General features: G+C 43.0%; 1 protein-coding gene and 1 pseudogene across 1 annotated transcript; one reads left to right on the top strand and one right to left on the bottom strand.

Moving 5' to 3' along the window:
• Positions 1 to 146,096: 146,096 nt before the first annotated feature.
• LOC133082016 (steryl-sulfatase-like) lies at positions 146,097 to 277,150 on the bottom strand. The gene is made up of 10 exons (XM_061178386.1): positions 277,031 to 277,150; positions 236,521 to 236,658; positions 233,186 to 233,307; positions 232,970 to 233,092; positions 230,880 to 231,303; positions 209,536 to 209,672; positions 179,569 to 179,706; positions 166,751 to 166,910; positions 158,626 to 158,747; positions 146,097 to 146,665 (listed from the first exon to the last, which is right to left on the bottom strand). Exons 2-10 carry the CDS (start codon positions 236,652 to 236,654, stop codon positions 146,292 to 146,294), a joined length of 1,734 nt encoding a protein of 577 aa, XP_061034369.1. The 5' UTR covers positions 236,655 to 236,658; positions 277,031 to 277,150; the 3' UTR covers positions 146,097 to 146,291.
• A 10,464-nt stretch (positions 277,151 to 287,614) lies between these two features.
• LOC133082537 (prefoldin subunit 4-like) lies at positions 287,615 to 288,023 on the top strand (annotated as a pseudogene).
• Positions 288,024 to 288,358: the final 335 nt, after the last annotated feature.

The following is a 288,358-nucleotide window of genomic DNA, read 5'->3' as shown; positions in this document are numbered from 1 at the left end:
ATTGATTCCAAAAAGGATAAAGCATGATTTTTAACAAATGATTTATGGCACTGCATAAAACAGGGACAGCAATTCCTTATATACGCCATCAGGTTCGCTCTCAAGCAGGTCCTAAATGTGACAGGGGAGTCTACTGGGGCTAGCATCTCGCCATAGAAACATGTTTATATTAGTCAAATTTTCCTCAGTTCAGAGTTTAAGGGGGGTAAAAACATCACTTGGAATTTAGAAGGCCAAGATAAGGAAACAGGATCAGGAAACTGTCTTGAATGAGGTTCTAATGAGGAAGGAGGAGCTTTAAAGGAGAATCCAAGTTATACGAGAATCTAGGTGCACTTATGACTTGTGTATCTTTTAATGAGCTCTTAGGAGGGAAGAGGGTGCCATCATTAATCCCACCAGACATGAGAATCAAGTTTGGAACCTTCTTCTACCCTGAGCTTGGATGGGTTTCTTTGCCCCCCACCCTACAGCATAAAACATTTCATTACTGTTCAGTGGGTTTGACCACCAACTCTACTCTCCTCACAGCTAAATTGACAATCAGGCAGGCTCCTAACCCGTTAGTTTCTGATCCAAATTACACTCTCTTTTCAGTTCCAAATAGATTAGTTCTCTTCTCTGCTAGATGAGATATATTGAGGTAATTCAAGGAAGTCATAATCTGAGTGAATTGCTTTTTCTGCCAGCACTATTAGTTGGCAAAAGCTACTTTTAAATGTTGAAAAACCATTGGTGAGTAAATCTTCAAGGATTGAGATCCTAGGTCAAATTGACTTAGAATATTCACCAATGATGGAATAGTTAAGAGGGCTTCTCTTACTGAAATAGTCCCACTTGTAAGAAACTACCATTGTTTCAATGGAGTCTCAAGTTTGCTATTTTTGGTGAAACGCTGTTACTAAGGGGCCATATTATATAAAATGAAATGTGGTTTTAAAGCATTTTTATAAAGATTAATTTGCTTCAGGGATTACACAACTTCATAAGTGCAACAGGAAAACGACCTTATACTGAAATTTTTTGCCCTTTTGTCTATTTCAAAGTTTCCTAACAAAACTATGGAATCCAACAGTGAGAAATAGCTCAATATGACAAAGTCACGTTATTCGTTAAGTGTGAGGAAGGGTAAGAACTTGCAAATGAAGTGATGTTTACTGTATCCTCATTAGTGGAAACAGAATCTGCCTGCACATAACACTTCAGCTTCCTGATAAAGACAAGGTCAATCTTCTGCTGCTAAATAATAATTACTCATACCCTGTGTGCACAGTTGGTCTGGTGAAATAAAAAGCAAAACAAACAAACAAACAAACAAAAAACGGAATAAGCCAATGAAAGAAAGATTAGTGAAATACTTGGATATATAATCTCAGGGTCAATAGGTCAAAGAATTGATTCTAAAATATAAGTCAAAATAAAATAGGATGTAGGTCAAACTTCTAAAGACCTAGAAGCAGCATTGAGAAAGAAGGCCATTTTCCAATGTGGTCAATTTTGTTTTGGGACCAAGAAATACAAATATTTTTGACGTAATATTTTAAAATCACAAAACAATCACTGTCAATCTGGGATATAAAATAAGTTCTGATCATCTAGTTTATGAGGATAAATATTTTGTAAGGGGAATTTTAGGAAGCTATATGCCATCCATTTGGCCAGTCTGGAAGTCTCATTATAACTTGTAGATGGAATTTCTGGTTCAATGTGGTGAGTGCAGCCACACATTTGCCTACCTCCCTCCTGGTACCCTACTGAAGTAACAGTTACGTTATAGAAGATAAAATAAATGCCAACACCATGGTAGGGTCAAAAGATGAAAGGGTACTATCATCTTCCCAGAACATTTCTAAATGGAAATGAGACTCTATGGGTAGATAAATGATAAATGAACCTTAGAAAGTGATGTGTGTGGGACCCAGAGATACTATGTAGCTAGAATCATGGCGGGGGCGGGGAGTACATGGAGGTCTACCATATAGCCACTCACCCCATTATGGTTATGGAGCAGCTGCAGCACCTGTCCTGAGCCAAAGCCCCCAGACCTGCCTTCTAAATATTGTGAGATTTTCACAGAGGAGCTCTTAATGCAGCTGAGGATGCAAGAAGAGAGGAAGAGCAAAAACCAAGGTGATTTGAGATCACTCTATGGACACAGGAAACAAATTAATTGAAGGAAGGTTTACCACAGGGTGAAATACACAGGGTCCTCACCTCTGTGACCTCATCCTTCCCTTTGCTTTCGGTGGGATCCTAAGAGAGCCTGTGTGACCTCCACGGGCCCCCTCAGAAAAATCTGCCTGTGGACAGGACCTGTCATCCCCACATTTTTGACGGAAGTCCGTAAGAAACAGAGCCACACAGTGGGAATGCAGTCACTACGGCCACCTACATGAACCCAGGCTTTTATTCAGTAATAGAAATAGTCAAACGAAGACCAGCTAGTAGGAAAACAAACAAAAAAACAAACAAAAATACACCCAAGTCATTCTCAAGATGCCAGAGAAAAGGGACTTCCCTGGCGGTCCAGTGGGTAAGACTCCAAGCTCCCAATGGAGGGGGCCCAGGTTCAATCCCTGGTCAGGGAACTAGATCCCGCAAGCACGCCGCAACTAAGATCCTGCATGCTGCAACTAAGACCCGGTACAGCCAAAAATAAATAATAAAGTAAATAAATAAATAAATATTTTTTTTAAAAAAGATGCCAAAGAACAACTAAGAACATGCAAGTCAGGTATAACAGAAGAAATAAGGAAAATCCTCTAAAAACCTAATTAGTTTCTTCAGGGAGACTCACAAGGATGTTCCATAGAAAAGTGACATAATGTTATTTTTTAAAAAATGGAACAGTGAATGATAGTTACTAGATAGTTCACCCAAAGTCTCATAACAGAATGAAGACAGCTAAAGAACAGATCTACGATCCCATAGGATAAAACGGAGTAAATATTCCAGGACATGAAAAAGAATGTATATATATGTATAATTGAATCCCTTTGCTGTACAGTAGAAATTAACACAACATTGTAAATTAACTATACTTCAATAAAATAAATTAAAAAAAAATTCCAGAACATAGAGCAAAAATGACAAAGAAATAGAAAGTAAATTGGAGGCATAGGAAAGATCAAGAAAGTAACATATCACAGGCTACTGAATATAGTTCCCTGTGCTATACAATAGCAACTTGTTGTTTATCCATTCTAGGTATAATAGTTTGCCTCTGCTAAGCCCCACCTCCCAGCCCATCCCTTTCCTAACCCCCCCTTGGCAGTCATTTTCCTTACTTCTATTTGAGGAGAGTTTTCCAGAGGAGGGAATCAAGAAACTAGAGAGAGGCAATACATCCAATCATAGAATAATTTGATCATTTGTCGAAGAAATGATTGTGACTTTGGAATGAATGAGAAGGTGGCACCTAAATGAATAAACAGCCACACCACAACATATTCTGATGAATGAATACCCAGAACCACACGGATGAAGATTAAACGGCTAGAAGCTTTGACGGAGAGAAGGAGAAGATGATATTTCTTAAAAACACATCTCATCACTTCCCTGGGGACTCGAAAACAGAAAGCTATGGCTGCAAAGTTCAGAAGGAAAATGTGTCCACACCAGAGTTTTACAGCCTAATTATGAAACAGTATCAGAACTTTCCCCAACAATCAAGGGCTCATAATGTTTAGCGCACATACACTTTTTCTCATAAAAACAAATCCTTTGGGATATGTTCTAGCAAAAAAACTTAAGTACAGGGAGAGATAAAACATTCAAAGAACAATACAATGGATATTCAGTGAAGTACTATTTTATAGCGGTATAAATGGACGATTGGTAGCTGGACACACCGTGGAGGACTCTTACAAACACCATGTTGAGTGAAAGCAGCGAGGCACGTACACACACAGGGACGCACAAAGAGTTCCTACTCTATGAGGCCACTGATGTCAAGTTACGCAACAGGCAGAACTAATGCGTGTGACACCAGTCAGCATAGTGTTACCTCGGGGTGGGCGTGGGGGTGTGCCATGGTTGAGAGTGGCCGTGAGTGGAGCTTTCTGGAAGAGAGTCATTTTCTACCTTCTTATCTTGGTGGTGGGGACCGAAATCTGTTCCTTTTGTGAAAACTCATCAAGCTGGACACTCATTGTGCACCGTTCTGTGTGTTCTGCTACAAGAAAAACTCTCCTCAAATAGAAGGAAAATGACTGCCAAGCGGGGGGGTAGGGGAGGGACGGGCTGGGAGGTGGGGATTAGCAGAGGGAAACTATAATACCTAGAATGGATAAACAACAAGGTCCTACTGTAGAACACAGGGAGCTATATTCAATAGCCTGTGATAAACCATCATGGAAAAGAATATGAAAAAGAATGTATATAAAAATATATGTATAACTGAATCACCTTGCTCTACAGTAGAAGTTAACACAACATTGTAAATCAACTCTACTTCAATTAAAAAAAGAAGAAAATGACTGCCTCTTAGGTTCCATAAAATCTCCACGCAGTTGTCAGAATTAATGGTGTATGCTTTGCAGTGAGAAAATGAACCATCCTGGTGTGAAGGCGACGGCAAACCCATGTCAGGGTTTTCTCATCACCCATCTATAGGTTTAAAGTCCACTTTGGGATAGCGAAGGCTAGTAGGAAACATCCCAATGGATTAGCTAACAGCATAAGATGGTAAAGTCGTCTGGACATCACCCTGGTCTATTAGGTCCATGGAAAATCTCCTTGAAATCTGAAATATGCATGTTCAGGAAAAACAAAGGGATGAGCTTTTTGGATTGAAAGTACCAAATCTTTTTTTCAGACCACTCACCAGCATGGAAGGAGACACCGGACCACACTGCTAAACAAGAGAGGGGACTTGGAGGTGAGCCCATTGGACCATAGGAGAGGTAACTGCCCTGACCTCCGTCTTCTCACGAGTCATTAGAAACCCGTCAGAACTTGGAGTGAGTATCTGGGGAGTAGACAGCTCATAGGAGCGATCATAATAGCATCAAGAATGTCATATAGTCAACGGTGCACTGATTGATGAGTTACTCTAACTGAACGGACCCTGTGTCAGTCGCTCTACAACTGTTGTCCCTCTTACCCCTCACGGAAGCACAGTGAGATAGGGCATGTTGTATGCACATCTTAATATGGGCAAACTGTGGCTGATGGGGTGGGATTACTTAGACAGACATGGGCATTCTGCCTCTGGAGCTGACGGCTATGAACTGTAATGATGTACCGACTCTGAGTGAGAGGCATGTGGCATGTGTACAGGTCCCCGTCTTCCCACTGAGGAATGGCCCTCCCTCTAACCTAAATGGCTGTGGTGGGACCACCAGGTGTAGGCGCCCACCTGTATTTCATCAACATCCATGAGCCCTGTTAGGACTCTCAAGTACAGGTGTCCACCCATCTCCCATTCAAAAGGATGCTCCTGAGAGCTGGACCTGGCTAATCACAATGACTCATTCCTCTGATATGTTCACCTGCCCCAGAGGTGGGACATCATCGCAGCAGGTCTAATAAGTGTCCTTCAGAGAAGTTTTGGGTATAGTAGCAGAACAGACCACCCCAGATATGCTTCTTTGGCATAAGGATTTTTTCGAGCTGATTATTTTGAGAAACAGCAGACAGGGGAGAAGCTCTGGAAACAGAATAGAAGTGACTCTTTTAAAAGGGAAGTTTACATTTATAAAGGAAATCTTCATGTGTAAGGGTGCCACCCACTTTGTACCACGAAGAGGATGGTGCTACATCACAACAGAATCTTATCAGTGAAAAAGGCAACAAGTGAAATCTGCATAACAAACCTTACCCTTGTTTACGGTAATTTCCATGGTAACCCCACCACGACTACCCCCTGCCACACACACACACACACACACACTCTCTCTCTCTCTCTCTTACTTCTCTGTCTTTATCTTTAGCTGAAGACGGTATGTAAGCTGGTGGCTTAGTCTCTATCACAGAGTTAATCTTTTTCGCTGGATATGTCCCACATCGACATGAGGCAGACATATTAATAAACTGTTTGTGGTTCTCTTGTGGATCTGCCTTTTATTGCAATGAGGCTTAGCCAAGAACTCCGAAGGGAAGAGGGAAAATTATATTTCCTTTTCTGATTAACCTGGCTTATGCTAGGTATCTATCCCTTGCCACCAAAGGCTCCTTTAATATAAACAGAATAAATCATACTGCGATGCACCTTGATAGGTACATCTGAGGTAGTTTTGAGTAGATGCTTTTTAATCCCATTTTCATACAACGAAGTTGCATTTCCTTTTTACACACCATCTATTTTAAGGTATTTACTAATCCCAGGGAGATACAGAAATTTGGAACCAAGAAAACCTTAGAGGAAAAAGAAAGCTGAGTGGATAATGAAGATTCAAAATAGATTTTCAAGCAGCAGCAAGCTCCCAAGAAAATAAATGAGAACATGAAAGTCGCTTTGTTGTACAAGCATCCTTACACACCTCAGGCCGGTGCACAGCTGCAAGTAGCTACACACACAAAAATTGCCAGTTATGATTAAAATCTATACATCTGTGAATAAGATCATCCCCCCCTTCCCTCACCAATACACATACAGTGACATCAGCTCTGGGAGGGCCGGAATTTGTGTCTCTCTCTGCAATGCTGTATGGTCCCTCCCACCTAGAGAGGTATATTCACATAGTAGGTGCTCAATAAGTATATGTTGATGAAATGAAGCAAATCTGATTCTCAACAGATTCTGCATTTCCCATCAGGCAATTCCTAAATTCTCCTACAAGCCCCAGTAGTTTGAGTTCAAGGGTTCTAGAATTATGCCCCTTTGCCATACAAGTTCTTTTGAGCTAAAGGCAATTGAGAACCAGCAGACTCAGGAAAAGCTCTTTACCTTTCCCAAATTGCCTAAACATAGAGTATATAAATTTCCCCTTTTGTAAAGGAAATGTGTATAAAGGAATGTCCCATTTGCGAAGATGTCCATATGCCAGGAAGAGAGCTACTTCCAGAGGCAGTTCTTACCACCCGAGAGACACTTAGCTACACAAGGAGATAAATTTCCTCCCTCACCTCCATGAAGTCACCTTGATGAAACCTTACAAGACCAGTACGAGGTGGCAGCACCCAGCATGCAAGGACAGACAGTCGCCCTACCAAATACATCGTATTTGACTAGGGTTTTCAGGGAGGATGGATTTAGATTGGGGAACAAAAGAGTGAAAAGTAAACCCTAGCAAGAAAAGGAGAAGGAGAAGGAGAAGAAGGAGAGGAAGAAGAGGAAGAAGGAGAAGAGGAAGACGAAGAAGGAGGGGGGGGGGAGGAGGGGGGAGGGGGAGGGGGAGGGGGAAGAAGAAAGAGAAGGAGAAGAAGAAGAAGAAGGAGAAGGAGGAGGAGGAGGAGGAAGAGGGAAAGTGGTGGGGGAGGGGAGGGAGATGGGGAGGGGGCAGGGACAAGAAATCAGACTTCAGGTGTAGCAAGTTCTGACTTCCTTGGCTCAGAGGAGCCACAAAAGGAAACAAGAGATGACAGAGCTGTCAACTACAAATAGGCACTTGCCATCTACCTCTACAAGGATTAAATCATAACCTGCTGCAGCTGCTGACTTTCAACACCCCCTGAAAGGAGTTCAGGGTGAAGTGCAGAAATGACACACTCTGTGCTCTGGGAAAAACTGGCAGAACGGGTCTTCAGATAGTTAGATATTTTCAGGAGCCTATTTTATGAGCGCAGTTCTTGCATCTCCTCCTATCTAGAAAAGCACTAAAATCCTTCATGTCTGCTCCTCGTGACTAGCCGTAACCTTCACGAGACGAGCAGAAACCTCTGCAAAAAAACATGTGCTTGATTGCATGTACTCCCCCTTCACCAAAATCACATATATACTGACCGACCTCTTGGGAGCAGTTTCTCAGAGCTATCTGACATCTGAGATGTTATCTCCCAGGCTACAGTCCTCATTTTGCCCCAAATAAAACTTAACTCACAACTCTCACATTGTGGTTTTTTTTTTAGTTGGCAGAGTTTTCATGTCAGCTCAAAATGATGTAAAGAAAGAAAAAGGAATTGTTTTGCATATTAGGGGAAAACAAGGCATCATATCCCATGAAGCCTGAAGAGAATCCTTAGATGAAATAAAGAACGACTGTTCCTCTCTCTCTTTCCCTCGGATTCTCTCCCACACAAGCCCGCATTCAAATCTGGATTAGAAGGTGAATTTAGTATTTATAATCAGATGCATAAAGTGTATATTTCTTGCATCAAGATTATCCTCTTCAGGACCACTGATATATTGAATTTCAACATAAATGAAATGAATAGAACTCTTTCAGGTCAGTGCATCTTACTAGGAATTACCGTGTTCGCATACGTGGGAAAGCCAGAGTAGGCATTAACCTCTTTTGCAGTTAACTTGGGGGATAATTACTGCTGTGAATGAGGGATATTTTTAAAGGAACTAAGAGCAAATACTCACCTTATGTCCTCATATTACGAAAGTTAAAGTGGAGAAACAGATGGGCTGTCTATGGGACGACAGAGCCAGAGGTGTCCTCTTTCCTTGGCAATGACCTCGGGGGGACAGTGCCTCCCTCTTTCTGCCCAAGAGGGCCTGGTGTACGTGTAACTTCCCACCTACAAGACAAGCAGCCTTGCAGTGACCAGCACTGACACTCAGCTTCCTCTGGAGGCTGGCACCTCCAGGGTTCTGCAGGGGGGTGTTCTCCACAAACAGAGTTACCACAAATAATACTGCGACTTCACACCCTCCCTGGGGTACCCCGTGCCCCTGGCCCAGAGCACAGATCACGGTGCACCTGCTGTAGCCCACGCACACCTCTCCACGGGATGCTGAGAGCCAGGACCCCAGGCAATGCCCCAGGCTGCCCACTGCAACCCTAGGCTCTTTGCCTGGGACCTGGGCCTGAAAACAACTCATCGGAAAACGATTGCAAGGATGCAGTTTGGAGAGAGAAAGAAGCTGGCCATTTTAAGGCTCTTTTCTAGGTATGTGTGCATTCTGTGTGGAAAATGTAAAAAGATACTGCATGTAGACATACAAGGTCTAACACTTAGTTTATCTTCAGGGAAGATTCCAGTAACTCTTATCTTTGCTGTCAACTCAGAATTTAAAGATAGAGCCCCAAAACAAAGAAAAATTAATTTCTTCAGTGGCCCATTTCTTGGAAAGCTACTTACAACATTTACATAAATGGCATAGAAATGGTTCTAAAGATGATCCATTTAGACCCTGGATTATCTCAAATAGTTGACAAAAATTGGAAAAGACATTGCTGTTCATCATACTATACATACCTAAATCATATCTACATATATGCACATGTATGCATATAAAGCACTACATACCGTATATAACATCACATTACATTCAAAAGCACTATAATGTTATATATGCATTGTTATATAATAATAATATATATTATATCTAGCATTACAGTAATTTGTAACATAAATCTATATTATATAAAACATTATATTAATATATCATATACTGTAGCATGTCAACATATTATAGCATAATATATTATTATATACTCTCTATTTCAATTTATTATATTTTAATATATATGTATATTTCTCAATACCTTCCCCAAGAGGTTCTTAAGTTTGACAATTTTCACATGTAGCTGAATTACCCTCCATTTTTCTCTGAACATAGAACCAATATCTTTCTCTCAGCACTTTAGCTAATGGAAGTCACAGAAATGAAGAGAAAAATCTAATAAAAATGTCTTCTTTTTATTTTATTTTTAGAAGTTCTATCGTGTAGAGAACTTTAAATCCTCCCTGAAGCTTAAGAAAGGTTTGGCCTCCACTGACCTCATTTCCCCACAGTGTCTTCCTTTTGGGTCCTGAACAAGCAGAGTTGATACTTTACACCAAAAAAAAAAAAAAACCAGACAATTTATTCGCCCTCCTTGTTCTAAGGACATTCAATGAATCTCTAGATAAGTTTAAAAACTTCATATATCCTTGAAGCAGACCTTCCCATGACAAAATGAAGCAGATACTTTTTAAGAGAGGAGAGAAGAAACGCAAACCACCAAAATCATAAAATTATGTAAATTATGTAAATATCTGTTAAAGTTCAGGCAGAGTGAATGAACAGTCTGGATTAATGCACAAATTTCTAAGGTCTCTTTAGCAAGTAGGGGAGGAAAAATCTTTTTCCTTCTACCCTTCTAGGTTCACAGTTGATCTCTGAAACTCCTCATTGGTGGGATTTATGGGTGGTCCTTTGTAAATTGAGAAATACCTAGAGAATACGTCTCCACGGAAAGCCCAGAGCCAAGATGTGGCTGCCAGATGGTTTTCTCACACTCACAATTCACTCCAGGTGAAGTCTGCATCCTAAATATGGTCCCTCAGTAAGACGAGGAAGCAACTGTGTCTCCATCACCACCATCCCCGCCCCCAGTCAGACCTGGTTTAGCTTTTTCCAAGGAGGAAATCAGAAGAGTAGCAGACATTTTAAGTAGGGGATTCTCCCTGGATCACCCCTGTCGTAGTTTTTTCACTGACACTCAACTTTACCTGAAATCATCCTATTTGCTTGTTTGCTCACATATCATCTCAACTCAACTCCCCTGCAGGAGGAATTTGTTTTTGTTTCCATTACCTAGTCTGACCCTCTGTCCAACGAGTGACCTCAACGTTTGATTCCCATTCTTTTCTGATTAGCAATGCATCTCTAGATTCTGACCCTGGCTGCATTCTCTTTAAAATAACGAAATACTCAGTGGGCACTGACCACAGGTCAAGCATGATTCTAACTGCTCTACAACTATTAACTTGTTTCATCCTTCAAACGTCCCAGGGTGGAGGTGCCACCATTTCCTCATTTCACATTTGAGGGCTCGAGAGAGCAGGAATGCAGACCTGCCCCAAACCATGCATCTAGGCAAGGGAAACACTAGGGTTGAAATCTGTGCTCCAGAGAACTGAAATTCCCAAGAAGTTCCCATGCCTTAATCCCTGAGCCTGTGAAAAAGGCAAAACGGTCTTTAAAGATATAATTATGGGGACTTCCCTGGTGGTCCAGTGGCTAAGACTCTGTGCTCCCAATGCAGGGGGCCCGGGTTCAAACCCTGGTCAGGTAACTAGATCCCACGTGCATGCCGCAACTAAGAGTCCACGTGCCGCAACTGAAAAAGATCCTGCACGCGGCAACGAAGACCTGGGGCAGCCAAATAAATAAATAAATATTTTTTTAAAAGATATGATTATGGTGCTGAATTGGGCGATTGGGATTGACATGTATACACTGATGTGTATAAAATTGATGACTAATAAGAACCTGCAGTATAAAAAAACAAACAAAACAACAAATACTAAACTTTCATTGGGTTATTTGTATGGAAATATGTTAATATAAATGTTTCAGACATTACGTGAAATTTCTAAAAATCTTATATGTTCTGGTATAATGTTATAAGTCATAATTCTAGTTATTACTTTAAAATGTATATCTCAGAAATAACTAAATTTCCTTGTCAATTGCACTATTATGAACTTTCATCAAATCTTTAACTGTGGTCATTTTTAAGTCTTTTGTCATTTACAGACAGTTCTGGGTGTACTCTGATGCTTTTGCAAATATGTTCCTATAAAAGGGGTTCATCTTCAAGAAATTCATGGAAAAGACTCTGACAAGTACAGGTTTCTGGTAAGTGACTGTACTGCTGAACTGAATGAATAAGCATTTTCAGAACTCTAATGAAAAACTAATGAACTCATAAAAGTGCTAACAAAAGATCAAGATGAAAAAAAAAAAATTAATTACATGGGACTGAGTGAACTGATGAGGATGATTATAATTTTTGTGACTTTCTGTTTGAATTAAAAAAAAAAATCCCCACCCCCAAAAAAAAGATATGATTATGATTACTAATGAGTTGACCCTAACTAAAATAGGGAGATTATCAAGGTAGTATCCAGGTAGGTTCATGCAATCACCTAAGTCCTTCAAAGCAGAGACAGAAGAGGACATGAGAGAAATTCAAAGTACCAGAAGGATCTGGTATGGCACTGCTGGCTTTGCAGATGAAGGGGGCATGAACCAAGGCATGTAGGTAGCCTCCAGAAGCTGACAATGAGCCCTGGGAGAAAGCCAGCAAGGAACGAGGGACCTCAGTCCTGCTCTCACATGGAAATGAATTCTGTCAATCACCTGCATGAGATGAGCAGCTGAATCTCCCCCAGAGACTGCAGGTAAGAGCCCAGCCCAGCTAACACCTTGGCCTCAGGTGTGTGAGACCCTGAGCAGAGAATCCAGCCACGCCCACCAGGACTTCTGACCTTTAGAACTATGAGATCATAAACTGATGTGGTTTGAAGCTGCTAAATGGGTGGTGGTAACCTGTTACGGTACGGCAGCAACAGAAATGGAACACAGAATGTAAGCAAAGCAGAAGCAGAATGGTTGCTGTCAACAGGGATGCTTCTCTGACCCACACCTTGATACTGGGACAAACATTCAACTCACCGGACTCAGCTCTTATCTCTTAATCTTCCCTGAGAAATCCCAGGCCTCACCACCAAGCACCTCCGTTCTCCAACCTTCTGTCCTAAGCCCAACCCCTCTGGTTACGTGTTTGCAGAGGGAAAAAGTCATGGAAATTTCTGACTTCAGTTGCTATCTCGCTTCCCTTCATCAAGGTCAAGGGGAACACCTCACACTCCATCACCCTGACTCCTTCGCCTCTCTGCCCTTGGTATTACCAAAATTGATAGATTCCGCTATGAATTTTTATGCTGGTCTTCCAGGTGAATCACAACCTAGTAATTTCCTTGCCTGAAGATCTCTCTCTTTATTCATTCTGTCCTCCTGTTTCTTCTACACATTTGTGAACACAGTAGAAATATTTTAGATGAATACAGAGGAGGAGTAGAGCTATGGATAAATGTATGTGTCTGATTTCTACAGTGGATTCTGACCCGTCTTAGAAAAAGTTCAAGCTCCTTACCACTACCCCCATGGACCCTCATAAACTGGTACCCACTACATCACTGATGATCTACATCATTCCAGCCACGTTCCCTTCACCCACTGCATTCTGGAAAGAGGACTGCCTTTCCTGCTAACCAAACAACTACGGCAGCACCCAATAACTGTTCTTTGGATTGATTTTCTTCCTTAGGAGGGGCTACACTGGAATTCCTCACCCCTCCCAGGAGCTCTCCTGGTCTTAAGAGATTATTTTATTTTCATAACTTGGTCAAGAAGGGAATCGCTACTATTTGGGCCACCAATTCTATGAGCCTTTGTCAGCTGGCATATGATATTTGGGCACTAGGAGAGTGTTAGTAAGGCTATTGGCTTATCTCAGTTTACTTACAGAATCTTTTTTTTTTTTTTTTTTTTAATTTTTTAAACATCTTTATTGAAGTATAATTGCTTTACAATGGTGTGCTAGCTTCTGCTTTACAACAAAGTGAATCAGTTACACATATACATATGTTGCCATATCTCTTCCCTACTTACAGAATCTTAAAGACACACACTACTATATATAAAATAGATAAACAACAAGGTCCTACTGTACAACACAGGGAAATGTACTCAATATCTTGTAATAAACGATAATGGGAAAGACTATGAAAAAGAATAAACATACACAACTGAATCACTCTGCTGTGTACCAGAAACTAACATAACATTGCAAATCAACTATACTTCAATAAAAAATAAAATAAAATTAATCGATTTAATTAAAAAAAAAATCTTAACGAGGGGGTTTTTGAAAGAAAAAAAAGAAAGAAAAAAAGGTACATGGAGAAGAGGTCAACCCATGAAATATACAGTATGCACTAGTTTTGCATTGCAACTTTAACAGCAAATATACAGGCATACCTCAAGAAAACTATCAATCCCTTCTAACCAGGGTTTGGTCTTAACACAGGTATTCCTGGGACTTGGTCTCAGCCCTGCTCTTGATCCAGAGACCCTCATCACATGAGTTTCTTGTCTTGGGCTAAGGTGGCGTGGTACCTGGATGACGATGCAAATTACCGTCAACTAAACTGGCATCACAGTTAAATATCTCATGAAACCTAAACAAGAACTGTTTCTGCCTCTGAAGTATGTTCTTTTCTTGCATTTTCATAATATTTAGTATTTAGGCACTATTTATCATAGTACCTATCATAGAGGTAACCTAATCAAATTAAATAAAGCCTCGGATGCTCATTTGTAATCTGTAAATCATTAGAACAAGGTAAGTTGTGGGCAAACTAGAAGCTCCTTAACTAGCCTCCACTTACCTAGTTCCCCAGGGGTTAATTTTACTCTTTTTGTCTGTTAAATATGTGAGCTCTGGGTGCAGTAACAAAATCTAGTTTCTGAGCTCCTGGTGAAAGAGCCGTGGGGAACAGGGTAACTCTTATCAATATACTTCCAATCTCAAGGCCCCCTCTGAGGACCCAGACTATTGAATTTTTGTTTGTTTTCTTCAAGGTGGACCTATAACGAGATATTTCACATCACCCATGCCTCTAGCTCAGTGAGGAATCAACTGAATATCTCAATTAAGTGTTGGCCACCAAATGCCATTGGGGGCTAGTCTAAAAATAACTGGCTAAGGAATTTCCAGGTTAAAGTCGACCTAAATGCAATGTGTAATACTGGATTAGATCTGGGGCTGGGAAATATATATATAATATTGGGGAAATTGACAAAATTTGAATACAGAATGTGGATTAGATAATAGAATATTGTACACGGTCAAATCTCTTGATTTTGGCCATGTATACTAGTTATCTAGAAGGACGTCTTTGTTCTTCTTAAAAAACACACTGAAATATTTAGGGATAAAAGAGCATGAAATTACTCTCAAATGATCTGGAGACGAGAGAGAGAGAGAGAGAGAGAGAGAGAGAGAGAGAGAGAGAAATGTAAATGAAGCCAAATGTAAACGATTGGTGAATCTATATAAAATGTATACAGGAGTTCTGTGTACTATTTTTGCAACTTTTCTGTGTTTAAAATAATGTTAGAATAAAAATTTTCCAAAATAATAAATGTTGGTACGTATAAGCTTGTTCCAGCTTGTAAAAGGGTGACTCTTGAGTGATAGGATATAAAATCCGGTAATGAGCGTACACCCTGAACATGTGAAGAGTTCAGTTGTTATCTTTGAAGGAAGATATTAGCCATGAATCAAATGATGAATACATAAATATTAAATAGACTATGCAAACCAATAAATATGAGGTTACAAGATTTGCAATAAACATGAATTTATTTCCATTGCATTTGTTTTAATCTCCAGTTGCCAGTTTTATGAGATTCAGTACCCAATGTATTTTCAATGAATTCAACACAGAAAATGCATTTGTAGTATGTTTACCGTTGTGTAAGACCCTGGCGCAATCTGCTTGATTGCTTCACCTTCCAAAAGAAAAGAACAAAACCCCAAATTTCTTCCTTGATTTGCTTGCTTCATTGTTTCCTTCTTTTAGACGGACATTGACCTCTTAAAGATTTCCTTTCATTTTAAAAAATTTGTATTTGACGTGGACACGTGCTTACATAAAAAAGGGAACGAAAGGATGGACTACAGCACTGATTTTGTGAAATCCAAAAATCTGGATTATGGTTTCTCAGTTTTCACAAACTCTTCCAGTTTCCGTACTCGTGTCGTCCAATGAAAAGAGATTTGGAGACCACATTATGTTTTACAACCACTGATAGCACTTGAAATAAAAACATTCTCTTGCCTTGTCTCGTTCTTCCTCCTGAGCTATCTTATCCATCACTTACCCCTACACCATGTGGCTGTGGATTAGAGAATTATTTAAATTCAAATCCACTGTCTCTTTTGCTTTTGCTAGTTTATCTTGTGAAACTTTAGTGATGATGCTGCATTTACCTGAGCGTTACATTTGCTGTGTCCTGACTTTCCAATGAATAACTGAAATGTTGCTAGAAGATGTTCCTCGGTCAGGGCGCCTTTCAATCTTCCATGCCCTCAGGATCCAGATTTAATGTGAAGATGCTTCCGTAGGAACAGAGCAATCAAATTGTCTCCCAGGTTGGATGGAAAAGGTTCTTACACTGCTACCTCAATTGAAGAATTGCAAAGGAATAAATAAACAATAAATGGTTTTGTAGTGCCAAGAGGATAAAACAGCCAGCAGAAATGGGAAATAATTCTTATCATAGCAAACTCGAAGCAGAAGAACTCCTGCAGTTTAAAGAATGTGGCTCTGGAGATGTAGCAAGTCCCAAATATGTCTCTCCTAAAATTTACTTTGGTCTACTTTATGGTATCTTATTAGATACCATAGATTCACAGGTTGGAAGCTTCCTTGGGGAAAAAAATATGATATCATAAATTAAAAGGATTCCTAATTTTTGTAAATTGAGTCTTATCTTGCCTTTATCTTGTGTTTGTATTATATAGGGGACCATCTACATCAAAGCAATAAATCAGACCACCAAAAATCAGAATTTCCAGACGCACAGTGATTAATGGAGAGCTTACGAGGCTGGAGTGACTCCAATGTAAGAACACAACTCCCAGCTCTACGAGCAAACACAAACAGATGGTCACCTTTGTCTTAAAGCTTCCTCCCTCACACGGGGCCAATTAGAGTCCTCCTTCTGGGGACAGGACTTTGGATCTAAAAGTATCCCATCGAATATGAAATGGTTTCCTGAAACTGGAGACAGTTACCTGCCAGCTAAGTGAAGAAAGACAAACCACAACAAAATAAAAATGTAGCAAGTGGCCAGGTGTTAAAATATAAAGCTTTCAGGAAAAGATAAAAATTGTGACTCTCATGCAGATATAAAATGAATAGGCATTAAAGATTTCATTTCACTCCTATAGGAGAGAGGCAGGAAGATGTTACCACCTGTGGCAAGGAAAAATCAACAATGCATATGGAGTAAAGGAACCGAGTTTCAGATGAAGCAAGTATTTTTTTTTTCACTGGGAGGAGGAAAGTCTAACTCCACAGTCAGCTAGCTACAATTTCAAAAGAGATACAAAACATCTAAAAGACGATGAAACCAGCTCCAGAAATCAGACAGCCCAGAAGGGTGTGCTACAGGAAATGCAGAGATTTCTATGGAAGTACATCTGGTACCCTTTGACCCTCAACACACACCCCTCCACCTCTGTAGCGCAGCAAAATTTGCCCTCCCCCATCCCCCTCTGATGTGTTTCTTTGGAATGAGGATTAATTTAGGCTGATTAATTTTAAGAAACAGAAGACTCAGGAAGTCTTTCTTTTTACCTTCCCTTAGCTGCCTCAAGAATTTAGATAGAGGGCTTGTTCCTGGAATGGAACATCACCAGACATGTCTGCAAAGAATATGGGCCACGTGGGGTGGGGAAAATCAGCAGGGCCTGGAGATCAGCGTCCACTCCGTGTCCCACTGTCTGCATTGGTCCTGCAAACACTAGTTTATACAATTTCCTTTTCCATCCCATGTGAATTGCGTTCCTCCTCTCTGAATCCCAAACCACTCCCCTAACATCCTCTTTCGTCTTTAGCTGAAGATGGTGTTTAAGGGGAGGGGTTCAGTCATTCTGGAAACAGACTCAGTTTTCCTGAGTCTCTCTCATGTATACATGGTATTAAAATTTTATGTGATTTTTCTCCTGTTCACCTGTCTCCTGTCCATTTAATTCTAACACCAGCCAGAAGAACCTGGAAGAGTAGAGGGAAATGTCTTCCTCCCCGACACCCCTAATGCCACAAGTTTTAATCTGATCTCTGATTCAGGGTCCACACCGAATGCTATTTATACCATAAAGCCTTATTTCATTCCCTCGACCAGGAGGCCATTTTCACCTCTTCCACACTCCCAGACACACATCTGTAATTCTCTGCAGTACTTATCACACTCTAATTTGAATTACAGTGACTCACGTGTCTGCATTTGCATTCCTTTGGTCTATTCCAGAGTCTCTAGCAAAATAGACACAGTTTAATGAAGTTTTGTGAGATGAATGAATGAACATTGCTCATTCCTGTTGGAAGCCCTCTCTCCCTCCAGTGGATATCCCAATTCTGTAAGGCATGTACGAGTTATTTTTCCAGCCTTCACATCTGCGGCAGTCGACGCTTGTTTGCATATCTGCTCTGGGCAAGAACTATTCCCAGGACCAGGGGCACACACGTGTGCACACCACACACACAAACACACACACATTCTCTTGAGAAGTTCTCCCCCAGTATCCCAACATACTAAGATGAGTCCATTAAACATGCTGGCACTGGGAGGTCTCACCCTCTGGGCAATCCTAATTGTACCCAGAGAGGAATGATGCCAGGGGACACATACACACATATTCTTCTCCATCAGGAAGCTGGAACTGAGATTTAGAGGCACTGTTCCTTTGAAGCCAGGTCCAGCAAAGTCAGCACACTAGAGGGATGAAACAGCCTCATTCCGTGAGCATGCAGAATCAGTAAAAGCAGGGTAGGGAAAGATGATTTTCAGAAAAATGCAAAAGCATGACTCTCACCACAGATAAAAAATAAACACATGTTGAGGATTTTGTTTCACTCTATCAACGAGACACCCAGACAGATGTTATAACTGGTTCAAAGTGGGGAGTGAGAGTGGCAAAAATGAATTGTATGGAGCAAGGGAATTGAACTGTAAATGGAGGCAACTCCTTTTGGCGGGGAGGTGGTCACGTAAAACTCTGCTGAGCAGGACGGTGTGTAATCTATCAGTTACCTCCAGTTTACAAAGAGGTGCACAATAGCTCAGAGACAATGAACAGGATGAGAGCCAGCATCCTGGAGGAGTGCAGGAGAGCTGATGCATAGTTTTTCATTAAAGTGCATTCTTTCTTTCTCTCCAAGATCATGTGGGAAGAGGGAGGGAGAGCTAAGGCCTGTTTTCTAATATCTTTGCTGTGTGCATCATTTCATTCCTCAAGAGGCCCTGCTCTACATCCCCCTACCAGTTTCTGAAGGATGCTGTGCATCCTTGTAATAAATTCTGTTCATTTTGTTGAGAATGTGTAAGAGGATTTCTACTGTTTGCAAACAAAAGCGCCTTTGATAACATTCATGTCATCAGGGGAAAAAAGAGGTAAAACTTGCTGATGAGACTCTGAACCTTTGATTTCCTTCCTTTTCCAAAATTGTTTTGGTTAAAGACCTAGGGCACCCTGGACAGACAGTCGCATAGGTCCACATAGCTCCCGAGTACCTTGATGCTGGTGTGTGGTCCAGAAAAACATACAATAAAATAAATAATGGAAAGAAGGCAATGGTCTTAGATGACCGTACTTGGAACAAGTGGTCAGGGTCATAACATCATCATCATTACAAAGGAATCTTTTCTTGAACAGCAGAAGGTCTAGAAACACACGACCAGCATTTCTTCTCAGCAGCTGTAGATTGACACTGAGTGCACACCTATCCCACGTCACCTGGAGTCCCCACCCAGACAATCCCATCCTCGAGGATTCTCTACCTGGCCCCCAAAGGCATCAGTGTTCAACCCTGCCTCGACCCCCAGCCCCAGGGTCTGGCCTGCAGGAAGACCCTCGCTCCCTTCATGCTTACCTCTTAGGGCCTGGGCTGCCCTAGAATATCTGCTATTCCCCTTCAGGCTACAGTTGACATTCTTTTGTCTTTATTTCACCTGGAGTGACTCTGAGTCTACATAGGAACTTTGTCACAGTTCCTCAGAGATTACCTTGCTTTGCGGATGTATGGGCCCCAGCAAACTCCCCTGAGGTTGTAGTTCAGAAACTGTCATTCAGACTCAATCTTCCTATCAAACTCATCGGTGTTATAAAAAAAATAATAATAATACATTTTGACCACACCATGGAAATAGACTTCTACAAAAGTCCCAGGTAAAATGTCATTTCTCACCCTAGTGCCTAGAGAACACTAGCTTTTTAACATTTTTTTCAAATTTTAAACATCTGGTAATTTCATTTTGCTTGATAGTGCTCTTAATTTCTTATTTCTTACTAGTAATTCATATGCTTTCAAAGAATGATTTAGCTACCTTTATTCTTTTCTCATACACAGGCTAGATGAAAATTAATGACTAAAATAGATGAAATGGTCTCTTGTTAAGAAAATTATAAATGCTTAAGTCACCCTAATTTGTTATATATTTCCTTAGTAATAAGGAGCTCAACAGAGAATGTTGAACACAAAGGTCTCCACTTTCGAGCTACATTAAAAAATTTGTTCAGTTTTCTAGACTCAGAGCTGGAAGCTTCTTGACAAATAAAGAAGAGTATGGCCCTGGAAACTTTTACTTTTCCCTAGTTATGAGCCCTTTTTTTCAAATAAAATTTAACAAAATCTTAGTTTCAGTATGATCAAGACAAACTACAAGCTCACCAGGAATCATGAGAATACTAAGGAAAAGAAAAAAGTCCATCTATGACAAAGAGAAAAAGTCTTTAAAAATTTTTCTTGCAAGGAAAGAGTTGACTTTTTAAAAAGTGTTTCCTCATGAATACGGATCAAAACATGTCTTTGTGTCCACAACTGGATTGACAAAGATGAAAAAAATTGACGCTACCTAGTATCAGTATATAATGTCAGTAGATGTATAGTAGAATGCTGGAAATATGTATAAATAACCTTAAATGTGCATGCCCATCTATTCAACAAATCCACCTTAGAAATGTATCCCAGGAAGACAGACAAAGGTTCAAACAGATGCGCAAGCATCCTCATCACATTTTTGTTTAAAACAGAAAAAAAAAAGTTTAGAAACACTCTAAATATTCATCAATAGGTTTGGCTAAGTAAATTATGGTACAATTTATTCAATGAAATACTAGTGATCTACTTAAAATGGTAAGAGACAGGATGGATAGACGGATGGAAAGATAAAAAGAAAGAAGGAAGGAAGGGAGGGAGGGAGGGAGGAAGGAGGAATTGTCCGTGATCTAATCATCCTTGATCTCTTCTTGTAGGAGAGGAAAAGCAAATTCAAGTTTTATATTTATTAGAGCTGCCTGTGATCATGGCAAAAACCACAAGTTGCATTGTTAATACCAGGATCAGCTGATTTCTACACTAATAATTGTCATCAGGATTCAGAGCTACAAAGTATCTATCATTCCTGAGAAACTCAGGGGAAGCAAGATTCCTATTGGTCCTTGGAATCATCTGCATCTGATTCATCATCTGATGATGACAGAGTCTCCATTTAATTAACAGGTAGATCTGAGGTTGATGCATGAGAAGGTGCATCAAGGTGCATCATCCCCTTTTCTCTCCGTGCCTAGCTTGGATCCGGCTCAGTGAATTTCTATTCAATCTAACCCAAGCAACAAGCCTAAGGAGAACACCGTCAGGGAAATCACTGTCATCTCTTGTAACACGTATTTGTGAACGTAGCTCTGTATTTGTATTTTATCAGGACTGGGAGTCATGGTATGCTACACAAGACGTAGAAGTTACAAACATGGATCATCTGCCTGCACGACGTGTTGGAAATATCTTACTCAAAATTCTCTTTAGAGGGGTTTTTTTCCCTCTCTTTTCTTTCAGTGAACAGATGGATAGAAACATGAATTTTCTCCTATAATGTCAAATTGTGTTTGTTCAACATTTGTGACACTTGCTGCCTGGGAAACTTGATCAGACAATTTTGGAGTCAAACCAGATATATGACAACAGAACAAAACTGGGCATCTCTCATTCTGCAATTCACACCTACAGCCAACTTATTATGAATTAAATAATAACTGCCCAGAATCAAATAAAAAAATATATTTTTAAAGGTGGAGGATGTCTCATCCTTACAATCCACTGCTCTCTTCCATGATTCCTGATTTAGAGGAAGTACAAGCAACAAAAATACCCAAATCAGAAATTATTAGCTCTATTATCACAATAAAAATTCTCTAAAATGACCTCAACTTAATCATCTTGTCAGACTAATCAACAGAGTCCATTCCTTCTGTAAAATACTCTGGCTAATTTGCTAACATGCTAAACTCTTGTGGTAGCAAACAGGCTAGCCTCTAGGCTATGTAAATATATATATATATAATACATATATTGTATATATGATTATATATACACACATATACATATATTTATTATTTATATATTCATTTTATACTTATATATTGTTTTACATGTTATATATAAATATATAATTAGTTTACAATTAATTATAATATATATAGTTAGTTTGATGAACCCAAGCTCCCTTTTCCAGATTATAGACACCATTCCAGGATGGATTGTTCTCCCCAATCTATCCAAGAACGATATTCCGAGTACCTCCTTGGCCTAGTGCCTTAAGGGTACAGAAAAGTGACAGAAAGTCGTTCTTTTTTTCCATTGTCCACATTGACCTAACCTACTGATAAATCCCATTCCCCTCAGCACATTGGAAAGAGAAATTTAATCACTTCCCTATAGATGCAACACAACAAATTATGGATTTTCTGGAAATGTGTTTATATTAAGTACTACTTCTCTTCCTTTTTAGCATGAAATCAATATATTATCGCTATAAAGTTAAATATACTGTTAGAAGTATGCTTACATTTTTTTATATGATTCCGCATTTTAACTGACTATTGATTAACTGAATGATTCTAAGTCTTGATCTCTTTAAGAAATGAGCAAGCTCACCAGAATCCTTCAAAAAATGCTGTAAGAAAGATTTTAGCTTTGTTCACATACTCTTGCCGGTCCAGTAACTATAACAAAAATCCTCGCTTTCTAGTAAAGGTTAAATTAGACCAGTGGGGCTCCGACTGGACCCTCCTGACTTGAAGATGGCCAGGCCCTCCTACCAAACCATGGTGCATAAGAATATCCCGCCCGTGTGCTCACCACAAGGAGAGGGCGCGAACAAGATGGCACTGCTTCCCAAACGCGAAAACCCAGCAACCCTTCCCCAGAGGCAAGCAGCCCTCCCATGGGAGGCTGTTACTAAATAGGGCAGGTGGAGGACTTCCCTAGTAGTCCGGTGGTTACGACTCTGCGCTCCCACTGCAGGGGACACGGGTTCAATCCCTGGTCGGGGAAGTTCCACATGCCGCGAGGCGCGGCCAAGAAATAAACAAATAAATAAATAAAGATAAAAATGGGAAAAAAATAGGGCAGGTGGAGGGGACGCAATGTGGAAGAACAACACAGAAGTGTCTACCCCTCGATGGAGACGGTCAGACATTACCATGACTACGGCCCTACTCGATGGTCCAACCCAGAGTGTATTAGGAGAGTAGAAAACACAACTAAGGCAGCAACATGGATGGACCTGGAGATGATCATACTAAGTGAAGTCAGTCAGAGAGAGACAAGTATCATATGATATCACTTACACGTGGGATCCTAAAAAAAATGATACGAATGAACTTATATACAAAACAGAAATAGGGACTTCCCTGGTGGTCCAGTGGTTAAGAATCCGCCTTCCAATGCAGGGGACACAGGTTCGATCCCTGGTCAGGGAACTAAGATCCCACATGCCTTGGGGCAACTAAGCCCTTGCGCTGCAACAAAGACTCAGCGCAGCCAAACAAACAAACAAAAAACAGAAATAGACCCACGGACATAGAAAACAAACTTATGGTTACCAAAGGGGAAAGGGGCGGGAGGGATAAATTAAGGGTTTGGGATTAACATACACACACTACTATATATAAAAGAGATAACCAACAAGGACCTACTGTACAGCACAGGGAACTCTACTTAATATTCTGTAATAACCTATAAGGGAAAAGAATCTGAAAAAGAATAGATATATATGTATAACTGAAACACTTTGCTGTACACCTGAAACTAACACAACATTGTAAATCAACTATACTTCAATTAAAAAAAACATTATTAAGTAAATAAGATTATTTGTATGTAATGAACTATAAATGCCACCAAATTTTGGGAAAATACGTATAATGTTTAGCTTTGAACCAAGAAGTTTTAAACAACTTTCCCCTAAAATAATATTTAATTTTTTTTTAATTCAAAGAATTTGCATTCATGAAAGAAAGTTCAATACATTGGATATCAGATGTCTCAAGAAATATTTCAGTCAGCCTCCATGTATCCTTGAACTTGGAAGTACTGATAAGTACATTGACAAGTGTCTTTGGTTGTCATATTATTTCTAATGAGTCAATCTGATGACGATGTTATTCACCAAACTATTCAGTGGATTAATTTGATGAACACAAGCTCTCTTTTCCAGATTATAGGCAGCATTCCGGATGGATTATTCTCCCCAACTTATCCAGAACAATATTCCTGGCACCTCCTTGGTCTAGTGCCTTGACGGTACAGAAAAGAGACAGAAACTCAGCCTTTTTCTCCCCCGTCTACACTGACCTAAACTTAGACCTATCAATAAATCCCATTCCCCTTAGCACACTGGGTAGAGAAATTTAATCACTTTACTATCAGTGCAACACAACAGATTAAGGATTTTCTGAAACTGTTGTGTTTATATTAAATACAGCTTCTCCTTTTTCTATTTAGCATGAAGTCAATAATTAGCAAATTACTGGGATGTGTGTGGCGAGGTGTGATGACACACCTCAGGAATTCCAGACAGAAGCCTGAAATCTTGAGATTTAGTTACGCTCTTTACCTGTAGATGGCATGGACTGTCTGACCTTGAAAAGCCATTTCAGCTTGTCTATTTCTCCATCTTTGCACTGGGGGTAATGAAAACGTGAGCACACCCCCCTCGCAGGTGGAAATAACTCACCCAAGCAATGTGAACATCTGCATGTTGTGTGACTGCCAAGAGGTCAGGAAACCTATCATTTTCTTTGTGGGATCCTTTGGAAGAAAGTGCATTTGCATTCTGAGTAGGGGACACACTGGTCCAAGGTTACGGCTGCTGCCAGCAATTCAGTTGCTTCTGAAAGATTGCCTTGCTCCCCGTTGGAAATTACAATGCAGAGGACAGACTTCTAGGTGTTTGTGTGTGTACAGCTTTATTTCTCCTGGGAATGGGCTCATCTGTTCATTAACAGGAATGTAAAGAAGAAATCGCCAAGGAAAGAAGAAATGTTTTTTTCACCCGAATTGAAAACAAAATTATATTTTATATAATTATAAAACAAAATTATATAATATATATATTAAACATTTAATAGATATATATAAATAAATATAATCTATGTTGACCAACAATTATGTTCTTATATATTTTTAAAATATTTTATAAATATATTTATAAAAATATAATTTATGTTGACCAAAATGAACTTAAAATGGGATGTAAAGACAAAGTGTCACCCGTGTATCTTGAAGACACACGCTTCCGCGCATAGCTTTGGCGACCTTTGATAAAATGGCCCAATCTTGCACTTCCAGCCCCACCTGCCAGGTCCCTCGGGCCACTCCTGCTCAACCACACTGGCCCCACTAAATGTCGGGCAGGTAACGGAAATATGCAGTGGACCTTTATAACTCTGTGATTGGCCTTCTCTATTCTCTTTGAATAGAATATGCCTATCAACCTCCACTGTCCAATAAAGCCCAACTGGGTCACAATTCCCTCCCTCGATATAATCAGAAATCATCGCATCACTGTCCGCTAAAGCACAAGTGTCCAGTCTGACACAATGGCCATTATTATGTTGCCTGTCACTGTACACGTCTGTCCTTCAGTATGTATTGCGACCTTCAGAGGGTACAAAATGCGCTTCATTTTTGTGCTCCCAAGTTGGAGCACAGTACGGTAAGTCCCCTACATACGAACCTTCAAGTTGCGAACTTTCAAAGATGCGAACGTGCATCTGGTTCCAGCAAGGAACCAGAACCTGTGCCATCAGCGTCAGGCGTGAGTGAAATTGCAGCTTGCCCTCCGTCTCCTATTGCTGACGATCCTTCAGCTCTACCATCTCCCACCTCCTCTCCCTCCTCCAGTCAGTAACTCTTCTTGCCTGTTTATTCGATGCCAGCCCCTGTCCTGGACTACTGTACTTTTCAAGATTGTAAATGTTTTCTTTATTTTCTGTGTTTGTTTTTTATGTATTATTTGTGTGAAAAGTATTATAAACCTAGTTCAGTATAGTACTACATAGCCGATTGTGTTAGCTGGATACAGGCTAACTTTGTTGGACTTGCAAACAAATTGGATTTACAAACGCGCTCTTGGAACGGAACTCATTCGTATGTAGGGGACTTACTGTACTCAGAACACAGTTGGTGCTCAATTAATGCACATGGATGAAGAAAGATGGGTGGGACAGGATGGATGTGGTATGCATATTCTTTCACTAACAATCCATGTATCAATACAATTATTATAATGACATTTGTTTTATCTGAGCATATCCTGCCGGATAAGAAGTTACTCCCACTTAGTAATTCAGACATTTCCTGAAGCTCTACAACTTTTCCAGCTTTTGTTTCTCTCCAGTTTATTCTTCTGTTTGTCCATACTGGATTTAATCAAAATCTAAACTGAATTACCTTGGTTTCATGTTCCTAAGAGTCAAGATGAGATTCCACTCAAACAGCAATGAAATAAACGACAAGGGCATACTGTATAGCACAGAGAACCATATTCAATATCCTATGATAAACCATAATGGAAAAGAAAAATGTATGTATAACTGAATCACTTTTCTGCACAGCAGAAAGTAACACAACGTTGTAAATCAACTATACTTCAATTAAAAAAAAATTTTTTTTTAAATAGCCATGACCTAGGTTTTACTGGTCTGCTCTCTCCATCTGAGTTATTCAGCCTGTTTTGCTAGGAGTTCCAGATGTTCATCTCACAGGAACTCAAAAACAAATCACTCCCACCAGGGGAGAAAGGGGGGGGGGATAAATTGGGAGACTGGGATTGACATATACACACTACTAAATAGATAACTAATAAGAACCTACTGAATAGCACAGGGAACTCTACTCAGTACTCTGTAATGACCTATATGGGAATAGAATCTAAAAAAGGGTGGATATATGTATAACTGATTCACTTTGCTGTGCAGCAGAAACTAACACAACATTGTAAGTCAACTATACTCCAATAAAAACAAAAATTAAACAACAACAACAAATCACTCCCACCAGCCCAGTGCTGCAGGTCTGCCCTAAGTATGCCGGACACAGCAAGTGACACTTCTGCTTCATGGCCACCCCTGATGTCTCCTACTGACTGCCAGGAACCACCGAATGGGTCCAGAGCACACCTGAAACCTACCCTGTGCAGTGGACTGCAGTCCAAAGGAGCAGGAAGATGGAAGAAGGCACTTGCTATCTTTGTATAAAACATGGTCATAGGATCTCAACGCTGCTTCGCTTGTGCCCCAGTGCATTTCCTATTTTAGTGAAGTGCTCCTTTTACATTTCACAGTCAGTGAGCACGAGGCAAAATGCCCAGTAAACTTAAACATCCCTTTATTTAAACTTCACAACCATTATTATCTTCCCTTGGGCCAGACAATGTCATCCAGATACTGCCTCCTTCTAAGTTTGACACTCCTGTCCTGGAACTGGGCTGGAAACAACTCCTGGATCTGAATCACTCTGTCCTACAATCAACATTAATAGGGTGAGTGCTTTTTCCAGGCACCTTCTCTACTTAGGGTGTGTTGGTTAGCCTAGAGCCTTTTAGCCCAACCCAATAGATTACTGTTGGACCCATCTGCCCTGGTTGACCAGATGTCCCCAGAAATGCTTGCTTCCAGGCAGTGATCAGATGGTATTTCACAGGGATATCTTTCAACTCTCATGCATACTTGCTTCACCAAATCACGGATTCATCACACAGACACTGATACTCCTCAGCCTCCCGGGTTCACAGTCCCACCCCATTGGCTTAATTCCTCAGGCAGCACTTTTTAGAGCCCTAGAGTTCAGTGAAATGCCTCAAGGCCATGTCATAAGTAAGCTATGAGGGTAAGACAAAGCTATAGCTTCTTCAAATCCCTCTCTTCCCAATCCAGGATTTCGCAACCATGGCGCTTTCCAGCCCCATGATATTTGGGGCTGGATGATTCTTTGGTGTGGCGTGTTGTCCTGGGCACAGTAGGATGTTTAGCAGCACCCCTGCCCTCTGCCCACTGAATGACAATACAACCACCTCCCTCCAAACTGTAACTACCAAACATGTCTTCAGACTTTGCCAAATAGCGCCCCTAGAAAAACTGTGAATCAGCACCTCTCCTGAACATTCACAAAGAACAATAATCTGATAAAGGCTCCGAAAAGTCCTGTGATATGAAAATAAGTCAGATCGACTGCATTTTCCAATGTATCAAAGCTAACCTTGAACGGAAGAAAATTAGAGAACCGCTGTTCTAGAAAATCTTCTTATTAACCCTATTTTAAGTACATGAGGCAAGCACCTGACCCAATTTAGGCACTTGTGAAAATATACCCCATAATCAAATGTCTAGTTAAAAACCTTCAATTATTTACTTATGAATATGAATGGCCACCTAATAGACACATTTGCAATGGAGATTATCACTCTAAAATTACTTCAATTACCCTATGACTTAGTATTTGCCAGTATATTTATCTGGAAATATTTTTTTCCTGGTAATTTATAGTGCCTCAACAGGAGGGCACTGTTGTGCTCTTGTTGTGTTGGCGATGTTTTATTTGTTCAATTATTTATCAAATTCATTTAGGACTTGATAATTTTTATAGGTGAAATACTGAAAAGATCATGAGCTTTAAAGCTAGTTTTGTATCCAACCCATAATATGTCCCTCGCAAACACAGCTGTGTTGGAAAAATTATACAAGCCTTCTGAAGTAAGAATGGTAATGTTTAACCCAGAAAATTATTGTAATATTCTGGTCACCAATTCCAATGGGTAGGGGGTTTTCCCACTCTACCAAGCAATTCTCAGACACAAGCTGGGTGTCCTACCCTGCAACCCCATTCTGACAGTATCTAGCTGGAGGTAGGGTCAGATCCACAGGTTAAGGGCTCAGTCTTACTAGACTTTCCCCTCCAGCCCCCGAAACTTTAGAAGCCAATCACAAGTCCAGAGTGTCACCTGTGATTCTGACCGAGCAGCTATATATCAGAGGTTCCAACAACCCCTTCCCTGGGTTTGATTACTTTGCTAGAGCACCTCACAGAACTCAGGGGTACCTTTACTTACGAGAATCACCGGCTCCTTACGAAAGATAAAACTCAGGAACAGCCAGGTGGGAGAGGTGCAGAGGGCAAGGTATGGGGAGAGGGCTCGGAGCTCCCACACCCTTTGCAGGCTGCCGTTCTTCCCAAATCTCTGCGTGTTCGCCAACCCGGAAATTCACCGAACCCCTTCCTTTTTTGGGTTTTTCCGGAGGCTTCATTACATACACATGATTGATGAAATCATTGACCACTGGGGACTAATTCAACCTCTGCTCCCTCGCCCCTCCCCGGAGGTCAGGGGGTGGGACTGAAAGTTCTGATCCTCTGTTATTCGTGGTTGGTTCCCCTGGCAACCAGCCCCATCCTTAGGTGCATTTCAAAAGTCACCCCATGAGCATGAAAACACCTTGATAGCTCTCATCACTTAGGAAATTCCAAGGGTTTTAGGAGCTCTGTGCCAGAAATCGCAGCAAAGACCAGATCTATATTCCATATTATAAATCACAATATCAAAACATGCTTGTGGGATAATACATAAATTTTTCTTTAACAATGAAGATGCTCATTAAGTTTTGATTTATGTCCAATCCTCCCTCCCACCACCTACTGAATGGGGAGACTGAATTCTCCTCTGAGATTTTTACAAGTTTGTAGGTTTTAAAAACATATATTTTTTATTATAGAAGGTATTCTTGCAAGTGTATGGTTAAGATGCAGAAAATGTATACATGTACCAAGAATAAAATAAAATTCATCTGTCACTTTACTACCCAGACGTAAACCACTATTTAGAGTTGGATGTGTTTCTTTTCAGTCTTTTTTCACTATGAAATTTGGAGACTTCTAAAGAAAAGATTAGACAGTAGAACCTGTTGTCTTTCTCGAAATCAATTCTGGCCTTTTATACTTTCCCAGGATATTGAAAAAAGCAGTTGAGGAAGGAAGTGGGTGCTGCAGGTCTTGGAACTCCCCCATACAGTAATGCAGGGGTCAGCAAACTTTATCTATAAAGGGCCAGATAGTCAATAATTTAGTCTTACTTGGTCATAAGGTCTTTGTCACAACTACACACCTCTGCTCTGGTGCACAGAAGCAAGCCCAGACAATACATCTAGAAAACAGGCACTGCTGTGTTCCATAAAACTTTATTTACAAAAGCAGGCAGTGGATAGGATTTGGCCCATGAGCTGTAATTTTCCACTTCCTGCCCTGCAATGCCAAATGCTGATAAGGAATGAACAAGCAATAAAACTGCAGAAATGAAATAGCACTTCTATCTAATTGCTAGAACAGTTCCTGTTCTGCAATAATAATAATAATGAATAATAAAAGAGCATCAAGCTAAAATTCCATCCAAGGGTGTGACAATAATCAACTGTTAAAACTTTTTATCAGGGAAAATATTGTGCTTCTGAATTCTTTTCAAATAGAGATGCTGTCATTGCTCTTGGACCATGCTTCACAGAATATTGTTTTCTTCTGGGGCACTGGGCACTGTTCACTGGAGTATTGATTACATTATAATCTCTCTGATTCAGCTTTTTCTGGCTGCTTTCGAAGTTATAATCATTTCTGCCACAACATAAATCTCTTCAATAATTCCCCCCAAATTAATTCTCCTCTGTGTTTTCTGATCAACCCCTTTCCCTCCTACAAACTCCAGATTCAATCAGCCACACACAGCTGATGGAACCTATTTTTAAAAGGACATTCAGTGATTAGGCAATTTTTTTCAAGGATGATTGCTGAGAAAACCATCAACAAGGAATTATTTTCCTTGCAATAGATATGTGAGATGAAAATGGATTTCTGGTGCATTCATTTGCTTCTTCCTTTTCTTTTGTTCTTTCTTTTTTCCTTCCTTCCTTCCTTCCCTGCTTCCTCTTTCCCTCCCTCCCTCTCTCTCTCCCTTTCTTTCTCTTATCTCTTTCTTCCTTCCTTCCTTCCTTCCTTCCTTTTCTTTCTCTCTCTCTCCTTCCCTCCCTCCCTTCCTCCCTCCCTCCCTTCCTTCCTTCCGTCTTTTTCTTTCTCTTTCTCTTTCCCTCCCTCCCTTCCTTCCTTCCTTCCATCTTTTTCTTTCTCTCTCTTTCCCTCACTCCCTCCCTCCCTCCCTCTCTCCCTTCCTTCCATCTTTTTCTTTCTCTCTCTCTTTCCCTCCCTTCCTCCCTTCCTTCCTTCGTGTTTGAAGTCTTCGATTAGCCACAGACTGCATCTTTGCAGAGCCTATAGGTAAATGCATTTTCAGTTCGACAAACACTGAGTGACCATTCTAGCCAACGTTCTTGCTGCTCTGCCATGATCCCAGCAGATCCCTTTGGCCAGTTCTGTGTGCCCACCTCTCAAACCTTTTGGCTGTTTTCCTCTTTCATCAGGGGACCTCTTGTCTTTGGGCTACTGGAACCCAGAGATGTGCTAGGAGTCCAAATACCCTTCCCACTTGGCATCTCCACCCCATCATCCCCGCACAAGCCCCAAATTGTAGCTGATGATTGAAGGGGGGTAAATATAAATGCCCAGCTCCCTGGCCTTCAGGCAAACAAAAAAGTCCTCTAAGATACTGTTTATGTCCCAGCACTCTGCAGAGATCAGGCTGAGGCTGGGACTTTACAGAAAGCACCCTCCTTTGTCTCTCTCTCCCTTCCTGTCCTGCCTCATTCCCTTGCTGGCTTCCCCTACCTGGGATCCTATGATTCCCCATCTAGGATTTGCCTGTGGGGAATGTGAGCTAAGTCCCTGTGCTGTAATAGGCACCGGGCCAGTTCTCAGGAGCTTTTCCTCACCTCCAAATACCACGGGCCCATGCTGACCTAGCTGGACCCCGTAACCTTACACAAACATCTCGACGCAATGCACCACACATCTGCAGTAAGAGAACCAAAGGCTAGGTATGCAACAACGACAATTGTAATCATTGGCACTTTCTTGGATTTTCCAGACTGGCTACAGGCCATCTCGTGGGTAGGGTAATGTGGGTTTCTTACAAGGCTTTATAAGAATTCTCTGGCACTGATCATTCTTTTTTTTTTTTTTTAACATCTTTATTGGAGTATAATTGCTTTACAGTGTTGTGTTAGTTTCTGCTGTATAACAAAGTGAATCAGCTATACATATACATATATCCCCATATCCCCTCCCTCTTGCCTCTCCCTCCCACCCTCCCTATCCCACCGCTCTAGGTGGTCACAAAGCACCAAGCTGATCTCCCTGTGCTATGTGGCTGCTTCCCACTAGCTATCTATTTTACATTTGGTAGTGTATGTATGTCCATGCCACTCTTTCACTTCGTCCCAGCTTACCCTTCCCCCCCCGCCGTGTCCTCAAGTCCATTCTCTACGCCTGCGTCTTTATTCCTGTCCATTCTCTACGTCTACGTCTTTATTTCTGTCTTGCCCCTAGGTTCTTCAGAACCATTTTTTTTTAAGATTCCATATATACGTGTTAGCGTACGGTATTTGTTTTTCTCTTTCTGACTTACTTGACTCTGTATGACAGACTCTACGTCCATCCACCTCACTACAAACAACTCAATTTCGTTTCTTTTTATGACTGAGTAATATTCCATTGTATATATGTGCCACATCTTCTTTATCCATTCATCTGCCGGTGGACACTTAGGTTGCTTCCATGTCCTGGCTATTGTAAATAGAGCTGCAATGAATATTTTGGTACATGACTCTTTTTGAATTATGGTTTTCTCAGGGTATATGCCCAGTAGTGGGACTGCTGGGTCATATAGTAGTTCTATTTTTAGTTTTTTAAGGAACCCCCATACTGTTCTCCATAGTGGCTGTATCAATTTACATTCCCACCAACAGTGCAAGAGGGTTCCCTTTTCTCCACACCCTCTCCAGCATTTATTGTTTCTAGATTTTTTGATGATGGCCATTCTGACCGGTGTGAGATGATATCTCATTGTAGTTTTGATTTGCATTTCTCTAATGATTAATGATGTTGAGCATTCTTTCATGTGTTTGTTGGCAATCTGTATATCTTTTTTGGAGAAATGTCTATTTAGGTCTTCTGCCCATTTTTGGATTGGGTTGTTTGTTTTTCTGATATTGAGCTGCATGAGCTGCTTGTAAGTTTGGGAGATTAATCCTTTGCCAGTTGCTTCGTTTGCAAATATTTTCTCCCATTCTGAGGGTTGTCTTTTGGTCTTGTTTATGGTTTCCTTTGCTGTGCAAAAGCTTTTAAGTTTCATTAGGTCCCATGTGTTTATTCTTGTTTTTATTTCCATTTCTCTAGGAGGTGGGTCAAAAAGGATCTTGCTGTGATTTATGCCAGAGAGTGTTCTGCCTATGTTTTCCTCTAAGAGTTTTATAGTGTCTGGCCTTACATCTAGGTCTTAAATCCATTTTGAGTTTATTTTTGTGTATGGTGGCAGTGATCATTCTTAATCACAAAGATCCTTCCAGCTGCTTCTGACCAGTGATTGAGATGGCCGAAAGGGTAGCACCTCCATTGATTAATACGATCACCTCTGCTCTTGGATCAATACTGTCTGAACTGGCTCAAAAACACAATTTTTATCTTATTTACCCAGCATCGATCAGACCCTGGTAAATTGATTTAGAATGATGATACAGAATAATATATGAAACAAAATGTCAGAGTACACAATAGCCAAGAGAAAGAAACCGAGTTTAGTTACGGGGGCCTGTGTTCAGCTCAGCCCACCTTGCAAGTTATGATGGGCCTGGGAAGTGAGATATATTATCAGATGGTGCTCGTCTGTTGGAATGAGAGGAAAGTGATTTAACAAAGGTTCCAGTTAGGCTTCAGCATAAATGTCCTAGACCCTTAAACAGGAGGGATTTGCATGTGGAATGAGCTGGAAACATCCCGCCCACCAAGCTCACTGCTGTGCAGTGCTAAGTGCTTGCAAAATGGCAGGTGGCTGATATCAAAATTCCTTCCTCGTAGTCGACTTTGCCCCACCTCTCTGTTTGCTCCTGTTCAGGTTGTTAATGATACTTTATAGTGATTATCTTTACTTTTATGAGCGATGAAGCCAGAGCATGTTATGTACATTTTATTTTCCATTCCTGTACTCTGATAATGCTTCTTGCATCTTAATTATCTGACTGGAGGGCTCTTAAAGACTTCAGAAGCCAGATGGTTTTGAAGGAGTGTTCTTTTGAAAGAAAATGTAATCCATTGTACCCCACGTGAAAAACAACACTTTAAACCTTCTAGAAGAACATATATTAAAATGTTACGGCTTTGTGTACTGGAAGTTTTCTTCACCAGGACAAAAAATGCAAATCAAGAAGAAAATGATTACTATGTTGATAACCTCAAAACTACAACAAAACTCTTTAGTCATAACTTTAACAACCAACAATAATCAAAACACACAAATATAAACCACAGTCGACATTGGATTTTTGTGTATAAAACTGATCAAAGTTTTGTAACAATATATAATTAGGACACATACTATACAAATATATATTATGGGGCACATACTCTATAAATATGTATTATATAAAATATTTTGTATCAATAATATGTATATACCTGTGTGTATGTGTGTGCAACTTTTGATAAAAACAAAAACCAAAGAAGAAAAATGGGCAAAGAATATGAACAGTAAATTCTCAGAAAAGGATAGTTAAATGGTTAATAAACTTATGAAAAGATATTTGACTGCACCAGTAGTCAGAGGAACGTAAATTAAAACAACAATAAAATAGGGCTTCCCTGGTGGCTCAGTGGTTAAGAATCTGCCTGCCAATGCAGGGGACACGGGTTCGAGCCCTGGTGCGGGAAGATCCCACATGCCGCGGAGCAACTAAGCCCGGGCACCAGAACTACTGAGCCTGTGCTCTAGAGCCCGCAAGCCACAACTACTGAGCCCTCGTGCTGCAACTACTGAAGCCTGCACGCCTAGAGCCTGTGCTGTGCAACAAGAGAAGCCACCGCAATGAGAAGCCCGCGCAGTGCAACGAGGAATAGCCCCCATTTGCCGGAACTAGAGAAAGCCCGCGCGCAGCAATGAAGACCCAACGCAGCCATAAATAAATAAATTTAAACAACAACAACAATAAAGTATTATTTCATAACCATAAGATTGGCAAATATTAAAAAGTGTGCCAATCTCAAATTGTCAGGAGTTTGTGCAAACTCTACACTGGAGAGCACTACAGGGATATGTAACTGCCCTCTGAGCTGTCCTGGCAATTTCATTCCTAATTATATAGGTTAAAGAAGAACTCATATCTGTGTTCAAAATGACACGTTCCGGAAGGTTCCTTGAGACATTTCCTATAACAGCAGAAAACTGGAAACAACTCAATTTTCCATCAGTAGAAAAACAAAATCATATGTTGTTTATTCATGCAATGAAAGATTTGTGTAGGAGATCAAATGAGTCGACTACACATACACATAGACTAACGTACAAAAGTCTCTAACAAAATTGGGGCGGGGATGGTAAGTACCAGAAGTATATGCACAGTATAATAGCATTTATGTAAAGTTTTAAATCATGTAAAACAAGTCTACGTATTTTTTCTGGATACCTAATTCACAGCACCATTTTAAAGACAAATAGGCAAAAAATAAATACCAAATAGAGGATCCATATTTTTCTGGGGGGGAAGGCAGGATGGGAATGAATGGGGAAAATAGTACAAAGAACATGGCAACTGTGTCTGTAATTTTCTGTTATTTAAGATGCTAGATACTCATAGATATATGGATGGATGGATGGATGGATGATAGATGGATAGATGGACAGATAGAAAGATAGATAGATAGAGATACATATATAGATAGATAGGTTAATGGATAAATAATTGATATTAGTTTGCTTATAATTCTCTGAGAAGAGCTATTCACAATTTGTCAGACAGTCACTATGTATAACTGTATACCAGACAATATTTATTTAGTGAAAATAATTAAGCCACTTCATTTTCTCAAGGTAAATGATGTATATGGAAGACTACCCAGGCCCTGGATTAGTGCCAATGAACTGCCCACCAGCCCCTTGATTTTGCTCCACTTCTGCCCAATTAAGTGTACTCTTGGTAGGGAAAAATTAATTTTATGTCACTTTAGGCTGGCTATAACTGGGAACTTCATTTTAATACGAAAGTTAAAAATAAAATTCCAGTGAAACCAAGGCCACCATTTTCTTCTGAATTCTTATTAGCATTTTATCTCTTCATTAGCAAAGATTTGAGAGAGCTGATTTACTTAGAATTCAGCTTCCGGAATTTATTTTCATACATATGATTTGGGGCATGTAGATTATCACTGCAAGCTATGTCAGTATTTTGTTTTCTCTTTTGTTTTACAAGATCCATTTCAAACAACTTAAGTTTTTTTTTTAACTTTTCGGCCACGCTGTGAGGCATGGGGGATCTTAGTTCCCTGACCAGGGATGGAACCCGCGTCCCCTGCAGTGGAAGCATGGGGTCTTAACCTCTGGACCACCAAGGAAGTCCCTATAGTGTCTCTATTAAAGGAAATACAAACTTGAAGGATATTTGTAGAGAGAAATATGTACAGGAGAGATTTTCAAAAGAGAGGAAGCAATTAACTTTCTGCCCTGTAAGAAAATATGTGCAAATTATTTTCAGGAATCTTAATACAAAGGTCAATTAACTCTCAGGTATTAAGAGAAATCAAATCCTATAATCCTTAACTTCTAGCAATCTCATCAACAGTCACAGAATTATTAATCTAGTCGTAAATATTCCAGAGTTACAACATTTTGAAATTTTTGAATGCATACTTGCCTAATTTTAAACATTTTCCAAAAGTTACTTCAAACAAAACATCAAGGAGCTGCAGATTATAAAATTTATTGATAATCACAGTTGATTCTATTAAACAAAATTGTGTTTCCATCCTGAGCTATTGGCCTATGGCCCTCTATGTAAACATAATTTGAGTGTCATGTTTTATTTAGATAACTGACATTTTGACCAGCATACACAATGCTTCTTGTCACTCATGAAAGTTTATATAATTTACTTTTAACTCTGAGGTTTACTGAATCTTAAAGATGTGACTCATGCATAATAAATATAACAAAGTGAAAAGAAAGAAAACCACTGCAAGTTATGGTTTGGTTGATTATCTTACACGGAAGGAAAAAGAAACAAAGAACTGCCATTCTAAATAAGACACAAATGAGAGTTTCATGTCTGGCACCAGTATGGATAACTATTTGGGTGGATACACTTTATAATATGAGCATGAGAATAGTAGGAATGAAATACACATATACCCAGTCCTCTGTGTGTGCACACACACAAACATATAACTTTGTGGTGTAATAGACACATGTATTGTTTTGTGGACGAAAAGTACACTTTGTTATGCTTACAGGGTACCTACTAGAAGATTCTTAAGAAAAATCACATGACACCAGACTCTGTCTTTGAGTGTCAAAGGGGACCAGTCAATAGCACCCCACTTCCCCACCCAAGTTCTGAAGTCATTAAGAAAATTAATGAGGTATATGGAGACCAAAATATCACCTTTATTGACATTGCTATGGCAGATCACCTGGGTTTTGTTTGGGCACAATTTAGCACTGACCCCTTAGGAAAGACTCAGCCACTTGGTTCCAGCCAACATTGGTCTGAGCTAGGTTTCCCTCCATGACTGCCCCCTTGAGACCCACGATACTTAAAAACAGAGAAGAACGTCTCCTTCCTCTTGGCTGCTGGCTTCCAGGAGAAAGGGAAAAAGATGGAGCTGGACAAGGCATGTCCCTTAAGACTCAGGCAAGTCACTCAGTGGGGGTGGGAGGGGGGCAGGCAGTAAGTGAGAGGCACGAGAAGTTGCAGCTTGTCCATCAACCATTGCAAGGACACACCAGGCATGGAGAAGTGTCCCTTCTTCTCTCCACTTAGGAAGAAAAGCAGTATTTATGTGAAGACCTGAAATCCTGGGCTCTTCAACATCACATCTATCCATCACGCAAATATTTGAGGACCTACTCTGTCCTGTGCACATTAACTGCAGAGAGTGTGCACTTCTGCGCTCTTACCCATCGGAGGATGTGGGTCCGATTGGCACAGGGCGTACGAAGGATGCACTTGTGCCCACTGTGTACTCGTACAGCAAGAGCAGTTTACGGCCAATGAAACAGAGAGTGTGGTAGGTAATCAAGATTTAGGTGGAAGCTTTAACCATGGAACAGAGGAGAATGCACCGGCTGGGGGCCTTAGGCTACTTAATATGGTACCCAAACCACAACGTACTTAGAGGTACCCAGTGTATGGGCCTCATGGTCTGATGATGGAGGGAAGGCAGAGAGGGAGGAAGGAGGGAGGAGAAAGAAAGAAAGAAGGGAGGAAGGGGAGGAAGGAAACAGAATAACCTAAAGGCTTCTATGCCCACATTGCCAATGATGCCATCATCACAGGCAAAACCAACTTCTCCACCGTTTTTCAGGTTTTACAAACCGCAGTGAACGTTTCACAGAGAAGCCAAAAGAAATACAGGGGAAAAAAACATATTCTAAGCCAGAAATATTTGAAAAGTTAGTGAATGGGAAATAAAAATATGAAAATATGATTTATAACAGTGATATTACTCATTGAAGGAGGTAATGTTCTGAGCTACCGGATTAATCAGCACTATTATTGGAATACAGAGAGAGAATCAGTGGGCTATAAAAATATCTCTGTCCAGAAAGAAAAAAGAAAAGGAAGTCCCTGGTGGTCCAGTAGTTACTCCACGCTGCTTTCGCTGCCGGGGGCCTGGGTTCAATTCCGGGTCGGGGGAACTAAGATTCCACACGACGTGCGACATGGCCAAAAAAAAAAAAAAAAAAAAAACACCAAAAAAACTTTGTCTATAAAGATAATGCTGCTAAATTTTTATAAAACATGAAATTAACAATAATGTGTGTGTATCTCTATGTATTTGCAATGTAATTTTAAAGTCAGAAGGCTCTATCCATTCTAATTTGGATGTACAGCCCTTTTTACAAAAATAACTTTGTAAAACCTTTTCTGATTACCGTTACTCACACAGGTAAGAAAAAATATTTTATTTTTGTAATATATACATGAGTAAATATAAATCCAAGCAAACGTGTTCCGAGAAGAAAATTCTGGTAATAATTTTTCTTCAGTTTTATAAATATCCTTTTTTAGCTTGGGGTACGGTCAGTTTGTTTCATTAAAGCTCCACTATTTAAGAAAGAAGAAATTATAGGGAGAAATCCAGTAACTACATGGTGCAGTGTTACCTAATTTTTTGTGAAACTTAGGAACATTAATTAAAAAAACATTTTTACAGGTAGAGAGCCTCCATTCCCATGGCCAACTGCATGCTGCAACAACCCCTCCCAGTATAGAAACGATAAAATGGCAGATGAAATATAAACTTTTTTTTTTTTAAAAGCAAATCTGAGCTGGTGACTAAGAATTAGATACTATGAAAGACCACAAATCACTGAGGTGAGTTAGCATGGGGAGGGCCGCTTGCCCTGAAAAATGTCTTCCAACCCCTGGCTGCCACAAGCCAGTCAAATATTTAAGGGGTCTCTGTGCTGAGGGCAGAAGTCCAAGGATTTGGTCTGAAAAATGAAAGTGCTGTTTGGAATCCTTGCATAAAGCCAAGATTCCCTAACAGTCACAGCCTCGGGGTTAAAGTTTGTTATCAGAATTTACACTACCGGTGTGGCCAAGTCACAATTTCTTTATAATGGCCCCAGGAATATCTGCATTTGACTGATACCCAAAGGCAGGCAGTGAAGTGGGAAAGCTTTACAGTGAATGTGAGCTCTGATGGGAGATGGTTGGTATGAAGAATCTAAGGGCAGGCTGAGTAGAAGCAGGACATCTTAGGTGATAGCCTGGGGGGACATATGTGACTTTCTCTGGTTGCTTCTAAGTTGGAAGAAGGCTGACGTTTAGGGAAAGGGGCAGACATTGACCAGGTAATGACAACTGTGGGTCAGTTTCTGCAGAGGTTGTGATCTGGCTTTGGGGTTGGCTCAAGTTCTTTTTTCGTATGTGAGCTGGCCATTGTCCATTTGATAGTCAACCTCTCAGTATAAAGCTCCAGGAATGAAGAGGGTATGGTCATAGCTCAAGAACAGACAAATAGAACAGATTGATGAGTCCAGAAAGAGACCCACACTTGATTTAGGGCAAAGGTGTCACTGCAGTTCAGGTGGGGGAAAGGTAGTCTTTTCAATAAATGGAGCTGAACAGTTGGAGATTGCCATGGCGGGCTGCGGGGGGGACCTTTGATTCATATGAGACTTTAATAGCTAAATATGTAGGTTGAAAGACTAACAACAGAGTGTACAATTACCAACTGAATACAGAGAAAAAAAGTGAAGGGGATCAGAAAATGGTACCCACAAAATATGCCATTTTGGCCTGAGGATCATTTTGAGCTACAGGCAACTTGGAACCAACAGATGCAGAGAGTTATCTGCCCTCCCCTTATCTGCCTAGAAGCAGGCATACATTTCCCTCTCAGAAAATTCACCAGTTCCTCCCCCCAGGAAGAGAGGAGCATCTCTCCTCACTCAAGGGGGGTTGGATCACAAGGTGAGTTTGCATAAGCAGACCTTTTACTAAAGCAGCCTGTATCCTGCATTCCTTGCCCACCCATTTCCAAGTCCCCACAATTTATCATCCCTTCAAGCCCAAACCATCTTTCCTTTGTTAAAGGGTAGATAAGCCCCCAAGTTTAACTATTTCTTTGCATTTCACTACTTTTCTGTGCACACAAACGTGAATAAAAATTGTGTGCCTTTTCTTCTGTTCGTCTTTCTTTTGTTAGTTTAATTCACACACTCCCAGGTAACGAAACTAAGAGGAGAGCAGGGAAGTTTTTCTTTCCCGAAAATGAACTCGGGAAAGGAAATTAAATCTAGGGCCCTGCTTGAGAGTCGTTTCAGGTTTGCATTTTCTTTTCTGGGCATCAGTAAATGCAAAATTCATGGTTTAAAAAAAAAAAGGTCTAAGACATCCATGTTAATGAACTAAATCTAATTATTAGGAGTGCAAAATAACAAAAGCATTTGCTAATGGGATACAATGGTCTGGGTTTTTAAAGACAAGGCAATAAAAGAGGGTTACATCTGTGAATGGAGCTTGCAGGACTGTCAAATGTTCTTTCAAATAATAGCCTCAAACTGAGTTTACTCTTACCCAAATTTACATAAGCATTGGATGCTAGAGAGAGGATAAGGTCTTAATGGCTTAAAGTCAGGATTTAAAAGGTTCAAAGTATTTGAATAAAATGATGTGCATTAATTAGATGCCCATATACCCACCTCCCTCCTGGCTTTTCCAAAGTTCACTTTACATCATCTTGCTTTTAACGAAAGACCTCTGCCAGTACTTGTTTTCGACAACCGAAAGAAATCCACACAAGATTTTCGATTTTATCAGAAAAGGCAGGAAGTGATTATCTTTTGCTTGTTTGGCAACAGCCATTCCAGAGGCAGTGCACAACCCCAGCAGACAGAGCAGCCCTGCCAAGCTGCCCTCCTGGGAACCAGCCTCAGCGTCCCAGCATCTAGCCACCAGAGCTGTGAACTGTGTCTGTGAGCCTCTCTGCTGTATCTCGACTTATTTTGTGCCTCTGTTAGCAAGACGTGCCCTAAGGTAATTGCTTCTTCACTTTCCACCACTTCAGCTTACGAATGGTGTCATAGGAGTGTGCCACTTTTTTTAGATCAGGGGCCTGCAATCACCGTGGCCTGCTCCCCACCAAGGTCGCCTCAAAGCCTCCTACGGGAAGGACACCTGTGGCTGACCACAAATGCATCTGCAGAGCCTCTCAGAAGAAACGGTCCACCATCTGTTACATTGGATGCATGGGCCAAGATCATGGGCAGGGCCCCAAATGGGTACACTGTTCCAGGTGGTGATGCATTAAAAAAAAAAGTCTCAGGATTGGCAGGGCTCTGAAGGTTAGAAAGAAAGAGAAGGTGGTTGATTGTTTATCCAGGGCCAGACACAGTCAATTTTCCAGGTATTGTTACCAAGGCTGTGGCCCCAAAAGCACACCCCTGCCCCTCCTTCTGGGTAAACTTGGAGAAAGCAGAAATCAACCATATCCTCTAGCTGTGTTTACATCGCAGGAAAAAGAGAGTCCAACCACATGAAAACCTGTGCAAGCTGGGTCGGCTCCAAGAGTGGGATGAAAGTTGCCCTGCAGCTCATTGGCATCTTGTTATAATAGTAAGATCTCTGCCCGACTGTGCCATGATGGTTCGACCTGCTTCTGACCCAGATGCCAAAAAGGACCCTACAAGGGCAGAAAAGAGGTGGCACCCCAGTTCCTGGAGGAACCCTGCCTTTTCCCAGAAAACCAATACGTAGCCCTCCTCCTCGGTAAGTTTGGTTTTAAAATCTTGCCTTATTCACCCTCTTGCAAGAGAAGCTGCCCTGTGAACCAAGTTCCCACTCCTCCATTCTCTGGCCATTGAATAAAGCGTGTCCTGTTTCAGTCTCAGCATGGTTTCATCATTGGCTGTGCGAATACGAAAGGGAAAAGAACCTTCCCCACCAAGGCAGGAGGTCTTGGCCGGGCTAGCGTCCAAACGGGGGTCCATACGACCAATTCAGTAACAGTGGCCTCTGGCTTTTGCAGCTGAAACAGTTGGATCTTCTAAAGACCTAAATCCACACATGCAGAAAGACATGCAGACACACATTCGTGCGTGCTTAGCCCAGCCTCTGAGTGAGTATCACCTCTGTCCCTCAAGACCACGACCAGGGCAAAGAACCTTGCTTGCTTCTTACAGCCCCGTGGTGAGCCCTTACAACAGATCTGTTGTCAGATGCAGGAAAGTTGAGGGATGAACAGCCCACGCCGGACAGAAATGCAATGGTTATTTCAAATGAAACGCTTAGGGGCAAATTGAGGCTGCTTAGTCCTTGGACAAATTCTCCTCCAGTGAAGAAGTCAGCTACCATCGCTGCTGTTTGGCAGACTCATGTATTTCAAAGAGAGAAGAAAGAACTTACCATTAAAGTAAAATAAAGTAAATATTCTAAGAAAAGGGAAGGAGGACATCTCATCCCTTATGTTTGTTTATTTTTAATTACTATTATTATTTTTTGGCCACGTGGCAGGCGGGATCTTAGTTCCCTGACCAGGGGTCGAACCCGTGACCCCTGCATTGGAAGCGCAGAGTCTTAACCACTGGACCGCCAGGGAAGTCCCTCTCATCTCTTATTTTTATTTTTATTATCATTTATTTATTTATTTATTTGGTTGCTCCGGGTCTTAGTTGCGGCACGCGGGATCTTCATTGTCGCGTGCAGGATCTTTGTTGCAGCGTGTGGGATCTAGTTCCCTGACCAGGGATTGAACCTGGGCCTCCTGCAGTGGGAGCGTGGAGTCTTAACCACTGGACCGCCAGGGAAGTCCATCTCATCCCTTATTTTTAAAAGGGAAAATTAAGTCTTTTATTTTTCATTGGTATTTGCCCTTATAGTGCCTGGCGGGTCCACGTGGGTGCTTGATACCACCTCCCTTGGCGTTCTTCTGTGGTTGTTCAAAATGCCCTCACGTTTTCCAAAATCAAGTCAGTTGTGCTAAGTGCTGAGACTGCCTTTAAAAACCTAATTGGAGAAGGGAGAAAAATATTTTAATTCCATCCACCTAATGTGATGTCGTTTTAAAAGAAACCAGCCTACTCTCTGGCTCTGTAAGTGGTCACTCCTGGTGGGATGGAAGGGGCCTCAGTGTTTGTGTGTCTGCCCCTTCTCCAGGCTTTCAAGAGGATCCAAAAGAGACACATCAGGGACCTCCCTGGAGGTCCAGTGGTTAAGACTCCGCTCCCAATGAAGGGGGTGCGGGTTCAATCCCTGGTCAGGGAAATAAGATCCCACATGCCAAGTGGCGAGGCAAAAAAAAAAAAAAAGATATTCATGGAACCATGACAACTTGAACTTTGATGAGGATGGGGTGAGTGGATTCTTCCTCGTGCTAAGCCTGGAAAACTACTAAGACACTTGGGAACAGAAAAATGTTGTCCAGGCAAACCTGGAGAATACTGATGGCTTTAAAATCCATTACCACATCCAAAAATGATACCCTTTCCAGAAAAAACCATAATTCGAGAAGATACATACACCCCTATGTTCATAGTAGTACTGTTTACAATAGCCAAGACATAGAAACAACCTAAATGTCCATCGACAGATGAATGGATAAAGAAGATGTGGTCCATATATACAATGGAATACTAGTCAACCATGAAAAAGAATGAAATAATGGCATTTACAGCAACATGGATGGACCTAGAGATTGTCGTACTGAGTGAAGTAAGTTAGACAGTGAAAGACAAATATCATACGATATCACTTATATGTGGAATCTAAAAAAAGTGTACAAATGAACTTATTTACAAAACAGAGAGTCACAGATGTAGAAAACAAACTTATGGCTACCAAGGAGGGGGAGGGGAGGGATAAATTGGAAGATTGGGATTGACACATACACACTACTATATATAAAATAGGTAACTAATAAGGACCTACTGTATAGCACAGGGAACTCTACTCACTACACTGTAATGACCTACATGGGGAAAGAATCTAAAAAAGAGCGGATATATGTATATGTATAAGTGATTCACTTTACTGTATACCTGAAACTAACACAACATTGTAAATCAACTATACCCCAATAAAAATTTTAAAAAAGAAAAGAAAACAAAACAAAACAAATGCTATAGGAATCCAAACTACAACCAAGGTCAAGACCAACAGCTGAAATCTATGACAGTGCTTTGCAAACTTGCCTGAACAAAAGAAAACCGCAAGCATCTTGCTGAAATTCCAGACTCCTAACCAAATTCATGGAGTCCTAAAAAGTTAGAATTCTGTACACGTCACAAGCACCCTCGGTTTATTCTTAGGATCAAGAGCATTGAAGAAGCAACACTTTAAGATGAATTGAGAGGGAAGAGAAAAAGAGAAAAGGGATCAGCCATGAAGCTGCCAGTGATAGAAGATGCTTTAAGAATCACACTGTTCTCTAAATTGCAAACCTTCTTGCATTAATTATCTATATCTGTGCAGCAAATTACCATAAGCTTAGTGGCTTACCCCAGCACACGCTTATTATGTCATGGTTCCTGTGGATCAGGAATCTGGGCACAGCTCGCCTGGGTCTTCTGTCCAATGTTGCAATCAAGGCTGTGCTCTCATCTGAGGGTCAAGTGGGGAAGGACCGACTTCTAAGCTCACGTGGTTGCTGGAACTCAAGGAATTCAGTTCCTTGTGAAGTGGAGGACTGAGGGCCTTGGTTTCTTGCTGGCCATTGGCTGAATACAGCTCTCAGTTCCCTGCCATGTGGGGCTCCTGAGACATGGCAGCTTACTCATTCAGAGCCAGCAAAGGAGAGAGGCTCTGAGCAATAGGGAATTTACAATCTTATCTAACATAATCACAGAAGAGGCAGCACACAGCCTCTGCTGTATTCTGTTGGTGCGAAGCAAGTCACAGGGCCTGTCTACACACGCGAGAAGGGTGTAGATTCTAGGAGCGGGGCTTCAGGAGTCAGCCTAGAGTCTAATAAACAGCAGACTAGTGCAGCCACTAAGAGTGGGCATAGAGATGTGGCACATATATACACTGGAATATTACTCAGCCATAAAAAAGAATGAAATAATGCCATTTGCAGCAACAAGGATGGACCTAGAGATGATCATACTAAGTGAAGCAAGTCAGACAGAGAAAGACAAATATCATATGATATCACTTATATGTGGAATCCGCAAAAAGGGTACAAATGAACTTACCTACACAGCAGAAAGAGTCACAGATGCAGAAAACAAACTTATGGTTACCAGGGGGTCGGGGGAGTGATAAATTGGGAGATTGGGATTGACATATACACACTACTTATATAAAATAGATAGCTAATAAGGACCTACTGTATAGCACAGGGAACTCTACTCAATACTCTGTAATGACCTATATGGGAAAAGAATCTAAAAGAGACTGGATATATGTATACATATAACTGAATCACTTTGCTGTACACCTGAAACTAACACAGCATTGTAAATCAACTATACTCCAATAAAAATTGAAAAAAAAAACAAAAAAAAAAGACTGGGCATGGAGTCTAGAGTCTAGAGTCAGAACGCCAGGGTTCTTATGTCTGGTAACCCAGCTTACCAAAGTACTAACCTTGACCTTTCCTTACTGTCATGTATCCTCAGTTTACAGATCTGCACAATGGGATTTAAAATGGTATATACTTCCCACACATACAGAAAACAAACTTATGGTTTCCAAAGGGGAAACGGTTGGGGGAAGGATAAATAGGAGTTTGGGATTAACAGATACACACGACTATACATGAAATTTTTTTATACATAAAAAAAGGACCTACTGTATAACACAGGGAACTCTAATCAATATTTTGTAATAACCTATAAGGGAAAAGAATCTGAAAAGTATATATATATGTATGCATAACTGAATACCTTTGCTGTACATCTGAAACTAACACAACATTGTAAATCAACTATACTCCAATTAAAAAAAAATTAAAAATGGTATATACTTTATAATGTTGCTGTGACGGTCATTTGAATTACTACTTGCAATGAGCTTGGTCAAATGGCCAGGACACATTAATAGTTCTATAAATAAGAGGTTAGCATTGCCATTATTTCCATAACATACTTGGCTATGCCATATTCAAGGCCCATTCTCTCTTTTATCCAGTATTAGCGAACAAGAAAGCATGTGTTCCTGTACACGGGGTGTAAGAGCAAGGCACCTTTTTAAATGTGTCCGCAGAAATGCTTGGTGCAAAAAAAATTTTTTTAATTAACAAAAAGTGCTTGGTGTGAAATGAACAGCATGTGCCCCTGTCACATCGTTGCTATGTGGGCTCAAAATGGAACCGTTTGCTCACTCAGTGAGCATGGATGGTGGCAGGCATTGCCGCATGATGGGTAGATAACCGCCATGCCCAAAACGCTGAGATGTATTACCTTAACTGTAATCAACTGTTTAAGAGAGTGATGAATAAGACACTATGGCAGCTCATATGGAAGAGGATCACTTCAGGCTGAAAACTCCCCAGAGAGGGCATCTAAGGAAAGGTCAGTAAATAAAGTAAATCACTATTGGAAAGTCTATAAAAAGCAAGTTATTCAAAACTCGCTGGGTGAGTGCATTATTTGGCCCAAAGGAGTAAAGTTCTGCTTGTTTTGCAAAATGATATTGGGCTCGTCCGTGGTATTCCTCGGGGCTGGGATTGACCATCTGCTAGAATCATTCCACAGGGGTGGTTGGACCCCCTTCTGCCCACAAGCTGGTTTAGTGGTCAAGACAGATGACGCGGAGGACTTCCCTGGTGGTCCAGTGGCTAAGACTCCATGCTTCCAATGCAGGGGGCTCGGGTTCGATCCCTGGTCAGGGAACTGAGATCCTACATGCCGCATGGACAAAAAAATAAATTGAAAAAAAAAAAAAAAGACGGATGATGCCATGTGCATGAAGAATGTATGAAAAGGTTTACTACTCACATCATGAGGCTTTCTAGGGAGGACAGGGCAGGCTCCTGAGAGGGTACCAAAAGGCTTGAGAGAGCAGGGAAAGCTTTTATAAGGTTAGGTTGTGATCCTGGGGTGAGGGTTCCTAAACACAGTACTACTGTTTGCATAGTTTAAACCTCCCACCCTGGGCAAGGAGGGTACACCTGGATATCCTCATCAGCCTGGCCAGGTGTGGACAGAAGGGGACAGGGCAGAGGTGGGCTTGAAAGCGGCCAGCAGCCCAATGTCAACAATGGAGTGAGCTCTTCAGCAGAGCGCCTTCTTTATACAAGTCAAGTTAACTGGGTCACAAGGATTCACCTACTTGCCTGGGGTCCTAAGTCAAACCAAGATCTCCAGGAACAAGCCAGGATGAGACTTTGCTACCTGGGCCCCAGCTTAAGCTGGGGCCAGCTTTCCGTTCAGAGTAGATCATGAGAACAACAAAGGGTCTTCCCCTGCATGTGAGATCTTGAAATGCACATTCAAGGGGTGGGAGATCATTGAAGAGAAATCATACAACCCTGACCACAACAGAGAAGATGGAGAGATTGGAAATCTGAGAAAAAGGACTCAGCCTGTTACAGGATATATATCATCATTTCCAGCTTTTGTGGTTAAACCTCAGATTAAACACAAGGATTCTATGCGATGATTTCTTTATTTCTATTTTTAAAATATTTTTTTAAATGATATCCTTTTATTTATTTATTTATCTATTTATTTATTTACTTTATTTTTTGGCCACACCTTGCAGCATGCGGGATCTTTTGTTCCCCAGCCAGGGATCGAACCCGTGCTCCCTGCAGTGAGAGCACAGAGGCCTAACCACTGGACCACCAGGGAAGCCCCTGGATTTCTTTTTTTTTTTTAAAGGCGTTTTCAGGAGCATTCCCTGGCGGTCCAGTGGTTAAGAGTCCGCACTTCCAATGCAGGGGGCGTGGGTTTGATCCCTGGTCACGGAACTAAGATCCCTCATGCAGCATGGTGAGGCCAAAAAATTTAAAAAAAACATTTTTTTAAAAAAGGCATTTTTATGGCTCAAATTAAGCACAAGAATTCTCTGTACGGATTCCTTTATAAGTGGCTTTTGTGTATCAGGGCTGTGAATTCCATATCTCCAGAGGAGACAGCTCAAAGCTCTTCATTATTACACTATTATTATTTAATAAACAGTGATCATTATCACCTCCTCCTCTTAAAGAGGGCTGGCTTTCTTTCCAGACTATGAGACATTTTCAGAGATGAGGGTCCTCCACTGAAGAGTCTGCCTCTCAGAAGAAGTAAATAGAGGTCAAGGACAACAGCCAAGGACTCCAGTATCTAAGATGCCTCCTACCACCAGCTAACAATGCCTCTTAACATGGGGACAAGAGACTTTCAGTTCTCATTCTCCAAAACCCATTTATCTTTGTCAGTCACCAAATCCAATTAACCAACATAAGTGTTAGAGACTTCACTGGCAGATGTTCTCTGTTGTAATGCAATCTCCTTTTAAAGTGTTTAAAGGACCCTTTGAATAAAGCTCAAAGGGAAAAAGAGCGGGCCATGCTTCCACTGTCTGAGAAGTTGTTCTACTTTTCTGCCAGTAGACACGCACTCAGGCAGTTCTACAGGCGTCCATTCTGTGCTGGGCACTGGGTTTGGCATGGGAAATATACTGATGATTAACCAGAAAGATAAACAAGCAAGCCTAGGGTGACACAAGGCGTGTTATACTAAAGGAACATGCATGGTGCTAACAGGAGCAGGAGTCAACTCAGACCACTCCAGGGATGAAATTCAACTCATCACGACCTAGATCCAGAAGACTCTTCCTTTGTCAAGACCTCCTGAATGTTTGCTTATTCCATTTACTATGGATGAGCATTTGGGTGGTTTCTTGTTTGAGGGGATCATAAACAGTGCTGCTGAAAAAAAAAACAAACATTCTTTTCCGTGTGGATGTGGATGAAATGTGTGGATTTCTAAGCATGCAATTGCTGAGTCTTTAGGTTATATATTCTACTTTAGTGGGTACCTCCAATCAGTTTTCCCACCTGACCAGTTTATACCCCCTGAGAGAGTTCCCGTGGCTCCACATCTTCACCAACACCTGATGTTGTCTGTCTTTTTCATTTTAGCAGATTCTGGAGGTTGTATAGTGGTATCACACGGTGGTTTCAATTTGCCTTCTCCTGATGACTAATAAACTTGGGAAGTTTTTAATAGGTTTACTGACTATTTAGACCATCTATTATTATTATTATTAAATACTATTGGCCAAGTTGTGCAGCTTGTGGGACCTTAGTTCCCCGACCAGGGATTGAACCTGGGCCTGGTGGCAGTGAAAGTGCTGAGTCCTAACCACTGGACCACCAGGGAATTCCCTAGACAGTCTCTTTTTAAAGTGCCTATTCAACCCCATCTTTCAACTGAGTTTTCTACATTTTTGATATTGACTTATATATTCTTTATATATTCAGTATACACACACACACACACACTTCTCACTCCTTTAATGTTGTCTTTTGATGAACAGAAGTTGTAAATATTTTTATTTTTGATTGTGGTATAATTTCAGCATCCCTGATGGCTCCACTTCCCATCCGTGAATACTCAAAAGCACTCATTTCAGCCATGGTCTTTAACGAATGCATCCACTAGAGTTTCCAACAAGTTGAGCCTTGTGTATTTGCTTAAATCATCACACCTAGAACATGATCTCCACCCCAAAAGGACTGTCTTCTTCATCAGAATAGGAGCTTAATAACTCCTGGTTTCTATTTTTAATAAAGGTGAACACTTAAGTAACACTAGTTATTTACTGTAAAAAATCAGCAGGCAGTTTAAAAATTTTGAAATCAGAGGATAATTTCATATCAAATGAATATCCTCTCCATGCACTAGAGGTAGTTTTTGTACAATAGATGAATCCCAAATTTACCTGGATTACTCATCAGATTTACTTGTTGAGCTACAGTCAATTTGCTTTTATTCACACATCTATATGGCTTTGCCCATAGGAAAGTATAATTAGGAACACAGTACCTCTTGAAATGCTAGATCAAGGCGGGCTTTTAGCTGAAGCTTTCACAATCAGGATGCCTGAGAGCCTAGTTAACAGGGAAACTACCCAGCTGGTGCGGTAGTGAACAGAGAAAACAAAAACGAAGGGTGGGGAAATCTAATCTGATGTGATCTCATGTAGGATAGAAATAGGGACTGAGCCTCCCTACTGCTGCTGGTAACATCAAGGATCTGGGTGGGAAAGCATCTCTGAGTCTTATAAAGACGAGGTAACACGCAGGAGAGAAAAGAACTGCTGGTGATTACCAGGTCCATCAATTCACCAGAGCAGCTGTCCAAGAGGGGTGATCACTCAGGGTTTAAGGAGTTGGAAAAAGGGAGAAAAGAAGGGCTGGCTGCAGTCCAAGGATAATAAACTTCAGCAACTGACAGGAGGGAGAGAGAGAGAGACAGAGGCTTCAGGACGAGGAGAGGCTTACATGTTGAAACGCAGACGATTACGGTGGTTTTATAAATGTCTAATACTCTGCAACTTCTGTTCTTGGCCTAACTCCTGGAGAACAGCTACTGGCCAGCTCTGCCTGGATTAGCCTTCGCTGAGAAAAAAGTTTGAAACTGAAAATGCCAAGATTCAGGCTGAAGTCAGTTTGGATCCCGGGAACGTTCCTGTCACTATGGCATGAACAGAAGATTTGCCGTCAGTGAAAGGGACCACGAGAATGACACACGTTTAAAGCGGGCTTCAAACAGGTGAATATGGAGAAATATTACGTAACCTACTCTTTCCTTCGTGGTGTAGCTAAGAGATTTAGTTTATCCAGATACTGTTGGAAGCCTCTCATGATGTCATTAAATAGCTAAGAGCATACGATAAGAACTCAGTTCCTCACGGTGGTCGGATCTCTGAATGGGTTTGCGTGTACATCAGATTTCCAGGGCATCTTGTCCAAATGCAGATTCTGATTCGGATGTGGCCCAAGGTTCTGCATTCCTAACAAACTCCCAGGGGATGTTTATATGCTGCTGGTTCACAGACTATATCTTGTGGAGGAAGATTAAAAATCTAGGGTCAGGGGAGGAGGGGCAAGATGGCGGAAGAGTAAGACGCGGAGATCACCTTCCTCCCCACAGATACATGAGAAATACATCTACACGTGGAACTGCTCCTACAGAACACCCACTGAACGCTGGCAGAAGACGTCAGACCTCCCAAAAGGCAAGAAACTCCCCACGTACTTGGGTAGGGCAAAAGAAAAAAGAAATAACAGAGACAAAAGAATAGGGACGGGACCTGCACCAGTGGGAGGGAGCTGTGAAGGAGGAAAGGTTTCCACACAGTAGGAACCCCTTCGTGGGTAGAGACTGCGGGTGGCGGAGGGGGGAAGCTTCGGAGCCACGGAGGAGAGCGCAGCCACAGTGGTGCGGAGGGCAAAGCGGAGATTCCCGCACAGAGGAGCGGTGCCGACCAGCACTCACCAGCCCGAGAGGCTTGTCTGCTCAGCCGCCGGGGCGGGCGGGGCCTGGGAGCTGGGGCTCGGGCTTCGGTGCTAGCCGGGAGGGAGTCCGGGAAAAAGACTGCAGCTGCCGAAGAGGCAAGAGAATTTTTCTTGCCTCTCTGTTTCCTGGTGCGCGAGGAGAGGGGATCCAGAGCGCCACCTAAACGAGCTCCAGAGACGGGCGCGAGCCGCGGCCATCAGCGCGGACCCCAGAGACGGGCATGAGACGCTAAGGCTGCTGCTGCCGCCACCAAACAGCCTGTGGGCGAGCACAGGTCATCCTCCACACCGCCCCTCCCGGGAGCCTGTGCAGCCCGCCACGGCCAGGCTCCCGTGATCCGGGGACAACTTCCCCGGGAGAGCGCACGGCGCGCCTCAGGCTGCTGCAACGTCACGCCGGCCTCTGCCGCCGCAGGCTCGCCCCGCCTCCTCCGTACCGCTCCCTCCCCCCGGCCTGACTGAGCCAGAGCCCCCGAAGCAGCTGCTCCTTTAACCCCGTTCTGTCTGGGCGGGGAACAGACGCCCTCAGGCGACCTACATGCAGAGGCGGGTCCAAATCCAAAGCTGAACCCCGGGAGCTGTGCGAACAAAGAGAAAGGGAAATCTCTCCCAGCAGCCTCAGAAGCAGCGGATTAAAGCTCCACAAACAACTTGATGTGCCTGCATCTGTTGAATACCTGAATAGACAACGAATCATCCCAAATTTAGGAGGTGGACTTCGGGAGCAGGATATATTAATTTTTCCCCTTTTCCTTTATCTGTGAGTGTATATGTGTATGCTTCTGAGTGAGATTTTGTCTGTATAGCTTTGCTCTCACCGTTAGGCCTAGGGTTAGGTCCGTCGGGTTTTTTTTTTTTTTTTTTTTTACTTAAAAAATTTTTTTCCCCTAATACATGTTTTCCTAATAATTTTTTCCTTATTTTCTATTTTTAAAAAATTACAAAAAATTTTTTAATAAGTTTTTTCATATTTTTTATTTAAAAAAAATTTTTTTTTCTTAAATTTTTTTCTTAATAATTTTTTTCTTATTTTTTATTATAAAAATTAATAAATCTATTTTTAAAAATTAAAAAAAATTTCTTAATAAATTTATTCTTAATAATTTTTTATTATTTTTTATTATAATAGCTTTATTTTATTTTATTTTATCCTCTTTCTTTCTTTCTTTCTTTCTATTTTTTTCTCCCTTTTATTCTGAGCCGTGTGGATGAAAGGCTCTTGGTGCTCCAGCCAGGCATCAGGGCTGCGCCTCTGAGGTGGGAGAGCCAACTTCAGGACACTGGTCCACAAGAGACCTCCCAGCTCCACGTAATACCAAACGGCGAAAATCTCTCAGAGATCTCCATCTCAACATCAAGACCCAGCTTCACTCAACGACCAGCAAGCTACATTGCTGGACACCCTATGCCAAACAACTAGCAAGACAGGAACACAGCCCCATCCATTAACAGAGAGGCTGCCTAAAATCATAATAAGGCCACAGACACCCCAAAACACACCACCCGACGTGGACGTGCCCACCAGAAAGACAACATCCAGCCTCATCCACCAGAACACAGGCACTAGTTCCCTCCACCAGGAAGCCTACACAACCCACTGAACCAACCGTAGCCACTGGGGACAGATACCAAAAACAACGGGAACTACGAACCTGCAGCCTGTGAAAAGGAGACCCCAAACACAGTAAGATAAGCAAAATGAGAAGACAGAAAAACACACAGCAGATGAAGGAGCAGGGTCAAAACACACCAGACCTAACAAATGAAGAGGAAATAGGCAGTCTACCTGAAAAAGAATTCAGAATAATGATAGTAAGGATGATCCAAAATCTTGGAAATAGAATAGACAAAATGCAAGAAACATTTAACAAGGACGTAGAAGAACTAAAGAGGAACGAAGCAACGATGAAAAACACAATAAATGAAATTAAAAATACTCTAGATGGGATCAATAGCAGAATAACTGAGGCAGAAGAACGGATAAGTGACCTGGAAGATAAAATGGTGGAAATAACTACTGCAGAGCAGAATAAAGAAAAAAGAATGAAAAGAACTGAGGACAGTCTCAGAGACCTCTGGGACAACATTAAACGCACCAACATTCGAATTATAGGGGTCCCAGAAGAAGAGAAAAAGAAAGGGACTGAGAAAATATCTGAAGAGATTATAGTTGAAAACTTCCCTAATATGGGAAAGGAAATAGTTAATCAAGTCCTGGAAGCACAGAGAGTCCCATACAGGATAAATCCAAGGAGAAACACGCCAAGACACATATTAATCAAACTATCCAAAATTAAATATAAAGAAAACATATTAAAAGCAGCAAGGGAAAAACAACAAATAACACACAAGGGCATCCCCATAAGGTTAACAGCTGATCTTTCAGCAGAAACTCTGCAAGCCAGAAGGGAGTGGCAGGATATACTTAAAGTGATGAAGGAGAAAAACCTACAACCAAGATTACTCTACCCAGCAAGGATCTCATTCAGATTTGATGGAGAAATTAAAACCTTTACAGACAAGCAAAAGCTGAGAGAGTTCAGCACCACCAAACCAGCTTTACAACAAATGCTAAAGGAACTTCTCTAGGCAAGAAACACAAGAGAAGGAAAACATCTACAATAACAAACCCAAAACATTTAAGAAAATTGGAACAGGAACATACATATCGATAATTACCTTAAATGTAAGTGGATTAAATGCTCCCACCAAAAGACACAGACTGGCTGAATGGATACAAAAACAAGACCCATATATATGCTGTCTACAAGAGACCCACTTCAGACCTAGAGACACATACAGACTGAAAGTGAGGGGATGGAAAAAGATATTCCATGCAAATGGAAATCAAAAGAAAGCTGGATTAGCAATTCTCATATCAGACAAAATAGACTTTAAAATAAAGACTATTACAAGAGACAAAGAAGGACACTATATAATGATCAAGGGATCAATCCAAGAAGAAGGTATAACAATTGTAAATATTTATGCACCCAACATAGGAGCACCTCAATACATAAGGCAAATACTAACAGCCATAAAAGGGGAAATCGACAGTAACACAATCATAGTAGGGGACTTTAACACCCCACTTTCACCAATGGACAGATCATCCAAAATGAAAATAAATAAGGAAACACAAGCTTTAAATGGTACATTAAACAAGATGGACTTAATTGATATTTATAGGACATTCCACCCAAAAACAACAGAATACACATTTTTCTCAAGTGCTCATGGAACATTCTCCAGGATAGATCATATCTTGGGTCACAAATCAAGCCTTGGTAAATTTAAAAGAATTGAAATCGTATCAAGTATCTTTTCCGACCACAACGCTATGAGACTAGATATCAATTACAGGAAAAGATCTGTAAAAAATACAAACACACGGAGGCTACACAATACACTACTTAATAACGAAGTGATCACTGAAGAAATCAAAGGGGAAATCAAAAAATACCTAGAAACAAATGACAATGGAGACACGACGACCCAAAACCTATGGGATGCAGCAAAAGCAGTTCTAAGAGGGAAGTTTATAGCAATACAAGCCTACATCAAGAAACAGGAAACATCTCAAATAAACAACCTAACCTTGCACCTAAAGCAATTAGAGAAAGAAGAACAAAAAAACCCCAAAGCTAGCAGAAGGAAAGAAATCATAAAGATCAGATCAGAAATAAATGAAAAAGAAATGAAGGAAACAATAGCAAAAATCAATGAAACTAAAAGCTGGTTCTCTGAGAAGATAAACAAAATTGATAAACCATTAGCCAGACTCATCAAGAGAAAAAGGGGGAAGACTCAAATCAATAGAATTAGAAATGAAAAAGGAGAAGTAACCACTGACACTGCAGAAATACAAACGATCATGAGAGATTACTTCAAGCAACTCTATGCCAATAAAATGGACAACCTGGAAGAAATGGACAGATTCTTAGAAATACACAACCTGCCGAGACTGAACCAGGAAGAAATAGAAAATATGAACAGACCAATCACAAGCACTGAAATTGAAACTGTGATTAAAAATCTTCCAACACACAAAAGCCCAGGACCAGATGGCTTCACAGGCGAATTCTATCAAACATGTAGAGAAGAGCTAACACCTATCCTTCTCAAACTCTTCCAAAATATTGCAGAGGGAGGAACACTCCCCAACTCATTCTACGAGGCCACCATCACCCTGATACCAAAACCAGACAAAGATGTCACAAAGAAAGAAAACTACAGGCCAATATCACTGATGAACATAGATGCAAAAATCCTCAACAAAATACTAGCAAACAGAATCCAACAGCACATTAAAAAGATTATACACCATGATCAAGTGGGGTTTATTCCAGGAATGCAAGGATTCTTCAATATACGCAAATCAATCAACGTGATACATCATATTAACAAATTGAAGGAGAAAAACCATATGATCATCTCAATAGATGCAGAGAAAGCTTTCGACAAAATTCAACACCCATTTATGATAAAAGCCCTGCAGAAAGTAGGCATAGAGGGAACTTTCCTCAACATAATAAAGGCCATATATGACAAACCCACAGCCAACATTATCCTCAATGGTGAAAAACTGAAACCATTTCCACTAAGATCAGGAACAAGACAAGGTTGCCCACTCTCACCACTATTATTCAACATAGTTTTGGAAGTGTTAGCCACAGCAATCAGAGAAGAAAAAGAAATAAAAGGAATCCAAATCGGAAAAGAAGAAGTAAAGATGTCACTGTTTGCAGATGACATGATACTATACATAGAGAATCCTAAAGATGCTACTAGAAAACTACTAGAGCTAATCAATGAATTTGGTAAAGTAGCAGGATACAACATTAATGCACAGAAATCTCTTGCATTCCTATATACTAATGATGAAAAATCTGAAAGTGAAATTAAGAAAACACTCCCGTTTACCATTGCAACAAAAAGAATAAAATATCTAGGAATAAACCTACCTAAGGAGACAAAAGACCTGTATGCAGAAAATTATAGGACACTGATGAAAGAAATTAAAGATGATACAAACAGATGGAGAGATATACCATGTTCTTGGATTGGAAGAATCAACATTGTGAAAATGACTCTGCTACCCAAAGCAATCTACAGATTCAATGCAATCCCTATCAAATTACCACTGGCATTTTTCACAGAACTAGAACAAAAAATTTCACAATTTGTATGGAAACACAAAAGACCCCGAATAGCCAAAACAATCTTGAGAACGAAAAATGGAGCTGGAGGAATCAGGCTCCCTGACTTCAGACTATATTACAAAGCTACAGTAATCAAGACAGTTTGGTACTGGCACAAAAACAGAAATATAGATCAATGGAACAGGATAGAAAGCCCAGAGATAAGCCTACGCACATATGGTCACCTTATCTTTGATAAAGGAGGCAAGCATATACAGTGGAGAAAAGACAGCCTCTTCAATAAGTGGTGCTGGGAAAACTGGACAGGTACATGTAAAAGTATGAAATTAGAACACTCCCTGACACCATACACAAAAATAAACTCAAAATGGATTAAAGACCTAAGTGTAAGGCCAGACACTATCAAACTCTTAGAGGAAAACATAGGCAGAACACTCTATGACATAAATCACAGCAAGATCCTTTTTGACCCAGGTCCTAGAGAAATGGAAATAAAAACACAAATAAACAAATGGGACCTAATGAAACTTAAAAGCTTTTGCACAGCAAAGGAAACCACAAACAAGACCAAAAGACAACCCTCAGAATGGGAGAAAATATTTGCAAATGAAGCAACTGACAAAGCATTAATCTCCAAGATTTACAAGCAGCTCATGCAGCTCAATAACAAAAAAACAAACAACCCAATCCAAAAATGGGCAGAAGACCTAAATAGACATTTCTCCAAAGAAGATATACAGATGGCCAACAGACACATGAAAGAATGCTCAACATTATTAATCATTAGAGAAATGCAAATCAAAACTACAATGAGGTATCATCTCACGCCGGTCAGCATGGCCATCATCAAAAAATCTAGAAACAGTAAATACTGGAGAGGGTGTGGAGAAAAGGGAACACTCTTGCACTGTTGGTGGGAATGTAAATTGATACAGCCACTATGGAGAACAGTATGGAGGTTCCTTAAAAAACTAAAAATAGAACTACCATACGACCCAGCAATCCCACTACTGGGCATATACCCTGAGAAAACCATAATTCAGAAAGAGCCATGTACCAAAATATTCATTGCAGCTCTGTTTACAATAGCCAGGACCTGGAAGCAACCTAGCTGTCCATCATCGGATGAATGGATAAAGAAGATGTGGCACATATATACAATGGAATATTACTCAGCCATAAAAAGAAATGAAATGGAGGTATTTGTAATGAGGTGGATGGAGTTAGAGTCTGTCATACAGAGTGAAGTAAGTCAGAAAGAGAAAAAGAAATACAGTATGCTAACACATATATATGGAATCTAAGGGGAAAAAAAAGGTCATGAAGAACCTAGTGGCAAGACGGGAATAAAGACACAGACCTACTAGAGAATGGACTTGAGGATATGGGGAGGGGGAGGGGTGAGATGTGACAGAGTGAGAGAGTGTCATGGACATATATACACTACCAAATGTAAAATAGATAGCTAGTGGGAAGCAGCCACATAGCACAGGGAGATCAGCTCGGTGCTTTGTGACCACCTAGAGGGGTGGGATAGAGGGAGATGCAAGAGGGAAGAGATATGGGAACATATGTATATGTATAACTGATTCACTTTGTTATAAAGCAGAAAGTAACACACCATTGTAAAGCAATTATACTTCAATAAAGATGTTTAAAAAAAAAAAAAAACTAGGGTCAGCAGGCAGAGACCCAAAATTACAGAGACACCTCTGTATTAATTTTCTATCGCTGCTGTAACAAATTACTGAAGATTTCGTGGCTGTATTAAAGCAATACCCATTTATTAGCTCATGGTTCCATGGGTCAGAAGTCCAGGAGGCTCCATGATGTTCTCTGTCCAGGGTCTCTGTCCCGGGCTGGGTTCCTATCCGGAGAGTCTGGGAAGAATACATATCCAAACTCATTCAGTTGGCTACAGAATCCAGTCCCTGCAGTTGTAGGTCCTGGCATGAAGTCGTCTGCATCTCAGGACCACCAAGGATGCACGACATCCTTCTCACGCTGCTGCATCTCTCCCACAGACTCTTCTGCTTTCCTCTGTGACTTGAAAAAGATCAAGTGACTAAACAGAGCCCATTCAGAGCACACACACACACACACACACACACACATCCGTGTATTAGTTTGCTCTGACAAAACACCAGGAACTGAAGGGCTTCAACAACAGACACTGATTTTCTCACAGACTTTTTTTTATCACTTCTGTGCACATCTGCATCCAAATATCCGAGTCTTATAAGGACACCCATCAGATTGCATTAGGACCCCACTCTAATGACTTCATTTTAACTTGATTACCTCTTTAAAGACACCTTCTCCAAATACAATCACATTATTCTGAGGTCCTGGGGGTTAGGACTCCAACACTGGAATTTGGGGGAGACATAATTCAGCCCATAGCACAGAGGAAGGGCGTACTCATTGGTCCAGCTCCCATCACTCACTTTTGACAGCTTTTGACCAATTCTAGGCACCCGTGAAACTGTCTTGAAAGCTGAGCTCCCATTTCCATCAGGAAGAGAAGCCCTTTTCCATCCTCACTCACACCGCAGGTATCTCCCCTCTTTGTTCTTGCAAAAGGACCCTCTTTCTGTTGGGGACACGGGAAGCTCTTAAAGAGATGTGCCAGTCCAAGGAATAAATAAAAATAGACTAAACCCGAGTGCTTCGTAAGAGCTTGGCAAAAGACCTGAAACGGTTTCAATTATATAGTAGTGCACGTTTCTTGAGAAGTGGGGCAATTTGTACTTGAGTTATTCTCTGATGTCAGATTATAGTACAAGCAAAGCAATTAGCTTGAAAAGCGTTAGGAGAAAGCACAGGAACAAAGGTAGATACCGACAGCCGGGAAGGCAGTCTCGAGTATGCAAATGCAAAGTCCAAGGGCAACAATCAATAGCCCTTGTTTGTGTCAACAATAGATGGATTTGCATAATTGCAGATGGGAATCTTAGGTTCCTGTGTCAGATGGGTGGTTGAGTTCTGTCCTTCCTAGGAATGAGGCCGCTGACCCCCCATGGACAAGGCAAGGGCTATGAGCCATTGCTCCCACAGTGGGATCAAATTGGCATAATTCCATGTAGACTCATACTTTGGGAACTTCAGCCACTTAAGTCACTTCAGACACCCATCACATTCATGCTTTTGGACACATTCAAAATTCACTTGCCTTTCAAGTCTATCATATCATATCATATTGATTTTATTCCTTAATCTTTACTAAGGGTAAATGAAGACTGTTTAATACGATTTACGTAAATCTGGAAAAAAGAAACAAACTAACCAGGTCTTAAGATTTTTGTCACTGTGTGTTTTTGCACAGAATAATGTTAGACCTTTATCAGATGCTCAGTGAAATCGATTCTATAACGCAGCAGCATTCTCCTTTGTAGAAACCAAGGAGGGGTGAAAAATGGGATGCTTAGCATGCTGTTAGGACTTTGAAAAGAGAGACTGTCTCAGTAAACAGACGAAGAAAAAGGTTCCTGTGAAAGACAGTGTTATTTTGAGTAAAGTAAACAAGTTGGAGGAGGTAGGCGATTGGAATCCACTTGGTGTTGAAATGACTTAGTCTTATATGCTATGTCCATACCGGTTCCATCAAGCCCTTTGTAATAACTTCGAAGCCCAGGCAATCTTACATGGAAGAGACACAAGACAGCTTCCGGGCACTGAAGGTGCATATTTCCAGGTATTCTGCATACCTGTTTGCAAGGCATCCGCTCTTCCTTTTTGCCTGTACCCATGCAGCACCCACCCACATTCCCTGGAATGCCAAAGCAACACTCTAATGAATATGCCTTTCATTCTTAGTCATGGACCCTGTCTACACAGCCTATGACTTGTCCTCCTCTATTTCCTCATCAGCTTGTTCACCTCTCTGCCTTTGGGGTTACACAGAGCAGTGTCTAAGCCACCAGAGAAGTTCCTTTAAGTAAAATCAAGGAAAAGACCTCTTTTGATCATTTCACTACTTCCTCCACCGCCAAGATGCACTTTCGGCAACGGGGAAATAGAGCATCGCTCTCCAGAGGTCAAGGTGGGACCAGGTCCCTTGTCACAAGCCAGTGCCCCTGTTAAAACCTCAGAGCTCTGAAGACTGGCAAATTCCATCAGGGGGAAGACTTACTGTCCTGGAATCAGCAGAGCATTCATTAGAGTAGCAGTTTCTAATCTCACCCTGTCATCAGCCTAGTTGAAACAGGACCCTGAGGGAATGTAGGAAAGGACAGAGACCAGAGAAAAAGATTCCAGGATGGGAAAACATGGCTTTTGGGGGTCTCTGAGCTGTTTATGGACAGTACTCAAGGCACAGACCCTGGCTCATGAAATGAAGGGGAATGACAGAAAAGACAAATTCTATTTGTGCCATAATCTTGACATTCTTTTTTTTTAGACTTGTTTATTATTTATTTATTTATTTTTGGCTGTGTCTGGTCTTCGTTGCAGCACGTGGGATCTTCGTTGAGGCATGCGGGATCTTTCATTGCAGTGCGCGGGCTTCTCTCTAGTTGTGGCGCACGGGTTCCAGGGCGCGTGGGCTCTAGTTGAGGCGCGCTGGCTCAGTAGTTGTGGTGCATGAGCTTAGTTGCTCCGCAGCATGTGGGATCCTAGTTCCCCGACCAGGGATCGAACCTGCATCCCCTGCATTGGAAGGTGGATTCTTTACCACTGGACCACCAGGGAAGTCTCAATCTTGACATTCTTTAAGGGATCCTCAAATTGTCTCTCTCTCCAAGGTGATGCAATCATTTAATTTTCACGAATAAAAGTTTTGAATAAGCTAAACTTTTTTTCTAAACTTGACACAAATAATTCAAGTGTTTCCAAGCAGTAATTCTGTTCAAAGAAATAGTTCTCTTTATGCAAAATCAGATTTCTTGAAAAAGAAAGCCAGGTCCATTGTCCAGATTAAACAATTCTAACTCATTTTATGCTCTTTTTTTCCCTTTATCCTTTTAAAATTACTATTATTTTAATTTAAAATGAGATTGGTAAAACATCATGCTGTAAAACAAATGCTGTCAATAGACATTATTATCACAAAACAGGAATTTTAAAAAAAGGTGATTATGAGATCTACAGCTTGCTTAAAAATAGTAGCAAAAAATAGTTCAAAGCTTCTGTTGTTTGCTCCTGGATGTTTTGTGGAAAAGTGTTTTATCTGCCCCAAACTATGCAGCTTGGGCTTATTTCTATTGTGTTTGTTGTCAGATTTTTGTCTACTGGATTTCTTAAAATTGAAAAGAGGATTATACTATATTTATAATTGCACCTAAAAATATAGCAGTTGAAAGTTTTTTATCTCTATTTGGGGATAAAAGACATCACTTGGAGGATATTCTCTGCATAAATTCATATTTTCTTCTATTTTCTACTGAGATCAACTCTTCCCTCTTTCCATGAAGCCTGTCTTAATTTTCCCCATTTGGTCATGATGCTAATTCTACCTGAGTCCTCAACCTTGTGTACTGAAATGACAGCTGTGTTTAATACTGGAATTTAACATGTCAAAATAGCTTCACTCCAAAAAGATGACTTTTCTGTGTATTGACTTTGGAGAGTCAGTTCTGAGTGCCACTTATTTTTAATTGCTAGTGATACTGGGAGTGTTTATAAATGCTCAAGACATTTTTAACTGTAGTTCCTTATTGTTCAGACATACCAGGAACCGTGTATCACTCCAAAGACCTCCATCCTACCCTCTAAGGGTTTCTGAGTTGATGAAACCCATTGTAGCCTTTTATTAAGCAAGAAAGGGTTCAACTACTTCAGAACTCATGATGTCAGGAGTTTTAATAACCTCCCAGGAAAAGATGTTTCCAAATAGGGTTTCTAGTGGATGCTAATCTCCGAGACCAGCCAGAGATTTTTGGAATGCCCATTTATGCCCTGTAAATTATGTATAGATAAATGCTGAGTCTAAAGTTGTCATCCACAGAAAGCATTATGGAGTACTGCCTTCCTAATAATGTCCCCCAAAGATCCTTTAGGCACAGTAAGCTAGGTCATATGACAGTATCTAACCACTCTGAAATCTCCTTGGTGTGAAACACGGGTTTATTTCTTCTTCACACTCTCCCCAGTGTGGTTGGCAGAGAGAGTCTGCTCACCCTTGTGACTCAGAGCCCCGACTGATGGAGGCTTTGCAATCTTGTGATGGCCTCGGTCATCTCAGCATGAGGCTTCGTAGTAGCAGATACCTAAAGAGGCAAGCACAGGTGATGCCTTCAGCCCAGAAGCGATGTCCATCCATCACTTCCGCTTGTGTTTCATCATGAAAAGTCTGAAGTAGTCACGTGAGCAAGTCTACCTTCAAAGGCATGGCCTTTTCCCTCCATGTTCCCAGAAACAGAGGAGAAGCAGATACTGGAATATTTATAATGCTTACCACCCGGGGCAAGGAGCACTGAGCATGCCTGTACCATGATGGTAAGCAAAACACGAGTGTCCTGAAGCCCCCTAGTTCATTTTTTTTAAAGACCATTCATGTATTTCTCTGAATTAATTCAACTCACTTGTAGAGAGAGATGCTGAACCGTACAAAATTGCCATGGCTGAATCTTGGCAATGCCGTACGGTTCGGCATACTAATATTTAGGGAATGGTGGAAATAGGTCTAAAGTCGACTTCATTATTTAAGTGATTCTGATTCTGCATTTTGGGAAAGCACGAGTGTGACAATGGCAACTTTACAAGGGAGACACTGGGAGAAAGTTGAGAATAATCATCCCCATTTTCCATCCCCTTCTCAAGAAACTGGACACTTATTTGTATTTGCTTTAAGGAAGTCACATTTTGTGACCAACCCCAGGAAAGTGAGAGAAGAGAGGAACAAAATCTAGATGCATGTTGCGATCTAATTCTCTTACAATTTCCCATCTTTATTTTTGGTTTCATCTCCTTTCCCTCTACCTCACTTCACCTCTTGGAGAGCGGATACAGACTGCTTTGTTTCACGTGGAAGTTCCATTCCAACAGGATGTTTTTCCTGCCCAGTTATGTGGAGACTGGCTATTGTGGTGACTGAACCAATTATGCTTTCAGGAGACAGATGCAGACAAGATCTCTCCAGGGGAAAATGGAGCTCAGTTGGACACAGATTACAGGGTCTGTTTCCAAAGGATAAATTGTGTGTTGACCATCTCGTTCAGTGTCATATAATCCTCTTTCAAAAGTACCACAGCATGAAACATTTCCAAAGTTTTTCAAATTATAATAGCAATTGTGTTATTTTTTTTACACCATTGTATCTCAACATTGTTACTGAAACCAAAAATGTATCTCAAAAGAAAAGAGTAGCAAAAGATGTTAGGCGAGGTTTGCTTTTACTATACTCTAAATGTCAGTATTGAAATGAAAATGTTCACATTCAAAACACAGTCACTTTGCATGGATCATGACATTGTGACCAGGTGATGCAAATTAGATCGTCCAGTTAATCCTGCAGGTATTTATAATCCTTTGGTCCAAAAGGCCAGCATCTTCTGGTGTGGTTATTGATGCTGAGGGTCCAAGGTGGTGTACAGGGTTGATCTATTACAAGTTGACAGTTTGTAGCACAAATTCCCAAAGAAGCATCAATTCAAGGGCTTATTATGCAGGTTTTTCACATATGTAAGGGCATATGGCTAAGGTTACCAAGTGGATGCTTCTGAAGATATTAACAAGAAACAAAAATAAAATATGTGGAAGGAGAAAAAAGGCTACTATATTCATTTTAGTTGTCCATGTTCAGGAATGGCAGATAGAAATGGGCCTTCCTGAGCTTGTAGACTAAAGTTCATACTTGGCACATGGGTGGATTTAAATGTTTATTTCTAATTTATTAATATAGAGCTTCATTTTACTCAAGAAGTCATAAGAGGAGTCCAAACTCCTTGGATGTCATTCCTACCTGGAAACATAAAGGACACAGCTAACTTGAAAGGGTTAATGACATGCATTCATAAATTTGGCATGTTTTCCAATGCCTTTTAGGTAATGAATCTCTCAGTAATGACTGAGTCCATATCACATTTGCGTGACCAGACCAATGTCCCCTAATGACTCAGTCTAGTGGGCTTTTCTATAATCACGTGCATTCCTGTCTTAGGGTTTCTGGCATCTCTTGTTTTGTAAAAGCTGAAGCCATGCATGCACATGCTCAGACAAGGAGAGGAATACTTATAACAAATACTTGTCACTGCAGCCTTCTTGAAATATTATTGTTTCAAAGACAGCAACTTTTGAAATATTTCTCCAACTCCCAGTCTCTTTTCAGTCAATATGTTCATGTCTTTCAGTCATTTTTTTCCTTAACTACATGCATTTCTGAGTGTCTATGTTCGCTGATTGACCTCCTTGCAAAAAATTCTCTTTATGTGTATTTCTGAGTATATACGGTCAGTGATTGACCTTACCATAAAATATTCTTTTATAAGATTAAAAATGATCTTCCTGATAGACTATGCAAATCTAAAGTGACTCAATTAGCTTTTCTTAGTTCTTATCAATTTTATTGCCCAATTTAAGAAGTTTTTAATTTCCTCTCACAGCTTTTCAAGGGCTATGGCCATAGGATAGGTTCCTGCCTCTATTTGCAATGTAGTAGCTTTCAAGAAGTAAACCCATTTCTTGAAATGACTCAATATACTCAGTGGTGTGGATAAAAATCAGTTTTCCTAACTTCCCTCCTCTTTCTTGATGGAAAACAAATACAGAAAATATCTAGTATTCCCATAACATGTATACGCCCAATATTAAAGACGTATATTAACTGTCTAACAACTAATAATTATCAGCACTCAAGTGAGATGGGTTATTTGGGTTCAAAAAATAATCATGATATCTACACTACCAAATGTAAAATAGCTAGCTAGTGGGAAGCAGCTGCATAGCACAGGGAGATCAGCTCGGTGCTTCGTGACCACCTAGAGGGGTGGGATAGGGAGGGTGGGAGGGAGACGCAAGAGAGAGGGGATATGGGGATACATGTATACATACAGCTGATTCACTTTGTTATACAGCAGAAACTAACACACCACTGTAAAGCAATTATACTCCAATAAAGATGTTAAAAAAAATAATGAGGAAAAACAGGTTAGTAAGAATGGAACTCCTCACAAGATTGGTACACAATATTGCATGATTTCCACGAATGGATGAACTCAATCTTGCCATCAGAGAAAAGGTGTAGAAAGTATTAGAAAGCAGGAGAGTATATACGTCTTGTGACGGAATCTTGGAGCAGGGAGGGTGAAAAGTTTATGTTATTTTCTTCCCGAATTCACGATACCACCGGGACTCCATTCTACAAACCAACATAGCTCAGCTAACGTACAATCAATATTTCTGAGTGCCTACTGTGTGCGAGGGACTGTTCTAGCTACTGGGAATATCAAAGAAAGTCCTGCCTGCATGTATTCATATATTTAATATTCTGGTCAGGAAAGAGACAATAACACAGATACCGATATGGATATAGATATGATGAGAAGGGGTGTGATGAGAGCTGAGCTGGGGCGTAGGACGGCCATTTTGTATAAATTTTCAACATATATTGCCGTTTTATAAACTGGATGAAAGTCTCTGCAAGAAGGGGAGTTTTGAGAGAAGCACTGAAGCACAGAAAGAACAACATGTCTCTCCATCCGCACAAAGGAAACAGTGCCATTGGCATACTTGAAGGTGTATGGGTGAGGAAAAGGTACAGCGGGGTCCTTTGGGCAGAACACACACAGAAATCAGGATGCTGGCAGTCTAGAAGGGAAACCTTAAAAAGGAGGTCTGTGGCTTGATCTGGAGGCTCAGAACGCAAAGGAAACGTGGTACGCGATTGCGTAAGGACGGTTGTTCAAGACTAAAAGGATGGACTTGACTAAATCAGCCCTAAAAAGTGGGGGATGGTTGAGTGAAACAGAACACATGAGACCAGACTGAATGACAGCCAGGTGCCTTGATTCCACCTGTACCCCCTCCCTTGCCTCTCCCCATCAGTTCCTGCAGCCTACATTCAGATGGGAGCTTCTCTATCGCTCAAAAAAGAAAAAAGAACATCTCTTTGCCGCGCTCCCTCAGATGTGTTCTTCCCCCTTTATCTGGCTCCTTATACCATCCCAATGGGAAGAAGAGCATATACACTCTCCGTGCCTGACTATGGTCACCACCCACTCCCTGCTTAACCCCTAGCCCTTGAGCCTTCTCTCTAGAGCTCTGACCAAATATATCTCAAAACTCACCCTTGACCTGCCCACTCACACACCCAGCTGGCCTTCCCAACACTCTCCCTTTCTTCTGTTCACCTGTGCCTTCTGTATCCGTTTTTCCTCCCGTGGATTCAAGCTCAGCACCTTTGGAGTCCTGGCTTGCTTCTTCCCTCTGAAGGATCTTTTTCTTTCTTTTCATCTTCTACTTGCTCCACTGAAATCATGTGTTTCCTTCTCCTTATTCAATATTTTATTTGCCTGTGTAGAGAACCCTCACTTCATCATGATCCCTGTACCTTCTGGGGCCTGCCACATTCGTTTTCTATTGCTGTTGTAACAGATAGGCCCGAAGTTAGGACCTGAGAGCATTTATTAGCTCATGGTTGTGTAGTTCAGAAGTCTGGGTAGGTTCAGATGGCCACGGTCAAGGCCGATAGAAAGGTATTGGCTGACCTGGGCTTTTATCCAGAGGCTCTCAGAAAGAATGGCTTCCAGGTTCATTGAGGTGGTTGGCAGAATCCAGCTCCTTGGGCTTCTAGGACTGAGGTCCCAGTTTCCTCACTGGCTGTCCTCTGGGGTTGCTCTAAGTTTTTAGAGGCTGCCTGCACCTTCATCACATTGTCTGCTCCATCGTCACACCAGGAACAGCACCGTGTCCCCTTCGCACGCTTCAACTCCCTGAGGCTTCCCGTTCTGCCATATCTCTTTCTCTTCCAAATTCTCTGCTTCTAAGGGCTCCTGTGATTCCACGGGACCCACCCTGCTAAACCAGGAGGATAATCACCCTACTTAAGGCCGGCTGATGAGTAACCTTAATTACATCCACAGAGCCCCTTTTTGCCACATAACATAATACAACCATGGGCACAAAACCAAAGCTTGAAGGTCATGGGGGCCACCGTTCTGCCTAGCACACGCACAGACCACCTCCACCTGTGCATCTAAGTTGCTCCTCAAATTCAACATGTCCCCAAATGCCTTCTCTTTCAAAATCATCTGTCCTTCCTTTTTAAAAAATATTTGTGATGGCACCACTATTCATCACTTTTCCTCTCCCTCAACTTGTACATTTCTCAGCATCAGAGCCATAACGTGGTGTGATCGTCTGCCTGTCCATCATTTTCTTGTCCGGCTCATTGAGAAAACGATCACGTCTTTGTGCCGCATCGGTATCGATAAGCAGGGCTCCTCCTGGCCAGAAGTGGCCCAGGGCTACAGCCCTGCTCTACCATCCCCTTGGTAGAGTGGGTCAACATCTCAGTATCACCTCTCTCCATATGACGATGTTCTGATGATTCATAGACGACCAGCATCAGCACCACCTTGGAGCTTATTAGAAACGCAGAGTCTCAGGCCCATCCCTGATCTTCTGAATCCAAATCTAACATAATCCCCTGCTGATACTAAGACAGAGCTATAGAAAGAGGCCTTATGCCTGAGGTCTGGGAAGCTCCGTCCTCACCTTCACTGTGCTGCAAGGAAGTTTTCATGCCGAAACTATAACTACCCATGCAGATTCCTGATCTCTCTTTTCTGGATTCTGACATGCTATCTCTTTATCTCCTTTAGATATGAGTATGCGGCGTTGCCATTCCTGACCCTCGCAATCAATCCATTACCGAATTCTCACTCACTGATTGTGTGTCCATCACAAACACCATCTAAAGGTTGATTCTTCCTCAAGGTTCTTTGAACGCCATTGACAGTGAGCTTAATCTTGCTGGATAATCACAGATGTTTGGTGAATTTCTCATACATGCTCTTTCCCTAGACATGCTTTGTTAGGTCTGATTAGCTGTCTACCTTATATGAACAGCAAGTACACACCAATCATGCCAAATGATATATTTCTATGTGGTCTCGTATTCTTTTGTTTCCATAATTCATATTGTTCTTTATCAGTGTTCATACTCATTTTCCCAGATGAATGACTGCCTGCTTAACATAAATATTTGTTATTGCTATTTGTTGTTAAATGTCCAAGGTGCAATTGAGTTTGATTTCTTCTTCATTTTGGGGAGGCAAGGGAAGGACTGAATTTTAATCAGTGAGTTACATCTGTATAGGAACATGAATCTTAGAATTAAGTAGTTTATGGTGATGAATAGTATAACACTGAACAGTCACCATCCTCTGTATTCCATTTTTCTTGTGTATTTAAAAAAATAGGATTTAATTGCAAATGCCTGGAATTATGACACAGATTGTTTTCTATCGATATCCTTTAGTGATTAATATTTAATTTTAATATTAATGTTTTTTCTAGTCTCAGCAATTAGCATTATTAGCATTATTTCAAATCTTAAACTCCATGAATGGTACACCTTCTTACAACTGTTAATTAAATGTCATTTTTCAAGGTAAGAAATGTGTACTGTGGACTTCCCTGGTGGCGCAGTGGTTAAGAATCCACCTGCCAATGCAGGGGACACAGGTTCGAGCCCTGGTCCGGGAAGATCCCACATGCCGCGGAGCAACTAAGCCCGTGCGCCACAACTACTGAGCCTGTGCTCTAGAGCCCGCGAGCCACAACTACTGAGCCCGCATGCCACAACTACTGAAGCCCGCACACCTAGAGCCCGTGCTCTGCAACAAGAGAAGCCACCACAATGAGAAGCCTGCACACCACAACGAAGAGTAGCCCCTGCTCGCCGCAACTAGAGAAAGCCCGCATGCAGCAACAAAGATGCCACGCAGCCAAAAATAAATAAATAAATAAATTTATTTTTAAAGAAAAGAAATGTGTACTGTAATTCCATTGCTAAAATGTATAATCACGTTATCGTTTGCAAATATAGAAGCAACTATAGAAGGACAAAAAAAGAATGAATAAATACATGTATTAATTTTTTTCTTAATAAATGTATTCATTTATTCAGATTTCATTTTTATTCTAAGCCTCCCAAGCAGGTATGCTTCCCTTGGTTGGATACTATTATAATTCAGTCAACATTAACATTTTATTGGGTACTAGGAGGATTAAAAAATTAATAATTAAGACATGGAGGGACTTCCCTGGTGGCACAGTGGTTAAGAATCCGCCTGCCAATGCAGGGGACACGGGTTCGATCCCTGGTCCGGGAAGATCCCACATGCCGTGGAGCAGCTAAGCCCGTGCGCCACAACTACTGAGCCTGTGCTCTAGAGCCTGCGAGCCACAAATACTGAGCTGATGCGCCGTAACTACTGAAGCCCACGTGCTTTAGGGCCTGCATGCTGCAACTACTGAGCCCGTGTGCCACAACTACTGAAGGCCACGTGCCTAGAGCCCGTGCTCCGCAACAAGAGAAGCCACCGCAATGAGAAACCCGCACACCGCAACGAAGAGTAGCCCCTGCTCGCCACAACTAGAGAAAGCCCGCACACAGCAACGAAGACACAACACACTCAAAAAAATAAAAATTAAAAAAAATAAATAAAAATTTTAAAAAAAGAAAAAAAAGTTTGCCTATAAATCAATGGCAAATAAACCCTGCATAATATATAATCTGCTGACATAAAACTGGAACATTATAAAGTTTAATGAAAAGATATTCATTAATTCCCATGGAATTTTCCCCCTTTCCTGCATTATTTAGTTTCTTGGAATTCTCATAAAAAAAAAACATGGAAAATTCGTATTCTGAATTTTTAGTAATAGCAGAAGTTGGGTCGCAAGCAAAGGATGTGAACTCTCTGTTTTTAAGTGTTGCTGTAAGAATGAAACATTCTCTTAGATCCTGGGAAATCCACAATTAACACCAGCATGTAAATGTATCATGTTTTCTATCTCTTCCTTTTTATATCCCTGCAGAAACTGATGCCATGGGTCCATTTTCGAATCCTGCAGTGGCTAGGATGCCATGTGCTTTAGAGAGGAATGGGAAGGGATTTGATTGTGCGGACTTGAGGTATGCAACAGTCTTACTTTCTTCCCATTGGGCTTAGAGGCGATTTATTTCATGGCCTCTTGAGACATTTTTATAGTCAGAGTTGCTAATGTTTTTTGCCTTTTAGCCTTTTTCTATGGCCTTTCTTGACATCCGCATAGCGATGGTTGGGTTGTCCATCTTTGTACATTTCTGCCATTTTTCAGCACAGGGTCACCTTGCTGACGTCTTTCCTAATTCTGCATCACTTGCTGCCTTATCACAGCCTCTTGCACAAATGTGTATTGCTTGGAAAGGAGGTGAGAGAGATGGTGACAGAAATGACAACTCTGACCACAGAAGAGGAGGTATCAAAGGTGTCTAGGTAGAAATAGATCAAAGGCAATGGAAGGAACACACACTGTAGAACAAATAAATATTTTCAACCTCATTCTATATACATCATGTACATACTCTCATCATTCCAAGTAACGGAATGTTTTAGGAAGCACCAAACAGGGAACAAAAACAGCATTCTGTCCACAGCATTTAAAAACTGTGGTTTTCAAGACCACTTCTGTTTTTTGTGGGGGGGGGGGGGAGCACAATGCGTGGCTTGTGGGATCTTAGTTCCCTGACCAGGGATTGAACCCGTGCGCCCTCGGCAGTGAAAGAATGGAGTCCTAACCACTGGATCACCAGGGAACTCTCCTCAAGACGATTTCTGAGACCACGTTTACGTGAACATTTTCCGGTACCAGCAGTTTTATTCACCATATTTGAAGCCAAGGAGCCTTGCCCGATGGCTTAAAAAAAATGGGACATTAAGCTTTTGACAAGAGACTGAACTAGAGGAAATTTTTGCTCACCGTCTGGGACAGAAAGTATGAACACACATACATGCACCTCTTAAGTATTAGAAGTGGGTTAAATAAAATAATTATTAGGTACTGGAAGGACCTTCTACCTAACTAAATATGTTACATTCTTTTCCTTTCCCTAGGAATAGTTATTTTCACTTGTGGTGCAACTGTTTCCTTGAGCCTGTAACTCAAGGGTTTGAAAAGTGCATAACTGTAAGCCTTTCCCTGCATCGTTGATATTAAATGGACATTTGCAGGGAAGAAAAGTCTTAATACTTTCAGTCAGAAAACTGGTACTTTCAGACATTTCATAAGAAGGTCCTGCAAATATGCATGTAACTTCATTCCAAGCTGGTGCTGAAGAAACCTTTTACACTTGGGTAGAAACACAGGATTTAAGAGAAAGAGTTTCCAAAAACAGTAATTTCATCACACTGTGCTTGGCTGTTCTAGCTTTCTCTCCTGTTAGTCTAACACTTTATGTCTTGGCTTAAACCATATTATTTAACAAAAACATGCACATGCCTGAATTTTCCCATGGTTCTCCTTGTAAAGTTTTTACTGGGAAGTGAGGATGGTTGGAAGAAAGGCTAATTATTTTCTCCATGTGCTGGATTCGTCAGAATGACAGCAACATTTTGGTTTTGAATAGTTCTTCTTTGCTTCTAGAACGTACCTCTTTGGTCTTCCATCTGTTCTTCATCCTTACTTTCATTGGAACAAAACTGAATCTCTCCCTATCTCTAAGGCCCCTCAGACTAGCCCTTTTCGAAGCAAATTCCTAGTCCTTAGACTACTACAAAAATTCAATAAATAGTAACTTTTTATTAACAAATAGTATGCATTTGCTTTGTGAACATACAAGTTACATGTTCTCCACGGAAATGAGCACTCAAACAAGCTTTATACTCTATAACTGAGAAGAATCACGTCTGAAGTACAGCTACCTTTGAAACTCATATTTTACTCAACATCCACTTTTAGGGTTGAAGGGCAAATGTACAGGGCAGTCAGTGCTTACAAAGCGAAGTATAGCCAGCATTCTCTCCCCAAAACAGGCTCGAAGAGACATAAGCTTAAAATACTGTTCTACTCAGCCAGAAAAAAGAATTAAATAATGCCATTTACTGCAACATGGATGGACCTAGAGATGATCATACTAAGTGAAGTAAGTCAGAAAGAGAAAGACAAATATGGTATGATATCACTTACATGTGGAATCTAAAATATGAGACAATGAACTTATCTCTGAAACAGAAACAGACTCACAGACATAGAGAACAGACTTGTGGTTACCAAGGGGGAAGAGGGGTGAGGAGGGAAGGATTGGGAGTTTGGGTTTAGCAGATGCAAACTATTGTATATAGAGAATGGATAAACAACAAGGTCCTACTGTATAGCACAGGGAACTATATTCAATATCCTGGGATAAACCATAACGGAAAAGAATATAAAAAATAATGTCTATATATGTATAACTGCGTCACTTTGCTGTACAGCAGAAATTAACACAAAATTGTAAATCAACTATACTTCAATAAAAAAATAAATTTAAAAAAAGGTCGTTCTATTATCACACAATGTTTACAACATTTTATTCTGACCCATGTTTTTTTTTTGCATGGATTTTTCTGAAGCCATTGTGTCAAAGGTACTCTATCTCTGACCTCTGTAAACAGACATGACAAATTGCTTCTACTATTTCTTTGTCATCCACAGCCCAACAAGCTTCCCTAAAAATGTAACGATAGCTTTCCAAATTCTCCATGACTTCCTGTGATCACCACACTTTGAGGATGAGGCATGATGGTTGGGAAGGGAAGAAGGACGATGGCTGTGTTCTCCTGCGTAGGTCTGATGGGCAGAAAAGTACTGCACATTCCCACGTCCTAAGATACTTTCACTAGGGCATTGCTGCATAATTATCTCTACTCAGCTTCCAACGTTTTCTTTCTTTGTCTGGGAACTGGTCTCCCTCTGATTTATTCTTGGAAGTTGAGAATAATTAAAAAGCCATTAGAGTTCTCTCTTTGCGATGACACTACATAAATTAAATCTCGGTGGTGTTGAAAAGCTACAACGTGACCTAGCCCTTCCAAAGTGTCACTTGATCTACAATTCAAATTTCATTTGTGTGAACAGGTCTCTTTCAAGTGTTGTTAATTCGAAACTCAAGGATTTGTATGTAAATAATGAAAACATATTACTTATTATGAATGTAAGCTTTAGATTCTCTTCAGTCTGGGGAAGATATTATTATTAATATATTAATGGGTAAAGAATAGTATTTCGTAAAGGACCTTTGAGAGTAAGGGGAATCTTGACTGGTATTTTAGAAGTTGAGTAGATGATTTTCTTGCATTATTTGGTGGGAGGTAGGTTCTTTTTTTTTGGCTGCTTTGGGTCTTCGTTGCTGTGTGCGGGCTTTCTTCTAGTTGCGGCGAGCGGGGGCTACTCTTCGTTGTGGTGCTTGGGCTTCTCATCGCGCTGGCTTCTTTTGTTGCGGAGCACGGGCTCTAGGCATGCGGGCTTCAGTAGTTGTGGCTCGCAGGCTCAGTAGTTGTGGTGCACGGGCTTAGTTGCTCCACGGCATGTGGGATCTTCCTGGACCAGGGCGCGAACCCGTGTCCCCTGCATTGGCAGGTGGATTCTTAACCACTGTGTCACCAGAGAAGTCTGGGAGGTAGGTTCTTAATTGTTATACTTCCTGTGAGTGTTTATCTAGACAAAGAGGATTGCTTTTATTGGTTTTCAAGTAGAAAGAGTTGGGGTCTGAATGAAATGAATTCAGCGTGATTATAGTAGCAGGCTATAAATAGAGTCCAAGAGAGCTTTCTCATAAGCGTGTACTCACTCTCCATCCCTCTCAGTTATCATGCTGAGCAGCAAAGACTCAAGAGTTCAACAAGAGATCATTTCTGCTTGACTGAATCACGTGGCCTCATACATACAGCAGCCCCACGAACAGAGCTGCAATATAAGATCAAGTACATAGGGGAATGGTAAGCCCAGGACGGCATGGGGACATGCGAGGAGACAAGTAACCAGCCCAGGAGACATTAAGAGTGAAGCCTCCCCGAAAGGCTAGGGCGAGGCTTTGAGGATGAGGAGGGATTAGCACAGGAAGAAAAGGCAGGGGAAATGTCTAAGTGAACACGGTCAGAGGCGGATAATCGTATAGAAATTGTATAGCAATCCATTGACAGGAGGAAGGTTCACCTGGGGCTTGAACCCCATGTTAAGGAGTTTGCAGCTTTATCTCAAAGGAAATTAGGAACGACTCCTGGATTTCAAGTAAAGGAATGACAAGGTTGATGGTTTCCAAAGATCCTTCTGGCTCCAGCACAGAGAGACAGACACACAGAAAGTGAAGAGAGAAAACTCTTGTTGTAACGAACATACTTCCACTAAGACGGTAGCAACGATGATGGAGAAAAGGGGGGAGATTCAAGAGACGTTGATCATGGATGCTATCAACTGTGGTGTCTGCCTGGGCTGAGAAGTAAAGACAGGGATGAGCTGAGATGATTCTGGGGTCCTGACTTAGGCAACCTGGGGCTGTGATGGGGGGAAGTGACGTTCTTTATCAAAACAGGAAATGAGAACTGAAAGAAAGAGAGAGTTAATTTTATATACAAAAGTATCTAAGCAGAGGGGACTTCCCTGGGAGTCCAGTGGTTAAGACTCTTCACTTCCGCTGCAGGGGGCACGGGTTCGATCCCTGGGATCCCTAAGACCCCGCATGCTGCACGGGGCAGCCGAAAAAAAAAGTATCTAAGCATAAAATAAGTAATGAGTCCATGGAAGAAATTCTAAGGAAATAGAAGATTAGTCTATTAAAGCCACATTGTAATACCAGATAAAATATTCAGGACATTAAAGAAATATATAACAAAAGTCATTAACTATTCATAAGGACACCATACCTTAATCCATTTTAAAAAATACTCTTTCTTATTTATATTGTGAATTAGCTGTAGCTTATTTAACCATCTATAAGTTGCACAGTTCAAATGATTAACAATAATCGGGGGAAGAATATTTAACGGTAGAGTAGGAAGGAAATTTAGAGAAAGGTTTCAAGACATATTAAAAGAGAGGGAAGGGACTTCCCTGGTGGTCCAGTGGGTGAGACTCCGTGCTCCCAATGCAGGGGGCCCGGGTTCGATCCCTGGTCAAGGAACTAGATCCCACATGCAGCGACTAAAGATCCTGCATGCAGCAACTAAGATCCCGCATGCTGCAACTAAGACCAGGCACAGCCAAATAAATAAATAAATATTAAAAAAAAAAAAAAAGAGAGGGAAGAGTGTAAAAGTCACACACAAGTATGCAACTCAATGTGCTTTACATAGTTTGGACTGTTGGTGAAAAGGGTGGGCAATCAACAGACTGAATGAGGGGCCCCATGAAAAATGAAAATGTGGGACCCCTTGTCCAAAATTATCAAGAATTTTCAACACAGTGGCAGGAGAACATTAAACCAAGCACAGGGTCCTTGTACAGAGGGGTCCTTCTGAGCTCAGGTCACACCCCCAGTGAATCCAGTCCTGGACCCTCAGAGAGAAATGAGCTCGAAGCATGTCACACGGGCTGCAGTCCATCACTGGACCCCCTTGATGGGACTACAACAGAACCACAGAGATATGGAAAGTAAGTGGTCCCGAGGGACAGTTCTCTTGTAGGCAGCAGCAGAGGTTGATGTGGAAAATGAAAGAAGGCTATGAAGGCTGTGAAACATCTGTGAAGAATGTCTAAATTGGAAAATAGAGAGAAAACAATCAAATTTTAAGATGAGAATAGTACCAAAAGGTAAGAGGGATTTAGAAATTCATTTGATGAGAAAGAAAGGTAGATAGTAAGAGTTTCTTACGAAATATGAAGAAGCGAGACTCAGGAATCAAAAGCAAATTCAAAGAATTAAGAAGAGCATAGCATTGGTGAACCTTTAATAGGAAATACATCTCCCACTTTAGGTTCTGAACATCATAGAGGATGTGCCTAGCCATGACAAGAGAGGGTGAAAGTGTAACCAAAATCTAGGACAAAATTTGTCTTGACACCTCCCACCTCCCACCTCATTATATTTTCAACACTGTTTTCCAGAAAAAGAGAGAAATATAGGATCTTCATTCAAAACTTCAAAAAAAAAGGGGGTGTACAAAATTTTTCCCAAATAGAATGTAGCTAAAATATTGGAAATATGATGGAGTAACATAATGGAGTCATGGTCTAGTAAAGGTATCCAGATAACTACTAATAATAATGATGTTGGGACTGTCAGGGTTTTAGTGAGAGACTCTTCAAAACCAAAAGACATTGCAATTCAAAGAAAACAAATGCAAACTAAGCCAGGAGGAAGCTGCTAGGGATTGAACTTCATTCTTTTTTTTTTTTGGTTGCAGCATGTGGGATCTTAGTTCCCCAACCAGGGATCGAACCCATGTCCCCTGCATTGGAAGCACGGAGTCTGAACCACTGGACGACCAGGGAAGTCCCCCCATCCACTTTTTAAATTAAACTTTTTATTTAGAGATAATTATAGATTCACATGTAGTTGTAAGAAATAATACAGGGACTTCCTTTGTATCCTGCACCCCATCTCTCCCAATGGGAACATCCAGGAAAATGATAGCACACTATCACAACTGCGATATCAACATTGATACAATCGGAGCTTCCCTGGTGGCACAGTGGTTAAGAACCTGCCTGCCAATGCAGGGCACACGGGTTCAATCCCTGGTCCGGGAAGATCCCACATGCTGCGGAGCAACTAAGCCCGTGCACCACAACTACTGAGCCTGCGCTCTAGAGCCCACGAGCCACAACTACTGAGCCCACGTGCCACAACTACTGAAGCCTGCACACCTAGAGCCCGTGCTCCACAACAAGAGAAGCCACCGCAATGAGAAGCCCGTGCACCGCAAGGAAGAGCAGACCCCACTCACCGCAACTAGAGAAAGCCCTCACCCAGCAATGACGACCCAACGCGGCCCCCTCCACAAAAAATCAACAAAAAAACCACCTGTGTCCTCAGGAAGCTTCTTGGAGGAGGGGGAGCATCCAAGACTTAAAAATACAAGCAGAATTTCAAATTGTGAGCACGGCGAAGAAAAGTCAAGATGTTCTATGAGAATGATGAAAGAGAGCTCGTGGAGATTTGGGCATGAAAAAAGGACTCTGGAAAATGATATGTTATTGAAATTAGAGCCCTTTCTGGGTTTTAAACAGAATTGTAACATGACTTAGTCTACTTTTTCAAATCATAATCCTTTATTTCTTTAATTTTCTAGAACCCTTTTTTTTTTTTTTGGCTGCAACACGCGGCTTGTGGGATCTCAGTTCCCGGACCAGGGATTGAACCCAAGGCCAAGGCAGTGAAAGCACCGAGTCCTAACCACTGGACCGCCAGGGAATTCCCTAGAACACACATTCTTTTTTTTTTTTTAATATGTTTTATTTATTTATTTATTTTTAATTTTTAAAATTTATTTTTGGCTGTGTTGGGTCTTTGTTGCTGCGCACAGTCTTTCTCTAGTTGCGGCGAGGGGGGGCTACTCTTCGTTGCGGTGCGTGGGCTTCTCATTGCGGTGGCTTCTCTTGCTGCGGAGCACGGGCTCTAGGCACGCAGGCTTCAGTAGTTGTGGCTCACGGGCTCTGGAGCGCAGGCTCAGTAGTTGTGGCGCACGGGCTTAGTTGCTCCGCAGCATGTGGGATCTTCCCGGACCAGGGCTCAAACCCGTCCCCTGTATTGGCAGATGGATTCTTAACCACTGCGCCACCAGGGAAGTCCCAGAACACACATTCTTTACCCAGTGAAATGTTTTGCTAAATTTCCTGCTGCCCACACTGGCTTCTCCTTCTTTTATGTTGTTACATGTTGTCTTGGTGTATTATTTGGTTCTTAAGGACTAAATCCTATTCTCTCTCTTTCATACCTTAATCAATCTTCTCAGAATTGTAGGTGAGAGAGCTGTTGTTATAGACTTCCTGACCTCTCAAATATCTGCTGACTTCCCAACCAGTCAAATGGGCCAATGGAAGAGTTAGAAAGAGCAATTTCTAAAGCAGGGTTTCTCAACAACAGCACCATTGACCTATGGGAGCTACACGATTCTTTGTTGTGGGGCTGTCCTGGCATTATGGGATGCTGAGAAGCACCCCATTCTCTACCCACTAAATGTCAGTAATGACCCCCTCCCAGTAACAACCCCCTCCCAGTCATGACAATGAAACATGCCTCCAGAAATTTCCAGATGCTCCTCTGATGGGGGACAGAGTTGACTGAGAACCATTGTTATAAATATGAATATGAATATAAGTACACACACACATATATATCACTCATAAAAGGGGGAAAAAAACATTCAGGAATCAAGAAAATAATTTTCAGACATAAAGGAAAATTTGAATTGTGTAAGACCGTAATATATTAAAATGTAAAACTTCAGACCATATTACATTTTTCAGAAAATATTAAATGTTAGAAGATATATGAGTATTAGGAGAAAACATACAGAACAAGTGGTGAAATTATTGGTAATATACTCTCCTAAAATAATGTGAAAAAGAAGATGCAGATTAAACACAAAGCACTCTTGCTTCGTGTCCATTGCAGACATAAAAAGTCTTCACATTTCTTCCAGTTCTCAACGATCTAGCCATCGGTTAGTAGAGGATAACCTTCAAAGTTAATGGACCTTACTCCCCTAAAATTAAAGGCATGAGAAATCTAATCCTAGTCTACCATGAAATCAGTTTCACAAACATTGTCAGCCCTGGCCCTAGATCATAAATTCCTCTACCTCCTGTATCTTTCTTAAAGATTAATGTATTTTCTATCTAAAATGTTGCTGTGTTTTGCAAAAAAGGACATCTTTCTCTTTGAATCTGACATAATCACTGAAAACAAAACCAGGATTTTGTGATAATGGGATTTTCTATCCAGGTGTTTTTCCTGTACAGTCTAATTCCCGGACTTGCCTTAATTTATAGTCCGCTTCTCTCAAGTCTCCTTTGTTAACAGATATTTGTATTCTGCAATGGCGGATATATGATACTCTGCATTTTCCAAAACAAATCAAGTTGTTATGAACATTAATGTACAAGTCTGTGTGGATATATACTGTGATCAATGGAACAGGATAGAAAGCCCAGAGATAAACCCACACACCTATGGTCAACTAATCTATGACAAAGGAGGCAAGGACATACAATGGAGAAAAGACAACCTCTTCAATAAGTGGTGCTGGGAAAACTGGACAGCTACATGTAAAAGAATGAAACTAGAACACTCCCTAACACCATACACAAAAATAAACTCAAAATGGATTAAAGACTGAAATGTAAGGCCAGATACTATGAAACTCTTAGAGGAAAACATAGGCAGAACACTCTTTGACATAAATCACAGCAAGATCTTTTTTGATCCACCTCCTAGAGTAATGGAAATAAAAACAAAAATAAACAAATGGGACCTAATGAAACTTAAAAGCTTTTGCATAGCAAAGGAAACCATAAAGAAGACAAAAAGACAACCCTCAAAATGGGAGAAAATATTTGCAAACAAATCAATGGACAAAGGATTAATCTCCAAAAGATATAAACAGCTCATGCAGCTCAATATTAAAAAAACAAACAACCCAATCCAAAAATGGGCAGAAGACCTAAATAGACATTTCTCCAAAGAAGACATATAGATGGCCAAGAGGCACATGAAAAGCTGCTCAACGTCACTAATTATTAGAGAAATGCAAATCAAAACTACAATGAGGTATCACCTCACACCAGTCAGGATGGTCATCATCAAAAAATCTACAAACAACAAATGCTGGAGAGGGTGTGGAGAAAAGGGAACCCTCCTGCACTGTTGGTGGGAATGTAAATTGATACAGCCACTATGGAGAACAGTATGGAGGTTCCTTAAAAAACTAAAAATAGAATTACCATATAACCCAGCGATCCCACTATTGGGCATATACCCAGAGAAAACCATAATTCAAAAAGACACATGCACCCCAATGTTCATTGCAGCACTATTTACAATAGCCAGGTCATGGAAGCAACCTAAATGCCCATCGACAGATGACTGGATAAAGAAGATGTGGTACATATACACAATGGAATATTACTCAGCCATAAAAAGGAATGAAATTGGGCCATTTGTAGAGACATGGATGGATCTAGAGATTGTCATACAGAGTGAAGTAAGTCAGAAAGAGAAAAACAAATATCGTATATTAATGCATATATGTGGAACCTAGAAAAATGGTACAGATGAACCGGTTTGCAGGGCAGAAATAGAGACACAGATGTAGAGAACAAACGTACGGACACCAAGGGGTGAAAGCGGCGGGGTGGTGGTGGTGGTGGTGTGATGAATTGGGCGATTGGGATTGACATGGTTACACTGATGTGTATAAAATGGATGACTAATAAGAACTTGCTGTATAAAAATATAAATTAAATAAAATTCAAAAAAAAATACAAACAGATATTTGTATTCTGCAATGGCGGATATATGATACTCTGCATTTTCCAAAACAAATCAAGTTGTTCTGAACCTTAATGTACAAGTCTGTGTGGATATATACTGTGCTTTTATTTCTCTTGGATAAATATTCAGGCTTAGGATGGCTAGTTGTACACCTGACTTTATAAGAAATGGCCAAAATGTTCTCCAGAGGGATTGGTTCATATTGATCTGTGTATTCTGGTTATACAAGAGAAATGTTTTTATTTCCAACACCTCCAACCTATGCTACAGTAAGGAAAATAAAGAACCCAAGTCACTGAAAGATATGCATCCCATATGACTCGTTGCTAGATAAACAAAGTATATGGTGAGAAAAACATAGCAAAGGCTTAAAATACATAAAGTAAAAATTGAAAGAACTAAAAGGAGTTATAGATAGGTCTGTAATTATCATGGAGAAATTTAATATATATTTTCCAGTAATTGATAAGAGCCAGCAGATAAAAATTTTAGTAAGAATAGAGGAGATCAGAATGACTCAATGAGTGAATTTGACTTAAGAGACATATATAGATTATCACACTAAAAATTAAAATTATACTCTCTGCAAGCATACAGAAAACTTTCATATAAATTGATGCACCAAACCCAAGTCAATATATTTCAAAAGACTGAAAACACACAGTACAGATCTCTGACCACTATGAAATTAACTTTGAAAACTCCATATATTTGGAAATGTTTTAAAAGTCTGCATTATCCATAACTAAATGGGGAAAGTATAATGGAAATTAAAAAACTTTTTTTTTAAGTTCATTTATTTATTTATTTATTTTGTCTATGTTGGGTCTTTGTTGCTGCGCGCGGGCTTTCTCTAGTTGCAGCGAGTGGGGGCTACTCTTCATTACGGTGCATGTGCTTCTCATCGCAGTGGCCTCCCTTGTTGCAGAGCACGGGCTCTAGGTGCGAGGGCTCAGTAGTTGTGGCACGCGGGCTCAGTAGTTGTGGCTCGTGGGCCCTAGAGCGCAGGCTCAGTAGTTGTGGCACACGGGCTTAGTTGCTCCGCGGCATGTGGGATCTTCCTGGACCAGGGCTCGAACCCGTGTCCCCTGCACTGGCAGGCGGACCCTCAACCACTGTGCCCCCAGGAAGTCCCTAGAAGACATGTTTAAATGTATGATCTGAACAATACATACAAATATTTTAGATGCAACTAGAGCAGTGCTGAGGGAAATAGTGTGTATTAGTAAAGAAGACGGACGGAAAACTCACAAACTCATCACCATCTTAAAAAGTTAAAAATTAGTAAGTAATCAGGAAGGAGGCAAAAGGAAGGACATATAGAGATAAGACCATTATTTACTTAAGTAGAAAACAAATATATAACAGGTTCAACTGACAAAACCAGAAGTTGGTTCTTCAAAAGGTCCAATAAGTAAGCAGATTAGCAAGTCAGATCAATAGTCAGGGAGAGAGGGAAGGTAGAAATAACCAATATTAGAAATGAAAAAGGGAATACCTTAAGATCTTGCAGCATTAATGAGATAACAGGAAAAACGTTAAGATCATAAACCTCTAGAAAGAGGTAACTTAAAAACTGAGAGACTAAAAAGAATACTCAGAGTTACACATGCATTAAGAAAACTGAATTCCCAGTCAAATATTTCCAGAAAGAAAATGCTAGTCCCACATGGGTTCCTCAATGAGTGTTATAAGGCAGGCAAGGAACAAGTAATTGAAATTTTATTCAAACTCTTATGGAGAACAGAGAAGGGGACACTCAATAAATCATTTTATGATGCTAACATAATCTCATTCCAATACCTAACAAGGCAGCATGGGAAAGAAAACTTATGGGCCAATCTCCCTCAATGGATCAAAAACAAAACAAAACAAACAAAATAAAAACTTAAAGAAAATTTTAGAAAAATACATCTACCCGTGTATTAAAAAATGATATCTCATCATAACCAAGTGGTTTTATCCCAGGAATTCAAAGTGCTGGTTTAACTTACTAGTGTCATTCTGAAAACCTTTCCTTACTGACTCAGTTTGTATTCCATTTATTTGCATTTCAACACGAAATTAATATCTTTATTGAACTCCTTGAATCAAAAAGATGTGAAATAAAAGATACAGTTTGTTAGGAAGGATCTGACTGCTTGGAAAATAAGCCTGAAAGTAGGTCACGGGTGAGTGAATTCTGGTTAATTGTTGCATCATACTCATACTACCCTTAAACAAGAATTCTAAAAGAAAAACATGTAGATGTACAGGTTCCATGTTACATTTTCCAATAAGCAACACTGTTAAGGTCCATGTCTTTCTCTGATAACATTCCTGACGGGGTGTTCTTATCTTATCAGTTGTGTATTGGGATTACCTGTATTGAGTTGACCAATAGTGCATCACACAGATTTGGGGGAAATGTGAAAGGTAGTTCAACCTCTCTCTGCACAGCACCAAAACAATGGGCACTCTTCTTAAGGTTGAAGGTGGGGGAGATTTATTCCCTTTATTCCCAATTCCTTCTCACCTTGAGTGATCTCAACGCTGTAAAGCCGGGTGTTCTATCAGACCCTAGGAACCTGGGGCTTTCACCTCTGCTCCTGCACTCCATCCTCATCAAAGTTCAAGTTGTCATGGTTCCATGAATGTCTTTTTTCTTTTTTTTGGTGGGATCTTAGTTCTCAGATCAGGGATCGAACCCAAGCCCCCTGCATTGGAAGCACAGAGTCTTAACCACTGGACTGCAGGGAAGTCCCTCCATGTATGTCTTTATAGGAAGTGTCTTCAGCGTTCTGACTGCTTCTTGGTGTTTCCCAAAACACTGAGATTTGACCAGATAACCTCTTACTATTTTGTCACCTGTTTAGTCCCATTGAGGAGACTTCTTTGTGATTATTTTACCTGTGCCCACTGAGATGGCTGTGCCAGATACAGCAGCCTGCCATATCACCTCTTCTTCCTTCTTAAGACTTACATCGGCCAGTCTTGGCGTGATTACGCCTTAAGAGGTGACCTCCAACTTCTCTGTCCACCCATGCTTCAACTTCTTTATGGATGTTCCATCTGTCAGTTGCCCCTTAAATATCTGTTTTCTAGGTAGTTATCCCTGAGATTCTCTGTCCCTCAGTGGCTTCTGTCATATTCAGGATAAAATTCAATCTCCTTAGCTTAGCATACAGGACCTGGCACGACCTGGCCCTCTCCTACTCTTTTTTTTTTTTTAATAAATTTATTTATTTATTTCTGGCTGCATTGGGTCTTCGTTGCTGCGCGCGGGCTTTCTCTAGTCACGGTGAGCGGGGGCTACTCTTCGTTGTGGTGCACGGGCTTCTCATTGCGGTGGCTTCTCTTGTTGCGGAGCACAGGCTCTAGGCTTGCGGGCTTCAGTAGTTGCAGCATGTGGGCTCAGTAGTTGTGGCGCATAGGCTTCGTTGCTCCGCGGCATGTGGGATCTTCCCAGACCAGGGCTTGAACCCGTGTCCCCTGCATTGGCAGGCGGATTCTTAGCCACTGCACCACCAGGGAAGTCCCCTCTCCTACTCTTTAATGAATCATGCATTGTTTTTGCTAATCATATAGAAATAACATTAATTCTTGAAACATTTCATAGCAGTTCACAACACTGTTTGCTTTGCCATGAAGAAATTTTCACATTTCTTTGCCTAGTCAATCGCAAGTTACCCCGCATAGCAACAAGCTCATATTTCCTATGACTTCTCACTTTGTAGTTTGTCAGTTTCCTTATCAGACTAGCTCAAAGCTCTAAGCTCTTTGAGGGAAAAGGCAGGTCTAATTTGGCTTAGTGTCCCCAGACTTTGGCCCAGACACGGTACTTAGTATACATCAGTCGTACACACAACGATGTGTCTATTCACCAGAATGTGCTAAGGGGGACGGGGAAGAAGTGGAGAGTCAAGCTGGGAAGAAAAACAGCAAATACTGTTAACTGAGTTAAGAAATTCCGTACAGCCATCATTTTGCACCTCGCCCTTCAAGAAAAATATGGTAGAAAGTGAAACTAGGGATAATTCCCAAACGAACCAAAGCTGTCCTTCTACTTGGCATTTTCCACCATTGTGTTCAGAGACTAAAGCACCCATGACCAGTTGACACAAAGCTTAACTGGCTAGTTTCCCACAAAACGGAGCTAAATCCTCCTGATTCTGAAATTCTTACCTAAGAAAATAGAAATTTTCAATCGACCCTCAGGCAGGACGGTGGACACAGCCACCTCAAAGTTTAGTCTCTGCGGCATCTGGGGCCTTGTCACTTTCCAGAAAACAATCATCTTCAAAGCAGGGGGATTACCTTACTCTAAAAGAAAACAAGCAAGGCACCTCCTCAGAACACAGGGCAGTGTAACTATTTGACTTGAAAGCAATCACAAAAGAGTTTTCTAGCGTTAGGAGGAAAAAAATAAACAAGCTAAAAGCGCTGTAATTTCAGACTCCCCAGAAACCATGCAGCTGAATAGGTTTGCAGATCTGTGGTTCCAATTTCAAGGTTATCGCTGCAGGCAGTGACAGTCTGTTTGTAGAACTGACACAGAAGCACAGTTTTAAAAGAAATTCTCATCTCTTGGCTGCCACAGTGCTTTGAAGGTCATGAATGCAGGTGGGGTCTACCCACCCACAGCAAACGAGATGGAATCCTGGGACAGACGTATGGGCAACCTGCTTGATTTCTTCTACGTGTTGTCACCATTACGTTGGAAGCCAGAAGGAGGCGAGTCCAAGTCTGAATCTCTGCTCAGCAGTTAGCATCATTATGTTGGTGGGACCCACGGAGACCCAAAGGCAGGAGAATGTAGGTACATCTTGGACACACCACTCAGGAGAAACGTCTCAGTCCATGCCGTCTTGCTAACCTGCGGTGAAACTTGGCCCATTCACTCATGTCGCTGGTCTTCACTATCTTCACTTTGGGAATTCATGAGTAAGAGCGGACATCTGCGGAAGGCAGACTTCTGAGGAGGCTCCCCAGTGACGCCTGCCTCCTGCTCTTCAAGTCCCTGTGTGACCCCCTTTCCTGGGGTCTGGACTGGGACCTAGAGACTCACTTCCATCAAACAGAATATTGCGAAGGCAATGGGTGTTGCTTCCATGATTAGGTTACAGAAGACTGTGACTTCCATCTTGCCAGAAGACTCTCTTTCTGGCTTTGCTGGCACAAAGTACCATGTTGGAGACCCTCAACTCCATGCTGGCTGTTGCACAGCAAGGAGCTGTGGGTGGCCTCCAGCCAACAGTGAGCAAACCCTCTGCCCAACAGCTCTTGAGAAACGGAATCTCACCAATACCCACTGCAGAGCTTGATAGCAGATCCTTCCCCAGTCAAACCCTGAGTTGAGAGCACAGCCCTAACCAACACCTTGCTTTCAGCCTTGCGAGAGATGCTGAGCTTCAGGGCCCAGCGAAGCCATGCTGCGACTCCTGACCCACAGACATGGTCAGATTACAAATGTGCGCTGTTTCGTACAGCAGAAATTAACACAACACTGTAAATCACCTATGCTTCAATTTTTAAAAAATGTGTGCCGTTTTAAGCCACTAAGGTTTTCAATCCTGAAAATCTAGACTGCCAAACCCAGTGTATTTATAGCAACCTACAAGGTCTTCTTCCCCTGCAATCCCAACAGATCTTTAAACTCCTGGAAATGAAGGTAGAAATAAGATCATGGTCTCAGAAAAGGATCTATATATCAAAGTCAAGATCACATTACCCTGTAAAATAGATAGCTAATGGGAAGCAGCTGCATAGCACAGGGAGATCAGCTCGGTGCTTTGTGACCACCTAGAGGGGTGGGATAGGGAGGGTGGGAGGGAGACACAAGGGGGAGGAGATATGGGGATATATGTATATGTATAGCTGATTCACTTTGTTATACAGCAGAGACTAACACACCATTGTAAAGCAATTATATTCCAATAAAGATGTTAAAAATAAATAAATAAATAAAATAAATTAAAAAAAAAAAGATCACATTACCCATTGCACCAACATCCTGGATAACAGATGGATTTAGTTCAGGATTTAGTACGGGTAATACACAGATTGGAAATGCAACATAATTTTGATGAAGTCCTTCTACTTCAAAACTTACAGATATGCCTTAAGGATGGGGAAAAATTAATTTTCTTTTTCCTTTATAGCAAATAATGAAATTGTCTTCAGGCTGCAAGATTTGTAAATGTCTGAGCCCTTCATATATCATCCGACGGTGATAATTCACAAGGTTAACATCATAACACGCCAAGTCATTACCAAATATTCAGTGAAAACCTAACAAAGTAATTTGCAGTCATCTTTCCTTCCAGATGAGGAAATGCATTATAAAACTGAAATTTGCTTGATGGTTACTTTATAACTGTTCGCTGCTTATTTTTGTTCCTTTGCGTTGTTTTTTCTACTCAAAGATGTGTTTTGGTTTTTGTTTTTTCATTTGATACTCTATCAACACTTTATGGTAGTTGGTGTGTATTATCACTAACATGTAAACAATGATGAAAGTTATTATGAGAATTTCCCAAAGTCACGTGACTGGGGGGAGTGGTCAGAAATGGAGGTCTCTATTCAAACATTCTCAACTCAAATCCCGAAATATTACTTATAACTCCTCTGCACAGCATGTTTTCATGACAGAGTCCTATGCTTTATATTATTCTGCCATGTTTTTCAACTAAAATCTGTCTTCCCCAATGTTAGTGCCAACAGCTAAGCAGTATTTTCTGATCATCCAAGGAGACCTCACCACTAAGTCTGGCTGAATTCCTTTCCACAATATATAGACCATGGGAAATTATTATTGTTTTTCCTTCGGTTTTGCTAAACCAAATGTTTATCAATTACAAGACAGAAAAGATATGGCAATTCCTGTTTTCTAAATCTTGCCTTGATATATAACATCTGAAATCGTCAGAAAAAAAGTAACATTCAATTAAGTAGTACTATTAGCTATTAAGTGGAAACTTTTAAACATTTTTTAAAATGTCAGAATGTTAAATACTATTTCCAACATCCTTGTGCAGTTTCTTCTGTAAAAATGATTCTTTTATTATACTAATGAGCAGAAAATTAGTGGCAGCCACTTCTCCACCTTTCAAAATGTTATGTCTTTTCAATTGAAAGGTGTGGTGCTTAAAAATGTTTTAATTACTCAGTAGGTATGAGATGATTATGGGATGAGATATATAATATAATATGGTTGGGGATTCCATGAATGCAGATACCCTGAAAGGCAAATCAGACCCCTCTAAATATAACATGAAATAATCCTTGATTAGATCTATTTTCTGAAATTACCTACTATATAGTGGTTGCCTCCAAATTGATAAGCAGAGACATTGCCATAGACTGAACTGTATCCCTCCAAAATTCATATGGTAAAGCTGAAAGCCCCAGTGTGCTGGGATTTAAAGATGGAGGGGGATTCCCTGGTGAGGGACTCCCTGGTTGAGAATCTGCCTGCCAATGCAGGGGACACGGGTTCGAGCCCTGGTCTGGGAAGATCCCACATGCCGCGGAGCAACTAGGCCCGTGAGCCACAACTACTGAGCCTGCACGTCTGGAGCCTGTGCTCCCAACAAGAGAGGCTGCAATAGTGAGAGGCCCATGCACCACGATGAAGAGTGGCCCCCGCTTGCCGCAACTAGAGAAAGCCCTCGCACAGAAACGAAGACCCAACACAGCCAAAAATAAATAAATAAATTAATTAATTAAAAAAAAAAAGAAAAAAAAAGATGGAGGACTTTGGGAGGTAATTAGGGTTACATGAGGTCATGAGGGTGGGGCCCCATAATGAGATTAGTGTCCTTATAAGAAGAGACAACAGGGCTTCCCTGGTGGCGCAGTGGTTGAGAATCTGCCTGCCAATGCAGGGGACATGGGTTCGAGCCCTGGTCTGGGAAGATCCCACATGCCGCAGGGCAACTGGGCCTGTGAGCCACAATTACTGAGCCTGTGCGTCTGGAGCCTGTGCTCCGCAACAAGAGAGGCCGCGACAGTGAAAGGCCCGCGCACCGCGATGAAGAGTGGCCCCCGCTTGCCACAACTAGAGAAAGCCCTCGCACAGAAACGAAAGACCCAACACAGCCATAAATAAATAAATAAAAATTTAAAAAAAAAAAAAAAAAGAAGAGACAACAGACAGCTTGCTCTCTCCCAGTTTCTGTCTCTCTCCACCATGCAAAGATACAGCAAGAAGGCCATCACCAGTCAGGGAGAGGCTCCCTGCCCTCTTTTTAGTTATGGCAAAGCTGCCAGACATCAATTAACGATGACTCACTTCCTCTGTGTTTCATTTCCTCTCAAGCATTTGCAGGCAGTGCCAGAGCTCAGCTGAATGGGGAAGGGTGTCATTATTTCATCAGAGCTCTTTTCGTCAACTCTCTGGATACACTATTAATTTTTTCTTTACTCATTGATTTAATATGCTACACCCAAACTCTATAATTTTGCAAATATTGTTTTCTGCCCCCAGAAACTGGTGTGGTTTATAATACAAAGAGGAATGCACTCAAAGTCAGTAGGAAAGGGTTTAACTCCAGTTTTCCACCTAATACATGGTCTTTTTTTTAAAGCAGGGGACCCAAGGCTTCTTTTTCTTTTCTTTTTTTTTTTTGGCTGCGTTGGGTCTTCATTGCTGCGCGTGGGCTTTCTCTAGTTGCTGCAAGCGGGGGCTACTCTTCGTTGCGGTGCGCAGGCTTCTCATTGCGGTGGCTTGTCTTTGTTGTGGAGCACAGGCTCTAGGGGCACGGGTGTCAGTAGTTGTGGCATGTGGGCACAGTAGTTGTGGCTCTCAGGCTCTAGAGCACAGGCCCAGTAGTTGTGGCACACGGGCTTAGCTGCTCCACGGCATGTGGGATCTTCCCGGACCAGGGCTTGAACCCGTGTCCCCTGCACTGGCAGGTGGATTCTTAACCACTGTGGCGACACCAGGGAAGTCGGCATGGTCTTTTTATTTATTTGATTTATTTATTTGATTTATTTAGCTGTAGCGTGCAGGCTTCTTAGTTGCAGCATGCGAACTCTTAGCTGCGGCATGCATGTGGGATCTAGTTCCCCGACCAGGGATCGAACCCAGCCCCCCGGAATTGGGAGCGTGGAGTCTTACCCACTGGACCATCAGGAAAGTACCTCCACTTAATACATGATCTTAAATCAGTTTTTCAACTGCTATGGGAAAAAAAAAGTGCATAACCTAGCTATGAAAGTCTTTGTGTGTGTGTGTGTGTGTGTGTGTGTGTGTGTGTGTGTATCCATGTGAAAATCCCTTGGCAACGGTAAAACCCTATACAAGTATAAAGTTTTGCTGGTATGGGTATTAATACTATTGCTGTTATTATTAGAATCCATCACTAGAATCCATTCTCATGATTTGCATCATCTCAATTAATAACAGTTTGCCCCTCCCAAGATAGTCCATTTATTATGCACATGGAATATAATTGCATTTTTGATGTTTGGATGATTTTGAAAATCATTAAAAGACCACTGTAGTCTTGAGCACTTTCTCTGCAGTGCACTTCATCAAGCGCTTGATACGATGCATATGAACCGATCATTTATGTCCCTTTTGCGTGGGGGGGTAACCCCTCGTCAAGCTGATAGCGCAGTCCACCAAATGCATTAGCAATGACTAGTTATTAATCTTATAACCTTTTCTAATTAACAGAATAAACTGTAAAATGAAGACAAATTGAATGCATCCAAGGGTGAAATACATTCAAGCACTCAACGCATACTTATGCGGAAAAAATAATCTATGAACACTTCACTAAGGAGGAAAGCTGGCCTGTGCTTATTTATAGACAGAACAAAAAGATGCAAACAAACTCCTTTGTCACTCGCTTCCCTGTGTCTTCTTTCATGATGCTCCTGAAATTGCTGAGGATAAGAACGGTAAACATCGTCATTATTGTTATTTTACACAGCACTCCTTAGAAGGAGCCCAGAGTTGTGGGATAAATAGCAAAACACAGAGAAATAACGAACAACAACAAAAATTTGTAGCAGCAAAACACTTACCCACAGGAAAAATCATAAACAAAGAGTTGAAAAGAACTAAGAGGCAAGAATCTCAGAAATGAAGTAGATTGAATGCTATGGCTGGCAGTGGTGAATATTAATGTCCTGGGAACAACTGCAAAATAGCAAAGGGACAGTTTTTTTCTAAAAGCAGTGTCTGAGAAACAGAGTTCATTAAGTCAAAATGTAGTGCAGGGTTTCTCTGACGTTTGAGGCCAGATAATTCTGGGCTGTAGGGGGCTGTCCTGTGCATTGGGGGATGTTTCACATAGTTTCTGGTCTCTACCCACTCCAGAACAGTAGCAGCCCTGCCCCTGAAGTGTGACAACCAAAAATGTCTCCAGACATTGCCACGTGTCACCTGGGATGCGCGGGGGAAGGGAGGTGGGAAAATCACCACTGGCTGAGAACCACTGATGGAGTATAAAATCAGAGGGAGGGACTTCCCTGGTGGTGCAGTGGTTAAGAACCGGCCTGCCAATGCAGGGGACATGGGTTCTATCCTCGGTACGGGAAGATCCCACATGCCATGGAGCAACTAAGCCCTTGTGCCACAACTACTGAGCCTGCGCTCTAAAGACCACAAGCCACAACTACTGAGCCCACGTGCCACAACTACTGAAGCCCACACGCCTAGAGCCCGTGCTCCGCAACAGGAAAAGCCACTGCAATGAAAAGCCCGCGCACCACAACGAAGCCATAAATAAATAAATAAATAAATAAATTTCTAAAAAAAGAAAAAATTCAGAGGGAAGAATTTGTTATCCCATGGAGTATTTTTCAGACTTAACGAAAAGGCTTCCAGGAGTCCCAAAACCCCAGTTTGATAGCTCTGGTTCATGAGAGGTCATGAATGTTTAGGTCAAGCCTCTCTGGATTTAAAACACCTCATCAGCTGTCTTGATCAGCTGCATGACTTTGAGGCATCGGTCAAATGAGAATACGAATGGATGAATTCTGAGGATCACTGTGACGTCGAGATAACCTACTGCCCATGAAAGCTGCTCCATAAACATAAGAATCTCAGTGCTCAGCTGACGGCTGCAGGACACTTGCGCATAGCTGCTGATTCAGGACCAGCCAGGCCCATATCTCAGAATACGGAGAGAGGAAAAGCAAGTACCCATGCAATAATTATAGATTATGCGCTGAAGCAGAGGAAGGGGCAATGACTTTCAGTACCTTCTGACAGAAAGTCACTAACTCATTGGTTGGAAACCAGACCTTTTTTTGTTTCTTTGCTTATTATTCCATCTGAAGTCTGGTGGTCACTATGTCATGAACTCCTAGAAAAGTGAAGTGGCTATAATCGGGGCATAGCATGGATGGTGAATGTGGCAAAGGCTAACATACAGTCAAAAGACACCAGAATTGTCTAGAACGGAATCTCTTATTTTGTTGACCTTGGGAGGGAAGAAAGGTGGTGAGAAGCTCATTGCAAGAACCAGTATCTAGACAGGATTCTTCTTTAGTCAGGACACACTTAACACAACATTAATGGAAGATGCTACCACCATTTCCTCCATCTCCTTCCCAGACAGGAGAGTTTTTTGGAGAATTCCCCCTCCATGTGTATCTGGAGAGAGGTCTTAGGACAGTATTCATGGGAAAAACAAATATAAACGATGGACCTACACCTCACCAGGAAAACCCCAGAAATAGGCATGTGTATAGAATGTTGTACACCCCTCCAGAGCCTCCTGGATTTCATGAAGCCCGTCCATACACCTCGTTTAAAGACCTCGAAGCTCAGTACTATATGATCCAGCAAACCCACTCCTGGGCATATATCTGGAAAAACCATAATTCAAAAACATACTTGCACCCCAATGTCCACAGCAGCACTATTTACAATAGCCAGGACATGGAAGCAACCTAAGTGTTCATCAACAGAGGAATGGATAAAGAAAATGTGGTACATATATACAATGGAGTATTATTCAGCCATAAAAAAGAACAAAATAATGCCATTTGCAGCAACACGGATGGACGTAGAGATTATCATACTAAGTGAAGTAAGACAGAGAAAGACAAATATCATTGGATATTGCTCATATGTGGAATCTTAAAAGAAAGGGTACAAATGAACTTATCTACAAAACAGAAATAGAGTCAGAGATGCAGAAAACAAACTTATGGTTACCAGGGGTAAGGGGGAGGAGGGGTAGATTGGGAGACTGGGATTGACATATACACACTACTATATATAAAATATCAATAGATAACTAATAAGGACCTACTGTATAGAACAGGGAACACTATTCACTACTCTATAATGACTTATATGGGAAAAGAATCTAAAACAGAGTGGATATATGTATATGTATAATTGATTCACTTTGCTGTACACCTGAAACTAACACAACATTGTAAATCAACTACGCTCCAATAAAAAAAAAAAAGACCATGAAGCTCTGGTTCAGTGGTCCTTTGTTAGGGTGCCCCATGGTCAGCTCAAGGTGGAGAGGAGTGGCAGCTTGGGTATCTATCTTTGGTGGATACACCTTCGGATGTTGTCCAAGGTTTCCACACCCTCGTATAATTTTCTCTTCTGGAATATGAGCAGAGCCTTAGATCTTCTAACCACGGCAAAGGGGATGCAGTATCACTCCCATGCTAGGTTTTGTGGCAAAAATAAAGTGAGTGTGTAGATATAATTGAACTCTCCCTCATCAGTTGACCTTGAATTAATCAGAAGGGTCATTATCTTGGGTGGGCCTGACCTAATCCGGTGAGATCCTTAAAAGCGAGCCCAGGGCTTCCCTGGTGGCGCAGTGGTTGAGAATCTGCCTGCCAATGCAGGGGACACGGGTTCGAGCCCTGGTCTGGGAAGATCCCACATGCCGCAGAGCAACTGGGCCCGTGAGCCACAATCGCTGAGCCTGCGCGTCTGGAGCCTGTGCTCCGCAACAAGAGAGGCCGCGATAGTGAGAGGCCCGCGCACCGCGATGAAGAGTGGCCCCCGCTCACCGCAACTAGAGAAAGCCCTCACACAGAAACGAAGACCCAACACAGCCATAAGTAAATAAATAAATAAAATTAAAAAAAAAAAAAAAAAAAAAAGCGAGCCCAGGACTACCCAGAACATCCAAGCAGCAAAACCGTCCACCCCCTTTCTCAGTGGCTGGCTTCTCAAGACACGTTGCCAAGGGTACCATCACAATGAAATGATTTCTGCTAAGGGGACTTAGAACCCGATTCTCCCCGAGTTGAGCCTCTCGATGAAAACACAGCTCGGCCAATACCTTGATTACAACCTTGAGAGACCCCAAGCGGAAGACTTAGCTAAGTTGTTCCCAGATTCCCGACCCACGGAAATTCTGAGATGACAGATGGGTGTTCACTTAAATGGCTAGGTTTGTGGTTATCTGTCATGCAGCAGTAGATAACGAATACACTATCCATTCCCACTCCTTCACAAACACTCTTTCCTTAGGAATCAGACTCCCCAAACTCAACCCTAGCTGAATTAGTCTTAGTAAGAGGCACTGACTTATAGCCAAGCCTAAAGGCTAAAATTTGCACCGGGATGAAAAATGGCTTCATAAAGCGTGAAAACTTCTATGCTATGTTAATGATGATAGAAAGTGTGTACATCCCACCCCTTCTAAATACTTTAGAGAGCATTTACTATGGCCCTCAACCAAGAATCAAGGAGAGTCTGCAGTTCTGAGGACCTTGATTATCGAGACTTTGCTCGGATTATCTGTTGGTGAAATAGGAAAAGAACCACCCACAACATGAATTTAGGTGGAATTTATTCACACACAACATGAAGAGGTAACCAAGCAGCTCATCATGCATACAGACTCCATGCCTCCGATGCCTTCTGCATTTAACATTTTCTGATAAAATCTCTTATAAAAGTTAAGGTGAATCTGTAATATGGAATCTATCCTTTATCTTAATATACATGTTATGTGTAAATACAATGGAAGGATATCAGAACTGCTTTCTCGAAAGCATTTTTCATCCCCTGTGTAACCTCAAAAAATATTGACAACTCAAAAAATTACATATCCTGCTGTCAGATGCATGAAGCTTGGGGTGTAGGGGCAGTTTTATTGCTTCCTGTTTCTACCTGTCAATTCATTTTCTGAAGTCAAATACATTTTCCCCAGTGCTCCCACTGGGCTTTGAATGCGTCTGATGTTAAGGAAACACATTTATTGCCAGAAATTGGTAAAGGGTTTAGGTAGGGGTAAATTCGGAATAAACTATTGTCCTCTACACATGCCCTGGGAAACACACTGCCTCAGACATAGTCCCATGTCAAAGAGCTAAAGCTAAATGTTTGAGTTCCCTTAAAAGTCTGGTTTTATCAGGTTCTTTCTGGGCCAAGAGAGCAATTCTGAGGCATTTCAGAGGAGATCCCTGGATTGCTTTTCAATTCAGATACAGAAAGCAGTCCCTCTACTATCCCTTCCCCCACCCTAAAATAACCGGCCAATCATTCCAGCACTCAACCAGAAATCCAGCATCGTGGGCTATTAGGAAATGATAAGAAGAAAATTTTAGGATTTCTATCTTAACCAGAAGGGCTAGAAGCAATGAGAGTCCTATATGATGGACAGAAATACAGTGGTTGAAAGGGGCTTTGAAAACCAGGGTGGTGTGATGAATTGGGAGATTGGGATTGACATATATACACTAATATGTATAAAATGGATAACTAATAAGAACCTGCTGTATAAAAAAATAAATAAAATAAAATAAAATTCAAAAACTCAAAAAAAAAGAAAACCAGGGAAAGAATGTACTAGGATTCCCTACAGCTGGGAGAGATCCAAGAATCTCTTCCCCTATTTCATTCGTGTAAAATTTTCAAAGTACAATTTCCAGACATTTCTGAACCTAAATAACATATCTGAACAACAGAAGTAGTGTATTTGCTATATCTATGTGGCTGGGCTTACAAGTGACCATCACAAGTTGCAACGAAGGGTAAAATTTCACTGTGAGCAATCTAGGAAAATAAAAAAGCTGTATGTTCAAAATACTTATGTATACCCATGTGGCATTATGCCTGTGATCAGGCGTCTAGTGCGGGTTCATTTAATGCAAGTGGTTGCTGACAATGCTTGAATCCAAAAACCCATACCCACAGACCGTGCTTCAATGCATCACCTTGCAACACACAGCTCAGGGAAATGATTTTATGGCCAGGCCTTAATGTTTACCAGTGGTTTTATATGCCACAGCCTTTTAGACGAGTACATTTGATCCTGCAAGGCTGGCATCCGCAAACCCACGTTCTGTGAGTAATCCATCACCTCCAAAGTGTGTCTGACTAGACAGCATAAGAGAATGAGAATGCTCTGAAGACAAACCGAGAGCATCTTCAAATTGGGATTATCCGTGGAAGGGCTGTGTTCCTCTTCTCGCTGTTTTAATGAATGGTCTAATTAGAAATGCGTGCAGCGAAACCGCAAACCGTGCAAGGAGCTCAGAACGAACAGCAGTGGAGCTACGTCCACACCCGGGCGAGGGCAGAGTTCCCAACCTCCGGGGAGACATAGATGCGTCCGCAGCAGCCACTTGAGAAGACAGCCAGCTTCTGCTGAGGGCCACTCCAGCCCCAGATGTCCTCACAGAGAGAGAGAAAGCCAGAGTGAGAGGCACCCTCGTGCTCATTTTCCTCCCTCCCTCCCTCCGATTTGGTCAGACCATCCTAGAGCCAGAAACGCAGCATCCACAGATACTGTCCACACCGGTCAGCCTCCCAGGGCACAGAGCAAGAAGAAGATGGAGAAGATCTAGGGAAGCTAAATGGACGATCCGTCAGAGTGAGGAGACTCGCCCCCCCCGTCCGCACTGGACAGCAGCCGCATGATAGTCTACACTACGAGATTATTCCTCAGCATCCACGGAGCGTGGGATTCAGAAGGGTCAGCTATACCGTAGGCATTAGCATGATGCTGAGTGCTGGCTGAGCGCCTACTGCTAACAGCAGGCTCTGTGCACCACCTGTGAACCTCCCCCTTTCCATCCTCCCAACAATGCCATCAGAGAGGTACTGTCTCATCGGCCACGTTTTGTGGATGAGAGCCGTGAACCCTAGGAAAGAGTCCACAAACCTTTCCCGACTGCAGGGGTGATAAAGAGAAGAATTGGGATGGAAGTGTGGGCAGTCTGAGCCCAGTGCCCATAGGCCACTCCCAAGGGTAGGCGGGCGTCAGCATCACAGGGAGTGGGAAGGTTTCTGGGATGCTCAGTGCCGTTCCCAACCATGGTTCTTGGCCTTCCTTAGTCAATAGAAATTGATCAGAGGCCAGACAAGAAAATCGGGCAAGGCTTTACTGGGGTCCCTGCTGCAGCTGGGGTGTGGGGGGAAGGGGGCGGGGAGGGGCGCAAGAACAAACAACAGGTTCCCTTGCTTGCTCGCTCCCCAAGGCGGGTGCAAGCTGGTTCCTTCTATGGGGTGAGGGTAGGGGTGGGTCCAGGGGTCGGGCAGGAGGGGCGGCTTAGGTGGTTTGCCCACCCCTTTGGTGGTGTTGCGTGCAGGGGGCATGCGCAGTGCCCTGCTTTTGCTCCAGGCTCTTCAAAAGTGGCAGTTGGGTTTTTTGGTCTCTTTGTATCTTTTGTCCAGAATTTGCCCTACCTGTGCACACACGCAGTTATTTTCAGTCCCACATAGTTTCTTTGTATTTTGTTGCTGGAGGAGAGGTGTGTCCAGGTGCAAGCATCACAGCACTGCAGCAAAGGGTCCCAGGTGCCCGCCGGTCTCAGTGCCAGACCAGCAGGAGAACCACAGATAGACCGCCACATGAAGAAGATGTACCTACGCTCTTTTCTAGCTCATGATCGCAGCCGTTGCTGGACTTTGAGGGTGGGCTGGTGAGGGGAAGAGGCCACACAGTACATGGCTCCCAGCTGGGCCTCCCTGCTTTACAATGAGAGAAGTGGAGAAAGCACAGGGGGTTCACGTTTTCTCTCTGGCAGGAGACACACCTCTCCAGCCAAGATGCAGCCTGGGGCATAGGTGGGGCACCCTCTCCAATGTCCCGGAGACCCTGCCCGAGGGGACACGCTGCTTCCTCCAGCCCCGCATATGTGGTGATTCTCCACTTTCACCCTGGCTTTCCCGTCCAGGTACCCTGGTTCTGTGTTGCCAACCCAGAACCCTCTGGACGTCAGCATGTAGATACTGATGTGCCTTGTCTCCCATGGAGACACTCCCTTCTTAAATTCCCAAACTACAACATTTACAGAAAGACCGGGTATTGAAAACGAAAATCAGGACGAATCACATCATCTATTCAAAAATGGTTGGATACCGGATAAAAAACCATATCCCACTGTTTGCCTCTCTCTTCACAAAACATCATTGTGATTAGCAGAAAGATACTGAATCCTGCCCTCTGGGCTGCTTTACCCAAAATAGCTTTAGGTTCTCCTTACTTTTCTCTTATCAACAGACGAGTTCATTCTTCACACTGTTATTGTGGAATATGTCACCCTCAGACTTAATTTTTCCTTGGGTTTTCCCAGAAATGAATATTTCATCATGCGGACTTTATGGGCATTCTCTTGCCCAGAAGTTCTTGGCATCCACACTAAGATCTTATCCAGCACAAACAACCTTACCCATTCTGACTGTACCGTTGCAACATGCACGACACCTATCAACCATCTAGGAAGGTACTGAACACACCGGGAAGGAGCGTACCTTCCTAACACCTTTCCTTTCAGGTTGGATGTCTGACGTGCACTTGATACTCTTCTACTTTGTCCTACTTTGTCCTTCTCTTTTCATTATTTGCTGTAGGCGGAATGTCCGTGTCCCTCCGAGATCCAAATGTTGAAGCCCTAACCCCCAAAGTAATGGTATCAGGAGGTGGGCCCTTTGGGAGGTGATGAGGTCATGAGGGTGGAGCCCCCATGAATGGGGTTAGTGTCCTTATGAAAGAGATCCCAGAGAGCTCCCTCACCCCTTCCACCATGTGAGGACACATTGAGAAGGTGACCATCTATGAACCAGGAAGACAGGCGTCACCAGGAACCAAATCAGCCAGGACCTTGACCTCGGACTTCCAGCCTCCAAAATCACGGGAAAGAAATGTCTGTTATTTAAGTCCCCAGTCTATGATATTCTGTTATAGCAGCCTGAACAAACTAAGACATTATATAATCAAAGGATACAGGACACTTTTAGGACCAGTATTTTGGAAAGTTCCTACAGTAGTTCAGGTTTTGGGTCTTTAAATCTTCAAATCTACATCTTAGAACATGTGAACAAATGAAACCCAGGTGAACCAGGTTCATCACGTGGATACCCTGTGACGTCTTCTAACTAGGCACTTGTTTCCCACCCTCAACTGTCTTTGTGGACAATTACAAAAAGTGGGATCCCAGACATGATCGCCTTTATTCATAGTCGCACAAGCACGTGCACAAAATTTCTCTGTGGTCCTGGAAAACAGGAATTCCGTTAGATCAAAGCTCACTCATCTCTGCTGAGCTTTAAAGTGAGTTAAAGATAAGACTGTCTGGATTTGGGGGTTTGATTTATGCCTCAGGATCAAGAAGGTTGCATTGCAGTGATTGTGTGTCTACGATTTCTGTTCTATCACAAGTCCTAGTTCCAAATCAAGAACCAACTCCAATACGTCTTTGTGTCTGTGCTGCTTCACACAGGGTTGAAAAAAATCCTGACAACTTTTCATTAAATTTGGGACACAGTTGGATCTCTCTGGTTTCATAGAAGTCTAAAGAATCTGTGATGTTTTCCACAGTCAACCAAAGACCCTAACCGTGTACATGTCATTTAAAAAAACAAAACTGCAGCACATAATCCATGTCTTCTGGTGAATCCTTGAAGGTTATGAGTTTGATGGTGGGTTTCTGTCCAATGCAGAAAATGTCATCATTATTGACGATGATCTAAAAGAGTCATTTTTCATCCTGGACATGGAAGAAAGATAAGAACATAGATGCTGTCCAATTTGCTAATGTCTTTTATATTTTTGTGGAAACAATTGATGAGTTTCCACGGGAAAATAGGAAAGTAAAGGTTAGCAAGCCAAAGGTTAACAGAATCAATGTTAAGAGCTGCTCATTTTCGACTGCATTTCCTTCCAAATATTTTGAAGACTCATCGAAATGATTTTCTGACATACACACTTCTGTAAAAATATATATATATAATAATAATAATAATGTGCACATCTGTATTCCTGGAATAAAGATGACAAGAGGCACATCTTGGAATATGTGAGCTGATGGTGTTTTGCCCTCAGAAAAAAAAAAGCATCTGAAGCATTTTATCTGGGCGCCATAGCAACAGCAGGCCAATGATCAAGAGAGGATTCAAGGGCTTCCCTGGTGGCGCAGTGGTTGAGAATCTGCCTGCCAATGCAGGGGACACAGGTTCGAGCCCTGGTCTGGGAGGATCCCACATGCCGCGGAGCAGCTAGGCCCGTGCGCCACAACTACTGAGCCTGCGCGTCTGGAGCCTGTGCTCCGCAACAAGAGAGGCCGCGATAGTGAGAGGCCCGCGCACCGCGATGAAGAGTGGCCCCCGCTTGCCGCAACTAGAGAAAACCCTCGCACAGAAACGAAGACCCAACACAGCCAAAAATAAACATAAAAATAAATAAATAAAAATGCAATAAAATTAAAAAATAAAAAAGAGAGGATTCAATTCAGAGTGTTGGGCTGCCCTGCCATATCTTACAACAGCTCAAGCTTAAACACAGCTCTTCCTGGATGTCCATATGAATCAGGACACTGCATTTAACACTCTGGAGCTACCAAGGTTGCTTTATCGTGCTGAACGGGGGACATGGCGGGGAAAAAAGGACATGAGAAGAGAAAAAGCATGCCTGTCTAAGAGCTTAGCCCACTGTACTCGATCCCCATGGCTGCTGTAGCAAATGGCCACACGTTTTGTGGCTTAACTTAACACACATGCAATATCTTGCTCCCCTGGAGGCCGTGGTCTGAAATCCATTTCATTGCCCTTTCCTGCTTCTAGAGGCCACCGATGTTCCTTGACTCCTGGTCACATCATTTTGATCTCTGCTTCTGTCCTCACATCTTCTCTTCCTCTGACCCTCCTGCCTCTGTCTTACAAGGACCCTTGTGGGTGTAATCCAGGCTAACCTCTACAGCACAAGTTCCTTAATGCAATCACACCTGCCAAGTCCTGTTCACCACGCAAGGTAACACATTCACAAGTTCTGAGGATTAGGACATGGACATCTCTGGGGTGCAGGGAGAGGTCATTTTCCTGCCTATCATACTCATTCTAACGGGAATGCTCAAAGATTTCCTCAAATGGATTTTGAGGGGATGCTTCCTTACTTGGCTAATAGAATGAATTCTTACCATGGCCTGATCTTCACAAGGTCTTCCCCTGGTGAATTTCCAGCCATTTGTAATCCACATGGAAATGCATTCTCTTTCTCTTTTACAAATCTTGGCTTCCTGACCCCCATTCTGGTCATATGAAAATATCCTCTCTTCCACTAGTCCTTTCTGGTCACCCACCTGCAAGCTATATTTTTCTCAAAGAATTCCCCTTTTATATGCCATTTGTATCTTCTATTGCTGCCGTTTAGGTGCAAGGTAGATTCCCACTATCAGACTTGAGGACAACATCCCTATTTGGGTCAACTTTTCCCCCCCGAGCCCTGTGACTAACTCACTCATTCACACATTCATTCACTCAACAAATATTTATTGAGCACATACTGCCTACCAGGCACAATTCTAGGTACTCCAAAAAGTTGATGAGTCAACAAGTGAATGAATGCATTAATTGCTTTATACGCTAATATAAATTGATTTTTTTATACACTAATATAAATTGATTGCCAGCATAAAATGTTCTTGGCTTAATTTGGAATCCTCTCTCTAAAAGCATTTATTATTGGAAAGAAATTAGTTCTATGGATAGCATAATCTGAAAAATAAGGAAAGCAATATTTTCTACCATTAGGAAGAGATTACATAGTCTATTAAATTGCTTTGTACATAGCTCATAACAAATATTCCAGGGACATTAGATGTCACTTATTATTACTTTCATAAGAGTTGTGTCAGAGGATGAGATCTGCAAGAGCAATGCCTGTTTGTCTCACCAGCAAGGTGTAAACTCCCTGGTAGCACGTGATGTGGAGAGAATCCATTTCTTTCTGTAATACTTTGGAAAAATGGCAAAGCAATGCTAACACACTTCCTTAACAAAAATTGTGGATGAAATGTGTGTGTCTATGTCTGTATCTATATATCTTCTCCGTTATAAGAAACATTTTTTTCTTTTATTAGCATTTGGATTTATTTCATTTGTCAAGCTTTTAGTCAATTAAAGTTCCATTGAGAACTGTACTAATCTGTGCATTGCCTGTCCAAAACCTTTGGGAAGATGTGAGCAAACAAATCCCCGGCTGGCTTGCAGCACGCTTATTATATTTGTAAAGGGTGTTGATTTGTTCCAGAGTCTTACAAGAGGGCCTGGAAAAAAATTGCCTCTCTGTTTTAAACTGCGAAAATGAATTTTGCATCGATTACAGCACAGACCTTTAATAAGTATCGCTAATAGATTTCACTGACTCTGTGCATGCCCCAGATAATAGAAGCATTAAATGCAAATAAATCATACATGAGAAATACATAAAGTATACAATAATGAATTCCTTGATCTATTCTTCCAACTACCATTTCATTCCTTTCCTTTCCCTCTTCTTTCTTTTCTCCTTACCTCCTGATTTCTTATTAATGAAAGACAGAACCCCTATTCATAACAAGTAATTTCTCTCTTCCTAGACGTAGTCAACAGTCTCTCACTGATGCTGAAGGAATTTTCTCAGTATAATGTTTCTTATTTCATTTCAGAAAGGCTACTGGATGCCCAACACAAAGGGGCAAATGCTTGAAATTGACTAACACCCCCAAAATGCACTTTTTCGTTCCACTCCTCTAACAATTCAGTCTCTCAGAAGAAGCTAGAAAATGTAGATTCCTATTTGCATGACTTAAAAAGAGAGTGAAAAGAAGTCAAAATTTCTTCTTTTTAATGAATGTCTTTCTTTAAAAATCAATGGTCAGGTTTAGGATTACCCAAAATTGGACAGAATGCAAAGAAGAGTAGGAAAAGGGGGATGAAGGCCCCCGAAAGATGGAGTTGCACAATAGAACTATCCTCCTCCATCTCTGAATTACTATCCACAGAGAGGAGAAGATGCTCAAAGACCCCAAGTAGCTTCCTATGTCACAGTGAGGAGTCACATTCAAGAAAAAATCTAGCTCAGCATCAGACTGCTTTTTTCTTCGACCTTATTTTATGTTTAAAATCAACTATGGCTCTTAGGCCAGTGTCCGGATCCCTGCCAGGTTACACCGAACAATAAAAATAATGCTCCACAATTTTCAGCAAGAGAACAGGGATTAAAACTGCTAACAATGCAGAGCAGATAGCAAAACCCTGCAGTTAAGTTAACGTGGCCCTAAAATTGGCCAGATGTTTTTCATTTAGTTCCTTCCTTCCTTCCTTCCTTCCTTCCTTCCTGGGAACCCGAGTCTAAGAGTTCAGTGGACCAGGAGCTGTACCAGGAGAGGGCTGGAGTCTGATGGCATGGCCTTAGAGAAAGAAGACAGAGAGTCACTGGAAGCTATCTGAACTCACCCTTGCTCGGAAAGAAGAGTGAAAGCTGAACTTTGACAAGGACGTACATGTTGGATAAATCCCAAGTAACTGGGCTTGACTATGGCTTGACTGCCCAGGAATGACAAGTCAGAAACATGTGATGGGAAGTGGTGCCACACTTCCACCTCCATCTCACTCTCATAGCAGCCCTGACTCATAATGTCTGAGGAATCAATGCTATTTTATTCTGAGTCTGACTTTAAAAATACTCACTATAATTCCACTCCTGGGTATATATCTGAAGAAAATAAAAGCACTTATTTGAAAAGATACCTGCACCCCAATGTTCATAGCAGCACTATTGACAGTAGCCAAGACATGGAAACAACCCAAGTGCCCATCACCAGATGAATAGATAAAGGAGATGTGGTACATATATACAATGGAATATTATGCAGCCATAAAAAAGAATGAAATTTTGCCATTTGCAACAACGTGGATGGACTTAGAGGGCATTATGTTAAGTGAAATAAGTCAGACAGAGAAAGACTAATACTCTATGTTATCACATACGTGGAATGTAAAAAATACAACAAATGAATAAATATAACAAAACAGAAACAGACTCACAAATATAGAGAACAAACTAGTGGTTACCAGTGGGACGAGGGAAGGGGGAGGGGCAAGACAGGGGTAAGAGATTAAGAGGTACAAATTACTATGTCTAAAATAAATAAGCCACAAGGATATATTGTACAGCACAGGAAATACAGCCAACATTTTAGAGTAACTAAATGGAATATACACTTAAACAATTGTGATTCACTATGTTGCACACCTGAAACTAATATAATACTGTAAATCAACTATACTTCAGTAAAAAACCAAACACTCTGTGAGCCAGATACAGGCACCCAATTAGGTGAGGGGAGGTAAGATGAAAAGTTGAATGAGAACAAGGTCTTCCCTGACCTAAAAAGTGAAAGAGAAAATATCTCTAGTCAAAGAGACAGAGATACGGACAAATGACATTGATACAACATGCTTGGGTCTGTAACAGAGATTTTACAAGGACAGGTGTGATTAATTTTTCTTAAGTAGGGGATCAGAGAAGACAGTGAAATGATCACCCAAGTTGGCATTGTTTGAGAATAGAAAGAAACTAGGCACAAGTAAGAGGGGATGGCAGGAAAAAGACACAGGAACACGCAATTAATAGAGAACATGAAAACCATGTTCTTTATTGAAGTACATTGAGAAACAATTCGTAATACATCCCCTGCTGGGATCTTCACAACTCATTTTCAAAAATAAAAAGGTCTAGGAAGTCCCACAGTAAAGAAACCTATTTATAGGAACCAGAATGTCCCAGATGAACTGGACATGAGACCCTTTGTTGGAAGGGTCTGATATTACCTGAATAGTACCCCTTGGTATGAAACAGTAAGCAGGGTATCATGTTCCTTTACAAGAGACTTAGTCTTGGGACAGGGGGCTGGAGGGACCAGAGGGGCTTCCGTAGTTAGAGCAAAGCAATGAGAGCAGGTCAGCTTCTTGTGGGTACCCAGGCTGGAATCAATGTCCCCCAGCACACTGGTGACCTCCCTCCAAGCCAGGGAGTAGCGCGGGGGGGGATCCTCGTGTAGAGGACCAGCGTGTACAACAGAACATCAACATGTATATCGGAAATGAGAACTACAACTCCCACGCAGCCCGGCACGATTGGATGGCTGGTCAACCTAGTCTCTCTCTTCCCAAGCATCCTCATGAGAAACTTGAATCTAAGAAAAAAGTGGCTCGGTGAATGTGACTTAGTCTCTTCTGCTGCTGTAACAAATACCACATACCGAGCAGCTTATTAACAGCAGAAATTGATTTCTCCCTGTTCTGCAGGCTGGAAGTCCCAGACCAAGTCACCGGCGGGTCTGCTGTGTCTGGTGAGGGCCCTCTTCTTGGTTCACACGTGGCCCTGTGTCTTCACATGTTGGAAATATCCCGTAGGCGGAAGAATCAAACCTGATTAGAACCACTCTTAGATTCTGAAGCTGATACATTCTGTCAATGCTACCGATGTGATTTCTTTGAAATGCAAATATGAACTTCCTACTACACATCTCTTTCACAATGAGAAACAACTCCTTGCAATGTCCCTGTCCTCGTGGTGGGTCTCCAACCTCATTTTGTCTACTGATGCCTGGAGACACCTCATGCCTTTGTCCCTTGCTCAGGCCCCTGCCTGGACTACCCTCTCCACATCTTGATCTGGCTGACTCATATGCCTCCTTCAAGACATACTCAGGTTGCAAGAAAGACTCCCCTGATGACTTCTGTGTTCCTCGCCTGGCAGAAGCCACCCACTTTCTATCAAGCAACTCTGACACGCCCATCTCCATCTGCATGCATCTATGGTCCCTACCTTTCCTGCTACGCTACACTTCAGCACAGATGGTGCCTCAATAGCCACCTCTTGGCACATGGATATAAATGCCTGAAAAGTGTTTGTTGAATGAATGAAGGTATGATCACATCTGTGCCTCAGCAGAATTAACTCTGTAGGCTTGACCGAGGCTCAGTGTGCAAGTCTGGAAGTGAGTGGAGAATACCCCTCCCCTTAGGGGACAAGCATTAATACAAGTTTAATGTCACACTTGGTGCATTCAAGGCAATATATCAGAGACCTGCGTGTCAGGAGAGGCAGCTAGGAAACATCGGGGTGATCGTCAGAAGGGCCTACTGGCCAACGGCTCTGACCCAGGGAGGTGAGCGGCCATGAGTGTCCTACAGAAATGTGAAGAAAGGTAGGGAGTTTGCAGAGGAGACCTCTGGAGGACACTCACCTACCCTACGGGTGAAGAGACGTTCAGATAACTCTCCTGAGGGTGCACAAGAGGCCATGAAAACACAAAAGGCTTGACACAAAAGGCTCTTGACAAAAGCCAAGAAGGCCGTGCGGAAATCTCGGAAGGAGCTGTGGGTTTCCCTTCAGCATAAAGCGCGTGCCTATTAAGTGAGGACAGGACAGGTCTGCAGAGGGTCCAGAGGGCTAACTCAGGGGCACCTGTTCCAAGCCCTCGTGCAGGTGAATGAGCCAGGCTGTGGGATACTCTGCTATCCACAAGAAGGCTGTGTAACCCTCCATCCATTCCAAAGTAAGCAGGTGCTGTGCATGCATCTGGGGTGCAGGCTTGCTGTCCCGTGTGGGGTTTGGCTGGAAGTTGGAGGAGCCACATGACCTTAACTGGGGTGACTCAGCACCTTACTTCCGCTCCATCCTCTTCCTGGGACCCCTCAGAGCGTGGGCTCAGCCGCACCGTGGTGTTGGCAGGGAGAAAGAGGGAACGGAGGCACACAAATGCTTCCTTCAGCCTCTGCCTGAATCACGTCCCACGGACACACAGACGGGTCCACTCTAAGGTGACATGGGAAAGGATGTGGGCACAGGGTGGGGGGAACACGGGGGCTTCGAACACTATAAATCTGTTCTCTGTCACGCAGGAGGGCTCGGAAGGAGCTTTCTCCAACCGTAGCTGCCAACGCGTGTGTCAGATCTGGCTAGGAGAGGACAAACTGCTTTAGTTAGTCCAACACAGAGAGTTTAATATTGCAAGTCAGTCTCAAAGGTGGTGGGGTACTTAAAAAGCAAAAAGGGATGACAGAGGAGGGGCAGAGGTGAAGGCTGCTGGAACGGCTTTCTTCCTTAGGCTCGGCACAGAGAGATGGTATTAAGGAGACCCAGAAGCACGGGAAGAGGGGACCTCAGGAACTGGCCTCAGACCTCCAAGGGAGGACTCTGTCTCGTCGGTGCCAGAACCTCTGAGGGCACAAGGATGCTGGTCTGGGAGGTCCAAAAAGATGGGACGGTAGCCAACAGCCAAGTTCAACCAAGAGCTGTGGCTGGAGTAGTAGGCAGAAATCTCTGCTCTCTCTTCCTGCCTTGTCATCTCTCTCTAGCAACCCCCCTACTGGAAGCCAGGAGGTCAGGGAGATCGTGTACTATCTTGGACGATGTGAACTTGCCCACATTCCACTGTTTCTGACCCATAGGATCATCAGTTTCACTTGGGCTCAAACAAATATATTTCCCGAGGCCCAGCCCTAGCCTCACAAAGCGGAAGGATGCCCTGTGAATTAAAGAACCAGCCAGGCTCATCCGAAAAAATGGTTTCAGAGTGTTAGTCATTGGTCTCTGAGTTGGTTCAGGCCCCTCTGCATTTTCATAGTGACCTGACTCAGCCTGAAGAATGAAGTATCACCTGAGGGACGTCATACAGCCCGGTTCGGGGCATCCATGGGATTCCGTGTGGATTCCCAAGACTGCAGCCCAGTTTCTGCTGAAGCCACATCCTGGCTCCATTGGTGAGGACCTCAAAGGTTGGGGGTATGTGAAGCATCCACAAAGATCCCAGGCACGTTTGGACTGGTAAGTGTCTAAGAGGAAGGAACGTGCAGCATCCTCAACTAGAGTATCCGTGCTTTGGTAGAAATCTCCCTGACTAAGAGGAGTGACGATTAAAGTGAAGAAAAACGGAGGGTATTAGCAAGTGCCCTCACACGCCACGTCTGACCTGTACCACCGCGGCTGCTGTAGGAGGTGGATTGATGAAGTCTATCAAATGGAATATTTTTCACGCACCGTGTGCAACATTTCAAGAGAGCATGTTGAGAAACAAGACGTCTCCCCACATCTGTGAGAGGCTGGGACGATCAGAAAGATCTGAATGTCCTGAATGTAGCAAAGGAATGACTTTGCTACAGAGTGTCTGGCAGCGACTGTAGCCTTTCTATGGCTTCTGGCCGAAATTGGGAAACTTCCAGGTGTGCAAAATAATGAAGAATTAAAAATTAGAAAATGGTTTTCAAGGTAAACCAGTGGTTTTGTGTCAGTGTCTTGGGCTGAGGGGAAAGCTTAGGGCCGGGCATACATGACTTGACTCCATTTGTTTTCTGCCCATGTTTTTCTCTCTCTCCTACTCCCCCCGGTCCCTCAGCATTCTCTCTGACTTGTTCTCTTTACCCACCCATTGGATTATATACCCTTTGAACTCTGACTCCTGGGTTTGACTGGAACACACAGACACATACACATAGACACACACACACAGACACAGACACACATATTTTTTTTTCCTGAGCCGAAAAACCAGTTCTACTAGCAGAAACTGCATTTTGTTCATAGTTACGAGCTGACCTGCCATAGCACTTAAACACGGGTGGTGGATGGATTTTTCCACACAGGTAAAACTTTCCAATCACACGACTCTCATCACCATTCCTTTGGCCTGCTCGTACCAATTCCCCTTCGTGACTTCTCCCGCCCCTAAGCAGATACCAGCGATGAAGTGAAAAAACTTTCCTTCTAATCAACCACCCTCACATGAATCAACACGATTTTCCACTGACCTTGAAAGCCACGACTATGAAGGCTACTCCTTAGAGTGAAATGCTCAATGTTCCCACATGGAAGGATTTTGTGTGCCCACCTCTGGCTCTAAGACCCTATATACTGCAAAAAGATACTGAGATCTTAGGCGTGGAGTTGATATTGAGGGTCAACTTGGAGAGGGGACTAGACAGCTGACGAGAGACTGTCGTGGGTCTCCAGAAGGACAAGATAATCCGCATGGACTGAGGATGCCCCATGCCCCAGGCACTGTGCCACGCAGGTGGAAATCCTGATGTTGGCAGGTAGAAATTACTCCGGCTTGGCCGGGGAGGAAGGGAAGATTTGAAGAGATGCAGCATCGTGCCCAGCGTCACACAGCTGGTATAAGACCAACCAGGATTGTGAACCAAAGGCTGTGAATGAAGCTCAGTCTCATTCAGGCAACATTTGCGGCGTGGGTGTAAGGGACGCAATGCACACGTGTCTTAGATCCCATGGCCGCACTGGGGGCGGGGGCTGGGAGTGAGAGATGGAAGACATCGTGGTGTGAGACTGCCTACCTTCGCCCCTCCCCTCCTCGCCCCCCTCCGAAAACTCCAGATCACCTGCTTCCTTGTTCCTATCCTCTCAGGAAGGCAGAGAGGCAACGTGGCAATATTCCAGCCAAGCAGAAAGGCAGGGATGAGGACGAAAAGTGGGGACCTCAGCAACACCAGGGTCAGAGCAGAAAGGAAGGCTAGGGTCCCCCGAGCCTGAGGGCCCAGGCTGCCCCTCCCTCCACGAGGAATCGGGGTGGAGGTGGGCCTCATACCCCCTTCAAGGCTGACAAACCTGGATGGCCAGATAACCTGACCCCAAGGGCAAAGAATTGGAAGCGCATGGAGGAAAGCTCTGAATCTGGGGCGAAGACTGAGCCCACGACAAGCTATCGAGATGCTCTGCCAGTATACTAAATATTTTAATACAGTTATTTTAGAGGACAGAATCTCCTAATTGACCATAATGTCTTGAAATTCCCTCACTGTGTTATCTCATGAACACATTACTGCCCTGGTTATTTTATTTCCATAACTTCTTTGGATATGACTTGGCCATATCAGGAATTATATAAGTTGTATGCTGCAAAAAAAAGTAAATAAATAAATAAAGACACTCTGCCCACTGTCTCCAAGGAAGAGACCGACAACTTCAGGTCTTTATGTTTTACTCACCCTCTCAAATCATTCTCCCCGCTGGAAGATTAGACTTGAAAGTTGCCACTTATCCTAACTATAAATATGTAAAACTGGCTTATTTTAATAACTAGCTGTAGATGGGGATTCAGTGATTGGATAGGAGATACACATATATTTGTATATAAAGCTAATAGTCTATTGGAAATATTAAAGCAAACTATTTTTCTTTTCCCTATAGTTCATGAGGGCCTGCCCACTGCATCCAGTAACCCAGTGGATCTGATTACTTCAGAAGACACACGGCCCCAGGACAAAGAATTCAGAGCTCGATTTGGGTTGCAAAGTGGATGTGTTTCAATCTTCAGAGATACTCTAGTTTTGCATGCCAGGCATCGACAAGAAAGAAAAAGGCTTCCTAACTTCAAAACTTTTTCTTGATAAACCAAGAGCAAAACTTGGAAGTCTCAGCCCATCATTTTGCTATAAATAATCTCAAAGAGGAGACCCAAAAGTTAAAATGTAAGGAAAGTCTGAACCAGACCACCAGACATGAATGTGAAATATAGGCTTGTTGGTGTCAGGAGGAGGAAGCAAGGAAGAAAGGAGAGAGACACAGAGCTGAGATGTGGGCGTGTTGAGCCCTCCAAGACCTTGAGGAGAAGGGGAGAGCCTCCTGAAAGCTGGGATAGATGTCCAAGGCAGAAAAAATCACATTGGAGGGCGAGGGTGGCCTGGTTTGTCCAGACAAAGAAACATCTCCTGAGAAATAGGTCCAGAGGAACCTCCCAAACTTCCCGGCACTCATCCTTTGCTCCGGTGAGATTCAATCATTCCTACCTGGAAGAGAGCTGAATGGTGGCTGATCAGCTTGTCTTTTGGATGGGGAGAGAAAATTACTCCACACTGGAGGACCACGGAATGGAACACCCAAAACAAGGAACAAATGGAAACAGGCAGGATCTAGGGAGCAAGAGAGTTGGTCAAGGTGGAGGTTCCATGAGCAGCTCCATGGCGGGTCTGGGGGGGACCAAGAAGCATCGCTCTCATCCAGAGAACTCACCCCAGGCTACGCCAACTGCAAGTACATGGGCACAGCCGGAAGCGACACGAGAAGAGAGGAGAGATACCTCACTCCCCAGGTCTCTTTCCCACCCCCAAGAAGCTACAGAGGCTGCCCCCAAACCCTGACACCGTTTTGAGGATGGGAAACAGCCTTTCAGTCGGGGTGAAGGAGGATTCCAACGCGGTGGGGTGTTTCAATCCTGAGTTGACGGGATATTTACCCAAAGTATGAAACCAGAAGCGTCTGTGATCCTGAAAGGCAAGCTGAAGTTTGAGATTCTTCCCCTTCCCCCAGCACCACTGGACATGGGAGATTTGACAATAAGACGAGGCCACACAGAAAATAACCAAAGGTACTTTTTTCCCCGCACACACCTGAAAGGTAGTGTGAAATATTTTGACATACGTTTTGTTTTTGGCCCAGGAGTCTGCAGCGATTTCAAGAAGCTTTCCTTTAACTTTCGGGGGTTGTTCTGTGATTCATCCAACAGGCTGAATCCCAAGCCAAACGGAGACAGACAACCCAGGAAACTGACAAGGTGGGCTAGATTCTCTCCTTTGCTTGGATTGTTTTTCTGAATTTCCCACAAGCCAATTTTGATGCAAATTCATCTGCCAACCTTACACAAATGCATAGCCCTAAATTCCTCAAGTCTAGTCAGATATATGTTTGATGACTTCATAAGCTGCAAAAAGATGGGTATGCCGCTGACGTCCAGGCACAAAGAAACTTGAAGTATCCAGTTAGAGTACAGCTTTCCCAAGAGATCAGGCTGTGCTTTCAGAGCTGGCAGTTAGCGACATCGTACGCGTGTGTGTCCATAGTCACCAGGAGTGTCTGCAAAAGCTATGCCCTTCCTGTGTATCAGCCACGCATCCATCAACAGGATACAAGAAACATGTTAATAAGCACATAGATAACAATAATACATGGTATTCAGATATGATTATCCACACGCAGATGATATATCTGGACTCAGTCAACATGAGTGCTTGATGTGCAAGACTGTTGCTTTCAGGACAGTTTTCTCGGTGCATAGCTTTTCCCTCAATATCCTTGGCCATCAACAGCTGGAACCTCGGGCAAAATAGAGTGGTTTGGTTTATATGAGAACACAATAGTACAGAACAGGAATCTGCTCCTGTCACACGTAACGCACCCCAAATTCCGCAGGGACAATGTCTGGATGGCCACGGAGGGTATCCCACACGATAAGAGTAACACGTAGTACTTCGAAAATGCAGGGCACCACACTAACCACCTTGTATGTAGGAATCATGTGCACTCTTCTCAAGGTCACTGCCTGTTCTGGGTTTGGCTCTGATACAGTAATACATGCCTATGCATAAGTCTTTTATGAACAGTAGGTTCTCAGAACATCCAGAGCCTGCCTGTCAGTTTTCTACGGCTGTGTTCACAGGAGTGCAGAATACCAAGGTTAAAAAAGTCTCATCTACCACTTTTATTTATTTCAGACATATTTATTCAGCGTCTGTGGAATAATTACTGCATGTAGCAGCTGCCCGTTTGAGTGAAGGATTCGATTCCTCTTTGCCTCTGCTACTTTTGCGACATGATCAAAATGGACACGCTCTTTTCCCATTTGCAGACAGATCCTGAATCTTACCCTACTTCTGAGAGATCTGAGAACCCGGGAATGTGAAAAAACACATTACCATTAAAAGGCACGGCCAAAGGGCCAACGTATAAGAAGGGAAAAACAGCAAGGTTTGTGCATATGAAATAGAGCGCCATCATTCCATTAAAATTAGGTTACTGAATCTAACTATCTGACATATTTATCCCAATTAATTTCAATTAGGAAAAGCAAGTGTAAGTGGATGTGTAGAAGCATGGTTACCAGGCAGCTTGTCTGAGATCATTAGACATGATATTCATGTGTAACTATTAGTGTAACTAGTAGACAGTGAATCATTCCTTCCAACAATCAGTGTTATTGGGCAGAAGTTATGGTGCAACAACCCTTAAATTAAATCTCCATTAAGGATTCTAATCAATCTGGACGTGCACATGGGTTTTTTCTTCTTTTTTTGGTTAAGAAAATTAATAATGCATAAGAATTACAGAAACCAACTCAAGCAGTCTCCTTTACATCCCTTTCATCTCCTTTTGGAATGCCGCGCAAAGGAAGGGCAGGGAGGGGCCTAGACTTTTGCAGCAGACCTTAGTCATGAATATTCACAGCAGACTCCCAGCAGAATTGCCCGATTGTGGCACATTTATCTTGGAACTTGAGATCTCCTATGAATGGCGCAAATGAAGGAATTACAACCCTTTTTCTGAGGGTTCCAGACCTGCATGCTGTGGAGAGTTATCCAAAAGGAAACCAGACCTGTAGGGTCTTCTCCCAGGAAGAGTTTATTAAGAAGAAATGGCCATCACGACCTTCCCAGGCCTGGATGGAAGCACAGGCCAGGGTGAGCAGATGAGGTCAGGGTCAAGTTGTGTGGCGGGAGAGATGAGAAGTCACGGAGTGCCACTAGTGATTGATGCAAGATCTTTGAGAATGTTATGTTGCAGGAAGGAGGTAAGTTATGGGGCGAATTGAATTTTTAAGAAACAATATTTTTCAGAGAGCAATGAAAGGGGAAAACGGTTATGTGAGAATATAGCATGGGCCTCATACACACAACAGGTACACTTACTGAGAACTCAGTATGTTCAAAATGTCATGCATAAATTTTTTCTAACATTTACAACACTCCTGAACAGTAATTTTTTTTACATACATTCATTCTTTTTCAGACTCTTTTCCCATACAGGGAATATTGAGTAGAGTTCCCTGTGCTATACAAGCAGGTCCTTGTTGGTTATCTATTTTATGTATAGCAGTGTGTGTATGTTAATCCCAAACTCCTAATTTATCCCTCCCCACCAAGTTTCCCCTTTGGTAACCATAAGTTTGTTTTTGAATTCTGTGAGTCTGTTTCTGTTTTGTAAATAAGTTCATTTACATCATTTTAAAAATCAGATTACACAACACCTCATGCAGCTATATGTCCAAAAACACAAACAACCCAATCAAAAAATGCACAGAAGACCTAAATAGACATTTCTCCAAAGAAGACATACAGATGGCCAAAAAGCACATGAAAAGATGCTCAACATCACTAATTATCAGAGAAATGAAAATCAAAACTGCAATGAGGTATTGCCTCACACGAGTCAGAATGGCCACCATCAAAAAATCTGCAAACGATAAATGCTGGAGAGGGTGTGGAGAAAAGGGAACCCTCCTATGCTGTTGGTGGGAATGTAAATTGGTGCAGCTACTATGGAGAACATAATGCAGGTTCCTTAAAAAACTAAAAATAGAACTACCATATCATCCAGCAGTACATGTTTTTATTCCCATTTCGCAGAAGAAGGAACTGAGGCTCTGAGAGATGTCAGGGGTTATCACTCCCATTATCACCACCACACCCTGGTTACCAGAACTCCAGAGGTCTCCCATCTCTGCCAGGGTGTTAGGTTGGTGCTTCATCACAGAAAAGCACCCCAGGGACCACACGGCAAATTAGATCTTGGGCAGACGTGGAGTGATAACACCCAGGATAGAAAACAGTCCATAATCAGGAATTTATACAAATCTCCAAACCCCATTATGCAAAACAAGCTTTAAAATGAGAATGCAGGGCTTCCCTGGTGGCGCAGTGGTTAAGAATCCACCTGCCATTGCAGGGGACACGGGTTCAAGCCGTGGTCCGGGAAGATTCCACATGCCGCGGAGCAACTGAGCCCGTGTGCCACAACTACTGAAGCCCACACGCCTAGAGCCCATGCTCCGCAACAAGAGAAGCCACTGCAATGAGAAGCCCGTGACCCTCAACGAAGAGTAGCCCCCGCTCGCCACAACTAGAGAAAGCCTGCACACAGCAACAAAGACCCAACGCAGCCAAAAATAAATAACTTTATTTTTAAAAAATAAAATAAAATAAAATAAAATGGGAATACAGCTGGGCCATGAACATTTAGAAACACAACTATGTTTTAAGAGCGCTCCCTGATGCAAACTGGATTGATAAAAGGGCAATTATAAAGCACCTGCTTTTAGATGTATGTTGTTATTCAGTCAGTTTTCATTTTAAGATCTATTTATCTCTCTCTAGTACTGCTTTTACTTATAATTGCTAGTGTTGCCTGTGGTATATGTATCTTTATGAGCTTTTCAAGGTGTGTTTTAGGAGAACAGAATTAAAAGATTGTTTCCATTTGTTTCTCTTTCCAATTCACTCTTTTGTTATTACAAACTCAAGGACAGCTGCATCCTCCACGGGGTTTATGTGCTTAACTGTATCTTTAGTTTCTTTATAGTTTCATTAGATAGTACACATTTCCTGATCTTTATTTAACTAATACCGTACGTATGCTAACACATATATATGGAATCTAAATAAATAAATAAATAAATAAATAAAATTAAAAAGGTTCTGAAGAACCTAGGGGCAGGACAGGAATAAAGATGCAGATGTAGAGAATGGACTTGAGGACACGGGGAGGGGGAAGGGTAAGCCGGGACGAAGTGAGAGAGTGGCATGGACATATATACACTACCAAATGTAAAACCGATAGCTAGTGGGAAGCAGCCACATAGCACAGGGAGATCAGCTCGGTGTTTTGTGACCACCTAGAGGGGTGGGATAGGGAGGGTGGGAGGGAGATGCAAGAGGGAGGAGATATGGGGATATGTGTATATGTATAGCTGATTCACCTTGTTATACAGCAGAAACTAACACACCATTGTAAAGCAATTATACTCCAATAAAGATGTTGAAAAAAAACCAAAAAACAAAGATCTTCACAGTGTTTGGTATTTCAACGTTTAGTGTAATATACTAGGAAAGGCACAAGACTCCTCAAAGAGGTATTGAATCTAGTTGAACAGACAGATATTTGCAAAACAAGTAAAAGCATACACTGCTGACACATAAATATTATAAGTAAATGAATAAAAGCTATAAGCAAATGAATAAGCTACAACTAAATTAAAAACAATGGCAATAACAACACCACCCAAAACTCAGAAGGCTCTGAAGACCTGGGTTTGGCTAATATGGAAGTAGCCAGTAAGTTGAGAAGTTTTGCTTTGTTTTGGTGTCCAGAGAAGTGATTGGAGAGAAAGGCAATGATGAGTTGAGTTTTAGCTTCAGTGCTGATGGGAGAGAGCACAGGAGTTCTGAATCAAGTACATGTTAACTTTTGTGATCTCGTCAAGCATCACTCAAGGATGCTCCTTGCTATGTTCCAGTACAGTGGCTTTCAAAGTGTGGACCTTGGACCCCGGTAGTCTGGGAGATGTTTCACAGGGTCCCTGAGAACATGTCCACCTTCATAATAATATGGAAATGTCATTTACCATTTTCACCTTGTTCACAATTGTACTGATGGTGCAAAAGTAGGGAAAACTGTTGGCACCTTAGCACTGACCAAGGCACTGATCCCAAACTGTACTAATATTCATCACTACCATGCTCTGGAATAAAAGAATGCCAGTTTCATTTCAGAATGTTGTTGATGAAGCTGTAAACATTGCTGACTTTCTTAAATATCTTGAGTACGTGTCTTTTTAACATTCTGCATGAAGAAATGGGATGTATACATAAAGCTCTTCTCCTGCACAATGAAGTTTGATGCTTGTCTCCAGGAAAAGAACAAAAAGTGTGCTGTTGTTTGAGAAGTGAGACAAAATAGTAGCTCCCATTTTTACTTGATAGAATGACTGACAGACAATCTGTGGCCATTCAGACTTGGGTGTTTGGCAGACATTTTCTCAAAAATGAACAAAAGTGAGCATGTCACTTCACGGAGAACAAATGATGGTATCTGTTGCCAGTAACAAATTCAAGATTTCAGGAAAAAATTAGAAGTTTAGCAATCTTGCATCTGCCACCATGAACTTGATGGGCTCCCAAAACTTAAATTTGTTCCCAATAAAATCAGTGGTGATGTTAATAAATGTGAGTTTTTGATCTTATATAATGAAATGTGTGAGTATTTGAAAGTCCTGCATAACTTAGTGAATGGATATGTTTTAAATGACTAATGCATAATGTTACAAGTCATGTGTGGGTAAAAGATGCATGCAAAGTACTAGATGAAGAAAATGGATTTCATTGGTACAGTCACTATGGAGAACAGTATGGAGGTTCCTTCTAAAACTAAAAATAGAGCTATCACATGATCCTGCAATCCCACTCCTGGGCATGTACCCTGAGAAAACCATAATTTGAAAAGATACATGCACCCCAGTGTTCACAGCCGCACTATTTACAACAGTCAAGACATGGAAACAACCTAAACGTCCATCAACAGATGGATGGAAAAAGGAGATGAGGTATATATTTACAATGGAATATTACTCAGCCATTAAAAAGAGTGAAATAATGCCATTTGCAGCAACATGGACGGACCTAGAGATTATCATACTAAGTGAAGTAACCAGAAAAAGAAAGACAAATATCATATGATATCTCTTACATGAGGAATCTAAAAGAAATGATACAAATGAACTTATACATAAAACAGAAACAGACCCACAGACATAGAAAACAAACTTAGGGTTACCAAAGGGGAAGGGGGAGGGAGGGATAAATTAGGAGGTTGGGATTAATGGATACCTACTATTATCTATAAAATAGACAACCAATGAGGACCTACTGTATAGCACAGGGAAATATATATATAAATCACTTTGCTGTACACCTGGACCTAACACAACATTGTAAAGCAGCTATACTTCAATTTTTAAAAATGAATTTTGATGTCACAAAGGAAAAAAAGTTTCTTGATATAGGTTCAGATCACATTTTTAATTAACCTGTAAGAATCTATCCATGACGAGTTTTGGTATAGTACTAAAGAAAAAATAGCCACAATTATTTAATTATTTAAATATATTTACTTATTTAAATATATTTACTTATTTAATTATCCTATCTTTTCCAACAACATGACTGTGGGAGACCAGATTTTCTTCATAGCTACCAGCCAAAACAATATATCGTTACAGATTGAATGCACCAGCGGCTATGAGTATCCAGCTATTATTAAAAACAGAGATTTAAAAAATTTGCAAAAATGTTTAATGAAAAGTAATCCTGCGTTTAACAATTTTATTTTGGAAACTATAGCTATTTTTTATAAACCTGTTTTTATGTTCCTGTGAAATAGGTTTACTATTACGGTTACTTTTATACGAATGTATAAATATTTTTAAGTGTCTCCACTATGACTTCTAATGTGGTAAATATAAATATATATAACTCACGTGTATAAAATCTCTATGGGGTCCTATGCCTAGCAGTGGGCAGGGAAGGTGGTTAACTGCTACGATATGTCTTGATCGTTTATGTGAAGACTATTAACTTTATAAATAAAGGACTTATAAATATATTCATTCATAGTCATATAATTTATACTTTTTATAAGTTACAATTACATAATCTTATTAAAAGCCTTTATAAATAAAGAACTCCATCCATCTTCTCTTCATTGACCAAATCACTTTCCTCAAAATATCAGCCCCTCCATCTAACTTATTCAAAACTGTCCCACTGAACTCTACAATCACCTGAATGACTTCAAGTGGTTAAGGACCCCTGTCTCTGTAAGGATGGATGGGGCAGGCAGACCCTCAGACACCCTCAATGACCCTGCCTCCTGGTAATCCATTCCCTTGTATCATTGCCTTCCCTTGCATGTGGGTTGCCTTGGTAATGTGCTTCTAACCAAAAGAACATAACAAAGGTGATAGGATGGCACTTCCATCATGATGTATGAAAGATTATAACTTCACCTTGCTTTCATGTTTTTTTTTTAATTTTTATTGGAGCATAGTTGCTTTATACTGTTGTGTTAGTTTCTGCTGTACAGCAAAGTGACTCAGCTATACATATACATATATCCGCTCTTTCTTGGATTTCCTTCCCACTTAGGTCACTAAAGAGCACTGAGTAGAGTTCCCTGTGCTATACAGTAGGTTCTCATTAGTTATCTATTTTATACATAGTATTGTTTATATGTCAATCCCAATCTCCCAGTTTATCCCACCCCCCCTTTCCCCCTTGGTAACCATACGTTTGTTCTCTACATCTGTGACTCTATTTCTGCTTTGCAAATAAGTTCATCTGTACCATTTTTCTAGATTTCACGTATAAATGATATTATATGATATTTGTTTTTCTCTTTCTGACTTCTTCACTCTGACAATTTCTAGGTCGATCCATTTCTCTGCAAATGGCATTATTTCATTCTTTTCTATGGATGAGTAGTATTCCATTGTATATATGTACCATATCTTCTTTAACCATTCATCTATTGATGCACAATTAGGTTGCTTCCATGTCCTGGCTATTGTAAATAGTGCTGCATTGGGGTGCATGTGTCTTTTTGAATTAGAGTTTTCTCCAGATCTATGCCCAGTAGTGGGATTGCTGGGTCACACGGTAGTTCTGTTTTTAGTTTTTGAAGGAACCTCCCTACTGTTCTCCATAGTGGCTGCACCAATTTACATTCCCACCAACAGTGCAGGAGGGTTCCCTTTTCTCCACACCCTCCCCAGCATTTACTGTTTGTAGATTTTTTGATGGTGGCCATTCTGACTGGCTGCTTTCGAGTTTTAAAAATTTTTTTTGCCTTCTCAGGTCACGCACTGGGAAGAAGAAAACTGCCAGGCTGGAGCTGCCTGCTTGGAAAGGAACAAACAAACAGCTGGGGAGGAACTTAATTTTCCAACAACTATGTCAGGTGACTCTTTCCCCAGTCAAACCTCCAGATAAGATCCCAGCCCTGACTGACACATGGATTGCAGCCTAGTGAGGAATCATGCAGCAAAGGACCCAATGCCTGGGTCCCTGATCCACACTGACTGTGAGGCAATAAATGTGTGTCATTTCAAGCCATTTAGTTTGTGGTTTCTTGTCATGCAGCAATACACAACTATTACAATGAGTGTGTGGGGTATTTCTCTTTCCATGTAAGTCAGAGTAGGTATTGATGTGAGTAACACTTAGGAAGAGTTACCTATCATGGTTTGCATTAACTGATATCTTTAATTGCTCACGACCTGGAGGTCAAAGTGCCTCAGATATAGCAAGTGTTTAAGAAAGCTTCATCAAATTACTGTAAAACATATTCAATTTATTTCACAAATGCATGTAAGGCTCTGTGCTAGATTCTGCATATGAATATCAAGGTGATCAGGGTGTTTTCTGAGCTGGTGTGATTTAGCACTAGTGGTAGGAGCAGACTTGTAAATAAGCGTCTGTAATTAAATATCGCACAAAGTGAGATACTGCATGAAGAGGACATTAATAAACACAATGTCACAATAATACCTTGAAGGAAGCAACAAAGCAAACATTGCTTTACAGAGACAGAGTTTGCATTTTGAAAAATGTTTGGGTTTTTGTGGTAAGTCAAATGCCCCCCACAGATGTCCACACCCTAATCCCTTGTACTCATGAACCTGTCAAGTTACAGGACAATTACATCTGCAGATGTAATTAAGGTTACGGACCTTAAGATGTGGAGATAATCCTGAATTACACAGGTTGACCCAATCCAATCACATGAACCCTAAAAAGCAGAGAATTTTTTCTAGCTGAAGTGGGAGAGACATGGCAGAAGCCAGAGAGATGGGAAGCATGGCAAGGACTCAGTGTCCTGTTGTCAGTTTGAAGACAGAGGTGGCAACATGGCAAGGAACGCAGGGGTCCATAAGGAGCTCAGAATGGCATAGCTGCTGACAGCCAGCAAGGAAATGGGGAACTCAGTCCTACAGCCAGAAGGAGGTGAATTCTGCCAAGCACCGGAATGTCTTTGAAAGCAGATCCTCCCTCTGAGTCTCCAGATAAGATCTTGGGCCATCCGTCACCTTGAGTTTAGCCTTACGAAACCCACAGCACAGAAACAAAGCGACGCCACCCTGTAAGCTTCTGACCTATATACCTGGGAGATGATACATGTGTGATGGTTGAAGCTGCTAAGTTTGTGATAATTTTTTATGGCAGGATTAGAAAAACCGATACAGACTTCGGTGGTTGGGGGAAGGAGAAAAGACATTCCAAACAGTGGGGATCTGTTAGCATGAACCAAGATATATGGCCGTGGCCAAGGAGAGGAACTGGCAAGTTATCTGATGCGGTTAGAACATAAGAAATATGGAGAGGAGAGAAAACAAAGATAGGAAGATAAGGCTCGGGAATGAGTATCGAGAAAGAAAGTCCCAGCATTTGCCTGAAGAACAGATGAGAGTGGGCAAGAATCTGTAGGAAGGATGATCCATCAGAAATAATCTAGATAAGACACGACACGATAACCCTAAACTAAGAGAGCGGCTTTTGCAATCAATAAAAGTGTACCAGTCCAAGAGACATTTCTAAAGTGGAATTGACACGACTCGATAAAAATGCAATGAACTGTTGCGAGAGAGAAAAGACGACTCCCAAATTTTGAGGCTAAAGGAATCAGGAGACGGTCACGCAATTAGCCACGAGGAAGAGGAGGGCTGCGTGGTTTTTTTTTGTTTGTTTTCTTTCCTTCAGGGAAAGGGGAGGTTAATTCATTCTGTTCGGAATGGGTCGGGTTTAAAGTGTGTAGGAAGCAATTTGTAACACTGACTGCAACTTGGGGTAAAAGTAAGAGCTAGTGGGGGGGGGTAGTGGGAGGGTTGGGAGTCATTTCTAAGAGGAAGTAGTTATAGCCAGGAAGTGAATATAAAATAAGACATGAGAAACCTCAAGGGGAAAATCCCTACACTTAACAGAAAGGCAGCGGTGGGTAGGATAAGGGAGAAATGGGGGGAAACCAGAGAGCGCCTCAGAGGAAAATGAGGGATGTGATGGACTTAGAGGAGAACTCAGAAGGATGGTTTCCCAGACCCACAAGGAGGGTTTAAAAAGGAAGAGCTGCCTGGCAGTGTCACGTGGCCTAGAGAACTCCACGAGGAAGAACATGCGAGGCTACTCCTGTTGGCAACTCAGAGTGTGTCAGGGCCCTTTGAAAGGGGCGCTCTGAGCGCAGAGCGCGGAAGGCGCTGTGTTTCAACGCTGGAGGATGGTCCATGCAGGGTGAAACCAGTGCAGGCGCACTTCTGCACGATGACATGGCGAGGTTTCACGAGGCTACCAGGAATGGGATGGCGCGTTCGTGGACCAGGGAAGCTTGAGGACGGGGAAATCTGTGCGAAGGAAGAGGCTGGACTTCCAAAGGAAACATCCGGGTGGGTCAAGATCCCAGAGAGAGGGCAGTGAGTGCATTCCAACGCGGAAGAGCCCAGCAGAAGAGGGGAGCGTCTCGAAGGAGTCTGCCAAGACAGAAGGAAGATGCAAGGGCACAGAGAAGATGCGAGGTGAAGCGTGCAAAAGCTGAAGGAGAGTCATCCAACAGAGCTCTGTGTTCTCAGTTCGGTAAGAGTCAGAGAGGGGAAAGGGACTAAGGCCTGGAGACGTGAAAACTGTGGCCGCGGTGTAAACAGCTGCCGTGGCGGATGGGATAGACCCTGCAGTAGGGATGCAGGGTCTCCCAGAGGGCGGGCCAAGGATGCGGGGTATTTGTGGACGCCAAAGAGTGTGGGGCTTACGGTCCAGATGCTGCAATCGCTTTGCTACACCCGTGTGTGTGTGTGTGTGTGTGTGTGTGTGTGTCTTCATCACATCACTGTGCAACCCTCCAAGGGGGCAGCCGTATGTACGTCCACCTGGCAGGAGGGCAACTGGGGCCAGGGGCGCACAACTAGTAGCCATGGACTTTTAAAAGCAGGTGTGGTACCCAGCAAGCCCGTGTTCTCTGCAACACCGTGAGGCAACGAGGGAGAAAGGGGAAGAGAGAGAGAGAGATTGCCCAGGGAAGGATGACGACTGCAGAAGTATGGGTAAGAAAATGAGTGAGGATTTTGTCCAGAGGGGACTGCTGGCTTCACCCAACTCAGTCAAAACCACGCCTTGGCCAAGGGACAGTCCAGAGAACAACTTTCCTTGGTTGGACACGTATTCCTGCTCCTGATTTTGCTGTAGCTGTTCCGCCACAGGTACAGCTTCCTTTCTTTTTCCTGTAGAGCTGCCCCCTCTCCAGCAATATCCAAAGGTGGTCAGCAACTGAATCGATGCAAACCCCTGGCTTGGTATCAATGCATGTCTTAATGTAAGTCCAACAGCTATTCTGGGGCTGTTGAGAATCTTACATCATAAATGGACCAATTAACACAAAAAAGACACCATGTATCAAACTCTTATTTCCTTCACCTTGACATACACCCTAGTGGGTCTCTCTGATCGGCAACTAATACAGAGGCTAAGGGTGTGACATCTGAGTGACACTGCCACGTGCAGACTGCAGCTCTAACCCTTATGTACGTGGAGGCTTGGGGCAAGGGACTGTCCTTTCCAACCCTCAATTTCCACATCTGGGAAATGGGATGAAATGCCTGGTAATGCTTTTTGAGAAATAACGGAGTCAATATACGTAATGCTTTTAGAATGTTGCCTGGTACCCAGTAAACAGGCAGTAAGCATTAGCTAATTCTGATTGAAAGTGGGGCTCGTGTGTTTTGGTAACTATCAGATATCCTCTTGAGAAAACTCCGGTTGGGTAATCAGGTCACATTATTGTGAGAGTTCATGGAAATTTCACGCAATGCAAAGAAAGGAAACCAAGGAAAGCCAACCCCAGGGGTTCTAGAAATGGAGCCGTATATTTGCAGAAGAGATATCTTTTCCTCTCTTTCATTCTCTCCTCCTCCTGTTCAGCTTTTCTGCTTCTCCACTTCTCTCTCATCTGTTCCCCTCCATCCTCTCTCCCCACTGTCTCCCTCTATCTACCCGGCTTCTCTCTCTCTGCTAACTTCAGCATCGGGTGGCTGCCAATGTCACCCCAAGACAAGACTCTCCACGATGTCCCAGCTGGAACTCTTCCAGCCACGTGCCTCAGAATCTCGGGTTCTGTGAGGTTCAAATTCCTGGCGAGAAACTGGACTGGCTCAGCTGCTGCCTTCATACCCAGCCCGACAGATGGTCCATTTCTCATCAGCCTGTAGATACATCCTTCATCTATTCCTATTCCTAGCTGCTTGTATGTGTAGTTAGGGGGCGTCGAGCTGAAGTAAGAAGGTGGTTACCGATGCAGCCATGGGTGTGGCCTCTGAATAGGGGCTCTGGGCAGGGGTCGCTCTAGGAAAGAGTTCTAGGTAGAGCGGTTCCCTTGAAATCCATCTAGTACATGCTGTCACACATGGGATTTATAATCACTTCCACTCCCCATCGTGCCATCCTTTATTTGATCGTGGAGCGTTATATATGGTGCCTCAGCGTCAATAAGGAGAAGGAAGGAACAGCCGTCTTTCCTCCAAGATATATGGCTGGCACAGATGTCATATCTCAAGACAGAAACCCTTTTGTTGCATGTGCTATGGCTTGAATTCATTTACAATCCTAATGTGATTGAAATTTGCCTTGTGACATGATACTCCAGCCTCTTGCAAAGATGCTGAGCGCAGAGGGGAGTGGGAGAGGGGCAGGGAAGACACGGGAGCCGGCCACCTTTGGAGAAGGGTCATTTCCTCCTGCTTCCCAGGAGAAAAATGAGCCTTTTGTAAAAACGATGCTTTCAATCCTGGAAGGGAGATTCCGAGTACATGCTTTTCTTTTCTTCTCTGAAGCACAAAAAAGTATAACTCTCTGAAACATGAGAAGCATTTCTGCATCTTACAGAACAGTGTATAGAAGGGGGTATTTTATCCCTTCCAAGAAAATAGGTTTGAACATCATTAGTGTATACAGTGACATATTGACTGACTTACTTTAAGGACAAAACCTTGTACTTTTCTGCCTGTCATCCTTTCACTCAACTGAACCACGTAGGCTCTGAAGGCACCAAGGGGGTGCAACACAGAGTTTGTTGTTGCTACAGTTTAATTTCTGAGAAGCATTTTAGCCCCTTTCTTAAAACCTTTCAAGGCTTGCCTCCTCACACTCCAATTTTCAGCCTTCATAAGCAACACACACAAAAGCATCCTTAAACACATACAGACACACACACGTGCATGAATTCAGACACACACACACAGGGGTACACACATATATCAGCATGTAGGCAATAAGAACATTAAAGGGCTTGCAACTGCTAGGCTCCTCTCCAACCTTCTGCCTACAGTTCCATCACTGCTTTATCCACCTGATGAAAACTACCTCCCTCAAGTGAAGTACTTTTTTTCTCACCTGTAAATAGAGACAATAATTACTCCCTCATGTGTGAAACTAAAATGACAATGGAAACGAGGCTGATGACAGGCTGGAATGTAGGTCATTAGGGAGGGTAGCAGAGGCTGCCAGTGGTGCCAATATCTATTCCACACCCCTTTCATAATTATAGAATTATTATCTGAGCACAGAGCTACCCTGATAAAGACTACATTTCCCAGACTACTTTGTGGCTTAGTTTGGTCATGTGACTGCACTCTAGCCAGTGAGCAATGAAAGTGAAGGGAACTCCCTGGTGGTCCAGTGGTTAAGACTTTGCCTCCCCATGTAGGGGGTGCAGGTTTGAACTAAGATTCTATATGCCTCACGATCAAAAAACCAAAACATAAAACAGAAGCAATATTGTAACAAATTCAATAAAGACTTTAAAAATGGTCCACATCAAAAAAATCTTTAAAAAAAAAAGAAATGAAAGTGAAACACGGTCCAAATTCCAAAACATGCTCGTGAATCGTCTCGGAAAACGGCATCTGAAGGATGACAAAAAACAGGATGGGAGGAGTTTGAACCCCTGAGAAAGTCTTAACAAATAGCCAGTCCTAAACCAGCCACATTCAATATTGTGTTAAGTCACATTTCATTTGGGTCTCCGTTACTATTGCCAAAACCTGTATCTCAACCGATACCTGCAGCAGTCAACCCTCAGACAAACGGGAAGGCCGCCAGGTCATTCTGAGTCTTTGTCTCCCTTCTCAGGGCTCGACTCCATCCTCCTGGTTCCTCTCTCTTCCTGGTCCCTAACCCCATGCCCCAGCATCTCAGGCTGTCCTCCGTCTGTCCTGGAGTCAACGGCTGCCAATCTGTCATCCCTGGCTCCTCTAGAGCGGGCACAGAAAGTCACGGGAGGCCTTGAGCCCTTCAAAAGATGAGCCAACCTAAGAGAGAGCTTGTCCTTTTCCCTGGGGTGTTTCTTGACGTCTCTTCCTCATCTCCCTCTCCGCCCAGGAGGTCCTCAACCGTCACCTTCCTTGGAGTTCTGTCTGCACCTCTGCAATCACTCTCCTCATTGTTAGCCACCTCCTCTGGGCTAATCTCTGAGAAAAGAAGAGAGACCCCATCAGGGACGGTTCTGATCCCTGGGTGGGATGGAGAAGCAGAGTTCTTGTCCGTGTCTATGACCTCAGTTCTAGTCTGAGGCAATCCCCCCTCACCCCTCTCTCTCACAGAATCTGTCCTTTAGACCCTGGAGAGGGTCGTGGTGGTCCCAGCCACACACCCTGCACATTCCTACTCCAAGTCTCATTCTTCTGTTTTATTAATTCATGGATTGATTTTATGTTAACTAGTAACATATTTCTTCCACAGCCTCATTGACTGCCTTCTAGGTGCCAGTCTCTGCACTTGGCACTGGGGACACAGCTGTGGCCACAACACATGATGCCTTGACTTGCATGGAACTTACATTCCAGGTGGGTGCAGGAGGGACCATGAAACAGCACCACCAAGTGGGTGGTGCTAAGTGCTATGAAGAAGAGTAACTCAGGGTGAGGAGCAAAATCAGTGGAGTCAGGGCAGGTGACACTGGAATAGAAACCTGAAGAGACCGCGCCATGACCTGCTGCCACCAACCACACACACTCGGAGGGGGCTCTGGAAGCGCTTATGCACCTCAACTTACAAGGAGTGTGTGTATGCTGGGAAAAGCAAATGGATTTGGTTCCAGGGCTCAGTCCCTGGTCTTGCAGACATCAAGAAGTGGAGATCAATCCGTGGGGAGCAACATTTTCTCTAGAAGAATTTGGTGTATCTGCTACACGGATCCTTCCCGGCTGCACTGACCCTTGCTATGTAGCCTCTCAGCCATGTTCTGTGGCCTTCTGAGACGTTTCGGGAAATAATGTCTTTTAATATAGACTCTGTACGTATTATTGCAACCTAAGACTCCTCCTTGCTCCTGACATCGATTTCTGAAATACAGATGTTCTGAATTTGCGATCACTGCGGAGCTGGTGGTGACTCCTTTCTCTCAAAACTTTTTCTATTGAATTATGTACTATCAAACCTTTCTTCCAACAGCTCACTGGGACGTGACATGATCCCCAGAGGACACTAATGTAATTGTTCATGCAAATTCAAATGGAGTCTCTGAAATAAGATGACAGAACTCAGTCATGGGGTCATTGGCCAGACCTCCCAGAATGTTCAGGTCATTTCTAAAAAAATATTTCCCCTGTACTATCAATAAAATGAGAATGTGGGAATTCCTTGCCGGTCCAGTAGTTAGGACTCCACGCTTTCACTGCTGACGGTGCAGGTTCGATCCCTGGTCAGGGAACTAAGATCCTGCAAGCTGTGTGGCATGGGCAAAAAAAAATTTTTTTAATAAATAAATAAAAGCATAGAGCTGATAGCAACCTTATTAAAAAAAATGAGAATGCAATATAAAAAATTCTGTAGAGAACTCACAGACACCCTGACAATCTGTAGATTACAACTGAGAAGCAGTGCCCCAGGGTATATGCAAAATCTTTACAACTGTCCTGGGTCCCACAGTATGAAGCATCCTTGCTTTTCCCTCATCTTCTACATCTAGTCAACCACCAAGTCCTATCCACTTCATCTCCTAAAGAAGTTCTGAATCTGTCTACTTTTCACATTCTCCAGTGCTACACCAAAGACTCTGTTCTCCTCTGCACTGCACTAAGAATGGTCTTTCAAATGGGATCAGACTTCCGCCCTTATTATAATCCTCTGATGGTTTCCCAATGACTTTAGACTACAGGACAAGCCCTTCAGTGAGACTCCCCACACTGTGGTCCTTGCCTATCCTCCGTCTCCAGCCCCACTTCCCCCTATTTGTTTCAGCTATGCTCATGAACTTGACGTGCTCTGTGATGGTTAATTTTATGTATCAACTTGGCTGGGCTAATTAGCTACACATTATTTTCAGGGTGTGTCTGTGAGGTGCTTCTGGATGAGATTCACGGTTGAATCAGTACTCTGAGTAAAGCAGATTGCTCTCCCACTGTGGGTGGGCTTCATCCAATCAGTTGAGGGACTGAATAGTACAAAAAGCAGAGAAGGACTTGACCTGCAATTGCTGGTTTAAAAATGGAGGAACTGGGACTTCCCTGGTGGTGCAGTGGTTAAGAATCCGCCTGCCAATGCAGTGGACACGGGTTCAATCCCTGGTCTGGGAAGATCCCACATGCCACGGAGCAACTAAGCCCGCGAGCCACAACTACTGAGCCTGTGTGCCACAACCACTGAAGCCTGCACGCCTAGAGCCCACGCTTCGCAACGAGAAGCCACCGCAATGAGAAGCCCATGCACCGCAATGAAGAGTAGCCCCCGCTCGCCAAAACTAGAGAAAAGCCCGTGCGCAGCAACAAAGGCCCAACACAGCCAAAACTAAATAAATTAATAATTTATTTTTTAAAAATGGAGGAACCCACGTGGAAAGTATGAGAAGGAAATTAATTCTGCAAATAACCACCGAGCTTGGAAGACGATCTCAAGCCGCAGGTGAGGACTATAGTCAGTCCCAGATGATACACGGATTCCACACTGTGAGATGTACGGCAGAAAACCCAGCTGAACTGTGCTGGACTTTAGGTTACAGAACTGTGAATCAGTGCATGGGTATTGGTTTTGGCTGCTAAGTTGGTGGTGATTCATTGCACAGCCATGGAAAATTACCTATGGGAGATGTGGACTTTCTTGCCACCTGCTTCAGCCAAAGAAATGTGAACAGAAATGACTGTTACAGGGACAGATCTGAAGAGCAGCATGTGTTTCTTCTTGCCCCTCTGGGTGCTTCTGTCCTCTGCCCCTTGAGCCTGGATCCTGGGTGCAACACATGGAGCAGAGCCACACTGGATGACCCACAAACCAATGAGCAGGAGAACAGATGTGTATTTTTATGCCACTGAGTAGAGCTGGTTGTTATGCAGCATTATTACGGAAATAACTGACTAATACATCGCCATTGCCAAGCCAAAGTCTGCAGGTCTTGGGCCAGAGTTGATGTATTTATCTGAAGGTCTAATCCTGTCGTTTTCTGACACATGGAATGAAACAGAACAAGCCACTCGCATCAAAGAGCAGAAGACCAAAGACTGCCAACAAATGGCCTCAAAACCAAGAAACTGACAAGAGTATGAAAATAAAGCCATTCAAGTAAAGGTCTGTCCTGAACCAGAACCACTGAATTCCACATGCTCAAGGTATGTCAGTATTTACACAAAGTAACCACATCGTAAATGCCTAAGAAATGTTACTTTTCTAAGTCACCAAATTTCTGAAGCTCATTCATTAGCAATCTATATAAAATTGAGTCCTTCTGTGATATTTCTAGCAGTTCAGTAAGTGATTAAAAGCCAGGCGTTCAATTCTAGATGCCAGAGTGAGGACATTAGCTCAGACCGGTTCTACTTAGAAAACCTACACCTTCTTCAAAACAACAAGCCTTAGCAAAATTGTTTCATGTCTTTTATCCCCTAAATGCAAAAACAGCTCAGACAATACAGGAAGAATTAAACAATCAATTTGATTGAAGGGGTAGAACAAACGCATACAAATTTTTTTTTTGCCAGTTTTTAAGGCTTTAATTCTACAGCTAAAGTTTAATTATCATTCACAAACCCCCCATTCTGTGATCTCTGAGATAACTGAAAGTTGAATATATGTTATGTAGCTTTTGGAATGATTTTAATTAGGCCAAGGCCTTGTTCCTATTATTATCTTCCAACCCAACATGAGTTTAGCTATTTTAAGCCTGTGTTATCTGCAAAAAAAGCACTTTTTGCTTTGTTGCTCCACTATTTTTATTCCCAGAGCTAGTTAAGTTTGCATTTCGATTTTTTTATTGCTAAAAATCTAACTTTCCAAATACACCAATGTATCATTTGGGATCTAGAACCCAGGGAAACTTCAGAATCTGCTATTATTGGATATTCCATGAGATATTTATTTCAAAGTAGCACAAAGAAAAATTAGATACTGTCCACTAAAGCAAGAAGTGGATACAAATGTACACGACACAATTATTTCATTGAGATTTTTAGGTTAATGAGAAATTAAATGCACACTTTGCATACATAACTTTAGATCAGCATGATTCTTATGGAACAATTCTGTCTAAGAGAGCCATTTTTACATGGGTAGTTTGGACCACTCTGAATGGTAGCCGAGCTGCTAGAGGTCTCTCAAGAGGAGAGTGTCCAAAAATGTGTCCTTCTTTGAAAGATCATATTTTCACCTTGACTTATTAAGAATTTTTTCAGATTGCAGAAGTCATTGGATCGTATAAAGGAGGCACAAAGAGGTTCTGATAAAGACTCGCGGAGGGATGGGGGGGTGGTAAAGAGAGAATCATGGCAGCTAGTGAGCGTGACTTGGGGAGAGGCCACCAATTTTCATGCAAAGGGAACAAACATAATTTGGTGCAGTGGGGAAAATCCCACAGCAGAGGTGAGACCACTGAGCCAAACTGGAGGACTGAAGGAAAGCTGAGGATGAAAGCTGGGAGCCGGGTTCAATATTCAGAGCCAGGTCAAGAAGAGTGGCCAGAATCTGTGCACCTGAAGCTGTCAGGTGGAGCCCCCGAGAAGCTGGACAGTAGGACAGAGATGCCCAGAGATCTGGAGAAGAGGAATGGATTGGAGCTGGGTATGGCCATAGTGCACACCTCCTGGGGGCATTGCTCACGATGGACTCTCTGCTGGGCTCCAAAGGGGAGTCTTGTTCACAGAGGCAAAGTGAGATACACTCCCTGGAGTAGGAATGGCTCTTCCTTGGGGTTGAATATCCTATAATAGCAGATTCTGAACTGTCCCTGGGTCCCAGACTCAAGTCAGGAACAGAAAACACACTCTGGACAGGAGACTTCACTCCGTCCCTCGGGATCCAGGAGAAGCTGAAAGGGTCAGGTTTCAGCCTGATGATCACCACTCTGTGTGCATGTGTACGTTGAAGACTTTATTTTTTAGAGAAGTTTTAGGTTCAAAGCAAAATTGAGCAGAAGGTATAGAGATTTCCTGAACACCCCCTTCCTTCACGCCTGCACAGCCTCCTCTATTATCTACACCCCCCACCAGATGGTACATTTGTTACAACTGATAAACCTTTGTGGACACATCACCATCACCCCAAGTCCGTAGTTTACATTAGGGTTCACTCCTGGTCTTGTACCTTCTGTGGGTTTGGACAAATGTATAATGACACAAGTATCCACCATTATAGTATCTATTCTGTATGAGTACAGTTTCCATTATAGTATCTATTCTGTATGAGTACAGTTTCCATTACAGTATCTATTCTGTATGAATACAGTTTCCATTACAGTATCTATTCTGTATGAGTACAGTTTCCATTACAGTATCTATTCTGTATGAGTACAGTTTCCATTATAGTATCTATTCTGTATGAGTACAGTTTCCATTATAGTATCTATTCTGTATGAGTACAGTTTCACCACCCTAAAAAATCCTCTGTGCTCTACTTATTCACCCCTCCCTTCCATCCCCTGGCACCCACTGATCTTTTTACTCTCTCCATGGTTTTATGTTTTCCAGAATGTCACAGCGTTGCAATCATACCGTATGTAGTGTTCTCAGATTGGCTCCTTCCACTTAATAATAAGCATTTAAGGTCCCTCCATGTCTTTCCATGCCTTGATAGCTCATTTATTTTCAGCACTGAATGATATCCCATCGTCTGGATGGACCACAGTTTATTTCTCCATTCACCTGCTGAAGGACACCTTGCTTGCGTCCATGTTTTGGCAATTATGAATACAGCTGCTGTGAGCATCCCTGTTTAGGCTTTTGTGTGGATGTAAGTTTCCCACTCCTTTGGGACCACTCTTTTTTTTTAAGCTGGTTGGGCAACGTGTGCAGAGAGGTGGGAGAATGGACAGGGTAGACTGGCCTCGGGTTCGATGCTCCAGAGGTGGTGGCAGGTACAACCATCCCAGTGTCCAGAGAAGATGAAAAATTCCTGTGAAGGTTTCAGGCATCATTCTGTTCACGTGAGATGTAAAGATGAATAAAAATCGGTTCCTCCCTCAAGGGGCTGGAAGTCTAAAACCCATCTCGCTGAATCCACATCTTACAGAAGACACAATAGCAGTGGTTATGCGTTAACATGGGGAAACAGTATGTTTCCTAGAGAGGAGATAACTGAACTGAGAATTCTAAGATAAATCGTGGCTCCTCAATTTGGGGAGACGAGTCAGTGGGTAGAGAAGGGGGCATTCAAGGCATGAAGAGTAGCTGGAACGCAGCTGGGGTTTGTTCATCAAGGCAGACGAAAAACAAACAAAGTGCCATCAAAAGCCCAGGACTCCATCCTAAAGATGGTGTAAAAGTTAAACAATTTTGCCATAAAGTACATGTAGAGAGTCAACTTTGAATCACTGAAGGCTAAAAGAGAGCTACTTTACTTTTTTGTTTCTTAAGTTATTGAAATAATGGACTTCATTTTTTTTATTACGATACAATTCGCATCTCATAATAGTTAGCGTTTTATTTTATTTATTTATTTTTTAACTTTTTTTTTGGCCACACCATGAGGCCTGTGGGATCTTAGTTCCCTGACCAGGGATCAAACCTGTGCCCCCTCTATTGGAAGCACGGAGTCTTAACCAATGGACTGCCAGGGAAGTCCCAGTTAGCATTTTAACATTGACAATTTGGTGGCTTTTAGGATAGTCACAAAGTTGTGTGACCATCACTGCTATCTAATTTCAGAACATTTTCATCAGGACACAGAGAAACCCTGTACCCATTAGAGGCCACTTCCCAGCCACTCTCAGCCTCTGTCTTAATCCTTTTGAGCTGTTATAAGATAAATACTGTAGACTGAGTAGCTTCAATAAAAATTTATTTTTCACCATTTTGGAGACTGGGAAGTCCAAGATCAAGGTGCCGGCAGAATTCGGTGTCTGGTGAGGGCCCTCTTCCTGGTTCACAGACAGTGTCTTCTTGCTGTGTCCTCACATAGTAGCAGGAGGGAGAGAGAAGTCTTCGGGGTCTCTTTTAGAAGGGCACTACTTCCGTTCATGAGGGCTCCACCCTTAGGACCTAATCACCTCCCAAAAGCCCCATCTCCCAATGCCATCCGACTGGGGGTTAGAATTTCAACAGAAGAAGTTTGGGGAGTCATAAATATTCAGTCTGTTGAACCCTGGCAACCTCTAATCTACTTTCTGTCACTATGGATTTGCATATTTTTGAAATGTCTTAACAGAATCATAGAATATATGGTTTCTTGTCCGTGGTATTTTTCTCTTACCACAATGTTTTCAATGTTCATCCTCAATGTTGCATGTTTCAGCACTTTATTCTCTCCAGGTAAAGGCTCTTTGCACTAGGCAAGCTCCAAGTCAGGGCAAAAACAGACAAATAAACCATTCCTTAGGAATGAGGATTTGCTAGAGTCCAGGCTGTTCCTTCCCTCTGCTGCCTGCTAGGCAAGCCAGGGGATGTTGTTTTTCAAGGCTGGAGAATGATGGATCACACTTGTCAAGTTAAAATACCACCAAGCTTATTGTTTTTTACTGAGATTCAACTATTTTCCTCGAATAATTGCTGCCTGGATTGCTGCAAGCCTTTGGTTAATTTCCAGATTCCTGTAAAAGTTATCTCTGACAACTTTTTCTAGCTGTCTCACTGATTTTATGGAGAAGGGAAATTTTGGAGGTCCTTACTCTGCCATTTTCACTGCTGTCCATGTCATTTCCTTTTGCTTTCATTGATAAAACTTTATGAAGTAAGTAGATTGTAATGCTAGTCACAGATTTCCCCTCCCTTGTGTGCATGTCCTGTTGCAATGTGAATTTGCAATTACGCCCTGTAAGTGCGGAGGTCTACTTATCAACGTTTTGCATCTGGGTTTGGCCATGGAACCTGTTTGCAATGGAAAGTGGCAAACACACACCAGCAGATGCTTGCAAACTCTCTGTACCTGGGCTTGCCCTTGCCTGCTGATGTTGAAACCACCGGAATGGCAGCCTTGAGGACAAGCCTGGACCAGCCTGCTGGAGAATGAGGGAGCCACATGGAGAGGGCCCCTGGATGTTGCCCACCTTCACGGATGAAGCCATAATAAACCAGTCACCCCAGCTATTCATCCACCAATTACAGATGCTGGAGCCAAGATCCACGGAGATAATCCTAGACAGGAAAGAGCCATCACACTGAGCCCCACCTAAATGTCAACCTACAAAATCAGGAGCTAAGTAAGTGGGTATTGTATGAAGCCACTAAGTTTTGAGATGGTGTGACACACAGAGAACCCTGATACCATCTATGTCTATTCATCATCTTTACTCTTTACTCCTATGAAAATACAGACACTCTGGAGAAAAACGTAGCCATTTACGTAGTCTGTCTTGCAACATTAAAATGGTTACGTTCTGATCAGGGATGACTAGGCAAACTTTTATGTTTATTTATTTATTTTTAAAATATTTATTTATCTATTTGGCTGCACGCTGGTCTTAGTTGCAGCACGTGGGATCTTTTTTCAGTTGCGGCACGTGGGATCTTTAGTTGCGGCATGCATGTGGGATCTAGTTCCCTGACCAGGGATTGAACCCGGGCCCCCTGCACTGGGAGTGCGGAGTCTCAGCCACTGGACCACCAGGGAATATTGTGACTGCAACTGTGTTTGAAGATGAGCACGATGGTGATGGTGTTTGAAGTTTGGGGATGAGGTCACGGAGGGTTCAATACTGCAGTCTTTCTACTTTTGTGTTTGTTTGCCGTTTTCCACAATATAGTGCTTTAAACAAATTATGGTTAGCAATTGTCATGCAGTCTTTCTATCCTGTCTTTCCATTTGGAATAACACTGATGAGAATGAATTTTAAAATGTAAATTTTCATCTGTGCCTCTCTCAGGAAACATACATTATTTCATTCCAAGCTTTCATTTCAAAGTGCTGAGGCTTCTGAGGGCAGAGTGAAAGCATCTTCCTATCAGTACAACCACAATGCAACCCCATGCGAATTATAAATAAATGATCTTTACTAATATCACATTTAATGTAAAAAATCAAAAGGCATAGTCTGCTCTATGTCCATGTCCGTGATGAAAATGTCTTGCTTTTCTAACACCTAAGTAATTGGCAACTACAATGGACCAGATAGTAATCAGAGAGCTGAGTTCCATGCTGGAAAGAACTCTGTACTTATCTGCCAAGATAGAAGAAACTCTAGGGCAATGTGATTAACTCCCTACGTTGGCAAATCCATATTTTATGGTTCAGGAATACTCATCGACCAACTAGGAAATGGTTTAGGGTACTATCGCAGTTTGCATTTGTCCTTACACACTACAATTAAAACAGTAGGAAAGATACATCAGAATGGGTCTTAATATGGTACTGCCGAAAACACTTCCTAATTGGGTAATCCTCTCTTGCTAGGAGAATTAAATGTGTTCTATTAAATAATCGTGTTTAATCATAACGGTGCCTTACAATTCAGCTGCCTTTGTCACCATCCTCCCTTCTCAGGCACTGGCGTGACTTACATTACAGAGGTTGAATTCTTTTATGTTGAAATTCAGTCCTCAAAATTAGTGATTTAGAGTCCCATTCATTCACTCAGTCAAATTCTTTTCCTTCCAGAGCATGCAAATTTCTGTGGTTATGTTCCAAAGAGGAGAAGTGAGAAGCCCAGCCAAGGTGGTTAGTCTAGATGAACACCAGAAGGAGAGAGGACAGGGCTTGCTCCGTGCTATTGCTGAATGTTTCAGATTGGATGGGCGATGCTCAGTATGTAGGCCATTCACTGAGTACCCGTTAACATAGTCGCCGCGGCTGCTGCAGAATCAGTTTTGTCACGGCCATTAATTTCTAGAAAAGGCAGCATGCCATCTAGCTGTTAGGGACCCTGCTCGTGGCCAGATCTCATGGAAAGATAATCCAAGAGCATTGCCATTTCCTAGAATAAATCTCCACATCTTCTGAAGGGATTTCTTGTACTTCTAGAAAACTTCCTTGGAGCAGAGAAGCACAGAGGCCATCCTTTGCAGAGAAATATGTATTTTTAAAGCATGGTAAGTGATGAGTTGACACTGGATTCCTGCACGTTTTAGACATACAAGACAGTGAGAGGTGAAGGTCTGAAATTCTGGCTCTTCTGTCTGCCCCGGAGCTAAACAGTTGTTTGGACAGAAGCATTCATCAAGTGCTTTCTCATGCATTATCTAGAATCACTGAAGATGGACTATTATGGGATAATTGCCACACTGCAACCCACGGCAACTTCAGTCCTCTGACCTCTACTTTTTCATCTTTTAAGAGAAATGCACCATAAACAGAAGTGGGGATGATTAAGGCTTGCTTCTATATTGAACACCAATCTTCCTCTCGCCTCCAACCCCTGCTCCCACTATAATGCGTAAGTCACTATCTCATTTCTGCTTGGTCGTTCTCTTCTAATTGTCATCACTGTTGAATTTAAACAACTATACATGAGCAGAACCATTTATAGCCCTGGAAAATCTTTTAACACTGCCTTGCTGTGATGGAAATTACGCAATATGGCTTTAAATATTTCCCTAACACAAGTCGCCCTTTAAAACATTGTCATGGGAAAACAAGAGCACTATATAATTTTTTTTTTGGCACCAGAATTCACTAAACATTATTGGGGTGACAATAAAAAGGGCAAACAATTCAAAGGATGAAAGGTCAGAAGATGGTTTACTGGCATTTAAAATATATCACTGTTCCTACTATATATTCTTTTTACTTTCAATATAGTGTCAAAAATTTTAAACATACAATTAAACAAGATGAAACATTTTCAACATATTTAACATGGCATTAAATGTAGGCTTTGTTGTTATTGTTAAAGCAGAGACATTTAACTTGTACAGTCGTTGATAAATTTCCATGCCCTGTAAGATGTCACCCAGTGAAGTGATTATTTACCTCCCTAAAGCCCACTCAGGAAAGGTTAGGAGATGTGTACATTTCTGAAGCTTCAGTCAACCTAAATGTTAATTTTTGTGTTTTGTTTGTTTGTTTTTCATCCTGGCCCAAAGCCATCCTCATTTTTCCTCTCCTCCAACTACCTAAAATATCTTTCTAAGCCTGCCTAAGCCTCAACCATTCCAGTGTTCAAAATGCCCCAGGATTCCTTAGCAGATGTTCTGTAAGGGAAAAAAATGAGTGATGAAGTATCTGGCAAAATTTAATCATTATTCCTTTGCAGAAACAGAGTGGTGACATGAGTTAGTCAAGAAGAAGGTACTTAAAGGTGCAGTGACAACATCTAAGCCCTTGGTCACTTAAGAACAAAGGATTATTCCTTGCTCACCCTATATGGTCATCGTGGGTCATCTGGGGCTCTGTTTGGTGTCATCCACACCCTGAGACCAGTCTGGGGGACCAGCCTCTATGTGAGATGTGGAAAGAGTGCCGGGAAATTTTGATACTGGCAACTGATGCTGCAGCTCTGAAGTGACAGGTGACATTTCCTCCAAAACACAATCTTAAAATGTGCCTGGACCATGGAACAAGCCACAGACCTTCAGCAAACACCACAGTGAGGGCTGTAAACAGTAAATGAATAAACACAAAACCACATGCCTGTTTCTTTAAATGCAGTAAACCAACTCCACTAATCTGAACTCCATTTTAATGGTCAGTATCCTCAGATCGCTTCTTTCCTCTGGAAATGTCTCAAGTCTGTAGGCCAGCTCAAAGATTCAATGTGTGGGTTGAATTCACACAGCACCCTCCTGTGTTCCTTGGCAGGCCAATCAAAATAATAAGTTCTATCAATGACTTACATATCCGGCTCTTTGTACAATGTCACCATCTAACCAAGCCTGCTACGTATGGTGGCCCAGGTTGCACACTGGTCAAATTTAGAAAGCACTCTTCCTACGGTGGTGTGTTCATGTCACCCCTGGAGTTGTGCAGTAGACAGCACGCACAGTCATACATGGAGACCATGAAAATCTGTCCATTTACTTTTTTTAACCAAAACATCATGGCATAAATCTGAGCATAAAGCAGTCATTTACATCCTGTTTTCTATATCTGTTTCCTCATCTGTAACGAGACAATCATAACATCTATCTGATAGAGATGGAGTGAAGATTAAGTCAATGAACGCACAGACGCACTTGGAATCAAGCCTGGGATGCATGAGTCTAACCATACATCATCCCATAAGCCAGCCTATCACAGCAACGCATGGGCCCTGGGACCATTTCCCACCTCACCTTCAGGATGATGAAACGTGTTGCAGAAACTCACTTTATCTCTGCTTCTGATGCTACAGCTGGGAATACGTCTCCCTGATACAAGCTCTAATGGATGGGCTGTCTCATACCTCTCTCTCGTAGCAGTTACTGACCCGATACATTTGCCTCGCCTGATAAAATGCCACGAGTGCCCTTTTCTGAATTATCTGAAACTCTTAACTTCTCCCAACCTTTTCATATGGCACTTGTCACCTTCGCTGAGAGGCACTAGACAACGCTGCTTTCAAACCTTGCTGCAGAAATGCCCCTCAGATTTTAACACGAAACTGATGCTCTGCATTAACTGAGTGTTTTCAATGCTGACTTTTAAAGAAAAGCACAGGAAATAAGGATCTCATGGATTAATTGGAAATATTAAACATTAGTTACACGGCATTATTTCAAAGGTTGCTGCAAGAAGTTGGCATAAAAACATTACATCATCTTTTGATCTTTTTCTAAGACTAAAATCTGATCAACAAAACTAAAATATTGCATTCACAGGAGTCTTTTACATATTCACAGGAAATATTTTTGAAAGTATTTAAAAAGTGATAAAGTTTGCAGGGAATTAAAAAAACATTCCTTGCAGGATATTTGGTCCTGTCCAAAACTTTTGTAAGACATTTGGTGCATCAGACATTTGGTCCATGCCAAAAGGTCCTTGAAATTCGGTCCTATCTAAAATGTCCATGAGATATTTGGTCCATGCCACACAATTTTGAACAGGACCAAATATCAAGGACCTTTTGGTGTGGACCAAGATGTCTCCTTGGGCGTTTTGGACAGGACCAAATATCTGCTAGCCAGAATATTTTATAAAAAGGTATTCATTAGAAGATTTTACTATTAGAAATACCATCATTCCTAGGCATATATATTTTGAAATCTGCTATTTTCCTATAATCCATGATGCAAAATGTAGTATTCCACTTTGAGAAAGAATCTCAACATTTAAGTAATGATCAAATTGCTGGTTGTATAAAGCAAGCAACTCTGTTTCTCACTCACTCACACTGTAGTTGCAGAATCACTTCTCCACAATTCTGGGCTGTGGGCAGGTGGTGGTAGTGTCCAGTATACGTCTATCTTTAAGTTTCTCTGTTTCCCACCTTCATATGGTTGACGGTCTTTAAAGAATTAAGGCATATACCACATTTCCTTGTCCATTCATCTGTTAGTGACATTTAGGATTCTGTCCACATACCGGCTATTATGAATAATGTTGCAATGATCATGGTTGTGCAGATATCTCTTTGAGATCCAGATTTCAATTTTTTGGATAAATACCCAGAAGTGAGGTGGCTGGATCCTATGGTAGTTCTATCTTTAATTTCTTGAGGAATCTCCATACTGTTTTTCACAGCTGCTACACCATTTTGCATTCCCGCCAACGATGTAGAGGGTTCCAATTTCTCCACATCCTCACCAAGACTTGTTGCCTTTTGTTTTGTTTTGTTTTGTTTTTTAATAATAGACACCCTTGAACTTTAAAAATGAGGGCAATCTTTCAGTAAACAACATGGACGAATCTTAGGTACAAGACGCTAAGTGAAATAAGCCAGTCACAGAAGGACAAATACTGCATGATTCCACTTATATGAGGAAACTCATAGAGGCAGAGAGCAGAATGGTGGTTGCCAGGGGCTGGGCGGGGGGGCGGGGTGAGGAAAATGGGGAGTTCCTATCAACGGGTATAAAGTTTCAGTTATGCAAGATGAATACATTCTAGAGATCTGTTGTACAATTCTGTGCCTGTAGTTAAAAATATTGTATTGTACACTGAAGAATCTGGTAAGAGGGCAGATCTCATGTTAAGGGTTCTTCCCATCATAAAATCAAAATTAAAAATTAGTGCATAGGCTTCTATTCAAAGCAACACCAGTAGATCGGAAAAAATCTTTTTGCAATCCAAAAAATGATCACAGAATGTCAAGCTTACATAATGCGGCCAAGCTTAGTGTTATTAGTCAAGCTAAGTAACCCTAGCTGCTGTTGCACTAACAGCCTCCAAATCTCGGTGGCTTAAAAAAAAGATTAGATCCTGTTCAGGTCACAGCCACCTGTTGATGAGGGGAGGGGGGTTTCTCTGCATCTGCCCCAGGTGGTGACTCAGGGATCCAGGCTATTTCATTACCATCATGGCATCACCATTCCTTAGGACCATCTCCGAGTCCTTACCTGGATATTCTGCATTCTGCAGCTACAAACAGAGGATGGTGCGGGGAACTTCCGGCCAGGCCTGAGTGTCTCTATGGTCCCAAAGATAAAAGAAGTGGGATATGTCTTCTTGCCCGATACCCATTGCAATGAAACCGTACGTAAGAGCTATGAGACAGTTTCTGCTTCACATGCAGTTACTGAGGGGCTCTGCCCACTAGGGAATATGTCATATCTTTGTGTGTGACTTAGTTTTGCACCCTGTGTTAAATTTAGACAACATAAATTTTGACAGGCAATTCACAGTTCATATTTATAATAATATATTCATCGGAAATTGGGCCTTCAGAAAAACACCACCATCCCTCAGCACAGGTAATACAGTTTGAAACCTGAGATCCTCATATAACCAGGGAGGCCAATTTTATATCCCAGACCACCATAAGAAAGTCATTGTGTTTGCTCATTGGGTAAACCATACAATCTGCCTTTTTTTTTAAATTGCAGTGTAGCTGATTTACAATATTGTGTATTTCAGGTGTATAACAAAGTAACTCATGTGTGTGTGTGTGTATATATATATATATATGTATATATATATATTCAGATTATTTTCCATTATAGGTTATTACAATATATTGAATATCGTTTCCTGTGGTATACAGTAAATGCTTGTTTTTTTATCTATTTTGTATATAGTGGTGTGTATCTGTTAATCCCAAACTCCTAATTGAATCCTACCCCTCCCTTTCCCCTTTGGTAACCATAAATTTGTTTTCTATGTCTGTGAGTCTATTTCTGTTTTGAATATATTATACATTCATTTGACAATCAGCTTCTTTGAAGATGGGTAAGATAAACAGCTGTACCCTGAGAGGTCACTTAGAGGATCTGAACTTCATGAGGAGAACCGCCTTTAGGGCAAACATTTGAGGCTCTCCTAGATGTAAGGTCCACTGAGTTCTCAGAAAACTGAGAAATTGCTTCATGACAATATTTCCTTTGCATGAACACACGGGTCATTTTCAAGTTGCTTGTGTTCTAATTAGGTAAGTGGACGTTTCCTTAATTGAAAAGGCTCCTCTAACATAATATTTGACACTCTTAAATACTGGTAAATTACGATCGCTTAACTCGGAGCCCATCACACAAAGAGATGGTAGGAAGTGATGTCAGCTAGAGGCAGGTGTAGCAACACAGACCCGGTGCGTGGCATCGGAACACCAAGGATGGCCAGGGCACCCACACTGTCCTGACTGAGGCCAGGACAGCCCAGATGGATGGGAGGTGAGGGGAGACAGGCAGCTATAGTTTACGGGGCACTTGGTCATTGACATCACACCTGACATCCTCTGAGGGCCAAAGAGGAGGTGACGAAGCTTGGCGTGTATTGCACAGGAGCCTGTGCAAAGCAACATCTTTCATCCATGCACACCTCTCCCTACCATGACCCACGGGTCAGCCCGCCTCCCGACGGGCATGGTTTAGCTTTTATCCAGAATGGCTGGGTCAGTGAGAGCCCATCTGAGCCCCAGCATCACTGCATTCCTTCCTTGTTCTCATGGCTTCAGCAGTTTAGTCTGACTCCGCTTCTGCCTTCCCAGGGAACCCAGTCGAAAGGTAGAGAAGAGAGGGCAAGGTTTGTCGTATCAAAATTTAGACTCTTCTCTGCCCCAAACATCTGTTGAGCAAAGAAGCTGCTTCATCTGGGTCCAGGACCAGTTAAGACTTCCAAGGCCCAGGAAGGAAACATATGCATAAGATTCAAGATAAAGACAGGTTACATAAAAACATAAACCATATTAAAACACACAAGAATTCTATTTTACGACTGCGTTGGTACCTGTGTGTCTATGATCTTCAACCCCAAATGTTCAGTTTTTGTTTCTGATGTTAAAAGACATTAGACATTTTTTTGTGAGCCCCTGAAAAGAGGCTGTGTGCGTGATGGATAATTTGGCCCTTGCCCTGCCCTCTAATCATGAAAGTCAGGGGCTATTTATTTCTTACCCATCTCTATACTTCCTACCCCTCCCCGGAGCCTCAGACATTCCATAAATATTTGCTGAACTAAACCCATATTCCCCATCAATTAACATCATGCCCCAAACATAGGAAACACTCCGCACGCTTGCTGAATTGAGTCCTGTGGGAAAGCACGGCACGAGAGCACAGAATGTTTAATTGCCAAGGAAAATTTTATTTTAATTTTGCATTAACATCAGGCCAAGGTTCTGGGAAACCTGCACAGAGGCAATCACTTCACAGGTCGCATTGTTCAGACAGATGCCAAATACTTTTCCCGCTTCTTTACCCTTCACTGGATGTCCTTCAGGGCTACCTGAAATCTGTTTCCTTTCTTTAATCCTTAATTACCTCGATGTGTAGGTTGTATGTAATTTTGCTTTTCATGCAGTGATACTGACATCGTCAAATAATGCCCTGTCTATAGGTTAGTGTTTGCTTAGCCTTTAACATCTACGAAATGCTACAAATACAAAGATTTTTTAAAAAGAATTTGTTTAAAGCTTCAAAACCCACTAAGGTTTGCACATACAACTCAAGAGGTCACACCGATGGGAATTCCAATTTCCTGCTGTACATTCCAAGCAAAACTTTCAGATGGTAAGCGGTCTGAAGTCTATGGTAATGATGATTATGACAAATAAACCTGATTTTCAAATACCGTGACACATAAGGGTGATCCAAGTTATTTTGAGGCAAATACTTTAAAGCTCATTGTAGCTCCAGAGGTGTATGTATTCTTCATTGGCTGTTACCATTGTACAGATTAAACAATTAATTCTATACAAAGCTATGTATTCACATCATCTATAAAACTCCTTCAAGTTATTTCACCCTCAAACACATGTTCTTACATCATAAAATGTTTTGTAAAAGTCCATCTGCATTGAGTATGTTCAACTCTGAGTAAACGTGATCATCTTCAAACGTAAGTTCGTAACGGTGGCTTTATATAGTTTTTGTATGATAATAGCAATAATCCTAACACATTAGTAACATGCTGGTGCATTCTTTCATGAGACTATTTCCTAAAACAATGTGACAGATTTTTGGCAGTTTCTGGAATGAGAAATCCACATTAAAAGAAAGAATCCTGTTTGTTTTCCAACTTTAAACCATTCCCAGGGAGTGGGTGGGGGGGGGGGGCGGTGGGAATCATTTCTCTTTTTTAAGAAAAAGAAAGATTAAAATCTGAAAGAGTAGACCTTAAAGAGGAGCTGGGGACATGCTGCTGGATCTTAGAAATTCTTCAGTGGAGACAAACAGAGGAAATCAGAGTGCCGTGTCAGAAAGCCTGAGCCACGCTGTACACATTCTCTCCAAAGTGCCCGGAGTGGTCAGGGTACCTGGTGGGGTGGGGTATTCCATTGACCTGCACTCTTGTGGGATCGAGAAAACCCTGAGCCAAGAGCAGATGTTCAGACGTGTTCCCAAAAGAGATGAATGGGAGGCAGATGGACCACAGCTCCTGAGGACGGGTCCGTAAAGGCATCCGCATGATATTGTTGGAGGATGTTCAGCGCCTGAAGGTGACCTAAGTGCTCCCTGCACAGGTGAATTCTTTCCTCAGGAGGGGCTGGTGGCTCAGACGTTGGAACTCTCTCCAGCTGTGCCCCTAACCCCCAGTCTCCGATGTGACCTGGTTACGCCTCGTCCTGCGTTACTGAGGTTGCAGGAAATGGAATTCAAACAAAATTGCACATCTCGTGGTGGAGGCATAGATATTTCTTAGCCACAGGATCAGACCACACAAAACACCAGTACGGACATGAACCACCTTCTCTCTTCATTAAATTCTGCAAGAACTCAAGATGTCACGGTCATGGGTATGGGTCGTGGATGGATTGCTTGTGTCTCTCTCCCCCCATTGCGAAATGTCGCAATTTTACATGCCAAAAAGTCTGAATTCTGTTAGAAAGGATTCCAGGGACTGCAGCATCACTGAAGTGGCCTTTGAGTTCAGAACCTCCGTTCACCAAAGAAACAGCAGAACCCAAGTAGAATGCTGCAAATTATGGGATGCAAATCCGTACAGGAGAGATTTGTCTTGGCATTATTGTTGCTGAGGGATTTCACCGAAAGGCTGTAGTACAAACAGAGCTGTGAGCCGCTATTGTTTTTACTTAAATAGTGATAAGCTTCTAAATACTGTAAACTTCTTGAAGAAACTGTATATATATAAACGTATATATCATGAATAGTATTTCATATTATTGCAAATAATACTGACAGTAATTGCCTTCCAATAACCAAATTGGAACTTACCATCATCCATGATGGGTCAAGATGGTCTTTTACTCATTATAACGCTGCACGTGTTAGATTTAGTAAACACTCTTTAAATTTTATTCTCTTTTTCGTGATGCGCTATAAGGGGAATCCCAGTGGCCACAGCATCACATCAGCTTGTGGAGTAAGTGATGCCTTATGTCGTGGATCACACGCATTGGCTGAGAGATGAACAGGTTACCTGTGCAACTTCCTGCTCTCCGTCTGCACTGGTGTTGGCCAGACTCATTGAAATCCCGCCTACCGCATTCACATAACGTTGGCCTTGGAAGACGTGACTAACGCCTATGCCTCTGTTTACCGCAAACCCTGATTTTTTCCCCGGGGCGTAAATGTGGGGTTTTGACGGAGCCTCCAGGTGAGAAGACAGAGAGAAGGGATCTGAGTCCCGGGGTGGGAGCTGCCAGGGCTGGCCTCACCCAGTGCCGCCCCCCACGCTCGTCTGTGATGCAGCAGGTGGGGTGGCGCCGGGCGCCCCCAGACGCACGTGGCTAACGGCTTCCTCTCCCATCCTGCTTCTCCCGGTCGCACTGGCAAGACAGGCCTGACGATGAGCAACACATCTGAAGCCACGGCTTCCAGATAAGGTTGCCCAGCGACAGCTGATTGGGGACGTCCCGCAGGGTCTCAGCGTGCCGGGCTGCCGCTTCCTGCATGGTCCCCAGGATCTCCCGGAACCGGGGCTCTGACGTCGGAGTTAACGGGTTTCTCTCCCTGGGGTCTTGGGAGATGTCAAAGAGCAGAGGCGGGTCGTGGTAGGTGACATATTGCCCGTGACAGAAACACACGTGGGTGGCAAAGCATCCGTTGGCGCCCTCGGGGAAGAACTTGGGTGTGAAGAAAAAGGCTTTCCAGATGGACGTGCCTGTGGTTGACAAGGACAGAAGTGGGTTTCGTGGGGACAGGGTCATCAGAGTCACCTCCAAAGAGAACATGCACAGAAAGCACCCTGCCGTGCGCTGCAAGAAGGCAGAGACCTACCACTCGATTATGCATGGAATGGATTTCTCATGCTTAAGGCTCAAAAGGGTAAGAGACATAGCTTAAAAAAACAACATACATATATATATACATATATACACTACCAAATGTAAAATAGATAGCTAGTGGGAAGCAGCCGCATAGCACAGGGAGATCAGCTCGGTGCTTTGTGACCACCTAGAGGGGTGGGATAGGGAGGGTGGGAGGGAGGGAGATGCAAGAGGAAAGCGATATGGGAACATATGTATATGTATAACTGATTCACTTTGTTATAAAGCAGAAGCTAACACACCATTGTAAAGCAATTATACTTCAATAAAGATGTTTAAAAAAAAAAAAAAAAAACAACCATGCATTGCTGTTTAACTGCGACAGAACAAGAGACGAAGCTGATTATGCAATAGCTGTTAGGATGCAAATTTAACCATATTAAAACTTTGGCATTTCCTCCTTAATCCATCTCTCTCTCTCTCCCTCTCTCTTTCTCTCTCTCTCCCGCCCCTCCCCTCTTCCTCTTCCATCTTTTTCCCAACCCCTAATTTCTTGGGAGAAGCTGGTGAGAAAGGAAAAAAGCTTGCTAATTGTTTGAGCAGAGAACTCTAAGAGGACTGTCACAGTTCAGTCTCATAAACTTTACAGCTTGCAGCTGCAGTGAGGCAGGCACTCAGCAAATACACACTGACTAACAGATTCTAAGCTCTGAGCTCTGACCCTTTTTGTTCTCCAACTTCAAGATGCCAAGCTTCGCAGCCAGTGTTTCTGTTTAAAACAAAGTGGAGGGAAGAGGGAGGCTCGATGCTAATACGTACGTGAGATGGTAAAACGCGACACACACGCATACACATATACACACGTGTACACATACATACAGCCATCAGGAACCATCTGAAACACGCTAGGACCTCAGCTAACATTTGATTTCCTCCCTTTTAAGAAAGCCCAGACGCATCCCATCCAGAATTTAGTGAGGCTGGGCGTGAGGATGGGGAGAAATTGCAGCTGGGTTACAGAAATGATCTTTTGGGCGTGAAGAAAATGTTCTGATATTAGATTTGACTATAGTTGTAGAACTCTATACATTTACTAAAAATGGTTGAATTGGAATTCTATGCTCTATATGTGATACCTTAATAAAGGTGCTAAAAATTCCAAATTGACCCCAGAGTAGGATGGTTACATAGTTTTTAAAATGTAACTTCTGTGTTCCATTAAACACCCAATATTGACATTTTTAGAAAAAAATTAATTTACAAACAAATAATTGTGAAATGTTTGATTTCCTGTTTATCCTACAATGTTATGACTTTCTGAAAGCTGACTACTAATCACACATGCTCTGACAGAGGTCTAAAAACTGTTTCCTGGGTAGAAAAAGGTGACAGATCAAAACAGAGTTAACACGTATGAACCAAGCAGAATTAGGTGCAGACCGAAAATGTCCTTCTTCGCTTTATACTTACAGCTTTTTTATATAAAACCATAGAGACTGTCCCACTAGAAAGCATCACACACCTATTTAATTCACTTTGATCATTTGTTTGCCATGGAGATGGTGATTTTGTAGTTATAGGTATCGAGTGGCCCATGGATCCAAATGCAAAAGAAATTAATGGAATTAACAGAAAACAATTGCCATGGGTCCCACGTTCTCCCCAAACAGCCCCTGACCTCAGACAAGCATATTCAAAGGTGAGTAAGCCTCTCTGGTTTGGGGAAGACCCAGTCAGCACAGACAAGCAATGTGCACATGGCCTAGATGAATATACTAAAGGGATCCATGACGGGGAACCTCCCGTCCGTCGCGTAGTTGATGCTGGGAGAGATGGCACTTACTGGCTGTGTTGCTTTACACAACTTACAGGTCAGCACCTGCCTTCTAAAGATGAATTCAGGCTGCGAGGCTGCAGGAAGAATTCCAGGGCCTGCTTTCCCTCTCCAGCAGAAGATAAAGAGGAAGCGGGTTACCTTCAGATTCTTTCCGTTCCCCACCCCCCCTCATTCCGCTTGACCCCTAGATCTCCTTCAGAAGCCTTTTCGGCAGCGAGAAGCTGCAGCCACTTAGAATCTGTCCTTCATCAGGGTCAGCAGGGCCGAGGCTGTTACAGACAGAGGCGTGGGGAAGCAAGCCTCTTCTGCTCTGGCCCAAAAGCTGCAAATCTGGTGGCTGTTTTGAATTTGACATTCGAGTCAAGTCTTGGTGTGCTTAAAACCCCAAGAGGGTACAGGCTCCCAGAACAAATTCATTTAAGGGCCTGCCCTACCCGCTTGCTTTTGAAAGCCGTGCACGGCTACATGCGTGAAAGCCGTAGATTCTGTCACTAGCCACCTGTGCTCTGTCCTGCCCAGGTGTGAACAGACGGGCGGGCAGGTTTAAGGACCAGTCAGTAAATAAACCTCAAGCATCCTCACGGGGAGCAGCCGTGGTATGGCAATGTAGCTCGGACAAGTGCAGAATGAAGAATTAATTTTTCTGAAGATTTGTTGGGTAAGCTATAGGGGTCTTTGACTTTTTATAGCGCAATTTGGACTTCTAAAACTTTTTATAAAAAGATACATTGAGTATTCTCTGTATTATTTCTTTAGACCACTTCGGAGTTGCTCAAATGAGAGAAACTGGGCTGCATTTTATTGCATGTAGGTGTATAAGATACGAAGCCCTACTTCAGGGTCTGTTCTGTTGCTCACCAAGAACCCAGGAATCGACATTGTCAAAGGTGTCATTTCAACAGAAAAAAAGTAAATCAGTAGATCATGTGATAAAACAGGAGGCACCTGGTGTCACCTTATTTCTAATAGGTATATTTATTCCTGTTTACCAAAATTATTTTAATAATGTATTTCATCCTGGATTTCTCCATATACTACTAAAAAAATGTTGAGTTAAAAAAGTGTTTTTCTCTATTGTTAAAATTCCAGTCCATTCTGAACAAAGGTTGCTTCTGTCTCACCTCTGTCACAGATAAATATTTTGACCACCACGGGATCGTAATCTTTCTTACAATTGAGGCCCACTGACCAGAGGAAGCAATTATTACATTTTCTAGGGAGAATGCAAGAAAATTAAATGGAACATTTTTTCAAAAAAATAGTCTCAGTAGTGATGGGAACAATAATTCGACTTAGGTTTAAAATACGCTCCAAAATTTAAGAGAAATAATTGTGACTATTAGAGGACAAAGATGTCAGTGACATACAGTTAGAGGGCTGCTTTGTCAAGGTCATAGAAGATGCTGTGGAGATCACTACCTACCTATGAAACCCATTTTTATGCAAAATCACCACTGGAAAAAAACTGAGTGGATTCATGAGAAAAGAAAGTTTACAGTCCTTTGACAAAAAGGCAAATAGAGTTTAAGTGAGAAAAACTTGACTCCTAAGCTAGACCCTGAACTCAGCACCTTCCAAGTGTAATCCTAAAACAGCTATTTCATCCAAATTAAAATAAGCAGTGGGTTCCTGGGATTTCTTGGGGATGTGAGGGGCGTGAGAGCCCCGGACAGGAACAGCTGTTGTGATTTTGATCACTTCCAGGGACTCAGCCACCAGAAAAGGTTCAGCGGTCCGTGGACAGAGAAACCCCAAGCCTGAGCCCAGAGGATCCCCAGGAACAGAAACAGAGAGAATGCAAAGCCCGTTTTTTTCTGTCCATGCGGCAGTGGAACCACCTTTTGCAGATATGAGATGCTTAGCTCTGCCTAACAGATACGAGTCCGCCTTGCAAAGTGCTTTTCCCTTCATGCGAGGATTCTTGTCGGTCTAGAGCCATGACCAGCATCAAGGGGAGACATCCTTTGTCTCTGAGCTCAGAAGCGTTTCCTGTCTTGGTGGCTAGTTGACTGCGATCTGCTTGAACTCTCCTCCCCTTTCTGACGGCTCTGACAGTGTGGGCTCCAATCCCAGCTCCGCGATTTCCTAGCTGTGGGATGCGGGGCGTGGCTGTTAACCTCTCAGGGCCGCAGCTCCTTTTCTGATAAGTGAGGATAATAATAGTACGGGCCTTGGGGCTTTGCTTTGGGGGTTAACAATCCATCCCCTCGTGTAAAGCTCTCAGAACAATGCCAGGTGCATAGTAAATAACCACCTTTGCGTTAGCTTTGAATATAAAGCTGCCGTCAATCTAAGACAAAAACACTAGTTTCTTTATGCTCTTAAACCTGTTGCCACTGTAATACAAGTCTTAAGACACCTTTTCCCCCCCCTCCTAAGGATTCTTAAAGAATATGGCCAACAAAATTTAAATGGCTTCAACACACTGGCTCTTAATTTATCACTCAGATTCAGACATCTGAGTTGTCTGCTGTTGGAACAGCTAGTCTTGGTAAGATTTATTTTGGATGCTTGGAGGATTCCGCGTACATACAGAAGCCACACAGAGTCATTTGGGGTTTTCGGTCTTAGCAGTGTTTCCCACTACATAGCGCCATCTTGGAGTCCTTCAAGAAGTATTTCAAAGACTGTTGTGTTTTCCCACTGTGAGTGGCCCATACCACCCCCCTGGGACCCTCAGCTTGCCCCCTTAGTAATGTTGATCTCACCTCCTGGACGGACGTCTGAAAATCCACCCCAAGGTCCCCACGGCTCATGGCGACCTCCTTGCTTCCACGATACCCCCCAACCGTGTTCCCCTGTCCTGAGCCAGCCACCCGACATCAATGCCACATTCTTGTCTTAGACCGAAAGATCCTAGGATGTGGGCCCACATGGAGCCACCTAGGGCACCAGTGTCTTCACACACGCTCCCAGAGAAGTGCGGACCCAAGGGCTCTTGTTCTTGACCCCTGAGACTCGTGTCTACCCATTCTCTGTAGCCCAGACCCTCAATGACCCAGCACTGGGCTCATGGATGATAGACCCAGTTCTGCCCGCTTCCTGCACTGGTTGCACTGAGACTCAAGATACAAAAACACCGAGAAGGAAGAGGAAGCAGGTAAGGGCTGTGACCTAGAGCACCTGCTTTTAAATTCAGATTTAGAGGAACCCCAGCTCCACGAGTGATGCCTGAGTGCCCGAAAGCAAAACACTCCCTTTGACTAAGCGTTTGTTTTTGCATTTTGGGGGACAGAAATATGAATCCTGTACTAAGTGGGTACACAAGGTGTGCTAAAGTCTCCCACTCCCCTTCACTGTCTCTGTGTGTTGAAATCCTATCCATTGTTCAAGGTCCGACAACTCCTCCTCCGTGAGCCTGTCCAGGTCTCCAGCCGGAAGTTACCCCTGTTTCCTGGCGCCTCTCAGCACTTTCTACTGCGCGTTCAGCCCTGAAGGGCTACCACCGTCTGCGGACTCCATTTCTTTCTAGGTTACTCGCTCTCTGAACACAAGAACTGTATCTCCCACGTGTGTTAAATGCCCAGTACCTAGAGCCTTACATAGAAGAGTGAATGTATCTGTGAATTGCCAGCATCCAGGGCCTTACGTAGAACAGATGCTGAATAAAAATGTGCTGGGTAAATTAATGATGACTGAGCCGACGGGATGAGCAGGAAGACACCGAAAAAGAGGGAAGAAGCCAGCTGCCACCACGAAAGCCGGCATGGGGGCAGACAGGAAGCCCAGTACGTTCTGTGTGTCTCTCCTCCAGAGCCACTGGGGGCGTCCTGCCTAAAATCACTCATTGCCAACACAGCCTCCAGCCAGCCAGAGATCCAGGCTGCTTGGTGACATTTGGTCACGGCAGATAAATGAGCCAGGAAGTCAGAGATTTCTCGGGGTGTGTCCACGTCACCTTTGCCTTCAAGAAAGCGTGTGCACAGAGGCATGTGCAGGGTGGACGTGGCGGCAGTGGGAGGGTGTGGATCAGGGTCAGAGTTCATCCAGGGGAGACCAGAGCTGAGGTCCCCAAGGATGGGTGGACTTAGGGAATGGGAGGACGTGAATGAATTCCAGAAACAGTCCATGGGGCTGTGGAGATGGCCAGAGAGACAACAGTGAGGAAGAAGAATCATCTTTGTGAGTGTGAATAAAAGAACTTATTGTCTTGGGGGAAGAAGTTCCGATTCACCACAGGGCAGACTCTCAAAGTAGCCAGTGTTGGTTTAGCATCCAACTTTGCAGTCAACTCTTGTTACTGCACGCCTATTCTGTGACCTCTGACACCTCTTCGTCCTCATCTGTAAATAACTTTGGTAGAGACTGATAACTATCCTCAGGCTCCCACAGTTGTGGGGTGTTACCAGGGCACACAGACACCCATAATGAAGGCTACACTGTCCAGCCTCCCCTGATACCAGGTGTGCACAGGTGACCAACTTCTGGCCTGGGGAACATCTTCCTTGGGAGATATCGGACATGCACCCTTTTCCTCTCATCCTTTCCATCCATTGCTCCCTCCTGCTGCCCGTAGGTGGACACTGTCACCCTTCTCCACGCAGAAGAAGCTGCTGCATCCTCCAGGTGGTGGGACGGAGCTTGGAGTCTGCATCCCTGAAACTCTGTGGACCACCTACCGCTAGACTTCACTCACGAGATGAAGACAGAAACCTCCCTCTGATATAAGCTACTGTGACTTTTTGTTTCTGTTACGGCCAAATCTAATACGAATATAATCAAAATCACTTTTAATAAGGAGGATTAAAAGAGGCATCATATGCAAAGAGCGTAGCAGAGCATCTGCTAGACAGGAGATACAGAATAAACGTAAGGGTGCAGTGTATTGTTATCAAGTGTGTCTTCAAAAGACATGCGGTGGTCACGTAAAACAGATGACGCATTTCAAGAATAAGAGATTAACAGAGGGAAAAGCCTAAAACCACCTACAAAACATTTGTGGATACAAGATCCGAAGGTGAGGAAGACACAAATACTTAATATAAATATGAATACCTAATATAAATACTTAATACAAATATTCACTACAACATGCCTTGGTTAGAACTAAAACGTACCCATAGAAAATGCCCAGGTCTGCTAGCAGATGGAAGCAAATCAGGACAGAGTTAGAAACAAACAGGAGTACTGTGAGAACTGACAGATGCCCCCATGCTGACATCGAAGAAGAGAGATGTGCAAAACATTGTAGAAAATTAGTAGGAGCGAGTACGTCAGGGGGAAAAGGGCAGAAGAAGTGGCCTATGGTAGTTGCGAATAAGCTGGGTGCTGAGCTAACACTGGAGGACTCGTTCAGAAACACTGTGCTTTTGGCATTCGAGAAAGAAACTCCCGTTTTGATGCATTTTGTCTCTGTAAGGAAGCAAGGTTGCATTGCGACAAATGAACAGAAGTCATGGCTGGCACGTTTTTCATCCAAGAACTAATGTAATCTTAGGTCACACATGCGAAAACTTTAGCCGAAAAGTATTAGATGTCTGTAGAGAACAGACTTGTGGTTGCCAAGGGGGAGGGATTTGGGGGAGGGATGGATTGGGAGTTTGGGATTAGCAGATACAAACTATCATATATAGAATGGATAAACAACAAGGTCCCACTGTAGAGCACAGGGAACTATATTCAATATCCTGTGATAAACCATCATGGAAAAGAATATGAAAAAGAATGTATATATGTATAACTGAGTCACTTTGCGGTACAGCCGAAATTAACACAACATTGTAAATCAACTATACTCCAATAAAAAAAAAAAGTAGATGTATGTTTCAAAAATGGTCTAATATTATTTATAAGGTAATAGGAAGTGCCATATAAAAATACATGTTTGATAGACCAAGTGGGAGAAAACAAAAAAAATCCATTTATGATGGTTTTTTTCCATGGAAGGAAATGAATGGTTGGGACGATAAGCCCGTTACTGAAGAGTCTGAGTGATAATGAGATAAAACAAATTGAATAAACATTGAACACAATTTCTGGGAAACCTTCTCCACCCTCCTATATCACCATCACACCTTCTCTTAGGTTGTGGGCAAAGCAGATTCCGTCCATCCTGGGACACATCACCCTGCGTTCCTACAATTACACACACACACGTCCCATGATACCGGGCTGAGAAGGCAGGTGAAGGAATTAGTGGGTGAATATCGCAAAGGTCAAGAGCTGTTGGGAATGCAGGCTTTGGTCGAGATTTTCAACCAAAAGGAAAAGGAAATCCTAAGACTTGAAATATATCCTTGAAGTGATTGACATATATGCGTTTTTTCTTAATTGCAACAAAAGTTCTGGTTGGGCGAGGGCTTCTCCTTCTTAAGGTAAGCTGGAGTACAGGAAAGTTCTCTGCAGCTTTCATTTGAAAATGCCACAGCCCCCGTGAGTTCAGCTTCAGCCCTCAATTTGTTGTTTTTGACCCTTCAGGTTTAACTTCCGATAATCAGACAAAGGAGAATCAGACCACCAACACAAACTGAAGTCATTAATAAAGACAAAAACTAAGCATAGCCTTTCTTACACCAATCAACTCCTGAGACACAGGCAGCTGTAATTAGAATCTTCTCTCTTTTCTTAGGTGCATTTTAGAGGCAAAATTAATTTTTTAACTGGGTGAAAATCTTAGTGAACAAAGCAACATTTTTCCTCAATTACTACTGTAATGCTGTTGCAATTTTAAACCTCACTTATCTCCTATTTTCAAAAAAAGGCACCTTTAAAAGAGCTAGATATAAACAAATTTCTTTAGAATGAATTCTAATTTCCTACTGCTTTTTGTTGTGATTTAAGATTTAAAAAAAACTTTTTGAAGTCTTAAAAGTCAAAATTGTTTATCGTTTTTCTATAAACAATGTACGTTTCAGGTGTACTACTGAGGTTTTTCAAATGATGCTTTAAGAAAAAGTCACAGGAGAGAAGTTTCCAACAAACTTGAATTGAAAAGCTAGCAGGATTTATGGGGCTCCATGGACTCCACATCAGCATAACCACATCCCATGGATTTCTGTATGACCAGCTGGTCTGGAAACTCTCACATTATTGCGAGCATTTAGTTTATAGACTTATATTCATCCGCTCAAAAAGCTGCAGCAGAATCGCAGAGCCAACTATCTACCAGTCTTTTAAGATAAATTTTACCATAAAATCAAGTTGTCATTACATTGATTTTTTACTAACACTGCTTCATAGGTCAAAACTTAAAGCCAAACTTTTTGAATACACGCGGAACAGTAAATTTAAACTCACAATTCCCATTGTAATGCAAGAAAAGTTACCGGTGTCCTAATAATGCTTTCGTGAGTTCTTCTAAAATGCAATGGGCGTAAGGATATGAGATGATTAAGTTAGGCCATTCAATTTGCTGAGACAACGAAATTACAGAAACATTATCATCAGAGAATTATTCAATTATAGAGAAGACACTGTATATAAAAGCTGAAAGGGGTTCACATTTTAAAAGGGTGGAAACAGCATTCCAGCTCTAAGTTTTTGGAAAAATGAGCAACAAGTTGGGAATTGTAATATGTAGGCGTCCAACTAATCAAGATAAACGGGAACTGGATCTTAACCACACCACCACTCAATTCTAGTTTACGGGTACCAGTGTACTGACTGCTGGCAAGCTTGTGCTTTCTGAGCGAGGAACAGGGCGTGCGTTTGCTGTGTCTGCCAGTTGCCGGGGTGTCAATGCTCGCCGCCTGGCTGACTTCCAGGTAGCAATGCTTTCCCAACAAGCTGGCAAGATTCCTGAGCCATCCGGAGGTGGCTCCAGCTCACTGTTGCCCTGTCGCTACATTTCTAAACCCTGATCCTAAATGTCTCTCTTCTTTTCTAACAAAGTATTTGGAGGTCAGGAGGCAGCCCTCTTACCACTGACAATTATGGGAAGTGTCTCCCGTGTAGTGATTACCATAAACTCCTACCAGCACAGATCCAAGATGATGTCGGTCATCTCCTCTAACTAGTACTAGTTTACTTTCTGTATTCTCTAGTTGACAGGTAACTCCACACACATGAGTGACACTTCCTTACACACCTGTGCACTCCCAGCTGTTTGCACAGCCTGCAGCCCATCATGAGCTAAGAGGTAAGCAACTCCCTGGCAGAGAATTTGGTCTATTTTGCTGACAGGTGTGCAGCCTAGCCTAGAAGGTGCCACATAGTAGATGCTCAATAAATACGTGTAGAACAAATGAACAGATGAAATATTGAGCAAAGAGCCATGGAGCCGTGTGTGACAGCCAAGGCAGCAACCATTGTTACTGAGTTTCAGGCACAATCTGAAAAGCAGATGAGACGATTCATAAAACCCATGGTTTCCTGAGACCCCTTAGCTAGATGGATGACTCCGGTGTGGCAACACCGTCATTTTTCCTCGTTTGCTGCTGCTTCAAGACAGAAGATAGTAAGGAACTGCATAAGAGAAAATGTCATTTGTGTGTGTCTTAGAAGCAAGTTTTATCCCCAGGCCAGCTGCCTATCAGAACCTGGGTCTTGTTTTTCTCACTTACTCCTATTTTCTGCCTCTTCCTGTCCCTTTTCTGTTTACTCCTCCACATAATGCGCTTCTCCAGCCCCTGATCCAATATGTTTCTTCCGGCTCCTCTAACTCGAGGGGGTTGGCTTTATTTAAATGCAATTCTGCAAGGCTCAGGACTTGATATCATCCTTCTTTAAACAGCCAAGAGTCCCCGAGACTTTGTTCTTTACGCTTCTCGCAGGCTCTGTATAAAAGGAAGTGGTGAGGACCACATCTCTCATTTATGATGAGATGGCTCAGATCTAAATGCTGCCAATAATCCTAAAAAGAGACAGCATTCCTACGGGTGTTAGGAATGATGGACACATTGATGAGATACGTAAATAGGATCCCTCCGGGCCTAGAATCGTGCGCCCATGGTTTTGCCATATTGGTCTTCCAGAAGCTATCTCAAGGAAGCCGTCCAGATTTAAAGTATAAACGTTGAAGGGTAGACCTGGTGTGATTTCTTTGGGTAACGGAGGGTTATAATTTTCCACTCTAAGAATAATGGAGCAGCTGCTCTTTAAATGATGTCTTTGGTAAACTGACTGGGTGACCAGGATGGGGTGAGGGGTACATTGAAATCCAGCATCAGAGTCACCTGAGTTTTTACAAAGTCATCAGCTGCAGGGGATAAACAAGCTGCTCTGAGAATCTCGCCTCTGGGAGCAGAATCCCAAAACACACTAGAGAAGTGGGGAGTTTCATTTTCCTACTGAAGAGGAACCTCAAAGTCCAATATCAGCACTTACCTCTGGGATATACAGCAGGGGTATAATAGTTGCTGGATTCCCATAGACTCCTAGGCATCTTAGCGATGTGAGCCTTACTGTAATTCTAAGTTTAAATACATGAAAACCAGATGTGAACCTGTCACTACACCGACGATTCTCACTTGGTTCCACTTGGTCCTTTATGCTTTTTAGAAATGCACCCCTGTATCCGCTGTTGGAAAACCCAAAGAAGGTCCCGTCACTGATACAGTGCACAATTTAAAACACACCTGGGTTTGGGAACCATGATAACATCAAAGCGTTTGAACTCTGTCTTAAATATCTACATCTAGCAAATACACACGATTCGTGACCAAACACAGATCGATGAGTCATGACCCCTACCTTCGAGGCTCGGGAGAGAAGGTCAGGTAAACATCTCAAAGGCACTCGGTGCCAGTGCAAAAGCTACAGGACAGCAGGCAGAGAAGACGGCTTTCAGGGGGGTTGGGGCAGATGGATAAGCATTAACCAGGAAGGGAAAAGAAAGGAAGTCCTCCCAGGTTGAGGGAGCTGCAAGCACATGTCACCGCAACGCGTGATGCCCTACCTGGACAACCAGGGGACCGGGAGGCGTAAGAGAAGAAGGGACGAGGAGGAGAACGGAGAAAGCAAAACTAAGCATCTTTCGGGCATCTCATGAGAGCAACGCCCTCTTGCAATTTCTTCTATTCCCATGGCTGTGACTGCATGTAGCCGTACAAGCATGGAAAGAAAGATGCGTCTACTCACTGTTCTGTGGGTGCCAGCGCACGGCGTTCAGGTAGAAGTTGCAGTAGTGGAAGAGAAACTCGTGATCCGAACGATGGCTTCTCCCTTGAAGCAGGGGCATCAGGTCACGTCCATCGATGATCCTGGGGGATAAAGCAGGTGGGCATCAGGGGGCCACATCAGCCTTGGGCTAAAACATCCCGACGTCTGCACTGTCCTTCCAGCAAATGGGGGCATGATAGAGCTACAACATGGTAATGAAGTAACGAACCCAGGACACTAACTGACCCACGTTGGGCGCCATATGCAACGTAGAGAGGCCAGCTCTGCTCGTGCATGAACTCATTTCATCCTCCAAGCAGCACCGTGAGTTGTGACAAGTATCATTCCAGGATGATGGGATGAAGAAATGGAGTGATTCACCCAATGCCACGTGTGTCGTAAGAGCCAATGGGATTGAAACCCAGCTGACTGGGCGTCCGTGCTTTCCACTGCTTTCCCCCGCTACTGCTCCTATACCGAGTTTTCTGCCTATTGCCTTGGCAAACAGTGTATTCATAAACTACGGATCTATTGAAAATAAGAATTTCTGACAATCTGAGTCTTAAAAAAAGATAATATACAGCACAGGGCAACTTAGATTGGATGGACTTCAATGCAAATGAAGTTCTAAGTCCCAGTGACGTGATTTGTAAATAATAATGATGATGATATTAAATACCCTGAAGATATAAATGTACTCACATGTATTTACATATCACATATACACATTACATATATGTTTACGTTCTCAAAGGTAAATATATCTCTTCTATAACTATGCCGAGAAGGGGAACTTTCCAGATGGTAGGCAATAACTGTATACGACTGCTGATGAGCAAAATTAAGACTATTTGGATGTTACATAAAGGAAAAAAGCCTATAATTTTGTTTTGAGTGAAACATACATTAACAGCCACTAGAGAAATTGAAGTCGTCGATTACCATTAGGCCACTGCCACCTAAACCTGGGGCAGAAAGCTACTTGCAAAGAGGTAGATTGTTGAACTTGAGGGTTTTCTTTCTCTGATTAAAAACATTCCAAGACAAATATCATATGATATCGCTTATATGTGGAATCTAAAAAAAGGGTACAAATGAACTTATCTACAAAATAGAAATAGAGTCACAGATGTAGAAAACAAACTTATGGTTACCAGGGGTAAAGGTGGGGAGGGATAAATTGGGAGATTGGGATTGACATATACACACTACTATGTATAAAATAGATAACTAATAAGGACCTACTGTACAGCACAGGGAACTCTACTCAATACTCTGTAATGGCCTAGGTGGGGAAAGCATCTTAAAAAGAGTGGATATGTGTATATGTATAACTGAATCACTTTGCTGTACACCTGGAACTAACACAACATTGTAAATCAACTATACTCCAACAAAAAATTTAAAAAAAAAAACAAAAAACACTCCATCCCTGGCCCTTCCTACTATGAGGAATTGAGAAACCGGAACTTTAACTTGGTTATGTAACATGGGTAAGCACTCTTGAGAGGTCCTACATCCCTTGAGTTTTTTGGGTTTTTTTTCTTTTTTCTTTGTGGTTTATTTTGGTGTCGCTAAAAACCCCATCGTGTAATTATCGCTGACTGCTTCTCTGGTCCCCACCTTAGTTATTAATCACGTGCTCCGCACAAGTCCACGGAACTGAAAATATTCTATTATTGTAAGTTAAAAATAAGAACAAAAGACAGAATTGGCTCACTTTCCAAGCCTGATTCTCATTTGCCATGAGAGGAACAAGGTAGAGAGATGATTCTATCCAGAAGCAGTGTGTTCTCTGAATACTAGTTCTATCCTGAAATGGCCGATATTGTGAATTTCAAGAAAAACTCAGCCCTTAAGATTAGAAGAGCCTAAGTAGGTGGAAAGGAAGCAAGGGATGAGGGGAGAGGAGCAGAGAGGAGGACCTGAGCATAAAAAGCCCCCAGTGGTGAAAATCCTGACGGTGAGAGATGGGACAGATGGGCCCGACCCCTCTCCACCACCTTTAGCTCCACATGGAGAGAAGGCCTTTCCACGATGGCTCAAGAGTGAGAATGAATCTCCGTTTCTCTGACTCAACGTCTAGCTCATTTCTCGAAGCTGTTTTTCATCATAAACCCACAAAACTCAGCACTTAAGAACCCAGGAGACAGAACCACTTTCTTAAGATTGGTATTTCATAACTGAACTGGGCCTGATCCTACAAAGGGGGATTTAATGACAAAAAGAAGACTGCAAGTCTCATAGACTTTTTTTCTGACTTCCAAGCAAAAGATTTGTCTCTTTTTTTAAGGAGGGAAGCAAAGTCTGTTTTGCAAACTTCTTTTTTCTTGCACTGCAGAGACAGATCTCATTTTTTTTTTACATCCTATACCTAACGCACTCTTTCCTGGAAGCCGGCAATAAATCATGCTGCGATGGAAACCACTGTTGAACAGTGCTGGAGAAATATGGCTTGTCAAAAAGAGGCTCATTTCTGCCATGAAAAATGCAAAGTGACTCTATTGAGCTAAACTTTTAAACGGTGTCTGAGCTATCAAAATACTTGGGATGGCTGGGATGGAAATGTTTGTACAACATCACGATTCGTGGCAGAAGGGCCCATACACTTTCAAAGTGATGCAAAGCATCGCCGCTTCCCTATGGGAATTGTCTGATTGGCCTTTTCTGTAAACAAATTCATCTTTTCATAGCAAGTTTGCAGGACAGCCACGGCTACAAAATTGGATGCTTCTTTTCCCTGGTGTCTGCATGATTCTGTGAAAAATGTGCTCATTTGAGATTGTCTTTAACTTGGAAAGTGAGACGATTCTCTCTGGGTTCCTGACTCATGACAACCATGGGGATAGTAACAATTCAGTGTCAAGGAGAGTCATGTCTGAATTTCAGGTCAAATTCAATAGCATGGGGATGACTTTCACGTAACTGAAAAGAACATGTTTGGGGAACTTTTTGGGGGGACAGTGACCTCATCCCCCCACGAATGTGCTGTCTCTCTCTCAGCTGAGTCAGTGACCCATGTACTTGGGGACGTCCCTCCGACTCACCTGTGCCTGGTCCACTCTGGGGAGGATTTGGGGATCACAGCAGAAGGGAAAGGCTTGGGGGACTGAAAAAGAGGTTAACTTGGGGCACAAGGTGAGTTACCTGTTGACATATTCAAAACAAGGTGATTCATGGAACCTAAGTGTCCATCGACAGAAGAATGGATAAAGAAGATGTGGCACATATATACAATGGAATATTACTCAGCCATAAAAAGAAACAAAATTGAGTTATTTGTAGTGAGGTGGATGGACCTAGAGTCTGTCGTGCAGAGTGAACTGGGTCGGAAAGAGAAAAACAAATACCGTATGCTAGCACATATATATGGAATCTAAAAAAAAAAATGGTTCTGATGAACCTAGGGGCAGGACAGGAGTAAAGATGCAGACGTAGAGAATGGACTTGAGGACACGAGGTCAGGGTGAAGGTTAAGCTGGGATGAAGTGAGAGAGTAGCATTGACATATATACACTACCAAATGTAAAACAGATAGCTAGTGGGAAGCAGCCACATAGCACAGGGAGATCAGCTCGGTGCTTTGTGACCACCTAGAGGGGTGGGATAGGGAGGGTGGGAGGGAGACGCAAGAGGGAGGGGATATGGGAATATATGTATATGTATAGCTGATTCACTTTGTTATACAGCAGAAACTAACACAACATTGTAAAGCAATTATACTCCAAAAAAGATGTAAAACAAACAAACAAACAAAAAAATAAGGTGATTTTTTTCACTGTAGAGTAGGAAAGGAAACATTTTTAGAAGAAAGCACATAGATCTTTGATAAACTAAAGGGAATCCCAAGTACCCAGAAAGTCTCTTTCATAATTAAAAGTGTTTCCACCCGTAAACATCAAACATTCTGCCATATGTGAATAGAAAGCAAGATCAATTATACGTAGTCACACGTACGTGAAGAGTTTCGACTTTTATTCTGCAAAGTGGAGCTGAACTGGGTACAGCTTGCAGTTTTATCTGTAGGGCTCTATGGAAGAAGTCTTTTGTGGTCACCCAGCTAGACGTCAGCAAAATTTAGTGGGAGAACCAAGTCACTCCCCTTGCCTTCATCAGACATAAGTGATACCAAGCATTTGGATTTCTTTTCCAAACTTGGAAAAAAAAAATGAAATCGAATTTTCATCATGGAATAGGAGAATTGGGCATGCCAATCTTTATTAAGAGGGAGCATGGTCATAGACTCACTATGGTAATACTCTATCTGCTTGCAAAGATGAGGCTGACAGGTTTTCACTTTAATGAATTAATGTATTTAGGTATTATACTTTTGTTGCCTCTGTGTTATATCACAAAGAAAGACTGCCCTCCATTTATGTCCAGAATCAGCTTATTTGGAGACGCAGGGGGAATGATTTTTCTGCATATCCTGGGGTGATGGCCACGGTAGGGATGAAGGAAAGATTCACTGCCAAGAGGAATCTCATATAGGCACACCACGGGGTTGAATTAGAGAATTCTCAGGGCAGCACTGAGACTCTGCAAAGTGAAAATCTCTACGTGTAACCCTGGGACTGCTGCTCTTTTTACCTAAGCAGAAACCCTGCATCGAAGGGCTTTTCATTTCTCACCAAGCTAGGATTGATCAGGAACGGCGCCTGCTTCTTGAGAATTACAAGGCTGTACTTGAAGGAGAGGGGTCTTCTGAACCAAACTCCTCTCGTTCAATGAAAAATGTGAGGGAACCTCATTACGTGATTGTCACATAGCCTGGTTCCAACTCTCTGAATGCGTTTATTCACCTGAGAAACGTAAATTTAATATTGCTCAAGCAAGAAATCAGGGAAGCTGATTTCCACCAATCTTAGTGGGAGAGAGTTAGGCTGTTTTCTAAAGAGTAGATACCTATGTATCAGATTTATAGATGGATATGGATAAATATGAGGATATTATCCAGATGCTCTTATTGAAAAGTTTTGATGAGGTTTTCATTATGTAGGTAGCGACACTTTCCGTAAAAGAGCGATAATAAGCTTTTGAGCGGAGTTCTCACCCTCAGCACTCCCAGCATGTTGGGCTGCATCTCTCCTTGCTGGAGGGCGGCATCCTGTGCACTGTAGGATGTTAGCAGCAGCCCTGGCCTCTATCCACTAGATGCCAGCAACGTCCCGAGTCAAAACAATCAAAAATGTCTCTAGACATTGATAAACGGCCCCTGGGAGGGACAGTCACCCCAGCTGAGAACCATCCCTTTAGATGGTCAACGTCTCCAGGGCAGACACACAAGGATGTCTTCTAGACCTGGCTGGTAACATGATCTAAATAGTATATTGTGAGATCACTTTATTCCCATGAGCAACCTGGAAGCAGATTGCTGTTTTCTTATCTGTGCTGTCTCTTGGAGGACAATGACATCTTATAGAGCCCTGGACCAAAACCCAGACATAATATCAGTGGGTTGAGTTGGACCATCAACAGGTGAGATCCACTGAAAGAACCTTCAATACTCAGAATGGGTTCCACTGATGACACTGGCTCATGCACAAAATGTTTGGGTCAGCTTAGGAGGGAGGATGCTTCCTTCCTCAATGGGCACGTGCGAGAAAAACAGGATGACGCCCATTAGCCTCAGATTGGGGTGGGTACGAGGTGCCGGCAGCAAGATCTCCCTTTAGGGATCTTTGCCTCTGAACTTTTTCTTTCCCTTGGCTCTTCCCAGTGAGGTGGAAAACCAGTTAAAGACAGTGTGAAAGCAGGGACTTCCCTGGTGGTCCAGTGGTTAACACTCTGCACTCCCAATGCAGGGGGCCCGGGTGCGATCCCTGGTCAGGGAACTAGATCCCACATGCATGCCACAACTAAGAGTTCGCATGTCACAACTAAGAAGTCTGCATACCGTGACTAAAGACCTGGCACAGCCAAATAAATAAATAAATACATATTTTAAAAATAATAAAAAAATAAAGATACTGTGAAAGCAGAGAGTACCGACGAATTTAATATCATGAACCATGAGAGAAATATGTACTTAATGAAACTATCTGAACACTCAGTGTGCACTGGTCACGGAACTATTCAGATTTATTCCAAGGGAAAGAACCAGGGCCAAAGAGTAAATAAAATAAGGAGTGAGAGTTTTAGTTTTCTGTAAGAAAAGACTTTTGATGAGTTACTCCTGCCAAGTTTTCTGTCATTAGAGGGGAAGAAGAATAGTTTGACTGGAATAGAAGCTCTTAGAAGCCCCTTCAGCCCTCATTGTGATGATTCTCTGAGCCCAGATGGACATGAAACGTGTAAGCGGAAACAACTCTATTTCCCTACCTGTTACCTCTCAATATGGCGGGTGAAACAAAAATGGCAAGTATTCATGCATCTCTACTCTGCACTTGACATGCTCTAGTGCTTTCCATCCTGTGCAAGTGTGAACCCATTTGCAGGAGAAGAAATCAAGGCCCAGGAAGTTCAATGCTTCGGCAGCAGTGAAGCCACAGCAGTATAGCTCCAGGAATCTCTGCTCTTCTTTGGAGCGCCAGCTACCCTGACGGTGTGGTCCAGAGACCCACGGGGATGCCTGAGACCCATCAGGAGGTCTATGAGCTCAAACTGTCTTTGCAGTAATTCAAAATGTTATTTGCCTTTTGTACCACCACTCTTTAATGAGCTTACGGTGGGTTTCCCCAGTGGCTCCATTATCACTCTGTCAGCCGATGCAATGTGTGCTTGGGCCCTCTTGCATTTAAAAACTTTTAATTCCAGGTTTAACTGCTCATATGACAAACACTGATAGATATCGCCCACAGAAACACAACATCTTTGGGCTCCTGGATCTGGGAAGAGTGTACATGGATCTCAAGACCACAAAGTTTGAGAAGGGCTGAACTCTACAATTCTGCCTTTCCCATCTGTGTGTGTGTGTGTGTGTGTGTGTGTGTGTGTGTGTGTGTGTGTGTGTGTGTGTGTGTGTGTGTGTGCATGCACTTTAAGAGGAAGGTATACCTAATGCAGAAATTTGAAAAAAAAAAAAAATGAAGAGTGAACCAAGGTTGCGCACAATGGGAGGTGAGCAAACCTCTCCACGGACTCAGCTCTGGCTGAGCTGTAGTTTACGTCTCTGGTTTCCAGTTTCCTCTTGGTTCTGTCGGCAGCTGAATTTGAACAAGATTTGCAGCCCGTGTGCTTGCCGTCACCCTGGATTGCCACCCAACTAATGAAAACAATGAATCAGTGTGCCTCACTTAGAACTCTTCAGATTGGTAATAACACTTAAGGAGAAACCACTGGCGATGCCATCGGAAGTTGTATTTAAATTTAAGAGAAAGACATTTCATTTAGAACTCGCTAAATGAAGACGTGCTGGGAAAAAAGGGGCCTGACTGGGGACCCAACTGCCTTTCTCGCTGCTGCAGCAAAGAGCCGGTGAGCAGGGCCAGGAGGAGAGGTGTGGGATGAAACAAGGGAGGTTAGAGGGCATCTGCCCAGCTGTCCTTCTGCAAGACAATAATGGGCACAGATGAGAGAGAGAGAGAGAGAGAGAGAGAGAGGAGAGAGAGAGGGAGGGGGAGAGGTTCCATGGAGTGCCAAAAGAGGGAGGCTCAGTTAAAGATCGTCCATCCCACAGGATTACCCTGGTGGCACAGTGGAGAAGACTCCACGCTCTCAATGCAGGGGGCCCGGGTTCAATCCCTGGTCAGGGAACTAGATCCCACATGCATGCTGCAACTAAGAGTTCACATGCCACAACTAAGGAGCCCGTCTGCCACAACTAAGGAGCCCACATGCTGCAACTTAGAAGCCAGTGAGCCCCAACTAAGGAGCCCGCCTGCTGCAACTAAGACCTGGTGCAACCAAATAAATGAATAAATAAACAAATATTAAAAAAATAAAAGACTGTCCATCCCCTTCAGGCTTTGGACTTTATTTCCCACTGGGATAACAGGATGGACAGAGCGGTGTTTACATTGCTGGACCCACCAGTAAGTCCCATAACTGGGCGTGGATAACGGGTCCAGCTGGAAGTAGCACATGCCACCGTGCAGGCGAATCGGAACACCCTTGCCCACAAAATCTGAAGGAGACTGTCCCGAGCACCTGGGAGTCACAGTACCTGTCTTCCGGCAGAGGGGACCCCGCAAGTTTGGCCACCGTGGGGAAGATGTCCATGTTGCTTGTTGGCTCATCAATCTCCAGCCCAGCCTGGATCACTCCTGGCCATCGGAGGATGCCTGGAACCCGGATGCCTCCTTCCCAGTTGTTGGCTTTTCCCCCTAAAATGACGAAGGAGAGGCATCAAGGAGATTTATACGTCTTTCCAACATGTACCTCAATGCACTCTTCAATGCTCAACGTGGGGTGGCCAATTTGGAAGAACCTAGTGATTTAATGACATGGATTCAATGAGAATTTCACAAGCAATACAGTATCTCTTGTGCTGAAAAAAATATATTGGGTTGGCCAAGAAGTTCATTTGGGTTTTTCCATAAAATGTTACGGAAAAACCCAAACAAACTTCTTGGCCAACCCAATATATATATGTCATGGTCACTACATGCATGCCACACGGCCAGCATTGCCTGGTGGACACAAGTGCTGACTCTGTAATCAGGGAGACTCAAATCTCGCAGCAACAAAGACTTATAACAATGTTTCTGGAGTCATGGGGTTCAAATTCCATTTCTACTTTTTACCACCGGTAGGAGGCAAAATAATGGCACCCCCAAATGTCCACTTGCAACCCCTGGAATCTGGGGATATGGTACCTTATCCGACAAAAGGAGAGATTATTCTGGATTATGTGAGTGGGTCGAATATAATCACGAGCGTCTTTATAAGGGAAAGAGGGAAGCAGGAAAATTGGCATCAGAGCAGCTGAGGCTGTAGTCAGAGAGATTGGAAGATGTTACATCACTGGCTTTGAACAGAGAGAAAGGTGCCCCAAGCCAAGGCATGCAGGTGGCCTCTCGCCACTGGTAAAGGCAAGGAAACAGGTGTTCCCCGAGAGCCTTCATAAAGGAATACGGTTCTGCCGACACCTTGATTTTAGCCCACGTGGACCCATTTTGGACATCGGACCTGCAGAACTGTAAGATCATCCATTTGTGTTGCGTTGAGCCACCAAATCGGTGGTGATTTCTTGCAGCAGCCCTAGGCAATGAAAACACCAGTTCTGTGCCCTTGGGGACATGGATCAACCAGCTGTGCCACACATTCTGGACACGTAAGATGTGAGTATTCCACGGGATTATGATCCCCAGCCTGAAAGACAGGGGACCACTGACCATAGCCAATTTCATCATTGTTATTATTTTATTACTGGCATAGCTCTTACTGTTTAGTTGGGAAAACGAGCTTTGCACGTATGAGGCAATTCGAAAATAACTAAATAGAGCATGAAAGGGGTATCAGGAGGGGCTGGAGGGGTGAGCTGGGAGTGGGTCACAATGTCAACAGAAGATGCTCCCCAAGGTCTCTCACTAATGGTCCTCGGGGAAGGGAGACAGCAGCATGGCGGCCTTAGGCTCAAAGAGGCCAGAGATGCTGGATCCCTCCAGCAGGGAACATGCGGATGGATGGAAAAACACACACGCTGCTTCCCCAGGAGTAGTTCCCCATGACTTTATAACAAGCTGTGCATAACTCTGATTGCGGCCCAACAAAAAGCACAGAGGATGCCTCTTCCCTGGGAACACGGGCCCTGAAGCCACAGACTTTGAGTTGGTTTGCGAAGGAGAAATAGGGTTAGCGGAGAAGGACAGGGGATTGCAAGGGAGATACAAGAAAAACAGGTGAAGGAGTGTGGATTCTTTCTGAAAACGTCTGAACAGAGAAAAGAGCATGGTCTAAATTTAAAATTTGGTCGAGTAATTGTCAAATTCACACATGTAACGTCCCGGTGGCACTCGGCCGTGATAGGAAGTCACAGACAGCTGATGGCTGAGTTAATCTCTCCAGGAAGGTGTAGAGAAAATTCTTCTACCATTCACTCTGAGACTCTTGTTAGGAACAGCTGTCTCTAAACCACGCTTCTATTTTTCTTTATGCATGCTGCCACCTGGCAGCTCAAATGCCTTTGAATGGCAAGAGCATATGCTTGTCATTCTTTTGCTTGATGTGGGCACAGAGTTTTATGAAATACTCTGTTTGTCATTTTTTGTCCTCTTGGGCATCTCCCCGCCCGATAACACTGGTTCCCTGGATTAATGGGAACCACAAGGAAGCGTGTGACGAATCTAATTCACACTAAAGTCTTTCTCACCCAAGATGCCATAGTTTACACTCTCCTTGATGTATTCAGTCCAGGGACTAAATCCCCACCAATTATAGATGGGAGATGTGACAACACTGCCCAGGTTCTATCAAACTATCATCCACCTGTTATCAGGGCAAAAATAAACAGCAGCTATCTGCTCATGTCACTGCTTGAAGGGGAGGTAAAGAACTGAAGAACACCCTTAAGATAACTGACCCGGTTTCAAAAGCTAAAGGTGACTATTTAAGCAAGACATCAAACAGCTAAATCATCTGAGACAGGGGGTGGCACGTGTTTTCTTTGAAAAGCCAGGGAATAACTATTTCAGGTGCTTTGGGTGGCTTGCCCAACTCCTCAGAAGCTCAGAAGCAGGAGGGCCAGACACCAACAAATCAACATGGCTGTGTTTCAGGAAAACTTGATCTGCAAAATCAGGCATCAGGCTGGATCTGGCCCAAATGCCATAGTTTATTGAGCCCTGCTCTTTTTTCTTTTTTTTTTTTTTAATTGGCGTATAGTTGGTTTACAATGTTGTGTTAGTTTCTGCTGTACAGCAAAGCGAATCTGTTATACATATACATATATCCACTCTTTTTTTAGATTCTTTTCCCCCATAGGTCATTACAGAGTATTGAGTAGAGTTCCCTGTGCTATACAGTAGGTCCTTATTAGTTATCTATTTTATAGATAGTAGTGTGTATGCGTCAATCCCAATCTTCCAATTTACCCCCTGCCCTTACCCCCTGGTAACCATAAGTTTCTTTCCTACATCTGTGACTCTATTTCTGTTATGTAGGTAAGTTCATTTGTAGCCTTTTTTTTTTTTTTTTGATTGATAGATTCCACATATAGAGCCCTGCTCTTAAAGTTACTGAATTTAGATTTGGGGAGAAGGGTGAGTGCATCAGCCTTGACCATACTCCGTAATATTAACTCCTTCAGTGTTAGGGGAGAAATGTCACCGCAACTTCCACTGATGATTTATTTTCTCACTTAATTGGACTCCTTCATATCTTCTGCAAGAATGAAAAACCAAAGAATCTCTCCTTCAGCCTGAAATGTAAAGTAACCACATCCTGGCTCTGGGCCAGCCTTCCAATACCATTCCTTAGTTGAGTGGAGTCTCACCTAAGTGCCCCAGCAATCAACTCATCCCATCCCGCCTTCTGCAAAGTTCTGCTGCTGTTTTCTCTGCCAGGATTTTCCCCCAACCCCCAACCATTTCTACAAACCCTCGAAAGCCTGCATAACACGCTCTTCCTAATCAAGGCTTCTACAAACACTACCACACGTAATGTCTTCCTACTCTCCATTTCCTGAGCACTGTTCAAGGTTCTCATTTATGCGAGGTATGACAATCAATGCGATGCCCATCTCATCACCCCAGCGGGACCAAGAGTACTTGAGAAGAAACTCTAATCTACTGTTGAATCAACTGCGGTCCACAGCGTAATACCTTCCAAATAGAGAAGGTCCAATATATGCAGTGAATGAATGAAATAATGGATGAATTGATGCAGAGTATTCCTGGGGCAAAAAAAAAAAAGAGAACCTTACAGATGGGAGTGGTTATAAACTCCTGTTTCCAACCTCTTTTGGTCCCTTAACTTTGCTAGGCTTTTTCATTCCCCTAGCCTGCTGCATTCCACAGTTCTCTCCTCCAGAGTCTTACCCAACAAGCTTATCTTCTTAGTCTCACTGTGCATTCCATCCAGGAAAATGAGCTCAATTAGCATGAAATACACCAACTCCCTGCCCTCCCAGACCTCAGTTTATCCACCGATGTCACATCCCCAACCATGTCCCCCTCCAGGCAACCCTGGCCTCCGTCACCCACAGACCACATCACTCCCACCTGCTCCGTCTCAAAAGTGAGTGATCCAAACACTCTATTATCTAACCACACACCTCTGCCTTCCAATACAGCTTTCTCAACCTTGGGCCCAAACTCTGCAACATTGAACCCTGTCGTACCACAGTCACACGTTTTGTCAAATAAAACCCAATGCAGTCAACTCGTCGAAGACTGTGATCATTCAGTAATTCAGTTTTCTACTTAAGTGGACAGTCCCAATTGTTCCAAATGACACTTCAATTTTCGGGATGTTTGCTAACTTTATCCTATGTGGTCCCGATGACCAGCTCAGATCATGCCATATACCATTTCCATCACATTCTTGCTAAAAGACTGGATCCCAGAGAACCTCGGACACATATTCATGCCTTCCCCGTACGATACCAGCCCTCAAGGAAAATATCTATCTGTTCCCTGTAAATCGAGATCTTCTCAACTTTGCGCATCTGGTTAAAGTGACCAAATGGGGTCGCTTCCTGTTCCTGGAATCCAGTGTTCCCCACGTGCCGCTGGCATGTCAACCCTCCCCCAGAACACTACTTGTCACCCCCATGCCCCGCCCTACCCAGCCTTCAGTAGGTAACTGTTTCCTTCTGCACAGAGGAAACAGAAGGCTTCATTTGGGAACACCTTCAAATTCCAGCCACTATCCCTTCTCAATGCACCAGCACCTGCTCTCCGCATTCTCTCCCAGACTAGACAAGGTCCCCCCTCCTTGCAAAGATCAATCTTCCTACACGTTGGGTCTCATTTCCCACAGTCTTCTCAGAAATCTGACATTCTCAGCTGTCCCCTGTACCTTCATGATCCATCTACTGATGTTGACTTGAGAGAATGAAATACACTCCAACCTTCCCCATGACGAAGCCCCCCTTTCACAGCCCGTCTCCCTGCACAGACACATTTCTGAAAAGAATCTGAGAAACTGCTCACCTTCCTCCCCCCTTCTATCCAGCCAGCCTCTGCCCCTCGCTCTCCACTGAAAATACTCTTAGGAGCATCACATGTATAATATACACAATGGACCCTTGGGGTCTACATCCTACTTGACTGTTTATCAGCATCCATTTCTACGAACCATGTTCTTCCCTGGATCTTCCCTTCCCTCCCAGTTTTCTTCTTATTTCCCTGTCACTCTCTCCGTATCTCCTTTGTTGGATCATCATCTCCCGTATCACCTTTTATGTTCGGCTTGGTCCCTGACCCTCTTCTCTTCTTACACTAAATGATCCCATACACCAACCCAATATAGGTCTCAGCCCAGGAGTCCTAATTCCTAAAGGGAACCTCTATCTAGCGAATCACACCAGCCAAACACATAACGGACAGCTTTGACGTCCTCCTTTCCCTCAAACCCAATATCTAATCAATCACCAATACCAGTGGGTTTACCAATACAACCACGTTGATTCATTGCCCTCTTCATTGAGTTAAACCACTGATCCTTCAAACCTAAGCTCAAGTGGTTTTTCATTTACATATTCACTCAAAAATAATTTCTTACAATATGTCAGGCACTATTCTAGGTTCTGAGGATACAGATGTGAGTACAACACATCTGGATCGTAGTTCTTGCACTCTGGCAGACAACAGTATTCCTTGCCCTCACTAAGGGCACTTAGGACACACTTTGCATGTACTGACTTCTTAATCATCTCAACAGTCTTGTATGATGTTCCTATAATAACAATCCTATTATTCAAATTCTAAAGACAAGGGAACCAAGTCTCTGCCTGGGAGTCCTAATTCCTCAATGAACTTCTATCTACCCAATCACACCAGCCAAAAACATGAGACATCTTATGTTACCCCTCAATTCACCCCTATGCTCACTCCTTTACCCTCTCCTTATAGTGGAGTTGGGTGATATTCTTGACCTCCAATTTTAACTACTACCCAAATGGCAATAACTATATATATATATATATATATGTATACACACACACACACACACACATATACACATATATATACACGTATATATAAACACACAATATATATACACACATTTCTTTCTATGTATCTATCTACCTATGTCTGTTCATCTATCTCTATCTCTCTATCTATCTACCTACCTACCTATGTCTGTCTGTCTATCTATCTATCCATCCATCATTTCTATCTATCCCTATCTATCTATCTATCTATCTATCCATCGCTATCTGTCTGTCTATCTATCTACTTAATTCTATCGGACATACTAACGTGGATGTAGGGTACCTTTCATCAGCTACATCACCCAGTATCCCTTGTTTACACCTTCATCTCTAGCAACCGTGAGCTGCTTTTTTGCTCCCCGTAAGCATCTCACTCCTGCCTGGAATGAACTCTCCACCTCTCCTCTCCCAGCCAACACTTCCAAACATCAGCCTGCAAAAGGTCCGTGTCTCCTGGGAAGTTCTCTGAATTCCCAGGTTGGGGGAACAACGTCTAATCGTCCCTTCTCAGAGCTTCCTTTCTAGTTTGTTATTCTGAAACCATCTCCTTAGATGTCCATCTCAACCAAAGAATATGAGCTACTAGAGGCTGGGGACCTTGTATTCGCTCATTCATGTCATTATGTCCTAGAAGCTAGCCCCGAGCCTGGCATACTATGGAGGCTCAATATATGCGTGCTTGTCAGTGGAATTTAACTGAAGGAATGAACTGCTAGGTGAGGATAACATGTGAGCTTCTTTCAAAGAGGAAAAGCCTGGGGAAGCCTGGGGTATGCCTCCTGGCACACAAGTCCTGATACTAGCAAGACCAGCCAGCTTTGCTCTCTCTTGGGGAGCGGATGAAAACGTTTGCTAAAATCTGAAGAATGAACCTGAACGTAACCACCTCCTAATAAACTACCAGAGCCTCTTGCTGGGTTTTTTTTTTTTTCCAATGAAAGCATCCGTTGCTCTGAAAGCTGTGTGACTGCATGAGGCAAAGAGCCACCAAACTCAGTGACTGTAAGAAGCAACTCCTAAGCCATATGGACTCCAGCCAATCAGTGGCTTTTGGAATTTGCACTCCAAGGAAAACTGCCAGAAGCTGCAGTGCCTTTCTTGCAGGCATCAGGGAATTCAGAAAGCATTTCTCTGCACGTGGAGAAGGTCTACTTTCATGAACACTCAGGAAAATACGATTTTCAGCCCTCACACCCACCAACCAATGCTTCTGTAGAAGCCATCTATGGAGTTAATTTATCCACTCCATTGACATTTATTACTTGCCTTTAGGCAGAGTAAAAGGGAGGCGGGGGTTGAGGGGGGAGCCTCCTGCTGGGTGACCTTGACTTGGGAGAGGGATGAAAAGGAAGCCAGAGCTAGGAGTATGATGTTCTCATCCGAGACTTCGGGGAATTTTCAGCTGTGAGGAAGAGGAAGGAAACTCTAAACTCTAAGAAAATCTTAGGGAAGTTATTCTGGTCCCAGCTAAGGGAGGATATTTCAGGGAAAAGGTGAAAATAAGTTTACAAATATTACATGCTAGGGAGGGTGTGGAGAAAAGGGAACCCTCCTACACTGTTGGTGAGAATGCACATTGGTGCAGCCACTACCGCGAACAGTCTGGAGGTTCCTTAAAAAACTAAAAATAGAGCTACCATATGATCCAGCAATCCCACTCCTGGGCATACATCTGGAGAAAACTCTAATTCGAAAAGATACATGCACCCCAATGTTCATAGCAGTACTATTCACAACAGCCAAGACATGGAAAACAACCTAATGTCCATCGACAGGTGAATGATAAAAGAAAATGTGATATATACGTACAATGAAATAGTACTCAGCCATAAAAAAGAATAAAATAATGCCATTTGCAGCAACATGTGTAGACCTAAAGATTATCATACTAAGTGAAGCCAGACAGAGAAAGACAAATACCATATGATATTGCTCATATATGGAATTTAAAACATGACACAAATGAACTTATCTGTGAAACAGAAACAGACTCACAGATATAGAAAACAAACTTATGGTTACCAAAGGGGAAAGTGGGGGAGGGATAAATTAGGAGTTTGGGATTAACAGATACACACTACTTTATATAAGATAGATAAACAGGGCTTCCCTGGTGGCGCAGTGCTTAAGAATCCGCCTGCCAATGCAGGGGACATGGATTCGAGCCCTGATCTGGGAAGATCCCACATGCCGCGGAGCAACTGGGCCTATGCACCACAGCTACTGAGCCTGTGCTCTAGAGCCCGCAAGCCACAACTACTGAGCCCATGTGCCACAACTACTGGAGCCCATGCTCTGCAACAAGAGAAGCCACCGCAATGAGAAGCCCATGCACCGCAATGAAGAGTAGCCCCCACTCGCCACAACTAGAGAAAACCTGCACGCAGCAACGAAGACCCAACGCAGCCAAAAATAAATAAATAAAATAAATCAATTTTTTTTAAAAGTTAAAAAAAATAGATAATCAACAAGGTCCTACTGTATAGCACAGGGAACTATACTCAATATTTTGTAATAACCTGTAAGGGAAAAGAATCTGAAAAAAATAGATATATATGTGTGTATAAATGAATCACTTTGCTGTACATCTGAAACTAACACAACATTGTAAATCAACTATATTTCAATTAAAAAAAAAAGGAGAAAAAACTAGTAGTGTCACTATCCCCTCAACCCCACACAATTAAATTAATTTTTTGAAATGCAGACTACAGCAGAATCTAATGTTTCTCTGATTAAAAGCGATTAGCTGTTGAACTCTGTGTAGTGATTTAATCACAGCCATTCTACCAAGGTGGTCCATAGATTTCATTAGTGAAACAGACTGAGGAATACAGAGGGATCACTGAGCTCAAACAGTATAGATTTTTTTCTTTTTTGAGCGGCAGGCTGAATAATGGCCCCTAAAGATGTCCATTTTGGAATCCTTGGAAACTTTGAATTTTACCTTGTTTTCTGAAAAAGAGACTTTGTAGATATGATTACATTATGGATCGTGCAATGGGGAGATTATCCTGGATTATCTCGGGGGGTCCTAAGTGACAGTAGGAGTGCCCTTATTAGAGTGAGGCAGGATGGGATGTGACTAGAGAAGAGAAGGCAATGTGAGAAAGTATAGATCTTTTGGAGCAGTTCTGATGAAGATTGCAAATCAGGATTGTTCTGAAAGGATGCTCTTTTGATCAATGAGCTCAAATGGTGTGACTCCTCTGTGTCTGCATAAATCATAGGAGTGCATGCAACTTCACAGCTTTAGAAAACAAGGCGTCTTGACACTGAGAAGTCTTTGGTCATTCCCCATAGCTAGAAGGAAGCCGCATCTTTTTTTTTTTTTCCTTTTTTGAGCATCATACCGTAACAATGTTTCACTGTGAACTTGATTTCAAGTAAACTTGACAAAGGGATAATGCTTCGCAATAGAGTAGTGGCTGACATATTAATACAGTGTCAGACACTGATTGTGGTTCTAGCGTTCAAACAAAGCATTTCTAACACATCCAATATGTTTCTTAAAAAAACAAAAAAAGGGCTTCCCTGGTGGCGCAGTGGTTGAGGATCTGCCTGCCAATGCAGGGGACACGGGTTCAAGCCCTGGTCTGGGGGGATCCCACATGCCGCGGAGCAACTAGGCCCGTGAGCCACAACTACTGAGCCTGCGCGTCTGGAGCCTGTGCTCCGCAACAAGAGAGGCCGCGACAGTGAGAGGCCCGCGCACCGCGATGAAGAGTGGCCCCCACTTGCCGCAACTAGAGAAAGCCCTCGCACAGAAACGAAGACCCAGCGCAGCCATAAATAAATAAATAAATAAATAAATTTTAAAAACCAAAAAAAAAACCAGGGAGCAGCTATGAGCATGCTTTTCAGATTGTATGAGAATCCCAGTTCCAAGGCATCACTCAGACCTTTGACACTCTCTTTCTGACCCATCCTCACCATCCACTTATGTCTCCGAAGAGTCAGCCATCGACACAAAATGCCAATACATCTCCTTCTTTTGCTCATCAGGCTCCCTCAGGTTCATCAGCTGGTGGTCATCTGGTCATCTGTCCCCGAACCAAGGCTCCATCGCACCATATATGTGACTTTCTTAAATAACGTATTATTTGCTAACCACGTCTATTACTGTGATTTATGTACACGTCTCGGCAGCAGCCACTAAGCAAGTTTGGAACCTAACAGACCTTCACCGGGGGAATGAATGGACGGGGGAGCCAGTCATGAAATGCAGTCTGTGACTCCATCTCGAGAGACTATCATGTATAACATAACATAAAAACAACTCTCCACACACAGTCCATAACCTCAAGGAAATACGACGAAAGCACCTCATCTAACTATACAGGAATACGTATTTTCACTTCTCGCTCCTCGAAAATAAGACTGAATAGAGGAGAGCTGGCTGAAAGAGTGGGTTAATCCTGTTCCGAGTAGAGACACCTGTTCAGTCATTTCACCCGTGCTGAGTATCAGTCATGTGTCCTGCACTGGGGAGGGAACGATGACAAGCAAAAGAAGTGGTATGAACATCCAGTGAGGTTGTCCAGACCCGCACTGAACAGGAATGCTTCCCTCCTGGGTTCCAGGTAACCGAAGGTGTAAACAAAGGTCCTGCGCCCCCCCCCCGCACCCCCCCCCCACCCCCGCCCCGCCGGTGCTCAGAATTTGAAAGGACTCAGATGTGCATGTCGAGGATGTAAATAGAAGTATAAGGTTTCACAGGCTACGTGCTGCCATTGGGATGGGTGACAGACTGCCTTTTCGCTGTCTGTCTGGCTCAGGACTGGTGTGATCCGGCGTTACCCCGTTCCTGCCAGTTTGCAGAGTAAGCCATGTGCTTCTCTCCTCATCCCAGCTCTACTGAGGAGGGTGTGTGGTTGGGAGAGTGGAAAGAGCTTGAGGCAGAAGGACAAGAGCTCAAGCACACCCTGGCTACCTCCTTCCCAGCCTGGTCTCCTTTGGGAGCATTTCTTGGGCCCTGTTGGCCGAGTGAGGCTCTCCTTGCTGTATGCACCACTGGCATCTTGTGCCAAGAATGTCGACACCCTTGTTAAATCGCATGGGCCTCCTTAGGCTTCCTCCCATCACCCCCAACCCAACCACCCACCCAAACAACCAACCACCCAACCAACCAGCCACTTACCCAACCAATCATCCAACCATCTACCTAACCAACCACCCACCCAACCATCCACCCACCTACCCACCCAACCGACCACCCACCCAATCAACCACTCAACCATCCACCCACTCAACCACCCAGCCAACCACCCAACCATCCACCCACTCAACCAACCACCCACCCAACCACCCACCCACCCAACCAACCAGCCATTTACCCAACCAACCATCCAACCAGCCACCCAACCAACCAGCCACCCACCTACCCAACCCGTTGACCATGGGCTCCTTTAGGGCAGGGACTGTATTGTTGCCTCTAACCCAGTGCCAGATACACAGCTCAATCAGGATTTTGTAAACTAATGGATGAAAGCACTCCATAGATTAGCATTTCATATCTTTGTAGGTAAACTCTGATTTCCTGAGTCCCTGGGAATCTGTGAAACATCCATGTGAGAGAATAATGAAAGGGCAATAAAGCACCTCATGGCTTTAGGGAGCAAAATTCAATGGTCCTGCGCTTTCCTACGTGTCACGCATGTTGCTTTATTCAGCAGCCCCTACTGTCTGGGACACCTTGCTTTGCCTCTTTGCATGGTCACTTCTAAGCATCCTCCCCCATGTTACATCCAACCCACATCCACTGCAGATTCAGGTGGTGTCCTAACCCTTAGCACGGATATGCCCTTTGAGGTACCTCACCTAAGTCTTTGTGAAATGGGCCACATGTTATTATAACCAGGTATCTATGTCTCATATTCGCAGAGTGTATGTCGTACAAGCAACTTGGGGTCAGCAGATGGGTCTTGTCTAATATCCCCAATGACAGGTAGCCTGATCCATCTTGGTGGTGGCTTAGCTAATGCTGTGTCAGGAAGGAAGCGTCAGCCCACAATGCTGTAGCACATATGGAGACAGGCAGAATAATGACCTCCCAAAGATGTCAACATCCTCATCCCCAGACATTGTGACTAGGTTACCTTCCATGACGAAAGGGACTCTGCAGATGTGATTAAGCGTCTAGAAATAGGAAACATTACTCTGGATTATGTGGGTGAGCCTGACATAATCACAAAGGTCCTTAAAATTGCAGGCAAGAAACTCAGAGTAAGTGAAAGAGATAGAATTACGGAAGCAGAGGTCAGAGAGAGAGAGAGAGAGAGAGGAAGGTTTGAAGACACTGCATTGGTGGCTTTAAAGGTGGAAGAAAGGGTCCATGAGCCAAGGAAAGTGGGCACCTCCAGAAGCTGGAGAAGGCAAGGAAATGGATTCTCCCCTGCAGCCTCCAGAAAGATGCAGTCCTGCTACCATCTTGATTTTAGACCAGAGAGACCCATTTCAAACTTCTGATGTCTACAACTACAAGTTAATAGTTTTTTATTGTTGCTGTAACAAATTAACACAAACTTCCAGGCTTAAAGCAATTGTAGTTGTAGAGGTCATGGGGGGAGGGTGTAAGGGGTCTTATTTGAACCAACTACACATATGGGGCTGAATTTACATTTAGGGGGAAAACACCCTCCTTTTTATGTCTGGACACAGAATGCGTGCTTTTAAGTTCTGGGGGGATCATACCGGAAATGGTCACTTTGGCCATCTGAGTTTTCAATGCCTGTGACCCAATAAAGCCCTGTATGTTTCAAGTGGCAGAAGAACAGCACCACAGCTCCAAGGTCCAGGAGAAGGTGATGAGGGGGTAAGCTGAGGGGGGCGGGCAGAGCACAGAGCTGACACCGTGGCATTTCCCACCTGGATAGACTTCTCACCTTTATAGATTCCGTTACTGCCTCCGTGACCTTCCCCTTTGACAGTCACCTCTTCTACATGTGCTCCTTGGTCCGAGGAGAAGTAGACCAGGGTGTTATTAGCCAGTTTCAACTCATCTAGAACATCCAAGATCTGCCCTGAAGGGGAGAAAACACTCCGTGTTAAGACAGTGCAATCTTTACAAAAGAAAGGGAGGTGATTTGCCCTCATTGACTTGTCTGTTAATTTCTGACTGTGAGGAGGAGATGGTCTTATTCACTGAGCTCTCCTGTGCTGATCCCAACAGGGGATGCAGCGTAATCAGGAGCCACAGTGGCCGGGCTCTTGGCAGAGACAATGAGAAGATTCAGCCGCTGAATTAAGTATCATCTACAAGCATCATCTGAACCTCTAGGCATCATGGGGTGACCCTGTAGGGAGACCTGATAAAGGATTCTAGAAGAATCAGGCTCACAGATCATGAGCCCCTTGGAGGAAGATGCCAGAAGAGAGAAGCCAAATTGCTGCAACCACCAGCCGGCCTGAGGCTATAAAGAAGTCTACTAGCTTTCCTTATTGACTGGAGAAAACTAAACCATCACGGTTCCTCTTGTACAAACAAACATCTCTAAAACTATTTTATGATGAATGACCTTTTTCATACTTACCATAGATACCCAGGTCTAAAACTGTCCATCATGATAATAAATATTCCTCACACTCTCCTTTTTCTTCTCCTCACCTTCTTTCCCCAAACTTCACATGGTATACTAACCCCCATATAGCAACCCTTCAAAATAATAATGATACCATGGTCAGCAATGAGAGTAACGGGTACCATTTGTTGAACACTCTGCCTGCAAAGGACTTTATTCCATGTTCTCTTGATTACATCATACTGAACCCTACGAGTAAAGAGCATTGGCTCCATTGCACAGGTGAGGGCAACAGTGCTCCAAAAAGATACATGACCTGTTCAAAGTCACACAGTTAGGAAGTGAGGGACCCAGACAGGAAGAGTTAAGTCTGACCGCAAAACCCAAACTCTCAAACCCTGCAGAGTTAAGTGGATGAACTCAATGAAAATCACAGAGGAGTAAAAAAAAAAAAAAAAGACACGAAGGAAAAAAAGTTAAGAGTTACATCCTGAAACACCCATGGATGACATGATATGATGGCTGCTGTCTTCTTCAAATTAATCCAGGAAGAAAGGAAGTGAGTATGGAGCATGGATTAATAAAATCAGGCATGACTTCATTAATTGTTAAATGTGGATCCAGGGCATATGGCAGTTCACCGCACTTTTCTCTCTGCTTCTATGGATGCCTCAAATTTTCCATAAGAATAAACAAAACAAAACAAAACAGAAGCCAGCTGAAGATTGAAGAATGGGCTGAAACACGGATTCTCTGATTAGGAAGCTACCACCTGCTCTCAGATCAGAAGAAAATGATGGTCAGACTAGAGGTATATAATTTACAATTTTCACGGAGATTGCTACACTCACATGCTGCTAGTTTAATTTAGTCCATGCATGCAGTTATTGTTTGAGGTATTAAAGGGTCTGACTCGGTTTTTTGATGTTTGACAGCTAAGAGTTTTTAAGTCTCACCTCTGCCTCTTCCACTTGCGCCCAACAAGCTAATAAGAAAGCCTGGGGGCTCCCTCCCCCAGTGCCCGTGGAAGGTTCAAACTATGCCAGCTCCTACCTCCATGTGGGAACCCACATCCAAGCCCCAGCTCCTACCCACCATGAAAGTTGAATCTGTCTCCTTTCCCATCTCCCTCAAGCCATCTTCAGACCACCTTAGGCGCTGTCCTGCTTTCCCCAGAAAGCCTCATTATATGTGAGTTACAACCTTTTCCACATCCTCTTGGTGTGGCTATAGCATCACTCGACTCGACAGGGGACCATCTCTTCACTGTAGGATAACCACAACAACTGGAATTCTGAAAGGACACCAGGCATCCTTTGCAGCAGAAATAATAACTGAATATGGGTAATCCTATCCATCAGGTAGGTCATGCCCCCGTGGAGACAGGCCCTGCACTCCAGGGTTGCACTCCACTCCTTCACCAACTTGGTCCAGAAAAGGGGTAGAAGGCCGTAGAGACAACCCTCCACAGAGGTGGCAGAGATGATTTCTGATGTGAAAGCAAGACCCCAGTCATCTGCTACCAGACATATTCTTGCTATTTGATTGCAGTGCCACAGGCTAGAGTACATTCAATCTTTTTCAGTGTTTTAACTCATATAATAAACATTCCTAGAAGCCACACCATATACATAAATGTCATCCTCAGGACCAAAAATAATATGCACGGGGCCATTTTAGTGATTTGTCACCCATGATAAATCATTGTCAGCCAGACATTTATCGTGCTGTGATTTGGTTCAGCTAAGCAAACCACGTGTGCACTCGGGCTTGGGGGAGTTTGACTCTGACACTAATTTAAGGCTTATCACTTTGAAAATGGTAATTAGCTTAATGAGTTCACACAGGAAGAAGCAACAAGGCGATGTAACCCCCTCTTAACACTTTGAAGGAAAAGTGCCCCTTTTGGTGCATATAATAATTTCTAAATAAAATAACACAGATTAGGCAGAGAGCAGAGGATTCAGGCTTTTACTTCCTTGTGTTTTAATTGGTATTTTGCAAAAGGGCATACAACCACACACCTCCACTTCCAATGAAATTCACCTTTCATATATTATATAGAAGTATCTTAGCATGAAGAAAATGCTGTGAAGAAATGCCTTTTTAAAAAATGTGGCTTCCGTGATCACTTCTATGGACACAATGTAAATATTTACAGCACGTTTATTTACAATCGCCAAAACCTTGGAAGCAAGCAAGGTGTCCTTCAGCAGGTGAATGAATAAACTAACTGTGGTCCATCCAGACAGTGTGATATTATTCAGTGATACAAAGAAATGAGCTGTCAAGCCATGAAGAGACACAGAAGAACCTTAAATGCATATGGCTAAGTGAAAGAAGCCTAGCTGAAGAGGCTACATACTGCATGATTCAACTCTACGACATGCTGGAAAAGGCAAAACTAGGCAGACAGTAAAAAGATCAGTGCTTGTCAGAGGTTGGAGGGGAGGGAGGGAAGAACAGGCAGAGCACAGAGAAGTTTTAGGGCAGGGAAAGTATTATGTATGATGCTGTAACCATTACGCATTTGTCCCAACCCACGGAAGGCGCAATTCCAATGGTGAACGCTAATGTAAACCATGTATTTTAATTGATAATAACGTATCAATATTGGCTCATCAAAAGCAACACATGTACCCCGCTAATACAAGAGATAACATGGCAAATTGTGTGCAGAAGAAATGAATATAGGAAAACTCTCTGTACTTTCTACTCTGTTTTTCTATAAACCTAAAACTGCTAAAAAAAAAAAAAAAAAAAGTCTACTGGGACTTCCCTGGCGGTCCACAGTGGTTAGGAGACTGCATTTTCACTGCTGAGGGTCCGGGTTCGGCCCCTGGTCGGGGAACTAAGATACTGCAAGCCACACGGCACAGCCAAAAATATTTAAAAAATTTTTTTTTAGTTTTAAAAAAATTTTAAAAGAAGCATTATTAAAATAAATACATATTAAAAAATAGTCCACTAATTTTTAAAAGATGCCTTTCAAATGCACTGTTGGCTCCTAGACTTCCTCATCCATGAATTCAACACGTGTTCGCAAAAGCCTAGTAAACACAGGCTAAAGACCAGGGCACGCAGAGGGTCATGGATGGCGTTTGTTCCCGAAGCCTCCTGGTGACCCTTGCCTTCGCTCAAGCCAGCTACATCTCCTAGGTACAGATTCCCCTCTAGGCTATTTTCATATCCAGACGAACCTGCAGCTGCATTTACGATATATTTTAGTAGCTCCTTCTACTAAAATACATCTTGCATCCTTCCGAACCATTTTCACACTCCTCCCTAGATATTTCCTCCAAATTCCAATATTTCAAATGACCATGATACTTGCTACATGATACATGATATTTTCTTTGTCCCCATCAATTTTTCTGATTCATTGCCTAGAGTGATAACTTTATCCCTTTCATCAAAATCACTGCACACCACTGGGCTGGGATTAATACAAGAGAATCTAGCTGAGGCTACCATGCATTTACACACGGAAAACCGTCAGATTTCTGACTTCCTTTTAGTTCTTTTTCTCTTGCAAGAGGCACCCTTGTATCTCATAACTATTTGGGTCTTAACACCAGAATCTCATTCAGAAAGCCCGGAGCCCATTAACCATTAAATTTTTCATGAGATTGATCCTATAAAGGTCTAACCTATTTCTCTTCTAAAAATTGTGCCCAGAAGTCTCCTGTGGGAACAAATACTGCTGTATTATTCTTGCTTTCAGACCCATACATTGGAAGTCAGAGGTCCACAAATATTATCTTTCAGAAGGTTCTCCAGGTATAATGATACCAATTTATGTAGGATGATAGTTTTGAATTACCGATGGTGGGCTGCAGGATAGATTATAAATGAAATGCTTTATTTCCAAAGCTTTCTCACATTCTTCCTGGAACGAAACAAATACAGGAAACAAGCCATTTCGAGAGCACTTTGTTATTTAACCAGAGACAACAAGAGCTAGCACACTGGAAAAGATGAGAACTTGTCATTCTAAAGGAGAAAACTTGGTGCTGTGAAAATCAGGGTCCTTCCTCCTTCAGGTGTGAAGCCTGGGTCCTGGAGAGTTTGTTCATTCCATTGATTCACGCCACGAGCAGGTGCCAAGCCACTCTTTGGAGTCAGGACTGTGACGTGCCACGTAGGAGAGAAGGGTTTCTGGCGCTTGGCCAGAATCCTAGCTCTGACGTGAAAGGGAAGTGCTATAATGTAGAATTAACGGCTCAGGCTCTGGCTTCTGGGTCCTGACAGAAGCCGACCTGGTTTGAGTCCTGGCTCCCTGGTTTGCTCACTGGGGTTCTTTGTCTCTAAGTCAGAGGCGATAACATATAATAGTAGAGGGTTGCCATAAGGGATGAAAGAGAAGTGCATCCCAAACTCTTAGCCCAGGGCTAGGAGTGCTCAATGCAGCTCAGCTCTTACAATGGAGTTAAAAATCTGAGTTAAACAATCACTTTGCCTAAAATCCAAACTACAGTGAGGTATCATCACATACTCGTCAGAACAGCCATCATCAAAAAGTCTACAAATAACAAATGCTGGAGAGGGTGTGGAGAAAACGGAACCCTCCTACACTGTGGGTGGGAATGTAAATTGGTGCAGCATCTATGGAGAACAGTATGGAGGTTCCTTCAAAAACTAAAAATAGAGCTACCATAGGATCCAGCAATCCCACTACTGGGCATATAGCTGGAGAAAACTCTAATTCGAAAAGATCCATGCACCCCAAGATTCAGAGCAGCACTATTTACAACAGGCAAGACATGGAAACAACCAAATGCCCATCAACAGGTGGATGGATAAAGAAGATGTGATATATATATCTATACACACACACAATGGAATATTACTCAGCCATAAAAAAGAATGAAAAAATGCCATTTGCAGCAACATGGATGGACCTAGAGATGATCATGCTACGTGAAGTCAGAAAGAGAGAGACAAATATCATAGGATATTGCTTACATGTGGAATCTAAAAAAATAATACAAATGAATTTATTTACAAAACAGAAACAGACTCACAGACATAGAAAACAAACTAATGGTTACCAAAGGGGAAGAGGTGGGGAGGAATAAATTAGGAATTTGAGATGAAAAGATACACACTACTCTACATAAAATAGATAAAGAACAAGGACCTACTGTATAGCACAGGGAACTATATTCAATATCTCGGAATAACCTGTAATGGAAAAGAATCTGAAAACGTGTATATATATGTGTATATATATATATATACACACACACATTGTAAATCAACTATACTTCAATAAAAAATTTTTAAAAATCAGCTTGCCTAATGGAAGCCTTGCTATTTCAGCAGATCTGTCTTTTTTCTTCTACAAGGTAGGTCGACTCAGGCAAAACATGGAAGCAAAATGCTGTGATGTCCCTATTCACCCTTTTGGAAACATCGAGCTCATTAAGGAAAGAAAATGTCTCCTGAAGCAGCCACCCACCATGAATAATTAAGGAAGAACGTCCACCTACTCGATGTAATTCCAGGGAACGCAGGAAACCCTAAAAAGTTCCCTTAAAACTACTTTAGCTAAGTCCTTCCTGTGATCAACAGGTGAATGGTGGAAGTCAAATATTCCCATGGAGGCTAGGATTTTAAGATAAATGAGAGTTTCTAATTGCAGCAGTTGGTGGTGGCTATGACTCTCCCTGGGGCATGGGAAATGCTAGGCGTTGCTCCAGAAAGCGAGCTTTACCCTATGTTCCGAGGCTCTCCTGAATCAGTTACTGAGTGGGATAGAGAAATTCTGCCATCATTGGCCCTGGAAAGGCAATTCGTTGTTTAGCTTACGTGGGATTAGAAGCATAACCAACAGGCCAAACATCAGGACATATCTGTCAACAAGCACATAGATTTATTGTCTCCAGCTGGAAGCAATGTCCATGGGATGTAGGTAAACTTGATCTTGTACTTCTTCCCAAAATAACTGGTCAAGATTTCCAAAACTCCAGTCCTGATCCTCTCTATCACATGGAGCTCAAGGGATCCCACAGACGGGACATTTGAAAGCATATGGGTTACCTATAGTATAAAATCAAGTTCAAAAGCTTACACATCAAAGGGAAAAATAATACATGACCAAAAAAGATTGGTTTATTTATTTGCAATGCATAAGATACAAAAATGATGTGCTGGCTTTTGGGGGATACGTGAGGGAGAGCTGGTGGTGTTTGTTCAGAAGCTTTGCATTTGTTATTTGATTTGAGGGTATTTTCAGACAGTAGCAAGTGAAATATTGTAATAAATAAACAGAAGATGAGGTTTTGCCCTACTGTACTCGGATCTAATGCAAAGGCTGCACAAAATATAGTCTGAGACTCACCAGATGCCACCCAGACAGGAGGTCCAAGGAAATGAAACTCTTGCAGGACGGTTTTAGGAACTAGGAATTGGGAGCAAGAGGCTGCTACACGCACTGCATTTCCACATCCTGAGTGATGAGACCAGGGTGGCCTCCACCGCCACTAAAAACCGAGCAAGAGGGACTTCCCTGGTGGCGCAGTGGTTAAGACTCTGTGCTTCCAATGCAGGGGGCCCGGGTTCAATCTCCGGTCAGGGAACTAGATCCCACATGCATGCTGCAATATGCATGCTGCAAGAGTTCACGTGCCATAACTAAGGAGCCCACGTGCCGCAACTAAGGAACCCACCTCCCACAACTAAGGAGTCGGTGAGGCAGAACTAAGAAGCCTGCCTGTTGCAACTAAGACCCAGTGCAACCAAATAAATAAATAAATAAATATTAAAAAAAACAAAACAAAACAACACGCAGGAGAGAAGAGGCTCCGACCATGTCAGGAGCCCTTTCTGCTGCACGCAGGCACACCTGCCACAAGCTTGTGATGCAGGAGTCCTGGAACCTTCCTGTCCGAAGGCCCTCGATAAAAGGCTAAATCCTTCCCTGGCAGCCACAGTGAAATAGACATCAACACACCCATCGACACATCCTTTGTGTTTCCTCTTCAATCAGATTCACCCACGTCCATTGATTTTGGGATCATCCTCTTACCATGTCACTTGCTTTCCCATCTCCTAAGTGCATACAGAAGAACTTCATTAGAAACACGTTTAGAAGCTATCCCTAATCATTTTCCAAATACTGACAGAAAAGTAAGCAAATGTGATAGTAAGGAACTGATTAGGCTACTTTATGCATTTTTTCATTCTTCTGGGTGACCGAAGTAATAATCAAGACCTTGTATGTAGAATATAGGTTCCGTAGCATGTTCTTATTATATATCAGTGTCCTTCAAATTTTGACAAGCTTATTTGTCACTTTGGGAACCATGCTAAAATAAAGATTCTTTTTTTTTTTTAATGATTTGATCAACATTTGTTTAGTGCTTTATTTTTTTAAATTAAAGTCTACTTAATTTACAACATTGTGTTAGTTTCAAGTGTACAGCAAGTGACTGAGTTATATATATATATATTTTAAGATTATTTTCCATTCTAGGTTATTACAAGATATTGAGTAGAGTTCCCTTGTCTCTACAGTAGGTCCTTGTTTATCTATTTTATATATAGTAGTGTGTATATGTTAATCCCAAACTCCTAATTTATCTCCCCTGCCCCACCTAAAATGAAGATGCTGATTCAGTAAATTTGGGGTGAGGTCTGAGAACCTGAGTTTCTTAAAAGCTCCTAAATGATGCCTATCTGAGGAGCATACTTTTAGAAGAGAGTTTCCCTGTGACGACATGTTTAATACCTGCTGACATAAAATAAAAGGAGATGGTTGGCATTTTACAGATTTCAAGAATTACACCAGGAATGAGATTTGAGTTGCAGACCACTGAACACATAACTTTTATACATGGTAACTAAACACAATAATAGAGAATTAGGATTATTAGGATAACTAAGAAACAGGAAACTGCAAGACGGAAATGTTGCCTTTGTATGGATGACCCTTCCTTGACTTGGCTTCACTTCCTTCTTGGGTTAGTTCCTGTGTGAGTTCATACTGTTTCCAGGAAACGCATCCTTATTTGGTGCTGTACCTGGTTGTTGATAATGTTGTGATTTCCTGCATAAAGCCCACCTTTGACCTCATCGCATCACAGCTGTAATGTGTGATGGATTCCCCTGCTCTGGCATCTGCTCTCAACCATCTGGGATGCTTTCATGGCTCTGCTCAGCTATCTTCTCCAATTAACACTAAACTGTATGTGTTTTTTTTCCAGGGTGTTGCATTTGCTGGAGATAATTTGAATAACTCTGACTAGCCCTCATTCTCACCAAGCACACCAGTGCTTTCCTGCACATACACAAGTGTCACCATGTCCGTGCACTGGCATTGCACACATGCGTCTGGGGGAAAACCAAAGTCGGTGTGCCTGTGAGTCAGAGGAAGGCTCTGTGGTCAGTGTGTGTGGTCAGTGCTCCCCCAGGGTCATAAGCATCACAACGGGCTGGCTGACCTGAGCAGCGGATAATCAGACCAGCAGGAAATCGTTTGACAGGACAGTGCTAGGAGTGAACACAAGTCTCCCCACTCTTGATGCAGCTGTGCCACCCTATTTGCTGGACTTCACTGTCTTGCAGAAAAGAAAGCTTGCAGCTCGTTTGCTCTCTGGAATGACCACAGGTTGAACTTGCCGTGGGAGGTTATCTGGGCTTTGTGATGGAGAATGACGCTGCCTGCACGCCCATGGGGCCATTTCTGTGATCGAAGCCAGTGAAAAGTTCTAGAAAGAGATCGGCCAGAACTTCTCCAGCAATGAGAGGGATCACCTTACCCTTACCGCCTGAGCTGGGCTGTGAGCACAGAACGTCCAGAGACGACAGACGGTGAATGATTCAGGAAACCAAGCCCTTCAGAGCGCTCTTATTTTATGACGCTCTCCTACACCAGCCATACCCATTTTCAGTTTTAGGACTAGACTTTTTTTTTTTTTTTGCATTGGATTTGATCATCTATAAAGCTGAAGATACAAAATGGAAAACTATGCTTTCCTTTGCAGAAACCTTGTGCATTAATCCCAGATTCAAGGCCTCCTCGCCACTCAAATTCAAACCCAGACACACTGACTAACACCCTACCAAGCTCCTCTCTTATGTTTGGTTCCGAATCCAAGGGACCTCCAGTCCGCCAGCCTGCAGCTCCCCCGAAACGTCCGTCTAGCTCTGGGGTGATGCGTTGACTTTATGGGGAGAGCTCAAGCTCTTAGAAGCAGTTTAGGCCTGCCCGCAAGATCCTAAATACCAAAGCTACGGACAGAAGGGCTCTTTCAGAAGTGTGAAGTCCAAAGGGAACATTTCAAATAGAAGGTGAAATACTACTAATGATATAAAAACCCACAAGATGGTCCAAATAGATGTCTCCTTTTCCATCGTAGACTTTTTTCTCATCCATGATTTTTCTATTCAGTGTAATGGCCTCATATGCACATTTTAAGCAAAGATGCTTTAACCATCTGTGAAAGAGAGTAAGAGTAACAGTAACAGTAATAATAATAACAATAGCAGCTAGCATTTATTGAGTACTTCTTGCATGTCAGACACCATGCTGACTACTGTAAATACATGGCTTCATTTCATCTGATTGGTTAATTCAACTAATTCCAGCAGGTGCAATCCATCTATTCAGGGGGATTGTTGCATCTGACATTCTGATGAGCCCTCCCTGGGTCATGACTCAAAAGCAACAGGTATTCAAACTACTTCTGACCCCACATTTTGACCTCACCTTTCAAATATATATACTGGTCCTCAGTGGAATATTATTTGAACGTTGCTTTAACCCCACCTCCCAAATCCTAATTTACCTTTTCTCGCTCTGCCTAGAAATATTTAACTAGCAAATTAAATGTGCTAATTGGAAGAGGTTGAAGGTGGAGGAAGTAGTATCCAAAACACCCCTGTGATACCCACATCTACATCTTCCTGTTCCCTGCACCCGCTGTTTAATTTCAAAGGCAGACATGTCTAACGTGTACAAGGCAAACTCAAGAACACAGGAACGGAGGGTCTCCTAGGATACAGGAGCTGCATGAAAACCGTTGGAGGCCATTGGTCCAAACAGGCTTGTCTTCTTTTTCTTTTTCTAAAAAACATTATTATTTATTTACTTATTTATTTTGGGCTGCGTTGGGACTTTGTTGCTGCACGCGGGCCTTCTCTAGTTGCGGCAGGCGGGGGCTACTCTTCGTTGCGGTGCACAGGCTCTAGGCGCGCAGGCTTCAGTAGTTGTGGCTCGCGGGCTTCAGTAGTTGTGGCTCACGGGCTCTAGAGCACAGGCTCAGTAGTCGTGGCGCACGGGCTTAGTTGCTCCGCAGCATGTGGGATCTTCCCGGACCAGGGCTCGAACCCGTGTCCCCTGCATTGGCAGGCGGGTTCTTAACCACTGTGCCCCCAGGGAAGCCCCAAACAGGCTTGTCTTATAGACAACCTGCAGCTGGAGAAGAGACAAACCTACTGTCTCAATTAATCCAACAAACCAGAAATCCTTCCAGGCTCCTGAGAAGCAGTGTAGCCTAGTGGTGGCTGGGCAAATCTTACACAAGTCACTTACCTTTCTCAGACTTTACTTTCTCACCTGCAACAGTGACGAAAATCTCCCATAGCACAGCTGTGGGGAGTCAGCTAAACAACCCGTGGCAGATGTTAAATAAGTGGCTAGGATATACCAAAGGCTTTTAGAGTTTAGCTATTGTGAGTCAATAAATGTTTACTGTTGTTGTTGTTTTGTAACCAGAAATTTTATTAATCCTGTTTGAATTAATTGCGCAACTTCATTCCTCAATAATTTAGGGTACTATCTTCTTTAGGGAAATGATTTACGAAAGAGTGTTAAAAACTACTCGCTTTAATTTAAGAGGTAAATTCAAGGTAAAATAATATACATCCCAGGCCCGAGGACATGAAATTAAGCTTTGGGGTCTGCAAAAATGGTAACGTGGTTATAGAGTTTATGAAACCCAGAGGTTAATTATTTATAAGATAAATTAATTTAGAGAATGAAAATCAATATTCTACACAATGAATTTCCAACTAAATCTTACAGCCAAAAGTCTGGATCACCAGACCTGCATTGGTCCTGTTCCAGCGCCCTCTCCCCATCCTAACTGCCCTCCTCTTCATGCTTGCATCTCTAAGCTGAGGTTGCAAAAACTTCTTTCTGCAGAAAATTTACTATTTTGTCACAAATACAGATTTACTGGAAACTCACACAGGAAGGGAAGAGAACTTCCTTTATATAGAAACTTCCCTTTCTACATATAGAGAACATATATTATATACATTTCCTTTATTCTTGCTGCCCTATCATTGGATTTTCTGATACCCTGATTTACGTTAAGCTCTCCAGATGTGCGTACCTGATGCACACACATAAAATCAAGAATAGGTTAATGGAGAAAAAAATTGTACTTTGGAAGATAAAGATTCATCTGCAAGAGCAAAGCATTGAAAATTAACACAGTTGATACAGATGGCAAACAGGCAGATGAAAAGATGTTCAACATTGCTAATTATTAGAGAAATGCAAATCAAAACTACAATGAGGTATCACCTCACACTGGTCAGGATGGCCATCATTAAAAAGTCTACAAATAACAAATGCTGGAGAGGGTGCGGAGAGAAGGGAACCCTCTTGCACTGTTGGCGGGAATGTAAATTGATACAGCCACTATGGAGAACAGTATGGAGGTTCCTTAAAAACAGAGTTGCCATATGATCCTGAAATCCCACTCCTGGGCATATATCCAGACAAAACTATAATTCAAAAAGATACATGCACCCCAGTGTTCATTGCAGCACTATTTACAATAGCCAAGACATGGAAGCAACCTAAGTGTCCATTGACAGAGGAATGGATAAAGGAGATGTGGCACGTATATTCAACAGAATATTAGCCATAAAAAAGAATGAAATAATGCCATTCGTAGCAACGTGGATGGACCTAGAGATTGTCATACCAAGTGAAGTAAGTCAGAAAGAGAAAGACAAATGTATATCACTTATTTGTGGAATCTACAAAAATGACTCAAATGAACATATCCACGAAAACGGAAACAGACTCACATAGAGAACAGACTTGTGGTTGCCAAAGGGGAGGGTGGGTGGGGGAGTGATGGATTGGGAGTTTGGGGTTAGCAGATGCAAACTAGTATATATAGGATGGATAAACAACAAGGACCTACTGTAGAGCACAGGGAACTGTATTCAATATCCTGTGATAAACTATAATGGAAAAGAATACGAAAAAGAATATATATACATATGAATCACTTTGCAGTACAGCAGAAATTAACACAACATTGTAAATCAACTATACTTCAATAAAAAATAAATAAGTAAGTAAATACATAAAATGGATGCAGTTGAGAGCAGAGCCCAGGACTCACTACAGCAAGTGAGGGATGTGTCACCTTGGTGGACAATGGATGGGGCAGGGGTCATGGAGGAATAGAGCAGAAAAGAACTTCAACACCGCCACCTATACAAGCGCGGTGAAGGGGGACGATTAAATGGCTCTACTCTCTATGTCCCCTGTGGCCATAATGTGCCTTTGTCTTAACCACGCTTTCTTACATTGCCTCTAGGTTAGGATTCCATTTCTCTCCTCTTTATAAAGATCCATGTAAAGAAGCCCAATAAACATGTTGGAGGGGTTCATGGTCAGTGGGCATGGGGTTCAAGTATCAGACTTCAGGAGGCAGCCCAGGTGTGTAGACGTCTGATTCTGCAGTGTAGACAGCATCGGAGACTTAATGGGGTTTGCAGAGTTGATCTCCAGTGGTTAAGCAGCCGTCGACCTGGAGATCATTCTTCTCCCTCCTAAAACAAGGGCAAGCCCTCCAGCCTCTCCCTAGGCTGCTTTAAGAGAAGAATGAGAAACTGATGGCAAACAGCAGATGGGTGATCCTTTAGACAGCGTGCACGGGAAGATCAGACCCTGACCAGTGACCTCACCTCCAGCACCACCCAGACCTGCCAAGCAGCAAATGAAGAAGAGCCGTCCTTCGGATTAGGAAATGCTCCACATGGGACTCTAGGGAGATTCTGAGCAGAGGGTTTAAAACCTTTCTCCCGTGAGAATAAAGACCCTACCCCAGGCGATGGCCATTCTGAGGATGGGCATCCCGGCACGTGGCATGACATGCCAAACAAGGTCACGCACAACAGAGCGACGGATGACGGCAAGTGGAGGCCCCCTGCGTAGCCACAATGAGCTAAGGGACGTCCTGGCTTGTGCGGGGTGAGGGGAAGGACACGTGTAGCACATGATTTGTAGTTCCGTGCACCACGCTCACGCACACACACATGCAGGTGGGTGTATATTCTACCCTGGGTGCCGTCAGCACTCACAACACCTGAGCGTGTCCGAAGTCTATTTATACTGTCCTGGTCACAGGTTCCCTTTCTTTTTAAAACAATTTTTAAAATTTATTTAATTTTTAAGTGAACTTTTTCTTTTGAGATAATTATAAATTCACAGGCGATTGTAAGAAATGATACAAAGAGATCCACTGTAAGGTATTTAGTTTCCCCCAATGGTAACATCTTGCAAAACTCTAGCAGAATATCACAATTAGGATACTGACATTGATACAGTCAATGTCAATGGAAAAGGTTTCCATCAGCAAGGATCTATGGTTGCACTTTCATAGCTACATTCACTTCCCTCTGGCCCCTACCCTTTCCTTAATCTTTAGCATCCACTAATCTGTCGTCCATTTTTATAATTTTGTCATTTCAAGAATGTTACCTAAATGTAATCACGCAGTAGGTAAACGTTTTAGACTTTTTTTTTTTTTCATTCAGCATAATCCCTTTAAGATTCATCCAGGTTGTGGGTATCACAAGTTCATTCCTTTTTTCATGCTGGTATGGATGTACCATTGTTTGTTTATAGGTTGTTTCCAGTTCAGGGCTGTTATAGGCAAAAATGCTATAAGCATTTATGTAAAGATTTTTGTCTAAACATATATTTTCGTTTCTCTGGGATAATGGCTCAGGAGTGCAATTGCTGGGTTAATGGTTGATATATGTTTAGAATTTTTTTAAAAAGGTACCACACTGTTTTTCAGAGTGGACAGGTTCCCTTTCTTTCACCCCAATTGAACGGACTGCTTCCTCCTCAGCCAATGATGTCTGAGCCAGCCTCACTCCTGTGTAGAACAGCTGTTTTGTACAGAAGCATCCCCGAATGGGGATGAGGTGTCAAAGAATGGAAGCATCTACGCTACTAGCATCTATGGTCATTCCTTCTATTTCAAAATAAACAGCAATGCCCTTTCCTTTCTCTTCTTCCCCTTGGCTTAACTGCAAAGCAGCACCAAGCAAAACCCAAATGCCAAGTTGTAGAGACAAAGCAAAATGACTTTTCTCAAAGTCAGTGCTCAAAGCTTCCAAGATTGTCAAAAGATGCTTATTTCTTGTAGGTTTCCCTCTTCCTAATGCACGGCTTATTTACTTGCTAAAAATCAGATGCATAAATGCATTTATAAGATGGCTGTTACCGATGAAATCTGGCAGGCAGGCAACGGGGATGTCGACAGAGTTATCTGACGGGCAATTCTACCTTCAAATGATCAAAATTAAAAGGCTTAAAATGTTGTAATTTTGTCACTTTTGCTCTCTCCTGGTATTGTCTTACTTCAGAATGAAAAAATACTGTGACAACACTGCTCCTTCTCTAACAATTTTCTATGAACTGGGAATGAGAACGCGTTGCCGAAGTCACATTTTGCCAGCAGATCATGGAGCTGAATGTCACTGAGTGTTGGTTTTAAAAGTTAAGTAATTGATAAACATGCACATTTTTCTGTAAATTAGAGTCGATGGGTGCATCTGCTGTCAGTGACCTTAATAAATGAAATTTTCTGTTAAGTGCAGCAAGCACCCAGCAAACTCCAGAAACGATAGAGCTTTGTTCTGTTTTAGTTTTTTTGCATCAGTGGTATCTGGGGTACCCAATGAACAAGGATCCATTTTGGTTGGAGAAAGAGTTTGTTTAGGGATATATGCTACTTGATGACCTGGCTTCGCTTTTTCTCTACCGGTTGGGAGCAAATCAAATGACTTATAGAGTCCTCTGTAAAGAGACTTTCCGTCCCAAATGCTTCCATCCTAAGGTAACTGAAGAGCATAAAGTCATAACTGCCCCCAACCCAGGGCTACGGCCGCCATATTGAGATGCAGCCAAGTGGGTCAGCCCAGAAACCACCTGCAACCACACACAGTTATCTCCCCACAGACTCAGTCAGTGACCCTGTATTCCCGATCCACAGGGTTTCTTGGAGATGCAGCTCCTACAGCCTGTACGCAGAGAGTCATGTTCCAGTGATCTCAGATGGCAAAGACTATGGAAAGATGCTATTGATGTAATAGGGAAGAACCTCTCTATTCTATTACAAGTTCATCACTAAAGGGATGGTGCCTATATACCTAATGGCCCACCTCTGGGGACCCTGCCTTCCAGGTCATGAGCATGAAGCTAAAATACCTTTGCTTAGCTCACAGGAAACATCCTGACCAGGTCCCCCCTGTGAACGACTGCAAGAAGGAAGCAATGAACACATCCCCTCCAGAGGCTGACCAGCACCAGAAAATGTTTGACTTTACTCCCTCCTCTTTTGGTGTAAAAGAAGCCTGAACTCTAACTTGGGGAAGATGGGTCTTTGGGACACTAGCCCACCACCTTCTCGGTCTGCTGGCTTTCCGAATAAAGTCGCTACCCCTTGCCCCAATAACTCGTCTCTCTATTTATCGGCGCGCTGTGCGGGGAGCGGTACGAGCTTGAACTCGGTCACATTTACTCCATTTTCTCACGGCTACACATCAAACCAACAGGATGTCACAAGACTCTAACACATGAAACTGGCGCCCACGACAGCAGAGGCCATTTGCTCCCCTTTCCCACCAAAAAAGACTAAGAAAGTATAGTTCGAGGAGAGACGGTGAAGTGAACACACACAATGGAAGCTGTGTGTGTAGCTGTCATAATCCTGACGGACAGCTATAGAGGTCTTAACACATCCTGGACAGTTTCCAAGATGGCCCAGCAAGAGAGGCAGTGTTGTTGTTGTTTGTTTGTTTTTGCAAAGTTTTTCTCTTTTAATTTACTTTTTATTGAAGTATAGTTGAATTACAATGTTGTGTTGATTACTGGTGTACAGCAAAGTGACTCAGTTATACATATTCATGTTCTTTTCCATTACGGTTTATGCTAAGCTTTCCAGATGTACATATATATACCAGTTTGCAACTGGATAGGCAATGTTAGAATCCCATTTTACAGATGAGGAAATAGAGGTCCAACCAGAGAGGTAACCTGCCCCGGTTTACCCAGGTGTGGAGGAGGTGGGGTGGAACCTCGGGCCTCTGGTTCCAAAGTCTACGCCCTTCCCTGACAGCCCCACTGCCGTCAAGATGCAGAAGCCACGTCTCACGACAACATCTGTCACAAGTAACACTATGTGGGGTGTCACAGCATGAACCTGCATCAAAATTCTGCCTCTGTCACTTGCCAGCTGTGAGAGCTTGCTGAGACAAGCCGGTTCCACCTGTGTGCCTTGGTTTGCACATCTGTAAAATGGGGTAATGCAGCACCCACCCCACAGGACTACATGGGGTTTGCTACGGAGGCACGGCACCTGGAGAGAGTAAGTGGCAGGTGAGAGAAGATGCACACGCTTACTATCGGGAGCATCAGTATTGCTAGGGAGCCAGGTGGTGGCGGTGTGACAACAGGACAAAGTCTGAAGACGCAGTGAAAACCACAAGGGCCAGGACTAGAGGCAAGAACACAACACCAAACCTCTCACTGAACACAGCCAAGAGCAACTCCATCCCTAACAGCCTTTTTCAAAAAAATTTAACTTAATTTTTTTTTTATTGGGGTATAGTGGTTTTACAGCGTTGTGTTAGTTTTTACTGTACAGTGGAGTTCCCTGTGCTATACAGCAGGTTCTCATTAGTTATCTATTTTATACACAGTAGTGTATATATGTCAATCCCAATCTCCCAATTCATCCCACCCCCGCTTTCCCCCGCTTTGGTGTCTACATGTTTGTTCTCTACGTCTGTGTCTCTATTTCTGCCTTGCAAACCGGTTCATCTGTACCATTTTTCCAGATGCCACAAATATGCGTTAATGTACGATATTTGTTTTTCTCTTTCTGACTTACTTCACTCTGTAGGACAGTCTCTAGGTCCATCCACATCTCTACAAATGACCCAGTTTCGTTCCTTTTTATGGCTGAGTAATATTCCATTGTATATATGTGCCACATCTTCTTTATCCATTCATCTGTTGATGGACCTTTAGGTTGTTTCCATGTTCTGGCTATTGTAAATAGTGCTGTAATGAACATTGGGGTGCATGTGTCTTTTTGAATTATGGTTTTCTCTGGGTATATCCTAACAGCCTTTTGAGAACTGTCTTACCTGGAAGAAAGGGCTCAGCTCATGAATTGCCTGCCTTTGTTGAAACCACACACTCAGAAACATGGTTATAAATGTCTTCCAACAATCCCGTATTTTTTTCCATCTTCTAAAAGTAAAAATCGATATAGCTTTCACTCTGTTTTTTGAGGATTCTAGAAACAGGGTGAATGTGTGTCCTAACTCTCTTTGAAAAGGTGACTCATCTAGAAGGAACAAGACCAATTCCGGACCATCAGGGGAAGGCAGAGCAGGATCCCAGGCGTGCACCTTGAGCTTTGGATGCAGGTGGGATCCGCACAGGTGAGGGCAGGTGGGAACACGGCACCTGCCAAACTGCTCCCTCCTCACTGCCCACAAAGACATTTAGGAGCTGAGCAGGGACCTCCCTTTGGGGGTATTTGGGGATAGCCTCTCCCCTGCATGATCTGAAGGCTTTGTGTCCCCGGCCAGGTGGGACAGTAACACCAAAGAGAAACAGGTAGTGGAAGGGGTGTGGCTGCCATCCCTGTCTGCCCTAAGATGCTTGACACCAACCTCCGGGGGTGTCAGGACAGATGTGAGCCGATCCCCATGTCCACTCACAGGGTAGACCCTCCTTGTCAATCGTCCCGTGCTGGTCCCCATGGGAGGAGACCCCCGGACTACAGACACCTGATATACAGTGGCTGTAAGGACGCCACTGTTGTGAAATCCACAGAGACCTGAAGAAAGGGCCTGACCTGATGCCTGCTGCCCAGAGGCAAGGTACAGCATCGGGCCACAAACACCCATCTTACTCAAGTTCTGCGAGGTCCCACACCAGCCAGGTGGGCTACCCAACCAAGACCTATACCTATAATAATGGACAAATGACAATTCATGGGGACACACACACACACACACACACACACTCACACACACACATTCCTCTCCATAGATTAAACACCTAACTGTAATGCATGAGACCATAAACATAATGGGAGGAAATATAAGACAAATGATAGCCAGTTATCAATCCCCAAAGTCATGAAAGAAAGGCAGTCAAATCTGACCATGGGAATTCATCACAAAAGACTCTATAAATAAAATGAAACTGCAAACAAAAAAGCAGGAAAAATATTTGCAACATACAAGTAAACTATTCATGTCCTTAATATGTAAAAAGCCCATACAAATCAACAAGAAGAAGACCCACAATCCAATAGAATAGTGGCCAAAAAATATGAACAGGGGATTCTTAGGAGAAAAAAATACAACCCTGGACTAAAATGTAGTCTCAACTTCACATGCAGCAGAAAGAGAAATTTAAGTAATGAAAGAGTATTTTCCACCTGACAAATTTACAAGTAAAAATATTGGGTTGGCCAGAAAGTTCGTTCGGGCTTCCATAAGATGTTATGGAAAAACCTGAGCGAACTTTCTGGCCAACCCAATACTTTCACAGTCACGCTGTTACAATCATAATTCCAGAGTTGGTAAGATTATGAGGAAATTAGCATTCTCATAGATCCTCAGTGGGTGTCCCACTGTTGCGGGAAAAACAAGGGTAAGACATTTTACTCAGTCTCTACTAAAACTCAATTTTTAAAGATTCCTTGATCCAGCATTTTAATTTTGGGAATTTTTTCTTTAAAAAAATGCTCCAACAAGTTCATATAGACATACAGAGAAGAATACTCATGATAGCATTGCTTGAAATGGAAAAACAAAAAGTTGGTGGGAACTCAGATGTCCCTCCCAGGGGACTGATTAAGTAAACCATAGTCTAAGAGCAAGGACATGAAGATTGAAATGCTGATATTGAAAAATGCCTAAGTATATAGGTAAGTGGAAAATGAAAATTGCAAAACAGTGTATAGAGTTTGTATAAAACACTCTCAATAATAAGGATTGCATCTTAGTCTTCTTATATAGTATTGGCAACATATAAGACAGGAAAGCTATGGAGTGATCCATGAACGAGGTTATCTAATAAGGGTGGGGTCACATGGGGCTATCCCTTTCTCTTGCTTGTGTCTGCATTCCTTGGTTTTTCATAATATGGATGACTTTGGACATCAGAAAAAGAATTACACCTAGTGAGGAAAACATTCAACTTAAAATAAAAAATACAGATGACACTGACAACAATTTAAAAACTTTTTTTCTCTTACAAAAGGGTATACGAGATGCAGGTAGACAGGGCCCTCAGAACTCTGCTCTTGAATTCTGTGGAGCCCAGAACTCAAGGGTGACCTCGTCCTGATACACGACAGCCCCTGCAGGAATAGAAAACTGCCCCAAAGTAGCGGCACAGAAGAAAGCATGATTCCGGGCTGGCCAGTGATCTTTCACACCCCCTGTGTCCGCCAACCCATGCCTTGTCATTCACAAAGAACTCCTGAAACATACACTTCAGAAGTTGTCAATAATGGGAAATCTTGGCATAGGTGATTTGATTTTCATGTATCATAAATTCATTTCCTTCAAGGCCGCAAGGAGTATGAACCTCAATAAATATATTCCATATTACTCAGCCATCAAAAAGAATGAAATAATGCCATTTGCAGCAACATGGCTAGACCTAGAGATGATCATACTAAGTGAAATAAGTCAGACAGAGAAAGACAAATACCATATGGTATCACTTACATGTGGAACTAAAATGTGACACAAATGAACTTATCTACAAAACAGAAACAGACTCACAGACATACAGACTTGTGGTTGCCAAGGGGGAGTGGGGTGGGGGAGGGATGGATTGGGAGGTGGGGATTAGCAGGTGCAAACTATTATATATAGGATGGATAGACAACAAGGACCTACTATAGAGCACAGAATAGGGAACTATATTCAATATCCTATGATAAACCATCATGGAAAAGAATATGAAAAAGAATATATATATATATATATATATATATATATATATATATATGCATAACTGAGTCACTTTGCTGTACAGCAGAAATTAACACAGCATTGTAAATCAACTATACTTCAATAAAATTTAAAAAATAAACCTATATTCCAGTAACAATACCCCATATACTATTTGCAGAAGCCCTGCATTTTGAAAGTTCACAGTAAGCTCTCCCAAACAGCCTAACAGCACATTTTCTTAATTTTTTGGTACATGTCCTGAAACTTAGTGTCTATCTTTGTTAATTGAGAATAGTAGTATTTTTTTATCCTGTGTTTTTATTAAATAGATTTGACAATCGTGGAAAGAGAATGATATGTAGGTGGGTCTGTATTAGTCATTCCTTTACAACGTACAGGTTGTCATCATTTCCTGTTCAATGTTTTCTTTAAATTTCAAAACCTCATTATGTATCTTGCACTCAGGTAAACAGTGGTCTGTAATGGAAAGGATTTCATTTCTCTCCTGTCTAGATCTGCTTGAATGAAAAATCTATTCATTAGGCAGAGGTTTTTGTAATACCAGACCCTGTCAAAAGTCCCAGGGATGATGCCGTCTGCAGGCTCTGTTTCCTGATTATCTCGGTAACCAGGGATCATGGTGATAGCACTGGAGGTCATAGTTTATCTGATTCAGAGCTAAGCTGCCGTCCCAAGCATATAGCTAAGATTTGATTGTCCGGAATAAATTGGTGCATTTCCTTTTTAAAAAATTCAATTTCCACTTTGGGGAATTAGCATCCCACGGAAGTTATTGAATTAAGCAAATTTTACAAACTCATGCATTTTTTAAGGTGTGTTATTAAGGATGCAGCTGAAGAGAAAATGCAAAAGGACAAGTGTAAACACACACATACACACACACACTCGCTCTCTCTCCCAGATGACTTAAAATTTTTTCAAAATTCCCAAAGGGAATTTTCAATGAAGGAAAGCCCCAGTGAGAAAATAAGAGCCAATTTGTTGCTTGAGTTGAGTTTTAATAATTGTGCCATTGATGGCTTGGGATTCAGAAGAAGGGTTGGCTGAATATTTAAAATACACTTTGTAAGCTAAACTCAGAAGTATGGTTAGCAGAGGTGACCTCGTGAAAAATTCAGCTGCTGGAGCTCCTTACCATATCATCCTTGGAGGATGGGGCTTGTGAAAATGTACTGACCCCACTTGATAAAAGACAACAGTATTTTTGTTGTTTAATTAAAAAAAGGAAGAAAACTGACCTCTTTAGGAATCAATATGGTACGGCATATGTAACTTTCAAAAAAGTTGCCCTCTTTTGGTACAAACTATTAGGTATAAAATAAGCTACAAGAATGTACAACACAGGGAATATAGCCAATATTTTATAATAACTATAAGTGGATTATAACATTTAAAATGGTGAATCACTATACTGTACACCTGTGATATAATATTTTACTTCAACTGTACTTCAATAAAAAAATTTAAAAAATAAAAAATATCATAAGATGCCCTCTTTCACTCATTAACAAAGTTTTTTTTGGGGGGGGTGTTTTTTTTTTAGAAATCATAATGCTAGCAATTTGTGGTGAGCTGATACTACAAATGGGTACAACTCATTTTTTCTGATACTTATCTTTTTATCAATTTCTTTGTATGAGCTCTTTCTGTATCACATAGATTTTCTTTTCATTTTACATAGATGTCGCAAAAGCTTTTTAACTGATTTTGGTCTAGTTAGCTTCTTCTTTTGACATCAGGAAATAACAGATTTTGTCATTAAATCTAGCAATCTTTTCTTTTAAGTTTGTTCTAGTTTATCCTTCCCCCAACCCTTTCCCCTTGGATAACCATAGTTTGTCTTCTACGTCTGTGAGTCTGTTTCTCTTTTATCCATAGATTCATTTGTATTAGTTTTAGATTCCACATATAAGTGGTACCATATAATACTTGTCTTTCTCTGTATGACTTACTTCACTTAGTGTGGTAATCTCTAGGTCCATCCATGTTCCTGCAAATGGCATTACTTCATTCTTTTTTATGGCTGAGTAATATTCCATTGTATATATGTACCACATGTTCTTTATCCATTCATCTGTCGATGGACATTTAGGTTGTTTCCACATGCTGGCTATTGTAAATAGTGCTGCAATGAACACAGGGGTACATGTGTCTTTTCGAATTACAATTTTCTCTGGATATATAACCAGAAGTGGGATTGCTGGATCATATGGCAACTATTTTTAGTTTTTTAAGGAACCTCCATACTGTTCTCCACAGTGGCTGCACTCATTTACATTCCCACCAACAGTATAGGAGGGTCCCCTTTTCTGCATACCCTCTCCAGCATTTATAGACTTTTTGACGATGGCTAGATGGCCATTCTGATTCATTGTGGTTTTTATTTGAATTTCTCTAATAATTAGCTACGTTGAGCATCCCTTCATGCAGAGCATATTTTTAAACAAAAATGCAAACAATAATAAAAAAAACAAACACATTTAAGAATTCCCACCACCTCCAACCTCTGCTGCAGAAGACTGGGCAATACACGTGCTTTCCTTCAGAAGCTTAAGAGTTTTATGATGGAACTCTTCACGTTCTGGTTCCTATGACCTCAAAGTGCACCCCCAGCACTGCTCACGACCTCGGGCCCAATGGCTACAAAGTGACAACAATCCACATGTTACGAGCACCCAGCTCTTAATACCGCCTCTGCGTCCCTGAGTTGACAGGTGGGGCTTGGCTGCACAGGGCTGGGAGCTTTTAGGGCACATGGACCACCCCTGTTCCTCCCTGAAACCTCTGAAAAACTGGGACCTTCCACTGGTGACCCACCCCTGCAATAATTTCCAAGCCTCGATTGTGACTGTCCAACTGACGAAACTGGAAGTTCAGCTCCTGAGCACGTGGTCCCTAATGACTCTGCATTTCTCCCTGTAAAGTCCACCATTAGCCCTCCAGCCCCCCGCCCAGCCGTAAACCGCCACTCTGAAAGGGAATGAAGCTCCTCAGCCCTAACAATCACAGGACGGCCAAGGTCTCCATCTCTGGTGCAGCCCTGTCACCCCAAAGGTGCCCGCGGAACACCCTGGCTTCCCAGTTACTTCATCTCTTGACGTGAGAAGAGTGTATCCTAGTCTTTCACTCATCATCCTAAATACATGCCGCAGGGACCTCCTTGGTGGTCCAGTGGTCAAGACTCCGCATTTCCACTGCAGGGGGCACGGGTTCCATCCCTGGTCGGGGAACTAAGATCCCGAATGCCACGCTGCGCAGCCCAAAAAAAAAAAAAACAAACTAAATACATGCCATGGATCTGGGAACAGCTGGAATTGTTCTACTCCTGAAATGTAAACACTTTCACCTTGTCCTAGCCTGCCAACACCTTTCCTACCATCCGATTTGGACCTCCAACCTGTCACCTCCCAAGCCACCAGTCCCCTTCCTTCTTCCTTCCCCTCCCCTACTCTGCCAGCCCAGTCGCTCTCCTGATGACCACCCAACTCTCACGTCCAGTCGCGTTTTGTGGTATACCCCAGCAAAATCTCAATCGTCCGTCAACTCCATGATCCTTCTCTCTGCCCCTGCACTGGACTGAAAATCACTCAGTCCCCCCATATGGATGCCGACACTCAAATCACAGTCTCCAAACAGAGCTGAGCTCGACACAGTCTGATAAGTCATCCCTGTGTTCGAGTTCCTCTGTGCTTCTTAAAAAGGAATATCCATGAAACTAACACAACATTGTAAATCAACTATACTTCAATGATAAAAAAAAGGGACATCCAACCTCATTGACCGCCAGCTCCTCAAACATCCCTCGCTTTGCAATCTGATGCAATCCTAAAGTTCACGGTCGCTGAATGCGCTGTGCTCCCTTTTCACCTCTTCCTTACACGATGGCTCAGAAGTCCTGGTTGGTGCTAATCCTCCTTCCTTGAGATGCTCTTCACCCCTGAGGGCCATGACCCTACTTCCCCTAGTCTTTATTCTCATCCTCTGGCTGTTCTTTCATTTTTCTTTTGGGGATTCCTCCTGTTTTGCCCTTCCTTTGAATGCCTACCTGCCCTTCCATTTTCAGGATGCCTCAGAAGCAAGCATATGATTTTCACTTTTTTTTAAATTGGAGTATAGTTGTTTTACAATGTTGTGTTAGTTTCTACTGTACAGCAAAGTGAATCAGCTATACGTATACATATAATCCCCTCTGTTTTGGATTTCCTTCCCATTTAGGTCACCTCAGAGCACTGAGAAAGTTCCCTGAGCTATACAGTAGGTTCTCATTAGTTATCTATTTTATACACAGTAGTGTATATATGTCCATCCCAATCTCCCAAGTCATCCCACCCCACCCTTCCCCCCTTGGTGTCCATACATTTGTTCTCTATGTCTGCGTCTCTATTCTTGCCCTGCAAATAGGTTCATCTGTACCACTTTTCTAGATTCCACATATATGCATTAATATACGATATTTGTTTTTCTCTTTCTGACTTACTTCACTCTGTATGACCGTCTCTAGGTCCATCCACGTCTCTACAAATGACCCGATTCTGTTCCTTTTTACGGCTGAGTACAGATTTTCACGTTTTAAAGAAGGTCTCATTTATCAAGAATAAGAGCATTTTAAAAATTCAAGATGGAAAATTGATGTACCGAATCCCAAGCGAAACACACAACCTTACAGCTCAGATGACACTCTCCACGGAACAGAAGAAGGGCAAAGAATATCGACGTTGCAACGTTAGTTCTCGAGAACTAGAAACAGGGAGGTGGATTTCCAAACTTTTATCCTGGATTAAGATGGAGATAAATCTTCAGTCACAAGGTGCTCGACTGCTTTTAATATTCTTGCAAAGCCATCGAATCCACTCCCACATGTTTTGGACCAGTATCCACATGTGTAAGAAAAAGCCATGCTTTCCTAGCAATTCCAGCACCACAGTCAGGGCCTTACAACTAACAGGCACCTGCTCCCCATGACTTGACCTTGAAAAATTACTTACTGGGTACCTACTATGGGCCTGTCTATAGCATTCTAAAGAGGGTGTCTTCTACAGAAACTCAACCAGAGCACTTTTGCCTGAGTAAATGCACCTGTCGCTGAGGGGTTATTCACCATACGCTGCATTTCAGACTCCAACAACTATTTTAATCCAAGAGTTTTAGAAACAGTCCGTTTTTAAACGGATCATTCCTTAGACCTATGTCCAGTAAGCCAAACCCTGGTGAGAATTATGCTGTATGTTTGAGAGACTTGGACCAATCCCTAAGCCTTCTTATTTTCAGAGTTTCCTTGGGTTTCTTGGGACCATCCTGACCTCCTGCTAAATGAGGCTTTCCAATGCATTCTCCATTTGTCAAGACAGATTTGACGTGTGGCCAAAAGCTCTGTGGCACATGGCTGACTACACGGCAGGTACGGAAAAGGATTCATTCTGTACCATCCCCCCAGCTCGCCTTTCATGAATTCATCCATTATTTTTCCTTCCGCCGGGTTCGCTGTTCCATTCCTGTACCCACACATGGTGGCACTGCCCAGAGCCCCAACGGGAAAATCACTAGGAGAAGAAACTGAGGTTGCCTTATCAGACACGGCCCGTGGGGGTGCCAGATCTCAGACCCCAAGCAATTGACAACCAAACTCCTGAAGACTTCCGGGGTCCCACTAAGAAGGTCGGTGTTCCTTCCACGTAAGAAAAAGACTTAGTGTTTTTGTTTGAAAGAAAGAATCTCACGTAAGCCACTGGGTCCCAACCCTTAGAAGTGGCAGGGATTTTTTTTTTAATTGAAAGGTTTGATTTGAAGTCAGAGATTTATTTTAACGTTCACCTCATTGTTCTCGACTTGCATTCTCTCTGTAGGTTACAGAATTTGCTAGTCTCATCCTGAGCGAAACAAAAGCCCATTGCAGGCAAATTCCACCCGACCCCCTGCAGCTGTCAGCACTGAAACGGGGACACGTCACAGATAACAAACCACTGGCGGGAACCACTTCCATCCCTCCACCCACTCCCTCTGCCCCCCACTCATTCACAGGTCTCCGGTAGATGTCATTACAACAGCTAGAATGACACGCACGCCCCGCCCCCCCAAAGAAAAAATACTTGGAGTGCATTGGAAAACACTGTGATTTTACCCATTTGTTCCTCCCCCAAAGCTCTGCTGCTTGAGAAGCGGAAAATCAGACTCGGCAACAGAGCCACGACCGCCCAAAGGCTTCACCCGTTAAGTGTGCCCTGCTGAAATGGTGAGGCCGGCCACTGGTCACATACGGAGATCCTTCCCCTGCAAAACCACTCGAGCGTTATCTGCACCTCCCTCGGGACATTCATTCATTCCTTTCTGCTCTGGGTTATTACAAGATCACCTGGAAGAATCTTAAATCCCTTAGGAGCCCCTAAATTCTCTTAAGCCAAGGTCTCATCATCATTGCATTCTCCCTCAAAAAAAAAAAAAATGTTAGGCACACAAATGGCATCTACTAGAGGTGATGAATGAAGGAACCAGCTCTTTCCCTGTGACTTATTGTCGACTGTATACCACTCTGACGCAGCAGGAATGCTGCCCTGATTGTTGGCAGCACGAAGGGAGGGGACACCTGTGAAGCCCCGGACCGGGTGCAGGGCACGCACTTCGTAGGCGGTGGCTGTCCTAATTAGAACATTGCCCACCCCTCGAACTGCATGGCAGTATTCGAGTTTCAGGATTTCAGCTACCCCTGCCAGCTCTTACCGCGAGCTCCATGGCGTAGACCTTACACCACGTATGTGCGGTCAGTCCTTCCTGCGTCATGGTAACAATACAAGCTACAGCGATCATACAGGTAAAAATAAGACCATCCAGCACCATGACAGGGGGTGAGATTGGCCATGGCGGACAATTAAATAAGAAAGGTTCTTTTTATGAATTTGCTTTCACAGGTACAGAGAAACCCACAGTGGGGAAAGTTATGCGGCATATAACGATGTTGCCTCCAAACATTTAGAAAGAACATGCTCTAAAGGACAGAGACGTGCCCTCTCTGGGTAACATCTTGTAGCTCAGCTGCCCATGGTACTAGCAGCGTTTCTTTTTAAGCCAATACTCTCATGTTATTTTATTACAAAATTATCCAGAGTGCTACCGTCCCCTTCTGTGTGACAATAAAAGGCTCTTTTTGGAAAGAAGGAATATTCCTCCAAATGCTCAGAGGTATTTGTAAAACAACAGAAACATCCTGAGAAATGAATGTAATGGCTTAAGGGAAGGGTTTTTATTTTTTGGCAAAAAAAGAACACAATCATCTATTAATATGATATCAGGGTCTAACGCAGATCTCGAAGATTAAAAAACATTCTCTGTTTTATTCAAGAGGGACCAGTAGCAGGAACACATTGGAAGTTAGACTTTTTTAATGAGTCAGGGTAGGCATATGTACTGCTCTAATTAAATAAAAATTAATCAGTAAGTGTGATGACACCAGCATGAGTTTGCTCGCTAGCCAACAAACGTCAGAGAGCTGTACACGAAACCTGTTACACTAACATATAACGCTCATTAAAGAGATAAAATATTCTACTGACTCACACTACGAAGTACTCTACTGATTTACACTACTACGGTATGGAAAATGTAAACTAATTTACATGCAACGTTTTAAGAATGAAAAATGAAAGAAGGCAGGCTTGTATGGGTGTATGTCAAAGCCCTAAGTACAACGAATTCTTCTTATGAATCTTATTAGGCAGGTTGTTCTGGTTTTGTTTTTCCTAGTACGTATTCACCATCTGTACTCACTTCTGTTATCTGACAGCATCACAGAGAAGGTTAGAAAGGAAAGAAACTTGGAAGTTACCTTGTCTGAATTCATCAGGCCCACAGGTTTAAGACATCTCTCAAGTTCACGGAGATAGTAACAGAAAGAGCTAGAAGCTAGAATAAGGGTACAGTCATCTTGTCCAAAAGACGGTGCTCCTTAGAAGATTTAAACGAAACAAAACTTGTTCTTGTCATTCCCAACGTTGGTGACCAAATCACGCTCAGTTTGCTTTTAATACAAACCAACCAAGAAACTCTGCGGCCATGTTCAAACATCTCGATGAAAAAACTATCAATCCAGGGCATAAAAAGAAAAGGAAGGAAGAACGAGAGGAGTTGGGGGGGGGAGGAAAAGAAAGGAAATATGCAAAAATCTTAAGCAACCTGTTCACGGGTGCCATTTGCTCAATTTTGTCCAATTTTGTCCAGATGGAGCGAGCAACGTCACCGTAAGAGACATCTCTGGGATAGACAGGAAGTGAATGCGAAGTTCAGAACCCACTGATTTTCCATCCCTTTGCTTAACCCACATACCCTGGCTTCCCCTACACTCTGTGGAATAGACCTGAGACTGCTTAGCTGTGCAGAAGAAAGCACGGTCACCATGATCTCGCGTCAATATGCAAGACACCGTTTAAAAAGGAAACCTCAGAAGGAAGTCTTCCCAGTACCTCTGAAAAACATGCTACGTTTCTCAGAAATAGGGTAATCTGCTTAGGGAGAAGGGACACAGAGAGCAAGGCAATCCCTGCCATCCTCACAGACGCAGCAAGAAGAACACAAGCTGGAGAAGAAGGAAACACAGTGGGGCTCACAGCATCCAGGAAAGACCCCAGGGCTACTGCATCGAGACCCACCAAGGCCGTAGCCCATGGCAAGTCCTCTGTCTCCCGAATCTACCCTGTGCCTAACTTTGCTACAGACAAGGGGTTGTTCACATTGAATTGCTGAAAGAATGATAAGGATTAATGCTCTGACTCCTTTTCTTCGTTCATCTCTTTGATCACCAGCCCACAGACCCAGACTCCTCCTGGTGCTGTATCCATTGGTAACCACAAGCATGGACTCGGGGCTGAGATGCTTTTTATATTCTGCTTACCTTTCACACTTAGTGCTTGTTTGGCTTCCTTTTTTTTGAAACACAAAAACAAAAAGCACGTGCTGTCTCTAAAGGCATCGGGGACATAGGTGGAAACTCAGAGGAAATAAGATAGAAGCAGGAAAAGCCTCAGTCACATTTGAAGGACAGACTGAAGATAAAGGTACACATACCAACACTCCAATCCATTTCCTCGGCAGCATCTCCATAAGCGCCGTGTTTACTTTTGCCGGCAAAGTCCCTCGAAGAGAAGAGAGCCGTGTGCACGTGTAGGAAAGCCAGGACAAGCAAGAAAGGGGTCTTAGCATTCCTGAAAAAAAAACCAAAATCCAAGAGCAAAATAAGCATGTTGGCCACCATTGTTTTTTTTTTTTTTTTTTATTCTGAAAGTGAAAATGTTTATTCCCTTGGTAAAAAGAGATGGCATTTATAATTTTTCAGTCTCAAACGATAATATCAGATTCAGCATACTAACTAAGGAAAATTAAATCAGCTCCGACAATGGCAGTGAACTTTTAAAAAATTTTTATTTTGTATCGGAATATAGTTGATTAACAATGTTGTGTTAGTTTCGGGCATACAGCAAAGTGATTCAGCTATCCATATACCTGTATCTGTTGTTTTTCAAATTCTTTTCCCATTTAGGTTATTACAGGATACTAAGCAGAGTTCTCTGTGCTATACAGAAGGTCCTTGTTGGTTATCTATTTTAAATATGGCAGTGTGTACGTGTCAGTCCCAAAATCTGTCTCTCCCTGCTACCCTTCCCCACTGGTAACCATAAGTCTGTTGTCTAAGTCTGTGAGTCTGCTTCTGTTTTGTAAATAAGTTCATTTGTATCCGTTTTTTAAGATTTCATGTATAAGCAGTATCATATAATATTTGTCTTTTTCTGACTTACTTCACTTAGTATGATAATCTCCAGGTCCATCCATGTTGCTGCAAATGGCATTATTTCATTCTTTTTAGTGGCTGAGTAATATTCCACTGTATATATGTACCACACCTTCCTTATCCATTCCCTTATGTTCATAGCAGCACTATTCACAACAGCCAAGACATGGAAGCAACCTAAGTGTCCATCAATGAATGAATGGATATAGAAGATATGGCCACCATTTTGATTAGGATCAACCTATGATTACAGATGCAGTTTGAAAATTCAGAAAACACCACTGAATGATGCCGAATACTGAATCTCTTATTTGGGGGATGGCAAGTCTCTCTCCATAGGTAACTCATTGTACCCTCTACAGATCAGCAGACTGATGTGCTATGTCCTTGAGATATTCTCCGAAGCGACAACTCAGAAAAAAAAAAATGTATTGGAGAATGACCTACTTTCTTCTTGAATTCTATTCTTCCCTCTCTCTCTGAAATTTATATGAATTGAAGCACTTACCAAGCTGTATTCTTTCTGGAAAACACACACACACACACACACACACACACACACACATGCGTGCGCGCTCTTATCTAGTAAAGACAGTATCTTGAGTCGTCAACTACTTAGATCCACAGTTGAAAGCCAATTCAACTCTGTGTGCCGCCATGTTGCCCACCTTCTACTATAGAACAAGTCTCCTGGCAGGAACACTCCATTGTCAATACTGAATTTTGGAAGTTAAATGGAACATCCTCTGAATGGGCCTCAACCTGTACTTTAGTCGAGAGAGATGGATGGTACTGCAAGAGCTTTTCGTAGTTCAGAGTACACTAAACCCACTCTGGTGGAATTGTTGAGAAAGCACAGATGCTGGAGCGTTAAAAGTCCCTGTGCACATGTGGTCCTTGGGACACCTGCCAGGCAGCACGGTTACTGTGGGGAGGTCTGGGGGTTCACACCCGAGTCTGCTCAAAGGGATCAATAGGTCACATCGCTTCCTCTTGACATCTAGTGGACCTCTGAGAAATGCACTCAGTTGCTGTGTTTCAATTTCATGTAATAGCCTCCTCCTTTACCTTGCTCCAGGAGACCATCAGCAATTCCTTTCTGGCTAAAAGGGAATACTGAGTGAGTGCCCTTTTGAAGGCTATCAGGGCACAAATGAAAAAGAGAATGAATGCATTAATGGGTGAACGAATGTAATTTCTAATAAAGCATTTGCTGGTTTACCCAAGGATCATTTATATGCTCTCCTTCTCCCACTAGACCACAGGCTGGGGCATGTCATCTACATCTGTGGATTCCAGGCACCAGCACGATGACTGGCAGCTAGCATCGGTTCCGTAAACCTCTGTTATTCAATGAAATATTGCATTAGCTCTTTTCAGCTTCAAAAGTACCACCCAGGAGGGGCAAGATGGCGGAAGAGTAAGACGCGGAGATCACCTTCCTCCCCACAGATACATGAGAAATACATCTACACGTGGAACTGCTCCTACAGAACACCCACTAAACGCTGGCAGAAGACGTCAGACCTCCCAAAAGGCAAGAAAATCCCCACGTACTTGGGTAGGGCAAAAGAAAAAAGAAATAACAGAGACAAAAGAATAGGGACGGGACCTGCACCAGTGGGAGGGAGCTGTGAAGGAGGAAAGGTTTCCACACACTAGGAAGCCCCTTCGTGGGCAGAGACTGCGGGTAGCAGAGGGGGGAAGCTTCGGAGCCACGGAGGAGAGCGCAGCCACATTGGTGCGGAGGGCAAAGCGGAGATTCCCGCACAGAGGAGCAGTGCCGACCAGCACTCACCAGCCCGAGAGGCTTGTCTGCTCAGCCGCCGGGGCGGGCGGGGCCTGGGAGCTGGGGCTCGGGCTTCGGTGCTAGCCGGGAGGGAGTCCGGGAAAAAGACTGCAGCTGCCAAAGAGGCAAGAGAATTTTTCTTGCCTCTTTGTTTCGCGGCGCGCAAGGAGAGGGGATTCAGAGCGCCGCCTAAACGAGCTCCAGAGACGGGCGCGAGCCGCGGCTATCAGCGCGGATCCCACAGCAACAGGGACGCAGAGGGAAAAACGGAGAGATTCCCGCACAGAGGCTCGGCGCCGAGCAGCGCTCACCAGCCCGAGAGGCTTGTCTGCTCACCCGCCGGGGCGGGCGGGGGCTGGGAGCTGAGGCGCGGGCTTCGGTCGGATCCCAGGGAGAGGACTGGGGTTGGCTGCGTGAACACAGCCTGAAGGGTCTAGCGCACCACAACTAGCCGGGAGGGTGCACGAGAAAAAGTCTGCAGCTGCCGAAGAGGCAGGAGACTTTTTCTTGCCTCTTTGTTTCGCGGCGTGCAAGGAGAGGGGATTCAGAGCGCCACTTAAACGAACTCCAGAGACGGGCGCAAGCCGCGGCTATCAGCGCGGACCCCAGAGACGGGCATGAGACGCTAAGGCTGCTGCTGCCGCCACCAAACAGCCTGTGGGCGAGCACAGGTCATTCTCCACACCGCCCCTCCCGGGAGCCTGTGCAGCCCGCCACGGCCAGGCTCCCGTAATCCGGGGACAACTTCCCCGGGAGAGCGCACGGCGCGCCTGGGGCTGCTGCAACGTCACGCCGGCTTCTGCCGCCGCAGGCTCGCCCCGCCTCCTCCGTGCCGCTCCCTCCCCCCGGCCTGACTGAGCCAGAGCCCCCGAATCAGCTGCTCCTTTAACCCCGTTCTGTCTGGGCGGGGAACAGACGCCCTCAGGGGACCTACATGCAGAGGCGGGTCCAAATCCAAAGCTGAACCCCGGGAGCTGTACGAACAAAGAAGAGAAAGGGAAATCTCTCCCAGCAGCCTCAGAAGCAGCGGATTAAAGCTCCACAAACAACCTGATGTGCCTGCATCTGTTGAATACCTGAATAGACAACGAATCATCCCAAATTTAGGAGATGGACTTTGGGAGCAGGATATATTAACTTTTCCCCTTTTCCTTTTTTTTGTGAGTGTAGATGTGTATGCTTCTGGGTGAGATTTTGTCTGTATAGCTTTGCTCTCACCGTTAGTCCTAGGGTTAGGTCCGTCGGTTTTTTTTTTTGGCTTAAAATTTTTTTTTTCCCTAATAAATGTTTTCTTAATAATTTTTTCCTTATTTTCTATTTTTAAAAAAATTTTTAATAAGTTTTTTCATATTTTTTATTTTAAAAAATTAAAAATTTTTTTTTCTTAATAAATTTTTTCTAAATAATTTTTTTCTTATTTTTAGTATAAAAAATTAATAAATCTATTTTTAAAAATTAAAAAAAATTTTTTTTCTTAATAAATTTACTCTTAATAATTTTTTTTCTTATTTTTTATTATAATTGCTTTATTTTATTTTATTTTATCCTCTTTTTTTCTTTCTTTCCATTTTTTCTCCCTTTTATTCTGAGCCGTGTGGATGAAAGGCTCTTGGTGCTCCAGCCAGGCATCAGGGCTGTGCCTCTGAGGTGGGAGAGCCAACTTCAGGACACTGGTCCACAAGAGACCTCCCAGCTCCACGTAATTCCAAACGGCGAAAATCTCTCACAGATCTCCATCTCAACATCAAGACCCAGCTTCACTCAACGACCAGCAAGCTACAGTGCTGGACACCCTATGCCAAACAACTAGCAAGAGAGGAACACAGCCCCATCCATTAACAGAGAGGCTGCCTAAAATCATAATAAGGCCACAGACACCCCAAAACACACCACCAGACGTGGACGAACCCACCAGAAAGACAACATCCAGCCTCATCCACCAGAACACAGGCACTAGTTCCCTCCACCAGGAAACCTACACAACCCACTGAACCAACCTTAGCCACTGGGGACAGATACCAAAAACAACGGGAACTACGAACCTGCAGCCTGTGAAAAGGAGACCCCAAACACAGTAAGATAAGCAAAATGAGAAGACAGAAAAACACACAGCAGATGAAGGAGCAGGGTCAAAACACACCAGACCTAACAAATGAAGAGGAAATAGGTAGTCTACCTGAAAAAGAATTCAGAATAATGATAGTAAGGATGATCCAAAGTCTTGGAAATAGAATAGACAAAATGCAAGAAACATTTAACAAGGACATAGAAGAACTAAAGAGGAACCAAGAAACGATGACAAGCACAATAAATGAAATTAAAAATACTCTAGATGGGATCAATAGCAGAATAACTGAGGCAGAAGAACGGATAAGTGACCTGGAAGATAAAATGGTGGAAATAACTACTGCAGACCAGAATAAAGAAAAAAGAATGAAAAGAACTGAGGACAGTCTCAGAGACCTCTGGGACAACATTAAACGCACCAACATTCGAATTATAGGGGTCCCAGAAGAAGAAGAGAAAAAGAAAGGGACTGAGAAAATATTTGAAGAGATTATAGTTGAAAACTTCCCTAATATGGGAAAGGAAATAGTTAATCAAGTCCTGGAAGCACAGAGAGTCCCATACAGGATAAATCCAAGGAGAAACACACCAAGACACATATTAATCAAACTATCAAAAATTAAATATAAAGAAAACATATTAAAAGCAGCAAGGGAAAAACAACAGATAACACACAAGGGCATCCCCATAAGGTTAACAGCTGATCTTTCAGCAGAAACGCTGCAAGCCAGAAGGGAGTGGCAGGATATACTTAAAGTGATGAAGGAGAAAAACCTACAACCAAGATTACTCTACCCAGCAAGGATCTCATTCAGATTTGATGGAGAAATTAAAACCTTTACAGACAAGCAAAAGCTGAGAGAGTTCAGCACCACCAAACCAGCTTTACAACAAATGCTAAAGGAACTTCTCTAGGCAAGAAACACAAGAGAAGGAAAACACCTACAATAACAAACCCAAAACATTTAAGAAAATGGGAATAGGAACATACATATCGATAATTACCTTAAATGTAAATGGATTAAATGCTCCAACCAAAAGACACAGACTGGCTGAATGGATACAAAAACAAGACCCATATATATGCTGTCTACAAGAGACCCACTTCAGACCTAGAGACACATACAGACTGAAAGTGAGGGGATGGAAAAAGATATTCCATGCAAATGGAAATCAAAAGAAAGCTGGAGTAGCAATTCTCATATCAGACAAAATAGACTTTACAATAAAGACAATTACAAGAGACAAAGACGGACACTATATAATGATCAAGGGATCGATCCAAGAGGAAGGTATAACAATTGTAAATATTTATGCACCCAACATAGGAGCACCTCAATACATAAGGCAAATACTAACAGCCATAAAAGGGGAAATCGACAGTAACACAATCATAGTAGGGGACTTTAACACCCCACTTTCACCAATGGACAGATCATCCAAAATGAAAATAAATAAGGAAACACAAGCTTTAAATGATACATTAAACAAGATGGACTTAATTGATATTTATAGGACATTCCACCCAAAAACAACAGAATACACATTTTTCTCAAGTGCTCATGGAACATTCTCCAGGATAGATCATATCTTGGGTCACAAATCAAGCCTTGGTAAATTTAAAAAAATTGAAATCGTATGAAGTATCTTTTCCGACCACAACGCTATGAGACTAGATATCAATTACAGGAAAAGATCTGTAAAAAATACAAACACATGGAGGCTACACAATACACTACTTAATAACGAAGTGATCACTGAAGAAATCAAAGGGGAAATCAAAAAATACCTAGAAACAAATGACAATGGAGACACGACGATCCAAAACCTATGGGATGCAGCAAAAGCAGTTCTAAGAGGGAAGTTTATAGCAATACAAGCCTACATCAAGAAACAGGAAACATCTCGAATAAACAACCTAACCTTGCACCTAAAGCAATTAGAGAAAGAAGAACAAAAAAACCCCAAAGCTAGCAGAAGGAAAGAAATCATAAAGATCAGATCAGAAATAAATGAAAAAGAAATGAAGGAAACAGTAGCAAAAATCAATGAAACTAAAAGCTGGTTCTTTGAGAAGATAAACAAAATTGATAAACCATTAGCCAGACTCATCAAGAGAAAAAAGGAGAAGACTCAAATTAATAGAATTAGAAATGAAAAAGGAGAAGTAACCACTGACACTGCAGAAATACAAACGATCATAAGAGATTACTATAAGCAACTCTATGGTAATAAAATGGACAACCTGGAAGAAATGGACAGATTCTTAGAAATGCACAACCTGCCGAGACTGAACCAGGAAGAAATAGAAAATATGAACAGACCAATCACAAGCACTGAAATTGAAACTGTGATTAAAAATCTTCCAACACACAAAAGCCCAGGACCAGATGGCTTCACAGGCGAATTCTATCAAACATTTAGAGAAGAGCTAACACCTATCCTTCTCAAACTCTTCCAAAATATTGCAGAGGGAGGAACACTCCCCAACTCATTCTACGAGGCCACCATCACCCTGATACCAAAACCAGGCAAAGATGTCACAAAGAAAGAAAACTACAGGCCAATATCACTGATGAACATAGATGCAAAAATCCTCAACAAAATACTAGCAAACAGAATCCAACAGCACATTAAAAGGATCATACACCATGATCAAGTGGGGTTTATTCCAGGAATGCAAGGATTCTTCAATATACGCAAATCAATCAACGTGATACATCATATTAACAAATTGAAGGAGAAAAACCATATGATCATCTCAATAGATGCAGAGAAAGCTTTCGACAAAATCCAACACCCATTTATGATAAAAGTCCTGCAGAAAGTAGGCATAGAGGGAACTTTCCTCAACATAATAAAGGCCGTATATGACAAACCCACAGCCAACATTGTCCTCAATGGTGAAAAACTGAAACCATTTCCACTAAGATCAGGAACAAGACAAGGTTGCCCACTCTCACCACTATTATTCAACATAGTTTTGGAAGTGTTAGCCACAGCAATCAGAGACGAAAAAGAAATAAAAGGAATCCAAATCGGAAAAGAAGAAGTAAAGCTGTCACTGTTTGCAGATGACATGATACTATACATAGAGAATCCAAAAGATGCTACCAGAAAACTACTAGAGCTAATCAATGAATTTGGTAAAGTAGCAGGATACAAAATTAATACACAGAAATCTCTTGCATTCCTGTATACTAATGATGAAAAATCTGAAAGTGAAATTAAGAAAACACTCCCGTTTACCATTGCAACAAAAAGAATAAAATACCTAGGAATAAACCTTCCTAAGGAGACAAAAGACCTGTATGCAGAAAATTATAGGACACTGATGAAAGAAATTAAAGATGATATAAATAGATGGAGAGATATACCATGTTCTTGGATTGGAAGAATAAACATTGTGAAAATGACTCTGCTACCCAAAGCAATCTACAGATTCAATGCAATCCCTATCAAACTACCACTGGCATTTTTCACAGAACTAGAACAAAAAATTTCACAATTTGTATGGAAACACAAAAGACCCCGAATAGCCAAAGCAATCTTGAGAACGAAAAATGGAGCTGGAGGAATCAGGCTCCCTGACTTCAGACTATATTACAAAGCTACAGTAATCAAGACAGTTTGGTACTGGCACAAAAACAGAAATATAGATCAATGGAACAGGATAGAAAGCCCAGAGATAAGCCCACGCACATATGGTCACCTTATCTTTGATAAAGGAGGCAAGCATATACAGTGGAGAAAAGACAGCCTCTTCAATAAGTGGTGCTGGGAAAATTGGACAGGTACATGTAAAAGTATGAAATTAGAACACTCCCTAACACCATACACAAAAATAAACTCAAAATGGATTAAAGACCTAAGTGTAAGGCCAGACACTATCAAACTCTTAGAGGAAAACATAGGCAGAACACTGTATGACATAAGTCACAGCAAGATCCTTTTTGACCCAGGTCCTAGAGAAATGGAAATAAAAACACAAATAAACAAATGGGACCTAATGAAACTTAAAAGCTTTTGCACAGCAAAGGAAACCATAAACAAGACCAAAAGACAACCCTCAGAATGGGAGAAAATATTTGCAAATGAAGCAACGGACAAAGGATTAATCTCCAAGATTTACAAGCAGCTCATGCAGCTCAATAACAAAAAAACAAACAACCCAATCCAAAAATGGGCAGAAGACCTAAATAGACATTTCTCCAAAGAAGAGATACAGATTGCCAACAGACACATGAAAGAATGCTCAACATCATTAATCATTAGAGAAATGCAAATCAAAACTACAATGAGGTATCATCTCACACCGGTCAGAATGGCCATCATCAAAAAATCTAGAAACAATAAATGCTGGAGAGGGTGTGGAGAAAAGGGAACACTCTTGCACTGTTGGTGGGAATGTAAATTGATACAGCCACTATGGAGAACAGTATGGAGGTTCCTTAAAAAACTACAAATAGAACTACCATATGACCCAGCAATCCCACTACTGGGCATATACCCTGAGAAAACCATAATTCAGAAAGAGTCATGTACCAAAATATTCATTGCAGCTCTGTTTACAATAGCCAGGACATGGAAGCAACCTAGGTGTCCATCATCGGATGAATGGATAAAGAAGATGTGGCACATATATACAATGGAATATTACTCAGCCATAAAAAGAAATGAAATGGAGGTGTTTGTAATGAGGTGGATGGAGTTAGAGTCTGTCATACAGAGTGAAGTAAGTCAGAAAGAGAAAAACAAATACAGTATGCTAACACATATATATGGAATCTAAGGGAAAAAAAAAAAAAAAAAGAGGTCATGAAGAACCTAGTGGCAAGATGGGAATAAAGACACAGACCTACTAGAGAATGGACTTGAGGATATGGGGAGGGGGAGGGGTGAGATGTGACAGGGTGAGAGAGTGTCATGGACATATATACACTACCAAATGTAAAATAGATAACTAGTGGGAAGCAGCCGCATAGCACAGGGAGATCAGCTCGGTGCTTTGTGACCACCTAGAGGGGTGGGATAGGGAGGGTGGGAGGGAGGGAGATGCAAGAGGGAAGAGATATGGCAACATATGTATATGTGTAACTGATTCACTTTGTTGTAAAGCAGAAGCTAGCACACCATTGTAAAGCAATTATACTTCAATAAAGATGTTTAAAAAAAAAAAAAAAAAAAAAAAAAAAAAAGTACCACCCAGAACTTTAGTGAACTACTTGGGACTCATGAATGCAAAGTGGTTCATGTAAAAGTTGCTCTACAGCAGATATTATTATATATATAAAATATATATGCGTGTATATATATTTTATATATACAAAATAATATATATACACATATATGTATAAATATTTTATACACACACACACACACATATGTGTCTGTGTGTGTGTCTGTCTATATATGTAGATATGTATCTCCAAACTTCTAACCTAAGTCAAAAGTCTCTGGCTGTATTGGAGGAATCACACCCTGTGTTCGACATCTTTGCCATTGAGCAAAAGTTCTAAAGGAAGAATCTATTTAATTCAAGCAACGTTGCTTGTATATGTTTACTTACTAACCTAACCCCTCATGATAACCAAAACCACTTCAAATTTACAACTGGGTCTCACAAATGCCATAACTTTACCTCTAATAAATAAATGGATGACACTCCTCTAAATTCATTTTCAATTTCCTAATGTGAATACAACCTGGGTTCCTTCAGCTCCTACTGCATTTGTGGGTCAAATGCTCACACCTACTGATTATCACACCTTCAAGGTCGCTCGCTTTTGGGAACAGAAAATAAACACAAAAGACCCCTTATGAGTGAGTCAGGCACTTCCTGTTCTCTGAAAACAGCAAATTCAGCAACTTGTTGTTGATTACTTGAATACTGTTTTATATTTCCAGCGCTGGGAGATGAATTCTGTCACATTTTTTTTCTTTTACAAGAGTATAAAATGAAGAAATACTGTTATTATTTCACAACTAGGAAAGCAAAAAAAAAAAAGGTTATAAGTGGCTTGCCCCACTTCTCTCAGTAACTAGAGTTTGAAGGCAGGAGAATTAGAACCCACAACCTCTGTTGTATAAATCTCACTGTTACCTCTCAGAAAGAAAAGAAGAGATATCCACGTGCACACAGATGCACAGGAGCCGTCATCTGAGCTGATGACCTTCGCATGAGCATGTGTACCAAAGGCATCCCTTGGCTACCTCAAAGGGTACATACCCTTGAAGACCCTGAAGGAAGTGAGACTAAGCCATGGTACACCATGGACTTTGGCCACACAGGTGGCCTGTTCAATTTCCACCCTAGTCATTCTGGGCGCACGTTTCCTCACACCTGGATGCACTGTACCTCCTTCTCAAGAAGCAGATTAGGGCCCTAAAAACTGGCTTGGACTTCCCAAAATGAACATAAAATCTCACTCTTCATACTCGTCCCAAAATAGACAGTTACCTTACGAATAGGCACAATTTCACTGCCACCTGAGGCTCATCTGCTCTCCCATTTATCTTTAGACTTAGCGTTAAGGAAAATAGACAAGGATGCTTAAAAACTCCACTTCCCAAGCACGTACATGGTCATAACTTAAAATGCAGGATGTGACTGGCAGAGAAGGATGAGCTACGGCACGCCCAACAGCTTGGGAAAAAAAAAAAAGAAAACTGAGCAAAGAGGCAGCCATCAACATTATCGGCATTTTATAATCACAGGGATCACAAGATGAAGGCATTTGAAAACGTGGGGTGAGAATGAAAAAGCAAAGGATAAAGTGGGTGCAACAAGCAAACAAGGGAGCCCAAGACAAACGTCCTTCATAAAGAGGGCAGGAAGAACAGCTGAGTTGAGTCCAAGAGGTACCACTTTGGGGCTCAATCAATGACCATGGGATGTGATTTTTGTCTTGTAATGTAGGGGGACCCTGGGTGGAAGGGGAGAGGGCCATTCATGCGTTGATTACAAATATGCACCTATATACAGAATTATTTTTCTATAACCTCTTTGGCATCCAGTAGACTGTCCATGACAGATACCAGCCAAGGTGCTAGGTGTCCAAGAAGACTGATGAGATTTTACACACAAAAACCAACCCTGGAACATTTAGGGAAGCGTCCCCAGCTGCAAAAACTCCGAACCACGAAGATTTACCCTCCGGGAACAGAGGTGTGATCAATGCAGCACGGGCATGCGGGCTGGACAGACATCCATCATCACTGCCCTGCACACACCCTGGGGTGTGACTGCACACACCCCGAGACGTGACTGACGGCTTGCTCTTTGGTGGGGGGGGAGGAACCCTTGCTCAGCCTTATCCTTCAAGAGAGCAGGAAAGGCCATCCTCCCTCGTTTAGAAGGCCCAGGTCTCTCTTCCTCTCTACGACCTTGAAAACTAAATGACACTGGAGCAAGTTGGCGGGAGGGAGATCTCTCCATAACTGCTTAGCTCCTTTTTTATTAGCTGGAGCACTTCAGTAAACAACTCCCTTGAAAATTTATTGCCACCGCCTCGCACGCTGTGTGAAAAGATAGAACTTTCAGCTGCTACATGCCTTCCCTCCATTTGTTCCAAATACAGAAGGCAGCTCTGCACCTTCCCGGCAACCTTCAATCACTCCAATCTCAGAATCAAAAAGATTTACGTCCCGTCCACGCGTGAGTGAAACCTAGGCAAGAAGATGGCTATGGCGTTATTTATTTATTTTTTTTCTGTCTGCCACGGTCTTGCATACAATGTTCCTCTTCTCAAAGTTTGACCTTGATGATTCACCGAGTGTCCCCATTTGAGTCAGCATAGGGAATGATAGGAATGCAAATAGGGACGTCTGTGGATTCCTTCTGAGACCCCTCAGATGCTGGTGATTAGACTAAGGCATAAACCAGGTAGCGGTGTCAACAGTCACCCAGCCGGAGTCCGTGTGACCACCGCTCTGTACGCACAGAGATGGACACGCCTTGCTGTTCACTTCATCCATCCAGGCCTTTCACATCTATTCTGCCCACGTGACTCCAGGCACTAAAATATAAAGCTAAGCTGGACCGGCTCCTGCCATCAGCAACCCACAGTTCAGACAAGACCATTAATAATTGGTCTCAGCTGCTTTAAGTTCCACGATGGAGCACATCAGAGGATGGATACAGAGAAGGAGAGTGAATCTCAACCTGGTAGGAGTCAGAACTCACTCCTGGAGAGAGAGAGAGATTCCAGAAGTTCCTGCCGTGCGCCAGTGTATGTGAACGCTTTCCATAAATGCATCGGTGTCTGAGCCATTGTCCCCTGGGTGCTATTCAGATACAGGAGTGGACAATGGCAGAGACGTAACCTGTGTACTTACCTGGTGAGCTTTTACAAGCACACTTTCTATGGCATGTGGTCCCAAACGATTCACTGAACACTTCAGAATACACTTTTAAAAACAAAAACCCCACTATATGGATTTTTACCACTAACTGAAAGATACCACTAATAGGATGACAATTAGTTGGGAGTGGGGGGGAAACTGGGAACAATTTCAACTTTCTACTTCTTTATATTTTTATACTGCTTTGATTTTTTAAAGTAGCACATGCTATTTTCAAAACCACAGAAAAATGAAGATATATCTTAAATATAAAAACGAAGACATGAAAGCCACCTCTTCCCCACAAAAACAGAGGGAAAAGAAATAGATACCCAGGTCTGAAAGTCGGTTTGTGTAATGAGATTTAAGATGCTGCCCTGACTTTAGTCATGCTGGCGCCCCTCCAGCTATGACAAGCACCCCTGCTTCCCCACAAGCACCCTAGCTTCCCCACAATGGCCTCATCTGGGAAGCTTCACGACGGGCTCTCTTTGTGAGACGATCCTTCACAGACAGCCTTGCCTGTGACTCTGTGTGACTCCTATAGATTATATGGCTTTGTACCCACAATGGGGTACGGTGAGGACGCCCGACTAGAGACACCATCCATAATCGGGCTCAACCCTCCACACACAGCTGAACTTCAATCAAAGAGCTTGAGGCCAGCCACACGCCCCACTCCGGAACAGGTGGTGGCAAGATTCTTTGATGCTTCCGGTTTTAAATCACCTGGCGTTCATTCGTTAAGTATCCTAACCCAGAGGTATTGAACATCCATAGGAAAAAAAGTCAAATTTCTTTATGCTTCAGGTAGGAGGAAAGAAGTAACAATTGAAATCGTTGTAATAGGAGACTGGACGCTAGGGAAGAAGATGGATTTCCAAACTACTTCCGTTTCTGCTTCTTCTTCTCTTTCTGCTTCTGTTTCTGTTTCTTGTCTTCTTCCTCCTCATCGTCCCCCTCCTTCAAGTCTATACATGCCCCCTTTGGTCCCTGGCAAAGAGGACAGGCTCATGACAAACTGAGGAGAGGCACTGTCTACTCTCAGCTTTCTAGACGGAGCCCCTTCCTCTCTGGAGAAGGCCGCCCGCTCAGTTAAGTGGACACAAGGATCCTCACAGACTACCTCTGGGGACGATGCAGGTGGGCGATGAGTGGGGACTGCCTCGCCGAAGGGTTCATCGTGACTTGTCCTGGAAGCAGGTCAAGGAAGCATGGCTGAGTCATCATGCCAAGTGCTCAGGAGTGCCCTAAAAGGATGGGGGTACAACAGCATGGGGGTGTGCCCCCTTGAATGGACCCTCCAAGGGAAACAAACAAGACTGCCTGTGTTACCCCATCCCAGGAAATCTGCCCCGTCTGGGATACCTCTGTTAGTAGGTGGATGCCCAATATAAAGATAGGTCATCTATTCTACAGGTTCCCTCCCAGCCTGGACCCACGAAAGAAGCACATGCCGGATGCATGCAGGATGTGAGCAGACCACCCTCACGCTTCGCCAGAGGGAACCAAGAAGTGAGTATAATGGGGATCCCTTCTAAGACGCGGAGCACACAGCAATTCACTCAACATCAGGACCCAATGCTAAAAAACCAGGCCAATATTTTTAAAAATCGAGAAATTTCCAACTTAAAAAATCCCCCGAAATAGTCCCCCGCACACACGCAAATCGGTATTCCTGATTTCTCTGGAACGTTGGGATGTTGGGAGTACCACCCACACTCCTTCGGGACAGCAGTTAGCGAGAGCCCTCGGGAGTCAGCCATCCGAATGGGCTGCACCAAATCCAGCTCCCTCGGGCCCCAAGCCTCATCCCGCCCATCACGCATTTCCTTGCCAGCCATCACGCATTTCCTTGCCAGCCTGCGCCTCCGCGTATCTGCGCCTTAACGCCTGATGTACTAAAGCTCATACCTCCTGATTCCCGTGTGGGTCGTAATCCTGGGGCACCAAAGAGATCTGGGGGTTTGATGAAAAAGGGAAGGTCCGAGCGTGCTTTATCCAGACCCCATTCAGGTGGGAATGCCGTGGGCCTGGACCCAGGATGGCTAAAGACAAGCATCCTCCAGAACTGCCTTCCGCTTGCAGCTTGCTCAGCCTGGAAGGAGGGGCGCATCCAAAGAACCACTCCCCGTTCCTAAATTCATGTCCTGTTGCCCGATGAAAGTTAGAAAACGAGCCAAGGGACTTCCCTGGTGGTCCAGGGGTTAAAACTCCGTGCTCCCAATGCAGGGGGCCCAGGTTTGATCCCTGGTCACGGCACTAGATCCCACATACATGCCACAACTAAGAGCCCACATGCTGCAACTAAGACCTGGTGCAGCCTAATAAATAAATAAATATTAAAAAAAAAAAAAAGGAAACCAATCAAGTAGCATCTACCCTTATTGAACAAGACAATTCTTTGATTATTTAACCTTTCCACTTTTGAACGTGTCTGTACGCGTGTGTCTCCCTGCGTGTTGCCCTTAATCTTCCAGCTGATTTACTTTTCTCACCATGAACCAAAGTCAAGGTCGCCCCTATTCTTTTCTGGCTTAAACTCTTATTTAAACTAATAAAATGATCCCTTCGCTCCAAAGAAGCTTTGTGTCCAATCACAGCTATTCATCACGGCCACTGAGACCACAGCCCAGCTGGCAAGGTGAAAGGCTAGGCTGGAGGTGCCCTGTAAATGCATCTCGGGACCCTGAGTGTGCGAAACGCTGACGGCACCAGGACAGGATAAAAGGTCAGATCTTCCGATGATACAGTTATCAACTGTCACAGGTCTGAGGGCGTTATCATGACACAAGTGATGCTCGTACAAAGGCGTATTTATTTACTATAAAACTGCAGACTACAGAAAAGGTTTGGGGGGGGCTCTTCCCCCATGACTCCCCACCAAGGGCAGGACATTTCCCTGTGGATGTTATTGCCCGCAGTCACTCATACTCCCCATAATTCTGAGGTCACGTGGCTTCCCTGTGGGGAGAGGTCAGGGATCAGGGTTTGGTAAAGTTAGAAAAAGGGGATCTTACAACTCTGGGGAATCCGATGAAAAGTAGAACTCTATGTCATTTCCAGCTTTTGGACTTGTTTTCTGGTAGATCCTAAAGGACACTTTCATGAAGCACAAGAAATATCTGAAAATGAGCTTACCTGAAAATGGTTAGCATTGATTTCACTTTTGATTATAGGCTTTAAAGCTACAAACACACACACGCACACACGTGTGTGTGTGTGCGTGTATGTGTGTGTTGTGTGTGTGTGTGTGTAATGTCAATGCAACTTCCATAAACCAGGACCTGGAGAACACTCCTGGTAGATTTCATATGTATTTATGAATCCAGTAACTGGATACCCTATACTATACAAATTATGTGGGTTTGTATAAAGTCATCATTTTGGAATATTTCTTCAGAGTGAGGGTGTCTTTACTGGCAGAGAAACACACAGTGTTTGCTTTCAACTGAAATGCTTTTTCTAGCAACGAAACGCCGGTTTCAGTGACTTTAGGGAGGAAAGGGGCCGACAAATCTGGCTCTTGCCGTGGCAGAAATGACCCGGGTTCGCCTCTCTCTATGAAGGACGTTTGGAAGCGTGAATCTCTTTCCACCCGCTGGCATCGCACCTTTTTAAATGCAGTTCAACTTGAACTAAAAAACTACCTTGGGAACAAAATTAACTTGCTAAATTCACCCGTCACCACGTAGCCTATATCTTTTCGGAATACTCAGCCACTTCTCCCTCGCCACGGTTAAGGATTGTACTACGAACGTGAGTTTATCTAAGAATTCCCAGGTGTGTTCTCCTTTGGGGGCATGGGACCTGGACGCTTCCATTTGGAGAAGGGGTATTGAATTTCCTAGTCTTCTTCCAAATAATCCACACTCGAACCTTGATGGTAAGTCTGCAGAGTAGATGCGGAAGCAAAGAAGGCAGCAAGCTCGTTATGGTCCGCTCAGGAGAGCCCTCACAGAGAGTTGGATACGGGTTCTAACCCGCTCTCTACTATTCCCTGCGGGGCTTTTGCTCTCACTCCAAAGTTCTGAGCCTCAAATTCCTCCACAAGAAGACATCTCTTGACCCATCTTCCAGGGTCCTTTTGTAGCATGCAAGAGGTGAGGGGTATGAAACGTGACCAAGAATACATGTATATCCACAGTGCCTGGCGTATATCTAACCAGTATCTGTTAAAACTCGAACACACCCCTAGCTGGGCACCCAAGCTTGATCTGTTTTATAAAACATGAATGAGAGTCATGACCAGGGAGAAAGCTGGAATGACTGAAGGGCCCTTCACTCAGGGCATATAAGGAGGATTGAGTATCTCTAAGAAATCTACAGGTCATTCCTTCCTGTCAGAGCAACAAGGATTTCTTGCTAATTAAAGTGTGTTTAGCATGACCTGTCTCGAATTACTGTACAGCTTAGAACATATGTTGAGCTAATTATCTAGGTCTCTAATGGTAGAAGCATCTTCCCAAGATAAGTTCTATCCCTAAAAGAGTAAATTAGGGTGAGGGATCGTGGAGTGCATAGTTATATATTCCACACCGTCACTCTCCTCAACTTGGAAACACCTGCTTGTAATCCCGGGGCACATACCTAAATCTGGCTAAGCAGACTTCATTTGAGACGATCACAAACCAATAAAGCATCATCCCCTTATGCCCTTGTCATCTGTATCTTCACATCGCAAGTTAGTATCTCGAGAACAAATGTCTGAGTATAAATCATTTCATCCACAAGGCTCAGAGAGAGAATATAAATTTTAGAAAAGAGAGTTTAAATCATTTTCCTCATCACCTTTGACAAATGAACCCAGGGAGAGCTGTGTATCCAAAAACTGGTTTTTATATCAATACGTTGAAATAAGGCACTGGTTTCAATCGGAAAATTTTGATTCAAGAGCATTTGAATAAATTTCACAAACACCGTTATTGCTTGGATGAGGTTTTCCTTCTTCTGCTTCTGAGTAGCCCTGAATCCATGTCTCACAGAGGTGGTAAGGCCTGCCTAAATTACTCAGGATCTTCTGGTCAAAGAGATATACATTTAAATGTCCTCAGATCCTTGAAAAAAATTTTTATAAATATGATAGTGTCACAATCTGTTATAATTCTTTGGTAACATATTAAGGCAATTCTCTCCAGATTCTTGAAAATAACAATTCAGCAAATCAGATATCTCCTGTAACACAGGAAGACGATGGTACCCAAGGATGATTTTACCTAGATGTTTAAAATCTTTGAATCTTCAGATAATGTATATGAGAAATTTTTTTTGTGAATGACATCATGGTACACACATGGTAGTACTGTCACTAATACTGACCAATTTATGCATTGCTCCAATGTGGGCAATAGTCGTTTACATTAGAATCACCTATTTAAAGACTAAACCCTTTTCAAATAATTCAATAAGCATAACCTCCCACAATGGTGTTGCTAGAGTATCCTAAATCTCTAGTTCTGGAAGAAAACTGCAGAAACCCCAATATAATCCAGATAAACTGGTTGGACCGCTAAGTATTGGAGAAATGCAAATCAAAACTACAGTGGTATCACCTCACACCAGTCAGAATGGCCATCATCAAAAAGTCTACAAACAATAAATGCTGGAGAGGATGTGGAGAAAAGGGAACCCTCCTACACCGTTGGTAGTAGTGCGCGTTGATGCAGCCACTATGGAAAACAGTATGGAGGTTCCTTAAAAAGCTAAAAATAGAGTTACCATATGACCCAGCAATCACACTCCTGGGCATATATCCAGAAAAAATGAAACCTCTAATTTGAAAAGAAACATGCACCCCAATGTTCAATGCAGCACTATTTACAACAGCCAAGACATGGAAGCAACCTAAATGTCCATCAATAGATGAATGGATAAAGAAGATGTGGTATAAATATACAATGGAATATTACTCAGCCATAAAAAAGAATGAAATAATGCTATTTGCAGCACCATGGATGGACCTAGAGATGATCATACTAAGTGAAGTGAGTCAGACAGAGTAAGACAAATACCATATGATATCACTTCTATGTGGAATCTAAAAAAGTGATACAAATGCACTTATTTGCAAAACAGAAATAGACTCACAGACATAGAAGACTTACGGTTACCAAAGGGGAAAGCGGGGGAGGAGGGATAAATTAGGAGTTTGCAATTAACAGATACACACTACTATACATAAAACAAATAAACAACAAGGACCTACTGTAGAGCACAGGGAACTCTACTCAATATTTTGTGATAACTTATAATGGAAAAGAATCTGAAAAAGAATTTATATATCTACATAGTATATCTATAGTATATATAACAGAATCACTTTGCTGTACACCTGAAAGTAACACAACATTGTAAATAAACTATACTTCAATACAAAATAAATGAAATTAAAGTTAAACAAAGATAAACTGGTTGAGGGTCAATACCCTTAGGTTAATCAAATTTGTTTCGATCCCGTCCCAAAGTCATACGCCAAGGAACCCATTAAAATTCCTCCTAATCAGATGAATATTCATATATCCTATAGATTCAATCATCTGTGTCCAAATACCACATGCTGTCAAAACGTGACTCACCCTGGAAGTTGAGGACCACTCCTGAAGCCTGTCATTTTATAAGGAGCATTGTATTATTCACCTCCTCCCCGTAGGTTTCTGAGGGATTGCTAGTCAACGGACAGGGACAGGAGAGGGTTCCGCTGCTTCAGCAAGTTTGCCAAACAGCAGACGGTTGTATTCTGGCTTAAATGGGTAGGTCTGCCATCCACAGAACACCACTGCACCTCGGAATGGCCGTTCTCTTACTTGTAAAATACTGTAAGGCTGACCCACGAGGTAAAAGCTTTCTTTGTCTACCATGCAGACTGGGACCCACTGTTGAATCATGACATTAATTTTGTGTCACAACCAGATAATTTTTTAAAAAATAAAACAGAAGGGAATCAGGTAGGAAGTATCAGAAGTGATCACTCTATGAAGAAATAAATCCTTTCTGGAAACTTTTGCATCAGTTAAACATCTGTGTATGACATCTTATTGGATGACGGTGTAAAATGTATGTCTTACGAAGTTCAAAAGCTTCTTCATTAGATCATGTTAGCACCGCCTTCTAGAAAAATCTAGGCAGCTTAGTGATGGTGCCGTTCTCTAAAAGCAAAAACCCACAGATGCTCCAGGATTTCTCAGAGTGTTCTACAGGAGTTTAGAACTCTAGGGGAGCTTGTTAACAGGGAGACGCAAAGTCTTACCTTAGAACTACTCAGTAGGAATTTCTCAAGGTAAGACTGGCAATCTTCAATTTCAGCCAGCACCCCAGCACCTCCCTACACAAAGTCTGAGGACTCACAATTCTCCACCTACTATCAAAAGCTTTTCCCCTCCTCCCTTCTTGGTCTACCTGTGGGAAGTTCCAACGATCCAATTTTCTATGCCACCACGTACTGAGCTATCAAAGGCAATCCGACAAGGGACAGATCTGCACCAAGCACCACGCTCACGATGCGGGTGTCCGTTCCCGTGAGGCCCGCCTCTGGCTGTGCAGGCCAATGGGTAGGCTGACCGGGAGCACTGATATCTCAACAGTATCTCCATGTTCAAAATCACGGACACAGATGTTCACCAGCGTGATGGCCAGCTGAACATCTTCCCCTTTCTCTTAAGAATCGAATTATCAATATGTCCTTCATCACGCCATGTTGCCAGCTTCCTCCACTCTCTGGTGCCTGAAAAGACCTGCTCTCATGGGCAGGGCAAGTAACCACCAAGGCCAAACCTCTGATTTTCACACCGAGTTCCCACCTTTCTCTATAGGACTATCCTCTACACTTTCAGAGGCAACAAAACAATTTTGTTCATTTTTGATAGCAAGTGTTCCTGAGACAGACTGTTGTCAAGCCCTCTGTGGATGGTTACCCCCTTTGCTGACTGCAAACACCAAAACTACAAACTCAAGAGGCCCCAACAGACCCACAAGAGATCATCTGCTTCACCCAGTTGACTCACAGAGCTGCTCTGCTCGGAAACGTGCCCAGAATATTTTGGATCTCCTCACGTTGTTTATATCGTATAACATCTACAGTAAACAATACACATGACCTTTCCTCTCTTAATCACACACCTGAAGAGTAAAGACCGTGGTGATGCCTTAAGGTCCCTGTTGTCACCCAGACATTTTTGGGGCATGGCCTCATAAACAGAGGACGTGCAGGAAACTGGCAAAGCATCTCTGGGGGGAGCCCAGGTCATCGCAATTCCTGACCCACCCCCACCCCCCCACCCAATACATGCCCAGTTGGAGAAATCCCCCAACCACAGAGGGGGAAACATGGCTCAAAGGACCACCCCGGTTCCTCCACCTCCATGGAAACACCTGAAATAGCATATTACATGTGGCCCAGGCAGCATCAGGCTGGGAGGCGATACCAACCGTTGTATGAACTGGGCCGCGTCCGCCGTGAGCCTCTGCGTGAGGTTGTCATAGGACATGGGCTGCTGGGTGATGTCACGGTTCCTCATGAGGAAGCAGTTCAGGGGCCGGAAGTAATGCAGGAAGCACAGCAGGGCGCCGAGGACCAGGGCGGCCAGGAAGAAGAGGCAGAAGAAGACGCAGGGGGGCACCTGGACGAGCCCCAGGCACCTGAGCACGGCCAGGGTCAGCAATGTGATGGCGATGACCTGCAGGGGGATGAAGACCAGCAGCCTTAAGGCCCTGGTGAACACGCTGCCTTCGCCCGGCTTGCAGTCCCGCAGGTTGGTCATGGGCAGCCCGTGGAAATAGTCGAAGCCATGGCTCAAGGGGTGGTGACAGAGGTCCGCTCTGTTGTGACAGCTGGTGCCAAGGTGCCACTTCCCTGAGCAGACAAACAAGCAGGCGGCATGTTTAGTCCCAGCGAACACCCCGACACGAAGGTCAGCTTCCGAGTCGCGCACGCCGGAAAGTGGCCTCTTTCTGCGTACTCATCAGCCAAAACGATTCTACCGCTTCCACCTCCGTTTCCACAAACGGTAGGGTAGGAACCACGCTCTCCACCAGAAATCAAGAGGGGATTTAGTGATTGGAAAAAATATAAATAAAATAAAAGACACACACCTCACATACTTCATAGGCAGGAGACAAAACTACATAGATGAACACCAATGTTTTTTGGGGACATGTGTTTTTTTTAAAGACATTTCCTTAAAAGGAAAGTCTTAAAACCAACCTGATTTTGTCCCTGAAATGCTAGAAGTGGAAATGAATCCTTATGTAAAAACTACCCCTGAGGCATGAGGAAATCATACTCATAACTCAGCAATTATTTTAAACACCTATAAACATTTCTTACAAAATGTGAACTGTACGGGACTTTCCTGGAGATCCAGTGGTTAAGACTCCACGCTCCCACTTGCAGGGGACACGGGTTCGAGTTCTGGTCGGGGAACTAAGATCCCACATGCCACGCAGTGTGGCCAAATAATAAAATAGAATAAAAATGAAATGTGACTGTATCACTAAATTAGGGAGTGCCTCACACAAGAGAAAAAGTGGTGGTGGTTTGACAAAATGTGGGAGGAAAGAGACGGGTCATTTTGCTCCCATGAGATTTTCTAGGGTTCCTCTGATGACCTGCATAGACCCAAGTTTATCAAGTGAAAGGGGAGAAGGATTCGTTCCTATCAAGGGGATAAAATCAGTGGGAATGTCAACCGAGAAAAATTCAGACGCAATTTTAGTACTGAAACGTAAAATGAAAATCTTTATCAATAGTATGGTGTGTGTGTTTGTGTGTGTGTGTGTGTGTGTGTGTAGTTTTGTATGCTGTGTGTGTGCATAATTATTTATCCATTTCTCTATCTGTTTTCTATCATCTGTCTCATCTTTCTATCTCATCCATCCACCATCTACTCATTCACCAGCCATTCACCATCTATCATCCAGCCATCATCCATCATCCAACCACCACCCATCATCCATCCACCATTGATCCATCCATCCACCATCCATCCATCCATCCAAGCATCCACCATACATCCATCTGTCCATCCATCATCCATGCATCCATCCATCCATCCACCATGCATCCATCCATCCACCCATCCATCCATCCATCCATCCATCCATCCATGCATCCATCCACCATGCATCCATCCATCCACCCATCCGTCCATCCATCCATCCATGCATCCATCCACCATGCATCCATCCATCCACCATCCATGCATCCATCCATCCACCCATCCATCCATCCATCCATCCATCCACCATCCATGCATCCATCCATCCACCCGTCCACCATCCATGCATCCATTCATTCATCCACACACATACACATACATACATAAATAAGGACACACATCTACACATTCAAATAGTACATACAGACGCATGGTGTTTGAATTTAGAATTGAAATAATTTCTTCCCTATTTACAGTTGTGCAAACTCTATCAGTCATTTCATCTTCAAGAAGGCTGCTCTCATGCCCTCCCCACTTTCCCACTCACCCAGGTCCTCGCCTCCTCCCACCAGCTGCCCATACCTATCAGAGCTGTGGAATAGCCTTGATTCTTCAGGAGCTTGGCGAACGTAATCTCACTGTGGGGAAGTCCTCCGGAAGAGGCCGAGAAGACGAAAACTCCCACTTGGGACCGAGACGCCATTCCTAAGCCAGGAGAAACCCACCATTAGGACAGGGGAAGCATTAGGACTGGGAGGTGGACCAGGGCCGCGGCGACGGAACCAGGAGGCCGGTTACCTGAGCGGACGGGATACCGGCCCGTCAGGAAGGCCGCCCTGCTGGGTGTGCACAGCGGCGATGCTGCCAGGTGCTGCGTGAGCTTCGCTCCCCCTCTGGCCAAGCGGTCGATGTTGGGAGTCCTGGAACAAAGACTCAGGTCATTCATCGCGACCCTGAAAAGAAAGCTTTCTCTCTGGCTTTGTACAGTGAGTCACTTGTCACTTATCCAGGGAAACTGCGACGGGACAGGGGGAAGGAAGGGGACACAGCACCGAGACTCAGAGTGACAAGAGAACCACACTGAGGATGAAATCATCCAGGTCTGCCCTCTCCAGGGGCCCACCCATGCCCCCCTGGGGGCTCTGAGCTGCTGATTTAGGAGAGGAGCCAAGTCCTGACAATGGGCTGCTGTGAGGAGCGGGAGGGGCAAGGGGCAAGGTCTCAGTCCTCCGTCACCTGTGCCCCCCACCAGTTACCTCCGTGCCCCAAACGAGAAAGCTCTGGGAGCAGCCTGACTCTTCTCTTCCCAACCACAGCCAAAGAGAAGCTCCTAACCAGTTCTCACCAGGCTCTGCCAAATTTCCACATGGCCCCAGGGAGAACGGGGTGACGGCACCGTCCGGGGAAAGGGACGATGGGCTCCCGGTGCATTTATGAGGGATCAGTAACAAAGGGGTCACAGACTCCAGGGAAAAGGGACACAACAACGTGGAAACACGACATGCCGTGAGACACTCACACCCTCTGAGTGTCTTTTTTTTTTACGCCAAAGAAACACTCATTTATGGGCTGACTTCTAGGATGATGCCTTATGCAGGACAAGCCATCCTGCCACCTTTTATCCAGGACTGGTGTGGTCCATCACCTTAGGAAATCATGCCAGACTTCCTAGGCATTCAGAGGGGAAGGTCCTTCAGGTCTGGGTCCACACTGAGTGACGATCCCTTATCCTCCAGTGGGAACCCCAGCGCCTGCCTCTCTGCCAGGCTGCTCATCTTCTATACTTCAGTTCTGAGCGTAGATGGGACTCCCCCCACCCTGCCATGGCCTCCTTGCCCTGTGGGAGAGGCCTGTTCCATCTGTAGGATGTCAGTCCCTAGCCCGCATCACGGCAGCTTCCTCCCTGTAAAGGGTCGGAGTGGCTAATGGCACTCCCCTCCAACACTTCTGCCTGTGGCGTGGGGCACGTATCTTGTTCCGTTGTGACGCCACTGCTTCCCTGGTCCAGCGCCCACAGGCTAGTCCTGTAACAATGCATAGCTCGAAGGGGAAGGTCACGGCATTGCACTGTAATGTCAAGCTGCTCTCTCATCTATTAGTTTAACTTATGCCTTTAATTGTCAACATTTCCACTTTGCTTTGGCCTTACATTACAAGATGCTGAGAACACTGAGACTGTCTGTATATTTGACTTAATCCCCTTAGTGCCTAGACTGGCCACTGAAAAATGTGACTATTTTGGGGTGTGATATTATAAAACGTAAAATGAAAAATGTCCTTCAGAAAGAATTGGGGAGGAAGGGATAAATTAGGAGTTTGGGATTAGCAGATACAGACTGGTACATATAAAATAGATAAACAACAAGGATTTAGTGTAGAGCACAGGGAACTATATTCATTATCTTGTAATAAACTATAATAGAAAATGGAAAAGAATCGGGAAAAAAGAATATCTACGTATATAAATGTATGTATAAATATATACATATAAGTATATATATATAAATATATACATATATATTGATATAAAACTGAATCACTGTGCTGTACACCTGAAACTAACACAACATTGTAAATCAACTATACTTCAATTAAAAAAAAAAAAAAGAACTGGATGGTAATATGGAGGACAAGGCAGATTTAGGGTATTATTGATATGAATTCTTACTTAGGATTTTATAGCCCTTTTTTTCCTTTGGATAATTGGCAGACACTGAACCTTAAAGGCTTGACAGTGATTTTTTAATTAAGATGCCTTAGTAGGAACAGTTATCTATTATCTCACTAAAGTTTAGGAATATCATATCTAATATTATATCTAATACTAATATCCTATGGTATTTTAAAATGATACTTAAAATGAAAAAAAAAATAAACTGTCACCTCGATAAGAAAAATTAAATTACTAACAAGGTTCGTGTCCGAAACGTCTAACAGTGAGATCTAAACTTTTCACAAGATGAAGCAAAAGGTGGGGAAGGAAACATACGTGGTCAATTAAAATTTTAAGAGAACACTGAGTGCAGATCTTATCCTTGCACGTGCTTTAAACAAAATCTAACAAACATCACAGGTCAGCGTACATTTTAAAGATAACACGCGACATTTGACGCACAGAATCAGGTTGGAAGTGACGTAACATTCGGCTGCATCTTGCAGGCCGGCTCATCCTCAGAAGTGTAATTTACTTCATTTTTGTTTGCTGTGCCACATAACGATGAAACAGACGTCCTGAGACGCACGGTCATGCTGAACAGAAGAGGAGGACCCACAGCGAGTGGCGTGAACACAAATCAGACCCCGTGGCACTCAGCGGCAGGTCCCTCCGAGCTTCAGATAATTATCTGTAGCTCTTATGAGAAAATTCTGGCGAATCCCACCCTCTCCTTTCATTTTGTTTGCGCTGATCATGTGTGAGATGAAGCTCTCCACAGAACCACAGTTATGTCAACATTTCCCCGTGATCATATAGAGAAAGTGCATCCCTAAAGCCAATATTCCACTGCACCCTGACCGACTAATTCTAAGCCCAAGAGCCCTACACTGGGGGCTGGGGAACAAAGCACCTCCTCTGTCCAAGTTTGGTTCCCACTGTGTTTTCCCGACCACCGTAGTCACCCCTAGCCCTTGAAAAGTTCTGACATCATCAAATGTGACACGTGTCCCCAGGACATCTGTCCCCGGACGGTGTGTCTGCCTGAGAATCCAGCACAGCCTGGCCCAGAGGTGGAAGGAAGGTACAGAGGTGACAGCGAGTGGTTGACAAGGGGGGATGGACTGGGTCCCAGTGGGAACGGAGCCAGAGGCCGAAAACAGAAGACAAAACAGAAGAGGCGAACCAAAGGGAGGGAAACATGAAGATGGGAAAAAAGCCACAGAGTAGGGGCGAGGAAGAAAGAATTGCGATGAATACCTTCCCAGGGAGCCGTCTGAGTTCACCCAACAGTGATTCGAACAGATAAGTCATCACGCCTGCCTACGAACGCCTGTGTGTGTCTACGTAAAGTCGCACAGGAAAGCGTGCCGTTGGGGGGCTTTGAACGTTTCCCCGTGGCCTGTGCTCTGTGAATGTACGCTGCCCGTCACGGGACGGCAGCCTGTGAAGGGAGCCCTGTGTTTACACGTCACCCAACCTGAGGGTCTTGTTTCCATAGCAGCCAGGATCCCCAATGCCAAGGTCGTCGGCCATCAGCAGGACGAAGTTGGGCGTTGACACCGCGTGGCTCCGGGCCTCGTAGATGAACAGCAGAAGCCAAAGCGTCCTCATGTTCCTGCAAAGGGCAAGGGGAAGAGAGACATGAAGGGTGCTGGCCTGAGGCGGACCGTCCTCCTTCTCTGCGACCCTCCCCCTCCCCCCAGCAGAGGACGTTCTGTCCACCCGGCCACCCCAGACGACATGGGCTGCACAGCATCTAAGACATCACGCGGCAAAGAACTGTATCCTCTCTGTCCTGTGTGTCTGTTTCCAAAACAAACACTTCTTTCTCCCTGGATAGCAGTGACCTCTCCTTTCTACCCCAAACCAAAACATAGGCTCTGTCTAGAAAAATGAAAACACAATCATCTGTTTACGGAAGGCGGGCTCTGTGTCATCAGCTGAAAGTTCTCTGCACTGAAAAAAAAAACAAAAACAAGCATTTCAGGACAATCCAATTGTCAACGTCAAATCCTTTCTAAAACTAGCCATGAGTGTCGGCGTAGCGGCTTTTCAAAGGGAAACATGTAGACTTGGGCGTGAAGCAAACCTTTCCAAGCTCAAGGAAGACAAGGCTCACAGCCTGGGGCGGCTCTGGGTGCTAGTAGGTGGCAGCAAACGCGGTGGAGTGGGGGGGAATCCATCCACCTTCTATGGCTGTCATCCCAACGCACACTCACCCCCCTGCCCCGGCATTTCACCCCTTTCAAGAACAACGGGCTGGAGGACTTTGGGGGTGGATGCACACCTGAAACTCCCGCTCCGATGCCCACAGGAACTGCCAAGTGGACGCCCAGGAGAGGGACAGAACCTGCCCGCGTCTGAGCAGCTGGGGGCAGAAGCATCCTCAGGTCTATCCCCTTGGGTGGGGTTAAACGTCCGCGGGGCCAGGACAAGGGGTCAGACCGAGGGATGCACGCACCTGAGCTATCACTCACCTGGAGAGAACTCAGGACTTCGGGAAACGAGAGGAAACCTTAGCAGAACCTATGGCATCAGGAACACGTCGGGGGCGGGAAGGGGCCTGGGACATGCAAACCCCATGGGAACTGTGGGGTTACCCAGGAGGCATGATGGCCACATGGAGCAGGAATCCCATGAGAGTTTCGTCGGAGCAAACAACATGGGTGCTGCTTCCAGAGGACACCTGGATGCCAAACCAGCCACCCTCACGTGGTCCTCTGCTTTCACTGTGCCTCCTTGTTCTCCGTAACACTGATCCTCGCCTAGAGTGGGATGTGGAAAGACAGCCCAGCCCCCAAAGATGTCCAGGCCCTCATCCCTGGAACCCACTTGGAACGGGACGATTCTCTGTCATGGGAGCCGTGCTGTGCCAGGACCCCTGGACCCACCCACTCGATGCCTGCAGCGCACCCTCCCACCCTGACTTGTGACACCAAAAAAGTCTCCTGACGCTGCCTCACGTCCCCTGGGGCATAAAGTCACCCCCAGTGCAGAACCACCGAGTCACCGCCGGCCCATCACCCTCTTCATCATCTGTAAAATCATCGGCGAAACCTTCGCTCCTGTATGTACACAGGGACGACTCACTCCCTTTGCTGTCGTAGGCGGGCAGCTTGGCTTCTGTGGAGGGATTCGGAAGCTCCAGCCCATCTGAGCAACTGACTTCCTCCTTTGCACCCAAGAGTACATCTTCAATGCTAACAGATCACATTCCTCGGCCATCACGTGCTCCCGTGGGTCACAGAAGCCCTTGCATTCCTGGGCATGTGGGCAACAAGCTCAAAGAGGCTCTTCAAAGAGGACCTTAGGCTCCGAGCATTCCTTCTCATCTTGCCTCACCTGTGACTTATCTGTCTCTGGTCCATGTGGAACATCTCTCCCCACCGCGCCTTTTCGTCAGATGTTCTGCTCTCCGAACAGTCATCTTGCCAGTGGCCTGAGTCCAGATCAAAGGATCCTCACCCCCAGTGCGTGGATAACTTGGAGCCATACCTTTCTCTCCTGACCTACTTTCAGTCTCCCCTCTCACCTCTCTGCCTCAAGGATCTCTTCACAAAGGCAAACTCGGCGCCCTTTGTCTAAAGATAACGAACCAGGGAAATGTGACCATTCAATGTGCTCTTCTAGTACTCACTCTCTCATTCCTAACTGTCTCCCCCGTGCTCTCTTTGGTGGCCTGTCTTTGTCGGGGAGTAGAGGCATGAGGGCAGAATGAAGAGTCAAGGGTCTCGTATCAGCTCAGGCCAGCTGCTACGAGGCCTGGGTCGTGAGCATCACCTCCTTGCGTGGATGACTCATCCACATTTCACCAAGATGCCATCTCTGCCGTCGGGCAGTCAACTAAATGCCTGTTTTTTTTTTCAGTGCAGACAACTTTCAGCTGGTGACACAGAGCCCGCCTCCCATAAAGAGATGGAAAGAAAGGGTCTCCATGAAATCAAGATCTCCGCACTCCCATGATCGTTGCAGCATTATTCACAATAGTCAACATACAGAGACAACCTTAGTGTCCACGCACGGATGAAGGGATAAAGACAATGTGATATAATGGAAAGTTACTCAGCCTTGAAAAGAAAGAAATCCTGCCACTTGTGACAATATGGATGAACCTGGAGGACGTTATCCTAAGGGAAATAAGCCAATAACAGAAGCACACATACCGCGTCATCTCACTCATATGTAGAATCTAAAAAAAGAAAGCTGAACTCATAGAAACAGAGAGTATAACTGTGGTTGCCCCGGGCAGATGGGGGGCAGTGGCACAGAAGAAATGGGGAGGTATTGCTCAAAGGGTATAAGCTTCCAGTTATAAGATGAATAAGTTCTGGGAAGTAATGTGCAGAGAGGTAACTATAATTAATAACACTGTATTGTATACTTGAAATCTGCTTAAACAGTAGATCTTAAGCACTCTATCCATAAAAAAAAGTCTTAAATGTGTGAGGTGACGCATGTGTTAACTAACTTGACAGTGGTAATCACTTCATAACGTATATGTATATCAAATCACCATATTTAAATATATGCACTTTTATTTGTCAACTATACCTCAACTGAGCTGGAAAAAAAAGAATATCCCCTTCCCCTCCTTCCAAGAAAAAGAAAAAGAAATAAAGGGTTTCCAAAATGATAAAGTACTAGACAAACGTAACTTGTTAGGAGTATTTTTGTCTTTCGATACCTTTGCAGCTAAAAGCCATTCACTGACAATTCAACTAAATCCGTTTCAACAAATGCTTATGAGGTAGAAATTGGCTGAAAGACACCACGATGGTCTTGTGATGGTTTCACGGTTGAATGAGACACAGACTCATCCTGCAAAGCTCCAAGTGGCCAAATGAGGTATTCCATGAGTACAGAACCCACTAAAATAAGTGACAGATGTGGCTTCTGCAGATGAGTTTCAATCCTGGTTCCCCTGCATCATAGTGGTGAAACTGCAGGACATTTACTTAGCCTCTTTGTCATCATTTTCTTCTGTAAAATGGGGATTCTTGTGAGGATAACATGATATACTTAGCACTATGATTCAGTAAGGGACTCATAGGTACCAGTACTTGTTAGCTGCAGTTATCAGCAGCGTTATTATAATTTTGTGTAGACTCTAATAAGTACAGTCACACAGCTTTAAATGAAGATGTGGGAGGCCAACTAAAAGATGGCCTGATGATACCCCTCCTGGTACTCACATCTTGCATAATCCCCTCCCCATGAGTGTGGCTGGACTTTGGAACTTGGTTCTGACTAACAGAAGATGAAAACAGTGATGTGACATCACTTCTGTGATGAGGCTGCAAACGACTATGACCTCTGTCTTTCCAGCAGACTCTACTTCTTGCTGGATTTTGATTAGCTGAGTTGCCACATTGGAGAGACCCCCATGACGATGAACTGAGGAAGGCCTTCAGCCAAAAGCCAGCAAGGACATGAGACTCTCAGGCCACCAGCCTACAAGGAACTGAACCCTGCCCACAAGGATCTGAGTGAGCCTGGAAACAAAGCTTGCCTCTGTTGAACCAGTGGATGAGACCACCATCCAGGCTGGTACCCTGATCCAAGGAGAGGAGCCAGCTAAGCTGTGTCTGGGTTCCTGACCCATTGAGACGGTGAGATAACAAATGTGTGTCACTTTAAGCTGCAAAGCTTGGGGGCTGTTTGTTACACAGCAGTAGATAACTAATACAAAGTGCAGTAGCTTAAGATGGGAAGTTCAGCTGTGCTGATGAGGACCTGAAAAAAGCTTTCCATGCTGGTGGCTCAGAAGGTCATGCTGAATGTATTTTAAGAAGATGTTTCATTATTAATGAGTAGGAGGAATTTATATAAGTAATTTAAAGATACATGGCTCAACTTTTATTTAACATAGTTTTGGAAGTCCTAGCCATGGCAATCAGAGAAGAAACAGGAATAAAGGGAATCCAAATTGGAACAGAAGACGTACAGCTGTCACTGTGTGCAGATGACATGATGCTCTACATAGAAAATCCTAAAGATGCCACCAGAAAACTACTAGAGCTCATCAATGAATTTGGTAAAGTTGCAGGACACAAAATTAATACACAGAAATCTCTTGCATTCCTATACACTAACAATGAAAGATCAGAAAGAGAGATTAAGGAAACAATCCCATTCAGCATCGCATCAAAAAGAATAAAATACCTAGGAATGCTCCTGGATTGGAAGAATCAATATTGTGAAAATGACTATACTACCCAAAGAAATCTACAGATTCAATGCAATCCCTATCAAACTACCAATGGCATCTTTCACAGAACTAGAACAAAAAATTTTACAATTTGTATGGAAACACAAAAGACCCTGAATAGCCAAAGCAATCTTGAGAAAGAAGAATGGAGCTGGAAGAATCAGGCTCCCTGACTTCAGACTATACTACAAAGCTACACAGTCATCAAGACAGTATGGTACTGGCACAAAATCAGAAATATAGATCAATGGAACAGGATAGAAAGCCCAGAGATAAACCCACGCACTTATGGTCACCTAATCTAAGACAAAGGAGGCAAGAATATACAAGGGAGAAAAGACAGTCTCTTCAATAAGTGGTGCTGGGAAAACTGGACAGCTACATGTAAAAGAATGGAATTAGAACACTCCCTAACACCATACACAAAAATAAACTCAAAATGGATTAAAGACTTAAATGTAAGGCCAGATACTATGAAACTCTTAGAGGAAAACACAGGCAGAATACTCTTTGACATAAATCACAGCAAGATCTTTTTTGATCCATCTCCTAGAGTAATGAAAATAAAAACAAAAATAAACAGATGGGACCTAATGAAACTTAAAAGCTTTTGCACAGCAAAGGAGACCATAAATAAAACAAAATGACAACCCTCAGAATGGGAGAAAATATTTGCAAACAAAGCAACTGACAAGGGATCAATCTCCAAAATATACAAACAGCTCATGCAGCTCAATATCAAAAAAAAAACAAACAAACAACCCAATCAAACAATGGGCGGAAGACCTAAATAGACATTTCTCCAAAGAAGACATATGGATGGTCAAGAGGCACATGAAAAGATGCTCAACATCACTAATTATTAGAGAAATGCAAATCAAAACTACAATGAGGGGCTTCCCTGGTGGCGCAGTGGTTGAGAGTCTGCCTGCTAATGCAGGGGACACGGGTTCGAGCCCTGGTCTGGGAAGATCCCACATGCCACGGAGCAACTGGGCCCGTGAGCCACAACTGCTGAGCCTGCGCGTCTGGAGCCTGTGCCCCGCAACGGGAGGGGCCGCGGTAGTGAGAGGCCCGCGCACCGCGATGAAGAGTGGCCCCCGCACCACAATGAAGAGTGGCCCCCGCTTGCCGCAACTACAGAAAGCCCTCGCACGAAACGAAGACCCAACACAGCTAAAAAAATAAATTAAAAAAAAAACTACAATGAGGTATCACCTCACACGAGTCAGATTGGCCATCATCAAAAAATCTACAAACAATAAGTGCTGGAGAGGGTGTGGAGAAAAGGGAACCTTCCTACACTGTTGGTGGGAATGTAAACTGGTACAGCCACTATGGAGAACAGTATGGAGGTTCCTTAAGAAACTAAAAATAGAGCTACCATATGACCCAGCAATCCCACTCCTGGTCATATATCTGGAGAAAACCATATTTCAAAAGGATGCATGCACCCTAATGTTCACTGCAGCACTATCTACAATAGCCAGGACATGGAAGCAGCCTAAATGTCCACTGACAGAGGAATGGATAAAGAAGATGTGGTACACATATAGAATGGAATATTACTCAGCCATAAAAAGGAATGAAATAATGCCATTTGCAGTGACATGGATGGACCTAGAGACTGTCATACAGAGTGAAGTAAGTCAAAAAGGTAAAGACAAATACTGTATAATACCACTTATAGGTGGAGTCTAGAAAAATGGTACTGATGAACTCATTTGCAAAGCAGAAATAGATCACAGATGTAGCAAACAAATGCATGGATACCAAGGGGGAAAGGGGGTGGGGTGGGATGAATTGGGAGATTGGGATTGACATATATACACTACTATATATAAAACAGATAACTAATAAGGACCTACTGTATAGCACATGGAACTCTACTTGATACTCTGTCATGGGCTCTATGGGAAAAGAATCTAAAAAAAGAGGGGCTATAGGTGTATGTATGACTGATTCACTTTGCTGTATAGCAGAAACTAACACAACTCTGTAAAGCAACTATACTCCAATGAAAGTTAATGAAAAAAAGACCAAGCTCACTCCCGAAGCAAAAATAGATGAAATAAAAAGTAAAGACATATGGCTCAGCTCACCCACCATGTGAAAAATGAATTTTTGTTTTACAATTGAAAGTTGAAGATACCAGAAGAGGAATAAATGTTCTTATGGCAGACACGTGTGAAAGAGATTAAATGGTGTGAAACTCAGACTCTGTGTGAATCTTAAGTAAGTTGCAGCCCAAAATCCAGCTACTCAGAGACCTACTTTGGGCTACTATGCTTTTACTGTACACAAAAATCAAATATGATTTATTTTCTAATAAATTTTGCTTCATTCTGTATTTACTTATATTCTAAGTGTACACAAGAAAAAACATACACACCAACTATTCAGAGAACCACTCAGGTCCTGTGTTTCTCTCCAGGTTTTTCTTTTTTCTATGCTTGTGTCAACAGCTGAATGCACAGCACTCCTATGACTGTGTGCCCTGGAAGCTGTTTTCGTTTTTCCACGCGGATCTCTCACTATAGGGTGGAGAAAAGTCTGAGAAAGAGCAGGGGTGAGACATGCAAGACACTGTCAGCACACGAAAGACGTTCATTTTTATCCAGAAGTGATGGAGAGACAGTAAAAGTTTTAATTAGTGGGTGACAGGCAGGTTTGATTTCCACTGAGATGGTCATTCTGCCACTCCGTGGTGGATGGATTGGCACAGGCTGGAGTGGACGTGAAGATAAAGGCCACGACCCTACAAAGATGCCGGTACCCAGAGTAGGTCGGGCACAGGCAGCAGAGGAGAACAGAATTGCACTGAGATGCAATCAGTAGACCTCGGTAACTAACGGAACAGGAAGTGTCAGAAAGAGAGGGCACTGAATGGTACTTCAACTTTGCTCTCTGGACACAGACAGGGGCCGTTAGCTGTCAAAGAGCACAATAAAGGAGAAAACACTTGGGGTTTAAGAGTTTGAATCCTCTCCATGCCAGGATGTTGCTGTAGTAAGGACCCATTGTACAAATGTGTGCTCTTTGGAAAAAAAAAAAAAAGCATTCCAATTTTCTGTGTTGTTCAGTGAGAGGGTTAGTTTATGTGTAACACTTTTTAATTGAAATCCAATAGGGCAAAAGTCCACTAATAATTATTAATATCTATATTAATTTCTGAATTGCGAAATGGTTTTGGTTCGCTCACTGGGACCGTGTATCATTAGTTATAGGTCCAAAATGTGTCTGGGGTAGATATTACTAAGGCTAATGTGAGAAATACAACCTAGTCCAATAAAGAATGTTTCAAATTTTATGTTTCTCAATAGCCACTTACAATCCCACTGCATTTGAATTATTATTGTCTGAAGTAACCAGAATTTATTTTTTCCCCACAAACATGGATTAGTACAAAGTGTTTCTAAAGATGTTTCAAACTGTTAAAAGAGTTAGTTGATAAAAGTACTTAAAAGTTAAATAAAAGTGCTCCAAGATATTAAGAGTATAGCACATTAACTTCTGAAAAACAGCGTAATGTCCCCCCTGAAAAAACTAAATTATTTTTCTGAACAACCTTAATTTGGCAAAAAAGCAAGAAAAAAAACTTTTTTGAGAATGCAGCTATTCCTAAAACAGAATTATTATGAAGCGGAGAGACAAAAGAACATTTTCCTAACTAGAGATGTAATTACATTAAATTTGTTCATTAAAAGAAAATTAACACAGCACGTACATGACAGAAACTTTACCACAGCAACCAAAATGTCCCCGATCTATTTGCTTGATGCGGAAAAGTCTTATTGGAAACAGAGAAAAACCTACATTGCAAACCACACTTTGTTTAGAAGAAATACCATTTTTGTTCAACCCAAGCTATGTATCATCAATGCAATTTGGTTAACAAAGTGTTACCTAATAAATGTCCTATTTTAAAGAAGAAAATAGTCTGACATCAGGGCAGCAAAAACCCCAACTGAATATGTGTTTAAACAGCTGTTTCTATAGATTTAAATACCTATTCAAATTGCTTGTGTTTTTTCTACTATAAATATTCATGTCTTATTTATTTAGCGAACCCCGGTTTTTATTGACTGCGCAACCCTGGCTGGTACTCTGGTCTGTGACTTTTTCAGAATGCTCAAGTACACCCAGCACAGTTAAAGGAACTGTACTGAGTATTAATAAAGAAAGGTATCTTTAAAAAAGTAAGTCTCGCCCAACCTCTCTGCTGACATTTGAAATCTTCAGAAGGGTTGGGGAGATAGTCAGTTCTGGATGTTTGAAGACTCTCATGGCTCTCTCTCACTTCTTCCCTTGCTCCTTAGTCCAGCTGATGCAGGAAGACACAGGAGGGAGGGCAGCAAGCAAGGAACCCAGATGGGACCCCGCCCCCACCATGCCCATGCTGTCGCCCTGTCTGTGTAGGTCTCCGTTCCCATACCATAAGAGGGCTCCCGGCATGTCTAAAACCCCACCCTGTTTCTGTGCCCACACCTGATGGTTCTTCTCTACGTCTGCCTGGAAATGACTCTGCATTGCTTTCCAATTAGATACAAGAGGGACAGACTCTGAGAGAATCAGCACAAAGCAGAATGGTCCACGAAAACTGTAAAAACCAGAGTCTGAAAAGCATGTGACAGCCCATCCTGTCTGAGTTCCTGAAAAGCATTTCCCCCGCCGCTGACTGTCAGGGTCAATCTCTGGCTGCCTCAACCTGCACTGGGTACCTTGGCAAAGGCGGAGTGTTCACCTTGAGATACAGAAACAGAAAAGGCAGGTGCCCTGGCTGGGCTCCGGCTGATTTAACGGCACAGATGTGACTGCATTTGTCATGAGATGAGACCCCTGCCGGCCCAGTCCAGAAGCTGGGGAATTTCTCAAGCAAAGGTACCAACGGTCCTGCCACGGCTTAAAGACCCAACCAGGCAAGGCAGCTGAAAGGGAGCCTGCTGCTGGAGTTCAGAGCAGCAGAAAAATACAAATTCAACCCCAGTTGGAACAGCAAGAGCGGAAGGCTTCAGAATGAGGCAGCAACGGCAAAAAGCAGCAAAATCAACTCACACCCCTCACACGGCATCAAACTGTTAGCCTGGAGGTGCCCGTTTTATACAGCTTGCTACCTACCTCTAACAACCAATGGCGCAGGCTGTTACTGTGCCCATTTTACAGATGAGCAAAGCGAGGCTGAGAGGTGACATTATCTGCTGGAGGACATGTAGCCAGTGAATGATGGGGCGGGGGTCACAGCCCAGCTCTGCGGGGCGCCAAATCCATTCTGAGACAAAGGTGAGGAGAACTGTCCAGCTAAGAGCGGGCTGTAGGGACCGCCTAGGAAGGGGGCCGGGGCAGGCAGGGAGGATTCTATTTCATTTTATACACGGCGGCGTTATTTGAATATTCATGACGCACTGGGTAAGTTGAAAATTATTTTTGACTGTGATAAAATCCACATAACGAAATTTACCGTCTTAACCATTTTTAAGGGTACATTTCAGGGGCATTAAGTACATTCATCTTGTTGAAAACGATCGCCCCCTCCCCATCTCCAGAACTCTTCATCTTGCAAAACGGATATTCTGTCCCTGTTAAACAACCCCTCATTTTCTTCTCCCCCAGCCCCTGGCACCCACCATTCTCCTTTCTGTCTCTAGGCATCTGATGACTGTGGGTGCCTCTCACCAGTGGAATCACACAGTATTTGTCCTTCTGCATCTGACTTATGTCACTGACCACAATGTCAAGGTTCATCTGTGTCGTACTGTGTGTCACGATGTCCTTGCTTTTTAAGGCTGAATCATATTCTGTTGCATGGATAGAGCACATTTTGTTTATCCATTTGTCTGTTGATGGTAATTAGTTTCAAAAGACCAAATATAGAAAACGAGACACCAAATCGTTAACCACTATTAACTCTCGTCCTGGTCCTCTGACCACTGTTAGAAAGTTCTCTTTTTTGGCTGTTTGCAGGGTTAAAATTTGTGAACACCTAGAGATTTTGAAATTATATAATACACCTGTTCATAACATGTTTAATCACTCTGAGCTGTATACTGCTATCTTTGCCCTGATTATAAGAGTCTTCATTTATGAACAACTCAAAGGAACACTTTTCTTCATCATATAATAACTTCTCACTGAATTCTGAAATACCTGAAAAACAAAAATGCACTTTTGGTACACTAAATACATATATGCACACACTATATATACTATATACCATATACATACCTATATAGGATGACAAATACATACTATATACATATATATAGTGACCAGTAGTATGCCAAAATACGTATCTCAGTTCATAAATAGGTTACACACGTACACATCACCTTGTATTCATATGTTGAAATGTCTATGACTATCAATGTTTTATAAAAGTTAACACTTTAGTGTTTTCCCAAATTTACAAAAGCAATTTTTGCTGCTGCTGATGTATTATTTTCAGTCTAAGTAGCTGAATATCTCGTAGCCGGATGTCTACAACTAAAGGTTCGCTTCTCAGACAAAGGAAGATTAGCAATTCACATACTCTGCACGTAATAATTCATAATTATCGTGAGCAAATATTGAATCATGTTCTCATGCTACCCGGAAGATATATGACATCATGGAGCTTTGATAAAATGTCATTTTTAAAAAAAATTTTATTGGAGTATAGTTGATTTACAATGTTGTGTTAGTTTCAGGTATACAGCACAGTAAAATGTCATTTTGTAATGAGTGGATTGCCTTTTAAGGTAAGAGGTTGTCTTAACCCTCAACTGCTTTTCTTTCCAAAGCAAAGAAAAAATGCATTTTGAGATGGAGCTGTGCTAAATCTAGCACATTCACAAATGTGAACAACCAACACAGAGAATCCCTGCTAGAGCTTAATTCCCTTTCACTTTCTTACACTTTGGAAGACTAAGCGTTTTTAAAACAGTGTTCTTTACGCGGTTTCAAAGTTCTGTAATTAAGAGATGCCTCCTGGGACTTCCCTGGTGGTCCAGTGGTTAGGACTCCGCGCTTCCACTGCCGTGGGCCCGGGTTCAATCCCTGGTTGGGGAACTAAGATCCCACATGCAAGCCCACCCACCCCCCCCAAAAAAAATCAAATAGGTACACTGAAAAAAAAAAGACAGAGGGAGAGAGAGGCCGCCCATAGATAAGGCCAGCTGGAATTAATTGTAACAGCGTTTGTTATGACCATGCACGCCCCTCCTGTAGACTTCCACTTGGAATGCATCTGAGCGAGTTCGTAAACGGGATTCTCCCCTTGCTGCTCCGGTTCTAACTACTCCAGCGAGATCCCGAAGGCCCAGGATCTGCGGCGCGTCTGTGCACAGGGCGCTTATCGTAAGATAACTGTGTGGGACGAAGCCATTTCTCTCCTGCCCTGCCTAATAATCTGCTCAGCCTCCAATCCTAAGGGCTGTGCCATTATCCGCCACGCATCAGGGCTCACCTCAGGTGTTCATTCATTTACAACTGGCTGAATTCTACAAAGAAAACTGTGTAACCGGAGCGGTCCTCAAAATCCTGGGGAATGTCAAGATCCTAAAACCTTCCTCCCTGGTATGTTGAGAGTCACCCTAGCTGGAGAGTTCTCGGTCCCAGAGAATACTGAGCAGATAGATCATTACACTGGGATATGGAAGGAAGGGTGAGAAAGCCAGGCTTGGATGACCTCTCTAACGCCAAGAGTGATTTAGAGAAGGATTCTGTAAGAAAAACATATATAGAAACGGCTAAGATCAGGAGGTCTGCATGCTCCCCAAATTCGTATGTGGAAATGCTAACTCCCAATGTGATGGTATTTGGAGGTGGAGCCTTTGGGAGGTGATGAGGTCATGATGAGGGTGGAGCCCTCATGAATGGGATTAGTGTCCTCATACAAGAGGCCCCAGAGAGCTCCCTCGCCCCTTCCGCCAGGTGAGGAAGTGATGGTGGGCCGTCTGGCTTATGCAGAGTCCATTCCCTCCTGCTAGAGTTCTTTGGGGTTCAGGGCTGGAGCCGACAGTGTTGCTGTGTCTACAGAGGTCCCGTCTGCACACAGAGTTTTCTCAGGGCTCTCACCGGGAGGGACAGAGCCTGCGTCAAGACAGATTTGGGATATCTGCATATTCCTGCATCGCCTGGCCACAACACAGTACCCCAATCTCACCTGAATTTCTTTTTTTTCATATTTTAATTTTAGTGGAAGTATAGTTGATTTACAAAGCTGTGTGAGTTTCAGGTGTACGGCAAAGTGATTCGGTGATACATATACGTATATTCATTCCTTTTTAGATTCTTTTCTCATATAGGTTATCGCAGAGTACTGGGTAGAGTTCCCTGTGCTAGACACACACAGGGATATATTGCTGGTTATATATCTTATCTATAGTAGTGTGTGTGTGTGTTCATCCCAACCTCCTGATCTATCCCTCCCCCCATCAGCAGCAACATGGATGGACCTAGAGATGATCATACTAAGTGAAGTCAGACAGTGAAAGACAAATACCATATGATATCACTTATATGTGGACTCTAATTAAAAAAAAAAGATATAAATGAACTTATTCACCCAAATTTCTAACATTCAGTATGAAGGAATGGGCCTACATTATAGGCAATCGGACAGAATGAAAATGCATGAAGAGAAAGAACAGAATACGAAGTAGAAAGTGTGGCGCAGAAGAGAAAGTGAGGGCTTTGGAAAAGACATGAACTGCTTCTTTACATCCTGATATTGTCACCTGTGCTGTAAATATCAGAACGCCTCTGGGGTTGTTCCCCCTGCGGTACTAAAGCTTTCGTGACGGGGGTGAGAACCGCTCAGCAGGGCCATGACTTGAGACGAGAAAGAAGAACATTATTTTAGCTACTAGGATCTGGGCCAAGCTTGACCAATTTAACAACCAGATTAGGGCACAGGACAAAGATGGCTCAAAACAAGTAGGACATCCCCACTAACGGGGTGGCCAGCTGTTACTCCGAAGCTCACACTTCAGCAAGCTAGTTAACCCTCTGCACTGAAGGAATTTCATAGAAATGATGATCAGCCTGGCCATCTTTCCAGGGAGGATGGGGTACTCCCTCCCCAGCACTCACAGAATCACTGATGTTCTTTTAGAGACTATAAATAAGTGCATAGGGCACTTACTATAAGCAGAATGCAAAGGCATTTTTCTAAAAAACTGCTTCTGTAGTTAAGATGGTGTGCAGCTGAAATTCATGGGCTCATCACCATCAGAACATTCTCCCGGGTATGAAATCCAGCCAGAGGAAGATGCAGGGTTAAATCTGTCCAAAGTGAGGGAATGACCACGTCCTTGGTTGTGAGTCTGCAGGGAACTCGCCCCAAGGCCTCTGTGAGCTGGCCTGACATGTACAATGAGACAATGGGACCCTCCAGCAAAGAGCCCTGTGTGCTTGGGTGTCGGCAGGGCTTACAGCCTGGTCCCCTGACCAGCGCCAGACCCTACCCTCCATCCTTTCCCCCAAGGAGTCAGCCTTCCCAGGGCCGGGGTCTGGGGAAGCAGGCACAGCTCCCTCATTCCCCATTAGAGTGGCACCCTGCTCCCCTGTCCTATCTACCTCATTGGTCCAGGAAAAAGTGAAAGCAACTTGGAATGGGAATCTTCCCAGCCTCTTCCTCTTGGAAGAAAGAGTTCAGAAACAAACCAAGGCAGAGGAAGGTGCAAACTCCAACAGAGCTAAGCATGTGTCGCTTCGCTTTCTCTGAAACCATCGTCCGTGTCTCAAGATGGTTAAAAGAAACAAATGGAAAGAAGTCCAATAAATGTCTTTGGTGAAGCAGAATGCATGTATAAAATTTAGGGACTTCCCTAGCAGTTAAGCGTGGTTAAGACTCCACGCTTCCACTGCAGGGGGCGCAGGTTCAATCCCTGGTCGGGGAACCAAGATCCTGCATGACGTGTGGCACAGCCAATAAATAAATAAATAAAAATAAAAATATAAGATTTAGCAGTACAGGAACAGAGCAGCATCCCTCCCACGGTGCTCATGTAGCCTGCAGACGGTGCCTGGTGTTCAGGGACCACCCCACGCACCCCTCTGTTCATTTCCCCATGACCTTCCCATTCACGCCAGCTTCCCCAGCTCCAGACCTCTGGGCTCTGGGTCTGAATTTGGTTCCCCAGATCTGCACTGCCTGGCTGTTTGCCATCGGATCCCAAATACCCTTCGATGACACCCCAGAATGCAAATGCTGACAGCAAGCCTCTGTCCACTCAGGAGACAGGTACATAGCTGAAAATGTTTAAAGAAACAGAAGTTATAGGATGTGAAAAAAGCACTGCGTTCACTGCCAGTTAAAGAGGTAGAAAGCCAAAGGCACCCCCAATGCTCACGTTGACAAGATAAAGCACAAAGCCTCAAAGTCATAATGACTTTCTTAACCGTGGAGAAATTCACATACCATCAAATTCACCACACAGACCAGTGAAAAGTGTACGGCTCAGGCATTCGGTACCTTCACAATGTAATGCAACCATCACCTGTGTCTAGTTCCAGAATGCTTTCATCACCTAAAAGAAAACCCTGCACCCATCTACTACTCACACGCCATTTTCTCGTCCCACCTGCCCTTGGCAACCACCAACTTGCTTTCTCTACGGATTTGCATATTCTGGATATTTTCTATAGACGGAATCATGTGGCCTTTTGTGTCAGGCTTTTTTCATTGAGCATCAATTTTCAAGGCTCATCCACATTGTAGCTTGTGTCAGTGGTTCATCCCTTTTCACGGCTGAGTACTATTCTACTGCACAGGGCCATGCCACGTTTCTTTATCCGCCCATCTGTCAACGGACATTTGTGTTGCTTCCACTTTAGGGATATTTTAACTAAGTGCTGCAGTGAACACTGATACAGAGGTTTTTGTTTGAACACCTGTTTTCAGTTCTTCTGGGCAGACACCTGGGAGTGGAGTGGATATGGAAATTCTATGTTTAACTAACTGAGGAAGTGTCAGACTATTTTCCACAGCGGCTGCAGCGTTTTACCTTCTCACCAGCAACAGGACACCCTCCATTAAAATCATCATTTTTAAAACCCATCAGAAAGCTGAGGATGCAAGGAAACTGACTCGAACCCGAGTCCAGGCTGTGGTGACGCTTCCTCCCAAGATGAGACCCTTGGTTGCTTTCATCCCTGATGGAGAGAATGGGAAAAAGTGGGGGGAACCAGCTGAAATGGAAAGCTGCGTTTAATGGCTTCATGGGGGCCGGTGGGCACAGAAGATCAGGAACCCGAGACGGTACAGGCAGACAGCAGTCTGCACCCAACCCTTTGACGCATCCCTACAAGTCTTCACTGGCCCACTGAGTGGTCTTACGACATGGCTAGGGTGGGGCAGGAAAAGGACAGAGTGCCCCCGACCAGGCACTCTGAGCTTTGGCCACGGGCAGTCACACCTGTCCCTGCCCCTGGCCAGGATGGGAACATGGGTCCAGCAAATCCAGGGCAGGAAAGAGAGCAAGGAGCTTTCCTCAAAGACCCAACAAGCCAGCAGCCAGGCTGTAAAGCAGAGCGAAATCCTGTGACCCTCACCAGGGCTCAGATCCCAAGCTCTGTTAAAGAGGAAGTGTGGACCCCACTGCAAAGCCCGTGAAGCCAGAGGGAACTGAACCTAATTAAAGCTACGACAAGTAACATCTATACTGACAGAGTGGCTCACGCCAGAGGCCGGGTAAACAAGGGGGTGTGATGTTTTCCAGGGGTAAATATTATGCAATTCAGTGTTTGCTATTCTTTTACACTCAATGTCCATCATTAAAGATATATACATATAAACACACATATATATGTAGAGATATATATATAAACTATGTACACACATAGCTCTACATACATTAGATGTAAAGTAGCATATGATGTGCAGTTGTTAAAATGATCAGACGTACAGAAAGACAAATACCATATGATATCACTTATATGTGAAATCTAAAATATGACACAAATAAGCCTATCAGAAACAGAAAGAGGCTCACAGACATAGAGAACAGACTTGGGGTTGCCAAGGGGGAGGGGGGATGGGGGGGATGGAGTGGGAGTTTGGGGTTAGCAGATGAAAACTAGTATGTATAGAACGGATAAACAACAAGGTCCTACTGTAGAGCACAGGGAAGTATATTCCATATCCTGTAATAAACCATAATGGAACTGAAAAAAATAATCAGGCATAGCCCCTAAAACATCCATAATAATAATAAATATGTCAAAGGATCCATAAAAGAATTTAAGCACGTTCATTGTCTTCCACTGGTAGTACCTTTTGGATAAATGGTATCTATAGGCTTTGTCAATCAATTAATAGGATTACTAGGCAGTAATTCAAACTGCCTTCAGCTGAAAAGCAGTTTTGACATAAATATAGAAGAAAATCCAGTCTTCGGGATACAAAGTTCACAAAGAACCCCCCGGGCTGAACGGAAGATGTGCGTGCAGGAAAAGGTTATCTTCAGGTCCACTATTTAGGGGAGCATTCTTTGTCCTGAGAGGAAACAGTGAAAATCTAGATAATACAGGACCCTTCGTGATAATAGCGGTCTCTGGGTTAAAGGTTAGTTTGAAAATAACTCTGGGTGTCACAGCTGAAGGCATCCTTCCCCACATACAGCTTTGTGCTTTGTGCTCCATCCCACTTGGGTGTCCTCACTGAAAAGCATCTTGTACAAAGCAGACACGCTATCGGCAACGATCCTCAGACGTGGAATCTGCATGAGTTTCAAGCTCGTTATCACTTGCTGACAGACAGCTGTAGCAATAATAAACCCAGAAGATCCATGGTCAAGCAGCAACATGATGATACTTAACAGAATACAATTCTACATAATTAAATAGCTAATAACAGCAGCTCCTTATTTATTAAAACGGTGCTGAGTATCATCATAGAGTAGCTGTAGGCATTAGGTAAATATCCAGAGACGTGCACATACTAACTAGAGGGGCATGCAGGGTGATGGTCTCATTCATAAACAACCAGAGAATTTTTAAGTAAAAAAATGAAGATATGATGATTTAGCAATACCACTCCTGGGCATATACCCAGAGAAAAACTGTAATTTGAAAAGATACATGCAGCCCAGTGTTCACCGCAGCACTATTTACAAGAGCCAATACATGGAAGCAACCTAAATGTCCATCGACAGCGGAATGGATAAAGAAGATGTGATACATATATATACAACGGAATACTGCTCAGCCATAAAAAAGAATAAAATAATGCCATTTGCAGCATCATGGATGGACCTAGAGCTTATCATACTAAGTGAAGTTAAGTCAGAGAAAGACAAACATCATATGACATCACTTATATGTGGAATCTAAAAAATGATGCACATGAACTTATTTTCAAAACCGAAACAGACTCACAGACATAGAAAACAAACTTATGGTTACCAAAGGGGAAAGGGGGGAGGGATAAATTAGGAGTTTGGGATGAACATATACACACTAGTATATGTAAAATAGCTAAACAACAAGGACCTACTGTATAGCACAGGGAGCTATACTCAATATTTTGCAATAACCTAGAAGAGAAAAGAATCTGAAAAAGAACAGATACATATATGTATAACTGAGTCACTTTGCTATACACCTGAAAATAACACAACGTTGTAAATCAACGATCCTCCAATTTAAAAAAGGAAGATATGATAAACTTGAGACTGGTTACCTCAAGATGTATCTGCCGCGAGATTCTTGAAAGAGTATTTCTATAGGTGGTTTGTGTGCACTGTGGAAGGCACATGGTCATCACTGGCACCACCAAGAGCTCACTAGGAACAAAGCACACCACCCATCCTTTACGATCAAGCCACCAGACCTCCAACTCCTGATAATATCAGCCACAGAATGAACCGTAATTCTAGCCCAGGATCTGAAAATCTCACGTGACAGTATCTATGAGTTGTAGCTGGATAAACAGATGGTCCAGAGGAGAGCTGATTTGCCAAAGAGTTGTAGAAAATGCGAAAGGTTTTTGAGAATGTGCTCTACAACTCTGCTCTATTCAGTAATTTATACCAGTGATGTGTATGGATGAACTGCAAGAATATTTATCCAACACGTGGGGGACAGTCTGTGCTTTGGAAGAGAATAAAGTCTCAGAAGGACCTTGGTAAATGGAACACAAGATGAAGATCAGCAAAATTAAACTCAATGGCAAGACCCATAATCCACTTATTTAAGAAGCATAATCATTGGCATCAGGACGCTGACATTAAGATGTGGCGTGACTGCAACTCCTGCGAAGGAGATTTTAATGGATGAGAAATTAAGCATTAGGCAGGTGAGCCATGGAGTGACTTAAAGTCACGAAGGCTAAAGTTAATGCTGCTTGCTACCGGTTAATATGGAGATGTTTTGGTGATCAGGAAGAGAATTTACACTTGACCCTTCACACATTAGACCACAGTGGGAATAATATTTTTCAGTTCAGATGGCTGCTATTTAAGAAGTACGGGGACAAGCTGGCTATGAGGTGAGAGCAAACAGGATGCCCAGGGGTGCAAAGACCATTTTGCGTATGTGATCTCTCAGGAATCGGGAACATTTCAACCAGGGTGCAAAAGGCACTTGCCTTTCAATTTGTTTGAGTGGCTTGTCCGCAAAAGAGAGAAAGAATTTAGTGGGTGTCTCAGAGGCCAGAGCTAGGACTTTGTCCAAAATAAGGACCACGACCTTATAACAGCTGCCAGACCACAAAATGATCAGCCTGTCAGATCGCATCTATCGGAGATGGACAAAACCCCATCTGTTGGGGATACTGCAGAGGGATTACTTCACCGAGAAGCAGGGAATTTGAACAAAGTGACTCGTATAATCCTTCCCAGCCAGGAGACTCCATCAGTCCATAAGCAAACTCAACATCTAAAGATATACTGAAGCAGAAAGAAAAAAATAAAAAGCATACCCCAAAGGAAAGAAACCCAACCAGACCAGTGTTCTCCAAGGCACCTATTCACAGGACGCCTCTTTCTTTGCCTACTAGATGGTGGATGGGGTCTCCTGATGAAACAAACTTGATAGGAAGATGACAATTAACAAATAATTTGGCAACATAATTTAATTACGGGTCATCTGAATGTTTTGAAACAGCCGTAAAAGCAGTTTGCATCTTACTAATTAGTCCCATTTATAACCCTTTCTAAACCTTCTCTTGCAAAGCCTCACAGAAAATCATTATAATCAATGGAAATTACCCAGCAACAACAGATTTTAAAAACAAGTACATGGAAATGTGTGTTGAGAGAATATCCAACAGAAGCGGGTAGCTCCCATGAACTTCCCAACTCGGTTTGTTTCAAGGTTAAAGCAACAGGCGTTCTCACGATCTTCAAGGCACCATCTCCGGGTCAGGGATGTGAGCAGAGGGTCCAGGAGATGGAAACTCCATTCATTTACCCTCCGTCTGTAACAGGGAAGAACAAATCTAACTCCATATTGGATCTGTTTCTTTTACTTTAATCTCTGTAATTCTACCGCTTTTGCTACAAGTTCATCACTAAAAGGATGTTGCCTATACCTTAAGTTATACATAATGGCCCATCTCTGGGGCCCCTGCCTTCCAGGTAATGAACATGAAGCTAAAATACCTTTGCTTAGCTCACAGGCAACATCCCGACCAGGCCCACCTGTCAATGGCTGCAGGAAGGAAGAAATGAACACATCCCCTTTGGCGTCGGCCAGAACCAGGAGATATATGCAACAACTTACACCCTTTTTTACTCTGCCTCCTCACTGCCCCCTCTTTGTTCTATAAAAGAAACCAGCACCCAAACCTGAGTGAGATGGTTCTTTGGGACACGAGTCCAGCATCTTCTCGGTCTGCTGGCTTTATGAATAAAGTGGCTATTCCTTGTCCCAACAACTTGTCTCTCGATTCACTGGTCTGCTGTGTGGCAAGCAGTAGGAGCTTGAACTCGGCAACACGTTCGTGGTTTCTGCACCAGCGGGAATTTAGTTCCCATATTCGCAGAAGGAGCTTCTCCCTGGAAACAGGAACTCCCAACCAAGTCTTGGCATCCCTTCTCAAGTATCTCTTAACCGTCCACTTTCGCTCTGCTGCCAAGGCTTGACCAACAGCACTGTCTGTGCAGGTCACGTGATGAAGATATGCCTACATGTACATCCTCTTGGGGTGACCACTGAATAGTTTCTCCCTTGCATCTCAACAACAAGAACGGAAGAAGAACTTGGTAGGCGGACGTCACACCGCTGACAACGTTGAACCTCACCCGAGCCCTGTGATCTTGGGAAACAGGAGACAGCTAAGAAATACCCACACCATCTATGTTTTGGAAAAGGGCTGACTACCATGACCTCCTTTCCCTGTAAGGCTTCATGGACGCCTCCCATGCCTGCCTACAGCCAGGCCAGACACAGAACCTCAGAATTCCCGTCCTTTGTCTCATGGCTGATTCACTGAACGGTTCGTCCCCACTGATCAACTGAAACACGATGTTTGTGAACCAAACTTGGGTTCAGCTTCTCTCCTTCCTCCAGGTCCCACCCTCAGCCCGAGCCAGAAGGCAGCCCCTCCTGAGGACAGGCTGGCCTCCAGGTACACCATTCTCTGATCTACTGTCCAATCAGGCCACCCTTTCATCCACTTCACCACACCTGGTTCTTTCCAGCCTGGCTCACTTCTCTCTGTTAAAAAAAAAAAAAATATATATATATATTTTTTTTTTGCTTAACCTTTGAAACTCTTGCAGACCATATGGTCAGTGTGTTTTCCGTCTTGCAATAATCTGTCTCGCCCTTTGCAATAACCCTGCTGAGTAAAAGTCGCTCATTACTGAGAGTGGATCTGTTTTTCTATCGGATACCATGCCGACCAGGCTGGCTGGGGCAGACACTTGGACCAGCAGAGTTGGAGCCCTTGTCAAGTCTGAATTTTACACAAAATCAACCTCCCTTTCCCGTGACGTATCATATAGACTACAGAATCACAGCCCTTGGTGTAGCATCCTGACTGTTTAGCATCTACAGAGAGCCAGATGCCACTTATCATAATTCTGATGAAAATCAGTGCAGATGTGTGCCTGCCCCGCCTCGTGAGATGTTAGTTCCATACCTGTCAGGTTGTAGGTCAGATCAGCTATGACTCAGTTACTCTGGCAGGCAGCTCTCATGGGCTTGAAGGAACAACACAGTCCAATATTTCTGCTACACATGTCAGCTCCACACTAGCAACTCCTGCTCCTCTTCAGGGCTACTGTGCATGGCCCTGCGGGTCTACGGAGGCCCTGTGTCGGGGAGCAAAACTTGCCACCCCCAAATATCTCTTTGGCATGCAGATTTATGTCCAGCTGAAAACAATCCCAGCCCAGAAGACTCAGGAAGAAACTTTGATCTTCTCCCTAACTGCCTAAAAAAACTTACATAGAGGGCCTGTTCCAGGAACAGAGCATCACCAGACATGTCGGCAAAGACTGTGGACCAGGTGGGCTGGGAGAAACTCGCCAGGGCCTGGAGATCAGGGTCCTCTCTGTGTCCCATCATCTCTGCCTGGCCCGGCAAACATTTATTTACCAAACTTTTGTGTTTCTGTCTCCATATGAACTGTCTTCCTCCCCTGTGAAGTCCCAAAGCACTATCCCCAACAAAACTTCTTTTGTCTTTAAGTAAAGGTGGTATTTAAGGTGAGGGTTTGGGCCATTTTAGTGAGTGACTCAGTTTTTCTGGGTCTCTCCCATGGATACATGTTATTCAACTTTTGTGTGATTTTCTCCTGTTCATCTGTCTCATGTCCATTGAGTTCTTAGACCAGCCAGAAGAACCGACAAGGGTAGAGAAATATTTCTTTATCCCCAACAGCTGCCCACCCCCTTCCTCTCCAGAGAATAAGATCAGACAATGTACGGCTGTGATGGCAAAACGAAGACATGATATGAGCCAGCCTGGGTCCAACCCGGCGAGGACTTCTCATAGTCTTGTGAGCTTGTCTTCAAAAGGATCCAGCAGCGCTAGAACACATCTGCAGAGGGCGCTGCATTTGGGTGAAGTTACAGCACGAGGCCCCTCACCGGTAACTGCAAAGGAGAACTTACAGCAAAATCACACAGAGACAATGCAGAAAACGACCACTCAAATTCCAACGCGAAGCTGCCTATGACATTTATTTATGGGCTCTTCAGAGAGGCTGAACGTTGAAAGGATTTTTTTAATAAAATAAAATTACTGTCTTTTTAGGAAACTCCCATGATGAAAAGAAAATACCGACCCACAGGAAATACACAAAAACAACTGTCTGCTACAAGACATGGAATTTTCCAGGATTCATTTTCCATCTCCCAATGACCTTGTGGAATCACAGGTGGGTCCAGAATGCTGGCTCAAGTCACCTGTATCTGCCAGGTGGTCTCTACAGGTATCTCCTTGGATTTACCCTAGGTATGGAGGTCTGTGTCATAGGAGGTTCCTTGGGCCCTAAAAGACCAATATGGAAGATGCCTAATGGGCATCTATAAAGAGCTGATATTTCCATAAAGATTTTTTTTAATGAGATACAAAAAATTGGAATAAAATGACTTTTGATTGAAGTTCTCCCAAGATTCTGAAAAAAATAAAAATACTTTCTGTAGAAATCGAACTAAAAATCTGGCCTCAAAGTATCCAAATGGATATATTTCAAGAAAAACGAGAAACTCAATAGTTTGGAAAATTCACAAAACACACAAGCAAACAAGGTACCGTGAATAAAAACCACCAAAACAAAGAGCAAGTGAAACAGGCCCTCATAAATTACAGACAGTATAATTATCAAAGACCCTAAAATAAGTGTCATTTATATGTAAAGAAACAAAAGATAAGCTTGGAAATGCAATCAGTAAAGAGATTTAAAAAGAAAAATATTTTGTATGTTTTTAAAATATGGTCATATACATTGCATTTGTACAACATGACAAAGATACGAATAAAATTTTTTAATATTTTTTTTAAAACTGGAATAAACAATTACTAGAAAAGTTGGAATTACTGGAGTTACTGGAAATAACATCAAAACGTTAATAAAAGATTATTTCTGGATGGTTATTTTGGAAGATGAGGAGAAGACTTCCACCTACTTCCATATTACAAACTCAAACCAGTGATATAATGGATGACTTTAACTTCTGTTTTGTGTACCCGTTTATTTCTTAAATACAAACTATGCTTTGAAGAATTAAGATCTAGTCAAAATTATCAAATTGTATAAGGTCCATGAGAAAACAGCTCTGGAATTGGTAATTAGGAGGTCGCTGAGTCCCAAGACTGATGTTTCACTGAACAAATGGAAGAAATCAGATTGCAGAGTTTGAGAAAGAACATGCTGTCAGAAAGTGGAAGCACCATCTACAGGTCAGTCACATAGAACCCCACTGCTAACACACCATCCCCGCGCCTGACTGCCGGCCTCTAAGGCCAACGCCTGAACAGCCTCCTGGGCTCACTTCTGAGTTTCCGTGATTGGGATCCTGTCTCCATACCTGACACAAAGGAACTGGACCCCAAGCCCTGAGCTTCCTACACCCATTCTGTGTGTGGCCCTCTTGGTCCTCATCCACAGTCTACAAGCATCCTATCTTTGGTGATGCAGGATTATAGAGAGGTCCTCTACACCACAAGGTCCAAAAGAGCTGAAGTCAACCAACAATCTACATGACAATCCTTAGAGCTAACATGATGGGGGTTGGGGGGGGGCAGGAAGAAAAAAGCCAAGTGAGGCACACAAAATAGTAAGGAGTTGGCCTGGGAGAGCGGTGGTGTCTAGTTCCCTCCTGAGGTCAGAGATGGATATCATTCTTACACATAGAAAAGAAACAGTAACAAGGTTGTACACTGATTAGAAACCACTTTAAATGGTACCACTTCCAATAACAATGAGATACATAGACACTGAAATAGCAAGCCTTGCATTTAATGCTGATTACAATTATATTGTGCAAACTCATTGCAACACAGTAATTGTGAGCAAGAAAATCATTAGGTTCAGTACAATGCCTCATCACATAATCGAAAGGGAAGAAGCATGGCTCCTGTGTATGTAAATACGTAAATATTTGGGTGATCTCAGAGGGATTATCTCTGGGTGCATGAGTTATCTACTTAAAACAACTAACTCCAGGGACTTCCCTGGCGGTCCAGTGGTTAAGGCTTCGCCTTCCAGTGCAGGGGGTGCGGGTTGCATCCCCGGTCGGGGAGCTAAGATCCCACATGCCTTGCGGCCAAAAAACCAAAACGCAAAACAGAAGCAATATTGTAACAAATTCAGTAAAGACTTTAAAAATGGTCCACGTCAAAATAAATCTTAAAAAAAAAAAAAAACTAACTCCAATGGCAAGAAGACCCCCGAAATCAAACGTCAGCATTATATAAAACCCCCTCTATACATGGCAAACTCTCAGTGGATAAAGTCAAAGAGATGCTAGTCTATCTTGAGACATAGTTCTTTCCTAAGTATTTATAACCACGTCCCCATCTTCTTCTAAAGCCACAGTTTTATGTGCATACCCCTAATATTATCACAGCCTACCCTGCATTTCTTAACTTTTGCCCTGTAAGTAATTTATTATACACTGATGGCTGCTGACTGTCCAAGGATGGGGAGCGAGAGTCAGGAACCCACAGACAACTATGTACATGATGGATTTGCCTGGGGGAGGCCCTGGAAGATGGTGCAGGAAAAGGACATCCAGATGTTTGGATTCAATCCCAGCCTGGATTTCAGACTTGGGAGAGGCGTCTTCCCCCCATTTGGAGCAGGGCAGGGCTGCTCCAGCCCTGAGATTGAAAAAAAAAAAAAGAAAGGGAGTACCATGTGGGTCCAGGAGCCGTCCAGCCTTCTCCCCGAACCCCACCAGGAGAGATCTTGATTGATGCCCACTGGGAATCTCAGCAAATGATGATGGGGACCCCAAGAGCATGCCACAGACATACTCACACTGTGGGATTCAAGAAACAGTGGTTGCAAAGAGAAAGAAAGTGGTTTGCACGGAGGACAACTTTCTCCAAGGAGACAAGGTCCAACCAACCCAAGCCACAGAAATGTGGGTATGATAGGCAGAATTTTAACAACACCAGCAATATTCTTGCCCCCCTGGTATACACACCCTGCATAATCCCCTCTCCTTGAGGGCGGTGGGGCCGGGACCTTTGAATAGGATGCGTGTCATTCCTGTAATCAGGGCACTGATCGGTTGACTCAGAGTTCATTCAACAGAGAGATTACCTTGGGTGGGCCTGACCTAATCGGGTGAGCCCTTAAAAGGTACGGAGCCCAGAAGTCTCTCCGAAGTCACGAGAGGTGTGCCCAGCTGGTATCAAAGGAGAAGCAAAGAGCTTTGATGAGAACCGCCTGCAGGGGCCATGTACCCAGGAATGGTGGGTGACCTCTAGGAGCTGAAGGTGGCCCGGGACTGACAGGCACCAAGGAGGCAGGGAACTCAGACCCCAACTGCAAGAAACTGAATTCTTCCAGCACCCACTGAAGTTGGAAAGGGATCCTGAGCCTCAGGTGAGATGTCAGCCCGGTGACAGGCTAAGCACAGGGAGTACCTATCCCTGGCCTGGACTCCTGACCCCCAGAGGCTGGGAGATAACGTACAGAGGTTCCTTAAAGCCACTGTTTGTTGTGAAACAACAGAAAATGAGTACAGTGGGTATAAATCTTAAACCAAATGCTTTCCTATCCAAAGCTAGAGAGATCTCAGGCTAGGAGATTTGGTTTACAAATGTATTTCCATATCCCACATATGGAAAAAAATCTGTGGTATTCATCACTATATCAAATTCTTTTCTTTTTTTCATACCACCTACAAATAGGTATTGAGCTGCATCTGTACGCTACATGGGATGAGGCTCGGCACAGCCCACGGCATCTCATAAAGGCCCAGGATACACTGTCTGGACGGAGCAACCTCAGAGCAGATAGAACAACAGACATCGTGGTGGGCTGAGTCCCGACCCCCCAAAGATGTCCACGTCCTAATCCTCAGAACTTGTGACTATCTTACCTTAAGTGGCAAAACTTAAGTGGCAAAAGGGACTTTGCAGGTGTGATTAAGTTAAGGCCCCTGACATGGGAAGATGGTCCTGGATTAGCCAGGTGGGCCCAATGTGGGCCCAATGTGAGCCCAACGTGAAGACGGGGAGAGACTGGAAGATGCTAGTTCCGCTGGCTTTGAAGACAGAGGAAAGCAGCCAGGAGGTTAAGGAACGCAGGCACCTCTAGAAGGTGCAAACGGCAAGGAAACCATTCTGTCCTACAGTCTCCAGAAGGAACTGGCCCTGCCACCATCTTGGTTTTAGCCCAGTGAAACCCACTTTGGACTTCTCACTTCCAGAACCCTAAGATAATAAATTTATGTTGTGGTGATTTATTACAAAGTTTGTGGCAATTATTACAGCAGTCACAGAAAGTGAATATAGAAAGGAAGGGAAAAACCTAGGGAAGGGGGACTTCGGGGAGGAAATGAGAAAAGAAAGAAAAAAGTTAGCATCCAGTTTAATGGCTGGTTTTCCTGCTGTTCTAGAACTGCAGGAGGCCAGGAGACCATTCGTCTCATGCCCTCCACAACCAACTCAACTCCTAGGACAGAGGGGAACTGAGAAAATATTTGCACACATTGATTTGTGGACAGGTCATGACCCTTAACAGATAGGTGTAACCTTGGACGAGCCGTAAGTTATCACGTAAATGATTCTTTCTGTTAAGTTAGAGAGTAATTCTTCAGTTCTGTGCTAGATTCCTGACCAGTTTATAATTAGGAATGAGTTGACAAAACTACCAGAAAGCGTACATGCAAGTTTCTTTGTACATAAAGACGCTTTTTCTATCCAAGCTCCAATTTGGAATAGAACATTAAAATACTCTGAACTCTAAATTTTCCTCCATCTACCAATATTCCTGCATGCTGTGGTAAACCTTTAATATTGGCGTTTGGTTATTTCATCATTACCTACAAGACCTTTTTTTCTGACATCATTTAGAAACATGACAGTGTTTAAAATGAACATTTATGAATTCAACCAATAGGGAAAACTGTAAATTCAGTCCTTCCCCTGCCTGAAAGTGCTCATAAGACAGATTCTCCTGACCGAATTGTCAGAACATAAGCAATATTCTCTGAACCTCCACTTCCCCGTTCTGCCTGAATCCTTAGAGTTTGCTCATGTCATGGAAATACTTGGGGACCCTGCCAACAGAAGTCATATATGCATGCAGAAGTGATTTGAGAGCAGCGTGCTTATTTTTCCGAATAAAAATGCAACTCCCGAGGAATGCAGAAAAATCAATCAGCAGCTCTTAAAAATGTGTTTCCTTTACATGAAAATGGATTACAGGAGAAGATCAATTTGCCTGCCCAACGCACACAAGTGAATTATCTCCTCTGATAACCACTGCATGTGCACGATAGCTCAAATAACAAGTAAATTCACAACAACGTGCTTCAGCCTAACTGTGGTTAGCTCTTCGACTTAGAATTTATATTTTGTTCAACGGAGGGACACCCCTGCCTTTTATTTAATGCTTTTTGGATCCTAGAGTTCAATGTTTGTTTGCAATGGAAAAGAAAAGCTTTAGTGATTGAGAAATGGGATAAGATCTTGTTATCACAGAGTTAGGATGAAACATTTGAAATAGCCGTTCTTATAGGTCAAAAATGATGGACCATCAGCAATGCCCCATATCTCTAATGGGTGTCACAGCCTAAACTAGCAACCATGAAGTTAGGAGCAGGACTACACTGGGTCCAGCCTCAGCTATAACACATGACCTGTGCGATTCTGGGGAAATTTCCGAAATCCTCAGTGTCAATTTTCTCATCAAACGGGAGGGCTAAGAATATTGTGTTCTACAGAGAGGTTGAGAGCCAACGAGGGCTGCAAGGGCAAAATGGCGGATGCATCTCATACGATACATCAATGATCTCTGAACACCACTTACACTTCCAATGAGGAAATCTTTACAATCTATTAACCCACTTGGACAAAGACAGACAGAGAGCAGACAAGAGCAGAATGAGGAAATTCCACAGGTTTTTGGACAGTGGCAACTCCATGTTGGAAGAAGCATCCAAAAGAGGCGGCAACCTGAGCGTGTGTCAAGGAAGACGGGATGCGAGATGGGGTGAGCCACTCTGCCCCCCCACAGAGCCATGGGCCTCCTCACGTGTGCGTCCCAATTCTCTGCAAGACAGGATTCCTCTCTGTGGGACGTGGATGGCCTCAGACCACAGATATTGACACCTGGAGGGCACGGATTCGACGGCCAGCCAGCCAACAAGCTGTACCTACAAGTAAGCAGCGGAACTGGCTCAGTGTGGCACAGCCTCCCTTTTGACTATGAACAGAAGCTAAGAACCAGGATACGTTTGAAAGGAATCTCTAACAGAAAGGACTAGGACAAAAGGACCAAAAAAAAAAAAAAAAAAGCCAACCATCGACCAACTAACCAATCAACCAAGGATGCTTTGCAAAAAGTGCATCTAGAAAACAAATGAGAACTTTTGGAAATGCATCGTATGTTAGACAATTCAGCAGAATGCTGGGAAGATGGGGTTGAGGACAGGTCAAAGGAAGATGGAGCAAAGAGGCCAAGTGATTGACCACAGGGGAGAAAAGATATGAAAATGGGGATATCAACAAGCAGGGGTCCAGTATTCAGCCAGTGGATATTCCAGAGGAGGGGAGAAAGACAAAGCATGTGGGGAATAAATTACCCAGGATGCAAATGAGACATCGATTCAGAAGCAAAGGACATGGATCTCCACATTGAACAGATGTCCAAATGGTAAGTGAAAACAGACCGTTTCATGGAATCTTCGGACACTGAGGACAAACAAAACATCCCAAAGCACGTGGTGGGTGGCTGTGGGAGGATAAATGGGTTTCATCTAAAAAAAAAAAAATAAGACCCAGAATGGCTTTGGTCTTTGAATAGCCACAGCAAAGCAATGGCTGCAAAATCCAGAGGGAAAATCATTTCCGAACTAGAGTTTTAAACCAGACAAACCAGGGGGGCCAGAGCTGCACTGGCCCAGGAATAGAGCCCATCGCGGGCCAAGTATTTGCAGTTCAGGCGGACGGTCTCTGCTTCCACGGAACCTGCGACCCAGGGTGGGGAGATGGGGAGAGAGCCTTCATGCCCAGATGACCACATTTCTGGTTGTTGCTCTCTCATGAACAAGATCCCCATAGAAGAACAACGAACGGGAGGCAGACATCATGTTGAGCTTGGGGGAACAGCGAAGCACGGTTACCAATACCTGCAACAATTCAATCCCTGGTCCTCCTCTTTCTCACCGTCAAAAGAGGATAGTGGTAGCTGAGCAGTCAAAATCACGCTCGACTTGCAACGTAATGCACCTGGATGAAAGCTACAAAGCTACCTCTGAAATCCTGACACCCACCCCTCGTTACTGTGCTCACCCGGAGGACCATAGAGTTCCCAAGACTCTATGTTATGGGAAAAATGGTCCAAAATCTGGTATTTCTTCTCCGTTTATCTGTGCAATCTGGCCACCAGACATGTCCAAGCCCAGCAGCGTTACCTGCAGCAACATGCAACAAAGACTCTGCGCTGGAGAAGAATCCAGAGTGGAAAACCAGGCGGGGGCCACAACGTAGTTCAAAGGAAATATGTGATTATGAACCATGATCTGAGAACGGAGAAGGGTATCATAAGCAACTGGCTAAGAAGGAGAGGGATGGCAAGGAGGAAGGCGCCGTCAACATCCTAATTAAAAAACGTCAAGCAATGAACGAGGAAACCATGATAAATTCATATCCACGTGAAAAATGTCCAGCCTCCTTAGGGATCAAGAATTAAAAGGAAAACAGAGGGAAAATGCTGTTTGTAATCTATCAATGTGGCAAACACAACGACAGGATGAGGCTGAATCTTGGAAAACGGGGACTCCTGCTCGTGGGTTACGTTATTGCACATATGCTCCCTGGACGCTTGGGAGCATATGTGAGGATGAATATAATCTCAACAGTTTTACACTCTCTGAATTGGTGTTTGCGTTTCTAGGAATTCCGTCTTCTGTGAAAATATCAAGAGACCCACACAACACACGTGTCCTTTGTCAATATATTCCTACCAACCTTAGAAATTTGTGAAGCCAGGAGAGTTGGGGAAAGGTTCAATAAATGACATAATAGCATATTATGCAGCCCTTAAAATTCTTGATTTTCGCAGACTATTATTTTGTCATGAAGAAAAACTTCAGGGTATAATTTTAGGGTGGAAAAGGCAAAATCTGACAGGAACCAAAGGCAGCAAGATCGCAAATAAAACAAGTTCATATTTATGTATGGATATGTATGTTTTCTGTGTCTGTGTGTATAGACATGCATACACAAAACTGAAAAGAAAGATGCCAGAACTTTGTCATTAGTTCTGGGGGAGCAGGGCTACCAGTATTTACACGATGCTTTACACCTTCTGGTATATATGTATCAAATGGTCTACTCATTTTTGTAATCAGGAAAGAAAAAGAGCCTGCAAAGTACAATTTAATCATACTGTCTTTCTGACGCTGGAGACATTGTCGTAGTAAATGCCCCAAACTCCTCAAATATGGTAATCTGTACAAATGGGCATAAAAAAGAAAATGACCCTGGGCTCCCAGTTGGCCTGAAAGACCCTAATTGAGAAAACTTCAATTTGTTAAAGAATTATGTTCTGTCAAATACTGTGCGTCTGGCCCTTGTCATAGAATCAAAAAAAAAAAAAAAAAAAAAGATTCCCTTTTTAAGTTCTTATTCCTTTAGCACAAGCACATAATAAATGGGTAATAAATACTTGTTACAGAGAATCGAATTAACACAGATTTCTAATCACTACAGTTTTCCCCTCATGATAGAAAGCTCTGATTATTATAGTGCAGAATTTGAAGACACAACAGCAAACATACCCTAGGTCTAAAGCCTTGGGTTTGCCGCACCTTCAGAACCCTCATCCATGGTAAAGCTCGATTTCTTTATCCCAGCCTCTTTTTCGGTAGGTTTAGCTGGAAAAAGGAAAATGACCCCCACGGTATCTGATGAAAATAGAGACATAAAAGGTAGAGTGATTATTTCAAATTGAGAGCCCTGTGGATTTGCAAGGAGCAAATAAACACCATGATGGCGGTGGGCATGACTTCAGGGGTCCGTCCTGGCCAGGGACACGGCCAGCCCACAGCCTGAGGAGGGCTCGGATTCCCCATCTCAAAGGTCTTGTCTGTTCTTACATTATAGCATCGGCGGATCAATGTCCATGAAACCCACAATGGGACGGAAAGCATCTAAATCAGTGTTCCAAGACAAATGCACCAAACCTCCAGGGCGGTGCCCCAAAGCAGTGCGGGACCGCCCCCCAAAATACACACAAACAATAAAATACTAGTCATGGGATCCCCCCAATACACACAAGCCACAAAGAGCCAGCCACTCAGGGGGATCCCCCCCAGATACACACAAACCACAAAGAGCCAGCCACTCGGGGGGATCCCCCAGATACACACAAACCACAAAGAGCCAGCCACTCGGGGGGATCCCCCAGATACACACAAACCACAAAGAGCCAGCCACTCGGGGGGATCCCCCAGATACACACAAAGAACCAGCCACTCATGGGTAGATCATTATTGAGAAGCATGCAGTGGGAAGAGGAGTATGGATATGATAAGAGGACATCCATCCTTCCCAGAGCACAGCCAGAAAGGAGACAGGATGTCAAGTGAAATTGTTCCTACAGGGAAAGAACCTGATGGCTTTTCTTTGTAGTGATCACAGTGACACATTTAACTCTAACTCTGCAAAAAAAAGAAAGAAAAGAAAAAGAAAAAAGTCTGGGGGTGCGTGAGAGAGAGAGAAAGAGAGAGGCTAAGAAAAAACACAAAGCGGGTTTGGGTTTTCATGTTGAGAACATTCTTAAAGGAGTATCTTCGCTGTTGACGCATCATTTCACCACAAACATGCCCCCTGGAGAACATTCTCAACACGGAATCCACAAGGGTGCCGAAGCAGAAACGACTATGTATAAACACAGGTCTGTGTGTGTGTGTCTGAGACCACTATATGGTTTTTATGTATGGCTTCATTCAAACTGTAGGTGGCAAAGCAAACTACATGTCAAATGACAGCTTCCACGGTGGGGCGGCTTAGGGGGGGATGAGGGGAAAAGGGGCAAAATGGTTGGAAAATGAGAGTCCAAGAGGGGCTGTGCTGTGGGCGAGTGTGTGTGATGGGCAGCACGATTACTGGGACTTGAGTTCGTGGGGGGTGTGAACCCAGGGAAGCTCCCACTCCCAGACTCAGAGCTGGGGGAAGGTGTGAACCACGGCACTAGGCATCCACTTTGTTGTAGGAGGCTCATTCTCATCACTAAATAAAGAAACACCCCAAATGCATCATGTCTCCTCCCTCTGTCCCTCGCCCATCCTTTCCCACTTGACCCAACAAATGCCCAAAGACCACAGAGGAAGCTGGAAACTCACTTCATTGCTTTTAGGATGCAGCCTGGTCCCATCCCACTCCTTCTGCCTCCCGAAATAAAACTGTCACGAGAGTAATGACACTAATAAGGTTGGGAAAGCTGCAGCCTTCTTTGTTTATGTCACAGACATTGTAAGGTGATTCAAGATTTCAGAGTCTAAGGTTACTGTGTAGAATTTCAAAGTTTCCTACAAGCCCGCTACAAAATTTTCTGAAGGGAATTACATCTGAGCTACTGAATGCTTTCCAATATTATGAAAGAGTTACAGAAAAAAAAATAGTACTTAAATGATATTTTCAAATTATTGAGAAGGAAACTAGAGAATGGGGACTAAACCAATTCTTCACATTCCTAATGAAGATGACTTACGATAATATCTGAAATAAACTAAAGACCAGTAGTTTTTTTTAAATCATGGAACGTTACAAAGTTCTCTAACACTTCAAATGTGTGGTTTCTGAATAGGAAACCAAAATTACTTTTAGTTATCAGTATGATGTTCATTATTATTAAATGTGCTTAACAAACTTATCTTCTGGATTTGTACGATATTGTCTCCAAAAGTGAGGACGTTATTAGGCAATTTCCTATTTCTAACAAATAGAATTGTCCTTGAAAGATAAATTTATTCTGGAGTCGATGTTTTTTGGCTGATGCTTATTTTAAAAAACAAAACCCGCAAGTAACTAAGTAAGGAAATGACATCTACTCATTACTGTAAATGTACATTAGCTTTGCATTTGATCAACCCCACCCTGAATATTAGACTGTAGCAATAAATAAACTTGAAACATAACTAGAAACAACTAGCTCCGCATTCATCTGGTATGAAATGTTACACAATTCAAAGCAACTCAGCAAACCCCCTCAGGCTATGGAAACAAACTGCAAAAAACCAAACAACTAGAGACTAATGTACAGTTAACAAAACTTTCAAATTCAAGGAAAGAACCTAGATTTCAAGTCATGAAAGCAGGGGATTAGGAAAACATAAATTGGTAAATTTCCATTAGGTCTTCAAATCCAGAGTTGATTTTAATACAAAGAGAGAAATAAAGTAGTATAGTTTAAAGCAATATAGAGATATACTTAAGGCAGTACAGAGATACAAATAAGTACAATGGTGTAGGTTAAAGCAGTAGTATACCAACCACTCATCAGCAATTGATTATAATTTTAAAATTCAAAGATTGTACTCCTAAAATTATAAAAATCTAACTACAGACATTTTATGACTGCCTTCCAACACTTTATACAGAAACACAAAGAATTATAAGCTGTTGTATAGATTATTTCCTGATTGACTTCAAATAAGATCGTACTTTATACTTGAAACAATACAGTAGACTATCTTTCCATACAACTCACCCCTAAAATGGGAAGTTTAACATGAGCTTCATATAGAAAAAAAAATCAAAATAAACAGGGCACCTGACATGCAGTATAAATATTGGAACTGCTACACTTCAATGATTGTCAGTAAGATGAGTAAAATACATGCAGTGGAATATGGCAGGAAATTCCTGTACCTTAGTTTAAAATTTTGTTTCAGTCTATACAGAAAAACGTACTTGCTTATGCCAGGAATCAGATACTTTTGCTCCTCTCCGGAATCCCAGGTCGGGGAGTGGGAGACAATCTTTAACAGGTATGAGGTTTCATCACTTTTGGCCAAGAGGAAGACTGAGAAATCCCACAGAAGAGATAAAGATCATTTTTTACATTGTGTAAGTTAGAAGCCAAATCACACCAGAAAGGCTTTTTTTTTTGCATGTAACTTTCTTGGTTGACTGAAATCCAAAGAATATCATTTAATATCAGTATTAATATAGCAGAGGAACCATTTTTTTCATTCATGTATTCAACAATTATTTACTAAACATCTACAAGGCACCCTGCATTGCTGGACTACCGTAGGGAGAGTCGTATGTTTCCTGTACTCATAGAGCTTACAAAGCATCTGCAAAAACAGACAGGATTCAGGTCAATACTGGACAGAGAATATACATCCACAATGGTATGAAACTGTCAATGGGACCAGAGCGTGTGGAGCACGGTGTGGGCCTCACTAGCTGGAGGTCCAGTGCAAGGAGAGGTTGGCTTGTGTGGAGGCCCAGAGGAGGAAGAAAACAAAGCAAGGGTGAGGCAGGTGCAAGAAGGGCCTGAGGGACACGGAGGGTGCTAGGAGCCCTATAACAGAGGCCTTTCCAGCCGTGGTTCTGGAATTCCACCTTCCTTACGATGGAAAGCTGTTGGAGAGCTCTAGTAGGGCCAGAGGCAGGATCAGGCCTGGGTGTTGAGAAGGTGCCTCTGGCTCCCGGTGGTGGGAAAGGCCTTGATGGATGCAGACCGATCACCGGAGGCCAGTGTGTTGCACACATGGGAGATGAAGACGGCTTAGCCCAAGGTGTGCCACATCCAGCTGGAGAAACAAGAGACAGCAAAGAAGCCGATGCAAGGGGTCTTTGGGGCTTTTTACATTCGAGAGCTTCGCGTATCAATGCAATCTCTTCCCAGACAATCCATGAGGTTTTTTGTTGTTGTGAATCCCTGTGGCTCCACAGCAGTGCCGCTAAAGAAATCGTGGGTACAACACAGGGGAGGCCATGGACAGACCTCGCTCATCTTTATGTAAATAACTGAACAGGCTCCAGCCTCACTGCTGTCCTCGCTTAGAAGACAGGACAGGTGGGGAAATCAGGGGCCACTGTTTTTACTTACAAATCCTCTGTCCATAAGAAGGTCCACTAGAGATGACTATCAGCGTGGGTCTGTTACAAGTGGGTGGAACAAACTGAGACCACTCCCCACACCCCGGGGCCCAAGGAGGTTCTCAGGAGCAGCCAGCGGAGCCCTCAGGCTTCCAACAGGAATGGTTTGCCAAGCACTGAATATCGGGTTGAACGTTCTAAATGTCTTCCCTGGAATGGACGTCAAGGTGGCAAACTAAGCATTTGGCTGGATTGTGTCTGTAATGTCTTCTTATAAATGGAATGCCTTGTTCCTTAAGTCTTTTCACACGCTATCTTTCTTTTTTTTTTTATATTGAGGTATAGTTGATTTACAATGCTGAGCGTACAGCAAAGTGATTCAGTGATACATTATATATATTCTTTTTCAGATTCTTTTCCATTACAGGTTAGTGCAAGATATTGAATATAGTTCCCTGTGCTCTACAGCAGGTCCTTGTTGTTTACCTATTTTATATGTAGTAGCGTGTATCTGTTCATCGCAACCTCCTAATTTATCCCTCCCCCAACCCCTTCCCCTCTGGTAACCATACGTTTGTCTTCTATGCCTGCGAGTCCATTTCTGTTTTGTAAATAAGTCTGTCTGTATCATTTCTTTAGATGCCACAAAGAAGTGATATTCGTCTCTTTTTTCACATGGCCTCTTTCAAAACGCTGAACAAAAGCATTGCTCTCGATTCTGAAGGCAGGCGGCGCTTTCCAGGGAGGACGCCAATGGGCTTTGTGAGTCTGGCACTCACGCGAAGATCCGCAGACCCACAGCGCCTGAGTTAACCGTGCTGCGGGAAATCACACAGAGACAAACACAGAAGGCAAGGTACCAGAACCCTCTCCCCATAAATCCCGACACGGCTCCCTCACCTGCATTCAGGGCGGAGCCCACTGTCACGTGAAGCCTGTCCTCAGGTCAGAGACAGCAGGAGCTGGGAAGGTTTGGAAGGGGGCATGGGAACTGTCACGGACACACTCTGAATGCACCTCTTGGCAAGAACCTACCGTGTGCTCAGCGGTATGTAAAGAAGCTACATGGAAAGGCAAGATGACAGCCTCCACAGTTACTGTGTAACTAGCGCGTACAAAGAGATGGATTCATCATCTTTAGAGCCACGGGGATGACGCTGTGCCGCGCACAACCTACAACCACATCGTAGGGTGATCCACCAAAAGGGAACCAGAATATGGAGGGCCCCGTGGTCAGCAGAGGCTCCCTGGAGGCAGGGCTACACAACATTTACCTCTAATGACTGGCCCTGTACAAAATTTTAAAGACAAAAATCAATGGAACTAAGCCACCTCTTCAAACAGGAGAAGCAAAATAAAACTTCATACGTATTTCTCCCAAAAAACGTTTTTTGGAAACTACTCAACCTTACAAAATAGTCGAAAGAATAAAAACAAACCCAGGTATACTCCTTCACCTGGGACAGCTAACTGTTGACATGTTGCCACACTTGCTTGCTTGCTTTCTGTCTCTATGTGTACACATGTGTGTATAAACACAGAGGTGCCTAGGCATACATCATACATTTTTTCTACATCAGAAGATTTTAAAAGAGTAAGGCATGTACTCGTATTTGTGTATCATGACATTTCAGAGGGAGCTGCATACAGGATGGCACTTCACCCCCTAAGTAGTTTGGCCTGGGTCTCCTAGAGTAAGGATAGTTTTCCCCCTACCTCGCTACCATGGAAACTATGAAGAGTAACACTGATTCCATCAACAAACCTCCTACACATTCCCCAAATAATTGTACCACCTGGGTCTTTTTTCCAATCCAGGATCCATTCGAGATCCAGATACCCTTATGTTTCTTGGTCTTTTGAAATCTGGAACCATTCCCTCAACCCCGACCTTTCTTGGTTTTGCATGACACTGACTTTTGGGGGAAGAATCCAGGTTCAAGTGTCTTAGACAATGTAGTACATTCTGGATTTGTCTATTTCCTCGTGTACAGATTCAGGTTGAACCTTTTTGGCAGGGATATTATACTGGCTTTTTGGTGCCCTTCTTGTTACCTCCTATGAGGAGGTACGTGACAGCAAGGTGCCCCACTCTTGGGGGTCTCTTGGTTAAGAGTACAGCCCACAGATTGCTCTATTTTATGTCCCAATTTACTTCTTAACGAACCTTCTCTCCGTCATTTTCTCTGAGACACACAAAATAGTCACTGTAACTTCTTTGGTTGGGATTATCTTGACCCCCAGATGTGCTTATTATCATGGGTAAATTTGCTGCCATAAAATATTCTTAATTAAGGATTTGCAGTCCACTTGAGGAACGTTTTTATCATCATCAAAGGATTAAAAAAAAATGACTGACTATCCTAGTAGATATTTGAGTAGAGTGAGGAACAGACTGCTGGCAGGTCCCGTCAAAGAAAATGGCATCTCATAAAAAGCAGATTTCCTCCTGTTTTCTTTTTTTAGTTCATAAGAAACCTTTAACATCCCTAAACGCTTCTGGTTTTTTTTTGGATGGGAACGAATTAGAAATACCAGAGACAAGATCAAAGTATTTCCTTGATTATCATTAAAGTCTTCATCCACTTCAGGAAAGGGAAAGTTTTATATATAAGAACCCCAAACTCCAGAGGGTGAAGTACATTAAAATACCCTGTGAGGGCGCCTTTATGCTGGTAAGATACAATGGATATTGTTATCAGGCATTTAGGAACAGATATTTTAGTCCCCACTGAAAGACTCTCCCTTTGCATCGACTGTTAAAAAAGGATAATGCATGCTGTATTAATTTATCATGAATGAATCATGACTCTTTTTCAGCCGCCTCCTTTTAATTAGCTACTGACTCTGTCCATTTTTTCCTGAGCTCTTCTAGCTGGGTCCAAAGAATGTCAATCTCCCTCTAGACTAAAACAACCCCAAAAATATATTACTCGAAGCATTTCCCTGCAATATACAGTTGTCTTGCAGAGGAATAAAAATAAGACTCTACTTAGCAGGTGCTTAAGGCTTTGAGAGCTGGGTCACAAATCAAAGCCAGCTCCTGCATTAACAAGAACTTTAGAAAATATTCTTTAAAACCCCCAAAAGTTTGTTTCTGAAAGAGAAAAGGAACACACGATCCTTTTGAAGAACAAATTACAGAAATCACAATAGAAGATGAATCTCTTAAGCTGCTCAGCGTTAAAAGTGGACACAAGCCACGGCTCGAAGCCGCCGTGGACGTTTGCTCTGGGATGAGAAACCTGTGCTGCTGGGTTTAAATTTAACAGGAAAAAAAAAAAAAATCCTAAAAGGTGATTGTCTTTTTCCTCTCTTTAATATGTATTCTAACTCTAATCCCTCCAAGTAAAAGACCATTGAATATTCTAAGAAGAAAGAGAAGATGAAGTTAAATCTCTTGTTGTACGGGTCAGGGTTTCTCCACGTGGCACCCGTGACACTTGAGGCTAGGGTAACACTCGGTTGTGTGCTGTCTGTGTATTGCGGGATGGTTGAACAGCATCCCTGGCTTCCACCCCCTGGATGCCAGGAGCCAAGCTCCTCCAAAGTTATGAGACCCAAAATGCCTCCAGAATTTGCCAACCTCCCCCTGGAGGGCAAAACCGCCCTGCGGCGGGAGAAGGGCTGTCGTCGGTAACCCCAGAGTCCCAAGCTGCATTGTGAAGATGGTTACATCTGTCTGCACCCCATCACCTTGGCTGGCAGGATCATCCAGGTACTTATCCTACTTCTCCCAAACAGAGGGCATCCTTTACTTTTCATAACTGCCCTGGGAGCCTGTCCTGTGCATCTCCATTGTACAGAGGAAACCCGGGGGCAGGAAGGTTAATCCGCTTCCTGAGAACGAGACCAGCAGGTGGGGAGCTGGGATCCAAAGCCTGGGTCTCCCTGACTCTGCACGGTTCCACCTCTGGGAGCCTTTGCGTACCAATGTGAACCATATCTTGTCTGACAGCATTTCCGTGCCCATTCCTCCGAGCCTGCTGCTGTGGGGGGGGGGGACACTGAATGCCCTGCAGTGCCCCCCTGACATCATAATGGCAGAGTATCATCAAGATGCAGCCTCTGTCTGAGAGGAGGGTGTATAGCAGGGAATGTCACCTGCAAGGTCTGTGAAAGCTGCTTCCTTCATCCTGTCCCCATCAATATCACACACACACACACACACACACACACACACTCACCTGAACCAGCCTGCAGGAAGAAAGCTTGTGCTGTGCCTTGGGCGATGAGGCCAACACACATTTAGAAAACTCCACCCCTGAATTCTCTGAGACACGCTGATTATTACTGCTGACTAGTGTACACGCCCTCATGGGCCCAGGGCAGCTCTTCTCCAGGAAAAAATGTTTGTCCCCATTCCTCCTCCCCTTTAACAAAGTGACCTTTTGTTGAGAAGTCGTGTCTGCAGGAAAAGGAGAGCTGGGGCAGCTCCAAACTGATGTCACCCCTGCAATATGGTAATATCCCGAAACACCGTTATAAAGGGCACCAAATACCCACAGGACGCAGACGATGCACGCGGTCAGGGCAAGGAGAGCGTCTTGTGAATAGGCCATGATATTTCCAGAGCCAAAGTACCCGTCCACGCGTTTCTTGTACTTACAGTGACAACAATTTCAGACAGTCTTGGGCGACTGTCCTCCAGGTCTTATGTTACCGAGACCACCGTGAGCAGGAACGGGGATGGTGAGTGCCTCTCAGCAGACAGGAACAGGGTGCACCAGGCTCATCCTGTGAATTCATCCAAAAGAAGAAGAATTGGACACCGAATAACCACATTCTGAAACACTTCAATGAAACGAGCTCTTTCTGGCCTAGGGGATTCCTCCTCCTGCGTGTTTCTTCTTTCCATGCTCTGCCCAACTCCTACTCATCCACAGGTGTCAGCTGAGTGGCCACCACCTCAGAGAAGCCCCCTGTGATTTATACAATCTAAAGCATTTGCCCCACGGTTGATGAATCCTAGCACTGTTTTTTCTTCCCCCCTCGATAGCAGTTGTCACTATTTGCAATAGTCTATTTATTTGGTTTCTTTTTATTTGGTATCTGTCCTTCCCACAGGCTCTAAGAGTCAACAGGGCAGGGCTATTTCTTTGTCATAGCAAGCTCTCGCTAAATATTTTCCCAACAGAGCTGCGGTCACAGACTACGGGACAGGGGACTGTGCCCCCTTCTGTTTTTGAAGCCAAGTAAGAATGTTTTCACATTTTTAAACTGTTGAAAAAAGAACATTTTTGTGACACATGAAAAGTCCATGAAATTCATATTTCAGGGTCCATAAGCAAAGTCCAAAAATACTGGAACACCCATTCATTTACTTATTACCTGTTTGCCCCTATATTACAAAGTCCGAGTGGAGTAGTTGCGACAAAGATTGTTTGGCTTGAAAAGCTGAAAATGTTTTACTATCTGGCCCTTTACAGAAAAAGTTTTTCGATCTCTGGTATAGAGCCCCACCCACGAACTGAAAATGAGCTCAAAAAAAGCCAACTCAATGCCCTTCAACCCGAAGAATATATATACATATTTTTTCAAGTTGTTGATATTTAGACAAAAACTAGCATGTCCCTTGGAGCAATTTATTAATGTGTAAATCTATTGTTTATCCTTTTAAAATAGGAAGCATAATCTCACTTGGTAAATAATATTCACAAGAGAATGCCACATTAGAGAAAAATTACTATTCCATAGATTTTTGTCAATGTAAGTCTTGCTTTAATGAAGTTCAGCTCCCAGCAACAATTTCTTGGGTTCAATCAGTACCCCAGAAATATTTTCCCCCCAGAGATGGCATTTGAAACTGTCATCAATCTTCGGGCATGGCTTTCCATCTTAGGTTCTATTGAAAACAAATGGTGTAAAAAAAGTTCATTTGTGTCATTTTTTAAATTAGATTCCACATATAAGTGAATGAACTTTTTTACAAAACAGAAACAGATTTGCAGATCTCGAAATCAAATCTATGGTTACCAAAGGGGAAACACGGGGGCAACTGATAAATTAGGAGTTTGGGATTGACATATACACACTACTATGTATAAAATAGATAACTAATAAGGACCTACTGTACAGCACAGGGAACTCTACTCAATACTCTGTAATGACCTATATGGGAAAAGAATCTGAAAAAGAATGGATATATATGTATAAATGATTCACTTTGCTACCCGCCTGAAACTAACACAACATTGTAAATCAACTCTACTCCAATAAAAATTAATAAAAGTTAAAAAAATTTTTAAAAAAGGAATGGTGTGCCATCAGTGTTGACCCTTTGCCTCTGTCTTCAGGAATGAAGGAATCTCTGGGCATGGTCACCTCTTCTGCCCTCTCACCGCAATATTAACTGGCAAGATTAAGATGGTTAAGGACGTGGATTTGAACACTTGGGTGACTCCCCTTGCGAGGCAGGGAAGATCCAAATCATCAGTTTTCCTTTCTTGTGCGCACACCTTTTATTGACAGGAAATAGATTTTAGGAGATCAGCATGGAAGCCCTTTGACCCGCATTTGATACTTTATGAAGAGGAACAAACCTGTCTAAAGGGGTTAAGTCACAATGTCTCTCACAGTGGTATTGCCACTAGGGACTATACCTGCAGGAAGAACACACACAAAGGAAAGTCTAATGGCCCATGCGCAGAGGACACTTTTCAAAATAACACTGGCGTGTTCTCACCCGGGGCGATTTTGCCCCACAGGGGTCACTGGACAATGTCTAGAGACATTTCTCATTCTCGCAAATGTGTGGATACTATTGGCATCCAGTGGGGAGAGGCCAGGGATGCTGCTAATGACCTTATGAATGCACAGAACAGCCTCTCCCACTGCCAACCACAAACACGCATCCAACCCAGTCCCGCACCACAAAGAACGAGCTGGTCTCAAACATCGCTAGTGCCAAGGTTGAGAAACTGCATTAGATAATCGGTCTGGTCATCATTAAACCGGGTGTGATGCCAGAGATCGGCAAAAACGTGGATGTGGCTGGAGGGGGGGGTGTCACACCCAGTGTGTTCCAACAGTCATGCACAGCCAATTATGAGTGGTAGTTCCACTATGACTGTGATAAGTTGTGTGAAAATAAAAGTCTCTGGAGATGAAATTTATAACCCAAGCTATAGCCACAGAACAAGAAAATTGAAGATCAAGGGGTTAGGTCTGCTTTATTATTAGGAACCTATATTTTGATTTAGTTTGTGAGTTAACAATAAGCGTGCTCCATGACCCTTCCCACTGTTTATCTAATCGTCGCAACTGTCATTTACTTGGTCATTTTTTCATCATTCTCATCCCCTCTCCAAATGAGGTTTTAGTTGTACAACACTGAAAATCACAACAGTGGTGTAAGGGCGGAGTTAGAACCCACCATTCCTTGTCCTTGATTGTGAGACACCAAAAGCCCTGGAAACCAAAAGATTTTTGTAAATTTTGTTTTTTATTTGGCAGCAAAACCCAACCTGAACCAACTTGAGGCATCTGTCTTGTCTCAGCCCTCGTGCCTCAGCTGTTTGCTAGTATCATGTTGCACTGTCATCAAACACTAGGCTCAACTGCACTGGGAAAACATCAAAAGGAGGTCGAGACACCTCGTGAGTAACAGTGAGAGGAAGGAAAGAAGGTATTTGTCATCAGCAATAGCCCAGAAGCATGGTTATTAGCCAAGGTCAGCCTTGGAGGACTCTTATTTGAAGAAGATGGTCTAGAAAGACGGTAAACAGATGAAAAGGATGAAAAGGTCAGTGGATGAAATTCGACCGATGGGTTTGCCATAGGTTTGCAGATCTTGTCCCAGGCTCTATTTCCTGGGGCTCAATGAAAGACAAAAGCTGATACGAACTTTAGTCCTGAAAATACATATAACACAGATGAAAACAGCCCCATCTTGCCACTAAGCTATCATCCCAGAGAAACCCTTACAAGCTGTGGGAGAGAGGTCTTCAAGCTTAGGTTGACGGTCGTGAAAAAACAGCCAAGACGATGGAAATGTGAACTCAAATCACCTATTCATCATCACCCACACAGGAAGGGTTTTCTGAGAAATATTCCCCGAGTAGTCCAAGAACCAGCATACCAAGAGTAGACAAGCCAGGCTAGAACAAAACTGTAAAATAATAGAGTTTCTAGTGTGCTCTCTCACACACTTCTTGTGAAATGTAACACTTCAGGTACTTATTTCTTCTTTGATATGCAATCTATAATAAGGCCTTCTGACCACAGGGTTTTGTATTCCATGAAAAGCAGATAAACAGTTTCTTCCACTCTACGTTGGTTGTATACTGATAAGTGCAAAGTTAACAGTGGTGGTCATGATCAAAGAATTGTGAACTACAGTGAAAAAAAAAAATCACGTAGAACAGGGGTTGGCAAACTATGACCCCCGGGTCAAACCAGCCCACTACCTGTTTTTGTAAATAAACACAGCCGTGCACGTTCATTTATGTACCGTCTATGGCTGCTTTTGCCCTGGCACTGCACAGCTGACCATATGATCTGCAAAGCCAACAATATTTACCATGTATGTGGGCTTATCCAGAAACTGTTGGCCGACCCCTGACCCAGATATGCCTAAGATATGTGATCTGTTAATTCTTGGCCTCAGGAACCAGAGATTATAGCAAATTCGCTCCACAAAAGAGACCACTCAGAAAGGACACTAGATTGACAAGACAGACCGTAATAAAAGAAGTCTTTGAGAGGGTCGATTTTCACATGACCATTTGGTCCCTGTAGACCCTTGTTCCCTAACCATCACCACTTGGCCAAATAGTACATGATAAGAGAGCTATGCTGACTCTAAAGCACCCCATCGCAAAGGTACTTGAGCATCCAGAGATCATGGACATATGTTACCGGTATGTGTACAGCTACTTCTTATTTTGACTTGGCTACATCTCATGCTTTCCTTAGAGATAGGAAGTACCCAGGGTGTGGATGGTCTATCCTCATACAATTTAATTTACCAGTATATGAATACAATGTAACTATTAGAGCAGTTGTCTTCATGTATCCCACTGGGAGAAATATTCATACATTTTTCTGCAGGAATATTAACACGTTTGATTACAGAGTGCTGCCACCACCTGCTGAGGGGGTCCTATGAGCTACGGAAAAGGCACTTGTTAACTTTCTAAAGCATGCATAACTCAATTCCAAGCTCCAGTCCTTGGAGTCCTGGCTCCAAGGACTTCAGGTAAGAAATTGTGTATCGATATTCAACTGTGGAAATCCTGGGAATTTAATCAGAGTGAGTGCCAAGATGTCACTATATATCAACCACATCTGGAATCAGACCAAATTAGACAGCTGCACTCCTAATTCACAGAAGCCCTTTCCAAAGCAACAAAAGTCACGTGGTATTTCCCTGTTTCCCATGGTGGAGACTCAATTATGTTGCTGGGAGGCTGGGTTGATTTCAAATCCACAGTCGAAAATGTTAGGATTTTTCATACTTGAGTCCAACTGCCAAGTGGCATTTATGCCTGAAATGGGGCCGAGTATGAACTTATGACACAAAACAAATTCCATAAATCAGCTAAACAGAATAACGCTGACCCAATGAGGAGAAAGAATTACAACCACAGAATTGTCTTTTTTTTGCCATGGGTGGGGACAGTTTCCAATTTGCCAACAAATTTAATTTGTGTTGTCTTCATTTTACTCAGGCCATTTTCTAGTTTTCTCTGGAGGTTGTTACTGTCTTCATTATATTCTAAGAATATTGTAATTTTCAAAGGGTCAGTTGGTCATCTGATACTTCAAAAAACGGAAGGCTATCAGGATCACATAATTATTTTCACTCATGTGCTACAGAAAGAAAACATCTCCATTTGCAAAACTGCGTACTGGTGATGCAATTAATATCTCCTATAACCTATTCTGTGTGCTATCCTAGTAAAAACTTTAACTATGGAATCAAGCACAGGGAGGCTCCTGTTGAATAACTTGGACAATCTTGGGTGAACGATTTTGCCCCTGAGTCTCCATTTTTGAGGACATTTACATGTTCTCTCCCTAAATCAACTGAGCCATTCTCCCCATGGAGGCCACATCTTCTTTGTTCTTCCTATTGTCCAAAAGGCTGTGTGTAGCAGCAGACAGAGGGGGGATCTCACTAAATGTTTGCTGCATTTATGTCCTAACTTAGTTGTACGACAAGTTCTGAAGGTTTCTCCTGGGGAACTAGGAAGAGTCTTGGGGAAGTCAGAAGTTTAACACAGAACTGTAAATGAAGAGGGAGTCTTTGGTGGTCCAGTGGTTAGGACTCTGAGCTTCCACCACCGAGGGCGCAGGTTCAATCCCTGGCGGGGGCACTAAGATCCCACAAGCTTCGAGGCGTGGCCAAAAAAAAAAAAAAAAAAAAGAACTGGAAATAAAGAGCTGTGGGAAACTATTATAATTATCAACCTCTATAAAAACTGTAAATGTGAAAACAAATTGAGTAAGATATACAGCTTGTCTACAGTTGCCAGCAATCCTTGGTGTTCCTGGGCTTGTAGACCCGCCACTGTAAGTTCTGCCTGCAACAGCACGTGGAGTTCTCGCCATGTATCTTCCCATCATTCTCCCTCTGTAAGGCTCTATGAGTCTCTTTACAAGGACACAGCTGCACTGGATCAGGGGCCCACCTGACTCCTGTGGGACCTCATCTTTACTATGTACATCCTCAGTGACCCTATTTCCAAATAAGGTCACATTCCAAGGTTCTGCCAATAATTGATTGGCAGCAGTGGGGTGGGGAGAGGGTATCACTCTTCAACCCAGAACAAGCAGCCTTCTCCAACAATGGATGGGTACCCCCAGTGTACCCACCTCCTAGAATACAGGGAGGGAGAAATGGAGGAAAGCTAGAGCTGATCCAGAACTCACCCACCTTTCTCCTATCTTCAGGTTGTCCCAAATTTCCTCATTTCTATCCTGTCTTAAACCAGCATCCGTAAAGCAACCCCAGGACGCTTACACACTCCATAGGCATTCACTGTTGTTCAAAGCACTTTCCTACCCATCCCACCTGTAACAGGCTGTGTTTGTGAAAAGACTATTTCCCCTGGTGACAGGTAAAAAGGACCTGGGGGGGTGGGGTGGGTCAAAGTTCTGAGCTAATGCTAGATTCCATTTCCAAGTCTAGTCAGATACATTGGTTCAAAAGCTATAACGGACGCCTGGTGGTAGCAACACGTTACAGTCACTCCACGATAAGGAACATCCATCCTCTGGGGTTCAGGGGGAGCCCAGCTCCGGGCACTTTAGGGCACATTATTAACACTGAACCAACACCTAGAGCACACACCTGTACACTAGCTTCACGTTGCTTCTCTTCCTCTGGACTCGGAAGGACTCTGGCACCCACTGTGGGAGGAACTGCTGAGTACCTGCATCATGAAAGACACTATAAGACGGCCATCGACTTTGGATGGATAAAGCCTATATGGCAAAATGCTGACAACTATTGAATCTATCATCATCATCTGCAAACCCATCAACTATTGAATCTATGATCATTATCCATAAACCCTTCAACTGTGGAATCTGTGATCATCTGTAAACCCTTCCACCATGGAATCTACGATCATCTGTAAACCTTTCAACTATGGAATCTATGATCGTCTGTAAACCCTTCCACCATGGAATCTATGATCATCTGTAAACGCTTCAATTTTCGACTATCATCAACTGTATACCCTTCAATTATTGAATCTACGATAATCTGTAAGCCCTTCAATTACTGAATCTATGATCAATTATGAAGGATATAAAGATGATCATTCGTTCACGTGAGATTTAAGTGGGGGGAAAATTTGTAACAAAAAGTTGGGTAGAGCCTTAGGCAACAGAAACAAAGTATAAACTACAACCTTTTTTTAAAAGGCCATCCACATAGCACCAACTCATAGGACAAACAAACCTCATCTCGGCCATGACGACGAGGTTCCTGAAACGGCCTTGGACTTGCAAGGCCAGCGGTAAGTCAGTAAACAGCCTGAATGTGCCATGATGTCAGGGTGTGCTTGCGTTTTGCCAGGTGTCTGACGGTGATGGTTGGGTGGTGGGCCGGGCACTCCACCAATGGCCGATGGCCACAGGTCAGACACCTGTATCCTTACACTCCAGTGGGCTTGGCAGAGTCCCGTCCTTGCTCAGGACACGTCCTTGGGGTGTTTATGTCAACACCTCAGGGAAGGTCACGGTTCCCTAAAACAGCATCCCTCATATTCCTCACCCTTAACCGTTCTTGGCATGACCTCACCATATTAATTGGCATTTTCACGACCGCTTCATCGTGAAATGGGGCTTCACTTTACCTTGGGACCTGGCAGCTGGCAGACCAGTCTTCAAAGTCTTAACATTTTATGCTAACCGTGATAACTTATTGAACTGATGTGTGTAGAATTTTCGAAGCATCGATGGCCAACACCACTTCTGTTTTGTTGTCTGCCCATGGAATAGAGTCCCACACCCTTGGGTTGGCAGATATACTGGCCCTGCCGACTAAACCATGAAGGGTCCCTTAGTGGACGCTACAGCTGCCTTTCTCTACAGAGATGGGCTTGAGTTAGGGCATTGGGAAGCAGGCCATGAGTGAGAAGCGCCAGCTTTGGGCTTTCCTTGCCGGTCACCGGCTGTGGGGCTGCACCCCGCAAGCTTTGTCGCTACCCAGCTGCGAGACGGAAGAAAGAGCGACAGCGGCACCGATGGTTTACTGGATGGGGGAACTTATACGTCAGAAGCAAAGGGTCCTGGAGCAACACCCCCGCTGTGTACAGCAGAGAACACACAGGACATGCCAACAATCTCCGCAACCGGCGGGGGAGAAGGAGGCTACCATTTATAGGGGGGATAAACATCAGGTGGGCTCATCCGTTACCAGGGAAACTAGCAGCCCACAGCCCCTCAGGTTAACAATCATCACGAGGGCAGATGTCTCCCTTTAATAAACTAACAGGTGGGGCAGCTCTGGCCTAAGGGGCAGGGGCCAAGCACGGTCCTGTGAGCAGGGTGTAGGCAAAGCAGGGGTTGGTCAAGCAGGGGACATACAGAGAACAAGAGAACAGCCATACTGAGTGGCCTGACCGTATACAGGCTGATAAGTGGCGTCTGACTCAGGAGGACAGTCTGTCAACTTTTGAGTGTGGATTTAAAGATGAGATTTAGAGGCAGATTCATGATAACTTGCTTTCAATGTAAAATTATTAATCTAGGGTAGCTGGGGGGATTTATGGAACGGGCCAGCTCCCTTAGGGGAAGACTTTGATAAATGACCTAATACTCGATGACCACCCCCTACCCCAAAGTGCAGTCACATTCATTAAATTAACCCCTGGTTTTGGTTTTACAGCTCAGGATATTTGATCTCAAATTGTAGCCTGGGAACTCTGCAGAATATGGGTGTTTTGGCTCAGACCAAAGGGCCGGACTCTATAGAGTCCAGGAATTAAAATCCAAAGACCCTCAATCTACAGGTGAGAGAATGGAGCCCCGTGAAAGGTGAGTGCCTGACCCAAGGGTCACACAGGAAGGCAGCTGACACTGAAGCAGACTCCCAGGTCTCCTTCCAGACCCCGTTTCGGCTACCCACGTGGCATCACTTGCTTCCCCACAGGGTGAATATTCCTACCCGTGGACATGTGGCCAACCGTGGCAGCAGAGGGCAACTCATATCAGGTGCCGGCGTTTGCTAGGAAATGACTTTAACAAGTGTGAACAATGCCGTTTCCTGGTGTTTCACCCCCAGTTGGTTTTAGAAACCAAAGAGGTCACAACACCATTCAGACAGATCTAGTGAACAGAGAGAAAACCAGAGATCAAGGACTTGAGAAAGCTAACTATGACCTTCTTGAGAAATCGGTCAAGAAAGCAGAAAGTTTTATCTCAAGAGAATAAGACCAGAGGCAACAGCCGGAGGAAAACTGATGAACTGGGGTCCCGTAACCATGTGATGCCTCTGTGGCACGTGGCACTCGGCACTCGTAGGGAGCACGCAGAGTAGGAGAGGCTGGTGGGAGCTGCGATTCCCTTCTTTGTGCCGACAGCAAAACAGTTCTCCCCCCAAATTAAGCTCAGTTTAAAAGCGCTACATCACGGAACAGAATTACTGCCTCTCAGCGTTGAAGCTCTTGTGGGTATTAAAAAATTGAAAGGGCAAAACTTTATTTTTTTGCTAATGCCCCACGATGATGAACATTCTGATTTTGTATCAGTGTTTTATGTCGACAGAAGGATTGTGTTTACTGCACCGTAACCCTCCATCTCTCTCTGATCTATCAGATGTCCCTGAACTGTCCCAAGTACAGTGACCTGAGGAAAAAAGTCTCTGCTGTGGAAAATCAATGCGGGATGAGGCGGCAGGAAAAGTTAATGTTCACGCTATTTGGTAGGGGACACATATTATTATTTCTATAATAATTTCATTTTAGCAAGCAACGTAATTGGCTATTAATGAGCTGAACACAGAAATAGGTAAGTGATATGCCCACAGAAAACTAGCCGGCCTCCCTGCAATGGAATGTTTACGGAGGCGATGTGAAAGGTGAGGCTCACTGAGTCAAATGGAAACAGATTTTGGAAGCATCCGAAGGCCAAAAGCAAGAGTTTCTTCCAAGCTCAGACTAGGTAGGTTTTCAAAGAAAACGGAGACACATTGTGAGCAAATTACTCTCACAGAGGCAAAATGGGTAGATTTTGATCGAATGAAGTTTTGCAGAAAATGAGACCGGGGAAGAGGTGAATCCAATAATCCTGGTCACGAGTCTTCCAACTGGGGCTCACCGACTCCTAGGAAGACACAAAGACTTGCGGGGGCATGGGTATGTGGGGAAGGGATGCACTCTAAGGGAATCTGTTGACAGATTTTCAACTTCCATTTATGCTTTGCTCCAAAAACGTGCTGCCTGGGTTTCCACCCTCACCTTCTTCCACTTGGTACAAAAGGCATCCCTGGCATCCTGGCTCTTACCATGGAGATCACCCCAGGATATAAAATCCTTTCAAGTGCTTCAGGGACAATGTGAAATCTTGGTATCAATGGGATATTGGCCAAAGGGCCAAGGGTGAGTGCCTTTGGGACTAGATTGGTCAGGGAGTTGCCAGGAAACATGGAAATGGTTCTAAAGTGCCAATATAACATCCACTTTCAAGGAACATTCTGGATGGAATGGAGATGAAGTTAAAGGACAAAGAACCACCCAAGATGGCGGCCACCATAAAAAGGGCAGGTGCAGAAGGCATCAATGTGACTTTGAGGAGCAACAGGAGATTAAAAAAAAAAAAAATTTGCACAGAATATAAGTAGAATCACAGAGCTTAAAGAAGAAATAGAAGTGAAGAAAGAAACAACTCCAAAACTTCGAAGATGCTTGTGAGGACATCGTGCTTGCAGATGATGACCGCTTAGTGATACCTTATCAGATTGGTCTCCCTGTGTTTTCATCACTCTCAAGAAGAAACAGGAGAAATGTTAGAAGAAGCAAAGAAAAATCTGCAAGAAATTGACGCCTTAGAATCCAGAGTGGAGTCATTTCAGTGGGAGTTGGCAGATTTGAAAGTTCAGTTATGCAGAACTGGGGAGAAAAGTAAACCTTGAAGCTCATGAAAGTTAAACGTTTAATAATACTTTAAAAATGTGTTTAATAAACATGAATACTGTTTCTAAGAAAAAGAACAAAGAACCAGGTAAGTACAGAATTTGAGGGTGAGTGGAGAAGCAAGATAGGAAGACGGAAAGAAAATCGTGAACTTTCGCCACAGAAAGGGCTATAGTGCCCAAACGCCCCCCTTATTGGATGCATCCAAATAGTGCATTGCAGTGAAACTCCTAAGATCACCATCGGCAGATGGTGGCCATGGGGTCAGAGAGGTACTTCAGAAACAGCCAGCCAGATGGATGACTAACTGGATAAGGGAACGGGGGGATGGACATGAATGCTTCTAGCAC

Source organism: Eubalaena glacialis, chromosome X (assembly GCF_028564815.1).
Source record: "Eubalaena glacialis isolate mEubGla1 chromosome X, mEubGla1.1.hap2.+ XY, whole genome shotgun sequence".
Lineage (NCBI taxonomy): Eukaryota > Metazoa > Chordata > Mammalia > Artiodactyla > Balaenidae > Eubalaena > Eubalaena glacialis.
The sequence above is the reverse complement of the archived record's forward strand: the minus strand, read 5'-3'. Positions and strand labels throughout refer to the sequence as shown.

Coding starts and splice junctions, on each gene's coding strand:
- LOC133082016 (XM_061178386.1), bottom strand. CDS start 236,654: ATGAGGACGCTTTGGCTTCTGCTGTTCATCTACGAGGCCCGGAGCCAC. Junction 233,308..236,520: donor TATGGAAACAAGACCCTCAG/GTTGGGTGACGT, acceptor TCTTTGTTCCAG/GACTCCCAACATCGACCGCT. Junction 158,748..166,750: donor TCCCCTCTGCCGGAAGACAG/GTACTGTGACTC, acceptor TTTATCCCCCAG/GATCATCGATGGACGTGACC.